The 288,358-nt window shown below is 38.9% G+C and overlaps 2 protein-coding genes across 3 annotated transcripts; both read right to left on the bottom strand.

The window, feature by feature from the left end:
- Positions 1 to 47,627: 47,627 nt before the first annotated feature.
- Positions 47,628 to 50,446, bottom strand: LOC122679413 (heat shock protein HSP 90-alpha-like). The gene has a single exon (XM_043880072.1). The coding sequence runs from the start codon at positions 50,387 to 50,389 to the stop codon at positions 48,188 to 48,190; it is 2,202 nt and encodes a 733-aa protein (XP_043736007.1). The 5' UTR covers positions 50,390 to 50,446; the 3' UTR covers positions 47,628 to 48,187.
- An 18,500-nt stretch (positions 50,447 to 68,946) lies between these two features.
- On the bottom strand, positions 68,947 to 230,997 carry RSPO2 (R-spondin 2). Of its 2 annotated transcripts, none has more exons than XM_043879916.1 (6): positions 230,592 to 230,997; positions 229,949 to 230,204; positions 150,121 to 150,309; positions 124,363 to 124,506; positions 122,048 to 122,236; positions 68,947 to 70,862 (listed from the first exon to the last, which is right to left on the bottom strand). In XM_043879916.1, the coding sequence occupies exons 2-6, from the start codon at positions 230,040 to 230,042 to the stop codon at positions 70,747 to 70,749; spliced, it is 732 nt and encodes a 243-aa protein (XP_043735851.1). In that variant the 5' UTR covers positions 230,043 to 230,204; positions 230,592 to 230,997; the 3' UTR covers positions 68,947 to 70,746. The 2 variants fall into 2 exon arrangements, with proteins under 2 accessions (XP_043735851.1, XP_043735852.1); XM_043879917.1 differs by lacking the exon at positions 68,947 to 70,862 and adding an exon at positions 109,309 to 109,383.
- Between the last annotated feature and the right edge of the window lie 57,361 nt (positions 230,998 to 288,358).

Genomic DNA, 288,358 nt, shown 5'->3' with positions numbered 1-288,358 from the left:
CCAAAGGAGTTTTATTTCTGGGACTTTAGATTGGATTTGCATTAAAAAAATAAATAAATCGATGACAGTGACATTATCAAGATAGGTGATTCCTGACTTTAATTCCCCTCAGGAGAAGAACAAATGACATCTATTCAAGAACAAGACACAACTGAGAGAATCCTAGAACACAGGTGCAGCTGAAGCAACGCTCTACAGCACAGAGACCAAGGCAGACTGCATTTGAAGGTGAGAGAAGTGGCTAATGTTGATTGCATTGGGCCTCCCCAGGACAACGCAGCACCGTGTGGGAAGGTCTCCCCTGAGCCTCTGACTCCCCCAGTGGAGAAAGAGACCAAGAGGGGTCAACCAGCCTTCTCCAGCTTTGTGGGTCTCTCTTTACAGCAACTTTTACTATGATCTCACACCATGGAGATTATAGGGGAATCCATGAGGCCCACTCACTGGAAATATGACTGTGACAGAGAAGAGGGGTGGGATTTGCAAAAACCAGCACATGGGGTTTGGCAAATGCCCAAGTAGTAATCCCAATGCAACAGCTTTCTTCATCTGCAGAACCAAGTCAGGGGTAAACTCTGAACAGGAAACTTGGTGGGTGTACACTTCTGACTGACTTGAATTCTCAAGAAAGGAGTTTTGCTGACCTTAGAGCCCAGTTTGCCCACACCCAGGTGGGGTGCCGAGTCACAGCCCTACCTGCTATGGAGAGTTCCTTTAAGCTTGATCAGACCAGAAGGGCTAGTGACGACTCTTGGAAGGTGTGTGGACAAGGTGCACTTGAGCAGAGAGGCAGGCGGTCAAGGCTGTTTGTCCTCAGAGCAAAGCCAGTACTGGGCCTGAAGTCATATGCTACGTACAGGCAGGGGATTAATCTACAGTCAAAGCTTAGGGTACCTCCTGGCCCTCCCAACCAGAAAGCCTGTTTGGGAGATTAATGGTAGTTTCAGGGTGGTGAGAGAAATACATGAGGATGATAAAGAGATATATAATGAATAAGTCATGGGGATATGATGTCTATATAGGGATTAGTCAATAATTAATTGGTCTTATTGCAATGATCATTTCATATTGTGCTTATCATTTCATAATGTATAAAATATCACATACTATGCTGTGTACCTGAAACTAATATATTATTGTAAGTTAATTCTAACTCACTTTTAAAAAGAGAGTGAACAAGTAGCCTGGAGTGGCAGCTCCCCCTCTCTGCCCTGCAAAAAATAACCTAGTCCCACCTGCTGTGGGGTCTTCCAGTCCCATCAGACCTGAAGGACTGACACGAGTTGTGACAACTCCTAGGAGCCGTACAATTCACTGGGAGTCAAGCAGAGAGAAGGGCAGACAGAGCCGATAGTTTATAGAGCAAATACAGTGGCCCTATTCAGCCAAAGAACTTGGGGTGTGGGTTCTCGGCTTGAGTTGGGACAACAAAGGGCTTTACTGGTTTCAGAGCTGCTTCTCCACCTGTGCCTGGGCAGGGAATTGAATCATAGTCCTGCTCATCACTGAATATTGACTTCAGCCTGTCTGATCAGAGAACCTAACTAGAGCACATGTGAGGCTGCCTAACCCAATGAACAGCTCTTTGTACTGTGGCAGTTGAACTAAGAACATAGCCCAGCGCTTCCCCATCTGTAGAGCAAAACTGGTGGTGTCGCCTGAGCAGGTAATTCAGTGCACACTGAGGCCTGATTTGGGCCCCTGAATAATAAGCTGTATAGGCTGTGGACCCTGGCCTACTGCCCTTCCAGGGCGTGGGAACTAATTCATAGCCCTATCTACTACTGAATGTAGTACACGGTCCCAACCATCTAATAAGCCTGACAAGAGAGTTCAGGCAACTGTGGAGCCCATTCTACAGCCTTTTGGATAGGGAACCGTTTAGTAGTCCTATCCAGTTCTTCTCAGGCAGCAGCACACCACCGCCCCCCCCCCAAGTCCCTAACCTCAGAGCTCAAGGGGTTGCCTTGCCCCAAAATAGACCATAGTAGCAGGTCCCACCCACCTAACAAACACAGCCGGAAACTCAAACTGATGTGACTAGTGAAGAACTGTATCTGCCATAATAAATACACAAATTCTGGAAGAGAAGCCCCATTACTCAAGTAGGCAGATACCAACATAAGGAATCAAGAATCATGAAAAATACAGTAAATATGACACCACCAAAGGAAACTAATTAAGATCAAATAAGTGACCTAAAGAAATAAAGATCTATGAGCTGTCAGACAATGAGTTCTTAATAACTTCTTAAGGAAGCTTTGTGAACTACAAGAAAACACAGACAACTAAACAAAATTAGAGGAAAGGAAATCGCAACCATCTAAAACAAACAGAAATCCTAGAGTTGAAAAATACAGTAACTGTGGCTCAGATCATGAACTCCTTATTGCCAAATTCAGACTAAATTGAAGAAAGTAGGGAAAACCACTAGACCATTCAGGTATGACCTGAATCAAATCCCTTATGATTATACAGTGGAAGTGACAAATAGATTCAAGGGATTAGATCTGATAGACAGAGTTCCTGATGAACTATGGACAGAGGTTTGTGACATTGTACGGGAGACAGGGATCAAGAGCATCCCCAAGAAAAAGAAATGCAAAAAGGCAAAATGGCTGTCTGAGGAAGCCTTACAAATAGCTGTGAAAAGAAGAGAAGTGAAAAGCAAAGGAGAGAAGGAAATACATACCCATTTGAATGCAGAGTTCCAAAGAATAGCAAGGACAGATAAGAAAGCCTTCCTCAGTGATCAATGCAAAGAAATAGAGGGAAACAATAGAATGGGAAAGACTAGAGATCTCTTCATGAAAATTAGAGATACCAAGGGAACATTTCATGCAAAGATGGGCTCAATAAAACACATACATGGTATGGACCTAACAGAAGCAGAAGATATTAGGAAGAGGAGGCAAGAATACATAGAAGAACTATTTAAAAAAAAAAAAAAAAAAAAAGATCTTCATGACCCAGATAATTGTGATGGTGTGATCACTCACCTAGAGCCAGATCCTGGAATGTGAAGTCAAGTGGGCCTTAGGAAGCATCACTATGAACAAAGCTAGTGGAGGTGATGGAATTCTAGTTGAGCTATTTCAAATCCTAAAAGATGATGCTGTTAAAGTGCTGCACCCAAAATGTCAGCAAATTTGGAAAACTCAGCAGTGGCCATAGGACTTGAAAAGGTCAGTTTTCATTACAATCCCAAAGAAAGGCAATACCTAAGAATGCTTAAACTACTGCACAATTGCACTCATTTAACATGCTAGTAAAGTAATGCTCAAAATTCTCCAAGCCAGGCTTCAACAGTACGTGAACCATGAACTTCCATATGTTTAAGCTGCATTTAGAAAAGGCAGAGGAACCAGAGATCAAATTGCCAACATCTGTTGGATCATCGAAAAAGCAAGAGAGTTCCAGAAAGACATCTATACCAAAGCCTTTGACTGTGTGGATCACAATAAACTGTGGAAAATTCTTCAAGCAATGGGAATACCAGACCACCTGACCTGCCTCTTGAGAAATCTGTATGCAGGTCAGAAAGCAACAGTTATAGAACTGGACATAGAACAACAGACTGGTTCCAAACAAGGAAAGGAGTATGTCAAGGCTGTATATTGTCACCCTGCTTATTTAACTTATATGCAGAGTATATCATGAGAAATGCTGGGCTGATGAAGCACAAGCTGGAATCAAGATTTCTGGGAGAAATATCAATAACCACAGGCATGAAGATGACACCACCTTTATGGCAGAAAGTGAAGAAGAACTAAAGAGCCTCTTGATGAAAGTGAAAGAGGAGAGTGAGAAGTTGGGTTAAAACTCAACATTCAGAAAACTAAGATCTTGGCATCTGGTCCCATCACTTCATGGCAAATATGTGGGGAAACAGTGGCTGACTTTATTTTTTTGGGCTCCAAAACCACTGCAGATGGTGACTGCAGCCATGAAATTAAAAGACACTTACTCCTTGGAAGAAAAACTATGACCAACCTAGACAGCATATTTAAAAGCAGAGACATTACTTTGCCAACAAAGGTCCATCTAATCAAAGCTACAGGTTTTCCAGTAGTCATGTGTGGATGTGAGAGTTGGACTGTAAAGAAAACTGAGTGCTGAAGAATTGATGCTTTTGATCTGTGGCATTAGAGAAGACTCTTGACAGTCCCTTGGACTGCAAGGAGATCCAACCAGTCCATCCTAAAGGAAATTGGTCCTGAATATTCATTGGAAGGACTGATGTTGAAGCTGAAACTCCAATACTTTGGCCACCTGATGCGAAGAACTGACTCATTTGAAAAAACCCTGATGCTGGGAAAGATTGAAGGTGGGAGGAGAAGGGGATGACAGAGGATGAGATGGTTGGATGACATCACCGACCCAATGGACATGAGTTTGAGTAGGCACTGGGAGTTGATGATGGATAGGGAGGCCTGGCGTGCTGCAGTCGATGGGGTCACAAAGAGTCGGACACAAGTGAGTGAGTGAACTGAACTGCACTGAGTTCCAGGGAAGAAGAACAAAGCACTCATGAGGAATAGCAGTAACCATTTCTACTAGGCCTTGAGTTAGGTCACCTCTATATTTCTGAGCCATAATTGAGTCCTTCAGGATATCCCATTGATCCTGTACATTTACAACACCACTTTGATAGGATCTAGAAAACAGGAAGTAGCAAGTATTTTTGTTGTTTTGTAAGACAAAAGGTAGGAAGTAAATCCCCCTCAAATAAAGGGATTTTCTATCTTGATTAAGCTTCTGGGCATCCATGGCCTGGAGTCTGCATGGATATTCTCTCCAAAGTGAAATACAAGTTGCTGTACCCAGAATTTTCTACATGTTGAAAACTAGTGATATCATTTGTTAGAACTTTTTCAACTTTTGAGAAATGATATGTTTTGGTTTAGTGTTCTGACTAATATATTAAGTGACCCAAAAGGCTGCTAATTTTGACCAGAACCTGAAACCAGAGTAAACTCTCTAGTTTGTCCAGGTATAAACCTTGGATGAGATATAGGAAAGGATATCCTCCTGGTGGGCAGAATCTTCCTAATATCCTCTTTGTACACAGCACTTTAGGACTGAAAAAAATGACCCTGCAAGCTGTAACTGTGAAAAGTGATCTTAATCATCAAGGAGAAAAAGTTCTGTGACCTTTAACATTTTTTGTCAAATGTTAAAAACTCTATCAATTATAAGTGCATAGGCCAATAAAAAGTGACACTAATATTTATGTAATAATCTTTAATTTAAAGTATTAGAAACATTGAGAATTAGAGTGTTTTATTTCTTTGTTTAAAAAAAGCTTATCAAGAGTAATTTGAGCAGTGATTGCCTTCTTTTTGTATAACTCGCAATATGGAAAGAGTGTCTTTCTATGCCTTGGTGAATTGCCAAACTCCTTTTTATCCTTCTAACATTTTATTCCTTGCACTTACACTGTCATGAAATATATCTGAGTGTTATCTCTGTGATATGTGATATGTTTTTTGTCAGCATCACTTCCTCTGAAATTGTCTTTACCTCTTGTCATAACCACTTTCCTCGCTTATGCGCATAAGTTTGCCTTCACTAACTTCCTCTGACTACATATCCAGAGTCTCTGAAATGGTAAAAATCTCAAAATTCCTCAGGTTAGACATTTTTTTCCATAGCTCCAGTTACATTTTATTTGAATTTCACTCCCAGAGTTATCAGTTTTTGTTTCTTTTCTGCACATCCATTTTTGTGGGCCAATTTCCTTTTAGGATTATCCAGTTTTGTAAGTCACACAGGTTTATCACTGGGAGAAGAGGAGGCAACAAATGACATGCTGTGTTGTTTGTGTGAACTGAATAGCAGATGAGAAATGACCATTGATAGACGTTGAAAGAAGTGACATGATCAGTCACTGATCATTAGATGTGTCTGTTGTTTCTTTAGAGACCTGTGGACCAAGAGCTGGCAGTGAAGTTTGTACTTTATGCAGTCTCTCAGGGCCAATAGACCACGGTAACTGAAATTCCAACTGTTATTGGGGGATTGTTGTTAAACTGAGATAACTGAAATTTGTGCATGTAGGTTAGGGTCTGCATAGTTATATGCCATGGGAGGACCACTAATACTTTTGTTGTTTTCCTTGAAGGATATATGATCAAAGGTAAGAGCCTATACTGATCTTTAGGCGTGGTTTGACCATTTAGTCAAAAGCAAGAAATTTTAGCAGATTAGTGACAAAGATGTTTTGGAAAGGGTCACATGGGTGGTCCGCGCAGAATGAGAGAATAATTGCATCATATGTGTTCACTAAATGTCCCCTTTGTGAAAGAGCTTTTGGTAATAACATGAACAAAATGATATACCCCATGTTCATCAAGTCAGCCATTCCCAATCTCCCTAATGTTTGATTAGTGGATTCCTGAAAGTGCCATGATGGCAGGAATGTATTGTATGCAAGGTCAACAACATAGACTGCTCTCACCAAGCCTAGTCAGATTACCCCCACTCCTGGGTATGCCATATTCTAAAACCAATCAGAACCGAGTCCCTGGAGAACCAGCCAGTAATTTGGTGAAATGATATTTCAACCCTGCCATCACTGTATTAGTCTGTTTGCACTGCTCTAAAATATATGTGTGAGTGTGTGTGTGTGTGTGTGTGTGTGTGTATCTCCCCAGACTAGGAAGCTTATAAACAACAGAAATTTATTTCTTATGGTTCTGGAAGCTGCAGGTCTGAGGTTAATTCATGTTCAAGTGAGGGCCCTCTTCCAGGTCACAGACTTCGTGCTGTGTCCTCACACATATAGTGGAAGGGGTTAGGGGGCCCCGTGAGGTCTCTTTTATAAGAGACCTAACCACCTCCCCAGAGCCCCACTTCATGATGCCATCACCTTGAGAATCAGGATTTCACCATATGAATTCTGAGGCAACACTTTCATAAGACCACAGCAATCATGGAAGACACAGTGCTTTGTCTTTATGATACTTCTGAATTTGGATTCACCTCCCCTACCCACCATACTTAGGCTAAAAATTACATCTAAATCTCTCCTCTGTTAGAGTTTTCTTCTCCACAAATATCTTGATCAAGAAACTCATTTTTTCAGCAAAAGAAAGGTGAGCCTGTAGGCTAATCATCATGGAGCTCATGAGTCTTACTGTGTACCTCATCACGCATGTGAAATAAAATTTATCAAAGATTCAGTACAGCACCAGTTGGCAATCAACACCTTGCAAGGTTGGGACACAGCGTATACTCTGAACCAGTGACCGAGAGGAGGTGCTGTTACCCTCAGAGTTAGAACACTTGGCTCTGGAAACCCGGGGTTGGATGTGAACATTACACCTCCCATTATTATACCTTATTACTCATGTGCAAAAATTTTTCTCCCAGTCCCCAAACTCTGAGCTTTGCTGGTTGGAGAATTTAGCACCCTGAGAGAGAAATGTTTCCACAGTGGGGCATAGCAACTGCTGCACTGAACTGGGAACTGTGACTGACCATTGCCATTGGGGATTTTCATGGTATTTAACAAACAGGAAGGAACAGGCTACCTCTGTTCTGCCTGGGTAATTGATTCAGATGAGGGGTCTTTACTTTTTCCATAAAGGAACAGGTAATTTTTCTGGTTTTGTGGGGCATATGTTCTCTGTCACAATTACTCAACTCAACTGTGGTATGAAAGTAGTCATGGTCAGTACTTAAATGAATGGCCATGGCCATGTCCTTACAAATAGGAACAAGACACAGAACCAAAAGATGAAAGGGTCTCTTCCTTCCCCTAAGTCATCCCCATTTGAAACACAGAAGTGTGAGATCAGTTATCCTTTCAAATTTTCCATGTTCCTGACAGGGCCAGTAAAATGGGAATTCCTACCCTCTGAGAAGTATTGGGAAGAAATGCTCTCCATTTTTTAATTGGCCTTACATTCATATCTTTCTCAAGATTTGAGGAGTAACTGAGCATTATACATGTATAGTTCAGCTTTCTCTGGGCTTTGCCTTTTGGGGCAAGTTTCAAATATCCATGTATTTTTCCACATATACGCTTTACTTCTCTGATTGCTTCTCTGTAGTAAGGTTAGTGGGGGGTGGGGGGGGGGTCAGACCCTGCAAGAGAAGGTAGGTCTGAAGGATGGGGAATTCTGCAGTTTTGCAACTGCTTTTGCCTGTACCTAGCGGATAAATTTCGGAGAAGGCAATGGCACCCCACTCGAGTACTCTTGCCTGGAAAATCCCATGGACAGAGGAACCTGGAAGGCTGCAGTCCATGGGGTCACGAAGAGTCGGACATGACTGAGCGACTTCACCTTCACTTTTCACTTTCATACATTGGAGAAGGAAATGGCAACCCACTCCAGTGTTCTTGCCTGGAGAATCCCAGGGATGGTAGAGCCTGGTGGGCTGCTGTCTATGGGGTCGCACAGACTCGAACACGACTGAAGCGACTTAGCAACAGCAGCAGCAGCAGTGGATAAACTTAACTTCTTCTTGAATAACCTCAGTCCTTGTGTAAGGCTCACTGTTTTATTCACTGATTCCCCTTCCCTAAACCTCTGCTCTAGTCCAGGATAACCAAAAACAAATTTAAGACTTTTCCTCAACTGACAGTTTTCTATAATACCTAAAGTGTCTTGCTATTGTGAATCATGAGTGTTTATATTGATAATGATCCCCATGAGCATCCCTTAGAGTGAAGATGGGAGAATATAAACTCCCCAGCTGAAAAGAAGGTCAGGGGATTTTGGAAGGCCAGGAACCCAACAACAATTTTATAAGAAAATAGTTCTAGCTATTGATCTAGGCACTTTTTATATATTACCTCATTTAATTCTTTAACCATTTAAAACTTAAAACAACCTAAATCTCATATCCTCACTTCAGATGAGAATATTCAACACCTCACTACTTAAAACCAGAGATGTTAAGTCACTTAATATTACCTATGCAAACTGCATGTGTGCCTGCTCAGTTTTTGCGACCCCATGGACTGTAGCCCTCCAGGCTCCTGTGTCCTTGGGATTTTCCAGGCAAGAATACTGGGATAGGTTGTTGCCATTTCCTACTTCTAGGGATCTTCCTGACCCAGGGATCAAACCTGTATCTCTTGCATCTCCTGCATTGGCAGGCCACTTCTTGACTGCGCCCCCTGGGAAGCCCCATGTATACAAACTAGTAAGCAACACACCCAGAATTTAAACATAGGTTTCTTTGACTCTCACATTTGTACTCTTAATCACTGTGCTATATCAGTGATTAGCGGAGGGGAAGCTAAAACAATTAGCCATGATCATTTGGCAACCAACCCTTCCAAAACAGAGATAATTCTGAGTAGCAGAAACTACCCAAGAAAGACAGTTAGTTCATCTGTGGCCATTCCTAACTGAAGTTGAGCATTCCGCTAATCAAATATCTTCCTATTTATAGAAATTTGAACTTGGGCATATCTTAATTCATGACTCTTCAGCAGAGTTTCATTTCCTGACTTTTCCCCATTACAGTGATCCATACATGATGAACATAACCCATTGATAAACTGACAGAATGAAAGAACAACACGTAGGACTCTGATATGAAGACATCCAGTGAGGGAGACCTTTCATGGTCCAACTCATGAGTGTCGCATTTTATACTGTCTCTACTGTCTCTGCTTTGGTTGTTGGTGGTGTTCAGTCGCTAAGTTGTGTCCGACTTCTTGTGACCCGATGGACTCTAGCACAGCAGTCTTCCCTGTCCCTCACTGGCTCCTGGAGTTTGCCCAAGTTTATGTCCATTGAATCGGTGATGCTATCTAAGTATCTTATCCTCTGCCACCCTCTTCTTTTGCCTTCACTTCTTCCTAGCATCAGAGCCTTTTCCACTGAGTCAGCTCTTCGCATCAGGTGGCCAAAGTATTGGAGCTTCACTTCAGCATCAGTCCTTCCAACGAATATTCAGGACTGATTTCTTTAGGATTGAATGGTTTGATCTCCTTGCTGTCAAAGAGATTCACAGGAGTCTTCTTCAGCACCAAAGTTTGAAAGCATCAATTCTTTGGCATTCAGCCTTCTTAATGGTCCAACTCTCACATCCATACATGACTACTGGAAAAACCAGTAGTCATTATTCCCTAGATGGACCTTTGTCAGCAGTGTGATTTACTTTGATATATGCTGTCTGAGTTTGTCATAGCTTTTCTTCCAAGGAGCAAACATCTTTTAACTTCATGGCTGCAGTTACCATTTGCAGTGATTTTGGAGCCCAAGAAAAAAGTCTGTATCTGTTTCTATTGTCTGTACATCTATTTGCCATGAAGTGATGGAGCCAGATGCCATGATCTTAGTTTTTTGAATGTTGGGTTTTAAGTCAGCTTTTTCACTCTCCTCTTTCATTTTCATCAAGAGGCTCTTTAGTTCCTCTGCCATTACAGTGATATCATCTGCATATCTGAGTTTGTTGATATTTCTGCCATTACAGTGATATTATCTGCATATTACAGTGATATCATCTGCATATCTGTTTGTTGATATTTCTCCCAGCAATCTTGAGTCCAGCTTGTAACTCATTCAGCCCAGAATTTCACATGATGTACTCTGCATATAAGTTAAATAAACAGGATAACAATATGCAGTCTTGATGTACTCCTTTCCCAATTTTGAACCAGTCTGTTGTTCCACATCTGGTTCTAACTCTTGCTTCTTGACCTGTATACAGATTTTCAGGAGACAGGTAAGATGTTTTGGTATTCCCATCTCTTGAAGAATTTCCAGTTTGTTGTGATCCACACATTCAAAGGCTTTCGTGTAGTCCATGAAACAGAAGTAGGTGTTTTTCTGGAATTCCCTTGCTTTCTCTCTGATCCAATGAACATCAATTTGATCTCTGATTCCTCTGCCTTTTCTAAACCCAACTTGTACACTCTGCTAAACTAGGCAGTATTCTCAATGTCCCCCTTTTCTATAATTCCCATAATTTATCCTTTTTTTTATTCTGGAGAAAATTATAGAACCATTCTGATTCACTGAAAATCCATGATACATATAGCTTAGTTGATTTTCTACAATCTTTTAATACTTATTTTATTGGCTCTTAAATACCCTTCTCCACAGCCACTATACAAAAGGTCCAGCCTCCCCAGATATTTCCACTCAGGTTAAATAACTCCACCTACTTGTATTGAGAAGGAAGCCATATGACGTATTTCCTCATTTCTCTTCTTTGAAATGTGTCTTGATATCATACCGTGATTGGACTGTCTTTGTAAATACAGAATACTTACCCTAGACAGTGAGAACACAAGGTACACAATAGACAATTGCAATGATAGACTGCATTCATATATGGCTAAAAGTTCAGGTAACTGCTCAGCCATCTGGCTTATACAGGGAAGACAATAGACCTACAGAATTGGCTGAGAAACACAAGAGGAATCATCTGGTCGTCTAACAAACCTTGCTTGAGTTCCTAATCTTCCAGGAACTGTAACCAAGATTGAAGATAATAGTTCGGTCCTATGGGGCTTCACACCAGAAAGGCTTTTTCCAATTTGAATTCTCTAACAATCGCCTAGTCTATCTTTAAAACCTATGAATACTCCATTTGTCAACTAGATATCTACTGACCACGTCAGATATAGTAAAAATGAGTGGGTTTCTTTTTTTCACCCTACTGTAAGAGATTAAAATAATTGAGTTGTTTTTAACTCAATATTTGTATTAAATGACAATTCTAGGGCCTTTATCCAGTGTTCTATTTTATACCCAGCACTGTTTTTATTTTCCCATTGCTTTAAAAATGGACCTATTCTCAGAGTCACCTGTTTGATGATGACTCTACAGTGGTTTCTTCTAGTCCTGATTACCCCTCTAAGCACTAGCCATGCTTCCTGCTGGACATTTCCAGTTGGTTGTCTTGCTGTCTTTCCAAAGTTATTTAATCAAATTTATCCTTAACTCAAAACTAAGTACTGTTTCTAAAATTTATATTTCTATCAATAGCACCATTTTATTCTTTCAGTGATTTTGTCACAGAATCTGGTAGTCACCATTGATGTACTGTGTCTCTCAAGCCTGAGAAATTATTAATCATTGATCATGCTGGTTCATTATTTATCATGTTCTCTGATCCACTTAAAGAAATGTTCTACCCACCCTTCCTAGTTGTTGACTCTATTCCTTAGGATGGTTAAAGAGTAGGGTACAGTATCCCTCAATCTCTCTCTTTCTTTCTATTTCTTCATATAAGCACATCCACACTTTTTATTTTAAAGTTTTGTTGCCTATTAATTATAGTCTTTATCACAATGTAAATTAGTTTTGACCATATTTCTCTACAGTTACTGAAAGGGAAATTAATTTCTCTCCATTTCACTAAATAGCTAATAAAATATAAAGATGGCAGTATACCCCTAAAATACGTAAGTCATTGGCAGTTCAGAAAAGCTGTTTCATTGTTGCTTATTTTTATACAATCAAGTCAAAGTAGACCACTCTTTATAACATTATTGTCTCCATGGGATTCTTTATTATTTTTTTTCTTTTTCATTTATTTTTATTAGTTGGAGGCTAATTACTTCACAACATCATAGTGGGTTTTGTCATACATTGACATGAATCAGCCATGGAGTTACATGTGTTCCCCATCCACATCCCCCCTCCCACCTCCCTCTCCACCCGATTCCTCTGGGTCTTCCCAGTGCACCAGGCCCGAGCACTTGTCTCATGCATCCCACTTGGGCTGGTGATCTGTTTCACCATAGATAATATACATGCTGTTCTCTCAAAACATCCCACCCTCGCCTTCTCCCACAGAGTCCAAAAGTCTGTTCTGTACATCTGTGTCTCTTTTTCTGTTTTGCATATAGGGTTATCGTTACCATCTTTCTAAATTCTATATATATGTGTTAGTATGCTGTAATGATCTTTATCTTTCTGGTTTACTTCACTCTGTATAATGGGCTCCAGTTTCATCCATCTCATTAGAACTGATTCAAATGAATTCTTTTTAACGGCTGAGTAATATTCCATGGTGTATATGTACCACAGCTTCCTTATCCATTCATCTGCTGATGGGCAACTAGGTTGCTCCCATGTCCTGGCTATTATAAACAGTGCTGCTATGAACATTGGGGTGCACGTGTCTCTTTCAGATCTGGTTTCCTCAGTGTGTATGCCCAGAAGTGGTATTGTTGGGTCATATGGGAGTTCTATTTCCAGTTTTTTAAGAAATCTCCACACTGTTTTCCATAGTGGCTGTACTAGTTTGCATTCCCACCAACAGTGTAAGAGGGTTCCCTTTTCTCCACACCCTCTCCAGCATTTATTGCTTGTAGACTTTTGGATAGCAGCCATCCTGACTGGCGTGTAATGGTACCTCATTGTGGTTTTGATTTGCATTTCTCTGATAATGAGTGATGTTGAGCATCTTTTCATGTGTTTGTTAGCCATCTGTATGTCTTCTTTGGAGAAATGTCTGTTTAGTTCTTTGGCCCATTTTTTGATTGGGTCATTTATTTTTCTGGAATTGAGCTTCAAGGGTTGCTTGTATATTTTTGAGATTAATCCTTTGTCTGTTGCTTCTTTTGCTATTATTTTCTCCCAATCTGAGGGCTGTCTTTTCACCTTGCTTATAGTTTCCTTTGTAGTGCAAAAGCTTTTAAGTTTCATTAGGTCCCATTTGTTTATTTTTGCTTTTATTTCCAATATTCTGGGAGGTGGGTCATAGAGGATCCTGCTGTGATTTATGTCGGAGAGTGTTTTGCCTATGTTCTCCTCTAGGAGTTTTATAGTTTCTGGTCTTACATTTAGATCTTTAATCCATTTTGAGTTTATTTTTGTGTATGGTGTTAGAAAGTGTTCTAGTTTCATTCTTTTACAAGTGGTTGACCAGTTTTCCCAGCACCACTTGTTAAAGAGGTTGTCTTTCTTCCATTGTATATCCTTGCCTCCTTTGTCAAAGATAAGGTGTCCATAGGTTCGTGGATTTATCTCTGGGCTTTCTATTCTGTTCCATTGATCTATATTTCTGTCTTTGTGCCAGTACCATACTGTCTTGATGACTGTGGCTTTGTAGTAGAGTCTGAAATCAGGCAGGTTGATTCCTCCAGTTCCATTCTTCTTTCTCAAGATTACTTTGGCTATTCGAGGTTTTTTTGTATTTCCATACAAATTGTGAAATTATTTGTTTGAGTTCTGTGAAAAATACCATTAGTAGCTTGATAGGGATTGCATTGAATCTATAGATTGCTTTGGGTAGAATAGCCATTTTGACAATATTGATTCTTCCAATCCATGAACACGGTACGTTTCTCCATCTGTTTGTGTCCTCTTTGATTTCTTTCATCAGTGTTTTATAGTTTTCTATGTATAGGTCTTTTGTTTCTTTAGGTAGATATACTCCTAAGTATTTTATTCTTTTTGTTGCAATGGTGACTGGTATTGTTTCCTTAATTTCTCTTTCTGTTTTTTCATTGTTAGTATATAGGAATGCAAGGGATTTCTGTGTGTTAATTTTATATCCTGCAACTTTACTATATTCATTGATTAGCTCTAATAATTTTCTGGTAGAGTCTTTAGGGTTTTCTATGTAGAGGATCATGTCATCTGCAAACAGCGAGGTTTCACTTCTTCTTTTCCTATCTGGATTCCTTTTACTTCTTTTTCTGCTCTGATTGCTGTGGCCAAAACTTCCAACACTATGTTGAATAGTAGTGGTGAGAGTGGGCACCCTTGTCTTGTTCCTGATTTCGGGGGAAATGCTTTCAATTTTTCACCATTGAGAGTGATGCTTGCTGTGGGTTTGTCATATATAGCTTTTATTATGTTGAGGTATGTTCCTTCTATTCCTGCTTTCTGGAGAGTTTTAATCATAAATGGGTGTTGAATTTTGTCAAAGGCTTTCTCTGCATCTATTGAGATAATCATATGGTTTTTATTTTTCAATTTGTTAATGTGGTGTATTACATTGATTGATTTGCAGATATTAAAGAATCCTTGCATTCCTGGGATAAAGCCCACTTGGTCATGGTGTATGATTTTTTTAATATGTTGTTGGATTCTGTTTGCTAGAATTTTGTTAAGGATTTTTGCATCTATGTTCATCAGTGATATTGGCCTGTAGTTTTCTTTTTTTGTGGCATCTTTGTCTGGTTTTGGAATTAGGGTGATGGTGGCCTCAGAGAATGAGTTTGGAAGTTTACCTTCGTCTGCAATTTTCTGGAAGAGTTTGAGTAAGATAGGTGTTAGCTCTTCTCTAAATTTTTGGTAGAATTCAGCTGTGAAGCCATCAGGTCCTGGGCTTTTGTTTGCTGGAAGATTTCTGATTACAGTTTCGATTTCCTTGCTTGTGATGGCTCTGTTAAGATCTTCTATTTCTTCCTGGTTCAGTTTTGGAAAGTTATACTTTTCTAAGAATTTGTCCATTTCATCCAAGTTGTCCATTTTATTGGCATAGAGCTGCTGGTAGTAGTCTCTTATGATCCTTTGTATTTCAGTGTTGTCTGTTGTGATCTATCCATTTTCATTTCTAATTTTGTTAATTTGGTTCTTCTCTCTTTGTTTCTTAATGAGTCTTGCTAATGGTTTGTCAATTTTGTTTATTTTTTTCGAAAAACCAGCTTTTAGCTTTGTTGATTTTTGCCATGGTCTCTTTAGTTTCTTTTGCATTTATTTCTGCCCTAATTTTTAAGATTTCTTTCCTTCTGCTAACCCTGGGGTTCTTCATTTCTTCCTTTTCTAGTTGCTTTAGGTGTAGAGTTAGGTTATTTGTTTGGCTTTTTTCTTATTTCTTGATGTAAGCCTGTAACGCTATGAACCTTCCCCTTAGCACTGCTTTTACAGGTTTTGGGTTGTTGTGTTTTCATTTTCATTCATTTCTATGCATATTTTGATTTCTTTTTTGATTTCTTCTATGACTTGTTGGTTATTCAGAAGCGTGTTATTTAGCCTCCATATGTTTGAATTTTTAACAATTTTTTTCCTGTAATTGAGATCTAATCTTACTGCACTGTGGTCAGAAAAGATGACTGGGATGATTTCAATTTTTTTGAATTTTCCAAGACCAGATTTATGGCCCAGGATGTGATCTATCCTGGAGAAGGTTCCATGTGCCCTTGAGAAAAAGGTGAAGTTGACTGTTTTGGGGTGAAATGTCCTATAGATATCAATTAGGTCTTGCTGGTCCATTGTGTCATTTAAGGTTTGTGTTTCCTTGTTAATTTTCTGTTTAGTTGATCTATCCATAGTTGTGTGGGATATTAAAGTCTCCCACTATTATTGTGTTACTATTAATTTCCTCTTTCATATTCGTTAGCATTTGCTGTACATATTGCGGTGCTCCTATGTTGGATGCATATATATTTATAATTGTTATATCCTCTTCTTGGATTGATCCTTTGATCATTATGTATTGTCCTTCTTTGTCTCTTTTCACATCCTTTATTTGAAAGTCTATTTTATCTGATATGAGTATTGCGACTCCTGCTTTCTTTTGTTCTCCGTTTGCATGAAATATTTTTTTTCCAGCCCTTCACTTTTAGTCTGTATGTGTCTCTTGTTTTGAGGTGAGTCTCTTGTAGACAGCATATATAGAGGTCTTGTTTTTGTATCCATTCAGCCAATCTTTGTCTTTTGGTTGGGACATTCAACCCATTTACATTTAAGGTAATTATTGATAGGTGTGGTCCCATTGCCATTTACTTTGTTGTTTTGGGTTCATGTTTATACAACCTTTTTGCATTTCCTGTCTAGAGAAGATCCTTTAGCATTTGTTGAAGAGCTGGTTTGGTGGTGCTGAATTCTCTCAGCTTTTGCTTGTCTGTAAAGCTTTTGAATTCTCCTTCATATCTGAATGAGATCCTTGCTGGGTACAGTAATCTAGGTTGTAGGTTATTCTCTTTCATTACCTTAAGTATGTCCTGCCATTCCCTTCTGGCCTGGAGGGTTTCTATTGATAGATCAGCTGTTATCCTTATGGGAATCCCTTTGTGTGTTATTTGTTGTTTCTCCCTTGCTGCTTTTAATATTTGTTCTTTGTGTTTGATCTTTGTTAATTTGATTAATATGTGTCTTGGGGTGTTTCGCCTTGGGTTTATCCTGTTTGGGACTCTCTGGGTTTCTTGGACTTGGGTGGCTATTTCCTTCCCCATTTTAGGGAAGTTTTCAGCTATTATCTCCTCGAGTATTTTCTCATGGCCTTTCTTTTTGTCTTCTTCTTCTTCTGGGACTCCTATGATTTGAATGTTGGGCATTTCACATTGTCCCAGAGGTCCCTGAGGTTGTCCTCATTTCTTTTGATTCTTTTTTCTTTTTTCCTCTCTGCTTCATTTATTTCCACCATTTTACCTTCTACCTCACTTATCCTATCTTCTGTCTCTGTTATTCTACTCTTGGTTCCCTCCAGAGTGTTTTTGATCTCATTTATTGCATTATTCATTTTTAATTGACTCTTTTTTATTTCTTCTAGGTCTTTATTAAACATTTCTTGCATCTTTTCAATCTTTGTCTCCAGGCTATTTATCTGTAACTCCATTTTGTTTTCAAGATTTTGGACCATTTTTATTATCATTATTCTAAATTCTTTTTCAGGTAGATTCTCTATCTCCTCCTCTTTTATTTGACTTGGTGGGCATTTTTCATGTTCCTTTACCTGTTGGGTATTTCTCTACCTTTTCATCTTGTTTAGGTTGCTGTGTCTGGACTGGGCTTTCTGTATTCTGGAGGTCTGTGGTTCCTTTTTATTGTGGAGGTTTTACCCAGTGGGTGGGGTTAGACGATTGGCTTGTCAAGGTTTCCTGGTTAGGGAAGCTTGCGTCGGTGTTCTGGTGCGTGGAACTTGATTTCTTCTCTCTGGAGTGCAATGGAGTGCCCAGTAATGGGTTTTGAGATGTGTCTATGTGTTAGGTGTGACCTTGGGCAGCCTGTATGTTGATGTTCAGGGCTATGTTCCTGCGTTGCTCGAGAATTTGAGTGGTATGTCTTGCTCTAAAACTTATTGGCTCTTGGGTGGTGGTTGGTTTCAGTGTAGGTATGGAGGCTTTTGGACAGTCTCTTATTACTTAAAGTTCCATGTAGTCAGGAGTTTTCTGGTGTTCTCAGGTTTTGGGCTTAAGTCTCCTACCTCTGGAATTCAGTTTTATTCTTCCAGTAGTCTCAAGACTTCTCCTACTATACAGCACTGATAATAAAACTTCTAGGTTAATGGCAAAAGATTCTCCCCCATTAGGGACACCCAGAGAGGTTCACAGAGTTACATGAAGAAGAGGAGAGGGAGGAGGGAGATAGAGATGAGCAGGAGGAGAAAAAGGGGGACTCAAGAGGAGAGAGACAGATCTAAACAGTTGTCTGTTCCCAGAGTGTTCTCCGTAGCCCAGACACCCACAAAGATTCACAGAATTGGATTGGGAAGAGAAGGGGGAGGGAGGAAACAGAGGTGTTCTGAGGTAGAAAATGGAGAGTCAAGATTGGGAGAGAATAATCAACACACTCCTGAATAAAAATGGGAACTGAATATTGGATTCTTAAATGTCCACAATTTATATCATATACTGAAAAACAAAGATTAAAAATCTACAGTAGAGGTTAGACTCTTAAAAATACTATATTAAAAACAAAAACCAAAACACACACAAAAAATTTTTAGAAATATATATGAAGTTCGGTTTAAAAATAGGGCTTCTCCCTCTTTTTTTTTTTTTTTTTTTGGTAAGGTTATAGTGTAATGAAAATGAAAACTAAGGAGTAGTAGAGGAGTAATAGAGGACTTTAAAAGGAAATAAGAGAAAAAGAAAAATAGAAAATAGAAGAGAAACAGGAAGAAAAAAAAACAAGAAAAAAAAATTTTTCTCCTAATTAAAAAAATCGTAAAAATCTATGAAAATGAAAGTTAAGGAGTAATGGGGGAGTAATAGGGAATTTTAAAAGAAAATAAAAGAGAAAAAATGAAAAATAAAGAAGAAAAAAGAAAAAAAAATTTTTTTTTCTTTAAAAAAATAAAAAAAAGTAAAAATATATCTAGGAATTTCTCTGGAGCTGTTGTGGTCAGTGTGGGTTCAGTTCAGTTTCAGATAGCTCCTCGTTCCAGCTTACACGTCTCAATATCTACAGGCCCCTTCCGGTGTAGTCAGTGTTTTCTACAGGGATTTTAATCTGTTGCACCGGTCCCTTCTGAAGCGATTCCCTTTGTTTATTTGGCTTCTGTTTGCCGGTCTCTTCAGAGCCTAATTTCCGCCCTGACACAGGCGGGCGGAGGTGGTCTCTTATTCAGGTTGCTAGTTCCGTCGCGCCGTGGGGAGGGGCTGGCGCTGCTTTCCCCATCTACGCTGCTCAGGCTCCCGGCTGCTCTATATGGAGTGTGCCCTGTGCTGCCCGCAGTTCCAGCCCTCGGGTGTTCCACAAAAGCGCAGAACAAAAAGCTGCGCCTGCTTTTTGTGCCTTCCCCGTCTGAGCGGCTCAGGCAGCCAGGAGCTTGACCGGCGCACTCCCCCGGGGTGCGTTGCGCCTTCTCCCCTGCGCGATCCCAGTCTCAGTTTCCGCCCGAGCAGGTCGGGTGCCCATGCCCTGTGTCTCGCCGCGACCCTCCTGGCAGATGTCGACCATCCAGAATCTCAGGAGGTCTTTGATTAAAAACTGGAGGCCTGTTTGCAGTGCGGTAGGGGATGCCGTCCTTGGGGCCGAGCCTGCCCCTTTCCCCTCCAGCCTGCCTCCTGCCTCCGGCAGGGCTGGGTCGGTCTGCAGCCTATGAGCTCTTCTCTGGACTTGCTCGGTCCCTTTGTTCTGCAAACAGCCCGCAGTGTGTTCGGGCAGGTTAATTTTCTCTCTCTCTTTTGCTGACCCACAGTTTAAGTTGGTAACTCACACAAACTCCCTCCGATTGTCCTCAGGGCACTCAGGCCCGGTCCTTACCCTAAGCAATGCCGCCCGCTCCTCTCCGTTCTGCCCCCACTTGCTGGTGGCAGATGTGGGCGTCTGGAGTACTTTTCTGCTGGGAGTTGCTTTTAGGCACATAATCTGTGAGTTTTATTTATTGATCCCCTCCCAGTCAGGTTGCCCTCCGAGATTCAAAAACTTCCCCCAGACCTGCCAGTGCGAGGGTTTCCTGGTGTTTGGAAACTTCCTCTATTGAGAGTCCCTTCCCGGGACGGATCTCCGTCCTTAGCTCTTTTGTCTCTCTTTTTATCTTTTATATTTTGTCCTACCTCCTTTCAAAGACAATGGGTTGCTTTTCTGGGTGCCTGATGACCTCAGCTAGCGATCAGAAGTTGTTTTGTGAAGTTTGCTCTGCGTTCAGTTATTCTTTTGATGAATTTGTAGGAGAGAAAGTGGTCTCCCCGTCCTATTCCTCCGCTATCTTGGCTCCTCCCTGGGATTCTTTTTTTAGAACTCTGACTCTGCAAAGGCTGGGCCTTACCTGGATGTATAATCTCCATCTCCAGGATTAGCAGAAGATTGATATGTGGCCAGTAGTAATCCCATTTTCTTGCATTGATTGATGATAACTCTTCGTTAGACTAACCTATAAGAACCCAGAAGGGTGGGACCTTGTTTTCAAGTATCTGGATTCTTAGATCCTAGCAAAGAGCATTGCATTTAGTGAATTTGTTCAATAAAGAAACCCTGATTTTTGCTTTTTGAAGGCATTGTTAGAGAATAAAAAGACAAACCACAGACTTGAGGAAAATAGTGGCAAGTGAATTGTTAAGCAATTGTATTCAGACCTCATGAAACAGTCCATAGGGTCGCAAAGAGTCAGACATGACTGAGCCACTAACACAAGACACACACTCAGAAAATACAAAGAACTGCTCAAACTCACTAATAAGAAAACAAACAATCCAATGTTTTAAATGGGCAAAACAGTCAAGCAGACACTTCACCGAAGAAGATATAAAGATGACAAATAAGCTCAGGAAAATATGCCAACAGCGTACTAACTAAACCCAATGATATACTACTATACACCTATTAGAATTTCTAAAATGAAAAAAAAAAAAAACCCCCGACCATATCAAGTGTTGGTAAGGATGTAGACCAACTGGATCTCATACACTACTGAGAATGTGAAATAGTTAGATCACTTTAGAAAATAACTGGTCAGTTTTTAAAATCTTAAACATAAACCTACCATAGGACCCAGCCATTCTACCCTTAGGAATCTACTTTAGGGGAAGAGGGTTTCTCTTATGGCTCAGCTGGCAAAGAATCCACCTGTAGTGTGGAAGACCTGGGTTTGATCCCTGGGTTGGGAAGATCCCCCGGAGAAGGGAAAGGGTACCCACTCCAGTATTCTGGCCTGGAGAATTCTATGGACTGTATGGTCCATGGGATTGCAAAGAGTTGGACACGACCAAGCAAGTTTCACTAAGGGGTAAAAAAGCATACATTCTCACAAGGATTTGCACACAGATGTTTCATGGTAACGTTTTTGGGAATAGCCAAAAGCTGTAATGGACTCAAATGTCCATCAGCTGATAAATGGACAAATTGTGGTATATTCTTGCAATGAAATTTGTTGTTCAGTCGCTCAATAATGTTCGACTCTTTGCAACCCCATGGACTGCAGCTTGCCAGGCTTCCCTGTCCTTCACCAACTCTCAGAGTTTTCTCAAACCTATGTCCATTGAGTCAGTGATGCCATCCAACCATCTCATCCTCTGTCATCCCCTTCTCCTCCTGCTTCCAATCTTTTCCAGCATCAGGTTTCTTTTCCAGTGAATCGGCTCTTCAAATCAGGTGGCCAAAGTATTGGAGCTTCACTTTCAGCATCAGTCCTTCCAGTGAATATTCAGGGTTGATTTCCTTTTGGATTGACCCGTTTGATCTCCTTGCTTTCCAAGGGACTCTCAAGAGTCTTCTCCAACACCACAATTCAAAAGCATCAATTCTTCAGCACTCAGCCTTCTTTATGGTCCAGCTCTCACATCCATACATGACTGCTGGAAAAACCATAGTTTTGACTATATGGACCTCTGTTGGCAAAGTGATATCTCTGCTTTTTAATATACTGTCTAAGTTTGTTATAACTTTTCTTCCAAGGAGCAAGCATCTTTTAATTTCATGGCTGCAGTTACCATCCACAGTGATTTTGGAGCCCAAGAAAATAAAGTCTGTCACTGTTCCCATTGTATTCGCAATGAAATACTACTCAGCAAAAAAAAAAAAGAATGGACTAGTATTACAACATATATTAAATCTTAAAATAATAATGCTGAGTGAAAGAAACCAGGCATAAAAGAGTACATACTGTATTATTCCATTTATATAAAATTCTAGAAAAATTAAATAATATATAGTGACAAAAATCAGATCATTGGTTGCCTGAGGACAGAGTATTCCTTTCAGAGGTGTTGAATATGTTCCTTATCTTCATTGTAGTAATGATTTCATGGATGTTTACATATGTCAAATGTCACCAAGTTGTACACTTTAAATATATGCAGTTCTTTGTATGTCAAGTATACCTTCACAAACCTGAGAAAAAGAAAAAAGAAAAACTCTTGCTTTCACTGTATTTGAAGATATCAATCATAGGGATAAAGAGAAGTCACAGAGGGAGACTTGCATTTTTTTGATGAAAATCTGACTAAGGATTATTGCTGCAAATGCAAGACTGACTCATTCATTCACTTGTGCCGTGCTTAGTCCTCGGTCATGTCCAACTCCTGTGACCCCACGGACTGTAGCCCGCCAGGCTCCTCTGTCCATGGGATTCTCCAGGCAAGAATACTGGAGTTGCCAGTCCCTTCTCCAGGGGATCTTCCCGACCCGGGGACCATACTCAGGTCTCCTGCGTTGCAGGCGGATTCTTTACTGTCTAAGCCACCAGGGAACCTATTCATTCATTCACTTAGTATCTACTTATTTAGGACTTATTATCTTCTTGGCGCTGTTCTAGGCACCAGAAATATATCCTTGAATAATGAAGGCAAAGTTCCCACTTTCTCGGAGATTAAACTTTAGGGGTAGAGGAGATGAAATACTTATTGCATAGACAAATTGATTCCCTGTTTTTGTTAGGAAGAGTACAGCAGGGGAAGCAGATAGACAGGGATGATGCAGGGTTGCAGGGACAGGTTTCTATTTAATTTGGATGGTCAGGGAAGATCTGGCAGGTAACATTTGAGCATAAAACCTTTTTCATACATCAATGCTTTTAATTCACAAACTGTCATAATTACATTTTTTGAGATTTTGGATAGGGAAATAATGTTCTGGAGAGTAACTTATAGTTCCTTGATCCTTTATGTGACTCACTTCCTCTATCTTAAGAAAGAATTTGGGGGGTTTGATGGTAGGAGAGTGAGCTACAGAAAGTTAAACAAAATGTATATAAATTAAAGGCCTGTGAGAATTCTAAAAGCCAGACACCAATTAGGGAGCTAGTTTCAAATTAGAATCATCTCTTTAATTACAACTTGGAAAGAAATTACCTTGCTCCCCATAATAGAACATGTAGCTCCCTTTCATTTTGCAGCTGAGCCTAAGCATTCTGTTTTTGATTTACCTTTTCTTGTCTGTACTGACTTTTATGTGATGAAATCAACACATTCATATCAATGAATGATGAGATCATTTCTGTCTGAGCATATTGGCCCCTCTGGGTTATTGTCTATCATTCACCATCCAGCCAGCATGTGCTAAGCCCCAACTATGCTCTGTGCATGAGGCTATGGAAATGAATCATACATAGACCTTGAACTTGAGTGGCTAATATTAGCTCCTATAAATATATGTCTTCTATATATATTTATATGTAAATATATTTACATATTAATATAAATACATTCACATGCATTTTTAGTAGATACATGCAAATAAGTGAAAACTGAAATTATCAGCGTGTTAACTTACAAGATAAAGCAGAAGGAGAAAGGTGGCTTGTCACGCCCACTATTATGGGTGTCCTTGATGACCTTTCTGTGAGGTGGAGTTTTTTCCCCCTCCCTGTGATACTGTGTCTTTAGCTTTTTGGAGTCAACAAATCTCAGTTATATCTTTAAATATCTTTCAGGTCCTTAAACCTCTTCTAGCTGTTTACCTATAAAGTTGGAGATAGGTAGCAATAAAAATTAAAATATACAACAAATATAAAGTGTCTTACATATTAAATGTCCAACTGATATTTCTTTCCCCCATGTTTTGCTCACCCTAAAAACCAAGTCTGATTTTACATTTCAAAGGGCCTAAAAAAATTATGAAATGTTTCAGATACAAAAGAGTTTAAGGAATAAATCAGTAAACTTAGCCTCAGAAACAAAACATTATCAATGTAGTTGACATCTATGTATCTGACTCTTTCATCTCTCTCCTAAGAGTAACCCTTCCAAAAGAAGTAATTTCTATCCAAAGTTTGCCGTCTTCAACCCATGCATTTCTTTATATTTTTACTACTTATGTATACATATATACTGCATATGTGTACAATGTTGCTTTGTATGTTTTTAAAACTCTACATAAATAGCTTCATATTTTAGGTATTCTGAAAACCAAGATTTTCCTGCAAACTTGTCTGTAAGATGCATCCTTGTTGATATGTATAGAACTGGTTCCGTCGCTTCTCTGAACTCTTCTTTGTGAACACTCCATGATTTCTTTATTTCTGTTCTGCTTGGTAGACTTTTAACAAAAGCTACTTCAACACTGCTACTTTAAATGTTCCTATATAAGGTGTCATATGCAAATGTATGTATTTCTTAGCATTGTACTTGGAAGTGAAATTGTTGGATTATTGAATATATGCAGCTTCCATTTTATGGGTGTTACCAAATTGCCCTGAAAATATTGTTGTAATGTGAACTCCCACTTTCAGTATATGAATTCCTCATTTTCTGCATTCTCACTAATAGAAATGTTCATCACAGCATTATTTACAACAGCCAAGATAGAGAAGCAACCCAAGGGCCCATCAATACACAAATAAAGAAGATATGTTATGATACACACACAAATACACAGTGGAATATAACCCACAAAAGCAAATAAAGTCAGTGAGTCTGTTTTTGTTTTGTAAGTAAGTTCATTTTTAGATTCCTCTTATAAGAAAAATCATATATTTGTCTTTCTCTGACTTACTTTACTTAGTATTGTAATCTCCAGGTCCATCCATTCTGCAAACGACATTATTTCATTCTTTTTAGTGGCTGAGTAATATTCCATTGTATATATGTACCCAGTCTCCTTTATCCTTTTATCTGTCGATGGACCTTTAGGTTGCCTCCGTGTCTCGGCTGTTGTACACAGTGCTACAGTGAACACTGGGGTGCACGTACTGCTTCGAACCATGTTTTCCTCTGGTATATGCCCAGGAGTAGAGTTGCTGTATCATATGGTAGCTCTATTTTTAGTTTTCTGAGGAAGCTCCGTACTGTTCTCCATAGAGCTGCATCACTTTCCATTCCCACCAACAATGTACAAAGGTTTCCTTTTCTCCACACCCTTCCCAACATTTATTGTTTGTAGATTTTTGATGGTGGCCATCCTGACTGGTGTGTGGTGATACCTCATTGTAGTTTTGATTTGCATTCCTCTAATAATTAGCAATTTTGAGCATCTTTTCATGTGTTTCTTGACCATCTATCTCTCTTCTTTGGCAAGATGTCTAAGTCTTCTGCCCATTTTTAATTGCATTGCTTGTTTTTTGGATATTAAGCCACATGAACTTTTTATACATTTTGGAAACTAATCCTTTGTTGGTCACATCATTTGCAAATATTTTCTCCCATTCCATGGGTTGTCTTTTTGTTTTGTTTGTGGTTTTCTTTGCTGTTAAAAAACTTTTAAGTTTAATTAGATCCCATTGTTTATTTTTGTTTTTATTTCTATTACTCTGGGAGACAGATTGAAAAGATACTGCTGTGATTTATGTCAAAGAGTGTTTTTGCCTATGTTTTCCTCTAAGAGTTTTACAGTATCCAGCCTTAAATGTAATGGGCTTTAATCCATTTTAGTTTATTTTTGTGTATGGTATTGAAGAATGTTGGTTTCATATCTTTTATGTGTAGCTGTCCATTCTTCCCAGAAGAATTTATTAAAGAGACTGTTTTTTCTTCATCGTATGGTCTTGCCCCTTTTGTCATAGAATAATTGACTAAGTGTGTAGGTTTTTTTCTGGACGTTCTATCCTGTCCCATTGATTTATATTTCTGTTTCTGTGCCAATACCATATTGTTTTTGATGACTAGAGATTTGTAGGATAGTGTTAAATCAGGGAGCCTGATTCCTCCAGTTCTGCTTTTCTTTCTCACATTTACTTTGGCTGTTTTGTGTCTTTTGTGTCTCCAAACAAATTTTAAATGAAGTGACTTCAGCGGTTAAAAAAAAAAAAGTGAGTGAAATCTTGCCATTAAAAACAACATGAATGGACCAAAAGGGTATAAATGCTATGTGAGATAAATCAGACAGAGAAGACAAATACCATATGCTTTCACTTATGTGTAGAAGCTAAAGATAAAAACAAATGAACATTTACAACAAAACGGAAACACAGTCATAGATATAGAGAACAAACAGGTAAATTGCCAGAGGGAAGGAGGGTGGGTGATGAGAGAAATAGGTGAGGGAAGTTAATAGATACAAACTTTCAATTACAAAATAAATGAGTCAGAGTTATGAAATGTACAGTGTGGGAAAAAAATTTTTAAATGAAAGAGTGTGAAATGGTAATTCAATATGGTTTCAGCTGACATTTTCCTTTCTACCGGCAGAGCTGAGTATCTTTTCATGGGCTCAGTGGTCATTTGAGTTTCTTGTATGAATAATTTTTGCCGGTTTCCTCCATGTGTCTTCATAGCAGAGTAGGATGCAGTTGAATCTTTTGGAATATATATTTTTAAAAACATAAATGAGGGGGATTCTTCATGCCCTCTCAGTGGCTATGCTGAGAGCATTGTACTTTCCTCCTCTCCAATAAATCCTATTCACTTGCTACCGTGAATGTTTGCATGTTTGTGGATTCCGTTCTTTGGCTGCGTGACTAAGAACTCAGATTCCTGTTGCATCTTTTGGGAGCTCACCTGGGATTCCTCAATGCTGACTCAAGCACAGACACTCACTCTCAGCTCTGTCATCCTGTAACTCCTGCCTTTGGGGGACTCTTTACTCGTGTCAGTCTCTATGCTGAGAACTTTGTACTTTCTTTCTCTCTAATAAATCCTAATTGCTTGCTACCATTAAAAAAAAAGAAAACATAATGAGATTTTCCTACCACCTTTATCCCCAACCACCCAGTTTTCCTCTTTGTAATTAACTTGTTTTCAAATTTGAAATCTGTAAGTAACACATGGGATTATTGTTTTTACCTGGGGATTGTTCCATCTATGCAGTGAGGGGGAATATAGTAAGTAGAGTGAAACTTAGGGTGCTATGGCAATTTTTCAAGGACTAGAGAGACCGGAGTCAGTCAAAAGGCATTTATTATCCTTGCGCAGGGAGACAGGGTGAAAATAAAGGAGAGAGAATGGTCATTGATGGTTGAAAGTCACAGAGAAAATTGAGAATGGAAAGTCTCATCCCACTGGAGAGCTTAGGCTGGAACTGTCCTTGAGTACAGCAGTCCTAGGACCCATCAGCTTGGCTATGAACCTCTCTGTCTGTATACAAGGTAATGAACACTGGGCTGTACAGAGATGAGGGAGTCTGTACCTGGTATCCGGAGTTTCTTTATTAAGCCTGTTGAGTCATGCAACATGATGATGTTGCTTCAAGGTTCTCTGACATTATAATGAATAATATGTCTATGGCTTGTATTTATTAAGTGTTTGTTATATAGGAAATACTTTGGACACTAGCTCATTGGATTTATCTATACTTATAACAGATTATTGAACCATTTCACAGATGAAAAACCTGAAGTTCATACTGGGGAATAGTTTATCCATAGTCATAACTGATATGCTACAGCTTGCCTTGTGATGAAGTCTAGATTCATTTAAAATTCATTGGGAAGGAGAATTTAGTTATTCTCAAGTTAAAGTTGTTGAATCACCCACCTGCAGGTGAGAATGACCAGTTTATTGGGAAATGGCTGGGTTACTTCACACCATACTTTACAGGGCATTTCTTTACAATGAAGGTATCATATGTACAGAGTATATAAACCTCAGAAAGGTGGATGCCAGGTCACCACTGAGAAAGATCTGACTGGAAGCCCAAACAGTTGAACATTGCTAAACATATAGCACTTCTTCCTTAGTGCTACCATCCTCAACCATCTCCCCCTGGGTATCGGTAGAGGCACAAGTTACTCTTACGTCGCAGCTTTCTGGATTTATCATAAAAATGATGAAACCTCAGATTTTGGCAATTTTCATTTCTGCAAGGAATTTTTAACAATCTAACTCTAGGATCCCACACTTGCATATGCTAGCCAAAATGAACTCCAGGATTTTCTTTCAGGGTTCCCTAAAACATTCCCCACTCTCCCAAGGTCTCCTTTCTCAGAGGCTGTGAGAAGTAGTTGAGTGTGAACTTGAGGGTCTAACTGCCAGTTGTTATTATTTAGTTGCTAAGTCACGTCCAACTCTTTTGCAGCCCCATGGACTGTATAGCTCCTGTCCATTGGGAGCCTGGCAGGCTCCTCTGTCCATGGGATTTCCCAGGCAAAAATACTGGAATGGGTTGCCATTTCCTTCTCCAAGGTATCTTCCTGACCCAGGAATTGGACCCACGTCTCCTGCATTGGCAGGCGGGCTCTTTACCACTGAACCTCCAGGGAAGCCCTAACTGCCAGTGCTAGAAGGTTAATTACTATTAAAAGAAGCTTCTCAGATGAAAATTCAGTGTCTTTTATTAAAAAAAAATATTGAACATGTGTTTTAAAAGGTGATTTGGACTCCATGAAAGTCTTTGCGCTTTTCAGCAGAATGAATCAAGCCAATCTGGTGGTGGGGGGTGGCGGTGGGTGTTCGCCTTTCAAACTCAGGTGGCCACTAGTCCACAGAAGGTGTTCACACCTTTGAAGTTTCCTTTCACTCTGAGCTGACAGGGTTTTAGCCAAATTTGGCTTTAGGAGACCTTCAGAGATTATACTCTGCCCAGGTTGTGTCCTCTCCGTGTAGTGGTTGAGCCCTTGGCTTAAATTTCATGGGGAGAACCAAGTTGTTGGAGTACAAGGCAGACTGGATAAATGTTTCCAGTTCAGGGAGAGAGTTGTGAGAGGGGTGTGTGTGTGTATGTGTGTGTGGCTTTGGTTTCACTGGAGTGAACCCAGGAGGTATGTACTGAAAAGTTTAATTGTGTACTTAGTGTTTTCTAAACATTTATGTTTATCAGATCTAGAAATAGCTTTGTTTCCAAATGGTAAGGACTATACAATGGTTATTCTCTATATTATCATTCTTTCCCCATGAAATTCTTACCTAACTTGAAATAATGATGAAATAATCTCAGTAAATTGTCTAATAAAAAGTGTCATGCCAAATTGACCCTGAGCAGCAATGAAAAAGTAGCACATAAAAGTGGTTAAGCGTATTACCCAAAGTTCCCATTACTGTATTCAGCCATCTCGCTTTACGAAGCACTAATATTTCTCTTAAATAGGGTCATGGATCATTAATTCCCTGCCTGGCCTTGCAATCTCTTATTACTAAAAGTGTTACTTAGCAACTTTTAGACATTGAAGTTAATCCAAGCACAAAAAGCCAAAAGGTCTGTTGGTCTCTTCACTCTTATTGTGAAAAAACGGTTGATGTCCTGTGCTGAAATATTTTTCATTTGCTTTCTTAGAATTATATTGTATTGACTGGGTTAGGGAAAAAAAGGAATAAAATGTAAGTTTCCTTGGCTCCCATAGATGAGAGAACAAAATCACATACATATTTGGTGTTCATCTCATATGTCCGCCTCACTAGTCTTCATAAATGAAAATTATTTTCTTCTGTCCTCCAAATGTTGGGTTCAGTCTTTAAACAATACATACTATGTAATATCTAGCTGGTAATCCAGCAGGTCCAAATATGCCTATTGCTTTTTCTGCAGGTTTGATTCAGTGTCTGCAATTTTTTTCTGAAAACAATCAGGTTTATGTTGATTACCATATACTAATCGGTGGAGCTACTAGAACTGTCCAGAATGAGAGCTCCATTTCCACTGCAGCATGTGAATTTAATGCTGCCCATGGCTATCTTGAAATTCAGATGTTTTGAAGAAGATGCTCAACATTTTTTGTTTTGTACAGATCTCCACATGTTACGTACCTAATCCTGCTTACAAGTCTGTCTTCTTACTGGACTTGAGCTATTGGAGGGATGAGGTTGGCCAGCTAACCCATGTTGCATGGATTGATTGTTTCATGGAAAGCAGAAAGTTTTGATTACTCATAATACAACCTTATAATACATTATTTGTTTTAAGTTTTGAACAGAAACTTCTTTCTTCAAGTTGAAGTCTATACCTAAATGATTCAATCAGTGTATTTTAAGTATCTCAGGTAGGTCCCCGAAATGCTTTGGGTACCAAGGCATGAAAAATTAAGGATAAAAGACAGTTTTTCTCAAGAGAAAGTTTAGAATTAAATGTGATAGCATAGCTTTCTACCTGAGAGGAGAAAGCATCTTATTATTAAGGTTTTAAAAATCTCATTTAGATGGTTATTAAAACTTGTGAATTAATAATATAACTGCTCTTAAACAGTGACTATTAGCTATCATCATTCTCTCTCTGTGCTCTACATATAAAACATACTTGTATTCATTACTTTTTTCCTTTCAATTAGATCTCAAAATATGGCATTTTCATGCACTATTGGTGGGAATAAAAATTATGATAAACTTTCTATAATGGAATATAGAATAATAATATAAATCTTAAAATATACAAACTCTCAACTGACCAACATTTTATTTCTAGGATTTTCTCCTAAAACACATTACACCTATAACAGTAAAATATAGGAATAAATAAATAGTTTATTTAAAAATAATATATATTATTTTAATGATTGAGGGAAATTACAGAATAATTATAAATAAATATAAATTATAAAACAGTTGTAAAGCCATGCTTAAATTTTTATGATTCCAATTTTATTTTTCAGTGGATCAATGCATTCAGTTCAGTTTAGTTGCTCAGTCATGTCCAACTCTTTGTGACCAGATGAACCGCAGCACGCCAGGCCTCCCTGTCCATCACCAACTCCCAGAGTTCACCCAAACCCATGTCCATTGAGCCGGTGATGCCATCCAACCATCTCATCCTCTGTTGTCCACTTCTCCTCCTGCCCTCAATCTTTCTCAGTGTCAGGGTCTTTTCAAACGAGTCAGCACATTAAAAAGTAGAAATAAACACACTAAGGAATGCTCTTTTGGAAGAAGAGATTATAGATAATTTTTGTTTTCTTTTTAATTTCTGTATTAAAATGATTGTTACATGTTTTTAAATATTAGTTTTCAACATTTGAGGTTGCCTCCTTCTTTGTTAAAGATGTTAATCTAAAATTATATGCCTGTGTATCAAAGATTGTATTTAAACTACAAAAACCCTTAAGCTGTATTTGAATTTTTGAGGAATGGATGTAAACCCCAATGAATCCTTAAATGCAGTGATGTTGAACTTGGAAAGTGTTCCATTCTTTCAAAAAACGTTGCCTGAGAATCAGCATCGTGGGCAAACACCAACTGTCCAACTTTGTAAGTCACCTTAACACTGCAGGAAAGCAACAGATATTCCCTGGACTTGGGAAAGAACTTTATAATGACAGATCCCTAAGTAAATATGTAAGACTGGGTCTATTGAATTGAACTGGTCTCTTTGCAAATGGTGGCAGAACCTTTGTTTTAACAGAGTAATTTATTCACAGCTCACTTTTAACACTTTGTATTCAAAGTGTTCAAGTACCGCTTTGCAGGTCTGTTTTCATTGCTAAACTTCATGCTGCTTGAGGGCATGCACCATGTATTTTTCACATACCACTCCTCCCAATGCACAGTGCAGGCAATGGCAGATAAGACGACACTATATATGTTTTGAGAATGAGTGAGGAAAGTGCAAAGGCAAGACTTATTTATCCTAATATGGGTCATTTTGCTTGACCTTTGGTGTTCAGTAAAGCTATATAAGTGCTTTTTATGTTTGAATTAAACAGAACCAAGTTTTGGTGTCAAAATTTTGAATAAGATGATGGAAACAGGCCTTAAATTTAGTTATAATAGCTGTTTAGTCCTAGAGGAAACATCTCTACAGTTTCATAGAACATTTGGCTGCCAATTTCAGATTCATTACTGAACAAATATTAGTTGATAGCCTGGTATAAAAAGAACCATAGATGTAGATAAATTACTCACTGAGTCTGTTTCCTGTTGTGTCAAATGGGAATACCACTATTTGCTTATTGTACCTCACAGTCTTGTAGAGGCCAAATTTAAAAAATAACAAAGCTCTGCAGAAAGATTACTTATTATAAGTCCCATGTTAAATGATCTGGGAAAGCAATGCTTTAAACCCCAAAGTCCTATCTTCAGGGAATTTATAATCAAATTACAAGTTTGAATTGTTCAGTCTAACAATGGGGGGGAGGGGGTGGTTAACAGTCGGTGGCGGGGCGGGCGGGGGGGGGGGGGGCAGTTTGTTTGTTTTTTTGGATCACAGAGCAGAAGTACCTCCATGATAAGTCAATCCATCAAAGCCTCCTGTTTCTACTATAGACTTTGTGAACCTGTGCTTTTTAGCTGCTCAGACTTTCAGACAGTTTGGAACCTTAATTTTCATAATTTTGCACATTTGAAACAATGACAAGAGGCAAAGATTCTTATTGTTCTTTTTGAGTTTTTTCTGCTTTGAATAACATATAATTTCCAACAAAAATCATGGACCATAACTTTTCCTGAATTGTTTTTCTCAAGTTGAGACCAATTATGGGAAAACAGAGGGGCTGGTGGAGTGGGAAAGAAAGAGAAACAGAGAGAGGAAGAGAGAGAGACAGGGAATATGAGGGGCAGAAAGGGAGGGTGAGAAGCTGATAGAGTAGAATCAGGACTGTCTGCAAAGGTTGCATTAGCATCTTATATTCATCCTCTTGTCTCCTAGGCTTGTGAAAAATTTACCATGTTTCCTGGATGAGGACACTTGGTAAACATTTTAATATATTTGTATAAAAGATTTTTTTTTAAGTTACAATAAGTTTTCTCAAAATCATTATCATCATTGCTACCAGAGGAAGGGAGAGGTTATATTTAAGAAATAAGTCTATACAGTAGTATAGAATTGGCACCACTAAGAAATTCTGTCACTTTAGGTAAATTTGGGCATGTCTAAGATATAAATTGAATCTGCCTTGAACTTGGACAGTTGGAGTTTTACCTGGAAGAACACAGAAGGAATTGCTCAGGTAATAACAGCCCAGAGATTTATGCAGAGCAGATGTGGGATGTGAGGTAGTGGGGAAAAAACCACTCCTATCCTTCTTTTATCTGGGCCTCAATTTCCTGTAACTCCATTGTCTAGGGAGTCCAGACCAGTTTCTGGACTCACTATAAACTTTACCCAACCTTCAACTACACTCATTTTATGTAGTTTTATATTAAATCATCCAAGGCCCTCACAGAATCATAGGGTGAGTTTGTGGTAGCTTTTCCCCAAAATTATTCTGGAATGTGTTTGGATTGGCATTTGAGCACCAGTTTTATTTGTCTCCGAGTGTAAATCAAAGAAATAATCATTTCTGGGTAGAGCCAGATCCAAATATCTCCAACACAGCTGAAGTATACATGCAGTCAGTAGAATGTTATTTATTTTAATTCATTTTTATAAAATACTGTTGGTACATAAAAAAAAAAGTTTTAGAAACAGATCATGTCAGCACTTAATCAGTACTGTGAAGTTAAAAAAAATCATAATCTGAGAAAATATATTTAATAATTGGTGCCAATTTTTAGATGGTGGTCTTTTGAATTTTCTAAATTTCCTAATTAGGGTGTAGCAAATTTAATGACAAAGAACTGCACACAAGCACCTAATTATAGTGGAGCACCACTGATATTGAGAAGCTAAAGAAAGGGTAACTGACATACCATCCATTTTGCCTGTTGCTATTCCGCAAAACACATCAGAGTTCAAAACTATAAGATGAAACACATTCAGCCAGCCTATTTTCAAAAGCTCAATTGCCTGTGTTTTTGAAATGCACTAATTTAAATTTAAAGACACATATTTAATGTTTCCCCTTTGTAGGCTTTTCAGCAGCAAACACACGTGGCATCACCATCTGTTTTCTGCCTGGTTCATTACCAATTCATCCCCTGCTCTGTGTGATCAGATCAAGAGGGCGGATATAAATTTGGCCACCTGGGCACCGGTGTCATTAATGGGCAGTCCAGCCACTCACTCATAAAGTGGTTTTGCTTGGAGCTATAGCTTCGTGGTGCTTCCTTTTTCCATTTGATCAATGTTGAGTTTTGCTCAGTAAGCTCTTAATAGTGTAATTTCAGAACAAACTAAGAACCAAGAGCTTTTCAGGAGTCCTGCATATCTGGAGAAAATAATTAGTGTTTTCAGGGACAAATACAGATTGACAAAACTAGCAGGGGTATAGTCAAACAGAGAGAGTAGAAAAGCAGTGAGAGATACACAAAGACATATAAACAGGAACAGAGAAACATACACAGGGCCTTGTCCCTTTTATTTTAGTGAATATGTGTATGAAAGAGTTCAGACTATTTCAGTATAATTCTGAGTATGGTTCATGATTGAAAATGGGTGAGTCCATGTTTTTTCTTTGTTGTAATAGAAACCCATAGCTATTCATCCCAAATCACTTAGTTCATCCCAAAATAAAGATGTTATATTTAAAACACATGTTTTACATCCCTAATTAAAGCTTTAACTGACCAAATATCATGTTGCAAACTACAGTGAATGGAGAAATAATATGATAAATTATGAAGTCAATTAAGACAGATAAATCACCCTGTTTCCCTTTTTCTACCTCCTTTAAACATTGAGCAAAATCACAGAAACCCAGTTGTCTTAGAAACATGATAGAAAGTAATTTATAGTACAGCAAGAAATCAAACCATGTACCATTAACCAAATCCTTTAGTGAAAACCTACTATGTATGCAATTTTGAGAAATAGAAGGATGGAATATATAGCATGGACTCTCATCTCAGGGATTTACAATCAATTGATGAGATTATTCACTTGAAAAAAAATTATATTAAATCTCAAATCATTTTTACAGTAGAAATTCAGAGAAGGAAGGTATTGTAAGTCAGGAAAGTAAGGTTACATGGAGGAGGTGATGAGAATCTTGTGAAAGCTAGTGAATAGTCTTCTAAAGTTACCGTAACGAAATACCATAGACTGGGTGGTTAAATAACAGAAATTTATTTCTCTTAGTTCAGAGGCCAAACGTCTAAGATCAGGTATTGGAAGGTTTGATTTTTCTTTAGACCTCTCCCCTTGGTTCACTGGTAGCTATCTTCTCACTGTGTCCTCATATGGCTTTTCCTCTGTGCATGCCTTCTTTTGGTGTTTCTCCTCTTATAAGAACACAAGTCTTATTGGATTTAGATCCCAACCATGTGCCCTCTTATAACTTTATCACCTTCTTGATGGCCTTATCTTCAAATACATTCACACTGAGGGTTAGAGCTTCAACATATGGATTTTGAAGGTGCATAATTCAGTGTATCGGAGAAGGCAATGGCAACCCACGCCCATACTCTCGCCTGGAAAATCCAATGGGGGGAGGAGCCTGGTAGGCTGCAGTCCATGAGGTCGCTACTAGTAGGACACAACTGAGCAACTTCACTTTCACTTTTCACTTTCTTGCACTGGAGAAGGAAATGGCAGTCCACTCCAGTGTTCTTGCCTGGAGAATCCCAGGGACGGGGGAACCTGGTGGGCTGCCATCTATGGGGTCGCACAGAGTCGGACACGACTGAAGCGACTTAGCAGCAGCAGCAGCAGCAGCGATTCAGTGTATAATAGGTGGGATTTGGATGGGGATATTTTGTGGGATGAGTGGTCAGTGATGTGATACATATATGATAAGGCAGTCAAAGATCAGCCTCATTAACACAGAATAATTGCAGGTTATTAGTTTCAGTCTTTTTTTCCTTTAGCTTTATTGAAGTTTAATTGTACATTATTTGGTATGTATTAGGGTATATATTATGAAAGAATTCCCCCCATACATCACCTCACATATTTATCATTTCTTTGTGTGAGAGAACATTTAAGTTCTACTCTCAGCAAAATCCAACTATACAATATAGTGTTATCAACTGAAAGTCACCATTAAATACAGATGGTCCTTGTGATTTTTCAGCTTTACAGTGGTATAAAAGTGATATACATTCAGTAGAAACCATGTTTTGAGTTCTGATCTTTTCTCTAGCTACTAATATTCGGTACAATTCTCTCTCTCTTTCTATTTTTCTCTCTCTCATGATGCTGGCCCACAGTAGCTAGCCACAACTTTCAGTAAACCATGCGATCTTGAGGGCAAATAACTACTCTGCACCCAAACAACCATTCTGTTTTTCACTTTCAGTATAGTATTCAGTAAATTACATCAACTATTTAAAACTTTATTATGAAATAGGGTTTGTGTTAGATAATTTTGTCCAACTATAACCTACCACAAGCACATTTAGGTTAGACTAGGCTTCCCTGAGGTCAGATAGTAAAAAATTTGCCTTCAATGAGAGAGACTTAGGTTTGATCCATAATGGCTATACCAGTTCACTTTATCACCAACACCACATAAGCATTCCTTTCTCAGCTTATCATCTTGACTTTTTGTTAATAGCCATCCTAACAGGTGTGAGATGATATCTTATTGTTGTCCTTTTAGTTTAGTTTTGTTTTGGTAACAAGAATCATTTTAATGGAGATTGTGAAGAGACTGGATTCTGGAATAAGTTAATATTAGTTAAGAGTGAGTGTGAAGCGTTGTCTTTTTAATTCACTCTTGGGATTATCATTTTCATTATTCAACATTTTTTATTTTTTCCAGTTTTACTGCATTATAATTGACATATGACATTGCATTAGTGTAAGATATATAACTAATGATTAGATATGTCTACATTGTGAAAGGATTATCTCAATAAGTGTAGTTAATATTCATCACCTCACAATTATACTCTCCTAGCAACTTGTAAATTTATAGTATGGTATTGTTAACTATAGTAATTATGCTATAGACTATATCCCCATAACTTCTTTATTTTATAACTAGAAGTTTGTACCTTTTGACTACCTCCATCCATTTCCCCTACTGTCACCCCCTGCCTCTGGCAACCACCAATCTGTTATCTGTTTCTATGAGTTCAGATTTTATCAAACTCACAATTAAGTGAGATCATACAGTATTCATGTTTCTCTGTCTTATTTACCTCACTTAGCAGAATGCTTTCAATTTCCATCAATATAGTCACAAATGACAGAATTCCATCTCTTTTTATAACTGAAAATTATTTCATTGTGTGTATACATACATATATATATATATATATATATATATATATATATATATATCTCACATCTTCTTTATCCATTCATCCCTAGATAAACACTTAGGTTGTTCCCATGTCTTAGCTATTTTAAGTAATGCTGCAGTGAACATGGAGACACATGGATATGGAGATACCTTTCTGAGTAGTAATTTTCCTTTAGTTGAATATCCAGAAGTGGGATTGATGGATCACATAGTTTTTATTTAATTTTTTGAGGAGATGGCACATAGTTTTTCAGTAGAGCAGTGAACAGGGGTTTTCTTTTCTCTCTGTCTTCACTAGTATTTATTATCTGTTACTGGATTTTTATGATTGGCATTTTAACAGATGTAAGATCATATCACATTTTGCTTTTGATTTGCATTTTCCTAATGATCAGTGATCTTGAGTATCTTTTCATGTACCTGGTGGTCATCTGTATGTCTTCTTTGGAGAAGTGTTTATTTGGGTCCATTATTCATTTTTTAATTTTTTTTTCTATTGGTTTTTATGTGTTTCTTATGTATTTTGGATATTAATGTCTTATTAGGTGTGTGTTTTGCAAATATTTTCTCCTATTCCACAGGTTGTATTTTCATTTGATTAATGTTTTCCTTCACTGAGCAGAAACTTTGGTTTGATGTAGTTCCATTTATTTATTTCTGCCTTTGCTTTTAGTTAAATCCAAAAAAAAAAAAAAAAAATCGCTGCCAAAACCAATGTTAAGGAGTTTACCCCATATGTTCTCTTCTAGGAATTTTATAGTTCAGATCTTATTTAAAGTCTTTAATTTATTTTAGGTTTATTTTGATGTATGGTATAATTTAGGGATCTGGTTTCATTCTTTTTCATGTGACAAGTTCCCAACACATTTATTGAAATGACAAACCTTCTGCATCATATATTCTTGACTTCTTTGTCATAAACTAATTAACCATACATACATGGGTTTATTTCTGGATTCTCTATTCTGTTGCACAGAGCTGTGTCTGTTTTTGTACCTGTATCATATTGTTTTAGTTAATGTAGCTTTGTAGTTTAGTCTGAAGTCAGGGAAAATGATACATACAGCTCTGTTCTTCTTTCACAAGATTGCTTTGGCTACTCAGGGTCTTTTATATTTCTATAAAATTCTAGAATTATTCCTAGTTCTGTGAAAAAATGCCATTTAATAGGATTGCATTAAATCTTATCTGTGGATTGTCTTCAGTGATATCATCATTTTAACAATATTAATGCTTCTAGTCCATGAACAATGTACATCTTTCCATTTGTTTGGATCCTCTTCAGTTTCCTTCAGCACTGTTTTATAATTTTCCTTTTACATCCTTAGATAGATTTATTCCTAGGTATTTTATTCTGTTTTGGTGAAATGATAAATGGAATTTTTTTCTTGGTTTCTGACAGTTCATTGTTAGTATATAGAAATGCAACATTTCTGTATATTAATTTTCTAGGTAGCAACTTTATCAAATACGCTGAGCTCTAGTAATTTTTTGGTAGTGTCTTTGGGATTTTCTGTATATAGTATCATGTCATCTGCGAACAATTTGGACACCTTATTATCCTTTTTTTCTCTTTTTTTGCTAATTGATCTAACTGGGATCTCTACCCCTATGTTGAATAAAAGTGGTGAAAATGGGCATCCTTGCCTTGTTCATGATCCTAAAGCTTGCAATTTTTTACTGTTTAACATAACATTGGCTGTGGGCTTGTCATATACAGCCATTTTTATGTTGAGAAAGATTCTACTATACCCACTTTGTTGAGAATTTTTATCATAAATGGATGCTGATATCCATTTTTTTGAAAGCTTGTCCAAAAGCTTTCTCTGCACCTGTTGAGATGATCATAGGATTTCTATTCATTTGTTAATGTGGCATATCACATTCATTGATTAGCAGATATTGAACCAACTTTGCATATCTTGTAAATCCCACTTGCTCATGATTCATGATCTTTTTAATGTATTGTTAAATTTTGTTTGCTAATATTTTGTTGATGATTTTTGCATCTTTGTTCTTTTTTATTGGCTTGTAATTTTCTTTTTTTGTGATATCTTTGGATTTGATATCAGGGTGATGCTGGCCTTGTAGAATGAGTTTGGAAGTGTTCCTTTCTCTGAAGTTTTTGGTAATAGTTTGAGAAGATAGGTGTTAACTCTTCTCAAAATGTTTGACAGAATTCGCTCTCTGGCCATGGACTTTGGAAAATGTTCTTCTGTCATCTCATTTTGCCTAATTTGCTGGTTTTTTCCTATGTATCTGGTAGGTTGGTTATGTTTTCTGACTTGGAGAAGTGGTCTTTTGTAGAACTGTCCTATGTGTCCCAATAGCACATTCTACTCTGATCACCAGAGATATGTTCTCTGGGGGTAATATGTTCCCTGTGGGGTGTGTGGGTACTTCTGTTGTGGTGGTATGGCTACTATGGGTGATCTGGTAGACATGGCTGGCCCCCAGTCCAATTGGTTGCCAGACCCTTCCTTGTACAGAGGCTGCCATTTCTAGTTGGCAGGGCTAGGTCATGAGGCAGGTGGCTACAGAAACCCAGGGACACCCAGGGCTGCTGTTGGTTCACTGGTGGTAGAGCTGACTCCTGGGTTGATTGTTTTCAGGGTCTGGATTCACAGATCTAGTGTCAGTCTGCTAGTTGGTAGGGTTAGTTACAGACACGGTTGGCTTTGAGTTCTGAGGTATCCCAAAGCTGATGCTGGTGTACTGGTGAGTGTGGCTAAGTTTTAGTGTGGCTCATCTCCTTGAAGGAGATCAAGGTGTCTCAGAGCTATTGTTTGTTGGTAGATGGATCTAAGTCCAAGGGCCTCTGGCTGTAGAGTCCTGGAGGTCTCAGAGCTGGTGTCAGCCCATTGGAGTGTGGGGCTAGATCCTGGAGTTGCTGGTTGAGAGACTCAAGTTGTCCCAGAGCTCTTGTAGGCCTGCTGGTAGGCAGCATTGGGATCTGATGGGTCCCAGGTCTGATGCCATTCTGCTGCTGTGTTGACTGTGTCCCAGTAAGGCAGGCTGCAGAGGCTCAGGTGATCATGGGGCTGGTGTCCACCCAATGCTGAGAAAAGCTGGGTCCTGGAGCTAGTGCTGGCCTACTTGCAAGTAGAGCCAGATCCTGGGGTCTCTGGTGCAGGGCTTAGGTGTCTCTGAGCTGGCTTAAAACTATTGGTGTGTAGGTCCAAGGCCCAGGGTTTCTGGGTGTAGTTCAAACTGACTGGTAAACAAAGCTGAGTCCTGGGATCTCTGTCTGCACAGCCCTTAGGGCCAGGAGCTGGTGTTGACCTGCTGGTAGGTGGACTGGTTCCTGACAGCTTTCTGGGGGTCCTGGGGTGTCCAAGAGCTTGTGTCAGTGGGTGGTAGCTTGGACCAGACCAGGGTGCCTGGTTGAGGGGTGCAAGGTGTATCAGAACTATTGTTGGCCTGCTGGTGGGTGTGGCTGGTCCCAGGGTGAGGCTTTGGTGGGTGGGGCCAAGGCCCAAGAGGTTACAGGGCTAATGCTAGCTTGCTGGTAGATGGAGCCAGGTCTCAAGTTCTCTGGCTGCAGGGCCCTGCATGTCCTGGAGTTGGTGTGTCAGCCTCCTGGTGGGTGGGGCTGGGGCCTAGGATTTCCTGAGGTTGGTATTCACATGCTGGTAGGTGAGACTGGTTCTGAAACTGAAGCTGGATCACTGGGGGTCAGAGCTGAGTCCCAGTGTCTCTGGCTGTAGGATCCTGGGTGTCCTTGGGCCACTGCCTACACACTGGTATGTGGGGCTAGGTCCTGGGCCCTTTAGTGAACAAGATTGTATCCCAGCGTGGTTGTGGGCTTAGGAGGTCTTAAGGCAGCCTGCCTGCTGGTAGGTGGAGCTGTGTTGTTGCCCAGCTAGTTGCTTAGCCTGAGGTGTCCCAGTGCTGGTGTCAACAGGCTGGTGGGTGGGGCTGGGTTCAGGTGCTAATAAGCTGGAGGGAGATTTCCAAAATGGTGCTTGCCAGCACCAGTGTCCTTGTGATAGAATGAGCTCTCTATAATGCCTGCCACCAGTGTCTGTGTCCGCAACATGAACTGTAGTTTTTCCTTTCTCTTCAGGAGACTGCAAGAGCAGCAAATGGGTCTGACCCTTGCTTCTTTCAAATTATTGCTTCTTCCCTGGGTCTCGGAATGTGTGAAATTTTGTGTGTACTCTTTAAGAGTGGAGGCTCTATTTCCCACAGCCCTCTGGGTCTCCCCAAAGTAAGCTCCACTGGCTTTCAAAGTCAGACATTTTGGAAACTCAGCTTTGCAGTGTAGGATCCCGAAGTTTGGAAGCTCAGTGTGGGGCTCAGACCCATTGCTCCTTGAGGAAACTCTGCAAGTTTAATTATCCTCCCATTTGTGGGCCACTCATCCTAGGTATGATACTTGACTATACCACAACTTGTTTATATCTTTAGTTATAGAAGATTTTTATTTATTTTTTTTTTTTTGCTAGATTCTGGTCTTTCTTATCAATAGTTAAAATTTTGGTGTGCCCATGACAGGAGGTGAACTCATGGTCTTCACACTCTGCCATCTTGGCCTGGACCTCTCTTTATAGTTATTTTTAATCTTTATACAAGAGTTATAAGTGATTTACCCATACACATTATATGATAGTATTAGATAGATAGAGAATTATAGATTAACGGCTTTTTTTTTTTTTGCTTTCAGCATTTTGATTATGTCATTTCACTCCCTTCTGGCCTACAAAGTTTCTGCTGAAAACTTTGATAGTCTTATGGGGGTTTCCTTATGCATAACATATTGCTTTTCTCTTACTGCTTTTAAGATTCTCTTCTTCTCTGTAACTTTTGACAATTTCATTATAATGTTTCTTGGTGTGTGTCTCTTCAAATTTATCTTATTTGGTTCTCTCTGGGCTTTCTAGATCTGGATATCTGTTTCTTTCCCCAGGTTATGCAATTTTTCAGTCATTAATTTTTTGAATAAGTTTTCTGCTCTCTCTTACCTCTCCTTCTGACACTCTCTATAATATATATATGTTGGTCCAATTGATAGTGTACCATAAGTCCCTTAAGCTGTCTTCATTCTTCTCTCTCTCTCTCTTTTTTTTTTTTTTTGCTCTTCTAATTGGATGACTGCCCTCTCTTTGAGTTCACTGATCCTTTATTCTGTTTTACCTAGTCTGCTATTGAACCCCTCTACTGAACTTTTGTTGTTGTTCAGTTGCCCAGTCATGTCTGACTCTTTGCAACCCCACAGGATGCAGACACCAGGCCTTTCTGTCCCTCACCATCTGCCAAAGTTTGCCCAAGTTCATGTCCATTAAATTGGCGAAGCCATCCAGCCATCTCATCCTCTGATGCCCCTTTCTCCTTCTCCCCTCAATCTTTCCCAGCATCGGGAACTTTTCCAATGAGCCAGCGGTTCACATCAGATGACCAAAATACTGGAGTTTCAACTTTAGCATCAATCCTTCCAACGATTCACAGTTGATTTCCCTTAAGATTGACTGGTTTGATCTCCTTGCTGTCCAAGTCACTCTCAGGAGTCTTCTCCAGCACCATAGCTCGAAGGCATTAATTATTTGGTGCACCACCTTTACAGTCCAGCTCTCACAACTGTACGTGACCACTGGGAAGACCATAGCCTTGATTATACAGACCTTTGTTGGCAGAGTAATATCTCTGCTTTTCAACACACTGTCTAGATTTGTCATAGCTTTCCTGCTAAGAAGCAAATGTCTTATGATTTCATGGCTGCAGTCACCATCCACAGTGATTTTAGAGCCCAAGAAGAGGAAATCTGTCACTACTTCCACATTTTCCCCTTATATTTGCCATGAAGTAGTAGGCCAAATGCCATGATCTTAGTTTTTTTAATATTTAGTTTTAAGCCGGTTCCTTCACTCACCTCCTTCACCCTCATCAAGAGGTTCTTTAGTTCTTTTTTGCTTTCTGCCCGTAGAGTGATATCATCCACATATTTGAGGTTGATGTTTCTCCCACCTATCTTGATTCTGGCATGTAACTCATCCAGCCCAGCATTTTTCATAATGTGCTCAGCATACAGATTAAACAAACAGGGTGACAGCCCTGCCCTACTCCTTTATCAGTCTTGAACAAATCAGTTGTTCCATAGAAGATTTTACATTTTTAGGTTCAGGTATTGTATTTTTCAGCTCTGTGACTTGTTTTGTATGTTTCTATATTTCCTCTTTGTCAAAATTCTTGTTTTGTTTGTAAATTGCACTCATCTCCTCAGTGATCATCTTTATATCATTACTTGTTTTGTTTTTTAATAGTTAAAATAAAGGGATTTTTTTCTGAGCCAAATTGAGGCTTATAACCTAGGAGACAGATTCTCAGAAAGCTCTGAAAACTGTTCTGCCTATTAGAAGTCAAAGGCCCAGTTGTATATGTTTTTGAGAAAAGAAATTATATATCAAAATGATATACTGATATTTTACATAACTTTCATCAAAATATATTGTCAAGGTAAGCACAACAAAGTGAGCACTAAAACATTGTGACTCTCCCTAATTTAGCTTAGCAAAACTATGAGGCTGCACATTACCAAGAGATGTAAGAAGCTATTTGACTAGAAATACTGTTTAAAAAAAAAACTATAATTAAAAAATTTCCTTAAAAATTGATATCATTTACATCCACATAATTTATTCTTAACTATCATACATAGATTATTCATGGAAGTTTTGTGAGACATTAAATAAATCATTATTTTAAAGATCTTTTGTTTTACTTTGCTGACAAATTTTGTAACAGATAAAAATGAGCCTATTTGATTTTACTTGACACAGGTATAATAAATGTAATATGCATAATATGCATATTACTAATACCTTTAAAGACATGTCCATATTAATTTCACCAACAGAGTTAAACTAGCTTTTATTTACCAAAAATAATCCTAGATCATATGAAATTCAAAAATATTTTGCTTAGCTTTATTATATTTTTGAGAATTTATATTTAATTGTCTAATCAGTCTTTGATATATATACACAGACACACATAGATACAAGTAGACACAGGCAGAAATCTCATAGTTTTTACTTAAAACTTTAGGAGTGTTGCTGTTGTTCAGTTTTTCAGTCATGTCCAAATCTTTGCGACCCCATGGACTGCAGCACGCCAGGCTTCCCTGTCCTTCACTATCCCCCAGAGTTTGCTCAAACTCTCGTCCATTGAGTCGATGAGGCCATCAAACCACCTCATCCTATGTAGCCCCCTTCTCCTCCTGCCCTCAATCTTTCCCAGAATCAGGGTCTTTTCCAATGAGTTGGCTCTTCCCATCAGGTGGCTACAGTATTGGAGTTTCAGCTTCAGCATCAGTCCTTCCAATGAATATTCAGGGTTGATTTCTTTTATGATTGACTGGTTTGATCTTGCTGTCCAGGGGAGTCTCAAGAGTCTTCTCCAGTGCCACAGTTCAAAAGCATCAATTCTTTGGTGCTCAGCTTTCTTTATAGTCCAAATCTCACATCCATACATGACTACTGGAGAAGCCATAGCTTTGACTAGACGGACCTTTGTTGAAAAAGTAATGTCTCTGCTTTTTAATATGCTGTCTAGGTTGGCCATAACTTCTCTTCCAAGGAGCAAGCGTCTTTTAATTTCATGGCTGCAATCACCATCTGCAGTGATTTTAAAGCCCCCCAGAGAGTCACTCTCTTCACTGGAGAGTGGTGTCACTGCTAACAGTGATACTTTAGACATGAGGGGACAGCCTTGAAACCTTAATTGGAAACCTTGAGAGTTTCTTGCATCTTCAAAGTTTTCCTAGACAGAGAGCCTGTGATATAGAGTGTATATCTCTACAGACGACCAACATTATTCATTGAGTGTGGATACTTATTCTTTTTTAAAAAAATATATTAGTTTATTTTTATTTTTGACTGCATTGGGTCTTGGTTGAGGCACACATTGAGACTCCAGGGCTTCTCTCTAATTGTGGCGCAGGAACTCCAGAGCGCATGTGCTCTATAATTGTGGCCTGTAGGCTTAGTGGCCCGACCAGGGATGGAAGCTTCATCCCCTGCATTGGAGGGCAGATTCTTAACCACTGAACTACCAGGGAAGTCCCGATACTTTTTCTTTCAAATTCATTGACCTTCCTTTTTTTTTTTTTTTAAATAATCAGTTCTGGGGCTTTTGTGTTGGCTCAGTGGTAAAGAATCCGCCTGCCAATGTAGGAAACACGGGTTCAGTACCTGATCTGGGAAGATCCCACATGTCTTGGAACAGCTAAACCCATGCACCACAACTACTGACCCTGTGCTATAAAGCCAGGGCTCTGCAACAAGAGAATCCATGGCAGTGAGAAGCCGGCACGCTGGCAAGTAGAGAGTAGCCCCCACCCACTGCCACTGGAGAAAAGCCTGAGCAGCAGTGAAGACCCAGCACAGCCAAAGATGAAATAATCAGTTCTATACAAGATTTCAAGGTACTTGTATTTTATTTTTATTTTTTGGCTGCACTATGTGGTATGTGGGATCTAAGTTCTCCAACCAGGGATCGAACCCACACGCCCTGCATTGGAAGCATGGAGTCTTAACCACTGAACTGCCAGGAAAGTCCCCCTGAAGGTATTTAGTGTACTAATGTTGAATGGAAAGAATGTTGTTCTTAGAAGTCAGAGTACACAAAAATGAACACAAACACAGTGAATGCCCATGTCAACTAACTTTGCAATGGCACAAAATAAAATGAGCATGCAACCACTAACCCCATTATTTTCTGATCTTCATTGCTCTAGTTTGTATTCTCCCTACTGTTTATAGCTGAAAATATATTATTTCTTCCTTGTATGTTCATTCTTTCCTGGTCCTCCCACTAAAGTATAAATCTTCCCTAAGCTCTAAAAAAAAAAAAGAAAAGAAAAAAAGAAAAAATAAAAAAATAAAGCCCCCCAAAATAAAGACTCTCACTGTTTCCACTGTTTCCCCATCTATTTGCCATGAAGTGATGGGACCAGATGCCATGATCTTAGTTTTCTGAATGTTGAGTTTTAAGCCAACTTCTTCAAGAATCTTCTCCAGCCCCACAGCACTCAGCCTTCTTTATGGTCCAACTCTCACATCCATACATGACTACTAGAAAAAAGCATAGCTTTGACTCTATGGACCTTTGTTGGCAAAGTGATATCCCTGCTAGGTTTGTCATAACTTTTCTTCCATGGAGCAAGCGTCTTTTAATTTCATGGCTGCAGTCACCATCTGCAGTGATTTTGGAGTCCAAGAAAATAGTCTGTCACTGTTTCCATTTTTTCCCATCTATTTGCCATGAAGTGATGGGACCAGATGCCATGATCTTAGTTTTTTGAATGTTGAGTTTTAAACCAGCTTTTTCACTCTTATCATTTACTTTCATCAGGAGCCTTTTTATTTCCTCTTTGCTTTCTGCCATAAGGGTGGTGTCATCTGCATATCTGAGGTTATTGATATCTCTCCCAGAAATCTTGATTCCAGCTTATGCTTCATCCAGCCTGGCATTTAACACAATGAACTTTGCAAAGAAGTTAAATAAGCAGGGTGACAATATACAGCCTGATGTACTCCTTTCCCAATTTTGAACCATGTCTGGTTCTAACCGTTGCTTCTTGACCTTCTTACAGGTTTCTCAGGAGGCAGGTAAGATGGTCTGGTATTCTCATCTTATTAAGAATTTCCTACAGTTTGTTGTGATCCACACAGAGGCTTTAGTGTAGTCAATGAAACAGAAGTAAATGTTTTTCTGGAATTCTCTTGCTTATTCTGTGATTCAACAGATGTTGGCAATTTGATCTTTGGTTCCTTTGCCTTTTCTAAATCCATCTTGTACATCTGGAAGCTCTTAGTTCACATACTATTGAAGCCTAGCTTGTACGATATTGAGCATTACCTTGCTAGCATGTGAAATGAGTGCAATTGTGTGATAGTTTGAACACTGTTTGGCATTGCCTTTCTTTGGGATTGGAATGAAAACTGACCTTTTCCAGTCCTGTAGCCAATGCTGAGTTTTCCAAATTTTCTGGCATGTTGAGTGCAGCACTTTCACAGCATCATCTTTTAGTATTTGAAATAGCTCAGCTGGAATTCCGTCACCTCCACTAGCTTTGCTCGTAGTCATGCTTTCTTTCTTTTTTTTTTTTTTTAATTCATCTGTATTTGTTACAACTTTTTAAAGCAGAATGTGACTTGAGCACTGCATTTCCACTCACAAAACTTGCTCCAAGTTACTTTTCCAGCGGCTTTACAACATGCCTGAGCAGGCTTATAAGTTTGCTACTCTAAACAATATTTTTCTTTGGAAAACAAGCCCTATGTACGGACAGCGAATCCAATCAAGTTGGTTCAGCTTAACACACTAACTTCTAGAGGCCTGGCACATGCAGTCATAACTACAGGGGATGGAAGTTTTAAAAAGTATATCCCAGAAGATGAAAACTTGCTTTAACAAGTGTTTCTTTTAAACATCACGGTATATACTTCAGAACACTCCAGTGACAGAAAATTTTGGTCTACTAAAGAATCCGCTTGATAGCTAAACACTTCAGACCACAAAGTTAACACAGGTTACACACACACCTTACAACAAACGTAACTACTTCCATCTGTTAAAATAAGCCAACATGAAACTAGGAAAAAACTAGCTCTGCTTTAGTGCTAAAAGTATCACAGTATCACACTTAGTATAAAGAAATCTTATCCTCCCCTTATGTAGTTACCATGCCATACGATTTTTAAACGTTAACAAAAATAAAGAAATACTTGAAAACATATTAGAGGGAATGGAGACAGAGTGCTGAACACACAGCCAAGCGATCCTCAGGCAGCGCTTAGTCTACTTCTTCCATGCGGGACGTGTCGTCGTCTCCTTCCAGGGGAGGCATTTCCTCAGTGACCGCAGCACTGCTGTCGTCAGCAGTGGGGTCATCCTCATCAATACCGAGACCGAGTTTGATCATCCTGTAGATCCTGTTGGCGTGCGTCTGGGGGTCCTCCAGGCTGAACCCCGAAGACAGGAGGGCGGTTTCGTACAGCAGGATGACCAGATCCTTCACAGACTTGTCATTCTTGTCAGCCTCTGCCTTTTGCCTCAAGGTCTCGATGATGGAATGGTCAGGGTTGATCTCCAGGTGCTTCTTGGCTGCCATGTAACCCATCGTTGAGTTGTCTCTCAGGGCTTGAGCCTTCATGATCCATTCCATGTTTGCTGTCCAGCCATATGTGCTTGTCACAATGCAGCATGGGGATGTCACCAACCGGTTAGACACAACCACCTTTTCAACTTTCTTCTCCAAAATGTCCTTCATGATTTTGCAAAGGTTTTCAAATTTTGTCTTTTTTTCTTCTTGTTTCTTTTTCTCTTCCTCATCTTCTGGAAGTTCCAGGCCCTCTTTGGTGACTGACACTAAGGTCTTCCCCTCAAACTCCTTCAGCTGCTGCACACAGTACTCATCAATAGGCTCGATCATGTAGATCACTTCCAAGCCGTACTTCCGGAGACGCTCCACAAAGGCAGAGTTGGCTACCTGGTCCTTCGTCTCACCTGTGATGTAATAGATGTGTTTCTGGTTTTCCTTCATTCTTGTGCAATAGTCCTTGAGAGAAACCATCTCATCACCAGAAGCAGAAGTATAGTATCTCAACAGCTCTGAAAGCTTCTTCCGATTTTGAGAATCTTCATGTATTCCAAGCTTAATATTTTTAGAGAACTGCTCATAAAACTTCTTGTAGTTCTCTTTATCTTCTGCCAGTTCAGTGAAGAGTTCCAAGCACTTTTTGACCAAGTTCTTCCTGATAACTTTCAAAATTTTGCTTTGTTGCAACATCTCATGGGAAATGTTCAGAGGAAGATCCTCAGAGTCCACCACACCTCTAATGAAATTCAGGTATTCAGGGATTAGCTCCTCCCAGTTATCCATGATGAAAACTCTGCGAACATACAACTTAATGTTGTTCTTCTTCTTTCTGTTTTCAAACAGATCAAAAGGAGCTCGTCTTGGGACAAAAAGAAGGGCTCTGAATTCCAACTGTCCTTCAACTGAAAAATGCTTGACCGCCAAGTGATCCTCCCAATCGTTGGTCAGGCTCTTGTAGAACTCTCCGTACTCCTCGTTAGTGATGTCATCAGGGTTTCTGGTCCAGATAGGCTTTGTCTTGTTCAGCTCTTCTTGATCGATGTACTTCTCCTTGATCTTCTTCTTCTTCTTCTTGTCCCCGTCCTTCTTCTCTTCCTCCTCCTCATCTGAGCCAACGTCTTCTATCTCAGGCTTGTCATCAGACTCCTTTTCTTCTTTCTCCTTCTCTTCCTCTTTGTCTTCCTTCTCTTCTGCCTCATCATCACTAACTTCCTTATCACGTTCCTTCTCCACAAAAAGAGTGATGGGATAGCCAATGAACTGAGAATGCTTCTTCACAATCTCCTTTATTCTCCGTTCCTCCAGGTACTCAGTCTGGTCTTCTTTCAGATGCAGAATAACCTTTGTTCCACGCCCCATAGGTTCTCCTGTATCAGTCCTCACTGTGAAGGATCCTCCTGCAGAAGACTCCCAGGCGTACTGCTCGTCATTGTTATGTTTGGTGATAACGGTCACTTTCTCAGCCACCAAATAGGCTGAATAAAACCCGACACCAAACTGGCCTATCATGGAGATATCAGCGCCAGCCTGCAAAGCCTCCATGAACGCTTTGGTCCCGGACTTGGCGATGGTGCCCAGGTTATTAATCAAATCGGCCTTGGTCATCCCAATGCCGGTGTCCACGATGGTGAGGGTTCGATCTTGCTTGTTCGGTATGAGATTAATGTGCAGCTCTTTCCCAGAGTCTAACTTACTGGGATCGGTCAAACTCTCATACCTGATCTTGTCCAGAGCATCGGAGGAGTTTGAAATCAGCTCCCTCAGGAAAATCTCCTTATTCGAATAGAAAGTGTTGATGATCAGTGACATCAACTGGGCAATTTCCGCCTGGAAGGCGAACGTCTCCACTTCCTCCTCCTCCATCGGCTGATCCTGAGCCTGGGTCTCCTTGGGCATCTTGGCTGAAGGACTAGCACGGGCTCCGCAACGACGCAGCACAGGGACGCAGAGGCAACTCGTAGTCATGCTTTCTTAAGCCCTCTTGACTTAATGCTCCAGGGTGTCTGGCTCTAGATGAATGATCACACCATTGTGGTTATCTGGGTCTTTAAGACCTTTTTTGTATAGTTCTTCTGTGTATTTTTGCCACTTCTTAATCTCTTTTGCTTCTGTTAGGTTCATACTGTTTCTGTCCTTTATCGTGCTCATCTTTGCATGAAATATTCCCTTGGTATCTTTAATTTTCTGAAGAGATCACTAGTCTTTCCCATTCTATTGTTTTCCTCTATTTCTTCACATTGTTCACTTAAGAAGTCTTTCTTATCTCTCTTTGCTAATCTTTGAAACTCTGCATTTGGATTGTATGTAGCTTTTCTTTTCTTCTTTGCCTTTCACTTCTCTTATTCTGTCAGCTATTTGTAAGACCTCCACAGGTAACCATTTTGCCTTTTTGCCTTTCAGGTACAATATAAAACTCACTAAATTTTAAAGAAGAGTTGCGATAAATCAAGTTCCTGATATGCCAGGGTCGTTTATTATTTGAAGAGGAAAATTTTTAAGATTTGTACTTGTTTTTTTTTTTTTGTAATTCAGTTACTCAGTTGTGTCCAACATTTTGTGAACCATGTACCGCAGTGCTCCAGGCTTCCCTGTCCTTCACCATCTCCTGAAGCTTGCTTAAACTCATGTCCATTGAGTTGGTGATGTCATCCAACCACCACATCCTCTGTCGTCCCCTTCTCCTCCTGACTTCTATCTTTCCCAGCATCAGGGTCTTTTTCAATAAGTTAGCTCTTTGCATCAAGTGGCCAAAGTACTGGATCTTCAGCTTCAGCATCAGTCCTTCCAATGAATATTCAGTACTGATTTCCTGTAGGATTGACTGGTTGGATCTCCTTGCAGTCCAAGGGACTCTCAAGAGTCTTCTCCAACACCACAGTTCAAAAGCATCAGTCCTTTGACTCTCAGCCTTCTTTATGGTCCAACACATATTCATACACAACTACTGGAAAACCATAGCTTTGACTTTACGGACCTTTGTCGGCAAAGTAATGTCTGGTTTTTAACACACTCTGTAGGTTTTACTTCTACATCTTAGCTTTTCTTCTATGGAGCAAGCGTCTTTTAATTTCATGGCTACACTCACCATATGCAGTGATTTTGGAGCCCAAGAAAATAAAGTCTCTCACTGCTTCCATCATCTCCCCATCTATTTGCCATGAAGTGATGGGACCAGATGCCATGATCTTAGTTTTTTGAATGTTGAGTTTTAAGCCATCTTTTTCTCTCTCTTCTTTCACCTTCATCAAAAGGCTCTTTAGTTCCTCTTCACTTTAGGGTGGTGTCATCTGCATATCTGAGGTTCTTGCTATATCTCCCTGTGATCTTGATTCCAGCTTGTGCTTCATCCAGCCTGGCATTTCTCATGGTATACTCTGAATATAAGTTAAATAAGCAGGGTGACAATATACAGCCTTGATGTACTTCTTTCCCAATTTTGAACCAGTCTGTTATTCCATGTCCACTTCTAACTGTTGCTTTTTGGCCTGCATACAGGTTTTTCAGGAGGCAGGTAAGGTGGCCTGGTGTTCCCATCTCTTGAAGAATTTTCCACAGTTTGTTGTGATCCACACAGTCAAAGGCTTTAGTGGAGTCAAGGAAGCAGAAGCTGATATTTTTTCTGGAATTCTCATGCTTTCTCTGTGATCCAACAGATGTTGGCAATTTCATCTCTGGTTCCTTTACCTTTTCTAAATTCTGCTTGAACATCTGGGAGTTCTCAATTCACTACTGTTGAAGCCTAACTTGGAGAATTTTGAGGATTATTTTGCTAGCATGTGAATTGAGTGCAGTTGTGTGGTGCTTTGAACATTCTTTGGCATTGGGCTTCTTTGGTATTGGAATTAAAACTGACCCTTTCCAGTCCTGGGACCAGGACTGGAGTTTTCCAAATTTGCTGGCATATTGAATGCAGCACTTTCACAGCATCATCTTTTAGGATTTGAAATAGCTCAGCTGGGATTCCATCACCTCCACTAGCTTTGTTCTTAGTGATGTTTGTCATGACATGAAATTTTTTAAAATTAATTTTTATTGGAATATAGTTGCTTTATAATGTTTTAATTTGTACTGTGCAACAAAATAAACCAGATACACAGACACAGACACACACACACACACACACATATATATATATATGGAATTACATAGGTAAGCCTTTCCTGGGAGAACTTGGGGGATAGTCATTTTCAACTGTTCACTCAGTCTGGGTTGGGGTTTTAGCCATCGTGGGGAGGGGAAAGAGGTGTGCTTCTATACCCATTAAGAATCACTTCTTTGCTTACTGCATTTGTGTAGGATCATGAGTGCCATCCCCATTGGCTGTTAGAGCCAGGAGATCAGAGGCCTGTCCCTCAGGCAATAGCCATGAAAGCTGGGGTGTCCGATGTGAGTATGGCTCCCCTCATGGAGATACTTGTGACCTGGAGTGGCCTACGGGCAGAAAATGAGGAAGTGTCCATCAGCTTCCCTGGCCCCCAGGAACAATAGTTGTCAGCCCCTAAGTGCATTTTAAGTTAAATGCCTGGCCCTCAGGCAGCAGCTTTTAAAGTATGCAGATTTATTACTTTCTGGGAGACTAGGAAATGGGCATTTTTGCCTTTTCCCTTTGCACTGAACCTTGGGGGATAGCCATTTAATAACAGTTCTTGTGGGTTTCATGAGTGGAAGCTCAATTGGCTGTCAGAGCCAGCCAATCCAGGGATCCATTCCTCAAGTGGCAGCACAACAGCAGGGGTGCAGGTATGTCTAGAAGCTCCTTCTGGGGAGATACTAGTGATTTGTAGCCAGCTATAGGAAGACAGGGAGGTGTCCACTGGTATCTGTGGTCTTCAGGGATGATCACAGCAGGCCCTGGATGTGTGATAAGTTAAGAGCGTAACCCTCAGGTGTGTGTTAGTCCGTCAGTCAAGTCTGACTCTGCAACCCCATGGACTGTAGCCCACCAGGCCCCTCTGTCCATGTGGTTCCCCAGGCAAGAATATGGAGTGGGTTGCCATTCCCTTCTCCAGGGGGTCTTCCTGACCCCAGGATTTAACCAGGTCTCCTGCACTGCAGGCAGATTCTTTACCATCTGAGCCACCAGGGGGGGCCTCAGGTAGCAGCTTTCAAACTATGCAGATGGACCTCTCTCAGGTAAAAACTGGGAGATGAGCAGTTTGCGTCTTCTGCTCCCTCTGCACTGAGCCTTGGGGAGAGAGCCATAGTGAGCATTTGTACCAGTTAACAACTGCTTCTTTGCTCTCATCTTGTGGGTCTCATGGACACAAGCTTCATTGGCTTTCAGAGCTAGGTGTTTTGGGTGCCTGACTCTCTGGTGGGAGTCTTAAAAGCTGAGGTACTAAATTATAGGGTCAAAAATCCTTCCACCTTCAGGTAGAAGCTGGAAGTGTGAAGCACCCTCTCAATTGTATGGTGCTGTCCTGGGAGTAGGGTTTATGGTAAGCGTGTGTCTCAGCCTTTCCTGTCCATTTCATGGTGGGTATTTTCTCACTTGCCCAATGTGGAGGAGGCATTCCTCTAGTTGATGGATCTCTCAGAGGTTTCACTCTGTAGCTGTGCATTCAGTGTGTCTGTGGGAGGAGGAGGACTGAAGCTTGATCAGCCCCCACTATTGGCGTTTTATAGGCTGCCTATACTTGTTGCATAGGGTAGGTGTGTGGAGACAAACTATGGCAATCATGTGTTGCCTTGAATATCTAAGAATATTTTATGAGCCTTTGAGAAAGTATGACAACAAATTATTGCACCATCATCATCAGAATGTCAATCTCTTACATCAAAATGAGACATTTCACTAAAAGTAGATGTCATTGTTCTAACTCTAAACTTACATAAGCTGATTATTTTGGTCAAATATCCTTTTGATTTTTCTGCTTTTGTGTATCTACTGTTTAGGAGTTTCTTGACCTTAAAAAAAGTGAAACACTACTCTGAAACCAAAGAATTGATGCTTTTGAACTGTGATGTTGGAGAAGACCCTTGAGAGTCCCTTGGACTGCAAGGAGATCCAACCAGCCCATCCTAAAGGAAATCAGTCCTGAATATTCATTGGAAGGACTGATGCTGAAGTGGAAAATCCAATACTTTGGCCACCTGATGCAAAGAACTGACTCATTGGAAAAGGCCCTGATGCTGGGAAGGATTGAAGGTGGGAAGAGAAGGGGACAACAGAGGATGAGGTGGTTGGATGGCATCACTGACTCAATGGACATGAGTTTGAGTAAACTCCAGGAATCGGTGATGGACAGGGAGGCCTGGCATGCTGCAGTCCATGGGGTCACAAAGAGTCAGACACAACTAAGCGACTGAACTGAACCAAACACTGAAACACTGCATTATACAAAGTAATGCCAGACCATGAAAGGTAACTGATGACTTCAGAATCTCAGTGGATTAATACAATAAAGGTTTATTCCTTGCTTGTGCAAAATCAGAATTAGGTTGACCAACTACCCAAGGCAACTGTTTTCTGTGCATTGACTCAGAAATCCAGGTTTATTGCATCTTGTGGTTCTGCCTTTATAGTCACAGCCAAAGAAGAAAAGAAATCATGAAGAGCATATATCTGCTCTTAAGTGCCCCAACCCTGAAATGACACATATAGTTTCCAGCCAAGGTTTATTGATTAAAGTCAATCACAAGACCCTACCTAACTAAGAGGATTGAGAAATAGAATATTCCTTGATGGTAAGAAAGGAGAGAACTGAATATAAGTAAGCACTAGGTTCTCTACCACATTTAGTTTTTCCAGATAGTAGTAATATGTAGGAGAGACTAAATTTGGGAGAAGCATGTGTGATGGGAAAAAAAGATTATAAAAGCAAAAAAAAAAAAAAAAATCAAAACAAAACAAATTAGAAACATATTTATTTTAATTTAAAAATGTAATATAAGTACTTAAAACTTTAGCCATCCTATTTTGTACAGTGAACACTGAAAAATGTACTATAATACTTGTCTTGTTTTCCAGTCAAATACCATTATTATGTATGTGTGTGTAGTACCTAACTCTGTTCAGACATGTATGGTCTTACATCAGAAAGCTGTTACAAAAGTGGCCCAATAATTACAAGTTTAAAAAATCCTCACTGTTGAAAATTACAGGCTTAAGGACCTCTAATTCTCAGGTCTTTTTTTTGCTATTCACTTGATATATTTCATTAAATTTTAAAGAAATTAGAAAATTCTTACTTGGGTCATTGAGATAATTATTTCATCATAAATGCAGATGAAATTGGTATAGTAAAATATGGTAACCTGAAATTAAGTATCATTATCACATTTATGTAAAGAATAATTTCCATAGTTTTTAAGAATTGATTTAAGTTCATTCTATATCAATACTGTTTTCAAGGAGAAATAAACCTATTGGTAAGTTTTACTTCTGGGGTGTAAAATGAGGGGGAAAAAATTGAAAAGACCAAACTCCTTGATTATTACAAAATTTTCCTAACTGGCCTTCACTTCTTCTGGTGATTTTTCCTAAAATGAAGGGGAAAGGAACAGTGTAAGCCTTGAATCCCAGCTCTTGTGGTCTCTGTTGTGACTGACTGCTCCTGGTTTTCCTCCCTGGACACTTTCTCATAGTCTCTTTCCTGGTACTTCCTCTCTTGGTTGATGTCTGAAGGTTGAGTGCTTCTGTGTTTCTTTGCTCCTCTTTGTCCATTCATTCTCTGCATCGGCCCACAAAGTTCCTTGGTGCCAAGTGCCATCTGCACACTGATACAGCTCACAGTTGTATCTCTAGCCCTGACCTTTTCCCTAAACTCCATATTTACATCCAGCTGCCTATGTGGTATCTCCATTTAGATATTTAGCAAGCGTTTCAAACTAAGTATGTGAAAAATGGATTTATTTATGCTCCAGTTTTCCTTACTTCTCTGTATATCCTGTTGCGTAGGGCAAAAAACCTAGGGGACATATTCTGTTATTTTTTCCCACGTTCCTCTTGACTACTCTCTAGCAGCTTCTCCCTTTGGTCTATACTTTGAACATGCTGACCCTTTTCGCACCTCAAGACCTTTGCACTGGTCGTTTCCAGTGTCTGGGCTACTTCTTTCCAGGATCGGCATACACCAGGGTCCAGGCTTCATGCCAAGTCCACCTCTTGAGAGAGATCTTCCTTGACACTTCTGCCATTATCACATAAACTGTTCTGTTGTCCATAGTAGAAGAGCACAGGATGACACAGTCTAAAAATCATTGAGCAGCCAAAATGAATAAGTCGGAAAACAAGGGCACTACAATCATTGTCTATAAAATTTCAGTTTTAAAAAGACATGGCATATTCTGTGTTCATAGGCTAATACAGGAAATGGAGCTAAACTCTAATGAAAAGAAAAGGCACTAAGATAATGGGGGAATACAATTAAGGAATTATAGGCCCCAGAAGTATAAATAAGCCAGTATGTGTAATCAAATAATCATTTTGAAAAGTGTCTTTTGCTGTGTCTAAAACGAGTTCACTTCTAGAAGAACAAAGAGTACACCACTGATGCCTGTTACAGAAAAAAGATGGGGAGGTCTTGATGTTGAAGGGACAGAAGATAAAGTATAGGTATGATTCTCTAAGCAGAACACAAGGGCTCCACTATGCTAGAAGATAGTTGCCACAATGAAGTTATAAAGGAGAGAACTTAGAAAAAATAATTTTGGTTTTTGAGTTTTTACTGTTTCACTTCAGGTTTGGGCCAGAAATATACTAAGAGTTTATGGCCAGTAAGAAATAAAACTAGAATTGGAGTGAGATATGAAGAGTGGAAATATCAATTCTGTACTTATCGCCACACACAGGGTGGTTTTAAAATGGCATATGCATTCAATGCATTTATTGGATGCCTCCAGAGGCAGAGTGTGGAGAGCTGAGGCAGAGTTAGAGGCAGCCTCTCAAAGAGTTTGCAAGTGGAGTCCACAAGCCAACAAGTTATTTTTTATATCAAGGATTCAGGATAGTCCTGGACCAACAAGGGTCAACAAACCCAGCCTGTGGCTAAATCCAGTCTCCCACTTATTTTTACATAACTGGTGAGCTAACAATTTTACATTTTTTAAATGGGTGGGAAAAAATCAGAGGAAGAGTAATATATCAAGACATGTGAAAACAAATTTATATGTAAGTGCACATACAATTTTATTGCACTATAGCCATAGCCATTGGTTTATATATTGTCTTAAGGCTGGTTTTGTGCTACAAGAGGACAGGATTGAGTAGTTGTGACCGAGACATGTGGCTTGTAAAATCTAAAATATTAATTATCTGGCCCTTTACAGAAAAAAATCTGATAACCTCTCTTCAAAACAGACCTAGAGAGGAAGGGTTGTGGTTCAATTTTATATTGATAACCAAAGTAGGAGGGAGAAAGGGAACCAATAGGAAAGAATTAGAGCTGGATGTACACCCAGACAGCATGCTGCCATGGAAGCTAAGGTTATAAAACCCATGGAGGAGCGAGCTGGTTACGCCATTAGAGAATTTCAGAACACCAGCAAAGGGCCACTGCTGAGCTACTTAAAGGGGATATGCATGTCTTCAAGTATGAGTGACTATGTGCCAAGGAGTATATGAAGCCACAGGACCCAATAAGCATGAAACATCTTGGAACATGATTTCACTCCAGGTTTGTGGTGGGGGGTGGGGATGCAGAAGGCTGGGGAAGTGGTTTTATATATAAACATTTTACTGAGTAGAATGCAAAATTTGCATGACATTTTTATATTAAAATTTTTATGTTGCATAATTTGTATATTTCAATCAGGATGCTGAAACACTTCAAATTTTCAATAAGTTGGCTCCATGTTAAAATCCTAGAGTTGTAAATTCACTTTTCTCTGTCTTTAAGGGTACTTTCATGGGAAGGTTTGAAAAACAGGACATGGAATACTCCAGAGGGTATTTCTGAGAGACAACAGTTGCCACCATCTAGGGCTTTAAGTTGAGCTGGAAATAAAAAATATTATACCTCCCAAACGTTATGACTCCCCTGTCAACTCCAATCTATTGGTAGTGTTTCCTTGGAAGAGCTTTGCTGGGAGGGATTCTGAGACTTGTGTTTAGTTCAACAGTGTTTAGATTAGCAATGTGTTCCAGTGCTGGGGGAGGGGTCCACGGCAGTTTGCTTTAATGATTCAGCATAGATTAATATGAGAATCTATTTAAATCTTTGACATACTTTTCATACTGCTTAGCCTCTTAATCAGAATTATGTTAAGCATCTACTTTCAAAGCCAGAGTTGCCCTTATGTCTCTGCCTTCATGATTCAGGGGTATGAACAAACATGACAAGCATGTCCAAGTTTACCATAAAAGAACCCTTGAAAATTTTACAGTAACTACCATCCCAGTCCATTCAGTCTTTTCTTAATGCCCACAAAATACATAAGAAAACTAAAAGGACACTATATTCCATGTGAAAATTTTAAATATTTTATCATACAAGGATAGGATAGCATTTGAGAGACTAGCAGAACAAATGTATTAATAGAAAAATAAATGAAAAGTTGAAGTTAGTGAAATTGGGGCAAGAATATTTAGGATAAAAATGGGAAAGTTCAGAAGAGAGACAAAGAGGATCAAACAGGCTTAAGTGAAGAGGTAGGGAGAAATTCAAGAGATGTTTCTGATGTAGACTCATTATTAGCAGATTTGATATATAGAACAATGATAGTAAATGGTGAATACAAGAGTCTTAGTTTAACCAACTAGGTAGGTAAAAATGTTAATTATTAAATGGGGAAAGCAGGAAGAGCAATTGATTTGGGAGGTGGGTAAACCAGTGATTCTGCCATAGCATCACAGAGAACTACATTATCCAGGGTCCCTGGTTTCCAAGTAAGTTAAGACAGGTGCTGTTGGAAGACTGGAAGTGACTGTAGGGAGAAGCTATGGTATTTCTTAGTCTCTCACTTTGCTTCAGGCAGCATTTCTCCTGGTGACTGGAATCTTTTCCAAGATTTTACTTCCTATTAGACAAGCTTTCTTTGGTTCCAGCTTCCCCAGTGGCCATAGCTGTAGCCTCAGCTACAACTCTAGCTCTAGCTGGGTGGCCTTGCCTTTTGGATTTTGGAAACTCCACCTCATCCTCTTACCCCTCTTGATAGTGGCTTTCTGCTGTTGCTAATCTGCTTATCTTGCTGTCCTAATTTTAGTTTCTCATCTCATTCATCACTGGTATAAGCAATTCCCAATATTAAATTTCCTGTTTGAAATACCTAGACTTTTTTTTTTCCTTAACTGAAACCTGAATGATAAAGTAATAAATTCAGTTCTAGAAATATTGAGCTTCAGATAAGTTTGGAGCCCCCTGGTAAAGATATTTAGTGGAGGCTTGGAAATAGTTAACAAAGCCCTGGAGACAGAGATAACAGACCTACAAGCCAACAACTGCAGGTGATAGTTAAAGCCATAAGGTTTGATTTCCCAGGTGGAATGAGGAGGTGGAAAGATAAAACCAAAAGGATTAAGCAGTGGGATAACCCCTGAAAAGTCAATATTTTTTCATTTAAATCAGGAAAGAACTGAAGACTGAAAAGGAGTAACCAGAGAAGTAGAAACCCAAGTTAGGAATGTCACAGAAGCCAAATGAGAAACAAAAGTCCTCTAAGGAAAGGGCCCAGTTGAGTCAAATTTGGTGGAAATAACAGATAGAACACATTAAAGGATTGAGGCAAATAAAGCAAATATTTTCCTTTGTGTCTAGCAAAGGGACTGTCTGTCAGACAGTCTGTCAGAACTGTCAGACTGTCTGTCACTACGTCTGTCAGAACAATTATGATACAGTGGCAGAAAGAAACAAGATTATGAGTTAAGACACAAATGAGGCTAGGAAGAGGTTGAACATGTCAAGGAATGTAGGCTACTTTTTCAGGATCCTGAATGATGAAGACCTTGAAAGAAAGAATACCTTAAGATGGAGGGAGAAGAAGGCCTGAAGCTATGAAAGGAGTGGATACTGAAGGTCTCACTGAAGAGGGGATGGGTCAAAAGTAGAAGTAGAATGGTTATCCTTTTTGAAAGAAGGAGGATAATATGGGTGGTCAACATGTTCAATGTTACTAAGTCTGCTTTTTCTAACATGGTATTATCAAGTAGTATCCATCATACACAGATTTCTCTAAAATGAACAGTAGTACCATTCACTTTTGCTCTTATAGCTCCCCTCTAAATCAAAAACAAAAATGTAGTTCATTGAAAGAATCGTGATCATTTTTATATATAAATCACACCCTTGAGGCTGAGTGTTAACTCTTCTCCAAATGTTTCCACCAAGACATGAAAATTCCATGTTTAAAATGGCTGATATGAGCATCTCGAGAAAGAACAAGGATATTTTCATAAAATTGGCTTTCCTAAGTGCTAATCTGTCAAACTTTTTTCTCTTGTGATGAGGTCATTTAAGATTTACTGTGTTAGCAACTTTCAAATATGCAATATTTTTTGCAATACAATATTATTAACTACAATCACCATGCTGTACATTACATCCTGTGACTTATTTTATAACTGGAAGTTTGTTGCTTTTGACCTCCTTCACTCATTTCACCTACCCCTGACTCAAGTTTGTTTTTTCTTAATTGAAGTATAGTTGATCTAAAAATATTATGCAAGTTACAGGTGTACAATATAGTAATTCACAAATTTTAAAACTTATCCTCATTTATATTTATCAAATATTGGCTATATGTCCTGTGTTGTGCAATCTATCCTTGTAGATTATTTTATACATAATAGTTTTTACCTCTTCATCTCCTACCCTGTTATGCCCCTCCCCTCTTCACTCTCCCAAATGTACCCACTGATTTGTTCTCTATATCTGTGAGTCTGCTTCTTTTATGTTCACTAGTTGTAGTTTTTAGATTCAGCAAATTTGGAAAACTGATCAGTGGCCACAGGGCTGCAAAGGTCAGTTTTCATTCCAATCCTAAAGAAAAGCAATGCCAAAGAATGCTCAAACTACCACACAATTGCACTCATCTCACACACTAGCAAAGTAATGCTCAAACTTCTCCAAGGCAGGCTTCAACAGCACGTGAACTGTAAACTTCCAGATGTTCAAGCTGTATTTAGAAAAGGCAGAGGAACCAAAGATCAAATTGCCAACATCCATTGGATCATTGAAAAAGCAAGAGAGTTCCAGAAAAACTTCTGCTTTATTGACTATGCCAAAGCCTTTGACTGTGTGGATCACAACAAACTCTGGAAAATTCTTCAAGAGATGGGAATACCAGACCACCTGACCTGCCTCTTGAGAAATCTGTATGCAGGTCGAGAAGCAACAATTAGAACCGGACATGGAACAACAGACTGGTTCCAAATCAGGAAAGGAGTACGTCAAGGCTGTATATTGCCACTCTGCTTATTTAACTTATATGCAGAGTACATCATGAGAAATGCTGGATGAAGCACAAGCTGGGATCAAGATTGCCGGGAGAAACGTCAATAACCTCAGATATGCAGATGACACCACCCTTATGCAAAAAGCGAAGAAGAACTAAAGAGCCTTTTGATGAAAGAGGAGAGTGAAAAAGTTGGCTTAAAACGCAACATTCAGAAAACTAATATGGCATCTGGTCCCATCACTTCATGGAAAATAGATGGGGAAACAGTGAGAGACTTTATTTTGGGGGGCTCCAAAATCACTGCAGATGGTGACTGCAGCCATGAAATTGAAAGACACTCCTTGGAAGAAAAGTTATGACCAACCTAAACAGCATATTAAAAAGCAGAGACATTACTTTGCCAACAAAGGTCCATCTAGTCAAAGCTATGGTTTTTTTCAGTAGTCATGTATGGATGTGAGTTAGACTATAAAGAAAGTTGAGCACCAAAGAATTGATGCTTTTGAACTGTGGTGGTGGAGAAGACTTTTGAGAGTCCCTTGGACTGCAGGGAGGTCCAACCAGTCCATCCTAAAGGAAATCAGTCCCGAATGTTCATTGATGCTGAACATGACTGATGCTGAAGCTGAAACTCCAATATTTTGACCACCTGATGTGAAGAACTGACTCATTTGAAAAGACCCTGATGCTGGGCAAGATTGAAGGTGGGAGGAGAAGGGGATGACAGAGGATGAGATGGCTGGATGGCATCACCGACTCAATGGACATGAGTTTGAGTAAACTCCGGGAGGTGGTGATGGACAGGGAGGCCTGGCATGCTGTAGTCCATGGGATCACAAAGAGTCAGAAGTGACTGAGTGACTGAACTGAACTGATGAACACTGGGGTGGATGTATCTTTTCAAATGAGAGTTTTCAAACATATACCCAGGAGTGGAACTGCTGGGTCATATGGTAGTTCTATTTTTAGTTTTTTGAGAAACATCTATACTATTTCCCACTGTAGCTGCACCAATTTACATTCCCACCAATAATGCATGAGGGTTCCCTTTTCTCCACATCCTCACCACCATTTGTGTTCTTTTTGATGACAGCCATTCTGACAGGTGTGAAGTAATAACTCATTATGCTTTTGATTTGCTTTTTCTTGATGATTAGTGATGTTAATCATCATGTGCTTGTTAGCTATCTGCATTTCTTCTTTAAAAATAAATGTCTATTCAGGTCTTCTACCCATTTTACAACTTGAGTTTGTTTTTTTTTTTTTTTTTTTTTTTATTATGTTTTTTATGAACTATTTATATATTTTGGATATTAACCCTTTATTGGTCATTTAATTTGCAAATAGTTTCTCCCTTTTGGTAGGTTGTCTTTTCATTTTATCAATGATTTCCTTTGCTGTGCAAAAGTTTTTACGTTTAACTAGGTCCCATTTGTTTATTTTTGCTTTTATTTCCTTTAGGAAATTATCCTGAAGCTTTAGGAATCGGATACAAAAAGATATTGCTCCAATTTATGTTAAATAGTGTTCTGCCTGTGTTTTCCTCTAAAGGTTTTATGGTTTCTGGTCTTAAATTTGGGTCTTTAATTCATTCGGTGCTTATTTTTTGTATATGGTGTTAGAGGATGTTCTAATTCCATTCTTTAACAGGTAGCTGTCCACTTTTCCCAGCACCACTTGAAGATACTGTCTTTCCACCATGGATATTCTTGCCTGCCTTGTCCTAGATTGGCCAGAAGTCTGTGGGTTTATTTCTAGGCTCTCTATTCTATTTTTTCTTTTCTTTTTTAAAATTTTTATTAATTTACTTATTTTAGTTGGAGGCTAATTACTTTATAATATTGTAGTGGTTTTTTGCCATACATTGATATGAATCAGCCATGGGTTTACATGTGTTCCCCATCCTGAACCCTGCTTCCACCTCCCTCCCCATCCCATCCCTCTGGGTCATCCCACTGCACCAGCCCTGAGCACCCTGTCTCAATCATCAAACCTGGACTGGCGATCTGTTTCATATATGATAATATACATGTTTCAATGCTATTCTCTCAGATCATCCCACCCTCACCTTCTCCCACAGAATCCAAAAGACTCTTCTATACATCTGTGTCTCTCTTGCTGTCTTGCATATAGGGTTATCGTTATCATCTTTCTAAATTCCATATATATGTGTTAGTATACTGTATTGGTGTTTTTCTTTCTGGCTTACTTCACTCTGTATAATAGGTTGCAGTTTCATCCACCTCATTAGAACTGATTCAAATGTATTCTTTTTAATGGCTGAGTAATATTTCATTGTGTATATGTACCACAGCCTTCTTATCCATTCGTCTGCTGATGGGCACCTAGATTGCTTCCATGTCCTGGCTATTATAAACAGTGCTGTGATGAACATTGGGGTACACGTGTCTCTTTCAATTCTGGTTTCCTCGGTGTGTATGCCCAGGAGTGGGATTGCTGGGTCATATGGCAATTCTATTTCTAGTTTTTCAAGTAATCTCCACACTGTTCTCCATAGTGGCTGTACTAGTTTGCATTCCCACCAACAGTGTAAGAGGGTTCCCTTTTCTCCACACCCTCTCCAACATTTATTGTTTGTAGACTTTTGGATAGCAGCCATTCTGACCAGTGTGAGATGGTACCTCATTGTGGTTTTGATTTGCATTTCTCTGATAATGAGTGATGTTGAGCATCTTTTCATGTGTTTGTTAGCCATCTGTATGTCTTCTTTGGAGAAATGTCTGTTTAGTTCTTTGGCCCATTTTTTGATTGGGTCATTTATTTTTTTGGAATTGAGCTTCAGGAGTTGCCTGTATATTTTTGAGATTAATCCTTTGTCAGTTGCTTTGTTTGCTATTATTTTCTCCCATTCTGAAGGCTGTCTTTTCACTTTGTTTATAGTTTGCTTCATTGTGCAAAAGCTTTTAAGTTTAATTAGGTCCCACTTGTTTATTTTTGCTTTTATTTCCATTACTCTGGGAGGTGGGTCATAGAGGATCCTGCTGTGATTTATGTTGGAGAGGGTTTTGCCTATGTTTTCCTGTAGGAGTTTTATAGTTTCTGATCTTACGTTTAGATCTTTAAACCATTTTGAGTTTATTTTTGTGTATGGTGTTAGAAAGTGTTCTAGTTTCATTCTTTCACAAGTGGTTGACCAGTTTTCACAGCACCACTTGTTAAAGAGATTATCTTTTCTCCATTGTATATTCTTGCCTCCTTTGTCGAAGATAAGGTGTCCATAGGTGCATGGATTTATCTCTGGGCTCTCTATTTTGTTCCATTAATCTATATTTCTGTCTTAGTATGGTACTGGCACAGTCTTGATGACTGTAGCTTTGTAGTAGAGCCTGAAGTCAGGCAGGTTGATTCCTCCAGTTCCATTCTTCTTTCTCAAGATTGCTTTGGCTATTCAAGGATTTTTTATTTCCATACAAATTGTGAAATTATTTGTTCTAGTTCTGTGAAAAATACCATTAGTAGCTTGATAGGGATTGCACTGAATCTATAGATTGCTTGGGTAGTATACTCATTTTCACTATATTGATTCTTCCAATCCATGAACATGGTGTATTTCTCCATCTATTTGTGTCCTCTTTGATTTCTTTCATCAGTGTTTTATAGTTTTCTATGTATAGGTCTTTTGATTCTTTAGGTAGATATATTCCTAAGTATTTTATTCTTTTCGTTGCAATGGTGAATGGTATTGTTTCCTTAATTTCTCTTTCTGTTTTTTCATTGTTAGTGTACAGGAATGCAAGGGATTTCTGTGTGTTAATTTTATATCCAGCAACTTTATTCATTGATTAGCTCTAGTAATTCTCTGGTAGAGTCTTTGGGGTTTTCTATGTAGAGGATCATGCCGTCTGCAAACAGTGAGAGTTTTACTTCTTTTCCAGTCTGGATTCCTTTTATTTCTTTTTCTGCTCTGATTGCTGTGGCCAAAACTTCCAAAACTATGTTGAATAGTAGTGGTGAGAGTGGGCACCTTTGCCTTGTTCCTGACTTTAGGGGAAATGCTTTCAATTTTCACCACTGAGGATGTTTGCTGTGGATTTGTCATATATAGCTTTTATTATGTTGAGGTATGTTCCTTCTATTCCTGCTTTCTGGAGAGTTTTAATCATAAATGGATGTTGAATTTTTTCAAAGTCTTTTTCTGCATCTATTGAGATAATCATATGGTTTTTATCTTTCAATTTGTTAATGTGGTGTATTACATTGATTGATTTGTGGATATTAAAGAGCCCTTGCATTCCTGGGATAAAGTCCACTTGGTCAATTGGTCATATATGATCTTTTTATTATGTTGTTGGATTCTGTTTGCTAGAATTTTGTTAATGATTTTTGCATCTATGTTCATCAGTGATATTGGCCTGTAGTTTTCTTTTTTGTGGCATCTTTGTCTGGTTTTGGTATTAGGGTGATGGTGGCCTCATAGAATGAATTTGGAAGTTTACCTTCTTCTGCAATTTTCTGGAAGAGTTTGAGTAGGATAGGTATTAGCTCTTTAAATTTTTGGTAGAATTCAGCTGTGAAGCCGTCTGGTCCTGGGCTTTTGTTTGCTGGAAGATTTCTGATTACAGTTTCAATTTCTGTGCTTGTGATGGGTCTGTTAAGATCTTCTATTTCTTCCTGGTTCAGTTTTGGAAAGTTATACTTTTCTGAGAATTTGTCCATTTCTTCCAAGTTGTCCATTTTATTGGCATATAGTTGCTGATAGTAGTCTCTTATGATCCTTTGTATTTCTCTGTTGTGATTTCTCCATTTTCATTTCTAACTTTGTTGATTTGATTCCTCTCCCTTTGTTTTTTTGATGAGTCTGGCTAATGGTTTGTCAATTTATCTTCTCAAAGAACCAGATTTTAGCTTTGTTGATTTTTCTATACTCTGTTTCTTTTGCATTTATTTCTGCATTAATTTTTAAGATTTTTTTCCTTCTACTAACCCTGGGGTTCTTAATTTCTTCCTTTTCTAGTTGCTTTAGGTGTAGAGTTATGTTATTTATTTGACTTTTTTCTTGTTTCTTGAGGTAAGCCTGTACTGCTATGAACCTTCCCCTTAGCACTGCTTTTACAGTGTCCCATAGGTTTTGGGTTGTTGTGTTTTCATTTCCATTCGTTTCTATGCATATTCTGATTTTTTTTTTTTATTTCTTCTATGATTTGTTGGTTATTCAGAAGCGTGTTGTTTAGCCTCCATATGTTGGAATTTTTAATAGTTTTTTTCCTGTAATTGAGATCTAATCTTACTGCATTGTGGTCAGAAAAGATGATTGGAATGATTTCAGTTTTTTTGAATTTACCAAGGCTAGATTTATGGCCCAGGATGTGATCTATTCTGGAGAAGGTTCCGTGTGCACCTGAGAAAAAGGTGAAATTCATTGTTTTGGGGTGAAATGCCCTATAGATATCAATTAGGTCTAGCTGGTCCATTGTGTCATTTAAAATTTGTGTTTCCTTGTTAATTTTCTGTTTAGTTGATCTATCCATAGGTATGAGTGGGGTATTAAAGTCTCCCATTATTATTGTGTTATTGTTAATTTCCCCTTTCATACTTGTTAGCATTTGCCTTAAATATTGCAGTGCTCCTATGTTGGGTGCATATATATTTATGATCTATGTGTCTGCTTTTGTGCCACTACTGTACTGGATTTAATTAGTTGCTTTGTTGTATATAGTCTGAAGTCAGAATGGGATTCCTCCATCTCTGTTCTTCTTTCTCAGGATTGTTTGCCTATTTACAGTCTCTTGTGTGTCCATGAAAATCTTAAAAATTGTCCTAGTTTCTGTGAAAAATACCATTGCTATTTTGATAGGGATTGGAAAGGAAGATGTAAACTGTTACTCTGCAGATGACATGAGTATACATAGAAAAATCCCAAAGATGCCACCAAAAAACTACTAGAGCCCAAAGAATTCAATAAAGTTGCAGGATCCAATATTAATATACAGAAATATACTGCATTTTATACACTAACAATGAACTACCAGAAAGAGAAGTTAACCTCCAATTTTAAGTAAATTAAAAAACAAAACAAAACAGAAAGAAGTGAACAATCTCATTTACCATCACATCAAAAAGAATAAAATATAAAGGAATAAACCTACCCAAGGAGGCAAAAGACCCATAATCAAAAAATTATAAGACACTGGTGAAAGAAATTGAAGACAACATAAGCCGATGGAAAGATAGTTTTCTTGGATTGAAAGAATACTGTTAAAATGGCCATACTACTGAAGGCAATCTACAATGCAGTGCAATCCCTATCAAAATACTACTCAAGCTTCTTAATTGAGAAAGTTGTAGTTCCATATTTTACTTCTACAGATGCTAAGATACCTGAAAATACTAAGAAAATCAGTTTCACGTGTTCTATTTATATACACTGTATGAAGTATAGGAATGGTATAGCCACTTGTGAAAAACCACCAGATCTTCTTTGTCTAATTATCCTGAAGCTATGCATTACACTGTAGACAGTCAGTCTTTCTCTCTCTCTTGTGAGCACATGCACACAGTTTGCTTATAACTAGAGGCTTAAAAATCAAGTAGCTTTATTCAATTCCTACAAAAGTTTGAGCAAAGACTATCCAGACATCAAAAATAGTTTGAAGGGAATGGATATTTTCATAAATGTATTCTATTTTGTTGATAAGATAATTTGGGGAATAAATAGCCAAGGACACAGGTAATGAGGGTAGCAGGTAACAACTTGTGTATTGCTTAGTCTATACCATGCTGTACTGACCCTACCTTACACAGTTTACCTAAGACACAACCTTGCACGGTAGGTAATACTATTACGTCCATTTTGCAGATGACAAAACAGACCTGGAAGGACAGTTTGATCCAGGTTACTTCAGAGTCCAGATTAGACCTCAGGCAGTGTGGCTCTAAAATCCCCAGTCTTAATCACATGCTAAGTCTGTTCAGTCATGTCAAACTCCATTGCTGCAATGCAATTTATAGCTAAACTAGTTTATCTCCTTGAGGTACTTACAAACACAGGTTTTAAAAAGTTGCTTTTTTTTAAAGACCACTATTTGGGGGTACAGTTGCTAAAATATTGCTTTCCCCCCTTAAATGTATCTCTAAAGAAAAGAATATCTCCACAAAAATAATTTTGAATTTTTTTAATGCACAAAAAGAACATCCCAGAAACAGAACAAGTATTGATTTATTAACAATGAAGCACTATATAAAGAAGCCCCCTCCCCACTTAGTAAATAGGAATATAGTCTAAATAGATGTGAAAGGAGGTGAACACTTTAGGATTAAATGCAAACCCTAAAGTTGTATACAACATTCATATATGGCTTATCTCATAGCAATATTATTTTCATAATGATGTACATGACACTTATACTTATCGGTAAGATGCTTTTGACTCAAAAGTTAAACACAAATGCAAAGAGGTAGTTTGGCCAATGCAAGGTGAGAAAAAAAGGCTTTTCCCTTGCTTTGTTTTTTCCCTCAAAAAAATCTTCCATCATTCCTTTTGGTTCTAATTTTCTTCTGGATCATCCAGGAAGATGATAATGCTTCTGGAAGAAGCATCATTATCAAAACCCTCTAAGAACTAATACCCTCTAGTGGACAATGACATTTTTGAAAACAACTACCCTGAAAGTCACCTGGGAAGTCTCCACAGGGTTCCTGTCTCAGTCTTGAATCAGAAATTCGGGCTTAAAGGGGCCCTGTTAAGATCTGACCAGTAAGTTCAGGAATTCATCATGTTTTCTCCTCCAATTCTATGCATGGTCTCATGAGGTGGTCATTTCTACACTGACCCAAGAATATTGGTAGGTGCTCTGTCATTGCAAGTTAGGAACTGCTTTAAATAAAACCTATACATATTGAAGTTTGAAAGTAAAAATTTGAAAAATTCTCTAGCTGGCCTGTGAAACTGCATGAGTAGTAGTATAAGTAACTGCATGTAATTGCTCATGCAGTTGTGTTTCATAAAGTCATCACATCTTAGACTCAAAGGCAGTTTTTGGCTTCTGACCTCCAGATGCCTCATGCTTTAGCTATGGTGAGGAGTGGGGAAGGTCTATTGATATTCAAATTCTCTGACAGGGGTCATTTGATCCTATGTACAAACTAGCTTATCCTATCTTTACAATGAGAAATAAGCCCACAAAGAGAAGTTTCAAGGAGCAGCAAAACATTCATCAATTCGCAAAACTAGAACAGTCATTTATGGGACAATGGTTAGGAACCACTAGAAACGGGAGACATTAACATTAATTGGGTATGACTTGTTACACAGAAGAAAGCATAAATATACAGTAAATAAGAGGTTTATATGCAGCCCCAGCAGGGTATGTACACATCCGAGCTGCTGTGACACTGAGCAGGAATTCCTGCCGCTAAGAGCAGTCTCCGGACACAACAGTTGGAAGGTAACAGATGCTGAGAACAATGTGTGGTAAGACTAGGCAGATATCCACATACACTGATCCTTGAAAATACACAATGGGGGAAACACAGGTCACAAGTAAAACAGCACTTTGCCTGCCAAGGGTCATCCTTCCATAAATATGCACAAGTCAGTTCTCCAGTCGGGCGGGGGGTAGGGGTCTGCAGCCTTGCGCCTCCGGCGGACAGCCCCTCCGCCTCGGGGCACACAGGGAACCCAGTCACACGCTCTACACTTACTCCTGCTGCCTTGGCTGCAGGTCACAATCGCCCACCTTCACAGTCTCCCGATGCAAATCAAACCATGAATAACACAGAGCCCACACCTGCAGCTCCTCCTTTCACAAGGTTCCTGGGAACAGGTTCTGGTCAGAGCCACGCAAATGCCACCACCATGTCCAGGAGTGGGCAGTAGCTGTGTGCACTTTTGCAAAAAACACCACCCTCTGCCCTCCACCCAAAACAAAACAAAACCTCCACCCTCCGTGTCTTTTATTTTACTGGTTAGCTCTGTCTGTAGCTAGGAAGACGCTGTGTTGCTCCTGGGCTCTTTCTATCAGCTTCCTCTTCTTTTTCTTGTTCTTTTTCTCCTTTGCTTTTGGAGTTCTCTTCCCTACGACGGCCGGAAGAGAAAGAAATGAAGACATGTCAGAAAAGGCTCTTGCTCTCGGAAAGAAAACACAAAACATTAAGAGTTTTACACAAAGCCCATCTGGAAAACATCACCTATGGAAAAAGCAGCCTCAAAGAGAAAATTGTTCACATTAATTTTGACGGAATAATAATAATTTACTAAATTGGATATGCTGTCTCAGAGACTGATCTTCCCGTTACAGGGAACTGGCATATTTAAAAACCTCCCAGCGGCCTGATCAGTCTTGCAAATATCATTCTGCCACAAAAATTCCATTTATCCCCTCCTCCTTTTAACAATGCTGCCCTGTACTAGACATCTTTACATCTTTCCACTGCTCCACATGTCAGTGGGTCAAAAGAAAATAAGCATTTATCTACAGTAAATATACCAGAAGTTTCAAACGCCCCTCTCCCTGCCTCAAGGGAGAAAAAAATGTCTAGCTTTTAACATTATTCCCTCAGTGTTCTCCAAAGGCCAATATTTGAAATGACATATGTGGAATACCTCTTTATTTTCTATAAAAATTCATGAGGACATCATTTATTATGTGGTTAAATGGCTTTTTATATCAATCCTCCTAACCAAGGTATTCTTACTGAGAGCAAGAAAAATGCTTGTTTCTGAGGAACTGGTAGGGGTGTGTCTTACTACCAAAAAACAATCACACCCTGTTACTCCTGTTTCTCCTCTTCACCTTAGCCACTAGGAAGCCCAGACCACAGCTAAATAGTTGAGGTTTTCCTCCATCAGGAGTTTGGGGATGCAGTTTTCCCTTGGTCTCTGCTGTATTTGATTCTTCCACTTTGTGGTTACCATTTCCAGTCTTCATAAGGTCTCAACATTTCTTTGCAAGTATGTCTACATAGAACTGTGAGAAAAAAGAATAAGGAACATAGATGTTTGCCTTAGGTCCTTTGCCCTCTTTGGGTTCTAAGCACATAGGAATCATGGGACTTTTAGAACAGGAAAGAGCTTGAAAATTCATCTGCATTTGTAGTTTGGTACTATACACCTTCAGTCCAGGAAGGCTCTTCCTCACAGAGTAAAAAGAATCCTCCTGTCAGCTCTTTTTCCTCTTCTACCTGTCCCTACTTCCAATTTTATCATGTAGTTGCACAAAACATAAGCTTTCTCTTCCTGTGAGGTATAGCTATTCAGTACCACAAATAGAACATTCCATTTTAATCCATGATCTCCATCCTTCCTACATCTAAAAAATCGAATATTCCTGAGATCCTTTTATTACACAGACATAGCTGGTCAGGTTTTCAATCCAGACAGTGGAGAAGGTGGCTGATGACACCACAGGGAAAATAAACAGACCAGAGGTTAGGATGATAGATACGTGCTGTAGGAAACTAGAGTCATCCAAGATTAAAGGAGGTCAGGGACTTTCAAGTGAGGGAGGTGGTTCTCATTTCTCCTCTTTCTGATCAGAAATGGCCTGTTTTGTTTTAGAATGGAAGATAGTCTCACGCATGAGATGCTGGCACACGGTAGACGCACAATTGGTATTCAATAAGTACAGCTTTGCTGAGTTAAACTTTTTATCTCAAGAACAAAGATAGGACGCTATAGTAAAATAATAAGAACATAAGGGTGCCCTCATATTAAATTCTGAATGTCCTTGAAGTTAACTTCTGGTTCTCATTAAATTCTGGCGTTAATGTTATAACGGCATTTGGCCATTTTAAATGTAGTTAATCCTACCCAATGAAACTCTAGTGGAAGGCTTCATTAATCAAAGAAACTGTAAAGTTACAACTATTTAGTAACACTGTAACTAATGATGAGACACACCTAATGAGGGCAGAGAAATACTTAACATAAAATAGCATATTTTAAAAGAAGCTCCACTTATAAAGTTTTATGAAGGTTTTCTTAGTTCTATGTTTTCTCTAAAAAAAAAAATCTTTTGTTAAGAAAATTCACTGCTGACTACCAGTTAAAAATTCAGTCCATTTGTTTCATTTATTTAAAGGCTGGAATTTCTTTTAGAATAAAAACAAAATTAAATGAAAAAATATTTATGCAAACATTTCTAGATTTTAAATTTTGTTTTGTTAAGATATATGCTGAATATACATTATTTAAAGAAAACATCACAATCACCATTTCAATTTTTCATATAAATTATGTAGTTGAATGTTAAATGTTCCCTACTTTCACTAACAGCATATCTATGCTTAATGACTGAAAAGAGAAGGTTACGTTCATGTCACTTACCTAATATATTATTTTGATGTAACTGTAAGTGCCAAGTGGTTTTTGTGTTTGCTGGCTGATAGAACACTGTGTGGTAGGGAAGTTACTCAGTATTTGCATAAGGCAGAAAATTCAGAAATGCTTCTGAAAACTTATTTTATATGATTGTTTGATTATCCCACTGGTAATAAGTTATATGGTACTGGTTCCAACTAGAGATGTTTTGGGAGATTTTATTACAACCCTAAAATTTTGCCTTAGATCTCTCTCTTAAATGACATCTCTGTGCATTGGTTCATTGCTTGGTTTTGTTTTTGGTCAGCCCTATTTCTCATGTAGGATATATTGCAAACGCCAAAGGCTTAAAGCTGGTTAGCCAAGATTTAACCATGGACAGTTCTAAATGAACTGAAAACATTTTGTGGTCCATAGTAGGTTGTTATGACTTTAAGCCAACTCTGAGTAATAAACGATGAAAACATAACCTACCATAAGGTATGAAAGGGGTCTTGCACACATTTTCTGAACGCTACTAAGATTTTCAGATATAAAGAATTGGGAAGATTAAACCTAATAAAATATATATATTTGAAGGTAAGTTATATTGGACATGTGAGCATGTTAATTCATTCCACTTAAGTTCTCAACATCTGTGACTATGAAATTAGACTCAGAGAATGATTTCTGTACTTTCAGATTGTTTCACATTATCAAGCACATTCACCCTGAGCATTTAAGGTCAAATATGGTGCCAGTCACCCAAAGAGTAATTCAACTCATGAACCTAACTTTCTTAGTTCACAAGAGAAAATGTTCTGCCCAAGATGAGCAGAAAAGGTTTGAGTTTTATGAGGAGATTGTCAGCCTTCAGGTATGTTCAACTCTAGTGAAAAATTCTGCATATCCTGGGTACTTGAGAGTGGCCTTAAGTCACTATTAGAAGAATATCTTCAAGATCAGGCAGAATTTGATCTACAGAGCAAATATCAACAGCCCTGTTATGTAAATGCAAGAAGATGACTGGCCCAGATATTACAATTTTTAAGGAAAACATTGCATTTAATGGAGAAAGGCCCCTCTGAGAGGAAAGAAACCCAATAGGTAGGCAGTCTTGTAACTGAGTTGTCTAGTAACACATTATGGCTGTGACTTTCAGTTTCTACATTTATAAAATGAAGATACTACAACCATCTTTCCCCTCGAAGCTTATGAGGCATTATGTAAAAAGGTTGTGTTCCTAGGATGAAAAGATGTGTAAAATATCACAAGCAAGACATGATTATCATCAAAATGAACAAAGTTAGAAGGATGCTATCAAAGCTACACTAACCAACATAATGACATTGACTTGCACACATGTGGAAATGGTCCAACAGGATAACCTATCAACTCTTCTACAGAAAAAGGTGAACAGTCCCTTATGGAAATACTCGTAACATCTAGCTGTAGATTGCTGCTATTAGGATCAGACATAGGATAGATTATTTTGAACCAAGGTATCAGTCAGACTCACAAATTACATGAAGCTGTGAAAATACCGGCTCCACTGCCAGTGAAATGTGAATTTCATTCTTTCAGAAGCTCCCTAATTCAAGGAAGGTCTTCAAATGATTTTTCCTCTTATTAGATTTAGTTAAGAGTCTTTTCATCATGGGAACAATGGTTCTTGTACATATATCAGTAACATACAAAGGCTATCTAGGGTTTACATCTTGATTACTAAGTGCTTTGAGAAAGATTTCCTTATGGTAAATACAATACAAAAAAATTTGAAAAATAAATTCACCCTTGATAGTATACTTGTTTCAATGCTACTCTCTCAGAACATCCCACCCTCACCTTCTCCAGATCACCAGCCCAGGTTGGATGCATGAGACAAGTGCTCAGGGCTGGTGCACTGGGAAGACCCAGAGGGATGGGATGGGGAGGGAGGCAGGAGGGGGGATCGGGATGAAAACACATGTAAATCCATGGCTGATTCATGTCAATGTATGGCAAAAACCACTACAATATTGTAAAGTAATTAGCCTCCAACTAATAAAAATAAATGAAAAAAAAAATTCAGTAGCTGTGACTATGGAAAAAGATAAAAGCTTCTCTCTGTAGACATACATGTACACACACAACAGGGCAAAGTAAGCCACATCATGCAAATGTAATTGACCATAATTACCATTGTTATAGCCACAACTATGATGACGAGGCTAATCACCTGAAACCAGTACCAATTTTTACTAAATTTTAATGATAAGTCTGTGATGTTGACTTGAAACCTGGGCTTCACTGTATTTATGAAATTCACTATGGGGACTTGGGAGTCACCTTCAAAGCAGCTGAAACTGAGGACTAGAAGTCTGTAACTACTGACTCAATGAATCTTAGACTTCAGAGGGGGTGCTGGATGCATAACATAAGGTTGCTTCACATCTAAAGCCACAAGGACTGAGATGTAGACAATAAACAGAAATTGGGTTATTTCTCTTTTTTTGTATGAGCAACTTTAGTTTGCCTAATAGCAAACTAAAGCAACTGAGATTTATTTATTTAAGAGTGATTGATAATTCTCTGGAAAAGTGCCAGCTGCTTCCTGAACTACTTTAAAAGCTAAAACTAAATAGACAAAAGACAAATATAATTCATAAAGTAAGTAAAATAACTATTAGGTATATTTCAAGAATCAAATCTCATAATTAAAACCTCCAACTAGGGTGAGCTGTCACTGCAAAAATTCTTAAAATATGTAAAAGCTAGTGAGAACGTGATAAAATAGGCATCAGGATGCATTATAAGAACATAAAATTGATACAGCCTTTTTGAAAAGCCATCTGGCAATGTGTACAAAAGCATTAAAAATATTCTTAACTTTTGACTCAGATCTAGGAATCTATCTTAGGAAAGTGACCTAAAGTTGGACAGAGATTTACACATAAGAGTTGTTTACTATTATTCTAGAAAAATTGCAAATTACCTAAATGTCCTACTATAATTTTTCATGACCTCTTTTTTTATGATTACAGAAATAATAGTTTGTTTTCAGCTATGAATTGAAGTTTTTTGTATTTTAAGGCCATGACAAATTTATTCCTAGGAGTACTACTATAACTTGTCCCTAAAACTTATCATAAATGAGTATAAGGAAAAGCCTGTCATTCAAAAGCATTCATACTGTGGTGGTAAGCATGTTCCTCAGTAGAGGCATCAGTCACAAAAGTATCTAAGCTGTGAAACCTTAAGAACTACTACCTAAATATTTTGGACATTAAGAACGGATGCTAGCTCACAAAGCTTCTTTTATCTAGAAAGGAGTCCAAAGAGGCAAATATGATGAACATGACTGGGACCTCCCCCCCTCTATATTCTACACAGCCCAAGATAAAAATCTTACCACTGTTCATAATGGTTCAGAACAACATATTGATGGTTGTTTATTTACATCAGCTGGAAAGCCAGAGAGAGTGAGCTAGTATGAGTAAAGGAAATGAGTCTATTTGGCTCCTTGATAACAGTAGTGCAAAGTTCATTAATTGTATTTTTATCTGGTTTTTCAAAAATACACTCCACTAAAAACATTTCACAGAGAGACTGTTGTCGTTTTAAAGGACTGGCAAATTGTTCAATAGTTGTTTGATGGCTATGATCAAATTTTGAGAAACTTTTAGGGACAATCCAATAAACGTCATGGTGTTGAAAAATAACAAGCCACCTACTAAGGAAACTTTACTAGACATCTTGAATTTCAAGTCATAATTTGAAACTTCCAAGTAGTCACTTAGTCTTTCCATCTTTACATAAAAAAAAAAAAAAAAGCATGTGCTTTTAAAATCTACACACAATCTGGAGATAACTTACTAGTTATCTTGTTTAAATTCAAGGCCATTGGTGGAGAGTGACAACCATCCAAAGTAAAAAATAACCAAGAAAATGGGTTTCTCTGAACATATAACATGAAAATGATTCAGAATTCAGAATACTTACTACCTATCGCAAAAAGTCGGACATGACTGAACGACTGAACTGAACTGATGCAGATTTATACTAACTTGTAAGCACTAATTCAGTAAACGAATTCTGTGTATTATCTGTAAAATTTTACTGTTCTTTTTTGCAAAAAGACAATTACAAAATGGCTTCTTTTCTCTTTGAGGCCTCTCTACTCTTCTCAGAGACATTTTAGTAGGCATGAGGTCTGTTGCTTATTTCGCTGAAAGGGAAGTCCCATTTAGTTTAAAAATCTTGTTTCATTGTCCAAACTGAAGAGAGCAGAAGAGAAAAAGTAATCCTGAGGATGACCTAAACCTTTATGAATTAAGTGTATTACCACTAAGATGTCCCACACGTGGTGTTTCAAAATTTCCTCAATGAGTAGCTCTGGATAAAATTATTGTTCTTCAGGTATAGGACACAACTTCTATTCCTGAGTCCTTATCAACTCATGTGAAGCAATAAAGATTACAGAAAAGTAACTTGAATAATATGAGTTTGTTCCATATAACATTGATCACTCCAGTTGATTTAAGTTCTTTGATATCTGGTACCTCAAACAGAAAAGGAAAATCAATTTAGACAAATTTCCATAGAGTTTAAGAAGAGTGAACATAAACAGAGAGGTGGCTTCAAAAATATCTCAAGTTGTTTTCATAACTATTTCAGATTCACTGTAAAGGACAAAGAGTTTCAGGGTAGAGAAGACGGAAATATCCTGTCCAAAATTTCATTTGTGTGAAAAAACAAATATATAACTCTACCACAAGGGGGCAATAATTCACTTTTACTGTAAGAATATCTCTGGTTTAAAATATATATACAGGGGAGTTTTTAGGCTCACACTTCTTAAATACTTTCTTTTAACCCCAACTGAAGGTCTTTTTTTTTCTGGCGGTGGGGGGTGGGGGGCAGCTGGCAATGGTAAGCTCTGTAGTGAACTAGAGAATACATAGCAAGATCCAAATGCAGGATGAAGAAAAATATAGTAATTACATTTCTATTAAAAAGATGTTTGAGGGTAAAGGAGGTGAAGGAAAAAGAAAACAAAATTAAGATGAAATCTGCTGAAATTATGCAAACATGGATTTAGAAGGAAAAAAGTATTATTCATAAACTCAGGTTTCCAATTTCTTATGAGGAAAGCTAACATAAACTGCCTGCAAACAGTAGGTCTTTTTCTCTTCACGTCTCTTATCTATGAGAATGGAATTGTAAATCTAAAAATGATCTTCATTATCTTCTGGTCCAGGAAATGCACGGAGATTTAATATCAAGTACAAAAGCTGATCACTAGGTGATAATCCCTAACCAAGGCTTCTGCTGGCGTTGGCTTCCCAGCCTCAGTCACTGGGCTGTGTTCAAAACAGTGGAAAGACAGCAAGTATACCTGACATCAGTACCCTCCGCTCTAGTCCAGCTCTGCTAAATGCTTTAGAAATGAAGCAGGCCAGGCACACAAAAACTCAAGCGACCCACCCAAGTTCCTACAGCTAATCAGCAGCAGAGCCGGACTTGGGACCAGCTTTCAGTATTTCTCTCTCAATTTTACAGCTTTAAAAGTGTCTGGATAAGGACACAGCAATAGTTACTTTTCAAAAGACAGAAAAGCATTAGGCAACAACTAATATTGCTCTGACAGACTTCTAGGAGGAAAGTCCATGACCTCATCATAACTGGAAACCCTTTATGAACTGGTAAGTACAGCGTACATGACAGCTTATCTATAACTTAAACTTTCTGTACATTTACATTGCCTTGATTCATTGCTTATTCTTTTCCATACCTTTTACCAAGATGCAATCTATGAAATTTCTTGAGGGGGGTAAGTGGATTGGTGAACATTTCTGCTCTAGACTATGCACTGTAAGCACTTCATGCGCATTCTCATGTAATTGAACATCATCAAAAAATGTTAAGAACCAAACCATTCTGCTAGAATGTCGTACAACCATGCACCCTACGTTTACTCAAAACAAATAAAATTTGCAGAAAACCATCATGCTCATTTGCCACTCTTAAGTCAGAGAAACATCAAGTTCTGCAGAGAAAATGATACTGATTTCATTTGATTAGGAGTGATGGGATAAGCAGAGAAGAATTTCAAGTTGCTCCAAAGCTGACTTCATACTGTAACGGAAGGTACCTTTTAAGATAATTCTATTTGAATAAGATGATTTAATCCCTCCATCTTGATCTTCAATCAATAGCCGTTAACTAAATGAAAAAAGAAGACCAAGAAATGATATTTAGGACTATCATCATATGGCAAGCATTTATTTAATTTGGATTCAACACAATTTGGAACTTGAAGACATACCCACAAGTAAAAAGAACATAAGTAATGGTTTCTACATGGTAGCCACATCAGAGCATGGGTTATCAGTCTAGCCTATGGCTTACCTAGATGTCAGGCCCTACATGAGGACAGTCAACACAGGGTGACATGAGGGGATGGGCGCTCCAGCCTCCATAAATGTGTCCCGTCCCCTGTGCCCCTGTAGTACTTTTAACCTCCCTCCCTAAAATATTTGCCACCTTTTGTTGCAATTTTATGTGTGCTTGTATTTCATGGCTACTAGTTTGTGAATAAGTACAAATAGCCACAATTTAATGCCAATATGTGTCACAGAGTACTGGTTAGAGACTTTCTAAAAATCAAGTTACAGATATTCACTCAGAGTGATCTCAACTAATATGGTGAGTTAGAGCAAAGATTTTAACACTGAATATGGTCAGGAGCCAAAACCATAGGGTCTCTGTTGTCCATCATCAAGTGAACTCTCTTGCTCTTCCTGGGCTCCACAGGGCTTTCGCCCTCAACTACAGCTTACACATGAACTATGAAGAGACCTCTGGCCCTGACAAAAATCCCATGACCTTTTAGCTCACCTCCTTCTCACAACAGCCTCAATCTCTTTTGCCTGAATTGCATACTCCCAAGGGAAGAATTCAATGTGCCTTGCTCCCCGCTGGGCTAAAACACAGAGTCATGGATGCCTGGCTAGTCCACAGATAGGTCACTGCCAGGCCCAGCCTGAGTGGCAGGGGAGTCCCGTGACACTGGCTGGGGCCAGCGTCTAGGACACGCAGTTAAGGACATGGGTTTGGGGGTCAGATCGCCACAGATTCAAACCAGAGCTCTGCCTCTCCAAAGCTAGTGATCCTGGATCAACTGATCAACTTTCTCTAAGGCTTAGTTTTCTCTTCTCTAGACTGATAATATCAATGGTATCCAACTTGACATTGCTGTAGGGATAAAGAAAATGTCAAGTTTCAGATCCTCTACCTGGCACGTACATGGTAAATCACTTCTAGCACCAGATGAGGTGCCTCGCGGGTGTTTTCTAATCCTTATGACAGCCCGCGAGGTAAGCATTATTTTCACTTTGCCCATGAGGAAATAGGTTTAGAGAAGTTAAGTAAATAGCTCAGAATCACATGGCTCGGCAGTGAGTCAAACCAACATCTGGCAGATTCTAAAACCTGTACTCTTTCCACTATACTCTTTGGATCCCGTGTGCCCAGCAAAACGTCTTTGATCTCATAATCATTTAAATGGCTGCTGAACAACAAATTAATCAGTAAATACTAGACCGAAGAAAGGCATCGACCTCCCCACCCAGTCCCCCCACGCATCAGGGTGCTTGTGGGCTGTATTAGCTCCCCAGTGGACCTGGCCTACAACCTCCACTTCTCATATTAATTATTCTCTGGGGTTAAAGGCCTTCAAAGCCTCAGTTTCCTGGGGTCATGCAACACATTTAAGCATTTTGAACTCAACAGTGCGCCCGTGGTAGAACTCAAGGGAAGACGACACAGGGATGTTTCTTTTTCAGCTGAGAGTTCCAAAAGCTGGATCATGGGCCAGAGACAGTAGGATCCTCCAGGGAGGGTTTTTTGTTTTTTTTAAATGTAGGTTCCCTAGCCATACACTTCTGAATGAAACCTTCAGGAGGGAAAATCCAGAATTTTGGGCTCAGCTTCGGACATGATTCAGTGCAAAATCAAGATTATATGCAAGTCTAGAACATAAAGCTATGCTGAAGAGGGTGTGGGCAGTAGAAAGAAAGAGCTTTGGAACAGGAGAGAGAAAGAAGAGCTAGTGTATGCACGCTCAGTTGCTCAGTCATGTCCGACTCTGCTACCCCATGGACTGTAGCCCACCAGGGTCCTCTGTTTATGGGATTCTCCAGGCAAGAATACTATGGTGGGTTGACCTTTCCTCCTCCAGGGGATCTTCCTGACCCAGAAATCAAACCCTCATTCTCCAGGTGAATTCTTTACCACTGAGCCACCAGGAAAGGCCCAAGGAGTGCTAAACCATCCTTTAAAATAAATGGCATCCTCCTTCCAACTCAGCTGAGAGGTCACTTCCAAATTATGAAATGAGGCAAACCTCTTTGTGCCTGGACTCCCCTCCCAAGATTCTGTTTGTGGTGATGCCCTAAGAAAGCAGCAGAGATCAAGCTACCCATGTTGGAAGGCATGTGCACACCTTATCTTTTCATTCAAGCTGGGTTATTCATGCTGTAGGTCACTCATGTTACAGCAGATTCATTTCTCCTGTGATTATACCCCACAAACTTGCTTCACTCTATAGAATCTATCAATTCACTCAATATATTCTGTTTTGAAAGACAATCTATTTGGTTTGCCAAAATTCTAGAGTTGGACCAAAAAAAAAAGAAAAAAATTATAGTTGAAAAAAAATTAAACCTATGATCAACTTTGGAGCTTCTGCCTTACTTGGGTACAGATTTGGCAATTTAAACATTGAAAAAACAAAAGAAGTACCCCTCATACCTGGTGACGTGAATACCAGGGGTCTTAAAATTGTTGTTGGCTGTATCACAGAAAGGAGGAGACATATTACAAGTCTTTTTCCTTCTTTCAGAAAGATACTATGAGTTTCCTTCATGTTATTGAATCATCACCACGATGCTCTGTTAGCTGTATGCCAGGACTAAGTGTTTTATATATGTTATCTCATTTCCTACTAAAAATATTCCTAGAAATAGATACTCTCTCTTTGGTCTGACTTTGCAGAAGAAATCCAGAAGGTCAGAGAGGTAAGATGACCTCAGGTAACACAGCCAGTAAGTAGGAGAGTCTGGATTTGAACTCAGTCTGGTCCCAAAGCTTACCCTCTTATTATCCATTATGCTATACTTTCTCTCATCACCTTTGTGGTATAATAACTGTGATATCCTTAGAGGGAAGCAAGTAAGATGGAGTCAGTATTACATGCTTCCCTTTAATCATAAACTCCCACAAACCCTACGAATCGGCCATTCGATTAAACAGTTGAACCATTAAATCCCTAAAATGGGGGCTGGGTCTATCATTGGTTTGTTACAAGACCAAGATGATCAAGGGCGTATTTTCTTTGTTATTCTTGCAAGATAAGGAAAGTAAACAAACACTTGCCAAAATAAATAGTCTCCACAAGTGAAGATCAGACAAATGTTTTGGTCACTGTGAATCTGACAACCACCTGAGTAGCAGCAATGGATTTCAATTAGAAGAAAAACACTTTTCAAGGTACTCTAAACAACATTTCACACAATTAATGATGACTAACTAAATCTAAGTAGCATGTTCCACACAACTAATGATAATTAGAGACATCACATTTCTAAGATTGTAAAAAGTCTGCAACTTTTGCCGGGTTATCTTGAATCTTGGTATCTTTGTGATTACCAGATAACAAAAGAGCAGAACATAGCTAATTATATTTTCCACAAATATCCTACTGTTTAATAAAACGAGTTTACTTCCCCACAACTGAAAATGGCATTTCACTCTCCAGAAAGTGTACTTAGACCGTTAAATATATAAGCTAAAATCAAAATAAACTACTTCACATACGTACACACATATATACACATCAATATCTGTCGTATTTCCCAAGCACTGCTTATGTTCATGCTTGTATCACTATGTTCTAATCAGGTTTATTCAACTTATATGTTAAAGAAAAACATAAGAAATGAAAAGTTTACATATAACATGAAAAAATTTAATGTAAATGATTTAAAATAAATCACTGAACCAGATATATCCAAGAGGAGACTTGCATTCCAAACTACTATAATTTCAGTAAAGACATCACCTGAAATTTGATAAGAAAAACTACATTAAAAAAATCAGTGAGTTATTACTATGTTGTAAAATACATACTTCTCACAACCCGAGCAGAGCAGATTCAAGGCCCTGTGCTAAAACTTGACCTAAAGCTTCAATATGAAAATGGTTATTTTTAAAAAGGACTTTTGGGAAATACTACAGAGAATCAAAAGAGATGTCAATGGTCATAGGGTATTTTAACAATTATATTTTAAATTAGAACTGCTTTTGACATTTCTACTTTGTTGCTAATCAAAAATAGATATTAATACAATTATAGCTACAGAGCTATAATACAACCATGTGAAAGTGAAAGCCGCTCAGTCGTGTCCAACTCTTTGCAACCCCATGGGCTATATACAGCCCATGGAATTCTCCAGGTCAGAATACTGGAGTGTGTAGCCTTTCCCTTCTCCCAGGGGACCTTCCCAACCCAGGGATCGAACCCAGGTCTCCCTCATTGCAGGCAGATTCTTTACCAACTGAACCACAAGGGAAGCCCAAGAATACTGGAGTGGGTAGCCTATCCCTTCTCCAGGGGATCTTCCTGACCCAGGAATCGAATCTGGGTCTCCTATGTTGCAGGCGGATTCTTTACCAACTGAGCTATCAGGGAATACAACCATAATAATTTATTTATCTATTGGAGAAGTTAGAGAGAACGTTACTGAGAACAGATGTGAAAAGCTTTCTGCTTTACCACTTTTCAAAAATTAGGTTACCATTTTTCAAAAAATTAGGTAAACATTTTTCTGACAGAAGCTTAATTAGAACTCAGTTGGAAGATAAGGGATGAATTAAGAAACTTCTGGAAATCACTTCCCATCAGTTTGATTCTAATACAAAACAAAAATAAATGTGTGGGTGATAAATATAAGATTGATACGTATACTTTGATCCTTTTTAGAAGTAGTTTTAAATTACCCTAATGTGTTTCCACTTGGTCACCTGATGAGAAGAGCTGACTCGTGGAAAAAGACCCTGATGCTGGGAAAGATTGAAGGCAGGGGGAGAGGGGGATGACAGAGGATGAGATGGTTGGGTGGCATCACTGACTCAATGGACATGAGTCTGAGCAAGTTCTGGGAGACAGTGAAGGACAGGGAAACCTGGCATGCTGAAATCCACAGGATTGCAAATATAGGACATGACTGAGCAACTGAACAGCAACAGTGTGTTTCCAAGTCTTCTTGTAGAAGAATTTAAAATTCTACCAAATAATGCCATTGAACTATCTTACATTCTGGTTCACTGAAAGTCTTAGTAGCAATGAGGTATGCAACCAAAATTACCAGGGACAATTTCTCTGAGGTACGTGTGTGTATTCCTAAGTGCATGTGTATCCAAAATATATCCGCCTCCATAGACCATCTGGGCATATTAGTTGAGAAGCCAGCTTACTTTCATGTAAATATGTGTGTTCATCTTACAGCATAAAGTTATATTTTTCAGATTATGACCAACAAATTATAAGTTTCTTTTAAAATAAGACTAAAAAATTCTGGGGAATTAAAAATTGTAAACTGAAGAAGGCTTGCAAAATTCCTATGGTAAAAATTTATGACTTGGAGTCATCAATAATCAATGCTATTTTTCTGGTTCTGACAAAGAACATTCTGCACTGAACAGCAAAGTTTCTTTAAGGGGCCAGTTTTCATCCATACAATACAGGAAAATGATTCCTATTAACTTAGGACAGAGCACAACTTAAGATCTCTCTTCCAGTTCCTGTGCTCATAAATAAAATATGGAAACAACCAAAAATATGGACAAGAGGAAGTTGTGTGGTGACAGGGAAGAAGAGAGGGAGGAAGGGAAGAAAAGGAGGGGGAGAAAAATGATTGACCATTATGGCTACCATTCAACTCAAATGCAAATTAGTCTAGGGGACCATTTTAGAAATATTTCCTCATTTAGAAATCAATCACTGATGTAACTCAAACACAAGAAGACATTTTCATCATGAAAGGATATGATTTTTGAAGACTTACTAAGCTACTAGTTGTTAGAGCTTATAAGCTTATATAAAGATTGCTTTGTCATAGGTCCTATCCTAATGATTTCCATTATAGGAACACCAGTGAAACTAGATCATAAGGAGGTTCTGAACACATGATCTGCTAGGGAAGTGTGCAAGGAAGATGGTACAAAAACAAAATGGCAACATTTGGGTCATATGCATTTTGTTCTAAGCATTAAAGTAAAAAGGCAGTATGATGACTATAGTTACTAACACTGTAGTGTCTGTGTGTGTGCATAGTCATGTGTTACTCTTTGCAACCCTATGGACTGTAGCCTACCAGGCTCCTCTGTCCATGGGATTTTCCTGGCAAGAGCACTGAAGTGGGTTTCTGTTTCCTCATCCAAGGGGGTCTTCCCAATCCAGAGATCAAACCCATGTCTCCCATATCTCCTGCATTGCAGGCGGATTCTTTACTGCTGAACCACTGGGGAAAAGTTGCTAAGAGTAGATTTCATGCATTCTCATCCAACACACAAAACAGTAGGTATGTGAGAAGGTATGTTAATTAGCTAAACTATAGTAATCATTTTGTATATGTAAATCAAATCATCATGTACACGTTAAAGATATATAATTCTTATTTAAAAACTAAAGAAAAGAAAATGGCCATTTGATTTGGTCCCTAGGACACCATCAATGACCTTTAAAAGCAGGAGTTCAGAGATGGTGAATGCAGAAACCAGGCTAGCTGCATAAAGTCAGAAATCAGGGAGTGAAGCAGAGAGCATAAAGGCTCCACCAGAAAGCACTATTCCAAGAGAGATGGAAGGAGGGAGCAAGGGATTCTTCAGAATGGGGAAATCTGAGGTTATTGACACCTGAGGAAGAGAAGCAAACAGCAGATTGGAGATGCTTTCTACTATGGCTATGATGTGTCTGGCCACATTCACATGATCAAAGGGATTAAAAAAAAGCAAAGAGAAGGGACTCTCTCCAGGCAAAACTGCATTAGCACCTTATCTGGTAGTGTTAAGCAAAGGAAACTATTTAATTCCTGTGTAATTTGCTCTGTATCTGGAGTGCAGGGAAATCCAGAGACCATGGATATGTTTAATAACATTCTTTGGTTCCTGATCCCTTCCTCATAGAGTCATTCTTAGATCTCTTTACAAGAGAAAGCCAAAAAATTAATGGTCTTTCCAGCAGGAAAAAATTGAATTAATGTATTCTCTGTGCCAAACTGTGATAATGAAAAGTAAATAAATAAAGGAAAAAGAAAAGTAATATTTGAGCTTAAATCCTTTTCCAAATTCATTTCACATAACTCCACAAATTGTGCATTACACAAGTTGAGTACACTGATGAAATACTGTGGCTTTTCCATTGAGCAATAAGTACTCCCTAATGCCAGCAAAATTCTATTTTATAGGTAGAAATTAGATCAGTTCCCATTAAGGGTTATCTGAATGTATAATGTTATGCAGGTAAAGTGCTTTTTCCCTAAGTTTTACTCCATAGGAATCTTATATACTATCATCTACAACTGGTATGCACCCATAACATGTATACATTCAAAAGCAAGTGCAGTAAGTATGAAGCAGATTAAAAAAATAATGAAGTATTTACATATATGTCTGGTTTAAGTGTAAAGTAATACAATCCTTCTGAAAGGAGACTTTCACCTGTTTTCTTCTAGGAATTTTACAGCTTCAGGTCCTACATTTTGATCTTTAATCCATTTTGAGTTAATTTCTGGTGATGTAAGATAGGGGCCCAAATTCATTCTTTTGCATATGGATATTTAGATTTCCTAAAGCCATTTCTTGAAGAGACTATCCTTTCCCCACTGAGCATTCTTGGCTTCCCTGTCAAATATTAGTTGACCTGATATGTTTGGGTTTTCTGTGTGTCTGCTCTTATGCCAGTACTATACTGTTCTGATTGCTTTGTACCATAGTTTGAAATCAGGAAGTGTGATGCCTCTAGCTTTGTCTTTTCTCAAGATTGCTCTAGCTATTTGGGGTCTTCTATGGTTCCATATGAAAATTAGGATTGTGTTTTCTATTTCTGTGAAAAACAGTGTTGGAATTTCGATAGAGATTACTCTGAATCTATAGATGGCTTTGGGTAGTAGCAACATTTTAGCAATATTACCTCTTCTGATTCCTGAATATAGGATATCTTTCCATTTGTCTTCAATTTCTTTCATTACTATCTTACAGTTTTTGATGTGTAGACCATTCACTCCCATGGTTAAATTTACTTCAACAGTATTCCTTTTACTGTTTTTGATGCTATTATAAATGGGCTTATTTTCTTTTTCCAGTAGTTCATTCTTAGTGTACAGAAGGGTATGTTTGTATGTTGATTTTGTATCCTGAAAGTTTACTAAATTCATTTATAAGGTATAAAAAAATTTTCGGTGGAGTTTTAAATTTTTTCTAGGAACGAGATCATACAATGAGCAAACAGCCAATTTTACTTCTTCCTTCCCAATTTGGATGACTTTTATTTCTTTTCCTTGTCTAATGGATTGCTCTGGCTAGGAATTCCAGTAACATGTTGAATAGGGGTGGGGCAAGTAGGCACCCTCTCAACTGCATGGTCTTTGGTGATGCCGCAGGAAGAATATCTTCAGTGGCCACAAGGGCTGTTGGGTTCTCAGAGGTGAGCCCCAGTTCAGAGGCTAGGGACCGAGGCAGGCAGCAGTGGTGGCTGGAGCGTGTTGTGAACACACACTTGGCTGTGAGGAGCCAGCCGCAGGTACCTGGGTGGTGGCAGGGGCCAGCTGCAAGCACACACACAGTGCTGGGAGCCAGGGCAGGCTGGCCGAGGTCCCAGCTGCGGGTACACCGGCAGCTGTGAGGTTCTGGCTGCCAGTGTGATGGGCCCAGCTGCTGACTCTAGTCTCTGGGGCACAGCAGTGGAGCCTGGCGTCAGGAGTCAGGCTGGTAGCATGTGACGTACGGCTGGAGTGACTAGCTGCAGGTGCGCAGTGGCACAGGCCAGCGATAGCAGACAGGGCTAGACCCAGACCCACAGCAGCCGTAGGGGCTGTGGTGTGAGCGCATCCCCCTGTGACCGCCTGGTCTCGCCATGGGCCTGCACATGGCAGTGGAGGCCAGCGATGGAGGCTGGGCCAGAGGCATGAGCTGTGCAGCTGGAGGGGCTAGCTGCCGATGAGCCCACCCCAGCGGTTCAGGCCAGTGACAGGGCCAGATCCAGGACCACAAGCAGCCTTGGAGGTCTTGGCTATCAGCGTGCACCTGCATGGCTGGAAGACCTCGTCACAGGTGCACACACGGCCATGGAGGCCGATGACGGGCATGAGACAGGCAGTGTGCAAGCGCACAGCGGGAGGGGCTAGCCCAGAGAGCAGGCAGAGCAGCTGGGGGCTCCGGGCTGCTGTCAGCCACTCACGCAGCCACAGAGGGCCCCCGGCTTCTGCTGGGCTGGGAGGGGCCAGGGTAGTGGGGAGGGACTCGGGCAGCTGGTGTCGGCAAACACGAATACCTGGGGGTGAAAGTCCAGTGAAATCACTGGTGACTGTGCTGGCCCCTGGTTTCGCTGGTAGCAAAAGCTGCTGTTCCCATCTGCAGGACAGGTCACTGGGAACAGAGCTTTCTTCCTCTGTGGATCTGACACTGGCAACCGTCTTTACGGGTCACCTCCCAGCTCTGCTGGTCTCTGGTGGGGGTGACTGATGTGGGTCCTTCGAGTAGTAACCCCGAAGAGCAGGGCAGCTGGTCACTCTGCCCACTCTTCCTCTCCCTGTGGGGGGAACTCTTTCCAGCTGGGGAGTCTCCTTTGGTGCCAAGAATGTGGCCTTGGGGGACAGGATGATGAAGGCAGAAAAGAAACGTTCTTCCTTCCCTTTTTGTGGGGTTGTTCTCAAGTTGTTTTATTCAACTGAGTTGGTGAAGTTTCTCTGATTCCAGAGCTCTCCCAGCACTGTTTTTGTTTGTGGATAGCTCTCTACTTGATTGATTTTTGTGGAGGGATGGAGGATGGGGATCTCCTACTCTGCCACCTTAGTGAAATCGCTGATAACTCTCTACTTTATAAACAGAATGGTAGAGCTCTGGGGTGACTTTATCATTGTTCTTTAAATTGTACATATAGGTTACACGCGCTTTTCAGTAGGTATAATATTTCTCTAAAAAACACAAAATCACCATAAAATATCCCCCCAAAATAGAAAAAAAAAAAAAAAAACCCTCAGAAATAACCGTTGTTAACCAAAAGTTATATATATATACACACACACACACACACACACACACATTCTGTAAACAAAAGTGCAAAAGTGTTACCATTCATAAATGCTAATCAACCACTTGGTTTCTTACAATGTTTTGCAGTGTTTTTTCAGAAATGAATACATTGGCATTATACTTTGTAATTGTCATATATTTAAGTATATCTCTGTCCTGTCACTACAGTAATCCTCATTATCTGAATCTAATTCATTTCTGAAAAACAGGCTGGATGGCAAACTTTTGGATAGTGAAGGCCAGTCTTCCATTTTTGAAATGGAAAAAGTAATTTATTTCCAGTTTATGAAAATATCCCAACTAATTTCCCAGAATATCTCTAAAATCCTTGAAAATATCTATGTAACAATCCAGCCAAGGCTTTCTGAACTAAAAAAAAATTAAATAACCTAATGACTTGTTTAATACAATTCAACAAATTCTTTAATGTGTTTGTGTTAACCAAGCAACGATGCTGTGTAGTGCTGAGTTCAGTTCAGTCACTCATTCATGTCCGACTCTTTGTAACCCAATGGACTGCAGCATGCCAGGCTTCCCTGTCCATCACCAACTCCTGGAGCTTACTCAAACTCATGTCTATCATGTAGAGTGCTGAAAGCCTGCTATATTGGAAAATAAAGTGAGCAGTGAGAAACAGTATAGTGGTGTGACCCCAAGATAGCTACCATCATTTTCTTCCTTTCTTGTACCTATATGCCATCCTCTCACCCACAGGAGTCTGGTCCTCCACTCCCATTGCACCTGGACTTGCATGACAGACACAATATTCTGGAACTTCTTTCAATAGAATCATTACAGCTCCATTCTGGGTCCACCATCCTGTAAGGAAACCCAAGCTAATCATGTGGAGAGACTATGTGGATAGAGAGATATCAGCCAATACCAACTGTTCTGACCACACCAGCCTAGGAGTCAAATGTGGGAGTAAGAAGCTTTCAGATGGATGTACCTTCAGCAGTGACTTGACACAACAGAATGTGCACCCCCAAATGAGAGCCTCCCAGCTGCAACCTGTCTATGCTTGGATCCATGCAAAATTATAATAAAATTCTTGATCATTAGCTACTAAATTCTGGAACATTCGTCATGCAGCAATGCACTATCCTACTGAGAAGACTGACTGAGGTAGGAGGCACTGTACCTCCTTCTTGCTTGGAGTCACGTCATTGAAATCTTTTTGCTGGCAAGTGCATGTGAACCCACTATGACAGAGTTTGACTCATAAGTTTGGAGTAAAACTTTTGCAAGTTACAGAAATATCCCCTTAGTGACAATTCATGATTGTCACTAAGGTAACATGATATGTCAGTAAAGATAACTTAGCTGGGTTACAAGATTATAGGGTTAGATTCTTCATCTTTCAAAATTTAAATGCTATTTCTACTACTTAAAAAACAAAACAAAACAAAACTGGAAGCCTGAGGACAGCTTGACTTTGATTTTTGTCCTTTGGATATAAAGTACTTTTTTTAGAATTTTCTTTTTATCCTTTTTCTTTAAATTAATTTATTTTTTATTGAAGGATAATTGCTTTACAGAATTTTGTTGTCTTCTGTCAAACCTCAACATGAATCAGCCATGTTTTTGCCAGGCTATGACTATATGTAGATATCTCTTTAACAGACTAAGATCTTTGTCTCTATAAAACCGGGCCACTTTTCAACTCACATTTTTTACTGTTAATATCTATCATCTTTTCCATCACCATTTTTAGCAATTTGTCCTTATCTGCTAAAATTCCCAAGTTTCTCCCCTATATAATTATTCTATTTCCCAAATGATCAATTCTGTACCTGACACTCTCCAATGAACATGTTAATGTGACCAGTCTATGTTCAGTTTGCTTTCAACTTTTTATCTTGCCTGGTCTCTGTTTATATCAGTCTATTTACTATTACTTTCTAACCTATTTTATGAATATTATGTTTTCCCTGTATCTTTTTGAGGACAAACTCTTCCCCTAACTTTTTCCTCTGTCTCATAAAATACAATATCAGGAATCTGAACTTTGCTAAGTTTTAGAATCATTTCCCTCTTATTTTACAGTAATTATTCCATAAATTCCTATTTTCCTCCAAAAAAGTATAGTCTACTCAGATTTAAGGGATGAATTGGCGGGGATGAATTGGCGGGGCTGCCTTTAGAGCCTCTCTTTGCCCATCTTGGTGTTGATTAAATTCCATATTCATCTCAACTCTTGAACAGCACTTGATTTAGCCAGCTCCCAACCTAACCAGCCTAAAAAGGCTATGCACCAAAGAATTGATGCCTTCAAACTGTGGTGCTGGAGAAGACTCTGAGAGTCCCTTGGACAGCAAGGAGATCAAAGCAGTCAATCCTAAAGGAAATCAGCCTTGAATATTCATTAGAAGGACTGATGCTGAAGCTGAAGCTCCAATCCTTTGGTCACCTGTTGCAAAGAGCTGATTCATTGGAAAAGACCCTGATGATGGTAAAGATTGAAGGCAGGAGGAGTAGGGGATGACAGAGGATGAGATGGGTGGATGGGATCACTGACTCACTGGAAATGAGTTTGAGCAAGCTCCAGGAGATGGTGGACAGGGAAGCCTGGTGTGCTGCTGTCCATGGGGTCACAAAGAGTTGGACAAGACTGAGCGACTGAACAACAAAAACGTAATCTGTGCTTCCCAGGTGCTGCTAGTGGTGAAGAATCCACTTGCCAATGCAGGAGATGCAAGAGACACGGGTTTGATCCCTAGGTTGGGAAGATCCCCTGTAAAAGGAAATGGCAACCCATTCCAGTATTCTTGCCTGGAAAATTCCATGGACAGAGGAGACTGGCGGGCTACAGCCCATAGGTCCACAAAGAGTCGTCAGACATGACTGAGCACACACACACATCCTAATCCAATGCTTAGGCAATTTTTCTCTGCTATGACTATGCTGAACTAAAACAGAACCTTCTCTAAATGACTGTCTAGATTTCAGACACACTAAAGAGAAACACATTAAATTATGATCTTTAACAATCACTCCTATCAGGTTCTTCCCAGCACCCCCTGACTTACAGCACTTAAGGGAACCACATTTTCCAGGGCACAATGTGCATGCTTATGTAAATGCTTATTTTCTGGGAACTGGTAAGAAGAGCAATACCAGTAGACTTTAGAGAGAAAGATGTAGGAAAGAGGAGTCTGGGTTCATAGGCAGTTTATCCTTGTCACTAGGAGCATAGGCCCTGAAACCAGACAGTGCAGATTCAAATTCTGGCCCCATTAGTCACCTTGCTCAAACCACACAGTTAATGCTGATCATCTCTGTGCCTCTGTTTCCTCATCTGGAAATCAAGAACAACAACAGAATCTAACTCACACAATTATTATAGTAATTAAACAAGCTAATGTATTTAATGGACTATTATAAGTATTCACTATTAGGTATATCACTATTAGTTACAATTATCATTTTGTTATTAAGCTGAGGCCACACAACGAAAGGACATCCCTCCAGTTTTCTATTTGACACGGAACTTTCAGTTCTGACCCAGGACCCAGTCAGTTGCGAGTGCATAAAGTACTTCTAGCTTTCAGGGAGACATGGTCATCAGCAGCATAATGTAAATGACCCTCCATTTAAGTTTTTAAATATAGTCCTTTCGGTTCTTACTGAAACTTCCTTCTGGATTCTGATGACAAGTTGCCCGTTGGTTTTAGTTTACAGTGTCATCCATTTCATCCTTATCAAGGTTTTAGGGAGAAGTCAGGAGTGGGGGTCGCAAAGGCAAATCCATCTAGATACCATTCTAAACCAGATTCCACTGGTCATTAATCCTAAATATGTTCAAATGCTAAAGCCTCAAGTTTACATGACTAAGGACAGCTCTCAAATCCAACTCTCTTATGTTTACACCAATGGCAAATGTCAAATTCTAAAAACCACCTCTCACTAATCAGAACTATTAAATGTGGACCCTAAAAATATCACAGTGCTGGCCAGGACTTGGAGAACGCATCTACTCCATCAATCTGCCTTAAAATGTGTCTGTATCCATTTATCCTGGAAAAAAAGTATATTGGAGACCCAAAGGAATACTTAAGTATTCTTAAAAACCTTAAGTACCAAGGAGTTCTTGATTATGTGAATTCCAAGCCTTCTCCTGTGGTTATACAAGTACCATTTTTCAAAGAGAAGAATAGTTGGCCACCAGATTCTATGTAATCTTTATGTTCTTTAAACCTTATTAGATCATCCTTTACTGCCCTTTTTCTCAAGTATATAGTTAACAGAGGCACTGCTTAACTGAGAAAGTTTGCATAAATAATTAGGCTTATGTAAATATCACCCATTCTTCTTTGGATATGTCTTATTTACTGTAACAAGAAACTAGAAGTTGAGTCTTGCCAAATTATGTACAGATTTCTCTAACACTGCTTCTGGCCTCACCTTTTGATTCTCTTTACTGGAGGTACTTACATTATATAAAAGTAAGGGAACTGGGAGAAATACCATTCCAAATTTTTACCTATACTGCATTTAAAAGTGGTAAGTTCCTAAAGTGGATACTTTCCAAAAGTCATCTGAGTTCAGGAAAGCAACACTGCCTCCGAGGTTAAGAACATGCTCCTTAGAGACTGAGAAACCCAACGTAAATCTTCGCTCTGCCACATTCATTCATCCACAGCCTCATAGGTGGTATCTTCTAAGTCTCAGTTTCTCATTTTTAAAATGTAAGAAATAGTTGTTCCTACCAGATAAAGTTGGGGTTATGATTAAGCAAGGAAATATAAAGTTTTAGCCCAGTTCATGGCAAGTACTGGGCTGCCCAGAAAGTTTATGTGGGTTTTTTCATAAGATATTATGGAGAAAAAAAAAACAGAACAAACTCTTTGCCATGCAAATAGTAAGCGCTGAATGTATGTTAGTAGTGGCGGTGGCTATGGTGATGATAATAATAATAACAAAACGACTATACATGAGACAGATAGGAAGAAATCTCCTTAGCATCCTTTAAACCAGCCACGTGAAACAAGCTGACTCACAGCCAAACCACAGGGGAGGTTTGATCACATGCCCGACGCTGCCGTAAGCCCGTCATGGCCCTTCTGTTCCAGCTCGGATGGACTGTTAGCTTTCTGACTTGTGTTAGAAGTTGCTCTTCCTCCCACCTCTGGATGGATGGGAACTGCTGCTTTGGATGGGATTTACGTTACATCCTCTGACTTAAACAGCTTTGCAAAAGTAATTTTTCCTTGTTTTGAGAGGATAAGTAACCCTACAGAACTACTTGTGTTCAACAAAGTGAGGATCACGCAACAAAAGGCAAACACCCAAAGGAAAACAAATGTGTAGAGGAGATAAATTCACTTCAGGATGGATGACCAAAAAGAAATTACATCCACAGTTCTCGCAGTTGGGGGCCGATGGCAAGTTACATGCCCCCTGTTTAGCAGCTGAAAGGCAGCCAGGTCCTGTGGCTTGGCTCCGTCACAAACTTTAAATACGCGGACTTGCAGAACTGCACCCTAGTAAGCAAATAACATGCAAACTGCTTTCGGCTAAGAATAGAGAGAAAAGACACAAGTTTTTCAATAAATTCAAGCTTGAAGAGATTATACAGATAAATGAGTTCAGTTTTGCCAAGGTAGAAACATTCAATTAAGTTTTCAAAATCTCTAAAGGATGCTTTAAAACTCTCTTCTCTTGCTTTGTCTCTCCCATCTTACAACTAGCTAAAATGGGTTGTAGGAAATTTAGATAAATTTAGTATTTTAAATGGCTGCTTTTTCTTCTGTTTTTTTCTACCCACCCAAATAGGTTTCCCACTCTGAAGGGAAATGCGAAGCAATTCTGTCTATACTATTAACTCTGATTTTTTTTAAGAAGCTGTAAGCAGAGTATCTACCAGTGAGGAAAATGTTGCCAGTAGGGATTACATGATCTCTGTTTAGCTAGAGTATTCATAGAAAAAAATCTACATGTCTATTTTGCTACCTATTTTAAGTCACCTGATTGATTCTGCTGTGCTCTCCTTATATTGGATCCTCTCTCTAGATGAGTGCCATTAAAATTGCTTTATCTGTGTTCTCTAATTGCACTGATATTACCAATATCCTCATTAGTTAACATGTGAGGTATTATACCACGCCAGGCATTTCTCATGTATTGATCCACTTAGTTTTCATTACAGCTTTGGAGGTGGGCATTATCATTTTACAAATGAGTAAACTAAGGACTTGATTTAAGCAGCTACAGGTAAAGGAGCCAGGACCTAAATTCCAAAGCTTCAAAATATGTCATCATGCCTGGTTAAGTGAAAGTTTCAAGACTTTGAAATACAGTAGGAGTGGAGAATAGGAAACCAGATTTGAAAGAATAACAAAGATAAAAGAAGAGGATTTTAACTTTCCAGGCTCTGTTAGCCCAATCACTGTCACTCTAATTGCTGTACTGTCCCATTGTCTCCAGTTCTGAAGGACCATGAATCTTTCAATTGCTCAGTTGATGAACATGGTGAGTCCATCAGACATCTGACCTAATAAATGTCCTTCATGACACCATGTTGCCACCAGGATTTCTCGTGAATGGCAGAAGCAGTCTGAACCACGATGAGGAAAAACACCAGAAATTATGTAGTCTTGGTTTTGTGATTTTGAAGAATGTTGCTTTATCCCTAAATAAGTCATCTAACTCATGGCAGGCACTCAACAAAGCCTCATAAAAAACACACAACTCTGGTCTCACACTTGAAGAAACTGGCTTCCTGTCAGGGGCCCAAACACCATCCCCTACATCAATAGCAGAGCAGGCACTGAGGTTGACCTGTTACCAGGCTGGTCCTGACCGCTGTGTGACTAAGATACGGCTCAAATCCTGACTTAACTAACTGACATGCTAAACCACCAAGTAGGATTTTATAATCTGATTTGCTGCTCATCATTTAGGCAGCTGTTTTAACCAAACTGTGCTAACTTGTTTCAGGACATACATAAAATCCAGCATTCCTCTACCCAGGCTAGAAACATAATAGCACTTTGCCAGGGAATAAAAAAGCTGAGATGGCTCCCATTGAAACCTGTGACACGAAATTAAGCTAATTACGAGATACAAACTTAAGGTTTAAACTACTTAATAATTCTTATTAATCTTACACTGAAAATTGAAGCTAACAATGGACAAGAGTTACTTTGTGTAAACTAACTCTCTTCAAATTAATGCTATTTCCTTTACAGTAAAAAGAAATTTTAATATAAAGTAGGTCTTTATTCTTCATATACCCTCCAAATCATAGCTTTGCAACACTTATAGCTCCAAGATAGCCAAAGTCCTGTAATGCCCTTGGTAATTTGAGATCTATAGTACACTTTTGACACAGCCTCCTTTATTTTCCCTTTAAATGCTGTCAAAACACATGAGTGTTATCACTCCACATTACTTATGTTTGGATGCCTGGTGCTCACAAAACGAATTGGATCATTTTTGGTGTCAAGTGACAGAAACAAATATTGTACCAAATATAGAAAAGCAAAATAAATAAACCTTACAAAAGTCCAGTTACATAAAACTAGGAACTAACGATGAATATGAAACAAGATGTTGGCTAAATTTTAAAGTGAGGTGAAACTGTAGAATAAATGCAACATGTATTTTTAAAAAAAAGACTATCACTAAATAATAGTTAATCTAGAAATGTCAGCAACATTTTAAAAATGTGTATATTTGTTTCAAGGTAATACCTGGATGAAATTAGATTCACATTTCACATACTAAATTGGTACTCTTCTAAAGTTAGAGGCGGGGCGGTGGGGGGGTGGGGAGACCAGTCAAGGAACCACTAAAGTAGTCAAGGTGGGAAAAACGAAGGAAGAGTGGGACTGAACGAAAACGGAGTGCTCAGTAAGTTGTTGAGGTGGTAGAATCAAGTAAAAAGTGAAAGTTACTCAGTCGTGACCGGCTCTTTGTGACCCCATGGATTATACTGTCCATGAAATTCTCCAGGTTAGAATACTGGAGTGGGTAGCCAGTCGATCCCTTCTCCAGGGGATCTTCCCAATCCCAGGATCAAACCCAGGTCTCCTGCATTGCAGGCGGATTCTTTACCAGCTAAGCCACAAGAGAAGCCCGAATCAAGTAGAATCAGTGACCAAATGAATATGGAAAATAAGGATAACAGAAGAGTCAAATGATTTCCAGGCCAAAATGAGTCGGGAGGTGATGCCAGTCTCTAAAATAGGACATAGTAGGTGGCAGAGCTTATTTGAAAGAAGAATTAGAAGTCATTTAAAACTTTTAAAATTTGAAGTACATGTTGGATAAACAAGTAGAAATGCTGGGTCAGGGGTTAGGGTAATGAAGTCACTGAGAGGAAAGATATAATAAAGAAAAGATCATAACAGACAAATAACACCTTGTAGAGAAGAGCCCAGACCCAGGAATACTGGGGTAGCCTGGAAAGAAAAGGTTTGTCTTTCTCATGAGAAAATACAAGTTGAGTAGGTACAGTATTTGAAAATATACACATGGAAAGAAAGGTAAGGTAGTCTAATTGTCTGTCCTAAAGGGAAGATACTGTCTTCTGAAGAGTCAAGATTAGGAATAACTTCTGTGAAAAATGAGAAAGAGCTTAGAGACTGAGAGGTAATAGGGTCTTCCAGCTGGGCTGAGGAATTCGCTAGGATTGTGAGGTCTTCTGTCCACATGGCTTGTGATTTCCTCAACCTTAGGCTGAATCAAGTTTGGGGGATTCTGAAGCATTAGAAGATGAGGCTAAGTTCCAGCCTATCCTGCTGAGCCTGTTGCATGTCTTTCAGTCACAGAAAGACTAACAACCATTATGCAACCTCCTCAGGAACAGTGCCTCATGGAGTTTCCACTTATATACACATACGCCTCTCTGATCTGATGTTGAGTTTAAGTGAACATTGTCACTATCAACATGAAAAAGATGACATAATTTTTCCAGTATTACAACCAAAACCACATACATTTAGGCCTGCTGTAAAAGCAGACCTAAGCTCACATAAAACAGGCAACTTTTGAAAAAAAAACTGGCCAAAGAGACTGCACATTTGTTCATATGAAATGTTGTTGTTGTTCAGTTGCTAAGTCATGTCTTACTCTTTGTAACCCCATGGACTGCAGCACTCCAGGCTTCCCTGTCCTCCACTATCTCCCGGAGTTTGCTCAAAATCATGTCCATTGAACCGGTGATGCTATCTAACCATCTCATCCTCTGCCATGTATATTTCAAATACATATGAAATATACATTTATTGAAATGATCCATTCTCTTTCCATCAGTGCTTCTAAAAAAAATGCTGGTCTCCAATTTATCACCCATATAAAAGATATAGATTGATGTTAAAAAAAATTGTAAGTACCATCACATGAACAATTCTAAAAATGCTGAAACCTGTGAACAGATTTCTGGGGGAGCACATATGCCAAATATTACCTCAAAGGAATATTTTAAAACTCATTTTCTTAAAACAATTTTTCAAAAAAAGGCTTAATTCTTTTTGTTTTAGCCACTTAATTCTGTTTGTTTTAGCTGGCACTACTCAAGACTTAGAAAGCTTAGAAGACAAGAGCAGAAGCTAAACCTATCATTGTACAACACAAAAGATTAGAAATTCAGCATTTTTATGTAACTTTGTACTCATTTCAATCCATCTAAAAGTTAAAAACTTTATACTTAGACTGGACAATCTATTCATAAGTAACCAACTGTGATCATTTCAAAACGCTTGTCCACTGTGAAGGTTTTAGACCTTCATCTTAAAAAGTAACATGACCACACAGTTCTTTATATCTCTTTTTTCCTAAGCTTCTTAATAAATACACATGCTTGTTGCCTATCATGGGCAAAGGTTCCAAAGACAACTCACAAAAGAGGAGGCACAACTGGTAAACAAAGGAGTGGAAGAGGGAGCCTCCTCATGAATAAATGAATATATCTGAAAACAGATGAAATATCTTAAAAAACATAATTGTTTTAAAATAGAACACATAGTTCTGGCAAGTTGTAGCACTAGGCTAATACTATTTTGCCAGTAGCACAATAATACACACAAGTCCTTTGGAAAGACATTTGGCAATATGAATTTTGGCTTAAAAAAACATATTCTTTGATATAGTAATTCTACTACTCAATCTAAGAAAATAGTTCAAAATATTAGAACATTTATAATAATAATCACAAAAATATTTTCTTTTAAAATAACTTTAGGGTATTTTTTCCTGATTATAATACTAAGATATGTTATTCATACAAAATTTAAAAACTTCAAAAAAGTATAAAAGGAGAACATTTTACATAGCTACATTCACTCAGATATTTACTGACTACCTACTTATATAGGGCTTTCCTGATAGCTCAGTTGGTAAAGAATCTGCCTGTAATGCAGGAGACCCCGGGTTGATTCCTGGGTCAGGAAGATCCACTGGAGAAGGGATAGGCTACCCATTCCAGTATCCTTGGGCTTCCCTGGTGGCTCATGGGAGCCGGTAAAAATATCCACCTGCAATGTGAGAGACCTGGGTTCGATCCCTGGGTTGGGAAGATTCCCTGGTGAAGGGAACGGCTACCCACTCCAGTATCCTGACCTGAGAATTCCACAGACTGTATGGTCCATGGGGTCGCAAAGAGTCAGACACGACTGAGTGACTTTCACTTTCACTAAACACTGAGGACTGAGAAGTGGATGTGACAGTCCCTTCCATCAGAAACATAAACCTTGTTGGCTTATGGTTGATTGACCAATACTTGTAACTAGGGATGCTATTGATTTTTTTCATGATGACTTTTTTTTTGTTTAGGAGCCTTGTTGACCCAAAAAAAAAAAAAAAACCTCTCCCAAAATGCAGGAAAATCTTAAGTGCTCAAATTTATATTTAGATATGGTTAAAAAAAAAAAAACCCATAGGATTATTACATTCAAGGCATCTTCTTATTCCTATGATTATATCTTCCTATGATACTTATATATATGTAATATGTGTAAAGTAACTATATATATAATTTAATATACATTTTATACAATAGTCAGACTTTAATATGTATAAAATTGTCCAGATACACAAAAATTATGTACTACTGCAAATCTATAAGCTAGTAATTTTAAAACTTGTTTCAGAAAACATAGTAGTAGTACAAAAGATACCCATCATGAGATACGGCTCAAAGTGGATATAATCTGAATACTCATCTCATATTCATCTCATGGCTTCCTGCTGAGTCCTGGATTTGTGGGAAGTCCTTACACCTGTGGGAAGATAGTCACGATTGGGGGAAACCATGATCAGGTCTGAATTAAAGACAATTGCCCGACTAAGTGGGCAGAATCAGAAGACATAAAGGCATAGGACTGCTGCATCAGGGCCACAAGTTAGTATTAAATACTCAGTAGCAGAAGGTACCCTGAGGGCCTCATGAATAATGACCTAGGTTTGTGTGTCTAAGAAAAGGAGCTAGGAACCTGGAATAGCATTACTGCTTTCTGGAAGCTGAAGCTCTCTAGATCCTGGCAAGTCATCCAGGGTCAGCTGGAGGAGTTGACAAACCCACACTTACTGTGGGTGGGTAAGTGTCGGGAAACAGGAGCTATACACGGACACTGTGTGTTCTCTCTCCCTTAAGCCTGAAAGGTCTCATTTCACAGAAGAGAACACGAGTATCAGACATGGGTCCAAGGACAAATAATTAATGAGTGGTCGCCCTGGTGAGACAGTCTCAGGACATCCAACTGCAAAGCCTTTGCTCTCTTTATTGCTTTCCTCTTTCTGCCTCTCCTCATTTGAGGGCTGCAAAACATAGAAACAGAAATAGCAGGTGGCCCCACAATGGAAGCCCAGGTGGTGGTGGCATCAAGGCTGAAAGAGGTTGACACCAACTGGAGATGCCAGGACATCAAGAAGCAAGACGGTTCACAGGTGAGACACTAAAATATTTACCCCTGGATTGGTAACCTGCAATTCTACATTATGACTTTTCTGGGTAGTTTTTTCACCAAGCCTTTTAGTAACTGAGTATTTCACCAAATAGATTTGATCCATATTACAGGGAGAGTTCCTCCTCCATATTTTCAGCAGACCACTTAAGAAAATATACATCTTCATTATATATACACATACAGAGGGAATATGAATGAATGAGGTATGTAAATACTGATATTTCTTGTATGTTTGCTTAAAATCCTGAACCTGTCCACAATAGGATTCTTGAAATTACAACCTAATAGGGATTTTTCAGGCAACATTCTCATAAAAATTTAGTGTCCTTTAGAGTTTAAATGTCAAGTTAGAAGAGATTAAGACTTTTAATAGACTCAGCAGTTTTATTGCTACAGATAAAAGTGTTAGTTTTGCTGCATTTCTTGGCATATTTATTAAATTAAATATTTGGCTTCTGTTGTGAAGTGTATATGAATTCAGAGCTTGAAAATATTAAGAAATTAAAATTAACCCAGAAAGGTCCAAGTAATTTCATTCTTGTGACAGTTCACAACTACCCACCATTTTCCGAGGCAACACTCTTGGAACCCTCTTTAAAATACATTATCTTAAACCTTCCAGTTATGAATTCCTGCAGAATTACTTAATGTATTGAAGTGAAAGGTTTTCTTTTCAAAATATACAGTCTCTTTGCCCACAACAGTATCAGCACAAAAGGTCATTTATTAAAGCTGTAATGTCCCACCCACTTAGTAAAAATAAACAAACACAATAAAACAGACCGTAACACCCCAGCCTATCAACCAAATGGATTAAAAATTGGGTAGCTCACCTGATTGTGAAATGTGAAATGTATTTGGACGCTAAACACAAAGCATGGGTTCAGGGGAAAGGAGCCCCTCCCAAGAGGCATATGGTCTCTGGGGAGACGGGTGACAGATGTGCCTATGCACCAAAATAAAAGAAAGATCTGGCTGACCAAGCTGAGAAGGAATTTAAACACAACAAAAACTCACGTTAGCACATGTTGGTCCCAAATGTATTCTGAAATCTTTGTGAGTAAAGCATTTTGATGAACTGAGGCTGTAAGTCATGGACTTGAAATGAAAACCTCCTAAGCACCTACCCCTGCCTGCCGGCCACAAATGCTCCCCACGTTTTGCCGTAACACAGGCTAACACTGTACTGTGGCAAGAGACTTGAGGTTCTGCCGTTACTGTGTTTTTAATGAATGGTAGGAATCAAAACAAAGCCTTGAATCGGCACAGAATACATGCTGAACACATCTCTCCAAGAGTGAAGCCAGGTCTCAGAAAAGACCAATGTGTCTACAGAAGATGAGGAAAGGTGTTGTGGAGAAAGGAAACATGTTTGTGAGCAAAAATAAGATTACAACTCTTGTTATTAACTCTGGCCAAGCCTAAACAAACATTTCTTTTTTTCTTCCAGTTATTCTTGAGTCATATGGCCACCGGCAGGAACTGTTATCACTTCATTTTCTGCAGAATGTTTCAGAAACTTGAAACCTCCCACACTTTCCCCCATGTGAATACTTTGGATTTTTAAACAACCATGAAGTATTTGCTTCCAAAATTGAATACATTTGATGGCCTGGTAGTACAGCTGATCCCTCACAAACTGTTTAGCAGGGAGAATGAGGCAGCAGAGAAGGCACCTAGAAAGTTACTAGACCAAAGGGCACAATGATTAAAAAGTTATCCTGGGACAGCTAGATGGAACAGCAGTGTAATGATAAGCATTAAAACTGTCTCTATTGTGCCTTTGCCTCTGTTTTGCTTTTTAGTCACACAAAACAGACAAGAGCACAGCCTGGAACACTTAACATAAAGAAGTAAATTGAATTTGTTGTAGTCTTCCTCGTGTTACTGACCTCCATGAAGCACCTGCTCATCTGTACAAGAACATGAAGTAAAAGATGCCAAGTAAGTTAAATGCCAAGTATTTTGCCTATGTCCTATGAACATAATAAGAAAAAAAAAAAATCAATCCTTGATTTTTCTGCAGCTGTTTTAAAAAATAAAGTGCCTATTTGGAGTAAGTGTTTTTCTCTAAACATCATCTCTCCCCAAAACAAAACAAAAAAACTACAATGCTTAATATCATCTTTGAACTAGAGATAACTTTAAGGAAGTCTCTGATACCAACAGATCTAAACTGACCTCTCAGAAGTCAACACAGCAGAACATAGCTTCCTCAACCTCATAGCTTGTAGCCCCCAAACCCTTTTCATTTTGCTGTCATAACATCATATTCGATTTCAACCAGTTTGAAGGCATTCTGCCTTTTGCCACTGACCTGGCTAAAGAAACCACTTTGTCCCAAGGGGGTTTCCCCTCACGTTGGTCTACCCTTTCCTGAGCTCAGGGCTAGTTCTTAAATTTTCACAGAGGTGGTCGTTTCTGCTTAGAAGGTCAAGTGTTGAATTTTGCCTAAAAGGAACCTGAAATGTAAAACACCAGGTTTCACAGCTCCAGCCAAGTTAAGTATGTGTGCTTTATAACAGACGCTAGCCAGAAATGCAAATGATTTCTATAAAGTTTTAATCCTGTTATCAATCCCTTGAGACACACCCCCTTACCCCTGATCTCTCCCCTGGCTATGGTTCTACATTTTTATGGCATGTTTTATAAAAGAAAAACACTAGTAAAGATACCCTAGTTTCTGGTTTAGAAGTCCCAAGAGATGACACCGAGGTGTAGACTTAGATGGTTTTCTAATTAAAAAGTCAGATGGTCTGTTTCTCTGAGAAAAGTTTCAGTTCCCAGCCTATGCCTGTGGGTGTTTTGCTCATGGCCTCTTGACCCAAAGCCATTTAAGATCTGCCTCAACAAGCCCCTTCCTGAAGTTGGGTCTCTCAAATGGAGAGTCAGGATATCAAAGAAGATTTGTATACCTTAAATATGTACTGGTTTATCATAATTTTAAAAATATATTTTAAAAGAATTTGGAGACCTGAAGAACATAAGCACAGTTTTGAAAGGAAAGTCATTATACAGTAAAAGCATCTTGAAAAATTTTAACCAATAGATGAAAAAGAATCAAATACACTGACCTGTTTTAGCTATTGATGAAAACACCAATCACACGTCCCTTCTGATAGTTTTTTTTTTTTAGGGTTAGGGTAGGTGAATTGAAAGAGCAGTATTTACATGTATACACTACTTTGTGTAAAATAGCTAGCTAGCAGGAAGCTCCCTGAACACAGGGGAGATGGGGGTGGTGGGAGAGAGACTTAAAAGGGAGGGGATATATGTATACTTACAGCTGAGTCATGTTGCTATTCAGCAAAAACACAACATTGTAAAGCAATTATCCTCCAATTTTTTTTAAAAAAAGGTATAATATACCTCCTTTATGAACCTCGAGCAAATTGCCATCAACATTTCTCTATGGTGCTTGTTCCCTTCTTTCAGCATTTGGTTCTTGCTTTATAATTCCAGCTGTAGCAGCTTTCAAACTTTTCAAATCTTGAATCACATTGTTAACACAGCTCGTGGTTTGCAGAATATCCATTATAATGAGAAACCATGCATCTTACCAGGAAAATGCATATTTTATTAATTTCTTTCAAGCCTGTTGATCAACAAACCCTTACACCAAGAAGACAGCAATTGTATTCAGACTCCAGAATAACTATTTTCAACTCATCTGGAGCTGTGGCGTAGACCACAGTCAGAACCCATTAAAGAGCCTGAGAACAGAGCTGCTACAATTTACTCTCTTATATTCTTCATCTAGAAATTATCTTCTGTGGTGGCTTTCTCTAAATCAAACTGCATGGAAGTCTAGGACTTGGGTATACAAAAGCTTCACCAGATCTTTTCTAGATTATGGTGATAATAGTAAGAGCTGCAACAACTAAATGTGTTAGTCACTCAGTCATATCTGACTCTTTGCAATCCCATGGACTACAGCCTGCCAGACTCCTCTATCCATGGAATTCTCTAGGCAAGAATACTGGAGTAAGTAGCCATTCCCTTCTCCAGGGGATCTTCCTGACCCAGGGATCAAACTCCGGTCTCCTGTACTGCAGGCAGATTCTTTACCATGTGAGCCACCAGGAAAGCCCACAACAGCTAAATAAGTGAGTACAAAAAAAAAAAAAAAATCAGTATAATAAAGAGTACATTGAAATCATTTATAAGAGGTAATTTCTGCACGTGGTACATAAATAAATATGAAACATTTTTATTTTGTGTTTTGGGGCTACATCTGTAAAATCCACTAAGATAACCCTTACAAGATAATTCACAAATTACTTAAAATATTAAATGCAATGAAATTTACACCACCATAAGATACCACTCTGATAAAGGCTTATTTCCATCAGAATGGGCATCAGTCAGACCCCAAGTAAACTTAACAACAAGTGAGGAGTTGGCATTTAGGTGATCCCATTCTGCTTTTAGTGACTTCCCCAGTAGCTCAGATGGTCAAGCATCCGCCTGCAATGCAGGAGACCTGGGTTTGATCCCTGGGTTGGGAAGGTCCCCTGGAGAAGGAAATGGCAACCCACGCCAGTATTCTTGCCTGGAGAATTCCATGGACAGAGGAGCCTGGTGGGCTATAGTCCATGGAGTTGCAAAGAGTAGGACATGACTGAGCGACCAACACACACATTCTGTTTCTAAACAGAAAAGCAGCTTGGTTTCACAGTTGGCAGAACCCAGTAATGCTGTAACTCTGAAGTGGTCCTTGATTGAACACTCTATAAACAATGTGGTAAAACTAAGAAGTGAACCCTTTATTGTTAGTGTTTAATAGATCAGGTGGGTTATGCCCACTGAAAACTAACCCAGGAAAAAAACATGAAAAAGGAAATAATTTGAATTAGGTTATGTGAAGGTACAAAAACAGATGATTTTGAAGAAATGTAACATACCATAACTTTCTTTCAGGGCTATAGAACTGCCTTGAATTCTCTACCACCAATTATCTGTCTTCCATTAAACTTCCACCATCTATAAGCATTTTTGAGTGGGGATGTTCTGTGCCAGACTTTGCAAGTCAAAATTCTAAAATCACTTTAGGGAATCGACTCAAATCAGAAAACTGAATAAGTATCTCCAAGTGTCCAAAGAGCAGCCCCAGTCTTTTTAAGAATTGATGAGGGTGGCTGCATTGTCCATGGTTATGGAATAAAAGCAGGCTATCACTTCTAATTCTACAACCAATACACATTAGATTTAGAAGCCTTGGGGACACCAGAAGATTGATGGCATCCTATGTAAAAGGGGAAAATATATTAGCTGAAGAGCTAAATGTCCTATTTCAGACTGTGTGAACATTCCGAAGATCCTATTGTACAACCATGGCCTAAACCTCTTGAAATTCTGGCATTATAATGATCTCCAAAGAGATACACTGGTCTCCTATTCAAGTACCAACCAGGCCCAACCCTGCTTCTGAGATCAGACGAGATTGGGCACATTCAGAGTGGTATGGCTGTGGACTCCAAAGAGATACCATTGGTAACAATGGTATCACCTAATTTAACCACACAAGGGTTCAGCAAGTTTAATCTCCTCTATGTCATAAGAATCAGAAATTAAGATTTAAATATAGGAGTCTTTTGACTCCAAAATTCTCTGATTCCTTTATAGTACTGGCTTTGTAGCCTAAAATATCACTAGGAGGTACAATTTAAAAGCTCAGTTGTTTCCTTGGTTGACAAAAGGGAATATCATCTTGTATTTAATATACAAAATATTTTTGTCCCCCTTGGGAAAATCCAGGTAATGGGACACGAAAGCTTTTTTCCTGGTCAACAAGAAAACTATTTCTCTAAGTTCATGGGTGAGGGTAGTTTTGGCTGATAGCTAATTCTGATCTTATCACTATTAAAAGGAATGGATGCTTTTTTTTTTAAAGAAGTCTGAATGTGTGGACAGTAGTTCTGAAACAAAGGTATGAAATGAACTTCTCCTGTCGTTCCTTTTTGTGTTTGAGCTATCTTTGTTTCCTCCAGAGCTTCTATCTCCAGTAGCGGACAAAAGCTCTAATTTTCTCAATATGGAAAATGCCAGCATTAAAGCCAAATAAAGTCCAGTTTAAGATAATTACACTAGATTTCATCAAAGCAACTTGGCACTCATCAGAATTCAATCCCAGTTAGCTGATGAGATTTCATCAGGCTGCTTAAGAAGCAGGGAAATAAACAAAATGGAGAGACAATGAAAACAATGTGACAACTGTCAAACAAAATGCCGAGCACAACATTGAACATTTCCCTAAATGCAGCACAGAAAGCACTAATTCTCATCCCCCCCCACACATACACACACTCACACGTGTGTGTACAAGAGTAAATGACCACAAGTTTTGAATTTTCAATCCATCTTTCACTGTGCATTCATTGCATAACACTGGCTGTGGAATCATTTGTTACCAAACACTAAAAGTTGCATAAGAGATGAACGACTTAAGGACCGTCCGATTGAAAAAAAGGGTTTTAAAATATGGGTGTCTAAGAGGTCACCACCCTTGTTTGAACTCCTTTAAGCAAGTTCTTAATAAATGTAAGCTATTATAAAAGGCATGGTTCGAATTAGGCTACTACCGATGGTTATAGTTTTGCAACCAGATATGCTCACATGTCATCCACCTGGTTGAAAATTTCACATAGTGGTTCTTGGGATATACAGGTCTTATGTTTCTGATAAAGTGGATGCAAACTGGTAACGGCAACACACTGCACTGCTTCAAACAGGGCTACAGAAGTTAGCCAAATAACTCTTAATTCAAAGCATATCTGATGACTGTATTAGGTCAGTCTGTGAGCTTAGAGCTGACAATTACACCAAATAGAGGAAGATCTGAAATGCTACAGACACTTGGCATTTGAAGCAGAAATTACTTTAAATTACTAAGGTTATCAATACCACTCTCAACATGAAAATACAAGAATACTACAAGAAATCTTTGCACAGATGCAAGACATGCGTGTGGTTTCCTCCTATGGTTTTGATGTAAAATGAAAAGAGACGAAAGGAACAGGAGTCTACACAATATACATCTTACAGGAATTAGCATTACTTACTTTTTACCATTTCATCAGAGGTTTATTTCCTTTAGAATTTTCAAGAAAGGGATAGCTTGGAAAGTAGATTTTTTTTATACGTAGATATTTTAAAAAATGGGCTCTTTGTACCAGTCAAAGTCTGTTGTACATTTTCTCTGAGATAATAATCAAAGGCTTATTATGAATTCAAGTTTCTAGTTTTTGGTTATTATCTAATAATTAAATCAAGGCTATATCAATGACAAAATGACCATAGGACTTTTTCACCAAAAAGTGAGCAGAAAAGATGTAAGGCCTGCCAAGATTTTCCCCTAGGAACAAGGGAAGATAATACCTACTGAGTAAGACTGGCAGCCCAAGATGAAATAAAGTTGTGTTTGGAGCATATCATGTACTTGTCCATCTAATACCATATTTAACTCTATATAATTTGCATACCCAATTGAAAAACTGTAAGCTAGCTAAAGGCAGGATTGGGGCAGTCTTATTGGTCCATCACAGAATCTTGCACAGTCCACCTTAACGAAAAGCACATACTTTATTGAATCAGCCCGAGCTGAGTTTTATACCACTATTTGGAGATAAAATACTGCAAAAATAAAGTGCTAATCGGTAGAGGAGATGTATATGTGCAAGAACATGAAAATCCTAGTCACAGCACCTCTGAGGAATTCCCAGAGAGAACTATACGCTGAGCAGAAAAGAGGCTGTGTGGGTGCTCTGTGATGACCTAGAGGGGTGGGATGGCAAGGGCGGGGAGGGAGGCTCAAGCAGGAGGGGATATATATGTACTTACAGCTGATTCACTCTGTTATGCTGCAGAAACTTAACATTGTAAAGAAACTTGACTCTAGTTTTTTTGTTTTTTTAAAAAAAAGGAGGCTGTATGGAAGCAAGACTCTAGGTTTGGTGTCTAAGCCAGAACCAAGCTTTGCCCTTATCCTCTGTTACCCTGGGGAGTTCACTCATCCTCTCTGCACCTTAGCTTCTGTCCTGTAAAGGAAAGGATGTAAATGAATACAACTTAAACTTTTGTTTTAGAGAGAGACAAGTTCCCTCCCCCTCCCCTGCAAAGGAAAACTCATTAAAAAAAAAAAAAAACCCAAAACATAAAAAGGAAAAAAGTAAAGTTATTCTCTCTTAGCCAGGGTGAGAGATGAGATACTTCCCTGCCGGGCCTCCTCCTCACAAGCCATGAAGCAACCCACGTCCTGTGAAATCCTGCAGAGAATCTAGCTTGGCTACTCCTGGATCTATGTCTAGAGACTTCTTCCCTTCTATGGATCCCATCCTCCCCTCAACTGATGGATCTTACTCTCTCAAGATTAAATGACTGACACATAATGGGTTTAAGAAATCAAATTCCCACAGCAAAAATGTCTTTAGGTGCAGTGAAGCGACATGCATTGCTGTATCTGTTATACATCCACACCCTATACCCATCCTTCTTTCTGAGTAACTCCTTGGGTGAGCTTCAGGTTTGTAGATGAATCATCATAAATCAGCAGAAACTCTCTTGTGATAATTCTTTAGTTAGTCTCAATTTTTTTCTGGCACCAGTCAATCCATGAGGCTTAATTTGGTAATTATTAATTTTGAAGAATTTACTGACTTGTTGTCTTTCTATTCATTTTGCCCCAACTTTTCCTTTTTTGCTTCCTGACACATACATTATATCAAGTAGATGCCCCATGTCTACTTATTTGGTAGATACACAGATCCATTTTTTATGTTTTTGCTCATTTGATCTTCTCCCTCTACTCAGTTTTACTTACTCAAAACCCCCCATGACTCCAGATCTATATTCTGAATGTATCACCTTTTCAGCCACTATTAACCTTTCCTAGTTATACTGCAGCCTTCATCCCTTTCAACACTTGAGGCTTGCTCTGTCCTAGACCCTGTGCTAATCAGGACACTCAGTTGCTGTCCCAGCCATTCCTAGAACTGTTTCAGTTTTACCACCTAGATTACACTATGTGTGCACAGATGCTCAGTCGCTCAGCTCTGTCCAGCTCTTTGCGACGCCATGGACTGTAGCCTGCCAGGCTCCTCTGTCCATGGGATTATCATGGAAAGAATACTGGAGTGCATTGCCAAATTGACGTTAGAAGAGTTTAATGTTGAATATGCTGAAACAACTGTTAACTGGAATGCAAATTAACCTACATTCTCTCCGCCTTCCAAAGGATATTACAATCTTCTAGGTAGAGAGAATAAAAAGGCTTTAAGTCAAGTAGAGATGACAGAAATAAAAAGGAACAGTGGAGAAACAGAACTGGATAAGCAGTTATTTTAAAAAGATGAAATAACAACCCATATTTTCTGATCCTTGATCCCATGTAAGGCAAGGTATGAATGATGTTTAATCCTCTTAGAAATCCTATGCAGCAGGCATCTATTATTATGTTCCAAATATAATACACACTGAGGCATAGAAAGATTAAGTAAACTTTTCAAGTTTTCAAATTTTTTAGGTGGCTGAGCAAAGATCTGAGCTTAATTTGTGTGAACGTGAGGAAGGGATTTAAAGGCAGGGCTGAGGTCCTAGGTAAGTGGGAAGCTAGTGATGCCTTTAGAAATGTTAGCCATTCCCAGAAAAACAAGGCTTTGCAAGGATAGTAAGGTGGGTTTCAGCTGCGCTTAGTTTGACATGCTGGCAGGATATCTAAGGAAGCATCGACGGCCAGATCTGTGGGATTGGGGCTCAAACAGGAGATGATTCATGTTGAATGAGAGCATGACCAGGTAAGAGTAAACCCTGGGAAGAATGGAAAATACAGCAGAATTAACAAGGAAGTTACAACAAAATGTAGAGAATAATAAGAATCCATCAATTTGCATATATGCTCATTTACTCCTCACAACAATCCCTTGACATAATATCCCCAGTTCATAATTGACTAAGTTTTAGGAAACTAAGTAATTTGACTAATGCCATTCAACCAGTATGGGACCAAGACCAGTATAAACCAAATTTACAACTCTTTCCACTAGTTTTTCATATTGCTTTTTTCTAATATACACTCATTCACTACCATTAAAGGTATAAGACAGAAGGTTGATGACTATTTATCAAAGATAGCCAAGTTTGTGTTGGGGACTTGGAGGGTTAGAGAATTAGTGGGAACAAATACAACATTATTTCCCATCCCACACCACAAACAGTGCAAATTGATAACTATACAGTTTTCTCCTAAATAGCATTTAACTCAGATTCCTTCTCAACCCAGCATTCCAGGCAGATGCTAGTAAACAACATGCTAGATAAAACCATCTTAGATTATACAATTGAAATCGGGTCCGGGAGAATCATTTCATCCTTTCCCTGAATAATATTTGATTTGCGTACTTTAAACTGTCAGAATACTCCAAGATGGCTGGTAAAGGACATCCATTCAAAGGGTAACATCATAAACAAAAAAGTAGGGAAAAATACATCGAAGGGTCTTGGTAAGTGGCAAATGGAAGCGGCAGTTAGAAAGCAAATATAGTTCAGCTAAAGTGTTAGTCACTCAGTCGTGTCTGTCTCTCTGCGATCCCATGGACTGTAGCCTGCCAGGTTCCTCTGTCCATGGAATTCTCCAGGCAAGACTATTGGAGTGGGTAGCCATTCCTTTCTCCAGGGGATTTTCCCAATCGAGGGATCGAACTGGGGTCTCCTTGCTTTGCAGGCAGAATCTCTACCATCTGCGCCACCAGGGAAGCCCATAGTTCAGTTAAGGTGAATGCAAAATGTGTCTAGATCTTAAAAAAATAAACCACACTAATACAAACTGGGGAATGGCTTGGCTTAGAAAGTTGGCAGGAAAAGATTTAAGGGTCACAGTGGACAGCGAGTCAAGGCAAAATCCTGTGCTCTTTAGAGAAGCAAGCATTACAGAAAAATGCATAAACATCAGAACCGAGTATTCTCTGGGAATTCTCCCAAACTCAGACTCTGCTTGATGCCCTGCCCCAAATCGAGACATGCAGTTTACCTTCCTCCTGTGTGTATGTGCTCAGTTGTATCTGACTCTTTGCAACCCCATGAACGGAGCCCGCCAGGCTCCTCTGTCCATGGGATTCTCCAGGCAAGAATACTGGAGTGGGTTGCCATGCCCTCCTCCAGGGGATCTTCCCCACCCTGGAATCAAACCCGCATCTCTTGGATCGCCTGCGTTGGCAGTCAGATTCTTTACCACCAGCGCCACCTGGGAAGCCCATTGCACTGTACCAACACACCCTCGGCCACTCCCACCTTCAATGGGTGTTCTACCAAAATACTCCCATGCACAGAAGTCCCCTAGGACTCCTCTTTGTTCAAGATAAAATTCAAAATCCTGTTCTTTCCAAAGAGGTGCCTCACACATTCAGTTTACCACTTGTATTTTTGCTGTGAGCTGCTTACAACTGCCATCCTCAATATCTGAGCTCCAGCCAGGCTCTTCTGCTCAGCCTCCCTTGGACACAAGAGGTTCTCGTTGGCATCTATATCTTTTTCCTACAATGCTCTGTCTCAAACGATCTCCCTATTCAAACACGTTTTTCACCCACCTCTCCTATATGTTTTGCTCCTCAGGAAGCATTCCCTTGCACAACAGCTAAAACAGGATATGTTTCCTATCATTTCAGGGCCTATAATAATACTTATATTTACAAATTCAATTTTATTTCTTTGGTTATTTTACGTTACATTTGTTTCTTTATATTACTTTGTAATGTGCATTTTCTTCATCCCCAACTAGACTATAAACTTTTGTTTCTATCACCTCCCACTCCCCATTTGCCTGGTTCTTTAAAACATAAGATTTAAATAATTGATTTGATGAACCTGTAGACATAGCTAGGGGAAAATCACAGACTGCATTCGAAGCTCAGCTCCATCTCTTAATACCTGAATTATATAAGGGAAGTAAACCTGAAAGAGGCATTAGAAGGTACCTTGTAATATATTTTAATAAAGTCAATTCAGAATTTCCCTGGTGATCTAGTGGTTAAGAATCTGCCTTGCAATGCAGGAGACATGGGTTCAATCTCTGGTTGGGGAACTCAGATCCCACATGCATGGGAAGACTAACTCTTGATTGATTGTATAGTTCCATAGGGAGATAAACAGTAAGCAAACTAGAGTCCATGTATCACATGATGCAATGAAGATCCCGCATGCCACAATTAAGACCCAACACAGCCAAATAAATATATTTTTTAAAAATCTTTAAAAATGAAGTCAATTCAACTCAGTAAGAATTTATTCAAAATCCACGTCGTTCTCTCATGTCAAACCACTTTTAAAGGTTAAAATAATTGAAGGCCAGACTTAGAGAACAAATATCACAAAAAGGTATTTAAAATGTTAAGTGTTGGGCCTGAGATAATCACCAGACGTAACTCAGCATCTAAATACACAACTTCTGAACTTAGTTAGGAACATCTTACCAGGTAGAAAAGATACTTGGCTTATTGACAAGCTCAAAGCATAGTTGACCCTTAATACAAAAGCACATTTTCTAGATTCTCTGGATACCATGAAGTTCTCAGCGGATTCAATACTCACTAAAAGAACCTAGTGGGTGACTGCATTCAAATGTAACTGGTAAGTCAGAAAGTCCTGATTCCATGATGCCTGTTCCTCTGTAGACTCATATTTCACTATTAAATCTTCTCCCTTCACTGAGGGATAAACACTTCCAAGTTGCCCTCCACCTCCAGAAACATGCATATGTTTGACATGTGTGTTTTTGAAGACACTGTCTGCCGTACTACTCCTTGCTCTCGGTATGATTTCCCACTTGAGAAATCTGTTTAGTGTTTACCTTCTCATGGAACTAGAATATTTCCCTTACTGTGAGAATTATTAGTTTCCTTAATTCTACAATATAAGTCTCACCCCTTGTGCACACCTTAATGTGTCTTGAAGGTGAAGTATACATACCTGTGTGTCATGTATCAATGTGTGAATATGCATATACATTCATATATACATACATGTATGTGGGCATATGTATATATTCATATGTTTGTGTATATGTATGGGTATATATGTGCTGTATGTATATACATATGTGTACGTGTGGTGATTTTCTCTCCTAAAGCTGTTATGAAATTGACACTATATTTTATAACTAACCATTTATTTTTAATTAAGATATAATCATAGCCACATTTTCCTACTACCTGGTAGGAAACCCAAGGTCAAATTTTTGGCCCGATTATTTCACCCAACACATATTCACATGGCCCATTCTCCTTGTCAGTCCTTAGCTCTTATTCTAAGTTTTTCCTAGTTCTGATCTTTAAATTTGTTTTGTTTTAGCATGTTATCAAATACTTTTTACATTAAGTTATCATTAAATCCTTTGAGTAACGGGCAGGCTATAGGGTATGACACCAATTATTAATGTCTCTGCACTACATCAGTTCAAATAATATTACTCATTTCCAAAGTCCTCAAAAACAAGAAAATAAGGCTGCTACACAGAATATTAGGTCCAAATATTACACAAACAAATCAACGGTAAAGTAGAGTCTACTGCCCTTACATTTTGAGTTTAAACTGGAATCAAGTTTGCCACCTGAACTTTGCCCCTCTCTGCTGCACAAAGTAATTTTGTCGTCTTAACCACTTCTGTATGATGACAACATGAACCACGCTGGGATTTGAGTAGAACTCTGTCATCATTTCCATGAAAATGTTTTCTTTCTGCGTCCTAATGCTGGAGGATATCCATGAGTCCAACTGGAGGTCAATCCAGTAGCTGGAGTATTTACAGGAAATCTCACCGAGCGAACCGCATGTGCTCTTTTTATCAACACCGTTTAAAGATCCCAGAGAGGTGTCTGATGAGGAAAATAAGTTGTTCCAAGAGACCATTAGGGGATTTATACTTGAGACTCCCTTATCTCATAAGGGAGGGGAAAAAAACTCTCCTGTAAGAAGGGGAAAAAAAAAAAAAATCTACCACTGACACCATGTGTGTCCTATTAAAGTTGTTTTTATTTTAGAGTGTTGTAAAAATTGTTTTATATATTTTACATTAAGATCAGAGTAGCTTACTGCTGGGTAGAATTCATAAAAGAAAGCCTCCTCCAAAACGTTCCTATCCTTGCCTTGTTACACATAGACCTTCAGTGGCATACGTAGTTGAGAAATCCTTTTTACGAGTGCCCATAAAAGAGACTAGTACATGTTGCTCCAGACTCTAATTACATGGGGCTCATAGCGATTCCAGACTGGAAGCTGCAGAGAATGGCACAGAGGTGTGGGTTCGCTCACTCACTCCCTGACCCCTCGGGCAAGCAAGCCTGGCCCCAGGACAGGCTCGAAGGGACAAGAGGCTGTGTTAAATCCCCTCTCTCAGTCCATGAGATGGGCATTGGTCATGCCCCTGAATTTCTGTGTCTGAGTCCAAGGCTGCACTGCGTCTTGCCCTCTCTGGACTTTCCAGGAGCTCCCGTGCACCGCACACCAGGCCCCACTTTTCTGCTCCCCAATTCCTCAGACCCTTACCTTCTGAAATGTGAGAACTGAAAAATCTGAAAAAAAATCATTGCCCCCCCACACCCAGAAAAAAGCCCAAACAAGCAAGAACAAAAACTACCACCACCACCATCACCAGGTGCCATTGGTTATCCCCTACCCACTTTTCCAGAAATAAGTTAAAAAACTTAAAAATAGTGTGTGGGGGTGGGGACAGCAGCGAGAGGGGATACACCCCAAGACATAGCCTAAAGGCTCATTGTTAAGACAAATGAAGCAGGACTTACAGATACTTTACTAAGAGAAATGTTTGGGAAGCAGGTGGATCTTTGTTAAATGTCAATTTTATATGATAAGCATACATTTACATTTAAGATGTGGCTGCTTATGAGTGACCGCCCCAACTTAATAATAAAAAAAAAAAAAAAAAAAAATTACCATTTGCTGCCGTGTGTCCAAAGTACCCAGGAAATAGTACAATTTTCTTAAGGCGACTAACACAAATCACTGATTTTAAAAGAAACAATTTACCATAGCAAACAAAAGGGCAAAAAGAATTCCCCTTTTCTAGATGCTCTCTTCTTCATATAAAAATTTCAATATCTATATTCTTGACAACTCTGAAAGTTTCAAAAGAAAAGAGGTTTTTCTCTTATCCTCTCTCCTCCAAACTACTTTTGAGGTTGGCTTGTATAAAACAGACCACATAAATTGCAACTCAAATGTAAACAAAATGTAGAGAAATAAAGAACATATGTCTAAAGCATATTTTCTTGACCCCATCTACTGAAAATGTGCTTATTTCCTGCTCTTGGTTTAATCCATCACAATCTACAATCATCTTTAGTTATAGTGTCTAATACCTAATCCACATGTTGCTGTCAGTTTATACAAAGAAAACAAAAACTAAAGAGGTCTTATTAATATCGCCTTTAAAAAGTAGATGTTTACAAGAGATTCTGGTTCTAGGTTGCTAAATAGTATTTTCTTTTAGATCCTATCAAGTTAAAAGCCAGGGCTTCCCCAGTGGCTCAGCAGTAAAGAATCTGACTGTAATTCAGGAGATGTGGGTTTGATCCCTGATGTGGGAAGATGCCCTGGAGAAGAGAATGGCAACTCGCTCCAGTGTTCTTGCCTGGGAAATCCAATGGACAGAGGAGCCTGGTGGGCTACTGTCCCTGGGGTTGCAAAAGAGTCAGACACCACTTAGTGACTAAAGAACAACAAAGTTAAAAGCCACTTAAAAACACAAAGTAGATGCTGGTCTAATAACGTCACATAAGAGGAGGAGTGAGTTATTTTCAAGTTAAAATCCTAAGTAGTAGCAGTTTCTATACTTAAATTTTAACACAGTCCTGAGAAAATATGACCTAAGGCTTAAAGAATTGCACCATATTGTTACTAACAGCTGCAGTATGGTATGCTGAGGCAGCCATGAGCAAAAAAGACAGAAGGCTGTCTGTACATCTGTCCAAGCATTACCTAAATTACTTTAACCATCTGATTGCTTAGATGTGTCAGAAAGAGAGAAGCCATTCCAGGCACCAAGCTACTAGAAGTGGGGTTGGGTTCAGATCCCAGGGCTCCTAGGCAGGCTGGGGAGCAAAGGGGCAGGGAAGAGTGCTCCGTGTGGTTCTGTTGGGACAGCCTCAATGGAAGGGTGACCTTGAAAGACTAAGGATGAAAAAACAATCTTGCACTCACACTTTCCCCCCCAACAAACTGAGGGCCAATGATACTTAAATTACGGAAGAAGAGGACCTTCTCCTGTAAGGCAAGAATGGCTTATAGGAATGGCTGTAAGTAGGAATGGCAGAATTGAAACAAAGCCAGTGACTCAACACTTTGCATTTATAAAATGACCGTTGGGGTATGTTTCACTAGCTATCTCAATTGGGAAGACGTTGGGAGGTGATAGTGATGGCAGAGTGTCATGTTTTTAAGAAACACTTAGTAAAACAAAAATAAAATGATGCATTGAGGTGGAGGGAGAAATAGTTTAAAGTCAGTTACTTTGATGTTAGACAACTATGGGTTTATCTTTGCATTTTATAATAAGGACCAAGGAAAAGGTACAGGTAAGCATGAGCTTCCCACTCTTGGCTTTACCATTAATAACTTGCTACATCTCTGTGGCCCAGTAAAAGAATCCTAGATCCCAGTTCCTTCCTCTTCTCTAATAGGTAATGGGAGAATCAATGATGTTCAAAAAACATAGCCATTGAGTCAAGAGCTAAAAAAAAAAAAAAAAAGAAAGAAAATTTCCCTTAGGTCTTCAAAAGATCTCCTTCATTCAGATTTGTGATCAAATGTTACTCCCTCAATTTCCCGAACACCCGACATAATACACCCCAATCTTTCACTCGCTCCTTATCCTGCTTTACTTTTCTTCACATGGCTCCCACCTTTCCACATGAAATAAGGCACTTATCCACTTCTCTAATGTCATGATACCCAGCAGAAAAAACACTGTTAGAACTGTGTACCAATGATTGGTACACAGCACTGCTCAATAAACACCTGATGAATAAGTTAGAATTAGCTGTCATGGGACTTTACAGATAGGACAGACTATTTCAGGTTGAGCTGGCATTGGTCAACCCTGTGAAGGACTAATGTCCCCTCCAAATGACATTTCCCCTCCATACATGAACGTCTCCCAACTTTGTACCTGAGTAGCCATGACTTTGTTCTTCCATTTGTCACTTAAATATGATAATAGCACATTCATATTTTTCTATTAATATATTGCCTAAGGTACAACATAGTGCAGACTAAATTTCTTCCATTTAAAGCTGCATATATGAGTAGGATAACTTGGTTCCATTGTAATGAATTCTATTAGTGAGCTCAGGGTGGGAGGGAGAGAAGTGAAGACAGTTACATCTGCTGGGAGCCAAGTCTTCATTTTTAGTAATCTGTTCTTTTATCCCTTGCTTCCTACACTCATTGTTCAATTTTTTCCCTCTAACTCATTGTTACCCTTTCCCTTTTTCCCACTATCTTTTTATGATCCCCTCCTCTTTCCTTCTCCATCCTCCTGCTGTCTTTCTCCGTATCCCCCACTAACTAAACTATAAGTCACTTGAAGATTTTACAAGAATCTTGTTCAGTCTTTGAGAGTCTTTGAAAAGGAAGGAGGAGAGAGGAAGAGTGCGAACTGCCAGATGGAAAAGGCTTCACAAATGCACAGTTCTAGCTACTGGAAAAGTGTTCAGTTCTCGGTCATAAAACAGTGTTCCTGGGCTTACGATTCTCTTCCTCACCCTTCACATGACAACCACAAAATATATCCATGTCATTTTTGGCAATTAGTCTTAGAATCACTGGATTTTAGAACGGGACTGGATCTTCAAGACTGCCTACCCCAATACCCTCAATTTAAAATAGGAAATAGAGGCCAGGAGAGGTTAAGTGACTTGCCAAGGATCATAGAATTAATGAGGTGACAGGGTGCAGAGACCCAGATCGTCTGATCACCAGACCGGAATCCTGAGGAATGAGTGTCAGAAAAGCCCCAGGAACTCTACAGATTACATAATCAGAAATGAAAGAGAAGATAACTGATCAAGAAAAGTTTGGAAATGGATGCTTACTTCATGTCATGTATCAGTCCATGACTTAAGATATTTTCAAATATCCTTTCATTGTTTTAAAGCAAATAAGCATTGATAGTTAAGGAAAAATAGGCTAAAGCATTACATTGTTGTTTTTAAATATTACAGCCATTTATTGGTTCATTTTTAATAGTTTTTAGTGTAATATCTTATATATTTACTTAGGACTACTCCATTTTGCTGACCTCTAACTTATGCCTTCCAGTAATGAAAAGCAGCTGATTTTAATGTGCCGGTGCTCGAGTGTGAAGGAGGTTAAGGCTGCGTTTGTGTGCAATCAGGTTAAGATTGGCTCCAACAAGAGGAAAATCCATACATATGTTGAAAAGATCTGAAAAATGCCTGTATTCCCAACCTGATTACGACTTACATTTTTGCATGGTTTGTCAAAGCAGATCACTGAAATCAAGTCAAGATGTAAAATGGGATAAAGTGGTTTTCTTCTCCATTCTTCCATTAATCACCGTGACCTACAGAAGAAAGGAACCTTTTCCTCTCTCACCTGAGGCAAGGTGGGATACTCCACTGGAAGTTATGCCAATTTTTATCAATTGGTGCTCAAGTTCCAAAATTAATTTTCTAGTTTTCATTTCCTACATTTGTAAATAGAAGTTATTTTATTGCAGAGTCATTTTCCATTTCTATCAATTTTATGTTAGTTCCTTTTTTATAAAACAGAAAACAAATTCCAGTATAACTTTTTAAACCTACTAACTTTAAAGGTTACTTAAAAATTGAATTTATTAAGCTGAATATGTCAATACAGGGATTAGAGCAATAGCTTGTCTCTGCAAATGTCTATCCTAATAAATAATATTTGGCAAAACCTAAATGTAAATTAAATAAGAGTTCATTACTGGTTCACTTGTCAAAGAAAATACTAACAGATGATACATAAACTTTTGTTTTGACATGATTTTAATTGCTGACAGTGTCGGGTTATATCTCTTAAGACAGTACACTGCTTTTGGAAGCATTAAAAAAATGCAATAAGCATTATAGGTTAAAAATCTAGCTGTTATCTACAAAATTCTCAACAAGACCAGGGCTAAGTCAAAATAGTTTCTGAGGGGAGGGGGGCATGCTGGTTCTTGTTACACATAAGCATGTTTGTTATAGGAGCATTTTCAGGTTAATTTTTGCTATTAACGTAAACCACAATTGGGGGACCACGTTGCTGGAAGAGGAGTGGGGGGTAGTTAAATAAACAATATACAACAAAGGAAGCCTTTATTCCCAATACCTGAATACATCGGGTTTGTTTTTAGGCACAAGGTTGCAGGTTAAATGCTCTCAGCTATCCAAGAAGTGGCTTATTAGTTTTGTAAGAAAATATTTTCTTATATTTTGACTGAAAAATACCCAGTTTAACTGAACAAAACCATCCTTGTTAGTGCAAAGCAGACCCAAAAAAACTTTGTTTCAAAGACTCGGCATAGAAAAGCAAAACTAATTCAAGAGGAAAAGCTGCCTTCCTAATAGTAGCTTCTGAATCTGGATCTAATAGTTCTCAAAAGGCCAACTGGAGTCTTCAAGTCTTAAAAGTTTTGTCTTCCTCCATGGATCACAGACATTCTCTATGAGGCAGCAGAATAGGGATATAAATCCATTCTAGGCAGATATATATTCTTCTCTGGGCTACAGCCACAAAGCTGAAAGCTATGCCCCAACAGCAAGAAATGAAGGCAAACGAAAGTTTTGATTGTTTCATAGGGCAATTTTCTACATGCAACTTTCTTTTTTTTTTGCTTTTCTATTTTGTGCACTAGAAAAGTCCTAACTTCATTTTTGGCAATGCAGCATCCGCTAGTGATAAAATAAACAGTAACAAAAGATTATGCTTTCAGAAGCACAGCATCAGCGCTAAGAACTGCATTTCAACATACTCACTCGGCTCCAGCCGGCACCTGAGCTATGTACACTTCTCCCAATTTGTAAGTGGGCCTAATCCTGTTATTACAGAATAATTACTGCAAATCAGCACAATTACTACAAAGACACAAATAAACACACACATACTAGTAGCTGTTTTCCACAAATTATTATCAAAACAGAGAACCGGCTAATTGTGGCAACATTAAGACAATGTTTATTCCTCCCAGTGTTTGGGCAAGTTTATTTTAAGTTGTCATCTTCAACTAGTTGTGATACAGATGATTTTACGGATTCCATAAACCTTTCTAATCTAAACTCTTCTCAACTGAAAGTTGGCTGCTTCTCTTAGAGCAACATCTGCAAAGGCCTGATTTCATAAGAACTGGCTTTTATGGTACATTAGTGAAATAAAGAAAAAGAAAAACACTGACACACACACACTTTTAGAAATCTCGTTTTAAAAGTTGATTTGTAAAGTTGTCTTCTAAATTACTTTCAAGGTATCATGAAATTAAACAGTCATTTTATATTCTTCACAATTTAAGCACTTGTCTCTAAGGAAGTTCAGTGTAGAATTTTACCCTCTTGCCAATGTTATTATCAGATTTCCTTCAAGGATAAATACTCTTTATTGGGAACAAGGGTGATTAGGGGGGAAGAAAATCCAGAAAGCACAGAGTCCACAATAGGGATCATCTGAACTCACCTCCTGGACAATGCCTCATGGCCATCTTACATCTCCTGGATTCAGCAATGGTTGGACATGGTATCGTGTCTTTTGCTGGCTTTTTAACAATTTGCCGTGTTCTGGTTTCCAGACCCCACTTAAATCCACATGTGCGATTATTTCTGCTACAAATTCCCCATTCACTCCAGTGGCCAACCTCACATCCTTCTAATAGAGAAAAAACAAACACAGATAACAATTTGGTATACATTTCTCCATTGTTACAAAACTTACATAGCAGTATCTCTCTCCTCCCTCACTTTCAGATACCAAAAATTAAGCTGTACAGCCCCAGACCTGTATACGCCTTTTGGGAAATTTTTGCATTATGGAGTTACAGATAAAAGTAAAAAACTGCCACATAAGTAATTTAAAAACTATTACTTCCTTTTTGTACTGGTTCATTTTTCTGATGGGATGTTAGCTAGTCCATTGTAAAGACATTGAATATATTATCTTTAAAAGATTCAACAGCTAAAACCTACAGTAAAATATACTGTTTTCATACCATGAAGAGGAAACAAAGTTTTACAAGTAAATTCTGCATGCCCCCACTGAAATTCACAAGTGTGTTAGTTTTAGTTGGAAGTAAATATTAATACTTCATGAAAAGATAGGGAGTGTGTTTTGCATTTTCTGATTATCTCATTTCCTTTAATAGGTATCTAGAAACCACAGCATGTATTTCTTATTCCCTAAATTGATGCTATAGTTTGAAAAGGAAACAAATATGATCAGATATTTGAAAATGTATGTTTTGCCAGGTATGTAAAAACTTTTAGCATCCTCCTTTTTTAACTTCATATAATGAAAAAGTAGGCTACTCTGCAACTCCCCTGGGATAAAAGAATAAAAATATACAGTTAAACCTCATCAAATTCACCATTAAAAGCCCCTAGTGTAACAGCCGAAGAGGACCCAGGCAACAGAATCTACACACAATGAATATTTCTTCATTCCAGATTTGATAAGGCATCATGCTGACTCTTGGGTTTTTCAAAGCTATTTAAGATTTTTATCCAGGGGAATGCACAGGACTCCTGTTAATTTGTGAGGACTCCTGTTAATTTGTGAGGACTCCTGTTAATTTGTGAGGACTCCTGTTAATTTGTGAGGACTCCTGTTAATTTGTTAGGACTCCTGTTAATTTGTTAATATGCTTAAAGGTTTCATAAGAATTTCCTCTGGACTTCTGTAACTGGTATGGGTCTCGCCTCTCAAAAACAAATCCAACATTTTGAATATGCTCTTTCGGTGACTTTCTATATTTTTCAATAGGGTGTTGCTTATATGCATGTATTAATTCACACATATATAGGAACATAAGCACACATTTCTTCAAAAAGCTTTCATTTAAATGTCTTCTCTGCAAGCTTTCAAATATAGTTACAGACTACTTTGGTATTTATGCAGGAAAAAAGTTCTCAACTTAAGTCTCCATTTTAAAAAGATGGGAAGTCTCATTCCTAATACATTGCTCTGTTGTACACCATATCAGATATAAAACATGGCAAATAAAGTTCAGGCATGTTGGGGGTGGAGGTGGTGAAGATATCATTACACTTGATTAGATTCAGGCATTTATCAAAATGTAGGTACTGATAGACCTTTACATTTTTAATCAGTGGCATAAAAAAATGCCACAAGGTGTTTTAAACACACAAAAAAACCCCAAAATTTATAAAAATATGTATTCTTAATTATTATTTACAAACAGCATATATGTGAAGATTAAATTATGCATTCTACATGCCTAATTTAGTAAAATTGTTTTAATGCACTTTGCAACATGCAGTCAATCATCAACAAAGTATATGTGGCACAAAAAAAATCTCTTCCTAATAGATTCTTTTTATACAAATGTGTGGCTAAGCAAGAAGCTATAAAATTAATACACATAATGAAAATGATAGACTAACTAACCACATGACACTGCTTAAACAGTTTCTGCTAAACAAAATGTTTTTCTCTAACAGTTACTAATAAGATAATTAACAAATGGGGATATATTACATAAATCATAAAACATTATTCTCAGCATTTAAGTAGTTTAACCTAATGTTCTACCAGCAAATTTTGTAGCAAAATGTAATTTACGATACTGCCCAATGGCAGGATGATTAAAGAACTCAATAGCAAAGAACTTCAATAATTTTCAGTTCTAATTAATAACAAGAGAACCAATTCATTTTTAGAATGAATACATCCAGCATTCATTCCCACCCCCCTCCCACCCAAGAAACAGGTGTTAAAATAAAAGTGGAAATTTGAAAGTTACATGAAATACTACTTACCCACACATTCCATGGTTTCATCTAATGGTGCAAAACCATCTGGACATTCCTCAAAGCAACGGCCTCTATGCAAATAAAAGCCTACTTTGCACTTGGTACAAAAGTCTTTGCTAAAGCAAGAATCACAGTTTTCTATTCTGCATCCTAAAAACAATTTTAAAGAGAAAGAAAATTTCAGTCAAACAATTTACTGGTTTTGCAAGTAAGACTTTCATAAACGTACCAGTTAGCTCAATTGGAATTCTAGTGGTCAGAGAAATATGTGTTTAGCTCATTAGTTTCCTGATGCCATCTCCTTCTACATCACTCCTACCTCTTCCAACAGCTCACCACATCAATAGGCTGAGACAAAATTGCAGCCCGGGGCCCTAGGCAGCATGAGAACCTTCAGAAATTTTTGTAACTCTAAATGGGATTAAAATGAAGGTTAAAAAGAAAAACACCCCCACTACAAATGACACTGCTGCTGGGATTGTAGTCGGTTCTCCTTTTCCAAAGATGTACTATGAAAAATGCAATGGCAACAATCTAATCAGCCTCTTCTGTTCCAAGACAGTAAATTAAAATTCTGTAATGCATTTGCTTTCATCAGCGGGTGTCAACCAGGAGGGGGACTTCAGGTCACTTTGGAAGACCCACAATGTGCCATACATTCCCACTTAAAGACGATCCATCAGGGTGAGTGGTAGTACCCTTATTTTGCAAATAAGAAACCTGAGACTAAGTCAAGAAGTCGGTAGCGGCTGAGTTGGTGCTGAGAGCCCCTACACAGACTGCCTTCTAAATCTATTCTCTATAACACATGAACTGCATTTCGTTGGAAACAGTTGACGAAAAGAGAAGTGCTCTCAGGTCTGCCAGGTATGGTTTTGACCTTGACTCCCAGCTCTGACCTTCCCAGTTCTTGATTGTGAACAGCTATTTATACATCTCTGAGTCTCTATTTCCTTCTGTATAAAAGAGGGGTGTCACTAACTTTGTAAGGCTATTGTGAGGATTTGAAATAACACATGTAAATTGACTAGCTCATAATAGGTAGTCTGCACCAGTGGATTAGAAATATGTATTTTTCCATCAAACCATTCACATTACAAGAAGGTATAAAGAGAAGCAATAATTTAGACTTGTACTCAAGATCAGATTCCCTGGTATGCCAGTAACATCTGGGCCAGAGGTAATTGGCATGTATAGGTGAAAATAAATAGACACTAAACTACTCTTCAAGGAGAAGGAAGGAAAGGTTGGAGAATTGGTTAATTGAAAGGTGAGGTTTTCAACAGATTACAGTACATTATTACTTGTAACAGATTTAATTGCAGGCAATTAACAGCACATAAAGCTCTATGAAAACTCCCTGGCAACACTTTTACTCATTTAACAAGCCTCTGAGTAACTGTATTTGGTGATTTAATGATTCAGATAAGCTTTCAAATCTAGTTTCTGCAACCAAAGATATAATTGAATAAAAAATGTAACCAAAACATGAAATCATTGAATCTCAAAATTTTAAAAATTAAGCAGGCAAAGCCAGAATGTGGACTATAAACACTAAAAAAGTTTCTGTTAAAACAATTACAATATAAATAATGACAGTTTCTAGACTTATAAAAAGACAGTGGCAACTCGTCACCTTTTAATTTTGAGTCTAAACAGGACTTTATATATTAAATGACCACCCTGAAGCAGCTAATTGAACTTCTAAGATGTTACCCAAATTTACAATTGGAAAACCAACTATGTGTGGGCGAAAGTCCATAGTCAAATTATACTATTGCTCTTTTAGGGGAGGATGGTGGGCATAGAAGAACAGTTTATCACCTTATAAAATGTTAAATTTATAGTCTTAAATGCTGTAACCTATATTTTAATAGAACAGTGATCTATTGCTGGTCAGTAGCTTCTTAACCATGGTCAAAATACATGACCATCCTGTCCACAAATTGTTGGCTTTCTTGCTACATTTTTTTTTTTAAAGCAAGCTGCCCTTCTTGTTAGCAATAGTATTTTCCAAGAAGTAATTATAAACATTCCAAAGTATAAAACAGAACTAAAGGGTGAAGAGAACAACACATTATATTTAAAAAGAGAGAGAAGACTGTACTTTATAAATCAGCTGTTATCTAAAAGATCTGGATTTTAACATGGTCTGCACTAACAAGCCTTTTGGCCAAAAGTTATAACAATATGCATTTGGAAATAGTTTTACAAGATCCTTTCCTGATCATTACTGTTACCTCTAAGTCCCTTTCCTCATTTCATCCCATGCTCCTAAGACCAGTCCACAGAATGTGGAATTTCTAGAATACCTATCATTCTCTCTAAAGTCCCTTCTTCAGGTGTAAATCTGGCTGAAAGAAAGTTTAATTATTTGTTCTCAAATTTAAGTACAATAAAATATTGATGCATTCAAATTGTAAAATACTTCAACCATGAAAAAGCACAAGGTCCATTATAAGCAATGACTGAGAATAAGCTCTAAGCCACATCATTAAATGAAAAAGGCAAGTGCAGGGTATATAGAATATGATGCAATAAAACCACTACATGAGTGTATGCATATCTATATGGAGTAGCTTAGAAAAGTTAATTTGGGAATGGGAATAGTGGAATTTTGAAGTGTTAAGAGTTATATTTCTGAGCCATGAATCTTTTAATTGTATGTATTAAAAGTAAAACAGAAAATGATATTTCAATACATACTTGTGACCTACTTAAATATACAGAAAATACCACTATATTAACATTCTAAATGAAATTCTTTTGATTTTTACCAAGCAAGACTGAATAAAGAAATATTATCCTATGCCATTTTTTTTTCAGATTTGGGAGCATGAAATTATACCCCTTATATGATAATGGTGAACCTGCCTTAGCCTTCGAAATAATCATTTGACCATCTCTTGCCAGTATCCCTTGTTTTCACATGATCAGTGGTGCTCTCCAAATCATTAGGAAAAAAGCTAAACATTGTTTATTCATTGAAGCATTTAAATAATAGCTTTAATTGGTGGTAAAGAATCCACCTGCAATAAGGGAGATCCAGATTCAGTTCTTAGGTCCAGAAGATCCCCTGGAGAAGGGAATGGCAACCGACTCTAGTGTTCTTGCCTGGAGAATCTTATGGACAGAGGAGCCTGGCAGGCTACAGTCCATGAGTTGCAAAGAGTTGGACATGACTGAGGGACTACGCATGAATCCATTCACAGCCTTTGCTATAACTATGGGCTTCCCTGGTGGCTCAGATGTTGAATTATCTTCCTGCAATGCAGGAGACTGGGTTCGATTCCTGGATTGGGAAGATCCTGTGGAGAAGGAAATGGTTACCGACTCCAGTATCCTTGCCTGGAGAATTCCATGGACAGAGGAGCCTGGCGGGCTACAGTCCATAAGGAAACAAAGAGCCAGACATGACTGAGCAACTAACACTTTCACTTTTCCCTTTTGATTGGTGCCAAGTTGTAATGGTTCCAAATCGGGAAAGGAGTACATCAAGGCTGTATATTGTCACCCTGCTTATTTAACTTATATGCAGAGTACATCATGCGAAATGCTGGGCTGGATGAAGCACAAGCTGGAATCAAGATTGCCGGGAAAAAATATCAACAACCTCAGATACACAGATGACACCACCCTTATGGCGGAAAGCAAAGAAGAACTAAAGAGCCTCTTGATGAAAGTGAAAGAGGAGAGTGAAAAAATTGGCTTAAAACTCAACATTCAGAAAACTAAGATCATGGCATCTGGTCCCATCACTTCATGGCAAATAGATGGGGAAACAGTGACAGACTTTATTTTGGGGGGCTCCAAAATCACTGTAGATGGTGACTGCAGCCACAAAATTTAAAGACGCTTACTCCTTGGAAGAAAAACTATGACCAACCTAGACAGCATATTAAAAAGCAGAGACATTACTTTGCCAACAAAGGTCTAAACAGTCAAAGCTATGGTTTTTCCAGTAGTCATGTGTGGATGTGAGAGTTGGACTATAAAGAAAGCTGAGCACCAAAGAATTGATGCTTTTGAACTGTGGTGTTGGAGAAGACTCTTGAGAGTCCCTTGGACTGCAAGGAGATCCAAGCAGTCCATCCTAAAGGAAATCAGTCCTGAATATTCATTAGAAGGGCTGATGCTGAAGCTGAAACTCCAATACTTTGGCCACCTGATGCGAAGAACTGACTCATTTGAAAAGATCCTGATGCTGGGAAAGATTGTACACTGGAGGAGAAGGGGACAACAGAGGGTGAGATGGTTGGATGGCATCACCGACTCAAGGATATGAGTTTGAGTTAGTTGGTGAGTTGAGTTAGTGAGGTGAGTTAGTTAGTTAGTATGAGAGTTGGTGATGGATGGTAGGGAAGCCTGGCACGCTGTAGTCCATGGGGTCGCAAAGAGTTGGACATGACTGAGCTGAACTGAAGTTGTAATGTGATCCAAAGCTCCTCTGACCTTCATACCTTCCTGATCTCAGTCACTCTTTGCCATAACATAAAACCAAAGCAGGCCACCTACACATTGAGCAACCTGAACTGACAGAAGTAATTTAATCATAAACACCTTGGAATCAAAAGTTTTTTTAAAGCTAACAACTGCATAAAACCACCTACCCTGCCAAGTGTGCTTCCTGACACACTTCAGCCCCTGAAAGCCTCTGCTCCCTGGCTTCTGGTCAATCCACAACCCCTTGCCCAGTTCAGTCACTTCTCTTAAAACTGAAGAGAGTTCTAGAAAACCACCATTTGTGCAGCCTCATAGATCTGTCCTTTCCCCTCCAGCCAGAAGCCTCTCCCCAAACAAATTCTTAAGCTTTAAACAACTCATATTCGCATCAACTCTATTAACTCATTTTTATACAAAGTATATTTTTATATAAAAGTGAAACATCCTCATTACAAATAAAAATTCAAAACAATACATAAGCTTTAACAGAAAATACAGAAATATTCTTTCTTACCTGAATGACACACTATGTTTACTCCTCAGAAACAGCCACGTATTAAAACTTCAGGAAAATCTTTATGTCCATTTTATAAACAAATGAGTTTCAAAATACCAGTGGGATCATTCAATACACTGGTAAGCTTTATAAAACTTCATACTGCCTAAGAAAATAGGTTTATCAAACTTGACTAAACATGAGCCTTGTCTATAAAAATCTGGGCTTTAAGTCCTTGTTCAGAAATACAAGACCCTGCTTTATCCAACTTACATGTTTCTAAATTACAGTACCTCCTCAAAAATGTAATCCACCGAATGAGGACTGCCAGTGTCGGTTTAAGTAAAATATTGTCCAAGTAAAACTGTGTCCAAATGCTAACTGATAGGGCTGTCATTTGGCAAGGGAGGCTTGCTCCAGCCAAGAAACAGAAAAATAGCCTGGGTATCCTTTCTGTCCTTCCACAGTATCCATACTGGCTCCATTATAACAGTTCTCAAGTTATACTCTAGTTCAGTTCAATAGTTCATTCCAAACATTCTCAAAAAATGGGAGTATGTGCCAGGTATTGTGCCATTTTATGAGAACATAAAATTATAATACTCGTTCCCTGTCCTGAAGGTGCAAAAGCTAAAGAGAAGGGGCCATGTGGCACTTTCAGGGCATTGCAACATAGCCTGAGAGATATTAGAAGCATGTGCTTGCTACATTAGAGGCAGAGAAGTAAGATCCATTTCTCTTCTGCTATTACAAACTTGATTTTTTTTTTTTCAATCTCTGAATTCCTTGTTTCTAACACAGTGCCGGACACATGGTTGAGTTTTAGTGCTTGCCAAGAGAATGCCATTTAAAAACTCAATTCCTTTATATTTAAAAACTCATTTGAATGTTTAATATGAGATTGCTTGCACATGCACTGTAAATATCTTTAATATAAAAAGAAAAACCATGGTTGCTAGTAAAAGGCTACAAATCGTATTGGAGGAACATATAGTCCGACATCTGAAAACAATTATAATGAGAACGTAAATATGGAAGTGTGGCAGGTCATAGGAGCTATGGAAGTTGGAACCTCTGCTGAGCAGGTGTGAGATAGAGGGGAGAGAAGAATCCAAAGAGGGCAACTCCATCTATAAAACATATTGGAGATGGTTCACATGGTGTGTGATGGTCCCTGAAGGGAGGCAAGAATGAGCTGCAGGTTAGATGGAGGGGGTTACTTAAGTTTAGATGGGTGTGGGTGGGGAATTTCACCTCTTATTTTGTTTAGTTTCCAAAAAGGAGGTAAAATTGTAAACTATCTCTACTTTGTGTGGTTTTAAGTATTTGAGTAACAAATGAATAAAAATGAAGTTCAAGATTAGGTCTTCATCTAACTAGATGTAAGAGGTCCCCATAGGCTGAGCATGATGGTTTTATTCCCTCACTTCAACAGATAAGAGCCCCTCGGGGCCAGACATCAGGATGGTAGCTACTGCCTGTGTGCTAAATTGCTTCAGTTATGTCCAACTCTTTGCAACCCTAGAGGCATAGATAAAAAAGCAAAGTTCCTGCACTTCAGGATCTCTGTCTACTAATAGAAAAGGTACCCAGGCAGGCAACAAGGAAATAATGTAACTATACTAAAGTTTATACAGGGTGAGCTGGGGAGAGCTTGTTTTCAGCTAACCAGGTAGTACTAGAATTACAGAACTTGCCTGCCAATGCAGGAGTCATAAGAGATGCAGGTTCAATCCCTGGGTGGGGAAGATCCCCTGGAGGAGGGCATGGCACCCCACTCCAGTATTCTTGCCTGGAAAATCCCATGGACAGAGGAGCCTGGCGGGCTACAGTCCATGGGGTTGCAGGAAGTCAGACACGACTGAAGCAGCTTAGCATGCATGCTTACAAGCTTCTTGAAAGCAGGAAGAGAGTGGAGGTAAGGAAAAACCACTGAGAGGCGCATACTCTAAGAGCCAACAGTCACGGAAAAAGGAGCTACAGTGAATCAGTAGAACCAACAAACCGGGTGGAGGAGAAGGTGATCTCAGAGAAGAGAAGGCTCCATAGTTCCCCCCATCCCCCACCTCCTCCTTTGGTGCCTCAGTACTCAGGGCCTTGACACACCGAGGGGGTTTTATTATCTCCCCAGCAAAATCCAGATGACAAAAACCATCTCTTATCTGAATATCACTGTGTGGCTAATAATATAAACAGAAAAATGAAAACCTTAAATGAAAAACAAAAAAGTCAACGTTTGCTCAACTCAACTGTGGCAATGTAATTTGTAATTCTATAGGTTACAATCAATTATTGGAGAAAGGAAGGAATCGGTGAGGTAGAGAGGACCTCAGACACACACTGAGGAATCTGTTTCTTGGTCACCAGGTTTGTGGGCCTCAGGCTCCTCAGTACATCGTGAATATATGGTTGCGTATGGTTCTCTAACCATCCCTTAGTGTTGGCACCTCCATTCAGAACCTGGCAGACACACCCACAGCAGAAACAGGGTGTGGGGGGTAGGGGCATTTAGTCGTCAGGTTGCAGTTGCAAGGATCAAAGAACAGCAAGTCAACCCCTGGAAAACTCTAGAGGTTTCTCGCCTCAGTGTACGCTAAACTTTGAACAGAAATTAAAGGAACAGGTTGTTCCAAAAGACATTTGAAATTAGACTTGAAGCAGTTTTTTCACATGGAAAGTACTAGACTGCAACTTCATATGAGGTTTCTTAAAATTGTTTAAATATTTTTAGGCTTCTCTAACAACTTCAAATACTGCTGTTTAACATTCCTTCTCAAAACATGCAATGGTTTATAAATATCCCTAAATAAAGTTTTTCAGCTTTATGTTACCCAAGTCATTCCTCTGCAATGTGTACTATTGCAGTAATCCCATTAGAGTAGGGGCTGATGAAAACTTATGACTTGAAATCTAAGATTACATTTTTTCTGGTAAGGTCTAGTTACACATAGCTCATCAGAAACTTCATTGTAGTTCAACCTAAAGGAAAAAAAGGACAGATTCAGAGGCTTCAGGACTCAGTGTTTCATACTTACAACTGCACTATTTGAATGATGATGCAGAAACCCAGCATTTCACTAAATTAAGAGCAGATCCAGGATAGAAGTCTGTGTAGCCCACCAGAATGGATTTAAGTCAAGAGTGTCTTTATTATTTAGGAGAGTTAAAACAGAGTGAAATTCAACTATGTCAAGTGCATTAGAGGACAATTTGAACAAGAATCAAAGGCAGAGAATAAGAACTATGCTGAGAATATATCATGTTCTTTCAGATAGCACAGTGGTTAGCAGAGCTGAGGTTACAGTCTTGGCTCCCTTACCCTTGTGTGACTGTCAACAAGTCAGTAAAGCTCTCTTTGCCTCAGTATCCTCACCTTTAAAAGGGAGGTAATATCAGGCCCTATCTGAGTTGAGATGAGTCAGAGGTTTAACAGAGGCAAAGATCTCAGCATAATATCTAAGAAAAGAATATGAACTATTATAAGTGTAAAAGCTTGCCACCAAGGATAATTTAACATGTCATGTGGAAGGAAGCTCAAATAAGATACCAGGATACTGTGTGTATGGGTATATGTGTATATATTTTAATTATATATCCTATACATTCATATAAATTTAAAAATACCTGTGTGTATATATGTATATATATGTACTACTCAAATGAAAGGCATTATCCAAAGACCACTGTCTACAGTAAATAGAGTATAGCCTTACTCTTGCTTAGGTCCTACAGCTAAACACACTGAATATGATCATTTGTTGAGTATTGACATGGGAAGTCATCTACTTCAAACACTCAGAGCCAGGATTTAGGAAAATTGAAATCTAAATGTAATTTTGAATTTGGTGGGGGGAAAAGTTATATCCTGTTTGTGCCCCAGTCCCTTCACTGTCAAATACAAGGAGAAAATATCTGACTTATCTATATCAGAGTATCAAGTTAAAGATCAGAACAAAAAGAAAAGGTTAAAAGATACCACATGAAATCTGTATTACATTCTAGAGCCAAATAAACCTAACCTTCAGCAGACTGCTTCACATATTCACATCCCTTTCTAAGCACTATAAAGACGCTCAGTTTATGAAGTGCATTAAGGATAGCATGGCCTTTGGAGCAGTGACAAGGATGGGAAAATCTTGCCCTGACAGCAATTTTAATCCTCAAATTGAAATTTGGTAGAATGAATGGGTTCAGTCCAAAAATGTGTACACTGATTTTTCAGATAACTACAGAATTCTGTTTTATATACCAAAGTGTGGTGTTAGTTGCTCAGTTGTGTCTGACTCTTTGCAACCCCATGAACTGTAGCCTGCCAGTCTCCTCTGTCCATGGAATTCTCCAGGTAAGAATACTGGAGGGGGGTTGCCATTTCCTCCTCCAGGGGATCTTCCCAACCCAGGTCTCCTGCATTGCAGGCAGATTCTTTACCAGCTGAGCCACAAGTGAAGCTCAATATCAGAACTGAAGCCTTATTTCAACTTCAGAGTATATATATGTTGTCAAAAGTTGTTTTCTCCTGATTTAAAGTGTTACAACACTTCTTCTGAAAAACCCTCAAATTTTTAAAATATGTTGCTGGTACCTTCACTGCAACATCTGACTATTTAAAAATCATATCTTGCCCACCCACACAAAGAAATCTGAAGAAACATTGAGCCTTGTGTAAAATCATGTGGTCAAATAATAAGGAACTATAAAAATGCTGGCTTCATTTCCCATACGTTCAAGTGACAGATACTTGAAATAACTCTCAAAACAATGGGAATACAAAGCTAGGTGTTTAAAGGGCTTTTTTCCCCCATTTAAAGAATATGAAAGAAGAGGATGACTACCTCAAAATAAAATAGAAAAGGAATGTGATAACAGTGAAAGAAGTTTCAAAAATTATAAACCAAATTAATATCTCTTTTCAGATTTTAAATTCCTGCCAGTAGCCAACCTCTCATGTAGGTTACTCCTTGTGCTTGTCTTTTTTTGGTAGCTTGTTACCCTTTCATATTAAGGTGGAACCAAAGCAGCTTAATAAATTTCAGACCTGAGACTTAGTTGAACTTTTCCAAATGTTGGAAAATGCAGATCTCTCCACCCAACTAAATGGAAAAGCATATGCAAGCTAATATATGCCTTGCACTCCACTCAACCTCCATCCAAGGAAAATAGGAAGAACCTCTCAATTCCTTCACACTCCAAAAAGGTAAAAGCCTTTCACCTTTCCTGTGAAAGGCCAGACAGTAGGTATTCCAGGTGTTGTGGGCTCTACAGTCTCTGTCCAAACATGATTAGATTAGATGATTACACATGACTGTTTTCCAATAAAACTTTATTCATGAACCCCAAACCTTACAATATCATTTTGATGTGTCATAAAATACCACTTTTCTGACTTTCTCCAACCAATAAAAAATCTGAAAATTATTCTCACCTTAAGACAGGCCTGATTTTGCTGTTGGTCATATGATGCTGACTATGATAGCTAGAAAATGATGGAAATTCATAGGGCACATTAGAAAGGGGAAAAAAATTTAAAAATTTCATTTTTAGAACACCAAATGAAAGCACTTAAGCTTAAAGAGACATAGAGATGTCTTATACACACTGACTGTGTAACACAAATACAGTATCAAACAAATATAAAGTGAAAGTGAAGTCACTCAGTCATGTCTGACTCTTTGCAACCCCATGGACTGTAGCCTACCAGGCTCCTCCCTCCATGGGATTCTCCAGGCAAGAATACTGGAGTGGGTTGCCATTTCCTTCTCCAGGGAATCTTCCCAACTCAGGGATCGAACCCAGGCCTCCCTCATTCCAGGCAGATGCTTTAACCTCTGAGCCACCAGGGAAGCCCATAATAAGGATGCTGCAATTTAGTTATTTCAGCATGGGACAATATTACTTCAATGCTCAACATGCTATATTGATAAATTTAAAAGGATGGCTACTTATCAGTTTGCAACAGGTCAAAATTCCACCCTATTTTAATAAGCTTTTAATTTCTCAATTATGTGTGGCATTCATTTGTCAGTGAAGGGGTTGACTGAAGAGGAAAAAAAAGAATACTTTTACAAAACAAGATTTTGGCTAAAACCTGCATCGTGTTTGTGTCTAGCGATCTGATCTGACCTATTTACCCAGCTCTGTTTGAAGGTAGCTTTGTCATGCCTGCTACCTCGTTTAATGATAAAAGTAGATATGGTCTTTGCTGTGCTGTGCAGTGGCAGCCAACCCTTAGGCTTGCCAGTGGACTAACCTTGCTCTGTAAGTAGGAATATACCACCACCATCATAGGATTGTTGAGAACAAATGGAAGAATATACTGGAAAACACTTTAAAAACGAAAGTGCAAAAGAGGTGCCGTACACAAAGGGAAACGGAGTGCAAGGTAGCATCTGTCTTTAACAGAGAATGATACTGTTGGACTTGGGTGTATCCTGAAATAATAGGCTCATTCAAGAGAGCTGCAAAAAACCCACAAGAAAATTAAATGTAAGCTTGAAAAAGAGCTCCTCTGTTAAACATCAGGACAGACTCTTTCCAAACCTTGCTACCATACTTTAAAATTTTTAAATATTTTATAAGTAGTATTGAAAATCACATAGCCATGTTTACTGCAGAAAGGAAACTATGCATCCTAGCTCTTAGAATATCTATTTGATGTAACCTGTCTTCAGATCAAATAGCAAGAAAGAGCACCCTTTAAGTTTTCTCTAGAGGTTATCTGATACAATTAGAGTAGTCTTTCTTGCTACAAGTAGTCACACCATGGTTACCCTAGGTCGGTGTAGTAAACAACTGCAGCGTGAAGGAGAATAACCATAACTGGAGTTGTTAATAGTATCTCCAATCTGGCCTGCATCTTAAATCCTTGATGGTTTAACCATACTGGTGTTTCAGATCACAATGGTCAAACTAAGATTGTTTGACTGCAGCTACCTGAGGACTTCTGTGATCTTTCAAAAACACAAGTTAGTCATGTCATTTTCTTGCTTTAAAATTTTTCAATGGCTCACCTTCACTTCTGGAATCAGTTCAAATCTTCAGTTTTCAAACACAAGATCCTTCTTGCTAGACATACCCATCTATTAATACTACTTTCACTCATCACCCCGTGTACCTCTCACCCTAGCCATGAAGTTTCCTCAAAATCCCTCAAGTCTCCCAGCACCCAGATACCCATGATGGTAATTCTTCTCATAATTGTTAATAACTCTGTTCACTAGAATCACCCTATTAAATGCAGAGCTCTAAAGACGACAGAGCATGTCTTATTCTCTTCAGTATTCACAGGGTATGGGTGCTTGACACAATAGATGACAACAGATGTATCTGCTGAATGACTAACAAATTTAACAGTGAATCTCTTTCAGGTTAGAATAAACACAGAAGCAGAATCCACCTCATGAATTTTAATGCAATAACATGATTTTGTTACAAACAAAAATACTTCAGTAATAAAGAGCTCCATTTCCAAATTAGGCATCAGTTTACTACAAACTACACTGAAGCTCCTATGTTTCATTTTTTGTCTTCCTTTAAGAAATAAAAGTATGCATATTCATGTAAACCAAGTCAAGATAAGGTTTGGAAGGAGAGACTGAACACAGCAGAAAGTAGACTTAAAATACATATAAAGTCACAGAGAAATCAATATTAGAGAAGTGAATGGCCAATACCAGGTAGTACTCCATTACCAAGTTTTTTATAGATATTTATGAGAATTGTTATGAATTAGAAGTTTGTTATTAGAATTATAAATTAGAAGGTTATTTCAGAGTGTGTTACACAATTTGTCTAAGCTTGCAAAGCTAGAAACACTGCAAAAGCCCAATCAGAGCCCAGGAGTTCCTTGCAATACAGTGTTCTTTTATTTATTTTTTTTGCAATCTTTTTTTTTTTTCATTTATTTTTATTAGTTGGAGGCTAATTACTTTACAATATTGTAGTGGTTTTTGCCATACATTGACATGAATCAGCCATGGATTTACATGTGTTCCCCATCCCGATCCCCCCGCTCCCGCCTCCTTCCCCATCCCATCCCTCTGGGTCTTCCCAGTGCACCAGTCCTGAGCACTTGTCTCATGCCTCCAACCTGGGCTGATGATCTGCTTCACCCTTGATAGTTACAGTGTTCTTTTAAAGTGATTTTCCACAAATTGATTTCTTTTAGAAAAACCAAAGATCTTGCAATTGTTAATGGGATTTAAAACATTTAAATTGACCATTCATTTAAAAAATAGTCAAAGAAACTTTTATATCTTCCTATAATACTCAGGTTTGTAACTGTGGATAACAGTTTTATCTATATTACATGGTTTATTTTTAAAGAACAGTATAATGTCAAGAATATTCCATTGGAGTCAGTATCTCAGACACTGAGACCACTCTGCTACTGACAAATTGTGTGACTTTAGGGAAACACTTCCTTCATAAGCCTCAATATGCACATTTTTTGGGGATGGGGGAGAAGGGGGAGAGGGAACAGAATCAATTAGGTTTCTTCCAGATCTATGTGTAGTTTTTAATTAGTTTAAAGGAACTTCTACGTGCTTGACAGAGGCCTTGTAGGGTTGTGAACACACACAGATTAATCAGTGAAAGTGTTTATTAATTGAGTAAAACATCTTCTCCTTTAAGAACTAGTAGAAATGTGCTGTTATTACCTGCTTTCCTCAGCACAGCGCAATAAGCTATTGTTTATCTTTATCTGAACTTTGTTTACAAAATGACAAGATAGGAAATGTCTTCACAGTATACCCAATTTAAATGAATAGAAAATAACTCACAACTAACAATATATTCAGTGGTGAAAAGCTGAAAGCATTTCCTCTCAAGATCAGAAACAAGACAAAGGTATCTATTCTTGCCACTTTTATTCAACATAGTTTTATAAACCCTAACCACGACAATCAGAGAAGAAAAAAAAAATAAAAGAAATCCAAATTGGAAAAGAAGTAAAACTGTCATTATTGAGCAGATGACATGATACTATACATAGAAAATTCCTTAAGATGCTACCAGAAAACTACTAAAGCTCATCAATGAATTTGGTAAAATCACAGGATACAAAATGAATACACAGAATCTGTTGAATTTCTATAAACTAACAAGAGGGATTTCTGAAGGCATTCAAAATCCCAGCATGTTAGAGTAAAGGTTCCAAAGACTCCCCTGGTAGGACACTGAAGCTCACAATATGAAGCTCATCCATTGTCAAACAGTAAAGCTGTAATACCTGATCCATCTCCATTCTTGAGCCAGCTGTAGACAAGGCCAACAGAAGGCCCCTCTCTACCTGGGTAGTCACCATGATCCTGCTTTTCTGCCAGTTAACTCACCCCTGCTCTTCCCTTTAAAGTCTGGTCCAGAATAAAAGTTTACGATGCTTCTGCTAGTGCAATAAAAGTGAAGGCGTCAGTTGCTCAGTCATGTCCCACTCTTTGCAACCCCATGCCAGTCTCCTCTCTGCATCAGATTCTCCAGGCAAGAGTACTGGAGTGGGTTGCCATTCCCTTCTCCAGGGGATCTTCCTGATCCAGGGATCAAACCCAGGTCTCCCGCATTGCAGGCAGATTCTTTACTGTCTGAGTCCTTAGAAGAAGCTACTTTCAATCAGAATCTTTTGTCAGAAACTCTGTCCACAAAATCAAAGCATATGGGAATTAGATTCCTAGATAGCAAGACAAAATTATAAATTTGAATACCATATGTACCAGAATACATACACTACTGTAATCTTAAAGAATTAGGAAGAGGGAATTATGACAAAGTGGGGGAGGTAGAGAAGGGAGCCAGCATAGAGTCAGGAGCATTGGAAGCCTGATCTGAAAGTCAGTGTATTCCACCATGATCAACTTAGTAGAATCCACAATCAGATATATGATCATTGATCTTAATACACTGATCATTAATGAGGGATGTGGGGAAGAATACACATCACAATATCCTTATGTGTTTATGCATATTAAAATGTGTCTTTTACTAAATGCAAAGCCTTCTCTTCCATAATCAGTGACAGTTAGAGACAACGTAATTATTACACTGTAGCAGTGATTCCCGAAGCCAGCCACGGCAGCAGCATGACCTGGAAACTCATTGAAAAGGCAAGTTCTAGGGCACCACTTCCAATCTACCAAAGCAGAAACTCTAGGGGAGGACTCCGCAACTCCTGTTTTTATAGATGATTCTGATCTGCATTTCAGCTTAAGAATCACCTCACTTAACTCCTTGCTGCCACTAGAGAAAATTCAAACTAGTAAACTGCCTGCCCAACTTATGGATCCTCCATCCTCATTTTCCAGGATTCAGTCTCAAACCTTCTCTGACTCTCAGCAGACTCCCGCTGTGAATGCCCTTTTTCCTCTTGCTCTTACTCGCCCTACTCCTCCTTTGGGATCATTTCAGACAATACACTCTCTACAAAATCTTAAGACTTACACACCTCCAAGTGCCTGTTAGCTGATATCCATGGGTTCTCTGAGCACCCAGGGCATCACTATCACGGTTCTTACTACATCGTATTCCCTTGCATTTTTTCCTAAAAACACACATTGCCCTTGTATAGTGTATAAAAGGCAAGCATTAAGTGTTTGCTACATTTGCACACTTTTTTATGCAGCCTAAACCATCTCCCAAATTATAGTGTGCTCTCTTTCCTCACCAGATAAATACATAAGATTAGCGCTAGGAAAATTACTCAAGTCCTTCCTTTATTACTACACTTCCTTGACTCTAGCACAGTCTCTACTCCAAAATAAAGACTATGAGAGACTCCTTCAATGTATCCCTAATCCATTTGCTAGTTTGTTGAAGATCAAACCTAAAGCAAAACAACTCTAACACAATACATGATGTAGGACATTTCTGGTTTCATTTAAGTATAATCAGAATTTCAGTCCCTAAATTTGAATGTTATTTTTAGCTGGAGCTAAATCACTTATCATCTCTAGATTTAACATCAAGGTCTCATTACTGCCCCTTTCATACTTCATGCTCATGCATGTCCTCTGAATTCCTCCTAGCTCTTCACTACAGATCAAGCCACCCAGGCTAGATGGTGACAGAAGGAGAGAATATACCAAAGTCACACAATTTCCGTAGCTTTTCATGACTGTCCTCACCTAACCACTGACTTCTCCCTTCTTTGTTGTTGTCTAGTTGCTAAGTTTGTGACCCCATGGACTGTAGTCTGCCAGGCTCTTCTGTCCATGGGAGCTTCCAAGCAAGAATACTGGAGAGGGTTGTCATTTCCTATTCCAGGGGATTTTCCAACCCAGTGATCGAACTCGGGTTGCCTGCATTGCAGGTGGATTCTTTCCCACTGTCCCACCTGGGAAGACTTCCTTTCTCTCTCCTCTGTTACATGACACACCAACCCTATTTGTCTGTGTGCAGACAAATTTTTCAGCCACTTTAGATAACAGTGCTGTATATTACTACTGTCTAATTCTGTATCAGTTACACATGCAACCCCATTGTATATTCAGTCAATTTGTAAGTATTTTGCAAATAAAGACTTTCTTTATTTCTCCTGTAATCCCACAAATACTGAGGTTGCACCAATATATCTGCTAGAGGTCTGCATCTTCACAGATCATTGAACAATTACAAAGCCTTTATGGTACTCAAAGTAATATCTATGTACCCTTATTTGTAGTTCAGTTATCTAGATTTGATTAAAAACATTCTAATCATCTTTCTGTTAATTCTAAATGCCTTGACTTTTTTTTCAAATGCATCATTACACTGTATGATTCAAGAATGGCAGGAGTTTCCAAAACGAATGAAACTTGACAATGTAGTAATTTTTCAAAAACACCTAAATGCTGAGCAGCCTGTGGCTCAGATCATGAACTTATTGTCAAATTCAGACTTAAATTGAAGAAAGCAGGGAAAACCACTAGACCATTCAGGTATGACCTAAATCAAACCCCTTAACGATTATACAGTAGAAGTGACAAATAGATTCAAGGGATTAGATCTGATAGAGTACCTGAAGAACTATGGATGGAGTACATGACCTTGTATAGGAGGCTGTGATCAAGACCACATCCAAGAAAAAGAAACGCTAAAAGGCAAAATGGTTGTCTGAGTAGGCCTTACAAATAGCTGAGAAAAGGAGATGTGAAAGGCAAAGGAGAAAAGGAAAGATATACCCATTTGAATGCAGAGTTCCAACGAATAGCAAGGAGAGATAAGAAAGCCTTCCTCAGTGATCAATGCAAAGAAACAAAGGAAAACAATAGAATGGGAAAGACTAGAGATCTCTTCAAGAAAATTAGAGATACCAAGGGAACATTTCATGCAAAGATGGGCAAAATAAAGGACAGAAACAGTATGAACCTAACAGAAGCAGATAGTATTAAGAAGAGGTGGCAAGAATACACAGAAGAACTATTAAAAAAAAAAAAAAAAAAAAAAAGATCTTAGTGACCCAGATAACCACTATGGTGTGATCACTCACCTAGAGCTGGACATCCTGGAATGCGAAGTCAAATGGGTCTTAGGAAGCATAACTATGAACAAAACTAGTGGAGGTGATGGAATTCCAGTTGAGCTATTTCAAACACTAAAAGATGATGCTGTGAAAGTGCTGCACTCCATAGGCCAGCAAACGTGGAAAATTTAGCTGTGGCCACAGGACTGGAAAAAGTCAGTATTCATTCCAATCCCAAAGAAAGGCAATGCCAAAGAAGGTTCAAACTACTGCACAATTACACTCATCTCACACACTAGCAAAGTAATGCTCAAAATTCTCCAAGCCATGCTTCAACACTATGTGAACCATAAACTTCCAGATGTTTAAGTTGGATTTAGAAAAGGCAGAGGAACCAGGGACAAATTGCCAACATCCATTGGATCATAGAAAAAGCAAGAAAATTCCAGAAAAACATCTATTTCTGCTTTATTAGTTATTCTAAACCCTTATACTGTACAGATCACAACAAACTGTGGGAAATTCTTAAAGAGATGGGAATGTGAGACCACCTTACCTGTCTCCTGAGAAATCTGTATTCAGGTCAAGAAGCAACAGTTAGAACTGGACATGGAACAACGAACTGGTTCCAAGTTGGGAAAAGAGTACGTCAAGGCTATATATTGTCCCCCTGCTTATTTTTTTTTTTTTTTTTTTTTTTACGAGGGGCACGGCCAGCGTGCGTCTCCCCGGTCCAGCCCCTTTAGGGGGGACTGTCCCCCTGCTTATTTAACTTATATGCAGAGTACATCATGCGAAATGCCAGGCTGGACAAAGCACAAGCTGGAATCAAGATTGCCAGAACTATCAATAACTTCAGATATGCAGATGACACCACCCTTATGGAAGAAAGCAAAAAGGAATGAAAGAGGCTCTTGATGAAAGTGAAAGAGGAGAATTTAAAAGTTTGGCTTAAAACTCAACCATCAGAAATCTAAGATCATGGCATCTGGTCCCATCACTTCATAGCAAATAGATAGGGAAACAATGGAAACAGTGATAGACTTTATTTTCTTGAGCTCCAAAATCACAGCAAATGGTGACTGCAACCATGAAATTAAAATATGCTTGCTTCTTGGAAGAAAAGTTATGACCAACCTAGACAGCATATTAAAAAACAGAGACATTACTTTGCCAACAAAGATCTAAACAGTCAAAGCTATGGTTTTTCCAGTAGTCCTGGTATGAATGTGAGAGTTGGACTGTGAAGAAAGCTGAGCACCAAAGAACTGATGCTTTTGAACTGTGGTGTTGGAGAAGACTCTTGAGAGTCCCTTGGACTGCAAGGAGATCCAACCAGTCCATCCTAAAGAAAATAAACCCTGAATATTCATTGGAAGGACTGATGCTGAAGCTGGAACTCCAATACTTTGGCCATCTGATGCAAAGAACTGACTCATTTGAAAAGACCCTGATGCTGGGAAAAATTTAAGGCAGGAGGAGAAGGGGACAACAGAGGATAAGGTGGTTAGATGGCATCACTGACTCGATGGACATGAGTTTGAGCAAGCTCCGGGAGCTGGTGATGGACAGGGAAGCCTGGCATGCTGCAGTCCAGAAGTCTCAGAGAGCTGGACACAACTGAGAAACTGAACTGAACTGAAATGCTGACTTTGGGGTTAATCAATTAAGGTATGCTTATATATTCAAAATTACCTGTTTTTTAAACTTGTGTCTTTTCATTTCAGAAACAAACTAGAGCATTCTCCCAACCCAAAACACATTTTTCACAAAGTGTCAAATCAAGGACGGAATCATAAAATATAACAGAGTGAAAAAAAAAGTAGCCAGTTCACTGGATACAGAAGTACAAAATCTCAATTCTGTAATTTTTTGTTTGCAAATGATTTTGTTAAAATATACTGTCCCTGGCAATACAAGCATATATATTATTTTCTTATACATAAAAAAATGTACTAGTCCATATCCTTTTACTTCAGCATATTTTTGATCCCCTTCCTTGTACATTAATAAAACAAAATCTTGACTGATATGAGATAGATTCTTTATAGACTGCTGATTAAACAGCTGTTCTGTTCAAGGCTAATTTCCTCACTTAAGTTTTAGATCCTAAGTTCTTCTGTCTCTTAAATGATCTTGTTTTCCTTAATCATCCCTTTCTCCATCTCACCTCCTCCACCCTCTCCCCCCACCCCCCCCCCAACACACACAATCTCCTAATTTGTAACCCTTCAACCTATCATCAGAGAGTCTTTTTCAACAAGCTTAGGTGAGGGGAAAGAGAAAGTGTCTATAATTGCGTGGCTCCTCCCTAAGGCCCCATGTACTCCCTAAAACCCATATTAATCAGGATAGCACTCCAACAATAACAATGAGTCAACCTCCACCAAGGTCAACAACTCTTGTTTACACAGCATGACTTTGACATTGACCCTTTGATACTTCAAGTCTCCCTATCTGCTTCTATGACATCATTCTCTAATTTTCCATTTTCCTGGTATTTCTGTGATAGCCTCCACCACAGGCTTGGCTTTGCTTGTTGTAAGAGGTCCACATTCTTCAGGCATCAATCCTCGGAACTCTTTCTCTCTGTTGATATTCTTTTCTTCTTGTCAATAATTCAGTTCTTATCTCCCTTGACAGCTCCAGCCCCTGACAGCCAACTGCTTATTGGGCATCCTCCCCAGGATGTCTCATACTTTCTCAAGCTCAACGTGCCTCACATCAACCACCCTCCACCACTGTCTTTCTCTCGAGCAGATATGCTCCTCTTCATATATTGTGTACCTTGATGAATTTTACTCCCCAGCTCTCAGGTGAGAGTCCTAAGAGTAATCTCAATTTCTCTCTTCACCTTTGGCCAACACCCTCCGACTGACTAAGAAGTCCTCTTGATTATTCCCCAATTTCTCTCTCCACTCTTCCACTTCCACTATAATTGACTTAGGTCATTTATTCATTCAAATACTTACTAAGCACCCACAATGTGTCAGACACAATTATATATAACACAAGCCTGAACAAACAGACTAAAAATCCCTTCCCTCTTGGAACTTACATACAAGTGGGAGAGGTGAATGTAACAGATAAGTAAAATATACAGTGTGTTAGTTACCCGTAAGTGCTAAGGAAAGAAGGGAGGGAAAGAATGACTGAAAGAGGGAGCAAAGAAGAGTGGAAGGGATAAAGAAAAGGAAATACTGCAATAGGGAAGGTTAAATTTTATATAGATTGGCCAGGGAGCGTCTAACAAGGATGCAGCTGATTTGTTTGTTTCTTTTTTAACCCAGATGCTTGATCTTGCTAACTTCATTGCAGACTCTCCTCTAGCCCATTTTCCAACTAAAAGAAAAATATTTCCTCAAATCATAACCTTATCATTCCCTTACTTGTAATGCTTCATTGACAGCTTGTGGCTTTCAGGATATTTCTACTACCTAAATTTAGCACATAAGGTCTGCACTGACCTAGCCCCCACCAACCTAACTAGCACCATTTCTGGTTTTACAGTAGAAATTTACTCAACCACCTGCATCTTACTTCAAAATGAAAGATTTTTTTTGGTGTAACTCCATACCTTTCCATGTATTTTTTCCCCTTTTTTTCTTCCTATAATACTAAATCCTAATAATTCTGAAAACACAGTCTTTATAAGTGGCATCTCTTTCATTGCTAAAATCCATCCCAAACATTAGAAAGTGTATTTTACTCAGTTGGTAACTTCATCCATAAAATAGAAACACCATAACCTACTTTCCACATTTATTTGAAAGATAAAATGAGAAAAAGTACATCTAATAGCATAGCTGGCACAGGATGGAAGTGAAATAGTTAGCAGCCTCTACCACATAATACACTTTATTAACTATCTGTCTTTCCACTAGACCAGGCTTTCTCAACCTCACAAGTACTGACATTTTGGGTCAGGTAATTCTATGTTGCAGGAGGCTGCCCTGTGAACTGCAGAGTGTTGAGTGGTACCCATGGCCTCTGTCCACTAGATACCAGGAGCACTGTAATATCCAAAATGTCTCCAAACACTACTAAAATATTCTCTAGTAGGCAAAAATCATCTCTGGTAGAGAATCATTGCACTATACCATAAACAATTCCAAGGACAGAAACTAATTATTACTCATTATTTTGTCTATAGGTATCTAGAATTGAAGTCAGCATACAGCAGGTGTTCAATAAATGCATATCTCTAGCACCATAGATTAATTTTACCTATTTTTTGAAAAGCCTGTAAATGTACACATTATTTTATAGCCCCTTTCATTCAGTGTCAGATTATGAGATGTATTTACCATGCTTCATGTTGCAGTTCATCTCCAGTTCTCCATATACTTTTTTAGACACTATTGTTTGGACACTTGAGTTGTTTCCAGTTTGTAGCTAGTATAATTAGTGTTGTCATGGTTTTGGTTACAAGTCAGCATACCAGTTTTGTTGAAGGAGGAGAAAAGGGAGTAATTGGTAAGGAAACAATGAGGGTTCTTGGGGGTGCTGTTAACATTTGTTCTCAAGTAGTGGTACCATATGTGTGTCCACTTTGTGGTAATTCATTGAATGCTCCATTTATGATCTGTGAATATATAATTCTCTTTTACACTTTATTTGAAGTTTTTATTTATATTACTAAGGAAACAGTTGTGCAAACAGATGAAGAAAGAAGGCCAAAGATTCTGGCAAATACTCTATAATGCCAATATTCATGTGAAAAATAAATGGTTACCTTCATTTGTATCATAGAAAAGCATATTAAAAGAAAAAAGTGTGTTTTACACTTTTTGTCACTAGTACCCATTGTTGGTGAGAAGCTAGGGAAAATGTCTGCTATTAGTAAATATGTAAACAGGCAGAACTTTCCCAGAAGACCATTTGGCAATATATACGAAAAAGTCTTTGAACTATGCCCATTATGCTTGCATCTCAATTATATCTCAATAAAGCTGGAAAAATGTGCTATGTTTAAAAGTTTATCTTATGAAAATAAATCAGAAAAATGCATAAAACTGCATATGTGTGTATAAGCAAAAGAATCTATATACAAGGAAATTCTTCATATAACTGCTTATGATGGTAAAAACTGAAAGCAAATTTTCAGTAATTAGCTAGATATATTATGGTTATCTATTCAGTAGAAAATATGCACTCATATTTAGTGACAAGGGAAAATGTTCATAACACATCAAGTAAAAACAAATTACAAGACAGGATGAAACATTTGTAAGGAAAGAAAGACATAAACATGCAAAGAAACAAATGTCAAGAAAAGACGCCAGAATATTAGTCAGCCATAGAAAATAACAAAATAACGCCACTTGCAGCAACATGGGTGGATCTAGAGATTGTCACACTGACTGATGTCAGACTCAGGAAGACAAATGTCATATGATGTGGCTTATATGTGGAAGCAGAAAATGGTACAAGTGAAGTTAGTTACAAACCAGAAGTAGAGTCACAGATGTAGAGAACAAATTCAGGGTTGCTAGGGGATAAGTAGGGGGAGGAATAAATAGGGAGATTAGGATTGACATATACACACTCCTATAGATAAAATAGGTAACTAACAAGAACCTACTAATAGCACAGGACACTCTTCTCAAAACTGTAATGGCCTATATACGGCAAAAGAATCTAACAAAAAAGAATGGAGTGTATCATCCTCTGTATAAAATATAAATAACATGCAACATATGCCAAGTACCCATGAAAAAGTCAATATTACTAAGAACAAACCGTGGTCATCTGAAGTCATATACTAAGAATTATGAAATAATCTTCCACTTTCACTTTGCTTCACAGGAGCCTTGTTAATAAGCACTTCCTGCTTGTACCAAATAAGTAATGATTTCTAGGTCAGTAAATTGCAACACTGATTGTATTCACTTACAATAAGTATAACCATGGCAAACCCATTTTCACATGGAGATTCTCTTTCTAAGCCTGATTTACAGTCACTGCTCTCCTCGCCATTTCTGAGAAAGGGATCACCTTAGCCAAAATGTCTGTGTTAACCCCTGTCTCAGAGTGTCTCTTTAAGGAAGACCCTGTTGATAGACTGAGATATTGCTGAATGACTACCCATTCCAGTTTGCCCAAGACAGTCCTGGTTTATACCCCACGTCCCTGCACAGTTGTTAAGAGCAGCTGCTCTCAGTCCCCAATGTCCCAGATGGAGTAAAACATCAATGGTCACCCTCCTGTCCATACAGAGTGTATAGAATGCTAAGCATAGAACTTAGAATAAATGCCGAGCCATCTGAACTCTTGTCTCATCTTCCCTCTGCACTGTTAGTCTAGAACACCCACACAGACCAGTCATGGGCTCAAATCCCCACTGCCACCACATAGGTGGTCTATAAAGCAATCTAAACAGGAATCCACTTCAAGTTGGCCCCATCCTCCTATGGGTGGTTCAAAAACTATGAGAATACACATTATTAGCTACCTCAAAACATACACTTTAATGATAAGGCACATATTTGAAAAATTTGATCAATGTATGGATACTTTGGGGGAGCTCTGTCTGTCTAGTTATTAATCCAAATAATTCTATAAAATGGAAGTATCAATACATGCAAAGTTCCTGAAAGACTATATATTTCTATCTGTGCTAATGGCAAAACTATTCACCCAGTCACCTTAGCCAGAAACACTATGATCAAATTTGATTCTCTCTTCACTCTGTGAAATTAGTTATTTACTAAGTCTCATTGATTCTAAATCTCTGAAATTCACTACCCACAAACTTTTCATCATAACAAGATTTCTCATCTGCAATTGTTACAGTAGCCTTCTCCAACTCATTCCTGCACTTCTTCAAGAATTATCTTAAATAAAGCAATTGCTTTAGTTCACAGCCACTCAAAACCCTCAGATAACATCCAGACTTCTTAACATAGCACTCAAGACCTTTATTATTTGCACTCAAGCCTCCCTTTTCATCCTCAATTCCAACCATTCCTCACACAAAGCACATACAGTGGTTCTCCTCCAGGGATGGTACTGCTCCCCTAGGAGGCGCTGGGAAATGTCTGGGGATAATTTTTATCGTCGTGGTGATTTGGGGGAATGAAGATGATTTAAGGAGCAGAGACTAAGAATGCTCAGTGACCAGCAGTGCAGGACTTGTGCCTTGTCAAGATGCCAACAGTACCATAAATGAGACTTCTCATTGCCCAAACACATAATTTTTTTAAACATGTTGTTTCTTCCTCCCAGATTCTATTTAATCTTCCTCTATTAGTTGTGCCTCCTTCCAAAATAACATTGTCCTTGGATGATAAAATTTAAACACTCTTCCTACCTAAAGACCTCAGCTGATTTAATAGTCATGCACAATGTGTTAGAGGTAATTAAGTCACTGCCATAACACACTGGTTGCCTGCTGATCTAGTGCTTAGTACATTGAATTATGATTAAACTTCTTACCCATCTGTCATTTCACTCCATGTTCCCCTTCTCCTTATCCATTCTATCCTCTAAAATTTGCGCTCTTTAAAAAAAAGGGATGTTCCTTTGTTATTGCATTTTTTTAAACTCCAATTTCTACCATTTACCTAGAAGCTGAGAATCATGCTATAATGATAAATGATTTGGGGATTAAAAAATTGTACTTACATTCCTATCCATAGAATGACATCCCCTAATGACCTTTTTGTTTGTAGTTCCTAAACTTAGAATACTTTGAAGTAAACTAAATATTTTCATGACATCTTTTATCAGTAAGGGTGCTTTAAATTAATATATTAAATTACAGATTAGACTAATTCAGGTATTACAAACTTAAGTATAAGAGGAAAAAGAAGCTGCAGACACTGTGGTAAAATTCAAGAAGATATTCCCAATATAAAGGTATTTAAAGTCTTTTACTTTTTGATAAGTGCTAAGCAAGTATGTCTTACAAAGATCTGCCTACCATGTTTGTTTCCAAGATACATGTTATGAAAAAGTACTTATGTCATCTTAAAGTATGTGTACAGTATTTATTGTTTAGTTGCTGAGTCATGTCCAACTCTTTTACGACCCCATGAACAGTAGCCTGCCAGGCTCCTCTGTCCATGGAATTTTCCAGGCAAGAATACTGGAGTGGGTTGCCATTCCCTTCTCCAGGGAATCTTCCCGACCCAGGGATCTAACTCATGTCTCCTGCTTTGCCAGGCGGATTCTCCACCACTAAGCCCCCCCGGGAAGCCCCATGGACAATACATTTCTATACAAAAGATAAAGTTAAAGTGTCCTTATCCCACCCCACTCATTTTTTTTTAAAGTTTAAGCTTAAACTATTTCTGTAGTATATTAAAAACATACTTAATCAAAATTTTCAACTTTTAACTCCCCCTAAGTTGCAAAAGCAGTAAAATAGGGTGGACAAAAGTCAGCTGCTCACTTGCACATCTGTTCATATCCGGGGCTCGGTGTCCGTAGTACCCGGATGGGCAGGAATGCAGACATTCTCCATATTGGCGCATGCCTTCTCTTCGAAGAAAGAAGAATAACTTCTGTTGACATCGGCTGCACCCATTGTCCTTTGAACAAGACAAGCAACCCTTGCAAATGGGATTTGATACATAACTAGCTGTAAAAGAAAAAAGAATACATACTTAAATATGAATGTGGTCAGACTTCTGGTCAGCACAACATGCTGAAAAGACAAGTATCTCCTTTCCTTTTGCTCTAATCATACAGAAATGCTAAACAGAATGACCTTTGCCATTTAAAAAAAAAACAAAAAGGTTAAAACACAACCAAACTTAGCAACAAAGAGGAAACCCAGAGGCAGACTTGAGGCTGAAAACTCAAACTAAATGGCTGGAGATGCTGAAGCAGACAGAGGCAGATCTCATGGCAGGGTCCCGAGTCCAGACCAAGCAAACATGCATGGCAAATCACAATGCTGTAAGCATGAAATTAACAGTATTGTGAGTCAACTATACTTCAATATAAATAAATAAAGAAGTATGCATGTAACGAGTTAACATTTGTTCTGTGTAGACTGGAGTCATGAAGGCTGTTTGTCAACGAAACAAGTATTAGAAGCCCCAGTTCCAACTGGCCAGAGAAAATGTTTCCAACCCTGGATTAGGGGGCATACAGGAGGAGAGAAAAATATAGCCCATGAGAAATAACTACACCAAATCTACGAGACGTCCAAGTGTGGGATCAAAGTTCAGATCATCAATGTAGTATGGGGTTTCTAAGTCAAGAGATTAGATCCAGGAAAATCCACAAAGGAAAAAAAAAAAAAAGTATGAAATGACAAATGACCCTACAGAAATTTTCTACAACCCTGACACGTGGGACTTTCAAGGAAAACCACCTTAATATCAAAATGAACAAATCACATGTGCAAGCAAACCCCAGGAGAAACAATCAGTCTGAGTAAGAGATTTTATACCTAAAGAATAAAAAAGAACAATATGAAAATAATCTTAAAGTGAGTATCTTTAGAGTGTTGGAAGGGATGGAATGACGAAATCACGCAGGAAGAAACAGTATCATAAAATATGCAAATGAGAAAGAAATTAAAACTCTAAACATGAAAAAAATTTTATGGACAAGTTGAATGGTAGACTGGGAGAGGGACTTAGCTAAAAAATAGGTTTAAAGAACTGTACCACAAAAAGTAAGAAACATGTAAGAAAAAAATAGCATCTGAAATACATAAACCTCATGAAGTTCACTACAGTTAGTGACAAAAAGGGTAATTAAAAGAAAAAAAACATTGTTTCTAGTCCTGGTATAAAATTCAAAAATGATACAACCTAAAATCCCAGTATAATTTCTAAAATATAAAAAATTCATGTAACTTTTAGTTATCCTTATACCAAGCAAGGTCATAAATACAGCAAGATATATAAGGCCACACTGACTTCATCCTACTGAGTTAACCCACAAAAATCTTAAGAAGGAATAGAAAATCCATCAATTATTGAAACTTTTCACGTTGAGACTACAATCCTATTAGCCCTACAAAAATCTTTATTGAATAAGAAGTAAACAGTATTCAGATTAGCAGAAATACAATGAAGTACACTGTATACCACACCTGTCCTTTACTTAAAATGATTCAGTATCCAATATATTTACTGCTACCTGGAGCAGTTCTTCCTAGGTTTCAGTTCCACAAACACTCTCTTCCCACTTCTCCTGGGTTCCCTGATTATTCTTACAGTCTCTCCTCCAGAGAGATCCCACAAAGAAGAGTTTAACCTAACATTTCCCAGAGAAGGATCCAAAAAAGAACTAAGGTACTCAGGATCAGAAACCAAGGCCAAGATAACCATTTGAATTGGCCATTGAGGTCTTCTTCTTACCACCTATTCTAGGACTTTGTTCTATCAACTGTTCAGCTGCTTTAATCTACATAGTGAATCTATTTTATGGACTTTTTCTTGCTTGCAAGCCTATCTATGCTTCCCAACTAATTTCTTATTTACCACTTATTTTCTTTAAACTGCAACTGTGGAGCAAAAAAGAATCAAATGGAAAATCACCTCCTAGAATTCCTAATAAAATCATAACAAACTTTCCAGATACCGCTTTATATATGTACACTTATACAACATTTATAATATATAACTGGGATTTTTCATAGCTGTGATCAGACTTTACATGAAGTATGATAACTTGTTCAAATTTCATCAGGTTGTGAGCATCCTCTCCTACCAATGAACCAGACCAATATCACTCATGTTTCTTGGGAGTGTCAGTTTTATCTGTAGCCTCTACCTACCAACCAGAGAAGGCGATGGCACCCCACTCCAGTATTCTTGCCTGGAAAACCCCATAGATGGAGGAGCCTGGTAGGCTGCAGTCCATGGGGTCGTGAAGATTCGGACACGACTGAGAGACTTCACTTTCACTTTTCACTTTCATGCATTGGAGAAGGAAATGGCAACCCATTCCAGTGTTCTTGCCTGGAGAATCCCAGGGATGGCGGAGCCTGGTGGGCTGCTGTCTATGGGATCACACAGAGTAGGACACGACTGAAGCGACTTAGCAGCAGCAGCAGCTACCTGCCAACACCATCCATTTAATTATGCCCAACATTGTTTTTATGAAGACCACAACCAGTTTTTAGAGCCTCAATTCAAGACCTCAATCTCAGTCTCTGGTCCTCCCAACTCCTGTGGCTGGGTCATTAATAAAAGTTTTCTTCCTCTTCTAGCTCCCATGATAATGTCTTCTGAAGATGTAATCTGAACCCTTATTCTTGTGATTTCCACTAACCTTCTTATAGGCCCTTCTAGCTTAGACACCCTAACCACCCCACCCCCTGCCCCGCCTATCTTTCTCTACTCTCTCCATTCTACTATAGGGTCAGTTTTTCTGCTTTTATTATCATCATAAGGTTTCTATTATGCCTTACTCTCATGAAATAATTACGATTTATAAAGCGTTTTCACCTAGCTGACTGGAAATAAAAAGTGAAAGTGAATGTATTAGTTGCTCAGTCGTGTCTGACTCTTTGACACCCCATGGACTGTAGCCCGCCAGTCTCTTCTATCCATGGAATTCTCCAGGCAAGAATACTGGAGTGGGTAGCCTTTCCCTTCTTCAGGGAATATTCCCAATCCAGGGATCAAACCCAGGTCTCCTGTATTGCAGATGGATTCTTTACCATCTGAGCCATCAGTGAAGCCCCTGGAAATAAGCCTAGACTATTTACAATTTTTCCAGATGCCTCTGAAGAGGTTTTATTCTAAGATTTTGTTATTATTGTTCAGAGCAGGGTGTAAGGAATGAGTATATAAGTTTAAAAAACTGGGACACAGACTAACTTCCATGTAAGGAGGAGGTAAAGACAGAGTAGGGTGGGCAGGGTGTAGAACACAAGTGAGGGGAGCAGAATCAGAAAGACTAGGCAGCTCCATGATGGATGAAATGGCTTGGCAGAGGAAGTGGTGACTGGGGAGAACCCAACTCATTTTAATTTTCAGGGCTGTCTAAGAACATAACCCACCTTAAGCAGAAAGACCTTTATGGCATGATATTTGGAGATGTAATTTATGACTCTCATGACTCTTGTGGGGAAAGAAAAAAAAAAAGCCTTTAAGTAGGAACAACCAGGAGACCAAGGCAAAGATAGGAGCCGCTGGCTGGAGCTCAGCAAAAGGCAGCCCCACACTGCAGAGCCCTCTGCAGTAGTTCACCGCTGCCTTTTGCTCTGCAGCTTAACTACAAATATGAAAAGGTAATATCAAGGTTATCCAAATCCCAAACTTAGCTTCATAAGGAAAAAGAGAACTTGGAAGATTTACATATGTAGCAAAATAGTTCAAGGAGAAGGTTCTCTGGACCACAGTCATCACAAAGTAAAAGTGAAGCTATACTTAAGTTCAAAAGTTAAACCCAGAGCTATCACTATAAATCACACTCCATAGTAAAAAGGATGGAGAAAAGAGAATTACAGAGCTAAGAGAATCATTATAAATTAAAGGCTTTTTGTTTTGCTTTGTTTTTATGTATCAGAAGTCAACTTTCATCTTGACCACAAAGATTTCAGAGTCAACAAAGTGTACTCCACACTTTTTAAAAGGTATTCTTAAAATCAGTAAATGCTTTGCTTTATTTACTTGAACTTTAACTGACAATGAAAATGAAGTAGGGAATACTTACCTGAGTCCATATCTTAGATATCTTTATAACCCTACATAAGAGGAACCCTCTTAAAACAAAAGTGATGTGAGCCACACCCAGCCTTAAGTGCTCTCTCTTCCCTTGCCCCAACCTTCAGCAGCACTCCTCAAAGCTGAAAGATAAGAACGCATGTAATTTTTGCAGTTTGAAGCTTCATGGCCCAAACCTCAAACAAATTTTTTGGTTTAATTAACCACTGTCCAGTGTCAACTATCCTGGTCTCCTCTATGTTATAAATCAGCAGCTAAATTCAACAAGAACTTCTTCATCCATCATATGGTGACTATACCAACCTCTGGGCTTCCCTAGTAGCTCAGATGGTAAGGCATCTGCCTGCAATGCAGGAGGCCTGGGTTCAGTCCCTGGGTCTGTAAGACCCCCTGGAGGAGGATGTGGCAACCCACTCCAGTGCTCTTGCCTGGAGAATTCCATGGACAGAGGAGCCTGGCAGGCTATAGTCCATGGGGTCGCAAAGAGTCAGACGTGACTGAGCGACTAAGACACACACACCAGTCTCTATATATCTAAAGCCAGGCAAAAATTAGACCTTTAAACATGACTAGAGTAATTTATTTTGTCAGGATCTTAATAAGTCAAATGGCTCAGCCTATTTCTATGAGATTTAATTCAAGTGTGCAGGTGAATAAACAGATCTTAATTCCCAGCTTTGAAGACCATGTTTATTTGCTCTCCCCATAAGCTTCAACTTTTCCAACCCTGAAGCCTGCTGAGATCCAGGGCCTCATCATTCCAACCAAAACACTTTTCTAAATCTAGACCCACCCAAAATTCCAAGGATGAAATATATCACATAAAACATTAAAACTCCTCTAAAAGGTGTTAGACAGTGGTATTAACACAAATCCACACATATCTCCTTGACAGGAAAAGGAATATATGGGTACAGAAAACAAAAATCATGATGCAGAAACCAGGTAACAATTCCTTATATCACTAATAAGCTGTTTTTTTCTCCTTGTGTACTTAAGTAAAACTCTTTACTCTAAATTCTAATCACCTGATTTGTATTCCTCTTAAATTGCAAAGTTTGGTTTTTTATGAACCCTGATATTTTAAGTTTGATCCTTTGTTAATCAAACCCAGTTATGCACATTTTATCCCATAGAACATTTTATGTAGGTGCTGAATGCCCATCTGTTTCTAATATACTCCTAATACTCCTTAAAAGTGTTCCCCTGTTTCTGTTGTAAGCCCTGCCAAACAAGAAGAAATCTAAATTCTTGCTAGCTGAAGGCATCCATTTCTGACAAAGGGTACAGATTTCTAATTCTGAAAATAATGAGACTGAACAATGGGCTGTTAGCATCTTAGCCTCATTTAATATTTTCAGGTTAAATAATGTTACAAGTTCAACAGCTTTTCCAAAAAAATGAACATTTATTATTAACTTCATTGATCCATCCTATCACAAAATTGCTAATGATTATCTCCACCCAATTCCAAGTTCAAGATACCTATTTGGAAACAAAAACCCTATCTCTGGCACCAGTAATAGAGAACTTGCCTGTCAGATCCTATACAAATCAAGTTGGGCATAGACCCTTCCACTAGAACTTGGCATCACCGAGATAAAAAATCCTGTAATCATGTATACTACCAAGCTCAAACTTGACTAAGCCATCAAGATCATGAATGAACAAGCCATGCAAAATTTGACCAAAATGAGAAATACCTATCTTTCAGAGTACTTTATTTTACATTAAATTTTAAATGTTGATAAAAATGAAATATGTAATCTGATCTTTGATGAAAAGACAACAGATTTTAACATGCTAGATATTCACCATTATAATCATGCCTTAGAAAACAGATGTTAAAATGAACAATTTTAATAAAGCTCTGACAGAAGTTTCTAAATGTCTGCTAAAGTTTTAGAGGAGCTAAAATAACATGAATTTAGTCTAGAAAAAAAAAAATGAGAAGGGCAAATTTGTGCCAACAATTCAAAAGTTTCATAATCTGTAGAATTGAAACACACATTCTCAGAATCATTTTTTATCTTTTGTTATGAGTCCTTCAATAGATAACAATATTTTTAGGAAAAATGCTTATGAAACTTTTAACTTCTACAATAAGTATTAGCTTTGAGAAACCCATATCCATTGGATGTCTGAAAATGTTATTAGTTGATAATTAATAATATCATTGTTCATCCACCTAAAACATGTCAATTAGGAATGAAAGCCTGGATATATCCCTAACTTCAGATGTATTCCATAGGAAAACAATACTTCTAAAATTTTGAAATATTTGAATTCCAAAATATTGAAATCATCTCTGAAAGTGATGACTTCCCTAAGGACTTCCCTGGTGGCTCAGGCAGTAAAGTGTCTGCCTACAATGCAGGAGACCCGGCTTCAATGCCTGGGTCAGGAAGATCTCCTGGAAAAGGAAATGGCAACCCATACCAGTACTCTTGCCTGAAAAATCCCACGGACAGAGAAACTTGGTAGGCTACAGTTCATGGGGTCGCAAAGAGTCGGACACAACTGAGCGACTTCACTTTCACTTTATACTTTCACTTTCTGAAAGTGAAAGTCACTCAGTCATGTCCGACTCTTCACGATCTCATGGACTGTAGCCTGCCAGGCTCCTTTGTCCATGGAATTCTCCAGGCCAGAACACTGGAGTGGGTAGCCATTCCTTTCTCCAGGGGATCTTCCCAACCCAGGTCTCCCACATTGCAGGCGGATTCTTTACCATCTGAGCCACCCAGAGAAGCCCAAGAATACTGGAAGGGATAGTGGGATCCCCTATCCCTTCTTTAGGGGATCTTCCTGATCCAGGAATTGAACCAAGATCTCCTACATTGCAGGCAGAGTCTTTACCAACTTAGATACCAGGTAATATTCCTAATGACATCAGGGTTAAAGGAATTTAATTAGATGATTTTTCTGCTCCTACCAAAGTATGTATCTTACTGTACAGAAACTCAAATCTACTAGAAGATTTTAAAATATGGAGGGAGAAAGTTAAGTAGAGTTACAGATTTATTTTAACACATGAAGTGCTAATATCATCACAAAAAATGAGGAAAAGGACCACAACTGTAAGCTCCTAATTCCTTTCGAGTGCTAGCACCACACGAGTCATAATCCTCATAGATTGGCACCTCAGAAATACATTTACAACCACGATTAGCCACGGCTGTTGCGTGGTTAAGCAGATGGGATATTTTTTAAAAAACACATCACAAGGAAGCAGAAAGCTTGTATGAGGCATGTGTCATGCATGCTCCAAGTCTGAATTAACTAAGATGTCCCAGGGAAGCCCAAAATACTCAAGAGGGTAGGTCTAAGAAAGATGATAAACTAAGATATGGTTGCAAAATAAATGCGGATGAAATCTTACATCAGTTTGTTTGAGGGCACAATGGACCTATTCAGAACACAATAAACACATTCTCCTTCTAATTTAACAAATCATCATTAATATTCAAGGCAGTCTGCCAAAACTGGAGGAAATGGAAAGATTGTATCAAAGCAGTCACTGCAATCATCAGGGAAAATTACTTTGGTTCAACACATTTTACCTTGAGACAAAGCAGTATCCTTTCAACATAGTTCACCCCAAATGTAAGCAGCTGAAGCAGATGCAGGTTACACATCTGTTGATGTAAGCCACAGATTTCCCAAAAGAGCTTCTGAATGCACATGTTACATTGCAATGCAAGGTACCTAAATGTTTGTTTGTTTTTTTTTTTAATCAGCACTCATCAGGTCCTGATCCTGAGAGTTTGACACCATTGAGTTCTAGAAGCTCAAGGAAGGTTGAAATGAGCATTCTGATGTGCCAGTTCTATGCACTCATCAACTAACCATCAAGTAGAACGTAAGAATTTGAATGAATTAAATGAGACCCAGAAACATTTTTCCAAAAACAGTCATTAACACCCAACATCAAGTAAAAATACCCAAGCAAAGAAGAAAGTAGCTATGTATAGATGTTAATGAAAAATTAAAATCATGAGCCCTCAAGTAAGCATATACAATTCTGCAAAGAATGAAGTATTTCTCATGATGAACACTCACTGTCGAAGTCAAGTCCTTTAAGAATTATTCCTCTTCCCCTCACTCCCACCACAAACTTTGACACAAAAATCTTAATGCATATTCCCAGGCTAAATATTAACTCTGACAGGTAACGGGGAAAAATGTAAAATTAAGGATCTGAACATGCTCATCCCAAAACTAAACTATTAACACAGGCAAAGGCATTAGCTCTTCAGTTTCTACAACGGCTAAGGCAATTAACATTCATTAGTTGATGAAGTCAGAGAACAATATAAGCTGATTTGAGATTGCTCATTTGCCCAAAGTTATATGATGTTTTGAAACAAAGGAAGACATATCTTACATTGTATAAAATAAGCCACCAGCTTGAATCTGGGACAGAGAAAAAAATTTACTCCATCAAACTGTTCTAATGCCAGAAGATACATAAGTTTAAAGTTAGAATGTGTGGGATCCTCTGAGTCATGCCTAGAAACTGCTGTGTAGTATAGATTACTCACGTCAAGGGTTGGCTGGGACTTTCTCAACATACTTAAAAGATCCTGTGGAAATGTTAACAGAATGTTGGTGCTAATGGTAACTCAAACATGAGCAGATCTAAATATATACATTTATGAAGATTGTGAAACCACCACTTTCACATGAGTCCAAGTTTATACAAGGAGATAATCCAATTATTTAAATAGAAAAAAACAAACTGCTCATAAACAGAGCTGGGCTTTTATTCCATAAAGTACTTAAATACTTCTTACACTAACAGTATTTCAAAATAAGTTCTGCATACTTCCTAAGTACACTAAGCTAAGTGCCATAGTGTCAGACTTACCCAACTGCCTATAGGAAAAAACCCCCCATGGATCCAAAGATTAAATTGGTTTTTTAAAAGGGGAAACAGGGTATGATGGAATTCTCATTGTGTACAAATTAATCAACTGTCTCTCATGTACCACGTGCTTCCTAGAATAGAAACTGACTCCTGCTTATTTCAATATTTTAATTTTAAGACAATAAATGGAAAGTCAACTGGATAACTTATTTGGTGTCATAAGCACAGCCCTCAAGAACCACCAGTGTCATAACTAACCAGATTAAAGAATCCATGTGTTTTAGATGTGGATTATACCACTGTGTTTTAAAATTGAGAATGAATACTGTTAGCTACACTGTCCTACAGAAAGCTCTCTTCAAATGAAGATAATAAAAAAAAAAAATTTAAATTGTCTTAATGAAAAACACACTAGCAAGCCCTTAGGGCTGACAAACATGATTGTGTAACAAGTATTCAGGAATACACTATGATGCAAAAATAAAAAGTAAAAGCTTTATTACACTCAATCTAGGTCACTGTGGGTGAAATATCACATAGACTTAATGAAAATTAGAAAGATTCACTATTAAATCTTCAGACCTACACAGGATTTAGTTCTCAGTAATTTTTAAATAAATCACCTGCATTTAATATTTACCAAAGTTCATTTTAACATGCTTTGTCAGTTTGCTAAGTTTATAGCAATCAATACCTTAGTTTGAAATCTAGCTACTTAATCGTTCTTGTTCTAAGAAGTTATGTGTATTCAGAACAAGAAGAAATGAAAACGAGGAAAATCAATATGGGAGGAGAAGAAAATGAACACAGAAGAACACGCTATGTGACAAATTGCAGGCTATATGCTTTCATCATTTTTGAAAGTAGTGCTTATTACTCATAATTTCTGTTTATCAAAAGTGAATAAACAGATCAGAGAGTTTAAGAAACCTTTCCAAAACCATACACTTTGTTAGTGACAAATTTAAATCCAGCTCTGACCTCTGATTTCAAAAGCCAGGCTTTTAATTTCCTCATTAAAAGATATATGTACAGCACCTAGGGAAAAAATGCATTGTACCAAGATTAAAACTGTGAGAACTTTCTTTCAAATTAGGCTGTACCCTTGTAATTTGCTCACTGCCCCGTGCTCTGTTTTTAGCTACAAGGAAATAATCAAGCATCCTTTTAATGATTAGTCACTAAGAGTACTAAGCTAATTCTTTCCTAACATAACTAGGACTATACTAAGTCCCATAAATCAACAAAATTAGGATGTCATCCCCAAGAACACTTCAGAGTCAAACTGCTGATATAGCAAGCAGGATAATAGGGGAAACTGAGTTACAGGTTTCTTCTGGCAGAAGTTAAAGAGAAATCCTCAAAATTATAAATGGAAAGTCTTTTAACGGTTTGGGCATACAGCAAAAGGCCAGCACTTTTAAAACTGGAATCTCCAATTGACAAGTTCAAAAAAACATCACCCCCAAACCATGCAATTTCCTGCAAATGGGCCACTCTCCTCACTGTCTTTGAAGACAAATCCTGCCCTGGACAAGGAGCCTTTGATGTAACACAGCAAGTGTACCTATGTAATTAGAAGCTCTGTATGCCATCCAAATGAGCGAAACTAGACTTTAAAGATGCACTGCAGTGAAGAGGTATGGACCAACAGACTGATACAGAGTTCAAGAGCCGTTTGCCTCTGCTCCCCAACCATAGTTCTCCTTCACTCCTCCAAGCCTAAGAAGCTGAAAGCGAATTGCACATGCACTGCTGGAAAACTGTAAATCGTAGTTGGTCACTCCCAGAAAGTGGCAAAACTATATGTGTGCATGCTTACAGACATGTGCTCACTCAGTCGTGTCCAATTCCTCGAGACCCCAGAGACTGTAGCCCACCAGGCTCCTCTGTGCATGGAATTTTCCAGGCAAAAATACTGGAGTGGGCTGCCCTTTCCTTCTCCAGGGTATCTTCCTGACCCAGGGATCGAACCTGTGTCTCTGACATCTCCTTCATTGACAGGCAGATTCTTTACCACTAGCGCCACCTGGGAAGCCCATTTGCAGATATAGCTTTGTATATAGAGACCTACAGTTATGCCTGTATATATAAATATATTCATATACTGTTTTCTGAACCATTTGAGTACAAGTTGTAGATGTCACACACTGAAATTACACTCTACACTGAAATTTCAGTGTTCAGTATAGATTTCTAAAACAAGGTATTGTCTTATAATATCTTCCATATTGATATAATCCAATACTATGTTCTAACCACAGTCCATATTAGGTTATCCCAATACTGTTCCTTTTATCTATTCTTTTCCTAGACTAGAATCCCCTCCAAGATTATGCATTGCAATAGGCTGTCATGTCTATTGGTCTCCCTTATTCTGGAACAGTTCCTCTTTTGTGAGCTTGATATTTTCGAAGAGAACAGGTCAGTTATTTACAGGATATCCATTTGAGTGACTGATCTCATATTTGGGGGATAATGTATGAACTGATGTTATGGCCTTTTCTGTGCAGATCAAGAAGCACTTGATGAATTTGCTTGCAATATTGGTGATACTAATTTTGATCCCTTGGCTAAAGTTGTGTCTGCCAGGTTTCTATATTATAAGGTCACTATTTTTCCCTCTGTAACAGGGGCCCAAACCCCAGGGCTGATACTGGCTCTGGACCTGTTAGGAACTGGGCCACATAGGAGGTGAGCAGCAGGGGATCGAAGCTTCATGTGCAGCTCCCTGATGGTAAAGAATCTGCCTGTAATACAGGAGACCGGGGTTCAGTCCCGGGGTTGGATCAGAAACTTCCCCTGGAGAAGGAAATGACAACCCATTCTAGTATTCTTGTCTGGAGAATTCCACGCAGAGGAGTCTGGCAGGCTACAGTCCATGGGGTTACAAAGAGTAGGACACGACTGAGCAGGCTAAGAGCTTCACTTTCACTTTATCGCTCGCATTGCCTGAACCATCACTCATGTTACTGCATCATCCCCCTCCACACTGCTGGGATTACTGCCTGAACCATCCCACCTCCCCCCACTGGAAGAACTGTCTTCCACGAAACCGGTCCCTAGTGCCAAAAAGGTTGGGAACTGCTGCTCTAGAAGACATATTTTTTGAGGAGATATAGTGAGACTAAGTACCCATCCTGTTCTTCAAACTTCCACACTAGTTTTAGTATTCCTTGATGAGGAGCCATGAAATTAAAAGATGCTTACTCTTTGGAAGGAAAGTTATGACCAACCTAGACAGCATATTACAAAGCAGAGTCATTACTTTGCCAACAAAGGTCTGTGTAGTCAAGGCTATGGTTTTTCCAGTAGCATTGTATGCATGTGAGAGTTGAACTGTGAAGAAAGCTGAGCACCAAAGAATTGATACTTTTGAACTGTGGTGTTGGAGAAGACTCTTGAGAGTCCCTTGGACTGCAAGGAGATCTAACCAGTCCATCCTAAAGGAAATAAGTCCTGAATATTCATTGGAAGGACTGATGTTGAAGTTGAATGTCCAATACCTTGGCCACCTGATGCGAAGAGCTGACTCAACAGCTCTGATGCTAAGACCCTGTTGCTGGGAAAGACTGAAGGTGGGAGGAGAAGGGGACGACAGAGGATGAGATGGTTGGATGGCATCACCAACTCAATGGACATGAGTTTGGGTAAACTCCGGGAGTTGGTGATGGACAGGGAGGCCTGGCGTGCTGCAGTCCATGGGGTCCCAAAGAGTCAGACACAACTGAGTGACTGAACTGAACTAACTTGATGTGCGTGCCTGTGCAGTCACTAAGTCATGTCCAGCTCTTTGCGACCCCATCACTGTAGCCCACCAGGCTCCTCTGTCCATGGAATTCTCCAGGCAAGAATACTGGAGTGGGTTGCCATCTCCTCCTCCAGGGGATCTTCCTGACCCAGGGACTGAACTCATGTCTCATGCATTGCAGGTGGATTCTTTGCCACTGAGCCACCTGTGTAGCCCAATGATTCTTGCCTTAATCAACTATTCTTTGGATGACTATCAAAGGCGATTCTCTAACTCCATCTTAATGATGGAGTTTATCAGGGGGCATTCTAGTGTTGGAATGAGCTTTCCCTTCTCCCTCATTTGTTGGTCTCTTGTTTGTTTATATCTGTAGGGAATACAGATTTTGTTCATTGTACTATCATCTGTTATGTTTGTGCTCAACTTATCCTAGACTTGTTTACTGAGAGCCCTTTAAGGTGTTGTTGTTCATTCACTAAGGTGCTGTGGATTTTACGTTGTATTTTCTGTGCACGCTGCCAAGTGCTTAGGGATAGAGAAGAAGGAGATTTATCCTGGAGAGCTAAGACACAGGTGGTAAGATGACCTGGGTCTTGAAGACAGACCAGGAGTTTGCCAGATGGAGAAGAATATCCAAAGGAGAGAAAGAGGACGTGTGCAGGTGTCAGCACACGGTTGGAGGAGGCTGAACTCTTTGTCCTTGTATGGCAGACAAACCTCGGCCTGTCAGCAGAAACAGCAAAAGGAGACACTCAATACTTAACTTGAACACAAGGAAGCAGTTGCTGAGAATTATAATGTTACCATGGGGTTTATAAGTATAGAATATATAGAAACTGCAACAGTAGAAGTAAAACCCAAGACTTTAAGAATGGATTTCTTTTTTAAGTTTGGAAGGATACAGGTTTGGCTTTGCAGCCAACATTTCTAAGTTAGAAAAGGAATTAAGAGGATATTTTCAAAATAAGACTCTACTTACATAATCTCAATGAGGAAAAAAATGAATGATATGATATTCTACAGAATTCAATAAGGTTTCATAGGAAGTCCTCTGACAAATTTAAACATTTAAGCAACATGTGCAAAAGGATATATTCATGAGAAAAACAGAAAAGTCACAAAGAAATGTGAAGAAGGCTAAAGTTTCCTAAGGTTTATGGGAAACATTTTTTAAGAGCAAAATTAACAAGATGACATTGTTAAGCTCAACTTTTAAGATATAACATAATAGTAGATGAAAGAGACAGAAAACTTATTTTCTGCTTCCATTTTATATTTATTAAAAATAAAGACATGAAAAGAGAAAATTATCACAGATTAATAAAAAATAGTGAATATGGGATAGGCAAGGAGATCCTAGTAAATATATCTTTTTTTAATAATAAGAAATTGATTCCTGAAAAAAAATGGAGGGCTTTCAAGATGGGACATGAATAAGTGTCTCATTTTCAATAAGTTGGGAAAACTGAATTTCAAGAACACCAGATTCTAGAAGATGCTTTAGGACACTAGCATTGTAAGCACTTATAGTTTAAAATAATTAATATAAACACCTATCTGGGTATTTACAAGTCACTAAGAACAAGTTATTTCAAAATTAGCCTAATTATTTAAATACATCATAATATCCCTTGCTTTCTCTCCTTACTATGTATCTATGTCTCTTTCTATATACACACAGATCTACAGATAGATACAGAAATAATACACTCATATTTGGTAAATTATTTACAAGTAAGTTGCAGACACCATAATACTTCACATGCAATTATCCTGCACATACTTTCAGAGAATAAGAACATTGTCTTACATATTCACAATATCATTGTCAGACCTCAGAAATTTAGCACGGACAAAACATTATTATTAATACACTGTCTACATTCCATACTTGTCAGCCATCCCCAACGTTCTGTTTTTCCATCTATCCAGAAACTAAGAACTGTGGACTGCATTTGGTTTGTTTCTTTAGTCCTTTTAATTTGGAACACCTTCCCCACTATTTTTTGTCTTTCTTGACATTGAGATTTTTAGAGTCCAGGCCAGTTGTCTTATAGAATATCCTTTAATCTGCATTTGAATGACTATGGCCATATAATTTGGGCTTCCTTGATGGCTCAGAGGGTAAAGAATCTGCCTGCAATGCAGGAGACACAGGAAATGTGGGTTCAATCCCTGGGCCTGGAAGATCCCCTGGAGGCAACCCACTCCAGTATTCTTGCCTGGAAAATTCCATGGACAGAGGAGCCCAGAAGGCTATACATTTAGACATGCCATTTTGCCATCATTGATACAATTCAGGCAGGGACCATCACCAACTAATACCATTAGGTAAAAGCTTATTGGGAAAAAAATATTGCCCAGGAGATTACTTAATAATTCCAAAGGGGGAATTTGCCTTTATGATGCAGAGAGTTGGCCGAATCCACATTAACCAAGGAATCACACTGAGAATCACCGCCAAACACAGAACAAGCTGCCTCATATGCTTCCTGATGTGGTGAAATGGGGAGTCACATCTGTCAAGAATTTTTGTCAACAGATACTTCTTCTAATCACTTTGTAATCACTAAGTCTCCATCTCATTTTCAGGGATGCTCAACTTGATATTGCAGAGACACGTTTCTTCCTCTTTATTCTTTTCATTTTTACTCAATAGTACTCTGAGAGCAATGTATTTCAAACAGGAGTGGAACGAGGAAGATAAGGAGCCAGTAGACAGATGAGGAAGGATTGTCTGCTCTCATTAAGTACCGATTATCAGGCCCAAACACACAGGCATATGTGCAACCACAGACACATATATGCATGCCCGTACGCCCCAAGCAAGTGGGCTGGGGTGACATTAGCTACTTCCTGGGAAAATTAGTCTATCATTGTGGAATAGAAGCATTTCTAAGGCCACCACATGTAATCATACACTACAAAGCTCTAGGGGACACTGTTTACATATAGCAGCTCTGCCTCAAAAGGATATAAAGCAGAGATTCCCACCTGATGGCCACGAGCCCTAGGCAGACTAAAGAAGTACTTTCTTTTCCCCCGAAATTTTTTTTTCTGGAAATTCAGTTTTCTTGATTTTTCTTGAATAATCAGATGGTATGGCCATCATACCATCATTCCTGCTTAATAACCATCAACTGAGGTATTTGGCAGTTGCCTCCATCAAACAGACATGCCCTGTCTATTTCATCTCATCACTCTCCATGGTCTAGCACATGACCAACTTCACACACAGAGCAGCCAACTGGCTTACAAGGATCACCTTCCATAAAAGACATAAGACACTCAAGTTCATGCTCTCATTGACGACATTTTCCTAACATTCAACTCACTTACTGCCTGGGAGATGTACAGCATGTCACAAACCACTGTAGCTTTCTCTCTGTGAATTAATAATCATGAAATAGCAACTTTTTCACTGTAGCCTAGTAGAGACCAGTTGGCATAAAGAAAAATAGTGTTAGTACATAAGAAATATCAGTAAAAAAAACAAAATTAGATTCAAGTATTAAACTACTATAAACATTTAACTGTACCTAAATTTCACACATATGTGATAAAAAAAATCACTTTGTAAAATGGTTTACCTCTTTTAAAATCTATGTTCACAGAGCAAAAGAATCTCCTGAAAGGCTGTGTGACAAAGTTGGAAACTGCAAAAAAATACTTATTAAACAAAGAAACAAATTGGAAAAAATTATAGCAACACACAAAAAGAGTCCATTTTTTGTGTATTGAATACTTATAGATCAACATGGAGAATGGTTTTCTTAGAAGAGGAAGCAGGGAACTTAAATTGCTAAACATTGATCAAAGAAATGGAAAAATGTACACAAAAATATGTTCAACCTCACTAGTGACAAAAAATGCAAATTAAAATAAGCAGTCAACCTCATCATATATTAAAGTTTAGGAGTTGGCTGATTAAAACTATCAGTAAGCATTTAGAAAAGATGACCTCATATACTCCTGGTAGTAATGTGAATTAGTACAAATCTTCTAGAGTATAATTTAGCAATATTGTCTTTTCCTTTGACCTAGCAATGAAACTTTTAGGAATCCTACAGAAAGAAATGGAAAACTAAATAAAGGTATAAAATTCACATCACAGCATTTGTTTTTATAGTGAAAAGGTAGTAAACTGCCAAAATGTCCAGCAATAGAATACTGAATAATGTATATTAAATCTAAAATACTGACTTTAAAGATCATTTGTTATATATAGCAATGTTAACATGCAAAGAAGGCTCTTTTGATATAGAAAAATGTGAGAAGGCAAATAATACAGGACTCATTTGATTTAAAAACACATACATCTGTATAATGGCATTATATTCTGGAGTATAACTGATTTTTTTTCTTTTAAGTTCATTCTTCTTAGTCCTTAGGTTTTTCTTTATTCAAATAAGCAAGTGGAATTCACTGGCTCAGGGAAGAGTTTCTCAAAGAAAATTAAGTGCAAATACCCAAATTTTCAGTTTCCAAATGAGATTTTAAAACCCTTAGAAGAAACAAAACCTTCCCATTCCTTTCATTTCACCACGTTATGAGACACTGAGTTTTGAGTTTCAAAAACAGGAGGCCAAATTCACAGAGAACAAAAGTTTCTGTCCTAAATAAGCATGAAAGATTATCAGAGCCAATCACCTGCTTAGACAGGATAAAGACCCCATGAATTGCCAGGTGGGGTAGGAAGAAGAGAACACTCAGTTGAGGTGGAGTGTGTCTCTACAAAGGATCATATGCCCTAACCTTGGGGGAATGGGTGCACAAAAGAATATTCCTATCCTGTCCAGATAAGTTAGACAGTCAGACCAGAAGATATATGTGAAACCCAAGAATGCAGGCACATCCAGGTATGTGCTTCCAAGCTGGACACTTAGGAGCTACGGGATGGAGACATGGGAGTAAGGTATGGAGAGCCTGTGAAGGCCTCTCAAGCCCAAAGCAGTCTAGGAAACCATCTGAAATTACCCCACATGCCAAGAAGAGCTCAGATGGGGCTGAGAGAGACCACGGGCTAGGGACAGAGGGCAGAGACCTTGCGGGCATGAACTGAGGCCCTGGCAGTAGTGTGCAGGGCTAGCCATGGAAGAGTCCAGACCAGCGCTGACCATGCACAGCATGCAGAGTGGCGACAGGATGAGGGAGGCCCCCCACTGCTTTTTCTCTCCAGACAAGCCTGATGCAAACCTTGCTGAGAAGCCAGTGGTGGAGAAGGAGGAAAGGGCAGAGCTCATCTGGGGACGAAAATGGAAAAACACTTCATTGACAGAGTACTCGAATTTACCAGGATTAATTTTCCACTACCAAGAAAAACAAGGCTTCAAGACAGACACTAAACTCAAGTGTAGAAAATAAAGCAACTTTGTTGCACCCCTGGGCATATGTCTTAGGAAATGTCTATATTCTAAATACACATAGAAAAAATATCTTAGAAATACAATGCAAAAACATTAACAGTGGTTAATGCAAGGAAGTAGAATGAATCCATCTTTTTTCTGTATACTCTTCGGCATTACATAAAGTCTTGCAACAAACCCATGTTACCTTAATAGAAAACAAAATTACTTTGGAAATAAAAGGCAAGTGACAATTATTCTGCCTTAAAATGTTTTAAAGAATTGAAAGTAATAATTAAGTTTTTTAAATAATTTAGGTGGCAAAATACAACAGGCTACTTTTCTCCACTTCTTAGTTTCTACTTCTCATTATCCTGACTTTCACATATGGAGTGGAGGAAAAACAGTTCTTAATGCCTGTGATTCATCTACAAGAACAAAGCTGCCCATGTGCCGTTTGCACCACTGTACGCGCATGCATACCCCAGCAAAGGTCATAATTTTTCAGGGAAGTGTTACTGTCTCTTTAGAAAACATAAAAATTCTAATTTGCTTAAAATACACACAGAAACCCAAAGGCCTTAATAACCATAATTACAATTTCCTCCAAGTAGAACATTCATAAGCCTTAAATCTCTTTACTGAGGTTTATTGCTAGTAATTAGGCAAAGTACACAGAACTAAAGAGTGTGTGCATGTGTTTGTGTGTTTAATTTAATAGAATCAAGAAACATTTGTGTCATTTAGCCCCCACTTTTCAATACTGAATTGAAATATTCAAGAAGGAAAGGGAAGAGAGATGGGAAGAATTCAGAAGAGGTGGAAAAGAAGGACTTTCTAGATTAGTTCAACATCCAAATAAATGTAGTATTTGGATCCTGTTCATATAAGTTATTTGTTTTAATTATTCCCTAAACTTTCCAAAAACATTTAGTGGGAAAGCTGAAACCAAGATTGGCTTTTCAAACTATAGTGCCACATTAGCAAGTAGTCTTTTCAAGTCCTGCTCTGCAAAATGTGGTCCTTAGACTCCAGGCAGTAGCACCCTCTGGAAGCAGAATCTCAGGCCTCCCCCCCCTACACCTACTGAATGCAAATCCATTTCAAAACAAGACCCCCCCTTGACTCCTACACATTACTCTAATGCATTCAGATCCAAGTTTTGAATGTAGCACTCCCCTCCAAAATAAAAGTTGTAACAAGGAAAATTAATCTCTGTACCTAAAAACATTAAACCTACCTTTTATGCTTGCCTACACATAGATTATAATCAATTCAAAGGGGAATTTTATCTTTCTATCAGAAAAATCAAAAATCATAATTAAAGTAAAATCTTTCCATTTTAGTTTTTCAGTCTTAAACTGCAAATTGAAAATGGGTTAATGTGCAAAAGAAATTCCAAGGGTGTAAAATTTATTTTCCAAGGTTATTTGTTGACCCTATTCAACCCTCAGGATAGGAAACTGCTTGGTCACCAAGTACCATCCTAGTCAAATGAAAGCTACAGAATAAGAGATCTCTCAAACAGCTGAAAAATGAGGTTTAAGAGTACATTATATAAAGAAGTAACAAAGATTAGGAAATATAGAAGTTAAGATTTTCGAGTTTTCATTCATTGAAATTTACAACCCTCATATTGGAATTTACCCTAAATTTACAACCCACACAAACCTGGCAGAGTCTACTGGGTCTTGCCACATTGGATCAGACTCATGCTTCTTCCTGTCCAGCATTCAGATGACGGCACCAAGGGACATGCTGTGGGAACAACGGCTGTTCTTTGATGTCTGCCTCAAAGGTTAGGAGTGTACCCAAAGCATCCTAACTCTCTGTAATAGCCCATTATGAAGCTGTCATCCACAAACTTAGTTAAATCATTTTTGAGGTTATTTATATTTTCTACCCCTACTTCCTCTTAGAGAAATCAGTTCCACAAGTTTGTAACTAGTTCAGTAAGGTGATATTTTCTAGTCCTACTGCTCAACAAAACAGAATAAGGCAGTGTCCATACTGTCAATATTATTCACATCATCCACGATGTCAAAGGAAAATGTCCACGTGTCCTCACAGCACTTGTGTCCACAGATTCCTATTTTGTTTTTTTCTTTTCTCTCCATGGGTAGGCATTTTCTATTGTGACCATTTTAGACTCCTTGTAGCTTCTCACATTTCAATATAGATCTTCTGAGTATCAGTCTATGACAAGGAACCAGTATACTGCTAATTTGTTCACAGCCAAGAGAATGCTCTCCACTTGATTTCAAAATTCATTTCCTGACAACTTACGACCAAACTCAAATTCTTAGAGCTGCTGTAACCCGTCATCAAAATTAGAAGCAAACAAACTAGAAACTTAACTTCCCATACTGCCAGTTTTCCTTCTTTGTTGATTTTTTTGTTTGTTGGGTTCTCCCGGTGGCATTGGGGAGCTCCTCTCTTATATTTGCCCACCACTGTGAACATAAATTCATCCACCTGTTTCTGTTTCTCAGGTAAGCTCTTGAGAAATGAGTTAATGTGCAAAAATTTCTCTTCTTGTATGGCTCGACCTCATAGTATCTGGCAGAGATGAGCACTGGCAGCAAAAAGTAGAACCTGCATACCCTTTAAAAATAGTAAATTACATTGATCATCAATTTTTAAGATACCCAGCTTGGCACAGACTTTAAAGTTGAGCCTAGTTCTAAACTGAGGTCTCTTTTGTCACATAGTAAAAGTTCCTAAATAAAATCTGCTTTTACCACTTTACTGTCCAGTTCTAATTTTCTGTGACAACCACAAAGAAAAGAAAAAGATACCAAGAACAGGCACCTATGGTAACTTTTAAGGGCTTCTCTGATGGCTCAGTCCATAAATAATCTATCTGCAGTGCAGGAGATCCATATTCAATCTCTGGCTTGGAAAGATCCCCTGGAGAAGGAAATGACAGCTCACTCCACTATCTTGCCTGAAAAACCCCATGGACAGAGGAGCCTGGCAGGCTACAGCCTATGGGGTTGCAAGAGTCGGACATAATTTAGCAACTAAACTACCACCATGGTAACTTTTGAAGGTGAGGGTGCAGAGAAAGGAAAGATACCCTTCTCCAAGAGTAGAAGCGCATGCTCCTAACTTCCACCACCCACCCGGGTGCTAGAGAACTAGAGAGGAAATCAAGAGAGTTAGATGCAGTGAGTGCCACCAGAGGGCCTAGCCTGAGGTTCCAATATGGGAGTGAGGAAATGGCTCACTCACTTTCTGAAGGAAAGTCTTCAGAAATATCCAGAACCACCCAAAACAATCAACTTTGAAGAAGAATAAAGACATTTTCTGACATGTAAGGCCCCAAAAATATATATTGCATGTACCTTTTCTCAGTAAGTTACTGAAGGATATGTTCTACAAGAATGGGAAAAAGTGAAAGTGTTAGTCACTCAGTCCTGTCTGACTCATTGTGACCCCATGAACTGTAGCCTGCCAGGCTCCTCTGTCCATGGAATTTTCCAGGCAAGAATACTGGAGTGGGTTGCCATTTCCTCCTTCAGGAGATCTTCCTGACCCAGGGATAGAACCCCAGTCTCCTGCATTGCAGGGAGATTCTTGACCGTTTGAGCCACCAGGGAAACCACAAAAACAGGGGAGTAAGTTAAAAAAGGAGAAAGAAAGTGAAAGATGGAACCCAGGAAACAGCACATTAAACACTAATGAGCGGCAGAAGGAATCGCCAGAACAATTACCTGTGCAGCAGCATATATAGCAATCAGTTCAGACTGCACCTTATCAGAGACTCCAAAGTTTCTTCAAAGGATAAAATTAAGAAAGTAGTTAATATATTCTAACATACTAGGAAGAGATGCAGGCAAGCTGAAGAGAAGAGTTGAATTAGGGATGCATATATAAAGGAAAAACCATCTCCAGAGAAAACAACAAGTTATGCGGGAAACAAAATATAGTAAGTATATATATACATATTATGTGACTCATCTGTGTTTGCATGGTTATAATAATATAGACACCAGTTACTCATCCTTCTAAAATTATACTATAACCATATGGAGGATAGAGAGGAGAAGTGAGCTTGTTCATAGTGAGGAACGGCAGTAACGAAAGTGGGCTAAATCCTTATCTCCCATTTTGCATTTATGCCCCAGATCGTGCCCCAAACTAAAATGTATTAGCAGGAGCAATAAGAGCATGTTGTGGACAGTTAGGACCATAAATACCTAAAGGTTCTAAAAGTACTGAAATTAGTCAAGGGAGAGTTAGAAGGAGGGAACTGGGACAAGGATGGGAGTTTTTCATAACAACCTTGGTAGAACTTTTGACTCTATGTGTGTTCAACTTTGGTAAAAGATAAAAGACGTGGTATTTCCTTGTGATATTAGTAATGAGTAATTTATCTATACTTAGGAATTTTTTAAACATATGCAATTAAATTAGAAGAAATTACAAACTAAAGATTTAATTACATAGCACTTACAAAGTCAAAGAGAAATAAATATATAGCTGAATGTTAATATTTTGTGGGTTGCCAGCAGTTAATACCACAATATTCAAATTCCCAGATTTGTTCTAACTGCTAGCAATTAAAGTAACAAAAAGACTTCAGAATGTCAAGTCTCATTGTACAGTATCCTCCTTCATTCAGCAGTTGAACAATTTATTTGATGTAGAGAAAAACATTATTTGCCATAATGTTTTTGTTTAATTATGGATAAATTATACCCTTAATTCACATTTATATTTCCCTACTAAAAGAGAAATCTTGGCAGAAAGCAAATCTCAAGATGGACACAAAGTTCATCTCATTCTGTGATGAACCATTTTAGAGGGGGCGTCTCTTATGTTACTCAGAGGGAAATGAGGGAATGAATCCAAGTTATTGTGTGTGTTCTTATATAAAATATTGGGTTTACAAGGAAAGAATGCCTGTACTAATGACACATGGCATTTGTAATAAATCTTTCTCACACTGTGGTATATTAACCAGTATTTCCCAAAACTCCCTTAGGTCAACACAAGAGACCTCAAACAGCCAACCAGATTAACTAGGACCACATCAAGTAAAACCAGGCCACACAGGAGTACTTTCCTACATAAGAGACAAAACAATACATGTATGATTTCAATAGTTTATCAAGCTGTTCCAGTGTTGGCTAAAACTTACATCTTTCCAGACTTAGCAAAAATACAGACATTATCCAGGCCTAAGGAGTTTCATATTCAGTAAGAATTAAGTCTCTTTGTTCCTCTTTGCCAAGATGTCTCAAAGTCTTAAATAGAAATGGAAAGGGGGTAAAGATGTGATAGAAAATCCAGATAAAGTATTAAAGGTAAATGCATGTATCACCAAATGTGAAGTTTTTTTTTCTGTAAAACATGAAGAATCTCAAAGTGCCAGTACTCTGAATTTCATGCCTTTATGATCTTTTAGTGAATTTGGTTTTCAAATTAACAATTCATTCTTTAAGAAAACAAACTTTATGCCAGCCCAAGAAGTGCACATATGCTATTGCATATACGTTTGAAATAGCTTTGAAAACTGACATATGGTGGTATAGTTAAGTGTAGCCAATACAGTATAAATTATAAATATAAGAGAGGTGTATATAAAAGCAAACTTGATGGAAGATTTATTATTTTATTCCCAGTCTATGGACCTCATAGTCTCTAATATTTTCAAGCCTAACAAAATGAATTCAATTCAAAATGTTACAGTGAACTACCCAACACTGACTTTTGTTACTAAAATAAATATATATTTATATCCCATACAAACCTTTCTATTTTATACTTTATTACATTTTCTACAAAACTGACCCAAGCTCCATGGTAGCCTTTCCCTTTTGGTGGGCTTCCCTCAGCCTTTTGGTCTGAGCCACAAAATAATTGTATATTTACATGCTGCTTTTAACATTCGTTTGAAAGTATTTTTGTTTTCTGGGGTTTTTTTTGTTTCTTTTTTACTTTTCATTCAAAACAAACTGGGTGACGAAGACCATAATCTCCTCCTTTCTTTTTTGTTTTTCTGTCTTAGGAAGGGCTAAAGTCCCTGTTGATCAAGTACATGTTAAAAATATGAGTCACATTTTTCTTGCAAATATAGTAATCCCCCACTGGTATAGGATATTTTTCTCAAAATGTTCTTTAAAGGAATAGACTTGGTGCTTCTTTGTTTAATACTGACATTAGGAAGACTAACAGGTCACTCACCACCTGTCAGACATTACTAGTCAGCTGCCGACCCTTGTTTCAGGATCCCAGTTCTCTTTAGGAAGGCAATATGCTTGGTAAAAAAAAAAATTTCCTTCCCAGACCTTCTGGTAGTTAGGAGGCATTTGTTACATGGCACATTGTGCATGGATGCATGCTAAGTCACTTCAGCCCTGTCTAACTCTTTGCAACCCTATGGACTGTAGCCTTCCAGGCTTCTCTGTTCATGGGATTCTCCAGGCAAGAATACTGGAGTGGGTTGCCATGCCCTCTTCAAGGGGATCTTCCCCACCTAGGGATTGAACCCACATCTCCTGTGTCTCATGCATTGGCAGGCAGGTTCTTTATCACTAGCGCCACCTCTAGGCAGGGTCAAAGGTATATGCCATTCGAGTCTCTCTTATTTTTAATAAGAAACCAACAGCTTTTTCCAGAAGCCCTATCCAGGAGATTTCTGCTTATATCTCAGAGACCAAAACCTTTATCCGTTCTAGACGCCCATCCCCTCACCACAGTCAGTTACCAACTCCTAATGTTCACTGACCACGCATGCATGCTAAGTCACTTCAGTCAGGTGTGACTCTTTGTAACACTTTGGACTGTAGCCCACCAAGCTCCTCTGTCCTTGGGATTCTCCAGGCAAGAATACTGGAGTGGGTTGCCATGCCCTCCTCCAGGGGATCTTCCCAACCCAGGGATTGAACTTACATCTCTTATGTCTCCTGCACTGGCAAGCAGGTTCTTTACCACTAGCGCCACCTGGGAAGCCCAATCTTCACTTTCTAGTACATCCTTTATTCCAATCCCTCTTCAACATATCTATTACCATATTTCTAACTGCAGAACCTGGGCCATTCCAACAGCCTACAAACTTTCAAGCTTCCACCTCTCACCCCCTTCCATCTAATCCCTTCTCCATAAAACTTTCAGAGGACTTTTAAAAATTAAATTAAAATTCTGTCACTCCACCTGTTTAAAAATCCACTATGGTCTCTACTACCCAAAGAACAAGTCCAGTCGCATCTCTGAGCTATGCCTCAACCCTCCACAAAGTGCCAGTCCCAAACTCTTGAGTTTCTGTTTGCACTCTTCACCATCCAGCCCCAGGATACCTTCACCCCCGCCATCTGCCCTTATTTTTCAAGTTACTTTATATCTGTTATTCAAGTCTTATATCAGGTTCTAATTTATTCATTAATTCAACAAAATTGACAGTCAACTCCCCCCCACAAGATGTGGAGTAGAAGGATGTGCGCTCATCTTCTCCTGCGAGAACAACAAAATTGCAAGGAACTGCTGAACAACCATCAACAGGAGACTGTTGGAACCCACCAAAAAAAGATATCCCATGATCAAGGGCAAAGGAGAAGCTGCAACAAGATGGTAGGAGGGGTACAATCACATTTAAAAACAAACCTCATAGCCGCCAGAGATGCTTGGAGGGCACAAACAAAACCTTGTGTATGCCAGGACCAAGAGAAAGGAGCAGTGACCCCCACAAGAGCCTGGGACAGACCTGCCTGTGAGTGTTTGAGTCTCCTGCAGAGGCATGAGTGAGCAGTGGTCTGGCGCGGGGACAGAGGCTATGGCAACAGCAGTCCTGGGAGGCAGTGTGTGGCAAGAGTCCTCTTGAAGGAGGTCACCGTTAGCCCCACTATAGAGCTGCCGGGCAGGCGACTCACAAACTGGAAAACAATTATACCGGAAAAGTCCTCACACTGCTGAGAATTCTAGGCCCCATAAGAGACTTCCCAACCTGGGGATCTGGCAAAGGGACCAAAAATCCCCAGGGAATCTGACTCTGAAGGTCAGCAGATTTGATTACAGAACTTCCACAGGCCTGGGGAAACAGAGACTCTTGGAGGGCACAAACAAAATCATGCGCACACCAGGACCCAGGGGAAAGGAGCTGCGACCCTACAAGTGACTGGCCAGACTTGCCTGTGTGTGCTTGGGAGTCTCTGGCGGAGGCTTGGGTTGACAGTGGCCTGTCGCGGGCTCAGGGACACTGACTACAACAGTCCTGGGAGGCCCAGCATGCTGGCATAAGTCCTTTTTCTGAAGGAGGTCAACATTACAGCCATTACCCCCACCACGGTTTGGCCTCAGGCCAAACTACAGGGAGGGAACACAGCCCCACCCATCAGCAGAAAATTGGATTAAAGACTTACTGAGCATGCCCCTGCCCACCAGAACAAGACCCAGTTTTCCCCACAGCCAGTCCCTTCCATCAGGAATCTTGCACAAGCCTCTTATCCTCTTCCATCAGAGGGCAGACAGAATGAAACCACAGTCACAGAAAACTAACCAAACTGTGAACACATGGACCACAATCTTGCCTAACTCAATGAAACTATGAGCCACAGCGTGTAGGGCCACCCAGGACAGACAGGCCATGGTGGAGAGTTCTGACAAAATGTGGTCCACTGGAGAAGGGAATGGCAAACCACATCAGCATTCTTGCCTTGAGAACATCATGAACAGTATGAAAAGGCAAAAAGATATAATAGTGAAAGATGAACCCTTAGGTTGGTAGGTGTCTAATATGCTACTGGAAAACAATGGAGAAATAGTTCCAGAAGGAATGAAGAGGCTGAGCCAAAGTGGAAACACTGCCCAGTGCGGATGTGTCTGGTGGTGAAAGTAAAGTCCAATGCTGCAAAGAACATTATTGCATAGGAACCTGAAATGTTAGGTCCATGAATCAAGGTATTAGAAGTGATCAACAGGAGATAGCAAGAGTGAACATTAACATCTTGAGGAATCAGTGAACTAAAATGGACAGGAATGGTCAAATTTAATTCCGATGACCATTATATCTACCACTGTGGGCAAAAATCCCTTGGAAGAAATGGAGTAGCCCTTATAGTCAACAAAAGAGTCCAAAATGAAATACTTGGGTGCAATCTCAAAAATAACAGAGATCCCAGTTCATTTCCAAGGTAAACCATTCAGTATCACAGTAATCCAAGTCCATGCGCCAACCACTAATGCTGAAGAAGCTGAAGTTGAAGAGTTCTATGAAGACCTACAAGACCTTCTAGAACTAACACCCCAAAAAGAATTCCTTTTCATTATAGGGGACTGGGATGCAAAAGTAGGAAGTCAAGAGATAACTGGTACGCATGTGCATGCTCAATTGCTTCAGTCATGTCCAACTCTTTGCAACACTAAGGACTGCAGCCTTAGTCCATAAGGATTAAGACAGAGGACAGCAGACAATCCTCTGTCCATAAGGATTCTCCAGGCAAGAATACTGAAGTGGGTTGCCATGACCTCCTCCAGGGGATCTTCCCAACCCAGGGATCAAACCTAAGTCTCTTATATCTCCTAAATTGGCAGGCAGGTTCTTTACCACTAGTGCCATCTGGGAAGCCTGAAGAGATACCTGGAGTAACAGGCAAGTTTGGCTTTGGAGTTACAAAAGGAAGCAGGACAAAGGCTAAAAGAGTTCTGTGAAGAGAATGCGCTGGTCATAGCAAACACCCTCTACCAATAACACAAGAGATGACTCTACACTTCAACATCACCAGATGGTCAATACTGAAATCAGATTGATTATATTCTTTGTAGCTGAAGATGGAGAAGCTCTATATAGTCAGCAAAAACAAGACTGGGAGCTGACTGTGGCTCAGATCATGAATTCCTTATTGCAAAATTCAGATTTAAATTGAAGAATGTAGGGAAAACCACTAGGCAATTCAGGTATGACCTAAATTAAATCCCTTATAATTATACAGTGGAAGTGACAAATAATTCAAGGGTTTAGATCTGATAGAGTGCCTGAAGAATTATGGACGGAGGTTGGTAACATTGTACAGGAGGCAGTGATCAAAACCATCTCCCAGAAGAGTAAATGCAAAAAAGCAAAATGGTTGTCTGAGGAGGCCTTAAAAACAGCTGAGAAAAGAAAGGAAGTGAAAGGCAAAGGAGAAAAGGAAAGATATACCCATCTGAATGCAGAGTTCCAGAGAATAGCAAGGAGGGATAAGAAAGCCTTTTTAAGTGAACAATGCAAAGAAATAGATTAAAACAATAGAATGGGAAAGACTAGAGATCTCTTCAAGAAAATTAGAAATACCAAGGGAACATTTCATGCAAAGATCAGCACAGTAAAAGACAGAAACAGTAGAGACCTAATAGAAGCAGAAGATATTAAGAAGAGGTGTCAAGAATACACAGAAGAACTAGATGTTAATGATCCAGATAACCACAATGATGTGATCACTCACCTAGAGCCAGACATCCTGGAGTATGAAGTCAAGTGGATAGGAAGCATCACCACAAACAAAGCTAGTGGAGGTGATGGAGTTCCAGCTGAGCTAGTTCAAGTCCTAAAAGATGATATTGTTAAAGTGCTGCACTTTATATATCAGCAAATTTGGAAAACAAAGCAGTAGCCACAGGACTGGAAAAGGTAAGTTTTCATTCCAATCCCAAAGGAGGGCAATGCCAAAGACTGTTCCAACTACCACACAATTGTACTCATTTCACATGCTAGCAAAGTAATACCCAAAACCCTTCAAGCTAGGCTTCAAAAGTACATGAACCGAGAACCTCCAGATGTACAAGCTGGATTTAGAAAAGGCAGCAGAACCAGAAATCAAATTGCTGACATCTGTTGGATAATAGTAAAAGTTAGAGAATCCCAGAAAAACATCTGCTTCTGCTTCATTGACTACACTAAAGTCTTTGACTGTATATATCACAACAAACTATAGAAAATTCTTAAAGGGATGAGAATGTCAGACCACCTTACCTGCCTCCTGAGAAACCTGCATGCAGGTCAAGAAGCAACAGTTAGAACCGGACATGGAACAATCGACTGGTTCAAAAATGGAGGAGTACAACAAGGCTGTATATTGTCACCCTGTTTATTTAACTTATATGCAGAGTACATCATGAGAAATGCCAGGCTGGATGAAACACAAGCTGGAATTGAGATGTGAGAAGAAATATCAATAACCTCAGATATGCAGTTGACACCACTGTTATGGCAGAAAGTGAAGAGGAATTATAGAGCTTCTTGAAGAAGGTGAAAGAGGAGAGAGAAAAATCTTGTTTAAAACTCAACATTCAAAAAACTAAGATCATGGCATAGGGTCCCACCACTTCATGACAAATAGATGGGAGAAAATGGAAACAGTGTCAGACTATTTTCTTGGGCTCCAAAATCACTGCAGATGGTGACTCTAGCCATGCAATTAAAAGATGCTTGTTCCTTGGAAGAAAAACAATGACAAACCCAGATAGCATATTAAAAAGCAGAGACATTACTTTGCTGACAAAGGTCTGTATAGTCAAAGCTATGGTTTTTCTAGTAGCCATGTACACACGTGAAATCTGGATATTAAAAAAGGCTGAGTGCTGAAGAATTGATGCCTTCAAACTGGTGGTGAAGACTCTTGAGAATCCCTTGGACTGCAAGGAGATCAAACCAATCAATCCTAAAGGAAATTAACCCTGAATGTTCATTGGAAGGACTGATGTTGAAGCTTAAGCTCCAAAACTTAGACCACCTAATGCAAAGAGCTGACTCACTGGAAAAGACCCTCATGTTGGGGAAGGATTGAAGGTAGGAGGAGAAGGGGACAACAGAGGATGAGTTGGTTGGATGGTATCACCAACTCAATGGACATGAGTTTGAGCAAGCTCTGGGAGATGGTGAAGGACAGGGAAGCCTGGCATGCTGCAAACCATGGGGTTGCAAAGAGTCAGACATGACAGAGCAACTGAACAACAACAGCAAATATTTATGATTATTTCCTATATCACATACATTAGGGACACAATGATAAGTAAAATAAATTACCATTTCCCAACTTGAAAAGGAACATGCAACCCCCATCAGGAAGTTGCCTTTGATACCTGAACCACTTTTAAAGGATTTAAGGGCCACTACAATTTGCCCTCAGACACGCTGGTCATGTACCACTATGTTTGCCGCATTATGACGAAATTAGCCAGCTGTCTATACATCCTCCCCAGTGGAAAGTAAGCTCTTCAAAGGCAGATGTCACCTCCTGTTCATTCTGACATACTCAGAAGATACTTTATTTCTTCACAGCTAGCACTGCCATTCACTCACTCAGTCATGTCTGACTCTTTGCAACCCCATGGACTGCAGCACGCCAGCTTCCATCTCCCTCACTATCTCTCAGAGTTTGCTCAAACCATGTCCAATGAGTCGATGATGCCATCCAACCATCTCATCCTCTGTTGCCCCCTTTCTCTTCTTGCCCTGAATCTTCCCCAGCATCAGGGTCTTTTCCAATGAGTTGGCTATTCCCATCAAGTGACCAAAGTATTGGAGCTTCAGCATCAGTCCTTCCAATGAGTATTCAGGGCTGATTTCCTTTAGGATTGATCTAGCATAGATGTTTTCTATCATGCAACAACTTAATGTTCAAATGAAATGTCTTTCAACTAACACATTTCAGTGCACACTCCCTTTACTCAGCTTATTAGAAAATAAAATGAGACTCCTGTTCTCCAGAAACTACCATCTAATTTAACAGGATATAAATATGTATGTCAAATTTAGAGAAACATTAAATAATAAAGAGAAAAATCTATAAGGTTTGGTCTTAATCATTTTGAACAATCTTATGACAGTGTTTTATAGATCATGGATTTGAGAAACACATCAGCTGTATCTCTTTTCCAAACAACTATTAACCCACTTACTAAGACAGTCTGACTGACTGATATGTAAATAAACCACACCCCAAACTGGCCTCCATCGACTGTTACCCAACTAGAAAGTGAGTGTTCAGGGTATCAATTCCCTAGGCATGCTGAACAGAGACCATAAATTAAAGCAAAATAAATTTATTATGGCAGTTCTTGAATTTTTAAGACCTGTTCCTTTTTATTTTAAAAATCAATTTAAATTGAATATTAACCCAAAGCCTTTCCTCCATTCCACACAAACAGGCAGGAAAAGTCTAATTCCCCAACATCTTAGGGTACACAGGGACTGGCTTTATTAACTCCCCAGTGAGCTACAGAGGAAAAAGGCCTGTCTTTCACTTAAAGGGTGGGGTTTCATCCCTCCCCTTAGCTGGCCTTAGTTGTCTCATTGCCAATGGGCTCAGGATGGAAGAGTGATGAGACCACCTTCATCAACAGGAACTTTGTCAGGGAGGGCCTCAGACCCATAGCAACTTCCCTGCGTGTCCCTTTATAATCTCCCCGTGCCTTCCAGCTGACACTGTCCACAGTGTCCCCTTGATACAAGCTTTAGCTGGCCCCCACCCAACCATGCTACAAAGGTCCCATCAAGACCATAATCCTAGTCTCATCCACTCTGTAACCAAACATGCAGGCTGCATCTTTAGTGTTTCCATCTCCCAGTATCCTACTATCTCTTCTTCAGATAGAAAGACAGCAATAGTGAAATGTCTAAACAGCTTCCAACAATGGAGGGAAAAGTCATTCTCCCCTTTCTGACAGTAGCAACAAAATTTAGGAACGATTTTCTAAAAGTCCCTACCCTTGTCTTTGGGGAGTCACTGCCCCTTCATCCTCAAGCTCCCAAACTTTAAGAGTTTATATGTTGTTTTGTGTGTTAGTCACTCAGTCATGTCCAGCTCTTTGTGACCCCATGGACTGTAGACCACCAGGCTTCTCTGTCTGTGGAATTCTCCAGGCAAGGATACTGGAGTGGGTTGCCATTCCCTTCTCCACGGGATCTTCGTCCTCAAGCTTGCAAACTTTAAGAGTTTATATGTGTGAGGGTACAAATGTATAGAAAATATAAGAAATTGATATAAAATAATAGTTGCATTAGAGAAGGGTAATGAAAGGGTACACTGGAGACAAGCTTTTTACTTTGTTTTCTTTCTTCATTTTCTTTTTTCTTTAATAACAAAATGTATTTGTATACAACAAGTCTAACTAAATGAGGATGAAAGGAGAGAAAGAGGAAGAGAGGAAATGAAGGAGAGAGATTGATTGCTTCCTTATAATGAAATGACTCAATATCAAATTTTTGAGTTAAATTCTCTTTGTGTTCACATTACTGTTTATTAATTTACTCTTCAGAATTAGTGAGAGCAGCTCTTCTTTGTGGTTACTGCAAACAAATAAAATTACATCATCTTAATCAAATACAACAAATTCAGAATTAAGGAAAACTTCATAGGATTTGAACATCCCTGAGGAGTACACCACATTACCTCTAGAGCCCATTCAAACATGAAGCTTAGGAAGCACCAGCTTCTGGTTAAAGTCAATCAACTCAGAAACAACAGCGTCTTTGTCAAGGAAACCCGAGTTCAAGTGTGTGAGGATCACATAAAACACAACACATGGCATCTGAACTAAAATGATATGCTTTGATTTTAGATTAGATGTTAAGAAACCAGCAGAATGTGAACCCTTAAGAGAAAGGATGTACAAATAAAATTAAGATTGGCTTCCTCTTAGGTGGTGACAGTTGAACAGGAAAATGGTAATAGTAAAAAGTGCTACAGGGCAGTCCTGAAAACATCGTTACTTGTAAATCCACAATATAGAGAGTTCTATTTAATAAGACATTGTATTATGGTCACAGATAAGAGATATTAGATAATCAAGTGTTTAGAAAGTACACTGTTTGGGGGACTACTGATAATAAAAGAACAACTATTAATTTGGAAAAGCACATGGCCCTGCTTGTGGCCTTTAAGGCCTGTATCCTGTACAAGGAGGAGGAAGTGGTGAATGGAAGGAGTTATGCAGAGCTGTGTCTCAATTACGGCTATAAAACCAGTTCCCCAAATTCTTTTAGAACCTCTCGTTAGAAGCTACTCAGATTACCTAAGATAATAAAAAGCCAGGAAGCATAAGGGCTCTTTTGACCACACATTAAACATGAATTAAATTACTGAAATTTCATGGTGAGTAGTCCCAATATGGTGTGTTTCTCTGTTTAAAAGTAGGAGAATTTAACAATTTTATATACTGAAGATGCTTCCAAAGGAAGAAAAACAAATACATAACTCCAAAATTCTCTTCATCACAGAAAACTTAGGCAATACTTGGATTAAATTGCTTTAATGAAATAAAAATTATATTAATCTGAAAATGTATTTGTACAAGGTTATTCTCTGTAGTACTGTTTTTCCCTGAAAAATATTGGAAGCAACGTAATTGTCTACACACAGAAGAGTAAGTGGATAAATGAGGATACATCCACAGGAAAGGATACAGTACATCCATAAAAAAGAGTGAGGGAGAACTCTAAACTTAAATGGAATGATTTCCAGAATGTACTGTTAAGTAAAAAAATAAAAGAAGAAGAATAAGAAATAAAGAAATCAAAGTGCAACAGGGTAACTAATGCATGTTACCTTTTATATAAGGGAAAGGAGGTAAATAAGAAAATTTTTAAATGTCTTCTCTCTTGTGCAACATATACATAAGATAAATTAACTAGAAGCTAGTGGAACAGGTCACTGTATTAGACAGGTGAAATGGAGTCAAAAAGATAGGGGACTGTAAGTAGGTTAGAAGGGGTAGGGTATAGGAAAGGCAGACACCTCTTTTACACTGTTCTGACTTTAATAATCATGTTAATATTTGACATACTCAAAAAATAAATGCAAACAGTAAGGATGGGGAAGAGGGAATATTCCCACCAAAAAATCCCAATCTAATTGAATTTCAGACAAACAGAACCACACTGAAATGAGAGGAGAACTAACCTAAGCAACTTTTGAATATAACATTTTGACTCCATATCATTAAGCAAAAGACAAAGAAAACTGTAAATGAATACTGATTCTGAGTAGGTTGTGTTTCACAGTAGTATGGGTTAGCATCTCTAAAAGCTTTCTATGCAGATTCTCAAATTGAACAGTTGAGTAAATATATTGTGGATGAGGTTTTTCATTGCTAGAAATGAGTTAGAAACATGGAAAAAGATCACACTAAAATGAACCCTGTAATGTTGGGTCAGAACTAGAGGCTACTGCATCATGAAGTTATTTTTAATATGTTCATAGAGATAAATTATATATGTATATACAGGTATACACAGAGACACAAAAATACACACACATGTTTTCTAGCTTTGTTTACTAAGAAATTCCAGAGTTAATGCCATTTCCGATAGCAATGAACATATCAAGTGTCCAGATTCTGTTTTCCAAATTCTATTCTCAACTAAGCTTCCCAGGTAGCTCAGCTGGTAAAGAATCCACCTGCAATACAGGAGACCCCGGTTCAATTCCTGGGTTGGGAAGTTCCCCTGGAGAAGGGATAGGCTACCCACTCCAGTATCCTTGGGCTTCCCTGGTGGCTCAGATGATAAAGAATCTGCCTGCAATGCAGGAGACCTGGGTTCGATCCCTCGGTTGAGAAGATCCCCTGGAGGAGGGCATGGCAACCCACTCCAGTATTCTTGCCGGGAGAATCCCATGGATAGAGGAGCCTGGTGGGCTACAGTTCATGGGGTCGCAAAGTCAGACACAACTGAGCGACTAAGCACACAGCCTATTCTCAACTAACAGAAGCCATAGCCTCCTGGAGAAATGGTTGATTCAAAGGTGAGGTCAGGGAAAGTACAAAATCAGCCTGAGACAACATGTGCCAGAAAGCAGAGCAAGTCTTCAAGGAATGTTGGAAACATGTCAAAAATACAGATTAACGGAGCTCTCAGCGGCCCAGTCTAGGACAATTTGAGCAATAGAATTATCATTAATAGATTATAATCCATAGAAGAAAACAACAAACCATGAATCTACACTGTTAAGAATGAATGAATGAAGGAGAAGAGAAGCTCTTCTTTGTAGAATTCTAACTAACTAAAATAAAATATGTAAGGAATTAGGAGATTTTCCCTACTTGGAAATCACCATAGCAATAATCATTTTAGGCACTAGTTAAAGATATCAAGTACATAATTGATGAGTAATAGATTTTATAGCATCAAAGCATTTCCAACAAAACACTTATTTCAGAGAGAGATACAGTAACTTTACAGACAAGACACCTTAGTGATCAAAATTAGTATCACCAAAAATGGAACAAATCAGTACCAAGTGCTTCCTGATATGATGCACTGAAAAAAAATACATCATTTCTGTCAAATCCCTGGCAAAAACACAGAACTTCAATCTAGTCATGAGACCACATCAAACTATCAATATTAGGAATGTTGTATAGAATAACCAACCAATACTCTTCAAAAATGTCAAGGTCATGTTGTGAAAAGGCTGAAGAATTGGTCCAGATTAAAATGCAGATAAACATACAGTAATGTGTGATGCCAGATTGGATCTGAAATAGACTTCTCTGTTTTTACTACATAACACAATAGTGGGACAACTGGGAAAGTTTGAATAAGCCCTATAAACTAGGTAACAGTGTATTTCAGTGCTTTTTTAATAAATGCACTGTTGTTATAAATTGGGTTTTCATTTTTAAGAATGAAATGATGTCTTTTAGGGAGCTCATGTCTCTAGTTTACTCAGTTTCAGAAAAAATAGATAATATGATAAAGCAATTATAAAGTGTGGTAAGATCACACTTAAAGAACCTGGGTAAAGGGTATAGAAGATTTCTTTGTACAATTTTTAATCTTTTCTATAACTCTGAAATTATTTCAAAATAAGTTAAACAATATAAAGATTCAAATTTAGGCAGAAATAGCAATAAGCAATTCATTTCAAAATAATTAACATAATAATTACCTATTAAAAAACTAGAGCAATTAATACAAAGAAGTTTTATGAAACTACTTCCAGTTTTCCAAGGAACCAGATCTCTATTTCACGTCTATATTTCCTGGAGTTCTTGAGTAACTCATAAAAACCATCTCTGATATTTCTTAGATGATAAAGCTTATTACTTAAAAAGACTAGAATACTCTAACATTGCAGTTTCCTCTTAGATTTTTCAGTAGCGGGAGTTATCTACCTGATTAATTAACAAATAGTTGTTGAATGAGAGACACCGTATAGATGCTTAAACAGATAACATCTACATCTGGTTCATCCAGTTCAGTGCCAAAAACAAACGACCATACAAGTGTTACCCCGCTGTCTTTGCTGAATGAATTATATCAGTCTGGTCAATCTGGTAGGACTACCACATGCAAGCAGAACATTCAATACAGTCATGATAATAAAGCTATTCTTGAATAATAATTTCAAGGAACTCACTAGAAATGCATCCTTCAATGCATTTTTATCCAGGAAAAGACAACAGTAGAGAGCTTGCATTTAAAAACAACAATAACAAACAACCCATGAGTTCAATTCATCATATATAAAATTCATTCCTAATCACAATTCATTAGACCTTTTAACTGTGATATAACTGACAAAACATTGTGCAAGTTTAAGGTGTCCAATGCATTGATTTTATGCATTTATATACTGCAATATAATTACCACCACTGTGTTAGCTAACACCACCATAACATCACATAAACTGCTATCCATTAGAACAGACAGATCAGGATGGATGTAGTTTTGGGAAGTGAATTCTAAGAAGCTCTGAACAGGAACAATACAAATGGATCATACAGCTCTTAGGATTTCATCCTTCTCAAAAGCAGAATCCTTCTTGATGTTTCAGTTTACTCCCTAAAATATTCTCATCTAGTTTTATATTCAGTAGTTTGCAAACTCCTTTCTACATATTTGCCATACTCTAAGATTCAATGTAACCCCCTTATCCTTAGAAAATTCTTCAATGGTTCCTGTCATCTACTGATAGCCTTTGGCCTCTCACCTTTCATTTTCAGCCTAGTGAGCCCCTTGAGGAAGTAACTGTATGACCTGCCAAACATGGAGCCATTCCATATATTGTGCACGTGTTCATGATAAGTTGCTTCAGTCCTGTCTGACTCTTTGCAACCCTATGGACTGCAGCCCACCAGGCTTCCCTGTCCGTGGGATTCTCTAGGCAAGAATAGTGTTGCCATTTCCTGTATATCGTACCATCCAACAAACTTAAGTTTCAAGTGCCTAGCCAGACACTCAAGAGTACAGCCATCTGGTTTGTACAGAACTGAGGGGTTTCCTGGGATTCTAGACTTCAGGGTGTCTCAAACAAATCGAGGTGTTAGGTCATGCTAGCTCTATGACCTAGCAACTGACCTCTAGATATCCCAAGTGCCCCCCTGCTTCTTATATTCCCTTTCTCTGGCTCATCCTTTCCTGTCATTTCCACATATCAAAGTGAAAATTATTCACATACTTGTCTAAACGCCACCTTCTTGGTCAAACGATTCCTTCTCTCCTATCCTGGAGGTAATTTCTCTTCACTATAAATTTCAAAACATCTCAATTGTTTTCGCCCTTGTGGGGCTTATGCTATGTTGGGGGAGGAAGAGGTGAGTCATTTACTCCCTAAATCTGGTGTTCCCTTTTTCACAGGGGAAGGGGCAGAATCTCTCTCTATATGATACTATGCATGTTCTCCACCTTTTCACTAATTCTTTACCAAGAAATGAGTAAATTCTCTCTGGGGACAAGAAACCATGCTCATCCATCTTTTCCTCTTTGGAATTGTCTTGCATTGCCAAAGTGTTACAGAATCGGGCCTCTTTGTGGAGTCCTGTGCTTATGAACACTGCCTGTGTCTAGCCAGATGGACTCATTCAAATCCAAGATATGAGATTAGGAAGTTCATTTTTGCTGAACATCAAAGCCACGCTCTCCAGTAAGTTTTACCATTAACAAAATGATATTTAATTAGTCAACTGAAAACCCCAGTCTCTCGTTATCATTCACAACTTAGGCAGGTAAAAAGAATGTTATTTATCAACTTCCACCTCCTCTAAATTGTAGGTTCCCGTAACTGGGCCTGTATCGTCTTCATAGCATACTGGACAGTGCCTTGCATGTAGTAGACACTCCTAACCAAATGGGTAGATACTAATCTCTCATTATTGAAGTTTTTCACTACTGACAGAGTGAAGTCAATTTATGCTAAGTGAAATAGAGAAAGACAAATACTGTGTATCATTATATGTGGAATCTCAAAAATACAACAGACTAGTGAATACAACAATGACAAAAGAGAAATAGACCCATGTATGTGGAGAACAAATTAGAAGTTACCAGTTGCAAGAGGGAAGTAGGGAAGGGTCACTTTAGGGATAGAGGATTAAAAGTTTCCAACTATTAGATATACAGTGAGCTATAAGGATACATTGTAAAAACATGAGGAATATGGTCAATATTTAAAATAACTATAAATGGAATATGACCTTTAAAAATTGTGAACCACTATATTGTGTACTAGTAAATTCTATAATATTGTACAGCAACTATCCTTCAATTCAAAAATTCAACAGGATTGGTACTTCTTAGCAAGGTGGTCTTGGGTAAATTTCATCATCAGAGTCCCATTTTTTCCCCAATTAAGGAGTTGTTATAGAAACTTATGAGCCACAAAGCCTAAGACATTTACTCTTTAGCCTGTACAGATAAAGTTGGCCAACACTCTTCTAAGAAATGATGTGAGGATTACAGACCAGACGCTATTTACTGCTAGTGCCTAGCATATTTTTGGCTGTTACCAATTTAAATGCCATGGTAATATTTAAAGTAATAAATTTAAAATAAAATTTCTATGGACATACAATATTAACAGCTCAAACATGCTATACTCAGAGAGTCCACACCTAAAAGAGGGGAAAACAGACCATAAGAATCAGCATTTTTAATTTGCTACAAATTAAGGGGCTCAGGAAGCATTACTGACCACAAAACTCTTACACTGCAAAGCATCTAAAACATTTATCACTGTGTTCCCAAGAACGATGATGACTCAAGAGAAATAAAAGATACGCTAAACATTTTTTCCACTAAAAGGGAATCTTGAAATAGAACTTGAGCAACAAGAATATTTACATATTTAATATTCTTTAGTGGATGAGAAGCAAAGGGTACTGATGAGAGTTATTCCAGCTTAGAATAAGTTGTGAAAGCTATTAAGTCTGAGCAAGACACTATAATAATTCTTCCTCCACTTAACTTTGACTTCTTTAACTTTGTGTGAAATGCCATGGATAGACAGTCCTGGCCCTTGCAGAATTCAGAGTCCAGTGAGGAACACAAACATGCATTTAACAAAGTTATCTAAACTCTCCAAGCTGGAGTTCAGTGCTAAGCTAAGAAAGCACTTTCTCAACTCTGTACTGGTTTTGTTTGGCATCAGGGATGAAAGGGAAGAATTTTTCAAGGGAGGGTCCTAGAACAGGTAAAAAGACGAGACAGCTAAGCTTGTGAGGCTAGCCAGCCCCTTGGACTGGATTTTAGTTCCTGAAGTAGAAGAGAGAAATCCTAACCAGATGGGCTGGTGGAGAAGACTGTGGAGAGACAGTATTCATTTACACAATCAAAGCGCAACTTAGGGTTTGGGAGAGTGCCAGTCTCTCTGACTATGCATGGAAACCAGTATGGCTCCAGACCTCTACAGGTTGGCAACTTGAGATGTTTCAGAAGCAAGGTTTTGGTCCTGCCTGGTACCTGCACTGTCCGAAGCAGTGGCCATGGTGGGGCTCCTTCAGATGATTTCATAAACCACAGACATTGACTAATCCTGTCTAAGGGAAGAAAGCCATGATATAGGATGCTATATGGATGACCGATGATGCCCAGGAATAGTTGGACAAATTGATAGGGAGTGAAACCCACCATCCTTTAGTCACTCCTCTGCTGGCTTAAATATACCTACTCATTTAGTATACATGTGAAAATAAAACTAGTACATTGTGCTAAGTGCTATGATAGAGGTCTGCACAAGCTCCTGTGGGAATCCACAGGAGGGGCTGCAAATTCAACCAGTGGAGGCAAGTCAAAAAGAACTCTGAGGAAGATCAGTTCTGTTTTTAAAAATGTAATAAGGAGAGCCATTCCTTACTGTGAAATGGTTCTCTTTCCACATTTCTGTCAACTATTCAGTTTCCTTTCTTCTAAAGATAACAGTATGACAATGGGATATATTTCACCAAGTGTATCTTCCACTTAAATACTTGCGTAAAGTCCCTGAAGAATTGGCAAGCATTTTGCCACTGATGATTATACACCTGTGTTAGTATTTTTGAGGCTCAAGATGACTCTTAATGCTCTGAGAGAGTTAGTGTTTCCCGTTTATTGAGTTCTTTCAGACACGACCAATTCCATTGTTAAATTATGCTTGAGTCTCACAGGATATGCGTCTAAGTTATATTTTCAAACTGGAACAAGCATAACTTGAACTAGTAATAAATTATGGTATTATAGGCTTAAACCTACCACCAGATTAATCTTTTTTCAAATGATGGCAGTAAAGAGGGTACTTAAAAGATCCAAAAGACCTTGCATCACTAACGGATCACCATTACATGGTGCAGAAAACGTGACTCAGGAAGTTATGAGAGTCAACAGATGGGGTCCATTGTAAGCGTTCCTTTCTTGTGGTGTAACTGAGGGGCCTTATTATGCTACCAAGTTGAAAAAATAAATTGTCATGTTAATTACTGATTATTAACAACACCATGCTTTTCGAAAAATTGAGAGTAGAATGTCAATCCAAATCTTTAATGTTCGTAAGCACCTTTTCAGAAGAAATGGAACACAAGTATTAAGTGTCACCTGGATGAGAATAAGAAATAACAAAAATTGGAGAATAAAAGATTATAATTTTATACAGTGAAAATTTAAGATCAACCATGAGTGAAAACGTAAAAATATTTACTGATGCTAGGAATGCTAAAGATTGAACCTTTGGTTACACTTTTGTTTCTGTATTTTTTTCCCTTGCTCTATAAACGTAAAAGGGGGAAAAAGTGACCTTGACCTTAAACCAAGACATCCATCAAGCTGCCAAGGTTGTTGGCAATCTTTTGTAGACAGCAACTAGTGTCTCCAATTTGGGGCACTAACAAAAGAAAGGTGATAGAATGGAAAAAGGATTGGTGCCCCACACCTCACTCATAACCCAACTGGCCCAGCCACTACGATGTTGGCCTAGACTGGCAGAGACCAGTGAGTGGGAGGGGACAGAGGGAAAGTTGTCACTCCAAGCACCAGCACCCAGCTTGTACAGGAGGCTGCCCCAGCCCAGGAACTATGACTAGACCACAGGCATGTAGTACAAATGTAAGTGCTGACCCCAATCCTGCCTCTTCAACAACTTCAGTAAAATATCTTGCACACTCTTGTTCTAACTCTAAAGTTAAGATGTTTTCTAAAGGAAAACAAAAACAGGGGAGAAAGGTAGACAGGATATCATAGAAAAAAAAAACTGGTTTTAGCATCAGTTCAGTTCGGTTGCTCAGTCTTGTCCTGTTCTTTACGACCCCATGAACCGCAGCATGCCAGGCCTCCCTGTCTATCACCAACTCCCAGAGCTTACCTAAACTCATATCCATCGAGTTGGTAATGCCATCCAGCCATGTCATCCTCTGTCATCCCCTTCTCCTCCTGCCCCCAATCGCTCCCAGCATCAGGGTCTTTTCCAATGAGTCAACTCTTTGCATCAGGTGGCCAAAGTATTGGAGTTTCAGCTTAGCATCAGTCCTTCCAATGAACACTCAGGACTGATTTCACTTAGGATGGACTGGTTTTGGATCTTCCTGCAGTCCAAGGGACTCTCAAGAGTCTTCGCCAACACCACAGTTCAAAAGCATCAAATTTCGGTGCTCAGCTTTCTTCACAGTCCAACTCTCACATCCATACATGACCACTGGAAAAACCATAGCCTTGACTAGACGGACCTTTGTTGGCAAAGTAATGTCTCTGCTTTTTAATATGCTATCTAGGTTGGTCATAACTTTCCTTCCAAGCAGTAAGCGTCTTTTAATTTCATGGCTGCAATCACCATCTGCAGTGATTTGGGAGCCCAAAAAAATAAAGTCTGACACTGTTTCCACTGTTTCCCATGAAGTGATGGGACAAGATGCCATGATTTGTTTTCTGAATGTTGAGCTTTAAGCCAAGTTTTTCACTCTCCTCTTTCACTTTCATCAAGAGGCTTTTTAGTTCCTCTTCACTTTCCGCCATAAGGGTGGTGTCATCTGCGTATCTGAGATTATTGATATTTCTCCTGGCAATTTAGGCCTAATTATAATCATAAACATTTAACAATTACATAATTTACATGTAGTCTATCCCTCTCTCTACTCATTCATCTTCATTCCTGATCAAGTATGAGCTTCTTGGGGGCAGACACTCTTAAATTTGTGTCACTGACACCTTAATCAAGTCTCTGTTACACGAGGGTTGATCAGATAATCAGTTGATCTATCCTGTGTCCTGATCATGCTTCCAAGATATATAGGGAACATTTCTTCTTGGCTGACTCTGGTTTCAAAGTGAGGGCATCAAAATTAAAGAAAAAAAAATCAAGCTCCTGCATCAATTTTCATGTTTCTCCTCAAAAACATAGTAAATATATTAGTGTGTACTACAACACAAATTCTTGGTCACCCTGTTCTTTCATTCCTCAGATGCGGTAAGTTACCAAGGTAAAAGTCAAAGTGTTGGGTGCTCAGTTGTACGCCACTCTTTGCAACCTCACAGACTGTAGCCCGCCAGTCTCCTGTCCATGGAACTCGCCAGGCAAGAATACTGAAGTGGGTAGCCATTCCCTTTTCCAGAAGATCTTCCCAATCCAGGGTTCCCACATAGGCAGATTCTTTACCACCTGAACCACCAAGGAAGCCCACCAAGGTGTAAGGATACTTCTAAACCTTTCTAGCATCTCTTCTCGTGGCCCACTGCTAGGACCCTCATCCAGCTGCTAATTAACTTGTGCTACACTTATAGCAAGAACTTTCAGGTAACCTCCCTGATTCCAGCTTCCTCCCCTCCAAACCACCAGTTTTCCCCATGCCCCACTTCCATCCCTCTTGGAAGACAGTCATGCCTGGAAGGCAGGTGCCATGTCTTACCAACTCAGTGTCCCTTCAACATGTTTGCAATAAAAACTTTCAAGTGCCTCATGGACCAAGGTACCACATGAACATCAATTTATGTTCAAAATTAGACTTCTTTGAATTCATCATTTTACGTAGAGTCTTACGAATCTTTGTAAGTGCAAGGGAACAGACAGTTTACTTCTTATTAGGAAGCAGCTCTTGCTATAGGTTATCTATATTCACCTGTGTACTGTGCTTCTCAGACTCTTGTTAATTCACAAAAAGAAAGAAAGAAAGAAACAAGATGAAGAAAAGGAGGCTGGATGTGCTCGGTGCTGGTGAAAGAAAGGCATGGGGAGCAGAGAAATGCAGCACTCCGTTGAACATTCTTTATGCAATTCCATCATAATTGGAGAGCTAAAAATGACAACCCACTGGCAACACCCTTCGCTGAGTCACAGTATTGTGTGTGTGCATTTTTCTAAGAGCAATCAAAATTGTAATTGCAGAACTAACTTTAGAATATGAAATCACTGTTTCTGCACCAACATGGAATGCAATGTGAAAAGTAATCTCTCATTAAACCAGAAACTGTGGTTTACAGTGTTTAAAAAGTGCCTTGGGTCGCTCATTCTCAGGGGATAGATCATAGTGCTCCTTAAGGACAGAAAATTTAAAGAAAGTATTAGTTCCTGCCACAAAATACTTAAGAAATCCCATGAGGTTCTGGGTTTTTCCCCCACTTGTTCTAATTACATCAAGAATAAAACGTTCTTTATGCATGTCTTTAGCACTACTCCTAAAAATGTCCTGTTCCCAAACTAGGTTCCCAATTCAAATAAGGAAACTGTAAAAAGCCATTTTTGAAATAATCCAAGAAATTTGATTGCGGTAAGTAATAAATGATGCTGACAAATTGTGTTAATTTTGCTAACTCTGGAAATGGGATTGTGATTATAAAATAACTTCATTTTATTAAATGATGAGGTATGTTAAGGTAACATACATGCTATCAAATTTGATTTAAAATACTTCATCAGATAAAAAAGAAAAAATATATATATATTAATTAATGTTGAGTCTGAGCAATGACTATAAGGGGTATTCCCTATTTGTGGTTTGATAGGAAAAATTCATAATAAAAAAGTTTGCAATGTACATAATAAAAATGTTTGTAAAGTTATCTTTCCATTTTGTGTAGAACTCAGAGGAATGACTGCAGTGACCCAGTGGAGAAGGTGTTAGGTCAAAGTAGAGAAGATTTGGGGTGACCAGGCTAAAGTCACGTGAAGATCAGTGCGGGACGTGTCCTAAACAAAGTCTAGGAGAAATGTGCACGTGTACAGAGAACATGTAACCATCTTGCGATGACCTCACATGACCAAGAAGACTCCTACACAGAAGTGAAGTGCTATTTTCATGTTTTGAATGAAATTACTAACTTTCCTCCAAGCATTTGCTTTGGTTCTCCCCCCTCCCCCAACCATAACATGCATGTGTTTTACATTAAATAATTGAAACCTACTGAAAACTGCCTCCAGGTAAACACACCTTCCAAGTTTTGACCACTGCTCGTAGGGAGGGGAAAAAAAGGAGGTGGTGGGAAGGGACAAGATTAGATCCTTTTCCAAGAAAATAATAAGGTGGACACAAAAGACCAAATGATTGCCTGAGGATCTGGCAGTAGCAAGAGAACTTTAGAAATCTCAGTCCCTTTTCTGAAAGACATTGTTATCTGCAAATCACTGCCTCTTGAAGCTGCTTCCTAGGAAAACATACCAGATAAGTGGGCTTCCCAGGTGGCACTAGTGGTCAAGAATCCACCTGTCAATGCAGGAGACATAAGAGATGAGGGATTCAGTACCTGGGCTGGGAAGATCTCTGGAGAAGGTCAGCGCAATTCACTCCAGTATTCTTGCCTGGAGAATCCCATGGGCAGAGGAGTGGTCCGTAGGGTTGCAAAGAGTCAGCCATGGCTGAAGTGACTTAGCATGCATGCACACACCAGGTAAGTACAAGTCAAAGACTTCATGATACTTCCTACTGAGTTCCAACTCTGTCTTCTTACTGTGTTTCATTTCACTTCGGAGTATTCTTTAGTATCACAGACACAGTGAGTAGTTTCCATGTCAACAGCACAAGCTCACAGTGACTGCTGGCTTCTCCCACAATTCTTCAGCACCTGTGATTCCTGGATGCAGAGTCCAACTTTTTCCTCGGAGAGTCTACTTCAGTTTATCTGGAGGGAGGCCCAGGCTCCCCCGTCATTAAATGCTCCCCAGATGATTCCCACCATTATCAGGTTTAGGAACCACAGACAAAAATCTTTCCATGGACTGCCTAATATGGAAAACTTTTTCTTGATTTTGTTAAATATATTAAAAAGGCAGAGATACAAGGGCATCCTGTGAATATGTGCATACTGTCCTCCAAATATTAAAAAGCAACTTTTAAAAAGTTTGTACTAAAACCAAAGATATTTTATGTAACAACAACAACAAAATCCCAGAATATTTGGTACAATTAACATTCCCTTCATATCAAGTAAACCACAACTGGCACTTTGCTGTCCTCACAGATCTTGGTAAAGCAAACAAAACAAAAAATCCCACCTGACATCACTGAGGTCTATAGCAAAAGATGCACTCTGTCCCCTCTATAAAAGTCTGACCACTTTTAAGACTCAGCTCCTCCGACATCTCCTCTGACACCATAGAAGCCTATGGCACATCCTGTGTATCTGTGTCCACAGCACTTAACATTGAGCTGCAGTTATTTAACAGTTTACCCTAAGAAGCTGAGCATCCACAAAATAAAAGCCACATGTTGCTCATCTTCACACTACCAGCGTCTAGGAAGTACTGGGTCAATGCATTGCTCAGTGTCTACTAGGTGGTACATAAATAATCATCCATGTTCTAGAATGGTTTAAGTAATTAACTCAGTTGCTTGGTCCCTTGGTGTATATGTCAGCTTCCCTAGTGGCTCAGCTGGTAGGGAATCCGCCTGCAATGTGGGAGACCTAGATTCAATCCCTGGGTTGGGAAGATCCCCTGGAGAAGGAAAAGCTACCCACTCCAGTACTGTGGCCTGGAGAAGTCCATGGAGTGTATAGTCCATGGGGTTGCAGAGAGCTGGACACAACTGAGCAACTTTCACTTTACTCAGTTCCTCGGTGTATATGATAAACCAATATGAACCTGGATTCCTTAATTTCCTGATATTTCCATTCATCTGCTCTTTCACTATGCTCTATATCTTAAGAGATTTTAGATCTTATCCTCATATGTTAAAATCATGTTGTTGCTGTTTAGTCGCCAAGTCACATCTGACCCTTTTGTGACCCCATAGACTGTAGCCTTGTCAGGCTCCTCTGTCCATGGGATTTCCCAGGCAAGAATACTAGAGTAGGTTGCCGCTTCCTTCTCCAGGGGATCTTCCTGACCCAGGGATGGAAACCCTGTCTCCTGCACTGGCAGGCAGATTCTGTACCATCTGAGCCAGCAGGGAAGCACTGTATAGTGCCGTCGCACACTGGAAAAAAATAGATCCATACTAATGTCTATTATCTTGCATTTTCTGAACACTGGCAACAAAGAGAAAATTCCACTCATTTTCAAAAAGGAAGTACATAGAAACAAATTCTAATACATCTATTGCTTGTACCAATTCCCTCATTGCTTAATAGTAGTAATATTAATTGCCAACATTTGAGAATATTCTATTTGCCATTTTGTTTAATATGCTCTGCATGTATTAACTCATTATTATTTTAAGCACATTATGAATATATTATTATTCCAAGTATACAGTTAAAGTAAAACACAGAAAAGGTTATCTATTCGGTTGGCCAAAAAGTTTGTTAGAGTTTTTTGGCAAGATGTGACAGAAAAATCCAAACAAACTTTTTTGCCAGCCCAATATCTTGCCCAAGGTCATTCAGCCACTAAGAGACAAAGCCTGGATTCAAACCCAGGCAGCCTGGCTTCAGTGCTTCAAGTGTGTTTTCTTGTGCATTTAAAAACAGATGAATAAAATGAGCATTTCTCATAAAGTTCCTTTCCAAAAGAAAAGAATGAGCTGGTAATGAAGAGACCTGAGCTCATCCATGCAGCCCCACACTAGGCGAGCCCAGCTCCTCTTGCCTCCATCAACCTTGAGAGCCCCAGTAACTACCGAGCTGCCAAGCACACTTACCCTTTCTCACTGCTGGTCAAATAATAAATAGTATAAACAAAGGATTAATCAAGAAACTAATACTGAGCACCTGTTGCTAGAAGACTGAGGAATAGGAGAATAGAAGACATAACCGAAGTCCTTGAAAAGCATCCAGAAGTCCTTGAAAAGCATCCAATCAAAAGGGATATATGAACAGGCATTAGATAGTCTACCCTACTAACAGGCAGTAAGTATTATCACAGAAATTTCCTGCTTTAATCCACTAACTCCTTGACTGGGATGATCACTGAACGCGTCTGAACAGGGTCTGGTGGGCTAGACTTCAAACAGAAGGAAGGTAAGGGGAAATAAAGGTATTTCAAACAGAAAAAAAAAAAGCCCATGTGAGCAAATGCACGGGAACAATCAGTCCACAAAATAGTCTCAGAAGACAGCTGCAAAGGTAGGTTGGGTCCCAACCAAACAGACATGTAATATCACACTGAGTAAGAAAATTAGTGTCCAGACACTGATAAGTCCTTAAAAATCTGAGCAGGAAAATGATACGATCAAAGGGTAGTGATAGAAGGACTAATCCAGTTGGTGTCTAAAACTTAAGAGACAGAGATGGGTGATGAATGGAGATAAGAATCAGTTAAGAGACTTTTGCAACAATCATGACTAAAACACTGATTTGGGCCAGAGCACTGGCAAGCTGAATTTTGGACTTGATTCATTATGAACTAAAACTAACAAGGATAACAGATGAGTGTGGAGATCTGAAGGAGACAGAATATTTGAATATGTAGTCAAAATTTTCAACCTGGGGAAGAGAATGGAGGTATCACTAAAAACAGCAGCAAAGTCAGTGACAAGCTAGGTGAGTCCAGTGTGGATTTCATTGGTTTAATTCTGACCAGGGGAGGAGGTACAGAGACTTCACCTTTTAGCAAAAGTTAAGTTGGCCATAAAAATGAAGTTCCCCAGGATGCAAATGAAAACACAGGGCTTGTCTACAGAGAGATATTAAAGTTATTGAACAATTTAGGAGGGGAACCCCAAAGCATGAACTAAAATCAGGTCTTTTTTACTCAGTCGTGTCCTACTCTTTGTGACCCCTGAACTGTAGCCCACCAGGCTCCTCTGTCCATAGAATTCTCCAGGCAAGAATATGGGAATCAGTTGCCATTCCCTTCTCCAGGGGATCTTCCCAACCCAAGGACTGACCCTGGGTCTCCCACATTGCACGCATATTCTTTACCGTCTGAGCCACCTGGGAAGGTGCAACATTTTAGAACCAGATAAACCTTGAATGTGTGACAAGAAAGAAAAATCTGACAGGGACTGCAAAAGATTTTTTTCCCAAAGGTTGAACAATGAAAAGAATGCAAAATAAAGTGGCAAAAGGGGCCATTTTAAGGATTGTAGAGTCAATGGATATTTTTATTTTACATGTAATATGGAGGATATCTAAAAACTTTTGATAAGTAAAAGGAGACAGTATCAAGGAGGAGTGAGACAGATGGAAGATACAAATGTAAGAGATTCTATCAGAGAAAAGCTCTAAAAAGGGATCATAGGCCCAAAAGTACAAGTAGAAGTGACAAAAACCACTCGTCTGAGATAGGAAGAAAAAATATATATAAAAGAATGGGTGACATATTTTAAAGTTTTTAAGCAGAGTAGGGTATGGTAACAGAAAGGTACAATATGGTGAGAATGAGAGAAAAGATTAGTGAGCTCTCATTGGACAACTTTGACTTTCCTCAGGAAATTAAATGGTGAGGTTGTTATCTGAGTGATAAGAGACTGCATGTGTTAGGGGGAACACTGACTGAGACCACCCACCCTGGCCAGGCACCATAGTAACCATTTGCATGAGCTATTTTATGGCAGGAGGCCCTGGTAAGGAACATAGAACTAATAAGCTGCCACTAACTGGAAGAGTTCAGGAAAGGTCAAAAGGAGATGCCATGCATCCTACCAGCCTCCCAGAATCCTTCTCACTGGAATCCATCTTGGCTGAGCAATGTGCACACCCCCAGGAAGGACCCTGAGTCAGAACGATTGGCCAGAGACAACCCAGAAACTAATCCCATCACCATAAAACCCAAGGCTGCAAGCACTCAGCAGAGCAGTTCTCCTGGGTTCCCTTACCCTACCTCTCTCTGCCCAGGTGCCCCCTTCCTAATAAAGTCTCTTGCTTTTTTAGCACATGTGTCTCCTTGGACAGTTCATTTCTGAGTGTTAGACAAGAGCCCACTTTGGGGGCCTGAAAAGGGTCCCCCTTCCTGCAATGCATGGACTAAAAGACCAGGATTGCAGAAAAATGTTTGGAAGAGTTACTATCAAAGGGACTGCAATGAAGAGTCATAAAGGAGTAATGAAGAGGGTTTCCATGGAGTAGGAAATCCCATCTGTGGGCAAAGTGAAGTCACTCAGTCGTGTCCGACTCTTTGTGACCCCGTTGACTGTAGCCCACCAGGCTCCTCCCTCCATGGGATTCTCCAGGCAAGAATACTGGAGTGGGTTGCCATTTCCTTCTCCAGGGGATCTTCCCGACACAGGGATCAAACCCAGGTCTCCCACACTGCAGGCAGACGCTTTAACCTCTGAGCCCAGGGAAGCCCAAAGAGCATACCAAATCCCCCTTAGCTGCATGAGATTTGCACCACAAAAACGCAAAGGGGAAAAGCATTAAGATAATAAAGACAGCATTTTGGAGGGATTGAATGTTTATGTCCCCTCAAAATTCCTATGATGAAACTCTAATCCCAATGTGACAGTGTTTGAAGGTAGGGCTTTGTGGGGGTTGGGGGGGGTGGATATAAGGTCATAGCAGTGCAGCCCTCAAGAATAGGACCAGTGCCCTTAAAAGAAGCAGAGACTTGGCTAGCCTTCTCTCCAATCATGTGAGGATATAACAAGAAACACTGGAAGAAGATCCTTGCCAAACCTAATTATGCTGTCACCCTTATCTCAGACCTCCAGCCTCCAGAACTGTGAGAAATAAATTTCAGTTGCTTATAATCCACTTTCTCTATGGTATTATGTTATAGCAGCCCAAATGGACTAAGACAATGACCATAAATCCAGTCAGAATTCTGAGTTTACCAATACATTGACAGTCCAAGGAAAATGAAATTTTGGACTATCAGCATTTTTTAGACCTGTGGTTACCAAAGGTCAAAGAATAAGCTCAATTACTTTATGGTAAGGAAAGTTTAAGCTATGTAAGTTGTAAGCAAGAGAAGACACAAATTTGAGAACTAGGAGTTAGAAGGGTTTTGAGACGCAGTCACTTCAACAGGTAATTGAGGAGAAAATGAGATCAAGGACAAGCTCTTATGGGTTACCAACATGATACCTACTGGTGCTGAATTTAGAGGAAACTTATATGATCCAAGTTTGAAGAAGCTAATGAAAGATGGTGAAGGAAGATCCTGAATCTACAGGCATGGTGACAATGTGCAGAAAGCAGCAGAAATGAATGTAGTAGACTACAAAGAAGAGACTGTCAAATAACCATGGTCAGAAACCGTGGTGAAGATGAGCACAGAAATGAGAAGCAGGCCTTCCTTTTCCAAGGAAATCTAGAAAGGCGGAGGAGGGTGGGTCCTCCACAGGAAGAAGACTCCAGAAAAGAGGCAGTATGCTTTGCTACCCAGAGGTCCTTACAGCTCATTAAATGTTGAGTTTGTGAATGGCAAGAAGATGGAAGGAGTCATTGTAAAGAAACAGAAGCAACTTCACCATTAACATAGCTTTCTCCTGACACCTGGAGAACCAAAGTAACAAAATGGGGAGCACGGAAAAAGAAGATTCTGAGTTCTTAAAGATGATGACTAGCACAGCAGTGGATGCAAGATAAACTTTGTGTCTAGGGCAACAATGATGGATAACAGATGAAGGAAGTATGAAAGTAGCAGACTAGGAGGCAGCGCAAAATTGGAAATGGCGGGGGGGATCAAACACTTGGGAGTCAGGCCCAGCTTCAGATCCTGGTTCCATCACATGTAAGCTTTAAGAACTACTCTTACCTCTTTGCTCCCTTCAACTCCTAGTCTATGAGTTTCCAAAATCCATTCCAACCTCATGTGGCAGTTGCAAGCCATAAATGAAACGATGAGTACTTGTAAAGTACACAGCTGAAACAAACTACATACACAAAAACAGTAAAAATAAATGACAACTATCATTACAAGAAGGAAAGAGGCACTTAATAGTCTCATACAGAGGCTGTGAAAAGTGAAAACTGCCTTGGGCAGACTGTGGATGAAGGACAGAAGAAGATGAGTGTGAATGCATGACAGCAAGTGCCTTGGTAAGTAGAGCTTTTAAACCTTAATGGTGAGTGTGCTCAATTTGCAGCGGGGAGTTCGTTTTGATGAAAACCTTTGCTCTGTTTACAGGTAATGTTAGCGCTTCATCACTTGAAGATTTTGCACTCTAAAATCCTTCTTGTCTAAGCCTTAGAGAGATCTAGGCAGTGGGTGGTGAGACTGCCACTGATGTCTCTTCTCATTTCGGCAAGGTAAGGATTATGTTTCATCCACTCAGTCTCTAATGGTGCCAAATAAGTAGTAATATTTCATCCCTATTAAGGAATGAAAGAAAGTATTTAAGTTGTGGCTAAAACACTATGCTATTCTTTTTGCTAAATTACTATAAGAGAATAGCTATTTTTATTTGGTAATACTTTTTACAAAGATACTTTGGTGGGGGTGGGGAGTAGCATCTTGGAAAAAAAATAAAAATGTCAGCACCTCACACCCTGAAGCATGCCAACATTCTCTCATTTCACATTTAATTCAAAAGAAAATTATAGAGATACCCATGATACCCATACCCATCTTGGCTGATTTGTAACTGTGATAGCCAATCAAGAAGCACGGCATCCAAAAGCTCTGCAGCCAGCCAGGGTTGTCCCAACAGAGGTAAGGACAGGAAGGGAGTCTCTGATGGGCACGGATGTTCCAGGGAAAAGTGAAATGAAAGAGTCACTGTGCAGATCATTGCTTTGATAACCAGAAATTTTAAGGGATGTTACAGGGATAGAACTACATTTGAATTGTTACCAATAAGAGCTTTTAGAGGGAAAATAATGCTTAAATTTCCAGTAAAAATTTTAATGTTTTTACTGACTGACAAAAAATCACTTCTAGCACAACACCTGACCCCCAGCAGGAACTCAAGAGACCTCTCCTCAGTGAATCCATGTCCCATGGAAGAGTGGATCCATCCCAATGATTACACCACAGTTCTAAAATGGGCTTACATACTGTCACAAATGTCACTGATTCTGCAGTCCAGAAAAAAAAAAACAACTCTGGATATTTATGACGTGCTCAAGAAAGGAAAAACTCTGATTTTAGAGGTCAAGAAGTATCACTAGTATCTACACCTCTAATTCCTCAAAAAGCTAGTAAAAGATTCATTTTAAACACAAACATTTCTCTTGATCACAAAGCCCACGCATTAGACACCTGGATTCAAAATCCAAACACTCGCAGAACATTAATTCCTTTCTCCCTTTATTATATAACATGACACATTCAAGATTATAAAGTAACTTTCATCCATTATTCTCAAAAATACCAAAACTCACAAGCATTAACATTTTCTGGTGGGCAGGGGGCACTAGGTAGTGGCAAGCAATGTCAGTTTCACATGTAGCTGCAACACAAGCTTGCTGAATCACAGTCGTCTTTTCTAGACATTAGAAGATAGCCATCTTGTCTGTGTATGTTACACTGATATATACATCTTAAACAGTAAAAGACCTTTTCAAACTACATCTGCTTAAGTGAAGTTGCAGGGGGAAACGTGAACAATTTGCTAACTGCTTACTCCACTCAGACTGCCATAGAGTCGGCACTCCAGGAGACATAGATATGGTTGGAATTAAACTGTGCAATATAAAACACAGCTATGTTTTTAATCTGTCCTCCTACCTCACCATCTTTAGTCACTAAAGTGAAGAATCCCTGTATCTCAGATTCACATAAGTCAATATTCAATAAAACATGAAATACCTCTTATCTTGGAGAAGCAAAAAGCCAACGCAGGTAGAGTTAAATGCTAAATGCCTCCCTTATCCAGACAGCATGAAAGATGCCAGCGGCTGCTTACAGAAGGCTCCCCTGCACACATTTCACAGAGTATGGAAACCATTTGTTAATGAGAAGCCATAATTTAGGCCTAAGGCCTTATGAAAAGAAAACGTTTATACATTTGCAGAACAGCATAATGAGATTTCACAAATGCAAAGATAAAACGTGCTATCATTTATCTTGGATTAAACTATCTGGGGTTTGATTGCCTTGAGAAAAGTCCAAATCAAGAACTATTATAGATTTTTCTCACACCACATACACCATGAAACATTTAACAGATACTTCTTTTAGACTATTCAAAAGATTAGAAAGAAAATTGCCTATTCAGTGGCAGTCAAAACCAGTAAGATGGCAATACAATATGATGTACAGAAAAAAAACACAGAGAACTGAGACTAGCAGTGAAAAAGATCATTGGTCATTTTTTTTCACCCTTACTTTAGGAGAGGAACAGTCTTATATCCAGCCATGCAAACTTTTCTCTTGGGTCAAAATTGGCAACTAGAGATGAAAAACATCATTTGCAAAATACATCTCTTTACCTTCATGGGTTTGTCAGTGACCTGTAACACTGTGTGCCTCCAGCCCATAATTCAAGTCTGGCCCAGGGTGTTAATGCAAGTCTGCCAAATTATACATGAAATGGACAAAAACTTTAATGTTCATCCTATCAGTCCCCTCTCCCAATACCATTGTCAAGGGAAATACTCATCAAACTTTCTAGAAACAAGATAAACCATTTGGGTGTGCAGACAAAATGCTGAGACAAAAAAATCAAGAAAGGTTAAAAAAAAAAAAAAGAGGAAAATAGCAAAGATGGAGACTGGAAACTGCATGAGTCAGGGTCAGAGAGTAGGAGCTAGAGACTGAACGTTGGGACTCCACAGCCAGAAAGCCATTTCTTTTCCAGTGGTCACCCGTAGAGGCAGGGCTAGCAACTGGCAATTGCTTTAACCACCTTCCTGCTCTCCAGTACTACTTAATATGAACTATAGGCATTATCTAGGACATGAAATATTACTAATGAATGTGAAAATTAATCATGTACCAGAAAACATCATCTGAAGCTTTCCCGTATTATAAGTACCTGAATTGTAGTCTTTCATACTGTGCATGACAGAGGCCAGGCCGAGTACATTGAGGGGAACTTTGGGGAATTTGTGACCTCTTGTCTTGTCAGCAGAGGTGCTACATTTCAATACCAATGAAAAATCTGAACACTTTACTGCAACATGCTCTTCAAAACACCTCAGGAAAATTCTTCAAAGATAGCTTCTTCTTACTCAGTAAATAACTTGGTACAATAAAAAAGTGCCTGCAATTAGAGAGGAAGCCTGTAATCCACTGTGTTTATAACATTCATCCAAAGTAATGGGATAGATAAGGGACTGACACCCTAAAGATTTCTTTATTGTAAAAAGAAAATATCTATATACAAGGGAACTGCTTCTGTGTAGTTGCTAAATATTTCTGCGTAAAATTAATGACAGCCAGAACATTTTTTTGTCCTTACTATGTGCTGGATACTGTGTTAAGCACTTTTTAAGTATCACTATCCAGTCTTTACAATTACTCTAAGGAGGCAGGTACTCTTAAAGTCCATTTAACAGATAGAAAAACTGAGGCCCAGAGAGGTTGAGCAACTTGACGAAGACACACAACTTAGACCCTAGGGTGCTATCCATTAAGTACCCTGCCTCTCTTTACATGCTTCATGTCAAATTATGAGAAAGAAAATTTTTAAAAAGCAGATTCCTGAGGAACCTTAAGAAAGTAAATTCCAGGGCCACTGGGGAAGGGATTGGGACTGACCCGTCAACATTTATTCACATTAATCCCACACTAGGCTTCATGATAACCCAATAGTTAAGCTTAGAAATAACAGCCACAAAAAAACAGTGAAATTACAGAAAATCTACTAGAGTCAGGAAAATAGAAAAAAGGATGTAGATTTTTCTAAATTCCAACACTTAAAATGATCACTTTCATTTACTTGGAATCTTGGCTTTCCAAACTGACTTATTCTCTGCTGTACCTTTAAAATCCTAATGTTTTGAAAGAACCATAAAAGTGATCCTAGTCACATTTTTTAACCCCAAGCTGGTAATTATAAAGTTTTTTTTAAACATCTAACTTGTACATAATTCCATAATCTCAGAATAAAAAAGAAAACACTAGACCACTCACTGCTCTTTTTCTACTACAGTTAGTCAGCATTGGGAAATCTTCAGAACCCTCCAAACCACTTGTGTTTCCAGGATATACTTGTTTTAAATCAACTGCATTTTCAAACAATTTCCATAGGCCAGGAAAAAAAGGCTTTCCAATGAAAACAAATTGTCTTTTACTTATATATATTTAAGTGCTAGAATGTTTGCTTTCATAAGATTTTGCACTTAAGGTATAGATCAGTTAATCAGAATAATGCTTAAATTTAAGAAAAGTTTATGCAAGAGTAAGATCCATTCTTTTGGATAATTCGTCACTTCTTTCAGAGCATGGAACTAAACAGCTCCATTTATCTATTAAAAATTAGTAACAAAAGTATGTATATATAGAAACAATGAGGCAAAGATAACAAAATGGTAACTTTATTTTCATCTGTGGGTATGGAGATGTTTATTTTATTATTCTTATGTTTCTGATTATTTCCAGTTTATCAAAATTAAAAGTGAAAAATATATTTTTCAAGTAACAAAAGCTATAAGGCAGAATTAATAACATCTCATTTGGAATGAACAAAACAAAGAAATAAATTGCAATCATGAATAAATAAAACAAGCTCCAGGGGAAAATGCTGCCACACCCTGGTCTGTGTTAAACAGGACCTGAAACCTGGCTGGGCTGATCACCAGTTCCCATCTCATCACCCTCTGCGGCTGGAGAGGAGACCAGCAGCACATACACTCTATGAGATCAGGGAGAACAGTAAGCTATCTACATCCCCAAGCATGGAAGAATCACCTGGAAAAAAAAACAAAAAACTGATGCTCTGCTGCTTTGTCCAAGGTTCCTTTTTACTGACTTGAACCTTCAGATTTCTTGCTGGGAGATTAATTACAGTAACAGCTACAGCAACATACCACAAATGAATCAAGAAGTGAAGTACCCTCTTACACCATAAAATCAAAACCACATGGAAGGATGTGTGCAAGAGCTGAAGAAGGCCTCGAGGCTTTCAGCAACAAGCAAGTATCACCAGCCCCACTGCACCACTATGCCGCCAAGAATACATTTGGTGAAGAAAAAGAAAACTCATTGAAATGTGAAAGGAGAGAATCAAAACTGGTAGTTGATTTTTTTAAGCTCATCTAAATACTAAAATAGATACTGTGACTTGTCTCACTGGCAGCCAACAAGTTGAGAGTGAACACTGCAAAAGCAGTTTTGGAGGTGGGAGCAAAAATCAGGACTTCAGATTTTGCCCAGTTTAGATTTGGGTTGAAGGGCTCCATCAGCAGGAAAAAAAAAAAAAAACCTGCAAAGAAACTTAAGTTTTCTTTTGAAGTGGCTTCTTTCACTGGACAGAAAGTATGAGTACTAAGAGATGTCAAAAGATTTAAAAGAAATTTTTAAAATACTTAACTAGCTGTTGCCTGAAAACCTTGTCAATATAGATAGCAATGAACAGAGAAAACACATGAATGTTTCAAGACTGGTACAGAAGAGTCCTGGTCTCATCAGGACTTGTTTTTAATATGTTAAATAATATCTTTTTAAATTTTGCTTTTATTTTCAAGATTTTTTTTATGTGGACCATGTTTAAAGTCTTTATGGAATTTGTTATAGTATTGCTTCTGTTTTCTGTGTTGTTTTTTGGGCCATGAGGCATGTGTGATCTTAACTCCCTGACCAGGGTCAAACCTGTACCCCTTGCATTGGAAAAGCAACGGCTTAACCACTGGACAACCGCCCCCTCACACCCTGCCCCAGGGCTTGCGAAGTCCCTTATTAGGACTTTTGAGAGGACAAGTGGAACAGCTAAACTAAGTAAATTTGAGTATTATCCCAGTAAATGAAGACAGACAGGGAGTTAAGTCTTAATAGAGAGTTAAGTCTTTAGAGACAAAAAGTGGAAGAACATTCACGAACTCAAATTCAGTCTTTGAACACAAAGCCCAGAAAGATTCAAGGACTATAGGCATGGTGAGAGCTGACATCACACCAGAGTGAACTCTAACCCAGGACTCCTGACTCTTACGCTCGTGGTTTCCTACTAAACTATCTCCAAAGAATTCAAATCACATGCACATCAGCAAGCTCTGGAAACCTATGGTTAGCACAGTGCTTATATCCAACAGCCCTGCATGTATACTTACAGAGGGTAGATCTTATGCTAAGTGCTCTTATCACAAAATAATAACAATAGAGATGGGAGGGAACTTTGGGAGATGATGTGTATCTTTATGGCCTTGATGGTTTCACAACATACTTGTTCCCAAGTACAACTTCTCACATGTCAATTATGTCTCAACAAAAAGCTTTTTTTTAAATTACATACACACCCAAGGTTAAGTCAGTCAATTAAATCTTTTTTCTTTAAGTATTTTCCTTGGGCATTTCCATCCTAGTTTTTTGGTAACCTTTATCAAACTAAAGAAATGTACATAAAATAAAAAACATGTTAAAAAATTTTTAATGTACATATTAAAATGTACATGCTTATGTATAACTTTTAAAAAGTAAAAGTTCTGTCAATATAAAGAAGGAAAATTTTAGCTTTTTCAGCTGGGGAAGTATTTTAAATGTGACTCATTTTCAAATTGAAAAAACTATTTATATAAACTGGATCAAGCAGGAACGAGATCATACAGAAAGCCAGCAAATAAACCACATGCTGACTTAGGGTTCTAGATTAAGGAGTTTCTCTGAACTCATTATGTTTTGAAAGGTGACCTTTGACTTAGCTCACAATTGGTATCTCTAAGCCATGTACATTTTCTGTTCTTCACCAAAATCTGTCAGTTTAAAAGAAAAAGCTCCTTCCTTTGAGAAATTTAAACTTATCTATGATTTTGAACAAACTTCCAACAGGAATGTACTCCTTGAAAATTCATTAGAATGAATTTTTATTATTTTATTTTTTGGTCATAGCTAGACAAATGGTATTTTATTTATTCTTTCTTAGTATCTAGAATGAGTTTTTAAAAGACATCATTTCAGTGAGTTTTTCAAAACCATGAATGGAGAATTTGTTAGAGACGTAGGAGGGGAGCAAATATGAGCAAAGACACGCTGAGGAAGCAAGGAGGAAACGCAACCAGCAGCAGCAAGGGGTCATTGCTTAGTGCCAGGCTCTTCTCCAAGGCTCGGCATGGACCCTCTAATTCTTACAACAAAATCATCAGCGAGGTAACTACTATTTCCTCCTCTTTACAAACAGCAATACTGAGGTAGAGAGACATGAAATACTATGATTGATGTTACAAGGTAATTAAGAAATGGAAGAACTGCAGATGCAAAAATTTGGACCAAAGGAAGAATAGAAAAAATGAATTTTATTGTTGAAAAGATTCTGGGGACTATTTAGTCTAAATCTTGTATGTTAAATAGGCAGGATGTCTGGTCAAAAGGTAAATTGAAGGTCTGTCTCTTACACACAGAGAGAGTTTGTGGCAGAGCTAGTGAAGAGTTACTTGTCAGGGCTAATTCAGGTAGGGCAGACAGCCCTTCACAGCCATTCCCACCAGAGTGTGACTTACCAGTGACTTTAGAATGAAAGTAAGAATAAAGGCCTCAGATTTTGTATAGCCTAGTCTTAATTAGGGGCTTCCCCAGTGGCTCAGCAGTAAAGGATTTGCCTGCAATGCAGACAGATTCAATCCCTGGGTTGGGAAGATCCCCTGGAGAAGGAAATGGCAACCCACTCCAGTATTCTTGCCTGGAGAATCCCATAGACCAAGAAGCCTGGCAGACTATAGTCCATGACGTCACAAGAGTCAGGCATGACTTCTTAGCAATGAAACAATGGTCTTAACTCTGGTATAGAGCCTTATAGCAGAATCTTCTAACAGATCACAAATCCTGAGCCATCTACTGCCATTGGTTTATGCTGTTCTCGGGGGCTCACAGGGTGGGCTTCTCGGCGGAAAGGTGTCCACAGCAAGTGGTACAAAACTCCTCCTATCCCCACTGCCTGCCTGGAAACTTCATTAGCAGCGATCATCACTCTCCTCTTCCCTGTCCTCCTTCACATCCACAATCTCAAGACTTCCCAGAAAATAAAAACACATTCTCTTCTTAAAAGGGTTTAAAGAAACCCTTAATCTTGACCAAAAGTCCTTCCCATTATCAACAGTACAGTGCAACACAATGCCTTTTCCCTAGAACCTATAGACATTTCTGCAAGGAATGCCACCAGATCCTAACCCTAAACTGATGTTTATGTCCCAAGGCAAGCAAAATAATCTACTGAACCTTTAACATCAAGGAATTTCCCTGCATCAGTAATAAAAGCAGACATTCCTTCTCTGTTGCATTAAATTCTCAAAAGTTCAAATATATATTGGGCATGAAAAGTCAAAGTGTTAGCTGCTCAGTCATGCCTGACTCTCTGTGACCCCATGGACTGTATCCTGCCAGGCTTCTCTGTCCATGGGATTTTCCAGGCACGAATATTGGAGTGCCTAGTCAATCCCTTCTCCAGGGATCATCCTTACCCATGGATCAAACCCAGGTCTCCTTCATTGCAGGCAGATTCTTTACCATCTGAGCCATCAGGTATAATCAGTAAGAAATAAAGACAAGAAATTTTCAATATTTTCCAGTTATATTAAATGAAATTATATAAAAATTACATAAATTATGTAGTACATAAAAATTATATGTTATGTAAAAATGATTAGATATAGTAAGCTGTTATTAAATTTTATACTTTTTATGTGAACTCATTGTGCTGTACATGTAAGTTTCCAAAAACCCTATGACTAAGAAATATAAGGACCACTTTATAAATAGTGAATCTTATGTTTAAGAGTCCATGAGATCTTTTCCTAGAGCATCATCCATTCCTTCCCCTGTGAACCCAGATGTTTCCTATCTGTATTCTTTCAGCATTCTGTCCTGAATTTCTTGTATACGGCTATTGATAGCCTGCATTTATTTGTTCAAAAGACATTTCTTCAATACAGCCTAAGCACTGTACTGGCTACTACTGATACAACATGAACAAAGTCACCACAATTTGGAGCGTATGCTTCAAAAGCTCTGGTGTGAGTAAAGGAGCGCACATCAGTTAAGGCAAGAAATGCTAGCCGCCCCTCTTTTTTTGTTTTTTTTTTTCCAGCTTAAAGTATAATTGACAAATTTGTAATATAAAGTATACAATGTGATGATATATGTATACAGTGTGAAAGGATTCCCCCAATCAAGTTAATTAACACATATAATTTACACATCTCACATTTACTTTTTTTTTTTTTTTTTGGTGAGACTATTTAAATTCTAAATCTCAGTAAAAGAGTACTGTGTTACCAACCATAGTCACATTACACATTATGCCCTTAGAACATCTTCATCTTTTTTTTCATATTTAGTTCTTTTTAAAAAATTTTTGACAATGCTGTGTTGGCTTCTGCAGTATAACTTAAATCATCCATAATTAGGCAGATATCCCTTCCCCATCCCCTCCCCATCCCAGCCCTCTAGGTCTGATTCATCTTGTAGCCCAAAGTTTGAACCCTTTACCAACCTCTCCTTATCTCCCCCACCCCTCAGCCCCTGGCATCCACTTTTGTACTGTTTCTATGAACCTGACGTTCTCTTCTTTTGATTCCACATGTAACTGCTACCAGGCAGTCTTCGTCTCTGGCTGATTATTTCACTTAGCATAATACCCTCCAGATCCAACCACGTTGTGTCAAACGTCAGAGTCTCGTGGCTTTAACACAAAAGGAGTTTGTTTCTTGCTGACACGGGGTCGGGTGCAGGTGTGCAGTAGAGACACTGCCAGGGGGTCACTCAAGGACCTAAGCTCCATGCACCTGGTGGTCCTGCCATCCCCTGGGGCTCAGAGAAGGGGGCTGTGTCCTCTGCACCAAGCTGGCCAACTCGAGATGAAAGAGAGCCCCTCCGGCAGGAGGCTTGTGGGACAAGTACAGACGCAGGAAGAATATCCCTTCTGCTCATTTTCCAGGACAAACTGAGGCCTCGGCCACACCCAACTCCAAAGGAGGCTGGAAAACAGTCTAGCTACTAAGGCCCAAGAGGCAAAAGAAACAGAAATGATGAATGTGGAGTGTTCGTTGCCACAGGAGCAAAGAAAATTCTACTGTGTTTAAGAAATAAATAGCTGATATCAGAGTAGGGCTGGGACTCGGGTGAGGTGAGTGAGGCTCTGACAGAGGAGATGCTGAGAGTCGCTCTCTCTCAGGCTCGGGCGAGTACACTCTTTACATCTATGTTGTGGACGCCCCTCTTGCCTCCCTGTATCCTGGCCCTGATGGCTTAACTGCAGAAAACAGAGCTAGAGAACTGCGCTGCTTTAGAAGATTACTGGACAGGAATTTGTCATGAAGAAGATGAGAAAAGAACTTGTTCGAGTACGCAGCAAATGCAAGGTCCTGAGTCAGGAACCAGTTGACGGTGTCTGAGAAACAGGAAGAGTCTGACAGGACCAAGCTAACAAACGGAGAGCTGGAGAAATGAAACGTGACCAGGTCACACATAGACTTTCAGGCTGAGTCAAGAGTTTGGGCTTTATTTCAAACACAACAGAAAAATGCACGGAAGCATTTCTATGGCAGAATCAGACGCTCTGACTTTTGTTTTACAAGCAAGTACTCTGATGGCCTGTGGAGAATGGATCACTGGGAGAGGAACTGGAAGGATACCCATGTGGTTCAGGAGAGATGGTGATAGCAAGTGACGTAACAAGAGAGAGGGTCTAACAAGCAACAAAAGACATAGAAGGAGAATTCAAATATACTGGAGAGGGGGAAAGAAATCATAAGTATTGCTGAGAAAAAAAAAAGTTTATACAACTAAGTGGATATTAATGTTATATGAAGCCAAGGGGAATGAGAGAAAACATGTTGTCTATTTTAAACAGTGAGCTTCTTGAGAGTAAGGGAGATATTTCTTCCTATTCTCAGTTGGAGGAGTAATCCAACAAGATTTTTTTAAATTATTTTTTAATTGAGGGATAATTGCTTTACAGTATTGCCAACAAGATGATTTTTTAAAAATAGAATATCAGAGGCTCAAGGTGGATGCACACCATCCCCCGTCTGCAGAATAAGAATCAGTACCATATCCTGGAGAACAACTGGCAATAAGATCACAAGCTTTACCTTCCGTCTTGTGGTTAAGGGCATGGCTAAATCAAAATGCCTAGACTGATGCCAGCTCTATCAGTGAGTGCTGTAACTTTGGGCAAATATTTACTCCCCTGTGCCTCCAACCTTTCCTTTGTAAAATGGAGAGAAAAATAGAGCCTACCCCACAAGGTCATTTGAAGATTAAATAAGATAACATGTAGCACGAAGATCTGTGACTGGCAAGTAGTAAGTGCTCAATAAATATAATACTAAAGAATTGTTGTATCTCGTTCTGTGAATGATTCCTAAGGAAAAAAGATGCGGAAAAAGATGTACAAGGATGTTCACAGTAGCATTACTAACACAGAAAACTTTACATTAAGCTGTTTAACTGTCTACTTATAAGGAAATGTATTTTGAAATGTCATGATGGAATAGCATTGAAACATGTATATTACCATATGTAAAACAGATGACCAGTGAAAGTTCAATGTGTGAATCAGGGCACCCAAAGCCGATTCTCTGGGACAACCCAGAGGGATGGGTGGGGAGGAAGGTGGGAGGCGAGTTCAGGATGGGGGACACATGTACACCTGTGGCTGGTTCATGTCAATGTAAGGCAAAACCACCATAATATTGTAATTACCCTCCAGTTAAAATAATTTAAAAATAAATAAAATGTCATTATGAACGATGACTTATGAAGTAAACATTATATCATTAAAATAATTATGACTGTGTACTTGATGATGTATTAAATTTGAAAACCTTTTATTTACGTACAAGGTGAGGAAATATCTGGAAGGAGAAAAATCAAAATGTTAACAGTGATTACTGCTAAGTGGAAAGATGACTGGTAGCTTTGTTCTCCTTATTGTTTTATTCTCTATTTTCCATATTTCCATCAATAAATTAATGTTAGAATTATATCCATAATAAACTCTGCAGCTAGTGGTTTTTAAATGAATGACTTTCATGAACATAGTATAAAGTCTTTACCACTTGCTCCCAAGACAAAACACTTAAATATCTCAACAAGATGGGGATTTAGTACCAAAATAAATTGCAAATCTAAATGAAGAAAATGGGACATGAACTACTAGCCCTAATTAGTGGATATAGCTCATTTGTTCCTACTTTACACAGATTGAAGTGAGGTACCTTGCCAGTTCTGTTTCCCTGTCTTGCACTATAACCGATTTCTTTAGCTCACAATACTTTCTGCTCTCCTAACACTGTGAAGGCACTTTACTTCTAAGAAAACCGCATACCTACCAAGTTGTTTTGCAAGCCACGCTCTAAATGTGTTTACATTTATATTCAAAAAAAACTTTTTAGCATGCTCTTATCTACTCTTCCCAATAGACATTTGTGGGAGTAAATCTTCAATTTTCAATTATGAAATGTAGATATTATAGTATTTTTCAACAGGTAATACAAAAATGATACCAATAGTAACTTAATTAGTAGCAACAACCTAGGTTTTTAAATGGCTAAAGGAAAGATTTCTGTAATCAGCAAGAACTAGCCGCAGCTAATAAGTAGAAGGAATTGTTTTCCTACAACTTTTACTGCCACTTAAGTGCTGAAGACAATCTCTAGGTCCTTCCTTCACATACCTTCAAGTTAAAGACTGCACAGCTAAACCTCAGCCGCCGAGCGGCGTGGGGCGCCCATTCTAAGGCATGCAGCCATTCAGGTCAACCTTTGAGGAAACTTTAATCCTTCTCAGGTGACATTACTTCTATTCTACAATATCCAGTTGATCTCCTCAAATACTTTCCTTCCTCCCCTCCCTAAGCCTTCCAGCAAGTGTTTAAGTAGCACAAAGTACTGTTTTTCTACCCAATGAGCGTCAGATTACACGAGGCTGACTACTGTATGTTCACTCAGTACCTTCTCTGAAAGCTGTTAACAGAGAACATTATCAGGAGATGTCTAATCGAATTCAGGTTTTCAGAAGGCTTGCATTTCATTTCTGTTAGCAGAAGCCAAAAAAGAGGTGCTTTTTTTTTTTTCTTTTGATGTCATCCAGCACTAATGTTTCAGTAAGCAGAAACTACTGGAAGACTTCACCTCCCCCATCTGACAGGCCACGGCTAGAAAAAAATCAAAGCTGACCCACTGGCCAGCCAAACATGTATCAACTCCTTACTTCGAACATTACTCTGCAATTAAAGAGGAAGAATTAAGTACTGTCTGCTCTAAGAACTCTCATAGTTAACAAAATAACTATGGTTGAAAAGGAACAGTTCTTTTTTATTGAATTTCACGTAATAATTGTGGAAGGAATAAAGTTAGAAAACAAACAAAAAAGCTATTTTACAACCCCTAAAGTAATTGATGATTCAGACAAAGATCAATGGGAGAAACTATTACATGAAAAGTTAATAGGAACCTCAGTATGGAAGAATCAGGCTGTTACCACATGAACCTGCTGGCTAACCTTAGCATCACTAAGAATGGGATGTGTGTGCTTCCTGACACATTATAATATGAAGTCCACAGCAGCAGCTGCAAGCATTCTAGTCAAAAGAGTTGAGCCTGACTGTAATTAAACCTTCAGGGAGAGCTTCTAGATTACAAAAACATGGCAGATAGAGGATGTCAAATTATCCCCACAAGGGAGCGAAAGGAAAAATCCGAAATGTCAGACATTCTGTAGAAAACAGATCTGATCTTTTCAATAAGTCAGTGATATGGAAAACTGAGTGGGAAGAAAGTACTGCTCTAGAATCAAAGGAACTTGAGGAACATACCAAGTCCAGGGAGTGGGTGTTCTGTCAGTGCTGATTCATGCAGATCAGCTGTATAAGACATTGTTGAGGCAACTGCTGAAGCTTGATGACATATTGATTATGAGGTGTTACCAAAGAGTAAGAAATTTAGTCAAGTATGTTAATAACATCATGGTTTGCTAAGAAAATGTTCTTATTTGTAAGAAATGCAATCAGAAATAAGGTAAAATGGTGTAGTAGCTAAGATTTGCTTTATAACATAGAGCAATAAAAACTTAAGGATATACAGAATAGATGAAACCAGTGTGATGAAATCTCAATATTTGTTCAATCTGGGTGACAAGCAGTCATTATGCCACCCTCTCTGCTTTTGCATATGTTTAAAACTTACCACATTCAAAACATGAGAACATTTAAGTATGTCCTTCCTAGCCCTTTATATAGAGCACACAGTTGTGAACAGACCCAGCTCCCATGTGTGTGCTCAGTCATGTCCCACTCTGCAGCTCCATGGACTGTAACTTACCAGGCTCCTCTGTCCATGGGATTTCTCAGGCAAGAATACTGGAGTGATTGCCACTTCCTGTTTCAGGGGATCTTCCCGACCCAGAGACTGAACCCTCATCTCTTGTGTCTCCTGCATTGGCAGGCAAATTCTTTATCACTAGCACCACCTGGGAAGCTCCCAGGTAGTGCCAATATCAGATACTACTCAAAATCAGAGGGAACTAATTTAAGATACCTCTAACACCAGAAGCACGTTGACCATGTTGATATTTCAGTAATTAAAAACATAACTTCATAAAGGAGACTAACAGCTCCTGGAGTTCTGTAAACTTCAAAAAGAAGGCAGTTGAAGAGAATTCTCAGGGTTTTTTTTTTTGCTTCCCTGGTGGCTCAGAGGGAAAAGCATCTGTGTGCAATGCAGGAGACCTGGGTTTGATCCCTGTGTCAGGAAGATCCCCTGGAGAAGGAAATGGCAAGCCACTCCAGTGTTCTTGCCTGGAGAATCCCATGGACGGAGGAGCCTGGTAGGCTACAGTCCATGGGGTCACAAAGAGTCAGACACGACTGAGCGACTTCACTTTCACTTTCCTTCTCAGTTTTAGCTAAACAAAAAGTCAATTTGATTCATGTATTTATTTGAAAATGTAAATCAACACATTCAGATGGATTCATGCAATTTCATGGAATTTTAGCAGCAAAAAGGAATTTGCAGGTCCTATTTCAAAACCTATACACTTATAAACTATGTCTAAAGCATCCCCACACCCAAGGCCACTTTGTGCACAAGTCCAGAGGTGTCATTAATATCATGCTTTATAGGTAGTACACAGTCTACATACAGTGGTCTAAACTCTAGTTATTAATATTATACTTCTATTGCCAATATTTATCTTTTAATACTATTGTTATGGTATAATTAATAATAATACTTATTTCAGAGTTTTGAAAATGAGGATTTAAAGAACCTAAAAGGTCTGACACAGTTTAGGACCTATTGGTTGAGTGGTACTCTCCGAAATATATGCTGAAGTCATATACCTCAGTACCGATGAATGTGAGTTTATTTTGAAATATTATCTTTGCAGCTGTAATTAAGAGAATATGGGGTATCCTCCAACATAAATGGTATTGTTGTAAGAAGAGATGAGAAACCAAACACAAAGGGATGACAGCCTTGTGAAGATGAAGGAAGAGATTGAAGTCAGGCTGCCGCAGACTAAGGAATATCTAAGACTCCCAGAAGCTAGAAGAGGCAAGGAAGGCGTCCTCCCCTATAGTCTCAAAGTGGGCATAGACCTGCTGACACCTTAATACCGTGCTTCTAGCTTCTAGAGCTGTAAGAAAATCAATTTTTGCTTTTTACGTTACCTAGTTTGTGGTACTTTGCTACAGGAGCCCTAGGAAATCGATGCAGTATTATAATGTGTGCTGCCAATTCTGAAAGTAGTGGCATCTAGAGAAGGACACTGGTGTGGGCTGAGGACCTTCAATTACCTCATTCTTTAGTCTGGGTGAACATTTCTCTTAATGCAACCAACTCGTTTTTGCAACTATATCATTACTATATCCCATTGTCACCTCAGGATGAGTCAAAAATAAATGATAACCCCGTCTCTCCAACATCTCATCCAACAAACCATAGTTGGTTTCTTCAACTTAAGATCTAAACTCTGTATTTTTCCTGTTAAGATTTCATTCAGGGACTCCCTTGGTGGTCCAGTGGCTAAGACTCTGCTCTCAAGGCAGGGGGCCCAGATTCAATCTCCTGCTCAGGGAACTCGATCCCACCTGCTGAACCTAAGTTGAGGTCCTGCATGCCACAACTAAAAACTGAAGATCTCAAGTACCACAACTGAGACCTGATGCAGCCAAATTAACGAATTAAAAAAAAAAAAGATTTTATTCATAAGTTCTTCCTGCTATTATTCCCAGCCATTAGGATCTTTTTGTAACCAACCAACATTTAATGTCCTCTTCAACTTCATATTATGCAAAACTGTGGTTGGCATGCCATCTGTATTCAACCAAATCATTATGAAAATATTGTTCCAAAAAAGACTGAAGAGAGGTCCTTTATTGTACCAGAGTGTGTATCAATCCATTACTCACCACTCTGTCAAATGTAATTCAAGTAAGTAACATAACCTTAATATTGCATAATATGCATGCATTTCTGTGTTCCAAAAGAATTTTTAAGCCTGTTATGCTTTCATAAGTGCCAAGTAATATGATTAATGAATTTTTTGTCAAATGCTTCTTTATCTTCCAGTCTAGTCACCCCATTAAAGAAAGCAAAGTATTTGTATGGCATAACCCATGCTGGTTATAACTGCATTGAAATCTGACTTTCTTACAATGAAATGTTCTCAAAACTGACATCATGGTCATGTATGAATTGAGAAATATCTTTTGCTTTTTGAGAATTCAGATTAAACTTCAATGTGTACGATACTTATCACTGAAACTTAGAATAGTAACTCAGAGGCATGATATGCAGAATCTAAAGAATTTTGTTTAGTATCCTCTATTTAGGAAGGACACAGTTAGGTCTTACAATAATTTGAGTCCAAATAATTGCCAGCACGAATTTCTATTTACACACCTCTTGGACGTCAGATGCATTCCAAGTGTGCTCATCATGGCTCTTACAGTGCGAGTGGCCCTCCAACCTTTCTCCACACTCAGTACAGCCACTGCTTTTGCGACACTCTCAAGAGAGATGCTCTACTGTTGGAGAGGGGCAATTTCCAATGATTCAGGGCATCAAGAAGGGGTCTTTTACATGAATGGATAGTTTCTTAAATATAAGCCATACTCTTCCTCCCTGTGAGCCTCCTTCATTTTGCCTGAATCCTAAAAGAACAAATCAGATCCTTTTATTTAAATTACATTTGACAGAGTGGTAATGGAGTGAAACACATTTTGCAGGAAGGCTCTGGTATAGCCTCCACAAGACACGCTTTAAGTCTTGGAAAGGACTGATCCTATTTCTGCCCTTTCCTCCTCTCTCTAGGTCCAGGCTCTCCCATTTCTTCAAAACGCCCTCAGAATTCAACAACAACAACAAAAGATAACGACTCCAAGCTTGCCAAAACCTTTAGAACAGTTATTATTCACGTTGAGTCACTTTTGAGTCAAAATCATGTTGAGATCACTCACAGCAGCTGCGAAGAACTAGTTACTTTCACTTCTCCCATAAGAACAATTAAACTGCACAAAATTCATAACTTTGAACAATTTTCAAGGGACAATTGCTAAGCCCTAGATCAATTTTCAGGATAGTATTATTTAAAGAGGGGACAGAGAAATCTTTCATAATTGACAGATTCGGTCAAGAATCACATCAGTCACTACATGACTTACTGACCACTGGGAGTGGTGTGAATAGCTGCCCACGCTCCGCAGCCAAACTAACCTCAACCCACTAATCACGCTTCTGGGAACCACCGCTGTCCACTATCAAACAACATTTGGTTTTTCAAATTAGTCTCCTAGCCCTCTCCTAGCCCTAACAATTCCCTGGACTGCCAGGGAATTTCAAAAGCTAGCTTTTGACTGCAAGAAAAAGGCATCAGAATACAAAATGGAAGGTGATCAACCACAAGGGGACAGAATTAAGTTCTCTATCAGACTTTATTACATGAAGGGGAAAGAGAACCTAAAAAAAAATTAAACTTTGGATTTTCAAGATAAGATCGGACAATTTTTACCATTTTCAAAGGGTTACAATGTGAGAGATCTGTTGAATGAAATGGGTATCTACATAAAGATTACAGAATTTGACAGACAAATGGGAAGTATTAACTTGAAGTTGTTTGGTCAACTCCAGATTTTACCAACTGCTTACACTTTTAGGCATGTAGTTTATGGAAAACCTTTTTAAAAAAGAAAAATTAATGTTTTCCAAAGTGACTACAGAAGCTGTAATGCACTTCCAGGTTAACACAATCTCTAGGCTTAATATCTGCCTCACAGTTATTAAAATTGTGAGGTTGGTTAAGTTTGCCTTTTGGTGAGAAGGTCTTGTCAAAAGGAGTCTAGGGACCAAAACCAGACATTTCAATAAAACTGAAAGCTCTCTTTATGATTCTTTTTCCCTTCCTCTCCATGAGGAAGTCAAACTATTCACAATATCGGTCTTGCTGGAAATTGTAGAACAGGTTTGCCACCTGAACCTACTGGACAGAGCAAGACAAGCACAAAACCTACAGAACTTCCTAGAACAAAGCATGAGGAAAAGAATGCAAAGTGCGCCCTCTATCGGTCTGTTTTAAAAGCTGGTGGCTGGTTGGATCGCTGAAGCCGCCGATAGGTGAGAGACTAAGGCCGTCAGAGTAGGAAAATTCTAAGTGTGGCGACCCAGCAGCAAAAATCTAGTTAGTTGAAGCACGCTTGGTCAGAAGTGAAGAGTGCTCTGCCTGGCTCTGACCGGTCTGTGAACTGGCAGCGTGATATAGACAAATCCCATCAATGCCAGCACTGCACACCGTCAGCTGGAAAATTGCAACACTAATTTCTAAAACTTTATGTTACTGTTTAGTTAACGAGATAAAAATTAGACCATACGAGAAGTTTTAACAGAGCCCCTTATTTTGTTTATTTTGTACTTTTATAAACTTTTTCGGGAATAGAGACAATATAACAACTATTGCTTTTGAGAAAGGGATTATTAGCCAAGTAATTACTTACTGAAATAAGTCTTGAGGTAGTGTTCCCAATGTGTCCTCATATCATGAAGTACACACATGGCAAATGGCTGGAAACCCACACACTGAAAATAAACTTTTAGGAAACAAATGTCTATGTCAATTTTAAGCAGCCAACTGGCATCATGCTCATTTATATGGTCCACCTTCTATTTCTTTAACCAATGCTTCTTAACTTCTTTAAGGAAAGATAAACCATGGCCACTTTAAGACTGCAGTGAAAACTCTAGAATCTCTACACTCAAAAAAGAAAGAAAGAAAATACTTTGATTCTAATTTCAGGAGAATCACAAAATCCCTGGCCGCATCTCCGGACCCCAAGTTAAGAAGCTATTTTCAAAAGAAATGTGCAGAGCCAGTTGTTTTATAAGTGCTTTTAGTATCTTTCAGCAGGTGATGAAAAAAGTCAAATGGCTTTAGGTAAACTGTAAAGGTTTTCCCCAAAATGACTAGATAAGGTGAAGAACTACCTATAATTATAGTTTCTTGATATTTTAAGAGTAAAAATAATACTTACTAGCTTTTCTCTAACCTTGATTGGCTATTCTGATCATATGATGGTTTCATGATATAAATGTGTATGTGTAAATATACATATACATACACACACACACACCCCTACAACACACATATTGATATACAAGTACTTATTGTGTACAAGCACATATTGTGTACAAGCACACCCTCAGAGACACACACATAATTGTTCTGGCTACTGGAGTACCCGAAATTAAAGTTCCTGTAATTCATATTCAAGAATGATGATTTAAAAAATTAGCAACACAAGCATGCAAGCTTTTACCAGATCACACTCCGATCTTCAGTCAGTTCAGTTGCTCAGTCGTGTACAACTCTGTGACCCCATGGACTGCAGCACACCAGGCCTCCCTGTCCTTCACTATCTCCCAGAGCTTGCTCAAACTCATGTCCATTGAATCAGTGATGCCATCCAACCATCTCATCCTCTGTTGTCCCCTTCTCCTCCTGCTTTCAATCTTTCCCAGCATCAGGGTCTTTTACGGTCCTAAAACTCAGTTATTAGCCTTAAGCTCCTTAACCAGTTATGTTAGTAGTATTATTGAGTTGCAGCAAGTTCCGAAGCTCAGTGAAACTCTGGGTCCAAAGGACATTTGAATGACTTCAAAGGTGATTCCTTCTTTTAAAATGAACGCTTATGTTAAAAGTGTACTTTGTTCAGGAAAAGTCAGTGAGTTCAGGAGGGCTGGATTCTAGTTCTAGCTCTCTTCCACTTAACTGTTAGTTTTTTTTAATAACACACATTTCAGTAAGCACCTCAGCTTCTTCATTAGTTAAGCCAGTCTCACTTCCTTCAAAGGGCAGCAAAATGTCTGATCTCCTGGTAGGCACTGGACGAAAACTATGTAGTCTATCCACATCTACACCAAACTTGTTGTAATACACACACACACATCTCTGTCTCTCACAGGGTTAGTCTACATAGCTATATTATTCTAAAGTCATAAATAGAAGATTGAATGTCTGCCTGCACTAATTTATGTTATTAATATGATTGCCTTTTAAGAAGATAAAAACTACTTTCTTTTTGGTCTAAATAAGTATTCATATAGACAAAGAGTTTGGAACTGAAAACCCCTTTTGGCCCTTTCTTTAGAAGTGCTTTTATTTTATTTTTCATTTTTTTGGTTTTTTTTGTTTGTTTGTTTTTCTAGAAGTATTTTTAGATACAGGTTACTCCCAGTTTCCCCTCCCCTGCCCCAACTCATCCTCTATCATTCAAATAATAAACAGGTATAGGAAAACACACAAGGGCACTAGTGTATTCTGTGAAATGCTGAAGACTGTCAGAGACTTCAGAATAAGGCTAGGCTGGGGATGCTTTTATATGTCAGCATTGCTTGTCTTTAAACTCTAAAGAAGAATAGTAAATAATGAAATTGTATCTATTATCTAATTATTCATTCAAACTTCAGCTATGTGCAAAGAACTTTGAATTTAAAAGAAAAACATTTCTAATGCTGTTTGCAGCAATGTGGATGGAACTAGAGATTGTCATACTGAGTGAAAAAAAGTCAGACAGAGGAGCAGATAAATTGTATGAAATCCCTCATACATGGAATCTAAGAAGACATGACACAAATAAACTTATAAAACAAAAAAAGAGATTCACAGACTTAGAGAACGAACTTACAGTTTCTGGGGGAAAGGGACAGGTAGGGAGTCTGGGATGGACATGTACACACTGCTATACTTTAAATGGATAACCAACAAGGACCTACTGTAAAACATAGGTAACTCTGCTCAATGTCATGTGGCAACCTGGATGGTGTGGGCTTGGGGAGAATGGACACGTATATACGTATATACGTAAGGCTGAGTCCCTTCATTGTTCACCTGAAACTATCACAACATTGTTAACCGGCTATACCCAATACAAAATAAAAAGTTGAAAGCTGGGGGAAAAAAAAGAAAAGAAAAACATTTCTCATTAAGTCACTAGCATTATTTTAAGAGCAAACAACAAAAGCTCAATGACTTTTTTGTTCAGGCACAACTTGTGGAGGAAGCACTCTATCTGGCCTGGTTTAAGGACTATTAAGGTGAATGTGCCCAAGTTCTGCCCTACAGGCGCTTAATATATAGTAAAGATGACACATATGGCAAAGTAACCAGAATAAAGGTAAAATGAGAGTCCTTTAGGAGTAGCATGAAAAGCTAAGCAAGCTTTTAGGGAAAACTCCAGGAAGGCTTCACAGAGGCAGTGACATTTTATTTAGCTGGGCACCACCGCATGCACAACACGAAAGCATGAAAACACGATGGTATGGCTGAAAACGAAATAATTCAGTATAGCTGGAGCGTGCAGGGCTTTCATGGTGGTGGAAGGTTAGAAAAAGGCTGTGGTCAGATGGTGGAGTGCCCTTGAATGTAAAGTGAAAGAAGCTGGAACTTATTCTTAAGTCAATATGGAGATCTGGGAGGTTCGAGGTTTATTAGCAAAGAAGTAACATGCTCAAATTTGTGGATCACATTGAGAAAAATTCAATGTGGAAGCATTGTAAAGGATGGAATGAGGAAGAAGTCGATGATGAAAGATGAGTGAGTGAGGATCTGGACTAGGAAATATCTTTGGGAATGGAAAGTATGGGGTAGACATAAACAACATTTCTAATACCCACTAAGACTGAATGAACCATAATAGAGACAACAGGAAAGTCAAAGACTGTAGTGAGGCTTCCAGCCTTCACACACATGAACAGGAAAAAGGAACACAACTGGAGGAACATATTTGGGAAGAGCATAGAGGAGAGAATGAGTTGTCAAGTTGTGTGCATGGAATGGAGTATCTATCTACACACGAGGGTGCATGAAGTATCTATTCATATGGCAGTAGCTGGAAAATCAGAGAGTAATATAACCTGAAGCTCAAAAAAATGGGGGATAGAGTTGAAGGACTTTACGTGGAAAAAGCAGCTGAGCATACAGGAATGGATAAAATCCTCCAAGGAAAAGAAGAAAAGTAAGGAAATACCAGCCTATTCCGACTCTGAATGAGGAAACCAAAGAAGAAAAATGCACAGAAAATGGGAGGCAAAGCTAAAGCACAGTGTCACTAAGAAAACAAAACAAAACAAAACCTTGGAGAGGAGTGATCATCTTAGTGATGGGAGGAGCGGAACGACATAGGCGGGGTTGGCGTTGAGGTGAGTATTGAGCATGGATGACCACTAAGAAAATCCTTCCCTGAAAACAGAGGGAGAAGCCAGGTTCTGACAGATTGAAGAGTGAGTGAATGAAAGAGGATCGTAAGGCAAGACAAGAGAAGGGTTGAAGTGAAGCAAAAGATTGGAAAGAAATAAGAGAAAGAAGGAAATTTCAAGACAAGAGGGATAGCAGCATGCTTAAAAAGAGGGTGACTCATACAGAAAGGTCCTAGAGGAGAGAACAGGTGAGGGGTGGGCCTTAGAAAGATAAAAACACTGTGTCGTTACCCATTCCCTCGCCTAGTCCTCAACCCCTCTTCTACAGCTTTCCTCTGACCCCTGTCCTGCTCCTGAGAACAAGATGAAAAATGGGAAAGGTGAGTAAAAGTCCTTTTTAGTTACAAAAAGCCAACCATCCATGGTCATACTGTCCCCCCTCCACACACACCTACATATATACACATGTATAAGCATGTAATAGATATGCCTTCCCTATCATATATGGTTATATATTATTTATGTACTTTATTAATTAGTGCCTTCCATATGCATTCCAGCTCAAAATGTGAAAGCTTACAAAAAATATGACATGCAACACTCTTTATCTAATGGTCAATCCTTGATTGTGGCAGATAATGGAAGGGGAGGGGAATGAACATCACATTTTGAAAAAAGAAAATTTTGAGCTTACTATCTCCTTTTAGCAGGGTGGTTCTGCAGTATTATGTCGAGTGATTTGTCTGTCATCTATTTCCTGAACTTGGGAGGTGTAAGAGTGCTTATTTCCGGGGGAGCCGGGGGGTGGGGGTGGGGGGGTTAATGGTTCAGACGGCAGTCAGTTGGGAGAAAAGGAGTAAAAAATGGCCGGGATAATCTATAAACTGGCCAGTTAGTCTCTGAATAAATCAAGAGGTGGCTGTTCATTAAGAAATTAGAAGTGTCATTTCCAACTTGTGATTTCTGCAAACATTGGATTCTACCCAAGCTGAATTTATAAACAGTTAACGAAGCCAGAATTAAGTGGAGGCCTGACGAAATGTCACCTATTCTTAATCACTTCCAAATTTCAGGAGCAGAGTAAGATGTTGGTTGGGACATGACAACTTTCTAACTCTGTGCATTGGTAAGATACTAGCCAGAAAAACTCAGAATTATGTTGAAAGAAAAGCCCATTAACAAAAGAAGAAAAGAAAGAATGTATTTATGCTACAAAGTTAAACATCACACTGAGCTTTTCTGAAACACCCGAACTTAAAAAAGCAAGCATACAAAATGTATTTTGAAGCTTTTAAGAGTAGGTTAATATGTTCCATGTGCCATTTTTATTTTCAAAGAATACTGTGAGAAATAAGCTATCATTAAAAGTACTTGTGAAACTTGTAAATATCTCCACATCTTTTCATTCAATTTTTAAAAATACAAATTAATTCAGCGCTACAAGTTTTAAGAGAAAACATGAGTCTTTTTTTTTTTTAAACAAAAGTTGCCAGAAACATACCACAATATTTGTGATAAACATTTGTTTCATGGAAGAAGCCAAGTCTAATCATAGGAAAATGAGCGGTTATGGAGGGAGAAGCTGAAGCTTCAGTAGGGAAAAGGCTACAGCAGGAAACACTTGTCACACCGCGCCCCCTACCATCAGAAACACAATTACATGTCTGGGAGCCTTGCTGCTTTTAAGAGTTTCATGAACAAGTTTTCATAAATCCCTGGTAAATTTGTGACCGGGCATATGAATAGAACAAAGATATATAAAATGAAATCACTACATACTAAACTCAAGAAATCCTAGGAATACCATAATAAAGTCATGATGTCTATCCACTTTTCAGTAATTCACCCTGAAATGTGACTTACAACCAACCCCCCAAATAAAACAAATTGAATAACCCAGTTTACCATGCAAATAAATCATAAGAGGGCCCAAGACAGAGATTTAGGCTATAGGGGTTAACAGTAGCTAACAATGACTATGTTTTCAAAAGGGACTGGAGAGTGAGAGGGCAAAGGAGTTATGACTGTTACCACGCAGACAAAATACGAGTTGTCAATCAGCTTTCCAAAACATTGGCATGTGTCTCCCCTCTATAAGAAATCCATTCACACTGTTGTGTTTGTGCCTTACTTTCCAATATATTGCTGCCAGGCCCCAGTAGTCACTATCAAATGCATTTCTATTGTCTGGTTTTGTTTTCTAAATAAGCAGACAAAAGACCCGTAGGTGGCTAGTGTTGTTTATGATGGTCTCCCCTTAAGAAGTTTTATCTGATATTCTAATCTCTAATCCTCTGGCCATATTTTGAAATAAAGCATAGAGTTAAATGATATATTTGCTGTCTATTCTAGACTGGATGCAATTGATTTTAACTGACTAAATTATCTGATCTCTGCCAAGAATTTTATTTCATTAAGAAAATGATATTATAGAGCATCTGAGATCATAGAGCAGACTAAACATAATGCCAAAGGAGTTCTGAGAATGCTCCACAGTGAAGGTTTGATTATTTGCAGATGGAATATGAAAAAAAGGAAAAGAATCAGATCCCAGGCATTAGCCTAACCAATCCTGATATCACTGCTGCCGACATCACAGCACAAAGTCAAGAAAATAACTGATCTTCTAAGCCACAGCACCTTTTTTTTACGGTACTCATCACTTTTCTTCCTAGAAAGTAATACTTAACTGCCACCATCCAAAACAAAGGGAAAAGGGGAAATGTTGGTACCACAATAGGCTCCAGCATGTCAAGTGTCACTACTGACAAGATTTGGCTAGTACTCAAGCATTCACCAAGGAACTAATTTAAATCAATCTCCTTTGGGAAAGCCAATTGTTTGGTATGCACAACAATTGGTGTATGATCAATCAGCGGACATGAGATCAATTAAAACCAGCTTAAGCCTGTGAAGAGGGACAATTCACACAACCTGAGTTAGATCTCTATTCATTTCAATACTCTTACAATGCAATCCTTAAGCTTCCCTGCAAAGCAGAAAAGCTACTATCACCCTACACTGTCTAGCCAGCCCTTTAAGTAGTTCCACTTTTAATTAAAAACACAGTACGCCTTTTGTTGGCACAGATAGTGTGGTCACTTTTAAGGACCGAAGTTATTTTAGCCAGCAGCTTGAGGTTTGGGAAGGGACATCTGTTAAGCGAAACACACACACACATACACACTTTGATTTTTTTTTTTTCCTTTACAACCTTACTAGTTTATATGTAGTTTGAAAGCATTTGAATTTTATTAAATTGAAAGGTTTGTCTGCCAAAAGTTACTACAGTGGCAAAAGTTGCACACTTTAGAATTGGGTTTCTAAACGTCAGCACTTGGGGATGTAGCAGTAATTGCCGTGAGATTTTGCTAAAGCAGCTTTGAAACATAGGTTTTGCATGAGATACTTAAGGAGGCATAGGCAGAACTTTGGAGATGGCTCTGCAAATAAAAGCATGCAGTATCGCTTCTGGCCGCAGGGGTGCTGTAAAGCCATGCTCCACCAAAGAGCACCTATGTGTTAAGTTCTACTAAAGCAACAAGCTCGATTCCTCCCCATTCAACCACAATCCAACAAGCAGTGTGGATCAGAAAGACATCGCTGAATTAGCAAGTCATTTAATAAACAAGAATTTGGCAAGGGATTTTAGCTCTTTCTGTGAACATTAGTCTTTTCAATCAAATAGACTACAACCTCTATTTATAAGGAGGAGGGTGGGGGGAACCTCTCCAAACACTTTGACCACAGTGTAATCAAAACTTGCCAGCTCTACCAAGTGATACCTGGAAAGAAAATACTGGGGTGGAGAAAGGAAAGGGGAGGTGAAGGAGATGGAAGGGGACTTTTACAAGACATAACAATATCAAACTTTCACAGCCTCTGGCAAGAAATTCCTCCCTAATGTATTTATTCAGAAAAACTTGTGCAGATAAGCATTTTGGAAATGTCAGAAACGAGAGACCCAGAGTAAGAGAACCCCGGGTTGGAGAAAGGGGTGTCCTTTTTAAGCACAGCTCCATGGTGTCAATTGCAGAGCGGAGACGGGGGGCGGCGGAAATCGCACACGACCAGCTGTCCTGGGCTCTGCCCTCAGGCCGGCCAACCTTCAGCCCTGCGGGTAGGTGAGAACAGCTTAACGACGTCCTAAAAAGCTTTAAAAAAAAATAAGGGCGCAAAAAGCTCTCTCCAAAATCTGGATGCAGGACTGGAGGTTCCATAAAAAGAGTCAGAAACAACCCACATCACAGGTCGAGCGAGACGTTCATATCCCAGAAAAACCCACATCTGTCAACTTCAGGCCAAATTCTAACTGCGCAGAAGTCCAAACTGCTAGACCAAGATGGATAAGCTCTGGGGAGCCGCTGTCCACCTTCCGCGAGGCAGTAGCGCGAGGTGAGCGTGTGTGTTGGCGGTGGGAATGTTGTGGTTTGTGTTTAAATCCTTCAGGAGACTTAACTGTGTTTAGCAGCCCCTAAAATGAAGTTAGATTAGCTGCAGCCGCAGCAGGACTCAAACACGGGCGCACTAATCTTCGGGGAAGCTAGCTCTCTGAAACCGTTCTGGAGGCTTCCACTGGCCTTCCGGCAGCGCACACAGGTGATGGAGAGGGAGGGTCGGCTAAAAAGCCACACGTGAGTGTCACCGAGGCCAGGAACCTCAGAAATAGCTGCTTGTGAGGGAAGTAAACGCAGAGGGCAAAGTCGGGCCTGTCCCCAAAACATCATTCTGCCCGCGAGCGTTCCCCCCAAAACAACCTGCGCACGAATTGCTGCCCAGTGTACCAAGTTCAGTGCTTCCTCCCACCTCGTCTTAGGGTCCAGAGGAAGACAGCATTGCTCTTTTCCTGGAAATGCGGATCCTCCACAGCGACTTGGTACCCCTCCCCAGCCCTCTCGCTCGCGCTTTCTGGCCCACACTCGCACCCAGACACAGCACAGACACACACACCCACACAGTTGTAGGTAGGCCGTGTCGAAAACCATCTGGGGACAGGGTTTGGGGCGCACCACGTGGGTGGCGAAGGTAGAGAAAAATGAGCTGCAGGGGAGATAGTTGAGAGGACTCAGAAGAGAAAAAGACAAAAAAACAACAAGGGGAAAAAGAAAAAAAGGATGCCAGATTAAGAAGAAAAAAAAAAAAATGAGACCTAAAGAGAAGAGTTCAAAAGTAGAAGCTCGACAGCTAACGTGGGTGCGGACCGCACCTCTCAGCCCGGAGCGCCCGCAGGACGCCCGGCTCACCCGGCTCGCCGCGCCTCCTGAGGACAGAAAAGACCGAGCTCTCGGCAGCGCCCCGGGGCCCGGAAAGTGAGGAGCCCAAAGGCCGGGTGGAGGGCACGGCCCTGCCCACCTGAGCCCCGGTGCGAGTGCCGCCGCCCGCGCCCCCGACCCCACGCGGCTCCGGCAGAGCAGAACCCACCTCTCTTACTGCGTCTCCATCGATTGCCTTGGCAGTGGCTGTAATCCATACAGTTCAGGATGATGAGGGCAAAGGAGAAGAGGCGAAACTGCATCTGGGCGGTCGGGCGGGGGAGAGACGCCTCTCACAGTCGGGGAACTGGAGGGCTCATCCGAGGAGCCGGCGCAAACCGCGCTGCTGGGGAAGACGCCGAGGGGGGAGCCTCCACTAGCCAGCGGGGCCGCGCGGGTCAGTTCGGCATCTCTCCGCCTTGAACCTGAGAGACGAAGAGGAGAAGCCGGGTGGAGAGAGGCCCAGGGAGGCAGCTGCCTCCTCACGCGTCCCAATTTAAGAAGGGAAGGGAGGGGGAAAGCGAACCCACTGCCTGGCGCGAGCCGCGGAGCGGCTTAACCCGGAGCGCACAGCTGCAGGCAACCTGGAGAGCAAGGTGATTACAATCAGTGAATTAGCAACCTCTGCGGACCTACAGGCTCCTACCCCGGGGAAGGGACGTTGCGCCGGCGCTTCAGGAAAAGAAAAGAGCTCCACGGCCCCCGAGGGTGCAGGGATAAAGGCGCGCTCTTAGGTCCTTTGGTCCAGCAGGGGGGTACCCAAACGCTGTGCCCGCGGTGGTGGGCGCGGGTCGCCTACCGTGAGCACTTACGTCTCAGGCTGCGCGGCGTGCCTAGGCGCGGCGCTCCATCCCGGGATCGGGAAGCGAGACACCTCGCTAGCACGTGGGCTGGGGAAAAGTTTGCCGAGACCCGCAGGGAGCGCGTGGCAGCTCTGGGTGCGGGCGGCCGCGATGGGTTCGAAGCGCGCGGAGGTTCCTCCGGACTGACCGCGCCTAGCAGGAGCGCGGCTGGGCGGGCGGGTCCGCAGCCTCTGGGATGCTGCGTTCCCGCCCGTGAGTGCGATCCTCCGGCGAGGGGCACGCCCTCTGTCACTCTCTGGATCCGTATCCAATTGTGCAACCGCACAGAGCTTTCTCCACAGCCACTTTTCAGCTAAGGTTTCTCCCTTTCAAGCTGTGGGAGACAGAACGCTCCTGAGAGGGCGAAGGGATGACGAGCGCACTCTCCGATGGAGATGCAGCCGGGCCCAGGCTCGGGATGCTTCTATAAGTAGGTGGTGCTGTGGTCCAAGGCAACTAAGTCAGAGCTGCCTTGGAGTTCCTGGGTCCTAAAGCCAGAATCTCTCGGGTTTCCCTGAGGTCCTAAAGAGCGCTGACAGCCTCCCAGAGAGCCTAACCCCAGGCCAGTCCCTTCTGCGCTTTACTGGAGTAGGTAGCTAAACTGAAGAGTGGCTGAGATGAAGGCGCACCCCCAGACTGTGCCGGCCCTACAGCCCAGCTGTCTTCACCCCCGGGGCGTCTGCTCTGGTGCTCCAGGGCCGGTTCCAACCTCAGCGCCGACCTTCGTGCGGGAAGACTTGACTGATGGCTTCTCCTAGACCTTCCTTTCCGAACTCTGAGCCGGGACTGCTGTTTCTAAAGCGGAGTTTAAACTTGAGCCTTATCCCGAAAGATGCCACACCTCTGATACTCTTACATTTATGTCTTGGCTTTGTTTTATAAGAAGATGTCTTAGCACAGCTGAATCTAAAACGCGTCCTCGGTTTAGGGAGGGAAAGGGGTGTTCCAATCCTTTGCTTATCCTTAGAAATCTTCTTTCTTGACTTTGTGTCTCCTCCAGAAAAACTTCCAAAAACCTTTGATCCCTTGCTTGCAGTATTCTAGAAATTAGGGCCTTGCTTCTTCAAAGAGAAGTTCAGTTCTTACTGAAACACTTCTTATTCATAATCCTCCTCCCTCCCCCACCCTCGCAGTCTCCTGAATTGAACTTTTAGGTGCCTTGAGTTTAGGGAATACTCTGTTTAACGAAGTGCTACATACTCTCGATGCTATTCTATTTCATTCTGGTGAAATCTTAGGTTCTGAAGTCATTACTGTAGGGATGAATTTACTGCCTAGGCAAAAGATAAGAATTTATACTGCTAACCAGGGGTTTAGGAATGTTTGCAAATATGACCACAAGTACCATATTATTATGCTAGCATTTTGTACCATTTAAATTTCTCTATGCCTTCAGTTTAAGATGTTCAGAAGTTTGGAGATTTGAAACAACCGTATAGAAACAATAAGACTATTAAAATAGCACATTTATTAATTGCTCCATTAATACCTATCTGTAACTTTTTATAGACATTACTATTTACATAGAAGCATTTATGTGGCTAAGAATTTTAGTGTTATTCATTTTATGTATGTCTGAGAACATCCAAGTCAATCTGAGTTGAAGTCCCTGGTCCCATTTCCCAGATAAGAAAATTCAGCCCCGAGACTGGCCCACAGGGCACAAACGGAGTTAAGCACATAATGGCTAGAGCGGATTTGTTTCTTAGCTTTCAGAACCTTTGGTTTTTGTCACAGAATTTGGAAGTGATTGGAAACATTTCAGTTTAGGGAGTGGCCCAGTATTTGGCATGATATTGCAGTGACTACTCCCCAAGCACCATAAATACCATTTCTCCCACAGACTCACACATACACACACCAAATTCATTGCACTTCCAAAGGAATTCAGTCCATGACACAACAAACTCCTCTCTAAATAAACCCTCTGCCTTTATAGCCTTGGGATCCATTCAAGATTAGAGATCATCAATGTCTTTTAAAATATTTAAAGACAAAAGTAAGTACAAGACCAAGTAGATCTAGCTCCATGTGGGTTGTTTTAGACACATCTATGGATCTTTTTCCTTGTCAGTACTTTTAGGTAATTAGAACAAGATCTCTTTCACCCCTACCATGTTCTGATTTACAATCAATTTTCTGTTTCTATCAAGAAGTGAGTCCAACAGTGTGAGGACAAACTCGTAATTGATGAGTTTTCATTGTAGAAAGATGAGAATTAGCCACTGTCATCCTTAAATTTACAGACCACTTTCAATCTTCTGTCTTCAAAAGTTACTTTCCAAAATTTTAATCATTTGGATTGCACTGTTGGCATTTTTTAAACCAGAGATACTTTTCAGCTTAGTGAACTCCTAAGTCCATTTCACACACAAAAAAGAATTTTAATAGTATCACTTCTGCTGAATATTGGTTAATGCTGTTAATAAGACAAGAACGGACCCTGGAAGCAAAGAAGAGTCCTAATTCCTAATTCCTTTCTCCTTGTGCTCTCTCCTGGTCTGTCTGCTTTTTAAAGGACACCAAGGAACTTCAAAAATCTTTCACACTTTGTTCTTAGGGTACTTAGGATCTCACACTTAAGCTCTTTGGACTAGTTTGTTGATAAAGCAGAATTTTTTTTTCCTTTTTTTTTTTTGCCATTCACTGAATATTTTTCCTGATTTCAAGAACCCAGGAATGTTTTTGCTACTAAAAAATACACCCCTAGCAGATCCTAAACTATCATTAACTTTAATCCCATATTTCTGCATCCTTTCATTTCTAAACTGTGAAAGTGTTGTTGATGAGGCTCAGTGCTCAGAAGTTTCTCCATCGTAGAGACTCAATGGACTTTTTCTTTAAACTGAGTTTAGATGGTGGTTTCATTAAACTCGCTTTATAAACAGACATGTGTCTGGTGTCTGTTTACAGAGAAGCGTACTGAGGAGGTTGACATCATACCACTCACTGGTGATAGAGAAGGTTAACCGAGTGTGAGGGAATGCCTTCCACAGAGATTCTATCCAATTACAGTGTATGAAAATGCCCATCTCCCTATAAACCAGCCAATGTGTTTTGATCTTTAGCACTCCTAGGCAGAATGTGATATATCAATGGTTTTAATTTTTATTTCTTTTAAATGAAATTATGCACCTTTAACATGCTTAGGCAATTTATATTTCCTTTTTCATCAACTTTCCAAAGATATTATTTACCTCTTTTCCTGGTCTTGCTCACTTAATTTTATTTTGTACAATATACTATATATATATATATATAAATATATTATCTCTTGCTATTTGGGTTGCAAATGTTTTTTCCAGGTTTATCATTTGTCTTTTTACTTAAATTTTAAAAATAATTTTATGTAAAATTTGTCAGTCTTATCTTTATAATTTCTTTGTGTTACTCTTGTAAAAAGCTCTTCTTCATGCCATTCTTTTTGGTTTTTATTTGGGAGTTTTCTAAGACACTTTTTTCAATGTTAAAAACTGTAAGATGTTAGTGGTTTCATGACTGTATGATGTGGCTACATTAGAATAGACTTTACATTTTCTAAATTTTCACTAAGTATTTATGTTCACAGATTTGGTTGATTTTGGCTCTGACTCTGATTTTCATCATCTAATTGGTTTAGAGTCTTCTTATCTTTTCTGTTATCAGATATTCATATTCTCAGAGTTAAAGTTTCCCACAATCTTCTTATTGATTGTTGAAATTAGTTGGTGTCTTGCTTACTTTTCCACTCTAGAATTTATCCGTTATTAACTTTGGAACAAATTATGGCATTTTTGCCATTGTATTAATATCGATAGTATATTTTTTTTCTTTTAAATACAAGCTGAATGTTCATTTTGCTAGTTCATGTGATAGCCTATGTTCATTTATTATATTTTGTATGAGGTAATTAAATTAATTAATACAAAAGATTTTCAACCAGGTCACTGACCAGTTCTTATCCAGGCTAATTTGTTGTTTTTAAAAGCCACATCATAATCACTTATTTAACTTTTGAAAAATGTGTAAATATTTGACTCCTCCAAATATTAATACTATGTCCTGCCACTTGAGAACTCTTCTGTAGACTGATGTGATAAGGCCCATTTCTCATTTTGTTCTCCATACTCATGGAAGAGATCCAGGAGGCTCTCTTCAAAGGAAGTCTAACTCAGACCAGCTTATAAAGAAAAAAACACAAGATTTGACCTGAAGTTTTAAAATTATTCCCTTTATTTAATCTCGTGCACTCTGAACTCTTTTGAACTAAAATAGTGTCATTTCCATTCTTTTTTGTGTGAATGTGGTTGCTGGAAGGAAGTGTTACTACACTTGGTTAATAACAAGAGATAAAGATTCTCAGCTATTTTAAGAATGAGACAGTTTTCATTAATAGAAAAGAATGTCTCTTTTTGCTGTTTGTGGACATTCAATTAATTATGCTAATGGAGGTGAACAATAGAACAAGTAACCTCTAAGAGCAGGAAATACAGGTCCTAGAACCTTTTTCAGTGCCCACATCACGAATAGATTTGCCTCTCCTAAGCATTTGGTCTGTCTTTAACTTATGGTTACAATGGGCTGTGTTGCTGCTCAGGAGCAAACCTGTGGTTTACCATCAGCAAGTGCACGAGATGGTCAGGCGCTTTATGCACGAGTCTCATTTCTCGGTCCATTTTATATTTCTGCTCTTATTTTCCCTTTGCTGTTTTTTTTTGCATGTATTTTTAATGTTGTATTTTTCAGTATTATTATGCATCTTTATAAGCTGCTTTAACTTTGGAACAATACAGAAAACTTAAAAATAATAATACATACCTTATACACCTGATAATTTATATATGTATATAGATATAATATAGATATACGTAGGTTGAAGACTATAGGAGTTCTAGTTCAACATAGGGGTTCTAGTTGCCGACTATGTCTATTCCAATTGTTCACTCCAGAACTGAGGAAATAACCATGGCATGAATCATGGGATCCACTAGGCCCATTGAGAGGTGAACCCAAACCCAAACTCTATTAATTGCCCAGTCTTCATAAGCTACTTCTCTTGACAGTTTGGGTGTCAAGAAATTAACCAAAGTCTAGTTACTTCTCCTTCCCCAAAACATAGTCATCTGAGTAAATGGCTTCAGGTCCTATGGGGGAAGACCAGGAAAAAGACTTGCGGTGAGAGTCCTTCCTCAAGACACCTGATCTTCTCTTCATTCAAGGAGTTCTCTTCATTTTATGGTTTTGAACTTGCTCAAGTCTTGGTTGGATAAGAGGCTGGGGCTTCCCTGGTGGCTCTGTGGTAAAGAATCCACCTGCCAATGCAGAAGACACAGATTCTGTCCCTGATCCGGAAAGATCCCACATGCCTCAGAGCAGCGAACCCCTGGGCCGCAGCTACTGATTCTGTGCTCCAGAGCCCAGGAGCTGCAACTACCGAAGCCCTAGAGCCCGAGCTTTGCAACAAGAGAACCACTGCAATGAGAAGCCTATGTGCACTGTAACTAGAGAAAAGTCCTCGCAGCAATGAAGACCCAGCACAGCCAAAGCCAATAAATTATTTTAAATAAAAGAAGAGGCTGTGACTATTGTGGTGACTCAGGTCATACTTCTATAAGCCAGAACTAAGGTTTTTCTGGTATATAAGACTTTAGTAGTCTGTCCTGTCTACCTCAGTCCTAGGAAAAAGTTAGTTATAAATACCAACTACAATCACATAACTAGCTGCAGACACACATACTGCAGCAATAAGTACTTCCTCCTTGATTTGATATAAATATCAAATATCAATATTTTGTCATCTCCTATTCCTATTTACAGCTGGTAAAGAATCTGCCTGCAACGCGGGGGACCTGAGTTCAGTCCCTGGGTTGGGAAGATCCCCTGGAGAAGGGAAAGGCTACCCACTCCAGTATTCTGGGCTGGAGAATTCCATGGACAGTCCATGGGGTCGCAAAGAGTTGGACACAACTGAGTGACTTTCACTTTCATTCCTCTACTACTTAACATAAAATGTATAAATTTCAGTTAACCTTATATCTCAGTATTTAAGCTACAGAGCACAAAATTCTGAGTATGACTCAGCTAAAAGAATGACTGTCACCCCAAGATGAATAAAGGGACACTTGAGACTTTGAGTATCCTCTTTTGGGAAGCAGGTCTATATGTTTCTTTGTGGATAGCTGTGCCATGTACTGTGGGAAAAAAAATTTGTGTTTATCTTTATTTCTAAGTTAAATGTGGTTAAAAGACATGTGTATTGGATGCCAGATTGTCAACAGCTGGATTGTTGTAGTTTATGCTATCACTTGCGTTATGTTGGGAACTGTATTTCTCAAATCCTCTGCTATGTAGTGATATTAAATTGCATCTGGCTTAAAGAGGAATTTGAATTTCAAGGGTAACTCAGTCATAAAGAATCTGCCTGCCAAAGCAGGAGACTCTAGTTCAATTCCTGGGTCAGGAAGATCCCCTGGAGAAGGAAATGACAACCTGTTCCAGTGTTCTTGCCTATGAAATCCCATGGACAGAGGATCCTGGCAGGCTGCAGTCCATGGGGTCACAAAAGAGTCAGACATGACTTTGTGATTCAACAACAACAGAGGAATTTACATGGGATTTGGGGGGACAGAAATGAAACAGTGGTCACGACTTCCTAGAGGTCTTTTTTCAGCAAGATCCAGTGATGGACAGAAGCCTAGGTATGCAGTGGGTACGAGCTTGAAACTCATTCTACTGTACATCCTCTTTTCTTCTGAATTCTGATGCTGCTTACCCAGAACCCCTAGCCCCACCACTAGATGACCAGCTGCAGAGGCAGTATATTTCCAGAGGCCACCCACAAATTCCCCCTTTGCCACCACACTCTGGTGGTGGGGCACACTTGGCTTCCCAGACATGTTAGTGACTCCTCTGCCCCTCCAACCCTCCAATTCCCCTTCCAGACTTTTCCTTCTTCAGCTCCTCTCCCAATCACATAAAGTCTAATTCTTCTAATAATTCCATCTGTAACACCCAGTGACTTTACTCTCCTGCCTGAACCATGGCTGACGGAAGTATTATCTGTTGATTTTTCCACTATTAAATATGAGAACTTATTCCCTTTTCCTCCTACTTCTCCTCTAAACACCATCCTCCGCCCGCCTCACCCTTGTCCTTCAAATATGGCTAGATCAATATCAAAGGGCTACGTTACTGTGTCTGACTATGCTTTTCAGAGCTCAGTCATGTGTAAACTGGACTACTGTTACTTTCCTGGCAACTCTGTTTTCTCTAAAATTATCATTACCTTGCTGTCTCCCCTGCAGAGTTTTCTGTAGCTTACCAGAAATTGAACCCAAACATTTATCTTAATCACCTTTAACATGTTCCTTCATCCCACATGGACCATCAGTTTCATCTTCTTTCATCTTCAAGTTCCTCTTGAAGGCTCTGGAGTACTTTGGCTCAACTGGTTACCCTTTGTGCCTGATACACATTTTTCATTATGTCCCTTCACTATGTTCCTGGGAATTCTTTTCTCCCACCTCTAGTGGGCTTTTTGTTTCCTATGACCCATGTCTTCCTCTTTCCAAGTTAATTTTCAGTGTGGTGGAGGATATTCTGCAGGAGTTTCCTGAAAAATTTTGTGTAAGGGTAAACAATTTTTGAGACTTTTCTATGTCCAAAGTGCCCTTATTTTACTCTCACAACTATTTGGACAAGGTATAAAATTTCATGTTGAAATCATTTTTCTTTAATCGTTTGAAAACATGACTCCATTGCTCTTTACTTGGCCATAATGCTTTGAGAAGGTCAAACCTTTCTAATTACTGATTCTTTCTCATGTTCCTGTCTGTAGCCCACTCCCAGAAGATTGAAGGGCTGAAATTTCACTGAAACTACTTTGTCATGGATATTTTTTAATTGATTTTGTTAGTAGTTTAATGGCCCTTTTAACCCTGAAAATGTATGCTTTTCAGCTCTATTAAGTGTTCTTTAATTATTTGGTGTATGATTCTTCCCAAGCCCACACACACATTTTTGTTTCCTCCTTTTTTGAGAATACCTACTGTTCAAATATCCTAGAGTGGCCCTCTAATTTTCCCATATTTTCTCTCCTAATTTTTATGTCTTTCTATTTTTTCTCTACTTTCTGGAATATTCCCTCAACTTCATCCATGAAGTCTTCTAGTTAGTTTTCATTGCTCTTCTCACTTTTTTATTTTTAACTTTCAGGAGTTCTCTTTCTTTTTAAAGTTGTCTTTACTTTTCACTTTACATAGTCTTATTTAATTTCAAGTTGTGGTTTGTTTTGGTCTTTATCTTTCATCTTAGAGACTTTTCTTGATATTTTATAATTCTTGGCTATTTGTTTATATTTAAAAGTCAGAGATTAACAAGCTGATCTTTAAAAAAAATTCTTACCACTTTGGTGATGCTTACCAACTTCAACTTTCCTGTGTGGTAAAAACAGACCATAAGTAACCTGAATGAGGCATATATTGGAAGGAATCAAGATACAGTTTATTTAACTATTTTCACTAGGGTTGGTCAGATTTCTCAGAGAGAAGGTTTCCAATATTCTGCAAAGAGGGAGGGTTGAGGGGACGCACTTATTTACTGTCTTTAATTCTTCCTTTCTCTGTGTTTTTCTCCCCTTATGAAAAAGTTATTTTGAAAAAAAGAAAAAGTTATTTTGCTTAAGATTTCATAAGACTTCAGGAGAGAGGAAAACAAAAGGCATGGGAATCCATTCCATTATTACTTGCCTTTGTGTGTTTTTCCTTTATTCATTCAACAAATACTAATTGAAGTCCTGTATATTGACACTGTTATGGGTGCTGAGAATATAGCCATGAGAAAGGAAGATGAGATCCTTATGGAGACTATATCTTAAGTGGGAAGTGAGTTAAACGAAAGTAAATATGTGGGGATTGTCTTAATAAATAAAAAGTGTTTATTTTTGTACATTTATTTTGATGCAAATTCAAAAAACTTACACATACTCTTTTCCAAACATTACTAATAATTTAAATTTTGCTGCACTGACTTTATCATTCACTTTTCACTGTACCTCTACAGCTCTTCATATTTTTCTGAACCATTGATGTGTAAGTTTTAAACATGGTCTGTTAGTCCTAAATACTTCAATGTATACTCCCTGAGTGGAGAAGTCAATGGCACCCCACTCCAGTACTCTTGCCTGGAAAATCCCATGGACAGAGGAGCCTGGTAGGCTGCAGTCCATGGGGTCACTAAGAGTCGGACACGGCTGAGCATCTTCACTTTCACTTTGCACTTTCATGCATTGGAAAAGGAAATAGCAACCCACTCCAGTGTTCTTGCCTGGAGAATCTCAGGGACGGGAGCCTGGTGGGCTGCCGTCTGTGGGGTTGCACAGAGTCGGACACGACTGAAGCGACTTAGCAGCAGCAGCATACTCCCTGAGAACAAGAACATCCACTTATATAACCTCAACATTATCAAAATTAGGAAGTTTAACATTGATAACATATTGTTCCTTAATTCATACTCTGTATTCAGATTTTCTCAGTTACCCTTTATAGCTACTGATTCCCCAGTGTGGGCTTGAATCCAGGATCACACACTACATTTACTTGTCATGCCTCATTGTCCCCTTTAGCCTGGAACTCTTTCTCAGTTTTTCTTTGTCATCGATGGCCTTGATATTTTTGAAGAACACATTCTATTTTGCCTCCTAAGAAATCTGTATGCAGGTCAAGAAGCAACAGCTAGAACTGGACATGGAACAACAGACTAGTTCTAAATTAGGAAAGGAGTATGTCAAGGCTGTATACTGTCACCCTGCTTATTTAACTTATATGCAGAGTACATCATCAGAAGTGCCAGGCTGGATGAAGCACAAGCTGGAATCAAGATTGCTGGGAGAAATATCAATAACCTCAGATATGCAGATGACACCACCCTTATGGTAGACAGTGAAGAGGAACTAAAGAGCCTCTTGATGAAGGTGAAAGAGGAGAATGAAAAAGTTGGCTTAAGGCTCAACATTCAGAAAACTGAGATCATGGCATCCAGTCCCATCACTTCATGGAAAATAGATAGGGAAACAACGGAAATGGTGAGAGACTTTATTGTTTTGGGCCCCAAAATCACTACAGATGGTGACTGCAGCCATGAAATTAAAAGACGCTTGCTCCTTGGAAGAAAAGCTATGACAAACATAGACAGCATATTAAAAAGCAGAGACATTACTTTGCCAACAAAAGTCTGTCTAGTCAAGGCTATGGTTTTTCCAGTGGTCATGTATGGATGTGAGAGTTGGACTGTGAAGAAAGCTGAGCGCTGAAGAATTGATGCTTTTGAACTGTGGTGTTGGAGGAGACTCTTGAGAGTCCTTGGACTGCAAGGAGATCCAACCAGTCCATCCTAAAGGAGATCAGTCCTGAGTATTCATTGGAAGGACTGATGTTGAAGCTGAAACTCCGATACTTTCGCCACCTGATGCGAAGAGCTGACTCATTTGAAAAGACCCTGATGCTGGGAAAGATTGAGGGCAGGAGGAGAAGGGGACGGCAGAGAATGAGATGGTTGGATGGCATCACTGACTCAATGGACGTGAGTTTGGGTAAACTCCGGGAGCTGGTGACAGACAGGGAGGCCTGGTAAGTGCAGTTCATGGGGTTGCAAAGAGCCGGACACGACTGAGCCACTGAGCTGAACTGAACTGAATTTATAGGAAACACTTTGAGATTATGGAAATACCCTCTTTCTCATCAATCTTTCACCCTAATTTTGTCATACATTAATGGTTCATTAATTTATAATTAATAAATCATTACTCTGATGGTTGTCAAATGGTGATTTTTCCAACTACATTATTTCTTCCACATTTATTAGTTGTTATTCTACTGTAAGGAAAAGTTTTCTCTTCTCCCTGATCAATAGATGGAAAGCAGTACGGACCCACAGATTCTTATTTTGTTCAATGTGTTATACTGTATTATTACACTTATTTTGCGTCTCAGTTTGTCCCAGATTTGGCCTGTGGAGACTGTTAAACTGGGTTCTGTACTTCAAAAAAATCGAACCCACGTCTCTTGCATCTCCTGCATTGTCAGGCAGATTCTTTACCACTAAGCCACCCAGTTCTACCTTAGGAAGATAATTACTTTGGTGGCACTGAAAATGCATTGAAGGGAAACCAGTTCAGAGGTTAATTACTATGATTATATTATATGTGATATATATAATTATATATATATATATGTACACACATACACATGTACACAGTTGATTCTCATTATTCATGGTAGTTGTGTTCTACAAAGTCAGCAATGAATTAGCAAATACTGACCCATTGCTCCTTAGAGAAATACAGGGTAAGATTCCTATAAGCCTCTGGTCTCTTTCTATCAACTGATCAATACATAACCTTGTTTTATGTATGTTTCTGTTTAAAGACACCTTATTTAATATATATTGTTAATTAACTATCGTCCTAATCACAGCAACAGCACTATAAATTCACATCTGAATGAAGTTTATTTAACATATTTTTTCCTGAAAGGCACATCACAGGCTGGGGGACACTAGACAACCCTTCAACACTACACTTGGGGACCTTTATAACTGAAATTACCAACAACAATCCAAAAATGTGAAAAATCTGGCCCTAAATAGATCACAAAAAGGATACTTGTTTACAGTATGAGAGCTGAAAGAAGAAGGCAGAATGCCACCTCATTCAACCTCAGCTGGGAATATAAATGTCATGTGACTCAAATTTTTGCCGCTCTGTGCATGTCCATGAGCGACCATGAATGCACAAGGAATACTGATTTTGAGGCTACAAATAAATTTTAATGGATAGGCAAATTTGCAAAAGCAGAATCTGTGGATAATGAGCATCAACTACATACCTACATATGTATAAAAGTAAACCAGTGCAATATTAGTAGAAACAAAAATGAAGGATTTGATCAATTAAATGTGGGAATGGGGAGAGATAGAAGGCAAAGATGATGCTGAAGTTTCTATTTTGAAAGACTGGGTGAATATTAATGCTATTACCAAAAAATATAATCCTGAAAAAGAGACTGGAGGAGAAAGATAATAAAATTTTGGAAATATAGAATTTTAGAACAAGGATAACATCCTGGCAGAGATAGACAGTAATTGTGATGATATGGAACTGAAGTGCCATACAGAGGCCATAGCTAGATTTAAAATTTGATTATTGGTTACATATAGAATACAATTGAAGTGTTAGGACTACAAGAGATTGCTTAGGTAAGAAGAAAAAAAAATCCATGATAGAACCTTGAAAAATGTACTAAATTTAAGGTGTCTAGAGGAAGAGAACCAATGAAAAAGTCAAGAAGATTGTGGGGGGAAAACTCAAATCTAAGGGGATTACATAAGTTTTCCTTGTAAGTCAGTTGGTAAAGAATCTGCCTGCAATGCAGGAGACCTGGGTTCAATTCCTGGATCAGGAAAATCCCCTGGAGAAGGAAATAGCAACCCACTCCAGTATTCTTGCCTGGATAATCCCATGGATAGAGGAACCTGGTAGGCTACAGTCCATGGGGTCACACGAGTTGGACACGACTTAGCAACTAAACCAAGGGGATTACAAGAACAAAAACAAGTAAAAAGGCTAGTAAATGATTCCCAAGCAGGACAGGAAGTAAAGGAAATACATGTGCAAACATGTATGTTATACAATTCTAAATATGCAACATTATTTGTATATTTGGTGCCCCTTGCCTGTGTCACACTCTAATTTTCATCATGCTTTCAAGATGTTAGAAATGATTTAAGACTGGAGAAAGGTAGATATCCCACAAATACACCAGAGTCCAAATGGACCAAGATGACAGTTCTTTGGAGAAACTGGAAACAACTTGTACCATCAATCTCACGACAGAGAAAGTATAGGGACCAAAAATAATGAAAAGCTGATCCATGATGTCATATCAAGAAACAGGTTTTTCTATCCCATTGCAATAAGGCTATCTATAAGGAAAGAACAGGAGCAGAAAAACCAGGAGAGCAGACTTCAGAAAGAAAAAACCAGGAATATTGAAGCATTAACCAGAGTTTTCAGAGAGACGACTTCCATTTCCTGGGAATGGCAGGCTGGGTTATTTGAACAACTTTCCTGCTGAAACCAACTAAAAATGCCAGCTATAATAAATATCTTTCTAATAGGTGCAAAGAACTAAGAAGATATTAAGAAGTAACAAGCCAAACAAGAACCCAGGATGGTAAGTGAACACAAAAGCCACTTTCAACCTGAGAATATTTGCCCAACATGAAAATGTGAATTTTTGTTTTCTTAGGATGATGAGTGTGTCTTGTAGAAAAGAAAATAGAAATTCAAAGCAAGGTACATATTAGTTGAGGAATTAAATAGGAGACCCTCCTCTCAATAAGTTGGTACCCCAGCTACACCCTTGGAGTCAGGGTGGCTCAGTAGTGAACCAGCCCTCACCACTTCTTGCATCAGACTTATATCACCTGAGCGGTCTACAGACCCTCAGAATTTAATTTGCATTAAGATGATCCTGGACTGATAGTGTCTGTGGCTGCTGGCAGAAGCAAATTCTAAACCTATCCAGGGGACCACCCTGGTGGTAGTGGATAAGAATCTGCCTGGCCATCATCCCTGGACCGGGATGATCCCACATGCCACGGAGCAACTAAGCCCTTGTGCCACAACTATGGAGCCTGCGCTCTAGAGCCTACGAGCCTCAACTACTGAGCCCACGTGCTGCAACTGCTGAAGCCCATGCACCTAGAGCCTGTGCTCCCCAACATCAGAAGCCACTGCAACGAGAAACCTATCTGCTACAAAGAGTGGCTTCTGCTTGCTGCAACTAGAGAAAGTTCGCACGCAACAATGAAGACCCAGCATAACCAAAAAACTACATAAATAAGTAAATAACCTGAATTCACATTATTCCTATGAATAATTTTTCAAATGGAAAAACAAAATACAAGAGAACCAAGTGTACACACACAAAAAAGTCACTATGGACAAGAAACAATAGACAACAGACCCACAAAGATTATAAATATTGGTACAATCAAGCAAACTATAAAGCAATTATGCTTTAGTGTATTTAAAGAAATACTAAACAACAAGCTTGATAATATCTGCAGGGAATAGGATTGACTGTGAATGAGGTAGGGAGACAAGGCTAAGGACAACAAAGTTTTGGGGAGAAAACTTGGAAGATTATGTTTGCATACATACTAATCTAATGAAGAAAATCAATAACAATACCATCACTTTCTTCAAAGTGCTATTAAGCCCCCACTATGTAGCAGACATCTGTTGTTTTTGCTTGTCTGTTTTCCACTCCCTTCCTCTCAAGTAGCAATCTTATTTTCCTTAATAAGGAAACATACATTCCACAAGGAAGACTCACCTTCTTTAAGGCTCCAAGAGTGGCAGTGAGACCCCAGACTGACCAACTGAACCACTCCCTTCACCTGGTGACTGTAATTGATTCAGGAGTGGGACTGTTTTCCAAGAAAGACCAACGAACATAGAACTTTTGCTGGAAATCCTGGGGTAGCTGGAACTGCTGAGGTTGCTAACCTGGTAGCCTGGAAGTCTGAGGGCTGTCTAAGGACCTTGAGGAGACAGTCTGCAATACAGAGCCAATATCAAGAAAAGAGAAGTGAAGAAAGAGAAATAGATTCCTGATGATATCCTTTAAACATATAGATTCTATGCCTATAGGCCAAAAACATCTCCATTTCTTATACCAGGTAGTACATTCCCTTTTTAAGCTTAAGTCCGTTAGAGTTGTGCTTCCATACCTTGCAAATTAGAGTCCTGGTATATAAGAACAGTATTCAGAGCCCTGAACTGGTCACCAAGGATAAAATATCTGAAAGAGGGAGAGTTGGTCTTGGAATGGAAATTTTTAAAAGAGAATATGATTAAAAAATTCAGGTAATGAGACTTATCTATTGCCAACCCATCCTAAAAATAATCTCTGTCTACTGATTTTCATAGCATTTTATCAATTACCTGATCCCAGCACTCAAAACATTTTACTTGGTATTGTAGCAAACTTTGTATGTCTTTATCTCTTCTATAAATCTGCATACCTGTGGAGGAAACAATCATATAGAATTTCAGAGAAAGGAAGTACCTTGGACAGAACCTTCTTGTTTCATAAATTGAAGTAGGGAGAACTTCCCAGGTGACACAGTGGATAAGAGTCCTCCTGACAGTGCAGGGGACACAAGTTCCATCCCTGGTCCAGGAAGATTCAACATGCCTCAGAGCAGCTAAGCCCATGAGCCACAACTTCTTAGCCAGCTGCTCTAGAGCCTGTGAGCTGCAATTACTGAGCCTGAGTGCTATAACTCCTGAAGCCTGCACACCTAGAGCTTGTGTTCAGCAACAAGAAAAGCCACTGCAATAAGAAGCTCACACACAGTAATAAAGAGTAGCCCCCACTTGCCACAACTAGAAAAAGCTGGTGGGCAGTAACAAAGACTCAGTGCAACCAAAAATAAATAAATAAAACTTGAGGTAGGAACTATATTTTATCTCAGTATCTTAGATAGATTTAGGAAGTAATAATAATTGAAAGAATGAGTTGAAATGAAAAAAGAGAAGGAAATAATAAAGAAGATAAATTAAGAAAAAAAAAGGAGAGACATAATAAATGAAATTTATGTACTTTGGAAGTCTTCCTTGGTGGCTCAGTTGGTAAAGAGTTTGCCTGCAATGAAGAAGATCCACGTTCAATCCCTGGATCAGGAAGATCCCCTGGAGAAGGATTCCATGGACAGAGGAGCCTGGCGGGCTACACAGTCCATGGGGTCACAAGAGTCAGACATGACTTAGCAACTAAACCTACCTCTGTACTTTGGAAAAAGGAGAAGAAAAGAGGTTGGAAGACACAGAATAAAGAGAAAAAGAATAACAGAAGATGCAAGAAATTAGAAACATCAAGCAATACTTCTGGGCATCTCTAGTTGTGAGCTACGTTATGATGCTTTCTTTTAGAATCTTGACCCTTCTGAGTTTTCTCTGCTTTCACAAATAATAAAATTTATTTCTTAATATCCCGAGTGCACATTAAATGACAAAAGGAAGGAACTGTGGATGCACTCTTCATGGCAGGGGGAGCCCTCATTTAAATCGTGGAAGTAGCATGGAAAGTGGAAGCACCCTGGCCTGGCTGATGATGAGTTTATGTAAATTCCTCTGGATTACCCTGTTAGATGATATTATGGCTTTCAATGATTTGCTTCCCCTTTCCTTTAGGATAATTATCTCACCCATTGCCATGGAGTCTGCAGTGATTTCTTGTGGGAGAAACACACCTCCCTGTCCCACTGATATTCGTCTTGGCCATAGAATTTGATTTGGTCAACATCACATATGACCCATTTCACATCCAAGCAGAAGCTTTAAGGCCATGGTTTGTCTTCTTCTTTGTGAAGAAGGACAATGTGAAAAGGACATTTCCTGTGTGCTGAGTTGCTTCAGTCGTGTCTGACTCTACAGCCATGGACTGTAGCCGGCCAGGCTCCTCTGTCCATGGGATTCTCCAGGGATGAATACTGGACTGGGTTGTCATGCCTACTCCAGGGGATCTTCCCGACCCATGGAACGGACCTGTGTCTCTTTTGCCTCCTAAATTAGCAGGCGGGTTCTTAAACCACTAGCGCCACCAGGGAGACATTTCATGGGGGAGAATGAATGACACACGAACTTATATAGGCTGAGTCCCTTTGCCGTCCACCTAAAACTATCACAACACTGTTAATCGGCCATACCACCATCCAAAATAAAAAGTTTAAAAAGAAAATAAAGAAAATTATGTTTCAAATAAGAGCTGCTCCCTTATCCTGAATCCTAGAATAAGAGGACAGGGGCAGCAGAGCCATAGCTGATCTTCAGATACCTCTGTTGTTCTAATTAACTGGGATTGAGGGACAGTTGGTTACCAAAGCAGAGCTGACTTATACATCATTGTCTTTGATGTGAAAACTAAAGTTTGGTTTTTTTTAAAAAGCAAATGCCTGAGTTACTTTGTTTCCAGAGGTTCATATGTTCTGAGACAAAACTGATTCAGAAAAAAAAAAAAGGCAATGTTTGAAATATAAATTTGTCTATGTTTATAAACCTTTTTTATTTCTCAATATCTATATTGTTCAGGAAAGAGAACCACAAAAATCAATCAATAATCTGTAAAATTCACAGATCTACAATGTCTGAGAATGCAATAAAAGAGAATAATCACATATTTTCCTAGGTTGCTTTGCTCATTGCAGGAAAAATAGGTTACTTATAAATGTTAGAAAAAAAATTATAAGGCAGTCTGTGTGTATAGAGAAGACCACCTCTTTCTTCACCACTACCACCATAAAAATATTTACAGACTATAAATATCTTGGTTTCAGGACCCACTGGTCATCTGATAGTTCAGTAATCGTCTCAGTGCAGAAAGAAAAATATGTTTCTTGGTTTTAGAGGAAGGAAAAGGAAAACAACTCCAATAGTTGCATTTTTAAATTCCAAGCTGCAAAGGAAATGTTTTCTTTCATGAAAAACCAGTGAAGCAAGACTACCCTGAATTTTTATATCAAGCTCAAAAAAAGGGTAATGAACTGTACAGTAATACCACTTCAGAAAAGGTGAGCTTTTCATTTAAAAATGTGATAATAATGAGCAAGAGTACTACCAGGAATACAGTATATATGTGAGTATATATAGATTTAGCCAACCTGCTTACACAGTCCTCCTCTTCAAAAAAAATAAAAATTCCTTTTCCTTTAAATATAAAACATAATAAATTTTATCCCCCCCCCCCACCAGTTTCTTTCCAAGTCACAGGGAAAAAGAAAGTAACAATTAGAGAAAAAAACTAAAGGAATGGCTTTTATAAGTCTTTTGAGTTTCAGTTTCAGGGACTTTTAAAAATTTTTTTCCAAAAAGCTAGATATGCATAAAAAATAATAAGAAAAATATGCTGTTCACTGCATCTGAATCCTCATCTTTCAAACTGGACCTATTTGTGAGTGTCAGTTAGAGCCTGCCAACTGTAGAAGCTGTATTCCTGCTGGAAAGTCCTAGTATGAGAATATTATATTTCTTCTGGAGAGGACCCATTGCAATTTGCTAATATTCTTAAGGTGAGAGGGCAAATTCAGTCTGCCAACTGTACATCAAGTCGGTTTTGGAAGATGTTGATGGTTGGGTGTTCAGAAAGAGATTTTTTTAGATTCTAAACATTTCCTATTTGTTAGTTTTTTTTTTTTTTTTTTTAAGAAATGTTCATCCATCAAACGAAGAGGTTAGATTTCCTTTCCTGTTTGGGAAAGAATCTATTCTTTCCCCCTTTTTGGTGGCAATTCATTATTTTTACAAGATTAATCACTGGCCATAATCTCATGTGTTTAAGGCACTTGGACTGCTCTTTGCTGCATCACTGTAAAATATTAGTAAATCTAATATAACAGATTGTGTCATCCAATGTATGGGTTTTTGAAAGAGGAAGCCAAATGTAAGTAAATTGAATTGGCCGACTTCTAAGAACCAGAGAGTTGTATGCGGTGCTTTAGACTGAGCACAATCTCAGCACACCTCTGCTCCTCTCCCTTCAGAAACCAAATTCTTTCATTGCAACCCCCTGCCTGCTGAAAGGCTGGTCTTGTTGATCATGAAGGATCTTTACGCAGCCTAGTGAAATGGAATTTGGACTCTTTCATTTCTTTCCCCTCCATTTCTCAGTGTACAAATGGTTGTGTCAGCTTTGCCCCCACATGCAACTGCTCTGCATGTGTTCATTCCCTCTAACCCTAACCAGACACCTCCTCATCAGGTCCAATCACACTTCTCATGGTATTTTTGGAAGACAATGAGGTAACCCCTTCTTCCTTGGATGCCACCCGCCTTTTAACCAGGCAATCACATGTTGCCAAAATCACAAACTCAACCAGTTATTCTGGGTCAAATAGGTAACGTAAATGAGTAAAGTGAGTGGACAGGGACTATGGTGAATTACAGGTTCCATGTCCTACCCAGAGTCACTACTTAGTTCTGGCCAAATTCTTTCACATAAGCATCTGACTTATCAAAGCCAAGCCTTTCCTTTTTCCAAGAGAAGTGGTTTATCAGTCTACAGCCAATTAGAAAACCACACAAATCCAATTTTTTTGTTGTTCAGTCACTCAGTCATGTCCAACTCTTTGGGACCCCATGGACTAAAGCACGCCAGGCTTCTCTGTCCTTCATCAACTCCCAGAGCTTGCTCAAACTCATGTCCATTGAGTCAGTGATGCCATCCAACCATCTCATCTTCTGCTGTCCCCTTCTCCTCTTGCCTTCAATCTTTCCCAGCATCACGGTCTTTTCTAATGAGTCGGCTCTTTGCATCAGGTGGACAAAGTATTGGTGCTTCAGTTTCAGCATTGGTCCTTCCAATGAATATTCAGGATTGATTTCCCAATTAGGATTGACAATGTCCCAGTCCTTTCAGTACAAGAGTCTTCTCCAACACCACAGTTCAAAAGCATCATTTCTTCATTGTTCAGCTTTCTTTATGGTCCAACGCTCACATCCATATGTGACTACTGGAAAAACTATAGCTTTGACTATAAGGACCTTCATGGGCAAAATAATGTCTCTGCTTTTTAATATGCTGTCTAGGTTTGTCATAGCTTTTCTTCCAAGGAGCAACTGTCTTTTAATTTTGTGGCTGCAATCACCATCTGCAGTGATTTTGGAGCCCAAGAAAATAAAGTCTGTCATTGTTTCCATTAAGGGCTTCCCTTGTGGCTCAATTGGCAAAGAGTCTGCCTGCAATGCAGGAGACTTGGGTTCAATTCCTAGGTTGGGAAGATCCCCTGGAGAAGGAAGGGCAACCCACTCCAGTATTCTTGCCTGGAGAATCCCAAGGACAGAGGAGCCAGGTGAGTTATAGCCCATGGGGTCGCAAGAGTCGGATACAACTTATCAATGAAATCACCACTACCACTCGTGTCCATTGTTTTCCCATCTGTTTGGCGTGAAGTAATGGGACTGTATGCTATGATCTTTGTTTTTTGAATGTTGAATTTTAAGCCAACTTTTTACTCTTCTCTTTCACCTTCATCAGACTCGGTTGGTAAAGCATCTGCCTGCTATGTGGAAGACCTGGGTTGGGAAGTTCCCCTGGAGAAGGAAATGGCAACCTACTCCAGTATTCTTGCCTAGAGAATCCCATGGACAGAGGAGTCTGGCAGGCTACCGTTCATGGGATCATAAGAGTCAGATATGACTTAGTGCTATCTTTCTTTATTTCTAAGAGGTTCTTTAGTTCCTCTTCACTTTCTGCCATAAGGATAGTGTCATCTGCATATCTGTGGTTATTGATATTTCTCTCAGCAATCTTGATTCCAGCTAGTGCTTCATCCAGCCCAGCATTTCTCACGATGTGCTCTGTATATAAGTTAAATAAGCAGGGTGACAATATACGGTCTTGATGTACTCTGTACAGCCAATCAAGAAAACCACACAAATCCAAATTTTTATGCTATGTTATATCCCAACTTCTACCTATAGCTAACAAACTTAAATTTTAAATATACATACATGCATACATGCATAACTTACCAAATTAAGTCTGTGGGCCTGCAGTTTGTGATAGTGAGTGACTGTATTTCTCTAGACAAGTAAATGGACAGAGTTAGCCTCTTAAAATAATTCACTGAAGTTCCAGTCTCAGCTTTTCAAGACAGCAGGACACATTCACCTCAATAACTTCAGTCTATTTAACTTTGTGATCATTCACTTATTTATTCATTTACCCATCAAACATTTATGGAATACCTATGCTAGGGGGTGGCTGTATAGAGAAATAAGACATAGTACCTGCCTTCAAGGAGCTTACAAACTACCTAAGGTGTCTGACATATAAACTACAGTAATACGGCTATTAACAGTCTATAATAAGAATTTGTTGAATGCAAAGAGATAAACTATCACAGTACTTTTTAAATCAGTTCTTAAAATACAGTGCCACTCTTCCACACTGAGCTCATTCCACTTCATCCATTCTTCTCTCATATATACTAAGTACTGCCTATGCTGAAGGAGTTGGCTGTGTTTGCTAGCTGCTTTCACACTCATTAAACTCCATTACTCTACCAAATTGTGCATACAAAGAAATCAGTTACCAACCACCCTCTTAGCTACCCTGCATGTGCAAATGGGCAAATATAACTTAAGAGAGAAAGGGTATTTCTTGTTGCTCTCATTTTTCTCCTCCTGACTTCTCTCTTATTTTTACACCCCCAATCCCTTTACTCTAATATTCATGTCTCACATAAAGATAGAATATAATTTTAAAAAAAGATAGAATATAGCAAAATGCCTGGCAAGAGTTTCAGCCACTAGAAAATAATGTAATAAAGCTTAATCTCTCTTTAAAAAGTGTATCCTTTGCCCTTTGAGACCTCTCACCCTAAACCCTAAAATGTAAACATATATCCAAACACCCAGGACTGAGGAATGGCATTAGAATAGAAGGGTTTTCTGATGTTTGGGGATTATTTTTTCTCTGTGTAATTTATAGCAGGATTTTGGGGGTCTCTACACAGATGAAAATCAACAAGTCAAGGCAAATTATTGACATCCCCTGGAATAACTGGTGTTTACTGAGCATCTTTTATGAGTCAGGTACTATGTTAGAGAATTTTTGCTAATTTAATAATTTAACTCTTACTATTACTCATTAATGTTACCACAGTCCAGATGAGGAAACAGATTTAGGAAAACTGAATTTGCTTAGTCGCTCAGTCATGTCCGACTCTTTGCGACCCCATAGACTGTAGCCCACCAGGCTCCTCTGTCCGTGGTGATTCTCCAGGCAAGAATATTGGAGTGGATTGCCATGCCCTCCTCCAGGGGATCTTCCCAACCCAGGGATCAAACCCAGGTCTCCCACATTGCAGGTGGATTCTTTACCGTCTGAGCCACTAAAATCACACACTAGTTAGTGGCAAAGCCAGAGTGTAAATGAAGTTCTTCTGCCCCTGGACCTTTGCTCCTTTTACTAAACCATTGTTACTTTAAAGCAGACACTGAGTAGATCATTTCTTACTTAGTCAGGTGAGATTTTATAAGTATAGATCACTTAGCTGACACCTGATCTTTTAGCCAAAGAAGAAAAGAGCCAGAGGACAATTGAAAATTTCAAATGCAGTTATATGTGACCAATTCTTAATAATAAGACTACAGTCTGCTTTCAACCATGGTCCTGGCAAAGACATGGGGTATAATGCAACTGAATCACTTTCTCTAGTAATAAGTAGGATTTGGTAATAATTACATTCATAAGATAATATTGGTTGTTCTCTTGGAACTTATAGCAGGAGTAAACTGGCATCACTGAGACTGAGATGGATGAATTGACATATATCCTTTTCATAGTACAAAGAGACAAATTGTCACTGGTTGTTATTAACATCAGCTATCAATGAGCTAACGTGGTTCCGCCTCCTCACAATCTCCTGTGGCCCAGCTGCCTACCTACTCCCACCCACCACAGATATGATATGCATTAATTAGTGCATATACTGAAGTAGTTATGTGTCTGCTGCATGCTTTACACCCAGTAAGCTTCATTACTCTGTCCAATCGTGCAAAGAAGCCAATCACACACCACTATCTCAGGTTCTCAGATCTACATTGAAAAGCATAGTTTCTAGAGTCAACCAGAAGGTTGAAGAGGGTCTGGTGTGAACCAAGTTCCCACCCATCTACTTCCCAATTCCACAATTTCATATTCTAGAACTCTAATTATTGAATAGATAGGACCTGGACATCTCTAATGCAAGCACAGGAGGAGGTTGAAGAGTAAATATTAGGCCTTGATTTTTAGTGTGGATACGATCGACAGGAAAAAAAATCAGAGCAAGAGCGGAGCTTGGCTCTTTCCCTATGATTCTGAGCCAATCCTCAACTCACGCTCTTTTTTCAGATCCAAAACCCTTCCATTCGAGGTTTTACATCACTCCACCCCTCTAATATTGTCCACTGATTTGCACCACTTGGAATCAAGTTCAGGCACATGATGAACCCTTGTCTGATCTCCTTCCTGTAAGAGCTCACAGGGACGGGAGAATCAGCTTCCTGCCTAGTGTACCCATTCTGTTCCCAGACTGTTCATCTGTGTGGTAACAGAGACTCTAAATGAAAGAGTCCCCTGAACCATTCCAGGGCCAATTGTTTTAATAATACTTGATACCAACACATAATCATTTGACAATATCCCTTACTGACTTACCTTTGTGCTGTCATTTACTTCTTGATCAATCTTCTTTATTCATCATCACTTCAGTACCTAACTCACTGTTTTTCTCTCCATCACTTATTCCTATCATCTTTTTTAAAGTTTTATTCTTGGAGTCTCAGTTGATGAAGAGTCTGCCTGCAATGAGGGAGAGCCAGGTTCAGTCCCTGGGTTGGGAAGATCCTCTGGAGAAGGAAATGGCAACCCACTCCAGTATTCTTGCCTGGAGAATTCTGTGGACAGAGGAGCTTGGTGGGCTACAGTCCATGGGGTCACAGAGTCGCACATGACTGAGTGACCAAAACTTTCACAATTGCTTTATGATATTATGTTGGTTTCTGCTGTACAATAAAGTAAGTCAGCTATATGGATACATATATCCCCTCTCTCTTAAGCCTCCCTCCCATCTCCCATCCCATTCTTCTCTTCTAATCATCTTGGTGAACTTAACTTTGAATAGATAATTCACCAACACCTATGTCTTTCAGTTTCTTGACTTCTTGAATTGCAGGGATGGCTTCTTACACAGCTAATGAAAGAATATTTCTATCCAGTTAACATTGGAAATGTAAGAATTTCTAATTTGCATGGAAATGCAAGAATATTCTCATAGTATTATATCATTCATCGCATAATAAGTACTACATTAAGATATAGTTTTTGGACTGCAAGGAGATACAACCAGTCCATCCTAAAGGAGATCAGTCCTGGGTGTTCATTGGAAGGACTGATGCTGAAGCTGAAACTCCAATACTTTGGCCACCTCATGCGAAGAGTTGACTCATTGGAAAAGACCCTGATGCTGGGAGGGATTGAGGGCAGGAGGAGAAGGGGACGACAGAGGATGAGATGGCTGAATGGCATCACCGACTTGATGGATGTGAGTTTGGGTAAACTCCGGAAGTTGGTAATGGACAGGGAGGCCTGGCATGCTGTGATTCATGGGGTCGCAAAGAGTCGGACACAACTGAGTGACTGAACTGACTGACTGACGATATAGTTTAAGTAGGTTATATAAGGTTGCCTGACTCTGTCATCTAATTATTCTATTTTTAACACTGCTTACTGAAATTATAAGCATTCCTTTAATAATGAAATATAATGAAATTAAATACTGAAATGTAATAATCTAATATGTGAAAGACTCTCAATGACCATTTTTAAGCAGGCACATTAAAAACCCATATGCAAAAATCTGACTTCTAGTATCATAATAAAACTACATCAAAATGCAAACTCCCCCAGCTTGCATGATCCCTATTATGCTGGATGCATAGTTTATATTATTATATAGTTATTGGCTGATTTATACAATCAACATAGGATGTTATTTGTACTTATTTACTAGAGGCCACTAATATATCTAAGAATAGTGATAAACTATTGATAAATAATATAAAATCATACCCATCCACAAGGAAATAATTATCTAATTGAAGAGAGAAAATTAGAAAAGATAAAGAGATAAAGGAAATAAATAATTGATTTATGTTATGACAATGACTCTTAAGTACGTGAGGATATTAGATAGGTGTTCCAATAAGTTATACATATCATCCACTACCTATTCTGAATTATCCAAATGGAGGATTACATTGCCACACAAGAAGAAAATATGGCTATAGATAGGCAGTGTAGAGCTGCTAGTGCAATAGCTCCATGATATTACCAACATCCCAGTCTACTTCCCTCTTTATGCTGTGCCATCTTTAGCATTTTTCAAATTAATTTGGTTATTTTGTAACCATGAGATGACTGCTACACTTGCAACTTATAGTTCAAGTTCTAGACAGAAGATAAAAGAGAAAAAAAAATCATACAATTTATCAGTAGATGCAGAAAAAGCATTTGACAAAATTCAACATTCTTTCATGATAAGAATTCTCAACATTTACATGTAAAAGGAATGTAATAAAGGTCATTTACGACAAGCACAGCTAACACCATACTCAACAGTTGAACGGCTGAAGGCTTTTTCCTAAGACCAGAAACAAGACAAGGGTGCCCCCTCTCATCAGTGCTATTTAACATGGTACTGGAAGTTTCAGCCAGAGCAAGTAGGTAAGAAAAATAAATGGAAAACATCCAAACCAGAGAGAAAAATAAGATGATAAGATCATATCACCTCTGTTTGCAGATGATATGGAAAATCTTGAAGACTTTACCCCTCTCCAAAAAAAAAAAAACAAACTGTTGGAGAGACTAGAAAAGTGGTCCCAGGGGCTTGGACATAAGAAAATAGGGAAGGATTGGCAAAGACTACAAACTTTCAATTATAAGAAGAATAAGGGTTTCCCCTTATAAGGTTCAGACAGTAAAGAGTCTACCTGCAATGCAGGAGACTTGGGTTCAATCCCTGGGTCAGGAAGATCCCCTGGAATAGGGAATAGCTACCCATTCCAGTATTCTTGCCTGGAGAATCTCATGAATAGAGGAGCCTGGCAGGCTACAGTCCATGGGGTAGCAAAGAATGAGACACAACTGAATGACTGAGCACACACACATATACTGTATAACATGACAACTCTAGCTGATAAAACTATATTTTATAATTGAAATGTGCTAAGAGAGTAGAACTTAAATGTTCTCATTAATAATAATAATATGTGAGGTGATGATGTATTTAACTAGATTGGAGGAATCTTTTCACAATATATACACATATCAAATCATCACAAGGTACACTTGAAATATCTTATTGTCAATTATATTTCAACAAAACTGAAAAACTGTTAGAACTAATAAATAAATTCAGTAAAGCTGCTGGATACAAAAATTAATCATGTTTCTATACATTGACATTGAGCTATCTGAAAAAGAAATTTTTTAAAAACCCTATTTACAATAGAATCGAAATCAATAAAATACTTAAGAATAAATTTAACCAAGGAGGTGAAAGATTTATATACTGAAAACTATAAAACACTGATGAAAGAAGTTGAAAAAAACAAAGATTTTTTTGCTTATGGATTAAAAGCATTAATATTGTTAAAATGTCCATGCTACCCCAAACCATCTGTAGATTCAATGTACCCTCTATCAAAATTCAGTGTCATTTTCCTATAATTTGTGTGGAACCACAAAAGACACTCAATAGTCTAAACAATCTTGAGAAAAAAGAGCAAAGGTGTGAGCATTGCACTTCCTGATTTCAAACTATACTGTGCTACAATGCTATAGTAACCCAAACAGCATGGTATTGGCATAAAAACAGATGCATAGATCAGTGAGACAGAGTGAAGAGCCCCAAAATAAACCTATGCATATACAGGGAACTAGTATTTGACAAAGGGGCCAAGAATATGTTCAGAGGGGAAAGAATAGTCTCTTCAATAAATGGTGCTAGGAAAACTGGATAGTCACATACAAAATAATGAAAATGGACTCCTATCTAATACCAATCACAGAAATTAACTCAAAATAGATTAAAGGCCTACATGGAAGATGTGAAGCCATAAAACTCCTAGAATAAAACATAGGGAAAACCTCTTTGATATCAGTCTTGGTAATGATTCTTTTTTTATATGACACCAAAAACACAAACAACAAAAGCAAAAATAAACAAGCAGGACTATACTAAACTAAAAAATTTCTGCACAGCAAAAGAAACAATCAAAAGAATGAAAAAGCAACCTATAGAATGAGAGAAAATATTGCAAACCAAATAGTTAAGTGGTTAATACTTAAAACAGAGAGGGAACACATATAACTCAAAAATATAATTTGATTAAAAAGTGGGCAAAGAACCTGAATAGACATTTTCCCAAGAAAGACATAAAAATGGCCATAGAAAGATACTCAACATCACTAATCATCAGGATAATGCAAATCACAATGATACTTGTGATAAATGATAAACTTCATACCTGTCAGAATGGTTAGTATCAAAAGACAAGAAATTACAAGTGCTGGCAAGGGTGTGGAAGAAAGGGAAGTCTGGTGCATTATTGATAGAACTGAAAATTGGTATGGCCACTAGGGAAAATAATTAAAACTAGAACTACCATATGATACAGCAATCCTACTCCTAAGTATAAGCTAAAGGAGATGAAATCACCATCTGGAAAAGATACTGCACTCCCATGCACATTGCAGTCTTATTCACAATATCCAAGAGATAAAAAAAACCTTCATATGAATGAATAAAGAAAATGCGGTATATATAAACAATGGAATATTATTCAGCCATGAGAAAGAAGGAAGTCTTGCCATTTGCAACAACATAGATAAAACTTGAGGGCATTATGCTAAGTCAAATAAGTCAGAGAAGGACATACACCGGTATCACATATGCAGAATCTAAAGAAGCTAAACTTAGAGTAACTGAGAATCGATTGGTGGTTCCAGGGCCTGGAAGATTGAGGAAATGAGATGCTGGTCAAAGGAACAAATTTCCAAATATAAAATGAATTGGTTATGGAAATTATGTTCAGCATGATGATTATAGTTGACTATGTTATATAATTGTATACTTGAAAGTTGCTAAGAGAGTAGATCTTAATTGTTCTTACCACACAAAAAGACACAAAAAAGGTAACTATATGAGGTAAAAGATTTACATAACATTATGGTAGAATCACTTATATGTATATGTATACCTTACTTACAAAATGTTATGTGTCAATTTTATCCCAATAAAGCTGGGAAAAAAATGAAAGAAGGACCAGGAGGAAAAGGTGATACCATGTCAAAATTGGGAAAGCAATTCCTAGAAATTCATTTCTGTCTCACTAGCCAGAATATTATCACTCCTTGCCACAAAAGAGCTATCCAGAACAAAATTGCTTGCATGCTCAGTCATTCAGTCATGTCTGACTGTTTGTGATGCTATAGACTGTATTCCCCCATGCTCATCTGGCCATGGGATTTTCCAGGCAAGAATACTGGAGTGGGCTGCCACTCCCTTCTCCACAGAACAAAACTGGGATTCTATAAAAAAAAGAAAAAGAAAAGTAGAGTTGATGTAAGTAGATGACTATTTGTTTCTGCAATATTGAGAATTGAAAGAACAGAGAAAATTCTTGAAAATGGCTTCATGGAGGAAGTGAATCAGGTGCTTGATCTTGAAAGATGTCAGGACCTGGTTATCCCAAAGAAGACAGAAGTTTACTGCAGTGGAAGGAACAGCATGCTCAGAAGTGGAGGGCAGATTTGCCTGATTAACCTGACATATTCAGAGAAGAGATTAAGGAAAGACTATGCCTGGGAACAATGAGAGAACACTGAATAGATGGAGTGAATGCAAGTTGTGGAGATCTTTGTGAAGGCTTTGGAATTGACATGGAACATATTAAGGATTGGGCATCCCCTGGTGACTCAGCGGTAAAGAATCTACCTGCAATGCAGGAGCCGCAGGAGACATGCGTTTGATCCCTGGCTCAGGAAGATCCCTTGGAGGAGGGCATGGCAACCCACTCCAGTTTTCTTGTCTGGAGAATCCCACGGACAGAGGAGCCTGGTAGGCTACAGGCCATGGGGTCACAAAGAGTTGGACATGACTGAAGTGACTTGGTACGCACGTGTATTAAGGATCTATGGAAAGTTTTGAAGCAAGAGAAAGAATGTGTTTAACGAATAGTTTGAGAAAACTTTTTGTGGTTGCAGAATGTGGTACAGATTAAAGTGGAAAGAGATTGGACCTATTTGCTTATGAAGTCAGTGAATAACATTCAACTGCCTTCACTGCATCAATTATAGTGGTTGCCCAACTGAAGGTCTTAGAGTTACCTTGACACAAGTGTTTCCTGACTAATGGTTCACAAACTGGCAATCATCCATGACGTGTTCTCTGATCCTCCCAGAAAATGTGCTATTCCTTCTGGAGTCTTCACTAAGCAGTCATTATCAGAACAATACTGTCACTATATTTTTCAACATATGAGACATTCTCTACATTGGAATTGTGGCAATGGGAGATTTTTGAGAAGGAAATGTAATAAATGTAAAAAATGGTAATTTTTCAAAGGCAGGCCATTTTTATTTTGGTCAACATGTTTAAACGTGTTGACAGCATCCATGTGTGGGGAAGTGTGTGAAGACTAATTTTTATGCCAGTGTCTTTTTCAAACGCTGTGCATGAAACCCTGGTTTAATGGCCTGCCTGACTCACTCTCCATTCCTTTCCCATCCCTCATTCTCCATCCCTTGGGCAACTCATATTTCTATAGCAGGCTGAAACTTAGCCCACCCTCTATCTTCCTCTCTCCTTTTAGAGGGCAAATTCTGGAACCATAATCACCTAGCTCAATGACTCAGCAACCCAGCATGAAGTCAGCCTTGTTTCTGGACATGGTTAACCTTTGAATCTCTGTCTGGTGATTTGGTCCTAGTTGTGTTTTTCCTTATTGAACACCCTGTTGTGACTTCCTGACCCAATGCCCACCTCTCCAGAGCTAGGGTCCTGCCTGACACCCATGGGTCCTCCTTAAGGCCAGTGTCCTAACCCTGAGTCCCAATGCCCTCCTCTCTCTTTGCTAAACCTTTATGATGCTTCTTCTCTTCTTGTTGACATTTCTAACTCTTTCTAGTAACCAAATCCCCAGCAACTCACCTGCCAATACTTATTTTCTCCTGTTTCCTATGGCTGAGATTTGACTGGTTTCCTGAGTCAAGTTTGTTAAACAACTGACTACGACCCTGATTCAGTTTAAGTCCTTTATTTTTATTCAGGTTCACATCTCCGAGCCAGCCTTTCAGCTTTTTAATGTGGAAGGATTTTCCCCTAAAATATTAAATATTTTTATTCTTTATGTTTTTCCCTTCCCCTTTCATTCCAAGCAAGTAACCAGGCTCTTAGTAATTCTGAGATGCAGAGAATTTTGCTAAGAAGGCAGAAGCCACTTAAGGAAGATGGCTTTTTTTTTTTTTTTTGTCTTTTGGAAAAAGCTTGTTGCTGTTTAGTCACTAGCTACGTCACATCTGATTCCTGCAATCCCGTGGACTGTAGCCCTCCAGGCTCCTCTGTCCATGGGATTTCCCAGGCAAGAATACTGGAGTGGGTTGCATTTCCTTCTCCAGCGATCTTACCAGCCAGGGATTGAACCTGCATCTCCTGAAATGGCAAGCGGATTCTTTACCGCTGAGCCACCAGGGAAGCCCTTTGGGAAAAACTTACTGAAGAGCTTATATTAAATGGGTAGAATGGAGAAATGTGGATTCTACAGAAAAAAAAAGGATGAGGACACAGGACCATCTCAGGGCAGTACTCCGGAGCTGACAAGGTCTCAGAGATTTGTCTGTATGAGTTACCAAGGAACCTAGGCCCAGGAATCTCCATGCCTAGGTTTCCCACCCCCACGTATGGTACAGATGGTACACAGCTACAAAAAATGAAAGGACCATTCCAGCTTGGATTAAGCTGTCTCAATAGTAGCAGTGTGGACTTACAATGGGAGGGGAAGCAACAAGAATGAGACTGATTATCCCTCCAGCCTACTGTGATAGGGGTTCAAAGAGGGATTCAGTTTGGTTTTCTAAGTAATCCTAGATAACATAGCTATAAATAAGGCACAAACACTGCCTTCAAGGAATTTCAAGATAACTATGGAAAATAAGACAAGGTCATTATATGTCATGGTGTATATGTATTATACATATCCTAATATATAATGTAACATAGCCTAATAACATAATATCTGTGCCATCAAAGAAGTAAGAAGTTTTACCTTTGATTGGAAGATTCGGAAACATCCTTCACAGACGTAGAGAGTTTGGTAAAATTTACATAAGCAAAACCTCTCAAGTTGGAAAGAACAAAGAAGTTAAAGCAACATTGAGTGGGAAGTCCATTTGGCTGAAACTCACAATGCCTCAAGTGTCACTGGAGGAGATAAAGTTAGAGATGAAAGAGGACTTGGTGACGCTCTGTTCCGCTGACAGAGAGAACAGAATATGCAAAGTGATCAGAGGAAATGTGTTTACAACGCGGGAGACTAATTCCAGACAGTAGAGTCATCCTGCAGAATGTCAAGAGTTAGTAGGGACATAAACACACACTAGCGATCTCTTATCTCATTTATAACAAATGGTAGAACCAATCAACATAAAGTAAGATTGGCAACAGCTACATTGTGAGGTCTTCAATTTGACCTGGGAAACTTAGACTTATTAAAAAACAGGAATCAAAAGGAAGTCCAAAAATTACAAATAGACTAAGTCATAATTGGTATACTCTATATGGACAAAAAAACTAACCAAGGAATCAGATTTCACTGCAAAGTTCTCACAGGAAAAAAAGGTCTCAGTAAAAATAATAAAATAAGTTAGTTAAATAAGAATGAAAATGGAAATATTAGAAATGTTTAACTGTATGCTATAGAGAGTCAATAAGGAATCAAACTGATTTGGTACAAGTCACTCTGGAAATAATAATATTCTTAATAAAAATTATTTCCTGTGGAATGATTGTGATGACAACCGACACTGCTGTGTGAAAACAGAAGCATCATAGGGGTAGGAACTTTGTATTATCCACTGCTGAATCAGCAGCTCTTAACCCAAAAAAGTCTCAGATTTCCATTTCCATTTAATTTCATTCAGCCAACTCAGTAATTATTTACTGAGTACTTACTGAGTAACAAGTCTTTATTAGGTTGAATAGAGCTAGAAACAGGAGAGACATTGCCCTTGACCACTGGAGCTCTTTTAGGGTCTCAGGATCTCACCAGGAAATCTTCTAAAGCATGTGTTGCTATCCAGTGAAGTCCACTAGGATTCTGAATCCAATTTATGCTCCTTTAGGCCTCGACCTATTCAAGTAGAACCCATCTTCTTTAGCTTCAAGAGTCATTATAAGCAATGTGGAGCAAGGTCTCACCATTGATTCTGTCTTTTTTCAGATTCTTCTCTCTCTCTTTTTTTCTGATGTTATTGTTGATATACAATATTATAGAAGTTATAAGTATACAATATGGTGATTCACAATTTTAAAAGGTCATACTCCTCTTATAGTTATTATAACATACTGGCTACATTCCTTGTGCTGTACAATATATCCTTGTAGCTTATTTATGCATAATAGTTTGTACCTCTTACTCCACTGCCCTTATAGTCCCTCCCCACTGGCAACCACTGGCAGGCAGATTCTTTTACCATTGAACTACCTGGGAAGCCCAGATACCTGTATATGTATAAATAAATCACTTTGCTATACACCTGAAACTAATACAATATTGTAAATCAACTACTTTCCAATATAAATAAAATTTTTTAATAAATCACTTTTAAAAGTAAAAACAATTAATATGGTATAGCCACACAACATAACATTATTCAGCCATAAAAAGAGGTGAAATACTGATACCAGCTACAACATTGTTCAGATAAACTTTGAAAACCTTATGCAAAGTGAAAGAAGTCACATAAAAGACCACATATTAGATAATTCCACTTTTATGAAAAGTCCAAAGGTGACAAAACCAGAGAGACAAATCGATAGAATAGTGGTTGCCTAGGGCTGGGAGCTGAAAGGAATGAAGAGTGTTGCTGGGTACAGAGTTTCTATTTAGGGGAATGAAGATGTTAAAAATTTAGATTATGGTGATAGTAGCAACTCTGTAAGTAAACTAAAATCCACTGAATTTTTTTACGTAAACAGTGAATTTTATGGACTGTAAATTATGTATCAATAAAGTGGTTTTTAAAAATCACAAAGCAATTAGATTATTTTCATAATTAAATCAAGGTAATCCTTGTTTCATCTTCCTGTATATTTATCAAAAATATCATTTCTTCCATGTCTACCAAAATATGGTTTCTGGACTTGAGAAATGATTTTTAAAAAGAAACAAAATAAACCCTTTCCCTTCAAACACTTTGGGGTAATTACAAAAAGAAACCCATCCCGGGGCCATTGGTGGCTAGTGCTTAACTACGTGATTGTTTCACAAAAGAGAAAATATCATTGCGTGTGAGTCGCTCTTCGAACCCAAAGTTAAAACAGATATAAGTTCTATTAAAAATACTCCCTAACTATTTTTTTTCACAGAGAAAAGTCCTCTTCTACGTGAACAGATTGAGCATATTTGGATTTCTCATGCCAGAACTATAAAGCATTCTGATAGTAGAGAAAGCATAGGAGGTTAGAACACCAGCTCTGTCTTTCCACTATGGACCACCATTCTCTTTCTCACTCTCTGCGATTGTTGCCCCCATTTCCACCATGACCCACTCTTTTCTAAATCCCAACTCACTCATTTAACACACATTTATGGAGAACCTGTATCATTAAGGATGTCTGAACTGAAGGCAAAACACACTCATTCCTCTTCCCATCCCCTTGCCAAAGGCATTTTGCCTTGATGTGTGGGAGGGAAGGAGGACATTAAGACTGTGGTACAGAGTTTCTGGGGAGGACCAGTGAGACAGCCTCCAACCTGGGTCTGCCCATCAGGGCATCAGGGCAGTATTTAAAGGTCTACAGGAACAGCAAAGCAATTTAACAAACCATCCCTTTTTCTCTGTTCTCCTTAGTAAGTTGCCACATCACAGCGCTTGAAAGACCAGAATATACTCTTTATTAATCTCATTACCAAGACTCAATCCCTTCGGAACAAGACCTAAATCCCATCACAGTTCTGACACAATAGGATTCTCAGAAGAGAAAACTTCACAGGGAAAGAGCAATAAATCAGGAGGCAGTTCCTCCTGGACTCTTCTCCAGCAAATGTATTTTCCAGGCAAATAGGAACAAGCGGCAAAAAAAAAAAAAACCCCACAAGCTCGGGTTTCCCTGTGATGCGATTACCACCTTGGGAGAGGGGGAGGAGGGTGGATGGAGAGAAAATCTGACCCTACCTTGGATTTAAAAAAAAAAAAAAAAAAAGCTGGCATTTTGGCAGTCCGTCTACAAGTGCTTTCAGAATGCCAAGTGCATGGCAGAACGCAGCAGGAAACAGAGACCTCCGCTACAGTGATAAGCCACTGTTTCACTCGCTCCGCTTTTCAATAGTGTCAGGTGAACGGAGCCTTGCGCTGCAACCTTAGACCAGAGAGAACAGTGGCTTCGAGGCAACCAAACACCCGCTCCAACCACCGCCGAAGTGCCAGGCAGGGGGAGGGGAAGGCCGGGCTTTCTTCTCTTTAAAGAAAGAGCTTGCTATCTTGCCCTTGTTCTTAACCTTTCCTTTTCTGCTGTGTACTCCAGGCAGGTTTATCAGTCAGTGGACCAAGCTGGACCAGCTCACACCACACCTTTGCCTAGGCAATTGCACCCTCAGGGGTCTCCCAGGGTGAAGAGCTTGACTTCTACCTCATCTGTCCTCCCTTTTTATTTTGCAGTGTCAGGAGAACCAGCTTGAGTCCAACACCCTGAAGTTGACTTTGCTGGATGTTCTTGGGCACCATATGTCACCTCTCTGAACTGGTTTCCTCACCTCTCTGAACTGGTTTCCTCACCTCTCTGAACTGGTTTCCTCACCTGTAAAATGAAGATTATTATACTTGCCCTTCAGTGACAAGGGTTTGGGATTAATAATATAATACATAGAATACTTACACAGTCAAGTCTGGCACACAAATTGAACAGCAGGGATTGAATACAGGTATATGTACAAAACAGACGTGAAAAAACACACCTAGATTTTATTTTACCTGGAAGGGGCCTTAAGTGTGCCTGTGTTGACTTGTTCTGCCTGCTCACCTGTCAGGATTTAACCTAAACCTCTCTGCCCCTGGAAAAATCCTGCCCAACTTCAAAAAGTTCAGTGCTTTTTGCTCCTTATTTCCAAAGCAAATTCTTTGAGCATCTACACAACTGCAGTTCCCGCATGGTTGAATATAGTCATTTCCTTGTCTGTCAGCCCAGTCTTGCCAAGAGGAGATTTTTCAGTGTGAGGGTTACAAGCATAGTCTCTGGGGCCAAACTGCCTGAGACTAAACCCATTTATCTTTTTGCCAGTTAACTGTGTGCCTCTGCATTTTCTCTGAGTGACAATAATATTACCTACCTCCCAAGGTTCTTAAAAGGGTACACAGCATCACAGAAATGTCAACTTGTATTACTGTTCTCCTCTGTGTCTCCAGAGCCTGGGAGATAGCTGGTACTTGATGCATGTGGGCTGGAGGAAAGTGATCCATGCATTTCATTCAGGGGCGACACATCATATAGTGGTTCAAGAATGGCTAAATTGGTCCCCAAAAAAGTTGCAAAAAGATGCTGAAGAGATATTTGGTTACTGGTGCTCACTGCAGCACAATCCACAAATCCAAATTTGGATCCACCATGCAAATGTAGAAGTAACTTAAACATCCACTGATGAATGAATGGATAAAGAAAATGTTGTGTATATATATTACATAGATATATATACAATAAAAATATGTGTATTATATATACAATGAAAATAAAATATATTTGTATGTGAATTTGCTGAATGTTATTCAGCCTTAAAAAAGGAAATCCTAAAAAAAAATTTAAAAAAAAGGAAATCCTGCCACACGCTACAACATGGATGAAATTTGAGAACATTATGCTAAGTGAAATAAGCCAGTCACAAAAGGACAAATGTTGTATAATTCTACTTCTATGAAGTATCCAACATAAACTCATAGGAACAGAAAGTAGAATGGTGGTTGGTTGCCAGGGACTGTTGGGAGGGGGAAAGAAGGAATCGCTGTTGATGGATGTAGAGTTTCAGTGATGCAAGATGAAATAATTCTAGAGAGCTGCTGTAGATAATGTGCATATAGTTAATGATTTTTAAAATGCAGAATTAAAGCCAAAAAAAAAAAAGAAGAAGAAATAAAGTGAATGTGTCAAGTTCAGTACCACAAGCCTATTTATGCCCAGTTCATCTCTGAGGTAAGTGCTGGTGTTCATGGGGCAGTGAAACCTGACCTTGATACATGGTTCCCTCTTTATGGCAAGTACACATATCTCTATGTCTGCACAAAGATATATATTTTTTGCTGAGTGTCACTGACATCATTGGAGAGTCCTGAGGCTTTCAAGTGGGTAAACTGTACAGAATGGATGATATCTAAAGTGTTAAAGCTTTACTTTCTCTCTAGCCAAGTAGTTTGCTTTCCAAACACGTCTTCTGCTAGATAGCCTGCTTGGTTTTTCATCGTAGCACTTATCTCCACCAGCATTAATAACATAGTCACTGGGTTATTGGTCTTTCATCTTCTAGTAAAATATAATTTCATGAGAGCATTAACTTGGTTTTATTCACTACTCCACCCCCAGTATCCGGAAGAGTTCCTATCACACAGCAGATGTTCAATAAATATTTGTTGAGTGAATGAATGGATGAATTGGACCCCCTTGTTAGGGGAGGGACAAGAAAAAAAGTAGATGGTCCTTAGCTCACCAAAGTTAAGGTGCCTAAGTTGGATAAGAAGTTGTCTTTAAAAGGATAGAATACCTTATTTCATTGCACTGCATTGTTTTATCCCCTGTAGTGTGGGCATACAGATCTCAGCTCTGCTGTGTAACACAGCAAATGTGAATTCACCTACGATTCTTATATAGATATGTCCAGGACACACTAAACTTTATAGACGATTGTCAACTATTTATTTTCAACTATTCCAGAAATTGAATTTAGTGGCAAGAATTCATTAGACATAGGAGATGGAAAAGAACAAATCCCTCAGTTCAGGCCAAGAAGACAGAAATAATTATATCCTGAGCCATTTCAATAAATTCTCAGATAGCATCGCTTGAAAATGGGTTCAGAAACAAAGAAAGGAAAGTGTCTCAAACACACAGTATCACCCAGGTATTCGTTTAATCAGCCTTCAAATACTGAGTCCTCACACTGAGTGAAAACACTTCCTCTGCTGCTTTTCAAAGCCAACCAAATTCTCTACCAAAGATATCAGCTAGATTTGTAAGGCTTAGAACCCTGGGACTGAAGAGTCACTCTGTAAGTATCTTGATGCCCTCTTTACATGCCAATTAAGAGGATGAACCACCTTCCCCCCATTCTGACAGGTGGGGACACCCTATGTCTACAACCATCCAACAGGCCCTGTTCATTCTGAAGCTCAGTTCCTTTGAGCCAACATTTCCATCTGTAGCACCTAATGCTATCCCCCCCTGGGAGTCCACAGAAAATTATTTTTATATGCTTCTTTATGTTTTCTTGTGAAATACTGGATCAGAGTGCTTTTCAGAATGATAACTGGAGAGACTATCAAAGCTTCGGAGAGAGAAGATACCAATAGCACTTTTTCTCTTCATTTTTCCTTGAAACAATCCCATTGAGGAGGCTTGGGGGAAACTCGGATTGGCTTATGATCTTCTTGCATCAACAGTGACCCAAACTGTCAGTAGCTGACTTTGCACAGCAGTTTGAAACCTAGAAACCAAAATAACTGCCAGTAAGAACCTACTGACAGCAAGATATTTCCCTTTTGTGCAACCCAGTCTCCGTTCCACCTTCCCTCCCAAAGATCATTCCACCGGGAGGGATCGTTTCCCTTCTCCTGCCCCTAGCAAGTGCCGCATGAATGCATCTGCAGTTTATAAGACTCCTCAGTCAGATTGAATGTGGCAGGGAAAGATTTCAGTGGGATCAGAGCAGGAGATGAGATCTGAGACTTGAGCCCTCTCTGACCTCAACTCCCGATCAGGGTGGCTCAAGGAGAGCTCAGAGTCCTGGGACTATCTCAAAGAGTGAACACATACATGCAAGTAAAACCAGATTAAAGCAACATCAGTTGCAGTATTCAAAGAGGAAATGGGGTCAAGAAGGGAAACAGGAAGCTGCCAGCAGATGTGAGCAAAAAAAGGAAAGAGATTTTGTCTCGGGGGTGGCAGTGGACAGACTCATTGAAGAGTGGTTAATATGTGACTTTAATGTTAATGATAATAATGATAGCTAGCATTTCTTAAGCACCTGTGATGCCCACTGTGGCAATTCTTTCCATACCTTAGTTTGTTCAGGCACAATGTAATGTGTGCAACTGACTTTAATTCTGTCTCTCAGAAGCAGGTCCCAAGGCTTAGAGAAATGAATAACTTGAGCACGCTCATTCAGTTGCAGAGAAGAGCTATGATTTGAACTCAGGTCCTTGTGACGCCCATGTGGCTGTCCTAGCCCCTGGGCAGGACTGCCATCCTGGGAGCTTTGGAATGAGCTCCAGTTGGAGTATTCAAATTCTGACTCATGCCCTCCTTCTTCCAGCTCCCTGACAATCCAGCATGCACAGGGGAAAGGGCAGGGGTGGGAGGAATGAACCAGGGAGGCAATTTCTGCTTTCTCCCTCTCCTAGGGGCTGCTCTCTGCGCAGATTCCTAGAGATGGGGTAGATTGAGATGGAATGACAGGGAGCAACAAGAAGTCCATGCATGGGGGCTCATTTTGCCATGCCACACCTCTTCACAACACATGTGACCCAAGACTCCTGGCCCTGTGAGGTGCTCACCTGGACTTTTTCTCCATTGTCTCTATTTTCCTGTCTGAAAGCTCAATTTGTTGGTTATTCTTCTATTTCTAATAACACTTTAGCTCAGCTCAGCTTTTGCTGACTCTTCACACTCCTTCCCATGAGCATTGCTTCCTTCAACTGCCAATGTGGAGATCAGCAGAATGGGAACACCAAGGGGAAGCCAGGGAGCCCCCAGGCAAGGCTTCCCTGGCAGCCGGGTTTTTGATTTGGCAAGGACAGGCAGGGCTTCCAAAGAACACAAATATTCCCATTTTTCTTTTTGGCAGGTTTAATGGATAAGTGCTTTAACAAAGATGGGAATAGGACAGAGGGAAGGCGGGAAGGAATGAGTAAAGAGAAGAGACCTTTGATGAGGTAAGAGGCTGCGAAGATGACATCTACATTATACTCACTCAGAAAAGAGCCTTATCTCCTATGTTCTTAGCAGTTTTTCCCACATTGTCAGAGCTCCACACATTTTGGTTTTCTGTAGTGGGAACAAAAATCATTTTCTTCCCCAAAGCTAACTACAATAATGACAATGATAGTTATCCTGTCTATGAGACCCATCATTTTACTTGATGATGGTGGTTGGTGATAATGAAGACTCACAACTTCACAATGAATCACATACCAGGTGATGGTCTAATCAATTTATATACATATTAACTCATATACTAAGACATGAGTTAACATATTAATCCTTACAACAGAAGTTTGAGATAGATACTATTATTATCCCATTTTACACATGAGGAAACTGAAGAACAAGGAGTTTGACTTGCTCAAGATCATAACTCTGAAAGGTAGGTATTTATTTCCCAGGAAACCGAAGTTCAAAAGGGTTTAGTAACCTGCTCAAGTTCACACACAATGAGAAAATGATGAAGTGAAATTTTAAACCAAATCTTCTGGACTCCAAAGCATATGCTGTTGGAACATATGCTTGATTAACTCTCTAATTCTTGATTAACTTGATTGATTAACTCTCTAATTCTCTCTATAGATATATCATGCTTAACTCTCTAATTCTATTGATATAGATATATGCACAGACACACATATATACATAATACATATATATGTAAACACACATCCATATCCACACAGCCTAGCAAACCAGAGGTTTGATGGGGTCAAATAGCCACTTTTGTTTCTCTCCAAGAATTTAGGACTGTTAGGTTCCAAGACAGCTTTTCTTAGTGCCTCTAAATATGTCATATGTGCAGAAAAGGACTATATTTGAAAATGACTTGAGATACATAAAGAAGGCTGCTAAAGTCCCTTTTAAGGCCTTGTTCTGACACCTGTGAGCTGAAAGGATCAATATTTTGGAATCCTGAAATTTTGAGACGTTTGAGAAGTTCTATTTGAGAAGTTCTGCCTTAGAGAAATGTTCCAGGCATGTAAGCAGGAAGTGAATTGAAAACTTATCCCATGTTCCCTCCTTCTCATCTCTACTGTTTGTTTCTGCACTTACTCTGAACTTCAGTGTCTTCAGGAATAAAAAGAAATGTGCTGGACTTCCCTGGTGGTACAGTGGTTAAGAATCCACCTGCCAGTATAGGGAACACAGGTTCGATCCCTGGTCCTCGAAGATTCCGCATGCCTCAGAGCAACTAAGCCCATGTACCACAACTGCTGAGCCCTCCTGCCCTAGAGCCCTGCTCTGCAACAAGAGAAGTCATTGCAATGAGAAGCCCATGCACCGCAGCTAGAGAACCCCCCCACACAGCAACGAACAGCCAAAAATTAACAAAAAGAGAGACAGAGAGAAACGGGCTGAATAAAGTCAGGTTCACCACTAAAAACAAATAAATAGTCCCCACCACCTGAAAAATCCCAGTTACAACTTTCCTTTTCCTTTCTTCTTCCACCAGGGAAACCGAACAATAGGAATTAAAACGGAAGCATTGGGAAGTCCAGAGCTCACTGTGAATGCCATCTGCCTAGAAGCCAATGAGCTGCCGATTCCACTGCCCCCCACCCCATGAACAACAACTACTGTCCTGCGATGTCCATCATCAAGACCTGCCTGCCGGATGAGTAGCACAGGCCTGTGAGGGTGCTGGGTTCCTTCCCAGCCAAAGGGGTGTGAGCCACACCAAGTCATCGGGCGCAGGAATGCCCCGGCAGAAGGGCATATGTGTGACTGGCAGCCAGTCCCCTCTGGCTTTCAGTTTTATGTTTCTCAAATTCTAATTGATTTGCAACCACATCAGGAGCAGTTCTGCTCCATTTCTCTTACATAAAGCTGGATGGCCTTAGGGCACAAGGGCTGTGGAGTTTGGTGCTCAGGCTTGGAGTGAGTGAGTCCATTTCCAAAGCTGACTCCGTGCAAGAGACAGAGAGAGAAGAGGATGGTAACTGCGAGCCTTGGCTTCTGTGCATTTTCCCCTTGGAAGCTGCACAGTGATAGATGCTGGGTAAACCCTGTTGCTTCCAATGCCAGATGCAAAGTACATGTGTTGTCAAACTAGGATTAGTTTGTTATTTTTCCTTTAAGTAGGTTAAGCTTTTTTAAGCGGGGATGGGGGGGTTGGGAGGTGAGGGGTGGGGGGGGGGTGGTAATTAAGATTATGACTAGACAACAAATGAAGAAATCATGGGGATTAATGAGGTTATGGTAGTTACCCTCAAATGAAAAAGATAACGAGTTTGTTTTTATGTGTAGGAGAAAAAAAATTTTTAAGGAAAGATGGACAGGGAAACCTGGCATGCTGCAGTCCATGGGGTCACAAAGAGTCAGACACGACTGAGCGACTGAACTGAACTGACCTGAAAGGAAAGATGGCAATAAAAGATACACAGATACACAGCTCCATCTATAATCCTTTGGCAGAGTTGGGAGCATGCACTGCCCACGAAGGTAACTGGACTGTCCCTTTGGGAATTCATGTTTAAGAACAGTTTCCTCCCACCGCTTGCTGGCTCCTTAAATTATCTGTGGTTACTAATTTCAAAATACTTTACTCCCAAAGATAAAGGTGGTGATGTTGGCACAAATACTTTTTGATCACGGGTTCTGGGTATCTGCTGAAAAGAACTCAGTGGAAAACATAAAGGCATAAAGGAGAGGGAAAGTCAGATGGTGGGTGCAAACTCTCTCAATTGACTGTATCCAGAAACTGTTTCTCCAATCTGTCCTCCACTCCCAGGACTCCTTGCCGGTGCTTTCCACAGCTCTCCCTGTCTCACTCCTGAAGAAACGCAAAACTCGCATCCCCCTTGCTTCTAGTTGCTCCTCCCTCCACTGTATCCACCACACAAGGGCCAGATGGACTGCTTTAAAAGGCCAACTTGTTCATGCCCCTCCCCTGTTCACACTTTTTCCTGGGGCACAGAAATTTCACCTTGAGAAGCATCTCCTGTAAGTAAAACGTGAATGTTTTCAAAGACAAGAATATCAAATCAGCGTTGTGTATTGACTAGCAACATATTTAATGTCTATCATTAGTGGACTGGTTAAATAAACCATGGTTCAACCACATAATTGGGAAACACGGAGCTGTGGAAAAGAATGAGATAGATCCAAATGTGCCAAATGTGCTGATACAGAACAATCTCAAGATACAAAGGTCTGTATGGTATGTACCAGAGTGTGCAACAAAGGGTAAAGACAAGAGACGTTACACACACTATTTCCACAAAGATACGTAAGTAGTTAGTGATTATGGTTGCTTCCCAGGAGGAAGGCACGAGAACTGAAGGTCAAGGGTGCCAAATATTCTTTTTATTGTGTGCTCTTTGTAGATTTTAAAATCATGTGTAGACATCACATCTGTAATTAGAAACACTAATTTAGAAAGGTAAAGACAAAATCCTCTGTGTAATGAAAGCACCTAATAAAGGCACTTCATCACCTGGCCCCAGCCTACCTTGAGTCCTCCTCTGTTGACTCAGGTCACACCATGCCATTTGCCACTGCCTAACCAATCCTGCTACCCAAGAATATTGCAAACATATGCACACAGATGGGTATCCTTATTTACACATGGAAGATACTAATAGCTCCCATTGCATAGTTTTTTGAGAATTAAGTGAGATAAAACACAAGTGCTCATAACAGTGTCTAGCAAATAATAAGTTCTCCATAAATATTGGTTGTTATTATTCTATCCTAAAGCAGCCCTCCTCTTTAGAAAGGCTTTTGTTCCATTCTCTTCCAAGTGAAAGGCTACATATACTTGATGGTCTAGCTCAAATATCATCTCTCCACATTTTTCATAGCCTCCAAACTCTGAGCACTTTGTTCATACCCTTTGTGTAGTGCTTTTCATAGTCTATCACAATTAATAGCATACAGGTCTGCTTATATCCATAGCTTATGGGGTAAATAGAGCAAGGAATGTGACATATATAACTTTATAGAGTCTAACATAAGTTTTCAATACTTATTGAAATACAACATTACATTATGTTTTTAATGTAATGAAAGTAGTACAAAAATACCCAGAAGATGCAGCATGTATGTATCAAAGCAATCAAAATCCTCTCACAGTGTGTCTGCTAATGGTTTCCTCACTGTGTGACACTTAGAGGAATCTTCTGGGAAATAGGGATTAGTATTAGTGCCAAGATTTCCCCACAAGGTGATCTAAGCACTTCACACAATTTTGGTTGTCAGGCCTCACTGTTCACAGTTCATCCTTCATGCCAGAATTCTGGGCCAGCTTTTAGTACTAAATAATATAGATTGTGAGCTAACACTTGGCCAATGTCTAATTTAAAAGATTGACTGTGCATTAAAAGCCCTACAAGACACACACACACACAAAGACTTGAATAAATCATTATAAGAACAATCTCTTGGCTGATTATCATCTTGGATTTCAGTCTCTAATATTAATATACTTAACAGTATTCACTTGTCCTTCATGTTCATATGGAGAATAATAAATTATTCAGAGACATAAAATACAGTTCCAGAGTTAAAATATCTGAGTGGGGAGAAAGGTTTTCCTACACGGATATATCTCTGCAGATAACGTGATATCAGAATCACCTGGAAGTACTTGTTTAAGACAGGTTCTCAGGTTCACTCAAGGCCAACTAAATGAGAATCTCTAGCAAGGACCCTGGGATCTGCTTTGTCATATAGGATGCCGTGGTGGTTCTTGCGTTTGAAACCTTGCCACTGATTCATGATAATATTAATGAAATTCAGCTTGAATGAGAAAGTGTAGCAAATGTAAAGATCATGACATGAAATGTCAAGCTTCCCAAATCACCAAACCCCTAAGGTGTGCTGCTTCCCTCTCGTGTGCTTTTCAGGCAGGAATTTTGGGTTTTGCTAGGCATCTTGCACAATGTCATGCTTGCAAAAATGCTAAGGATATAGCTTTGGACAATTATTGAGAACTGAAATATGGTCAGTTAGTAACTGAAACTTTTTCCCTTAGGCCATACTTTAAGTGTCTCAGTTTTAAGTAGAGCCACACATTCTTGCGTGTCTCAGGCCTGGTTAGGGATAATGGTCATGGGAAGGAAAAGGGGAAGCAACGCGGTGTGTCTTGAGGCTCAGGTATTATAATATGGAAGACTGGGTCAAGATTGTATCTTACCCTTTGTGCGCATTTGTTTTATGTTTTTAAATGCCTTTCTTTTGAGTCAACTCAGTTGCCTTTCTAGTCTTTCTTCACACAACACCATGAATACATGGCATGAAGTTGGTAATCAAGAGCAACACACTCTCCTCTTCCTCTTCCTCCACAGCAGACAAGTCAGCTCAGTAGGATTTGGGATTCATTATGCCATGTGAATGAAATTATATTAATAGAGATTTACTGCAAAGCTATAGCCTCTAGTGGAAGGATCATTTGTTTTCAAGTCAGTATCTATGTTTAAGACCCACTTCATCTTTTCTTAGATGTACAACCTTAATGAAGCATTTCATTTCTCCTTTCTGAACCATGGTTTTATTTGCAAGAGAATAAGAATTTCTACTTTTAGTAATAAAGGATATAAAGGAGAAAATAAATATATTTATATAAATCTTTATAAGGATAAAAGAAATAATATTTTAAAAGCATTAGAATATTGTTTTGGAATTTAATAACATGTCATTAATTCAGTCAACAACTAACAAAGCATTTATGATTTCCTACTATGTGGTATTAATAACTGTGTTACTCTGGATAATACTAAGAGTAGTACCTTAAGCTACTATTGAAAAACAAACTATAATAATATTGTATAGACATTATTTAAGTAATAATACAATATATGTCATAAGGCAGTATGAGATCAAGTACTAAAGTAAGAGTTTAATTTAGAAATAAATAAATAAGGGACATGAAATAATTTAGAGTTCAGAAAAGCAGTTTGCTAAGATCACCCTGAAAATTCCTGAGGCACTTGTGAAAGTATATCTTTATTCACTCAACAAATATTTCCTGAGTCCCTGAGTATAAGCAGGGACTCTACTAGGCTCTGGCATGCAGTGATAAACAAGACAGAAAAGGTTCCTATTACCATGTAGCCTATATTCTCACAGCAGGAGAAAGACAAAGAGAATAACTTTGTGTTCACAACTAATATAATTCCAGGTAGTGAGTGATAAATTCTAGGGTAATGCATTAAAGTAGGACTGTGTGCATTAGTCACTCAGTTGTGTCCAACTCTTTGCAACCCTATGGACTGTAGCCCACCAGGCTCCTCTGTCCATGGAACTCTTCAGGCAAGAATATTGAAGTGGGTTTCCTTTCCCTTCTCCAGAGAATCTTCCAGACCCAGGGATTGAACCTGAATCTCCTGCATTGCAGGCAGATTCTTTACCATCTGAGCTACCAGGGAAGCCCCAAAGTAGGACTAGTTGGTGGTTATTTTAGAATTGTCAAGGAAGGCCCCTCTCAAGTTTTCAAGGATAAGTTTGATCAGAGACCTAAATGAAGTAAGAGAGTGAGCCAAGAAGGGTCAGAGGAAGGCAAACGAGCAGCAGGCACAAAAGCAGGAATGAACTTGGATGCAAGATCCTGTAGATAAACCAGTGTGGCTGGAGTTAGGGGAGCCTGGGGAGCAGCAGCAGGAGACACAGTGAGAGAGGAAGGTGCAGGCCAGATTCCACAGAGCTGCCTCGGCCATCAGAAGAGAGGGTTTTACTCTAAATTGTGATGTGAGCCCATCTCAGGATTTTGAAAAAAGCAGTAGCATAATTTAATTATTTCCTTTAAGATAATCACATATGAAGGAAAGATCCAGAGGAGAGAGAATAAATATGAGATCAGTTAGTAAATTAATACATTGGCCCAGGAAAGATGACAATGGCTTAAGGTGTAGGAGATGAGAAATGAAACTAAAACTACAGTCATTAAAAGAAGATATTAAGAGACTACCAAAAGGAGAAATGAGGAAAATATAACAAGCTGGTGGACCATATAACAAAAGTGAAGTGGATAAAGAAGAAATTAATTAGAGCCAGAGTGAGAAATAGAGTTCAGAAAGAGTTATTGTTTGAGTAACAGAGTGTAAAGCCCCGGAATCTGGAGCCCACACACTTGAATTTGAATGACAAGCCCATCACTTTTGGAAACGTTACTTAACATTTCTAAGCCAGTTTCCTCATTTGTAAAATAAGAATAATAACACCTATGTCATAGAGTTGTAAGAGTCAAATGAGAAAACATACCAATTTCCTGCCAAATAGTAGGTCCTCCAAAAAATATTTTTTCCCATATTGAATTTAACCTTCAGCCATCCCCTTTTAATCACAAGAAATCTCTAAATATCATTATCTAGAAACAAGAAACTTTGTTGTAGTAAATCTACAATTATGGTTTATTTTAATTACTGTATTCTCCAATGATCCAAAGAGAGTTCTAAAAACTGGCCTAGCCTCATGGCAATTCAGGAAGAGATTTCCAGGCAAACTATGTGGCATGGTCAGATCACTTTAAGGGGAATCTCTGTGCCAAGCCCTATTTACCAGATGGCTCAGTCTTGGGTCTACTGAAATTGTGAACATTAGCAGGCACATTGTGGGGCAATTTTGATTGTCTGGGACACTGTATAAGGGGAGGCGGGCTTTAAGGTAATCAAAGCATAAACTCTATAGGGCTTTATGGATTAAGGTCACTGCCCCTCGATGAATACATAATGCCCTAAAGATGATTCCCTTTTGCTCATCCAAAAGGGGAAATGGAACAACAGAAGGGAGGTGGCTTTTATTTCCATTGTGCTGAACTAAGTGACATCAGGACTCACTGCAGTTTCCTATCAGAGCCTCTTCCTTTTAGTACAGCTTCCTATGCCGGCAGCATGTAGGAAAATTAAACAATTTTCTAAAAATTAGGATTAACTCCAGTAAAGAGTTGAAGATGAAGTGTTGAGTCAGAGTGCCCCCATAAAATATATAGCTCAAGGCTTGGTCTTTCATACTGTTAGAAGCACTTTATTAAATACTGGACACATGACCAAACTAAAAGAGGGACTACTGTTGTACCATATCGGTGTGATATGCAAAAAAGAACTTGGGGTTGGGCATGGTGGAGAAGGAGAGGTAAAATCACCTAAGAAGATTAAATCTCACAAGTTAGGAAAGAAACACACAAGTACTTTAAAGCAATCAACGGTTTTTTTCTCCCATCTAATCCAAAAGATACCAATTGAAAATAGTGGCCATGAATTAATCTAGATATACCATATAAAGCACATTATCTATCAGTCCCTTAATTGCCCCATGATGCTGAGTAAAGCTGTATCTTCTGATTCAGAGGTCCCAACTAAAATATTGTGGTCCAATAAAAATTATTTGTGACCCCCAAAAATGGAGAATTTTGATAACAAATGTATTGTCCCTTAGAATTAAGTCAGATATTACCAATGACCATACTTTCTATAGTATAAGTAATAAATTTAATCATGGCAAGAAAAAAAGGTTCCCCCTGGTTCGTAGGTATTTTGATTTGAAAAACAAGTTTCAAATCATCTTGTTGATTTCTATAAAGATTTTAATCAAACTACAGAAAATACAAAATATGGTTAATATCTTGTTCAAACAGAAGTAGATTTTGCTCATCTATCTCTATATTCAACAGATGTACTATTCAAATTAAAATTTTGTAAAATTCTTATCTAGAAACTTCTTATCAAAGAAAATAAAAAGATCTTACCTGCTATGTTCTACACACCTGTACACAACAGTTTTTTGGGGAAAAAGACTTAATTGCTTGCCCATAATATTGAGGTTTTTATAATAAAAATATTGGTCACTTTTCAGTTTCCATAAAATGTACAGAAGCACTTGATAAGATTATTGACTTTATAGAAATGGAAGGAGATTGTGTCCTTAGATGTGTGACCACAGGATGGGTCTGGCCATTGTTACTGGCACAGAAAAGATGTTAAAACATTAGCTTACTGTAAAATCATATTTTCAAAGTGTGAGACAAGAAGAATGTCCTTCTCTAATATGAAAACGCATCCAGAGGGAGAATAGAAAAAAGATTACAGTAAAACAGAAATGTATATGTTGTTTCTCTGAAACTTCAATGATCTTTAAAGAGGCCATAAGGAACCTGGAAAAGGGTGGATTGACTGCACATGAATAGTTTGATGTTATGTGTAGTTTCATTCAACAAAGTTAATACAGTGAAAAAAAATGACTCTTTTTTTTTTTTTTTTTGGAGAAATAAGACTGCTCAGAAAATGGCTGCCAAGTTAAACAGGACTTTCTCATTCCTTTACTAAACTACCCTATTTGAAATCCAACTTTTCAATTTCACAAGTTCAAATTACCTCTGCCTTAGATGCTGAGAAAGAGCATTTAATATGGAGATATACTATGTGCTTAAGAATGTTTAAAAATGATGAATGATTTAGATATGGATAACCTACCTGATTAACTTCTACATGCACAGGATCTGATTGATAATAGCTGGTGTGTAGATATAAAATGAATGGACTTTTTGGAAGACCTTGAAATTAATTCTTATAAATCTAAAAACATGCTGTTATTACCAAGTAAAATCCCAAATATTCAATGCCCAAACTGTTGAGATGATATCTGGATCAATATCAGATTGGATTGACATCAGAAATAAGTGGGCTTATACCTATGTACTATCTTTGACTGATAACTAGACTTATCATGGGGATCATCTTGAAATATATAGAAATATCAAATCACTGTGGCGTGTAACAGGCTCTAACATAGTGTTGTAGATTAATTATACTTCAGAAACAGATAAACCAACAAATAAACTCATAGAAAAAGAGGTCAGATTTGTAGTTATTGAGATTGTGAAAGGGGGAATTCAATGAAGGCAGTCAAAAGGTCAAACTTCCAGTTATAAGTAAGTAACTTATAACTTCCAGTTATAAGTAAGTAACTTACAAAAGACATAATGTACAACATGATAAACATAATTACCACTTCTATATAAGTGAAAGTTTTTAACATAGTATATCCTCATGAGTTCTCACTGCAAGAAAAAAAATCTCTATTTCCTTAATTTTGTATCTGTATGATGAAACGGATGCTCACTAAACCTGGGGTAATCATTTTACAACATATGTAAGCTGAACCATTATGCTGTACACCTTAAACTTATACAGTGCTGTATATCAATTATATCTCAGTAAACTTGGAGGAAAAAAAAAAAAAGAGCAGACCTGCAAGTCAAAATGAATTTTACATTCAACTACGTTTACTTTCACCACTACATAAAGGGAAAAAAGTATGTCCTAAGGCAAAGGCTTCAGGCATTCAGAGAAGTGTCATTGAAAAAGGAAACTGAGGGAGTGAAGTAAGCCAGAAAGATAAAGAACATTATAGCATACTAACACATATATATGGAATTTAGAGAGATGGTAATGATAACCCTATATGCAAAACAGAAAAAGAGACACAGAAGTACAGAACAGACTTTTGAACTCTGTGGGAGAAGGTGAGGGTGGGATGTTTCAAAAGAACAGCATGTATATTATCTATGGTGAAACAGATCACCAGCCCAGGTTGGATGCATGAGACAAGTGCTCCGGCCTGGTGCACTGGGAAGACCCAGAGGAATCGGGTGGAGAGGGAGGTGGGAGGGGGGATAGGGATGGGGAATACATGTAAATCCATGGCTGATTCATGTCGATGGATGACAAAACCCACTGAAATGTTGTGAAGAAATTAGCCTCCAACTAATTAAAAATAAATAAATAAATAAAACAGGAAAAAAGAAAAAAAAAAAAAGGAAACTGAGGGGCATCCTTAGTGGTGCAGTGGTAAAGAATCTGCCTGCCAATGAAGTGGACACGGGTTCAATCCTTGGTCTCAGAAGACTGCACATGCCATGTGGCAACTAAGCCCCTGCACCATGACTGTTGAGCCCACGTTCTGGAGTCCTTGCTCCAGAACAAGAGAAGCCACCACGATGAGAAACCTGCACGTTGCAACAGACGGTGGCCCCCACTTGCTGCAACTAGAGAAAGCCCACATGCAGGAAGGAAGACTCAGCACAGCCAAAAATGAATAAATAAGTAAATCTTTAACAAAAGGAAAAAGCAAACTGAAAGAGTACAAATATTCTACTGCTACCATGAGACAGAAAGAAACATCTCATTGTTACTTTTTTGATTAAACAGATATGGGCAATATCTGTTTAATTAATATGAACCTTAAAAATACATAAAAATATAGTCTGCAATTATTTAATACCCCATTAAGAAAATGAATTAAAATAAATCATTACATCAGAGGAAAGAAATATTATCAAAATATTATTAAATCTTCCTCACACATATAATTCATTAGCTCTACTATTAATTACTACTAATTGCCACTGCTAACTAGTTTCATTGCTTTGGTTGGAAAAAAATAGCATTTATATAACAGAAAAGTAAATAATACAGAATTTAATATAATTTCAAATAAACCCATTTTTTCATATCTTTATTTTAAAGTAATAACATACAAACTATATACTATAGATAGCCGTCTCCCAGGTAGGAGCTCTTCTAAGTTGTTCACCCTAATATTTCCCAGACCAGTCCTGTTCCCTCACCCACCTGGTGCTCCCAAGCACGCTCTTCAGTAAATTTTCTTCATTTAACACCCCATCAGCCAGTCTGATTCTGGGGAGCCCAATGACAATGACCAACACAGAAATGTCTCCTTCCTTCATGAACTTACAGCCTAGCAGGAAAGAAAAACATCAAACATGTTAATTTAAAAAAAAAAAAAAAGGTCTGTGGAGGGAGAGACAGGATAGGGATCCATAGAGAACTAGAGAAAGTTCAACTGGAAGAACCAATCTGGCCTTCCCTGAGGAAGGGACAGCTAGTTAATTCTCTGGAGGCTAAGAAGAAAACCATCTGCAAGCCCAAATTGGCAGCATTGGAGTAAGTTCAGGGTTGCAAACTAGTTGCCTACAGGGCAAATTCAGGCTGATGGCAGACTTTGTTTGGTCATTGTAGTGTGTTTTGTAAAAACTCAGACACAATACAATCCTTTTTTTTTTTCCCCCAATCAGGAGATTTTTTTTTTTAACCTAAAGTCTGGATTTCTGGCCTCTTGAAAAGGAAGAAAAGTAAGCTGAAACCCCACATTACAACAATGGTGCATGAGGAACCACTGCCCGCTTTAGATGACTTACACCTTTTCCAGTTCACATGGTCCCCTTACCTCCCAGTCTTTCATTAGCTCAGAAAGACTTCCCCTAGATAGATACACCAGTCTTTCAGGGAACGATCTTCCCACCTCTGTGACCAGCTCTGATAAGATTCCTTTTCAAGTCTTCTGCTTATTCAGAAACTAGTGATTACCTGACTACTGCCTTTGAGTTGTTTTCAGACAGAACCAAGTTGGCATCTGAGCTGCACTATACGTTTCTGGTCAAATTATTTAACCTATCAGCATGTCCATTGCATGTCCTTGCAAAAAAGCAATTTTGCAAGGTTGTTGAGGGATTATGTAAAGTGTCTACTACTTTACATACAATAACAACAATAAAATAAAGGTCATAAAAAGGCAAGCTTCTTCTGTATTCTAGTGTTCTTATTTATCCTTAGACATTTACCTTGTTCCCAGAATAATTTCTGAGAGTGAGGGGCAGAGACAGAGCAATTTTAATTGAGCCCAAATAACACAGAAATACTTTCAAATATCCAGGTATCTATCTCTTAGCTGGCTGGATATTTAAAAAAATAATAATAATAAGGAGCTCAGAATAAACCTTTTCATTGCTGGCTAAATTTTAGAAGCATTCAAATAGAATGTTAAACTTATTGATTTTAGTTCCCACCTGCTCAGTTTGCATCTTATTTCCTAGACAGCAGGATTAAAAGAGAAAGAGCAATGAGTAATGGAATGTCTGGGGCAGATTTCGGACACAAGAGATAAACTCCAAGTGTCTAAACTTGCACATATATCAGCCTATATCTCTTTCTGATCTTCCTGGTAGAAGTACATTCCTTTGGTTTATCCTCACTTGATCTCTTCCATTTTCCCACTGAGGACTGACCAGATTCTGCTTTAACCATACCCTTGATAGCAGAATGAATTTCATCGTCTCTTATGGTGGGGTGTCATTTGTCAACTGGAATAAGGGCCTCAATTGTGATGAGGAAGCCCTGAATATCGACAGACAACTGCTGGCTATCAACGCCTCACTCTTGCCTTGCGTCTGATACGCTAGCCCAGCTAGCTAGGTGTCAGAGGTAACATTCCTCTCTGAAGTTTCAATACCCTCCATCATGACCCCTTGACTCTGCTTGATGACTTCCATTATTTGTTTTTATATATTGAGGAAGGTGAGATTTTTAAGCTTATAGGGGGAGTAAAGCAACCAATTGAATGCCATTTAGCACGCCAAAAGAAATGGATTGAATATCACCTTATTTGTTTTAATTCCTGCAAACAATATCCCCTAGTTGAGCATGCTAACTTCCTGGACTCCATTCACTCTTACTTTTAATCTATTTTACTTTTTATTGTGAAATACACCATCCATAAAAAAGAATATATAAGCATACATGTATATTTTTTTAATATTTGTAAAGAAAATACCCACATATTTTTTTAAAAATTGTAAAGAAAAAACCCACATATGTAGGTTTTCCTACATAGCCTCATTATGAAATGATAGAACATTAATTATTCATGAGACCTCTTCCTTTCCCCAGATGTAATCACTATTTTAACTTTTGCAATAATCACTGCTATAAGTTTATCATTTATATTTGTTATCCTGTAACAACGTGATTTAGTTTTGCCTGTCTTAGAACTTTATATAAATAGATACCAATAGCTTTTGTGACTGCTTGTTTTACTCCATATTCTGTTTGTAATATTTGTCCACACTGGCGTATAGATATAATTAGTTAATTTTCCCTGCTGTATAGCAGTTCATTGCATTACTTTACTATATTGAAGTTTCCTGTATCCATGCCAGTGGACATTTGCTTCTCCATCTATACTTTGCTCCACTTATGCTTTAATGCCTTTATCCCAGCCTAATAGACTCTCCTTTTATCCTTCTCATGTATTCAGTTCTCTCAGAATATAAATATTGTTTTTCCTCATTCTTCCTCGCCAATTCACTGACTGTTCTCTGGGTTACTAATGCATACCTTCATTAATTAATCAAATACTTTGAGTTCTTAGCGGCTAAGAACTTAGACTCAATACTTCACGGCTTAATACTCAGTATATCTCACAGATCTTTTACTAACACTGTTGGACTCATAACAGTGCTCAATTAGTACATGTTAATCCTTGGTTGAGAATAATAACAACAGTAGTTGTAGTAGTAGTGATAGCTAACACTTACTGTGTACTTTATATGTGCAAACCACTGTTCTAAGAGCATTAAAAGTATAACTTACTTGGTCCTCACAATGATACTATGAAATCAGTACTATTATTCTTAGACTCATTTTATAGATGAGAAAACTAAGATCAGAGAAATTATATCACTGTGCCCAAAGTGAGTGTTAGAATAGAAGGAATAACAGCAACTTAAATACAGTCAATTTAGTTATTCCATGCTGATTTACAAAGGTATAATTATAACATTAATAGTAACAATTATTACTTAAGTGTCCTCATTGTACCAAACATTAAATTCAGCCCCCTTACAATATCTTGTTAATTCTCACAATAATTTTTAATATTTTGTTAAATTTCCAATTTAAAATCAAGGAAACTGAGGCTCATAGAGGTTAATTAACTTTCCTAAGTAAGCTATATGTGGCAGGCTGAGGTTTGAACCTGAATATGTCTGACCCCAACATCTCTGCTCTGCCATAACACTCTGCTACCTCCCTGTAGATTTCACCGGCCCTTTTGCATTGATGCTTTTCCTTATTCTACTTTTTTTCTCACTCTGCTCCCTGTCTTCCTCCTCCTCCTTTTTTTCACTGCCTTTCATTACAGAATGTAATGAGAAATGAAACCTATCAACTTCAACCTTCCAATGTGCAATGATACCGAATTAAGAGAGGTCATCACTGGTTGGTCTGACAGTACTGTATATGCTCCAAAGAAATTTCTTATCGTACTGCTGTCTATGTACGTCACCATAAGTGATTGAGTGTTGCACAGGAAGAAAAAGTGAGTGTGACCATCAACCCTGCTCAGTAGGACTTTGGAGAATATCAAGACATTCTCTTTTCTCCTGCCAGACCCTCAGATTATTCACTTCCTCCTTTCCTGAGAGTAGAAGTTACCTGTTGGATCCCTCTCTGAATTCTCTGTCGCATCTATTGCTCTAACCATGAAAACACCACACAATGCTTTTAGAACCATCATGGGAAAAGTACAATTATTACCATAGATAAGTATTACTTTATAGTTAATCATGTCATTTAAATAATAGCTAAAACTTTGTACTTTTCATGTGAATTACCACATGTAGCTAAATCTTGGGCCCCCAAATGACATTTGTTTATGTTTTTGCTTATACAACTGCAAAGCAATTTTTAAACTGATAAGTGTAGAGATGTGCCTTGCAAAACTCCTGTTTTAATTAACTAAGGAGGAATTTAAAAAACTAGTAGGCACAGAAATGACTGAGAGATGATAAAGTGAAGAAAATCAGAGCTGTAGATGGGTTTTTATATCAGTTTACAAATGGTAAAACTTTTCGGTATACAGTTCTATGAGTTTTGACAAATGCACATAGTTGTACAACCATTACTACAAACAAAATATATAACAGTTCCGTCAACCTCCCCCAGACCTCCTGGCTTACACTTGGGGAATCAGTCTTGCCCCCTACCCTTAGTGCCTGGCTACCATTGATATGTAGTCTATCTCTATAGTTTTACCTTTCCAAGAGCATCATGTAAATGAAATCACATTGTAAATAGTCTATTTTTTTCTTTTTTCTACATAAGTCACCATAACAGATTTTCAGCTGAATATGGTCCAACTCTGAAACCTAAGTACTTTTTTATATACAAATCATGACTTCTTAAAATTTTCTAATTTTAAGATACTCAGTTTTATAGTAGAAAAAGAAAACGGATGACTACTTGGACTTATGTCAAACAGCATCTTGTATTTTACCACTCAGTAAATTAAGAGAATAATTCTTAACACATAATTTAAAACTTCAAAAGTTTTTATTAATTGAAATATTATTGATATAAAATATTGCTAGTTTCAGGTGTACTACATAATGCTTTGATATTTGCATAATTATGAAATGATCACCACGATAAGCCTAGTAACCATCTGTCCTCATCCAAAGTTATTACAATATTATTGACCATACTCCTTAAACTGTATGTTATATCCTTCTGACTTATTATATAGCTGCGGCTTGTACCTTTTACTCCTCTTCACCTGTTTTTGCCCCCCAACTGCCCTCCCTTCTGGCAACCATGAGTTTTTTCTGTATATCTGTGAGTCTGTTTTTGTTTTGTTTTCTACATTCCACATGTAAGTGAGATCATGTGATATTTGTTTTTATCTGATTTATTTCACTTAATATCATACCCTCTAGATCCACCCATGTTGTTGCAAGTGGAAAAAATTTCACTTAAAAATAGCTGAGTAACATTCCCCTGTGTGTATGTACATATAAATATGTCATATATATACACTACATATTCTTTATCCATTTGTCTATCAATAGACACTTAGATGCTTTTGAACTGTGGTGTTGGAGAAGACTCTTGAGAGTCCCTTGAACTGCCAGGAGATCCAACCAGTCAATCATAAAGGAAATCAGTCCTGAATATGCATTGGAAGGACTGATGCTGAAGCTGAAACTGCAATACTTTGGCCACCTGATATGAAGAACTGACTCATTTGAAAAGAATCTGATGCTGGGAAACATTGAAGGCAGGAGGAGAAGGGGATGACAGGATGAGATGGCTGGATGGCATCACTGACTCAATGGACATGAATTTGAGTAAGCTCCAGGAGTTGGTGATGGACAGGGAAGCCTGGCGTGCTGCAGTCCATGGGGTTGCAAGGAGTCAGACATGACTGAGCGATTGAACTGAACTGAGACATTTAGATTGCATCCACATCTTGAGTATTGTAAATAATGCTGCATGAACATCAGACTCCATATATCTTATTGAATTGGTGTTATTGTTTTCTTGAAGTAGATACCCAGAAGTGAAATTGTTGGATCATATGGCAGTTCTAATTCTTTGAGGACCCTCCATATTGTTTTCCATAGTAGTTGCATCAGTTTACATTCCCATCAACAGTGTACAAGTTTCCCTTTTCCTCATATCCTGCTGACACTTGTTATTTCTTGTCCTTTTGGTGATAGCCATTCTATCATGTGTAAGATGGTATCTCACTGTGGCTTTGATTTTCATTTCCCTGATGGTTAGTGATGTTGAACACCTTTTCATGTGTCTGTTGGCCATCAGTATGTCTTTGGGAAAATGTCTATTCAGATCCTCTGCTCAATTATTAATTCAGTTGTTTGGTAGATTTTTTTTTTAAGTTGTATGAATTTTTGTATATTCTGGATATTAACCCCTTATTGGATATAATGTTTGCAAATATCTTCTCTAAGTGCAATTTCATTTTGTTGACAATTACTTTCAATGTGCAAAACTGTAGTTTGATGTAGTCCAATTTGTTTATTTTTGCTTTTGTTTCTATCATTTGAGGAGACATATCCAAAAAATACTACTAAAACTGATGTCAACTATTGTACTGACTACATTTTTTCTAGGAGTTTTATAGTTTCAAATCTTAACATTTTAAGTCTTTAATCCATTCTGAGTTTATTTTTGTATATGTTCTGAGAGAGTAGTCCAGTTTTCCCCATTGTATATTCTTGCTTTATTTGTCATAGATTAATTGACCATGTAAGTGTAGGTTTATTTCCTGGCAATCCACTCCGTTCCATTGATCTATGCATGTCTGTTTTTGTGCCAGTATCATACTATTTTAATTACATAGCTTTGTAGTGTGGTTTAAAATCAAGATGTGTGATATCTCCCGCCCTGTTCGCCTTTCTAAAGATTGTTTTGACTACTTGGGGTCGGTCTTTTGCTTTTCCATAAAAAAAATTAGAAGTATTTGTTCTGTTGCTGTGAAAAATATCATGGGTATTTTGATAATTTCTGTATATTAATTTGTATCTTACAACTTTACTAAATGTATATACTAGTCTAATGGGGTTTTAGTGTCATCTTTAAGATTTTTTATATAGAGCATCGTTTCATCTGCAAACAGTGAGTTTTACTCTTTCTAACTTGGATTCCTTTTATTTCATTTTCTTGTTTTATTGCTATGGTTAGGACTTCCAATACTGTATTGAATGAAAATAAGTGAGAGTGGGCATCCTTTCCTTGTCCCTGATCTTAGATGAAATGCTTTCAGCTTTTCACCACTCAGTATCATGTTGGTTGTCAGTCTCTCATATAAGGTCTTTAATATGTGAGGTATGTTTCCTCTCTTATTGAGAGTTATCATAAATGAATATTGACTTTTTTCAAAAACTTTTTTGCATCTATTGAGATGATGATACAATTTTTATTCTTCAGTTTGCTAATGTGGTATTTGAGATTTTTCTTATTTTCTGAGGTAAGCTTGTATCAGCATAAACTTCTCTCTTAGAACTGCTTTTGCTAAGTGCCATATATTTTGGACCATTGTGTCTCCAGATAATTTTTTATTTCCTCTTTGTTTTCTTCAGTGACCCATTG

Source organism: Cervus elaphus, chromosome 21 (genome assembly GCF_910594005.1).
Source record: "Cervus elaphus chromosome 21, mCerEla1.1, whole genome shotgun sequence".
Lineage (NCBI taxonomy): Eukaryota > Metazoa > Chordata > Mammalia > Artiodactyla > Cervidae > Cervus > Cervus elaphus.
Note: the sequence above shows the minus strand (reverse complement) of the source record. Positions and strands in the feature narration are given on the sequence as shown.

Excerpts from the sequence above, each read along its gene's own strand:
- LOC122679413 (XM_043880072.1), bottom strand. The coding sequence starts at position 50,389 with ATGCCCAAGGAGACCCAGGCTCAGGATCAGCCGATGGAGGAGGAGGAA.
- RSPO2 (XM_043879916.1), bottom strand. The coding sequence starts at position 230,042 with ATGCAGTTTCGCCTCTTCTCCTTTGCCCTCATCATCCTGAACTGTATG. Across the intron at positions 124,507-150,120 it reads GGATATGAACAGATGTGCAA|GATGCAGAATAGAAAACTGT; the intron begins GTGAGCAGCTGA and ends AATTGTTTTTAG. Across the intron at positions 70,863-122,047 it reads CATGAGGCATTGTCCAGGAG|GGAAGAGAACTCCAAAAGCA; the intron begins GTGAGTTCAGAT and ends CGGCCGTCGTAG.